The 266,100-nt window shown below is 30.8% G+C and overlaps 2 protein-coding genes across 12 annotated transcripts; one reads left to right on the forward strand and one right to left on the reverse strand.

Moving 5' to 3' along the window:
* Positions 1-380: 380 nt before the first annotated feature.
* LOC129952345 (dual 3',5'-cyclic-AMP and -GMP phosphodiesterase 11-like) lies at positions 381-170,945 on the reverse strand. 11 transcript variants are annotated; one of them, XM_056064894.1, is made up of 19 exons: positions 170,558-170,945; positions 132,034-132,108; positions 44,030-44,255; positions 38,607-38,741; positions 34,301-34,538; positions 31,729-31,868; positions 25,282-25,432; positions 22,384-22,539; positions 12,603-12,901; positions 12,469-12,532; positions 12,240-12,398; positions 11,995-12,177; positions 7,042-7,128; positions 6,814-6,981; positions 6,631-6,740; positions 2,275-2,463; positions 1,986-2,205; positions 1,830-1,913; positions 381-1,563 (listed from the first exon to the last, which is right to left on the reverse strand). In XM_056064894.1, exons 3-19 carry the CDS (start codon positions 44,206-44,208, stop codon positions 733-735), a joined length of 3,393 nt encoding a protein of 1,130 aa, XP_055920869.1. In that variant the 5' UTR covers positions 44,209-44,255; positions 132,034-132,108; positions 170,558-170,945; the 3' UTR covers positions 381-732. The 11 variants fall into 11 exon arrangements, with proteins under 11 accessions (XP_055920869.1, XP_055920863.1, XP_055920861.1 ...); XM_056064888.1 differs by lacking the exons at positions 132,034-132,108; positions 170,558-170,945 and adding exons at positions 119,301-119,865; positions 121,303-121,532; XM_056064886.1 differs by lacking the exons at positions 132,034-132,108; positions 170,558-170,945 and adding exons at positions 119,301-120,668; positions 121,303-121,532.
* A 41,148-nt stretch (positions 170,946-212,093) lies between these two features.
* Positions 212,094-227,202, forward strand: LOC129949084 (ring canal kelch protein-like). Its single transcript, XM_056060315.1, has 8 exons — positions 212,094-212,673; positions 222,138-222,287; positions 222,353-222,754; positions 222,819-223,283; positions 223,343-223,991; positions 224,057-224,181; positions 224,239-225,614; positions 225,672-227,202. Exons 1-8 carry the CDS (start codon positions 212,561-212,563, stop codon positions 226,607-226,609), a joined length of 4,218 nt encoding a protein of 1,405 aa, XP_055916290.1. The 5' UTR covers positions 212,094-212,560; the 3' UTR covers positions 226,610-227,202.
* Positions 227,203-266,100: the final 38,898 nt, after the last annotated feature.

Consider the following 266,100-nt stretch of genomic DNA (forward strand, 5'->3'; position numbering starts at 1 on the left):
TAATACAATAATTTAAAAATATAATGTAATTGTTATTTTTCTATTTCCTAGATTTGTGTTTATTGAATAATAGTTGTAATAATATAATAATAATTAAAATCTCTACAATATAACAAGAATTGTTTATAATTTTTGTGTGTGTTTTTTGAAAAGTTTATGGATGCTATGTGTGTGTGTGTTTGTGTGTGGGAAGGTTTGTTTGTTTTGCAATTTATATAACTGTAGCAATTTAAAATGAATTATATCACTAAAAGTTACATTTATTGTTATAAGTTTACATACTTTTTTTTCTGTTTGTTTGTTTTAAATATAGTAAATAAGAAACTAATGTAGATCTTTAAAATCATTGAAATGAATTATTCAAAATTTAAGAGAAACACTATTTTTGTTATATTTTTTTATTTGAAATTGTTTCACAACAAAATTACAATCACTTTGTGTTTCTCAGTATCAAACTCGCTATTTTAGATTAAGTTAAATCATTCTCTTAGGTCTAAATTTATAGTTTAACTATTTACAAGCATTTTACAAGAAAGAAATAAATATTCAAAAATTACTATTTTTTGATTTTTAATCTATTAAAGAACTCATTTAAGGTTGTTTTTATTTTGATTTTTGTATTTTTTTGAAATCTTTGTTGTTTTTTTTCTGAATTCAACCGAAACCCCTTAGGCTATCCAGTTTTGCCAGTGCCGCTACTATGTTACAAACAGTACGCATTTGACAGCACTACTACTTGTCAAATATTGTTGTTTTATTGAAACAGCCATTGGTCTCGGAATGCCTTCTTCGTTGCAGGTCGCCGGGCATAAAGGGTAGTTGCCCATTGGGCTCGAAAATAATTCCATTTTGATTTTGTGCAAAAAAGAACTGCCGTTCATTGTTACCGATTTTACCTACGATTTTTGGTATCTTATCACTCTCTGTTGCATGTTGGTGGGCAATGCCGCCTTCTTCGGAACTGCCCATCATTAGGGCAGCCGAAGGTGGTGGCGTCGTCGTCGTACTGTTGCTGTTGCTGTAGTAACTTGTACCGTTTTGGGATTTCTGCGACAACATTATTTGTTGTTGGAGTTCGTTTTGGTTTTTGAGGCTTGCCGTTTTGCGAATGTTATTATTTCGCATGAGTTCACAGTTTTTGCAGTTTTTGGACTTGACTGATTGTGAGGCATTATTTCGAAGCGTTCGGCTTCGAGTAGCGGTCATAACTTTCACTGGGAAATGTGGAACTATTGCTTGGAGTGACGATGTGTCGTCTTCGTCGTCATCGTCGTTCTTTTGATTTTCGTTTTCAGGTGGTGGTGCTGGAGGAGGTGGTGTTGAGCCATTGCTTGTCGTGGAATTAAAATCATTCGAGATGTTATCGCTATCCTGATCCTGATCCTGTTTCACATCAGGTTCGGGAGCAGCTTCTTCTCCGCTATTGCTATTGGGTGAATTATCCGCTGAGCCTCGATTATTTGGTTTATTTTGTACTTGGTTGGCTAGTTCTATCCAATGGCGAGCATTTTCTCTTACACCTTCGACTAGAGGCTCTAGTTTGTCTGATAGTTGAGAGAAGGCCTAGAAAAAAACAAGATTGATAATAATGAATATTAAAAGCGGTTTCCAAATTGTAAGTTTTATGGAAATTTTAGGTTTTTAACATTCAAAAACATTTATTTCCGATAACTTAAGAAAATTCAAGGGGAATTCTGAAAATTTGAAAAACCAGCTACAATCCAAACAATACTATTTTAATAGATTAAAATTCTTTAATCACTAATTTTCACTTTTATTTTGAAATACTGTTAATGTTATTTTTAAAATGTCGCGTTTTGCTTTTTTACCTCATAAATTGGCAGGCAAATAGAATCAATAAAACCCACTTGCATCATCGGAAGTTCATCTTCTTTTTCCCGATTCATTAAATCCTTTAACAAAAATAAAAATCATATTTGAAAATCATAAACATTTAAAATTTAATTCAAAAACCAAAAACTTACAATGGGTGTTATATTTAATTCCTGCTTTTCCATGTCACCTTGTTCAAAAAATTCTGAACTCACCAAATCCGCTACACGTTTTTCAATTTCCCACGGCTTTGTTATGGCCGATAAATCACAGACTGTCATGCTCATAGCACGTAATAGTGCACGGGGCTCATCGGACGCCCAATAACTCATTGGTTTCTCTTCGACATATTTTAGGAATGGTCCGCGTTTCCTATAAAATCAAAAAAAAAAAAAATCAAATGAGCATATTTTAAAAAATAAAAATGATAAATGTAAATACCTAAAATAGACAGCTAAATCAGTCGAAAGGATTGCATCCTCAAGGACATTTAATACACGGCTGTAGTCTTCTGATGATAAATTCGATAAAATTTGATTCCCAGGACTATTTAAGATCATAATGCATTGATCGAAATGATGATGTTCCATTGTGGATGTGGAATATAATTGCGCTAAGGGTGATGAGGCTCTAAATAGTTAAAAAAAAAAAAAATTAAAATCAATGCACAAAAACTTTTTTTTTTATAATAAGCGCATACTCAAGGGGATATATTACCCTTATTATGTAGACACAGTGTGAGCACTAGTAAAGGGAGAGAGGGGTTGAAAGGAGATGTCGGTGCACATTGGTTTTGAATTCCTGAATATTGCAATAGCTGGGAAAGACAGAGTGTGGTAAGGCATTCCACATTCGCATAGTACGGCTAAAGAACGAATCTCTATACTTGACAGTACGACCGAAGATGGGCTCGAGGGTATATTGATGAGCATTCCTAGAAGCGCGAGTATTACGGTTGAACTGTTTAAGGGGAGGAATGCAGCTGGCTATTTCTCTAGAGCATAAACCATTAAAAAAACAGTAAAACAGGGTGAGACAAGAAACATTTCGACGATGTTCAAGTGACGTAAATGATCTTATGATGGTAATATCACCAATCAATCTAAATGCTCTACGTTCAATACTATCCAAGAGGCTTAAGTAAGTTGCAGGAGCACCAGCCTAGATATGGGAGTTATACTCAAGCTTTGGACGTATATAAGACTTGTAAATAACAGCCAGATCAGAGGGGGAGAAAAACTTCTTGCATCGCCTTAGAAAACCCAAACATCTTGCGGCATTTTTGGCGACATCGCGTATGTGATCGTTCCACAAAAGGTGGTTGGTGGTACACATACCAAGAATATCCAGATGTTCAGTTTCCTCGATGCAAGTGGTATTTATGGATAATGGCAGCGGGGGTATATTTCGCTTTAACGATACAAGACAGCATTGCGTTTTCGAAGCATTAAATTCCACGCGGTTTCTTATTCCCCATTGTACAATGCTTTTTAGGTCGGAATTTAATGAGCTTATCATATTTTGTCGTTGCAGTTCCACATCCGAAGAAGAGGGGTGTGAATCTGAAAACGAATATGAAAAGCTAAGAGTACTATCGTCAGCGAAACAATGTATTGGATTAGATGTTGCAGACAGGAGATCATTAATAAAAATGAGAAAGAGTGTTGGAGATAGAACAGAGCCCTGGGGCACACCAGCATTTATTTTGTGGTTTTAGACTTGAATCCATCCAAAACAACTTGTATTGAACGATTCGAAAGGTTATAACTAATCCAATGAAGGAGGGATTCATGCAAACCGAAAGCACGCATTTTCGATAAGAGAGCCTGATGCCAAACCCTATCAAATGCTTTTGAAATATCTAGTGCAATAATCTTACTTTCTCCAAAGCTATGTAAAGATTTGTTCCACTGTTCGGTGAGATGAACCATGAGATCACCAGTGGACCTATTGCTGCGAAAGCCATACCGTCGGTCATTAAGAAGCTTCCGTTCTTCAAGATATTTCTTGAGCTAATAATTAATAAGCGTTTCCATGACCTTGGAAGGAAGGGACGTAAGTGCAATCGGTCGATAATTAGACGGTGAGGAAGATTCGCCTTTTTTGGGAATAGGCTGGACAAATGCGGTTTTCCATCCGCTCGGAACGAGACCTGAGGAGTAGGACAGATGAAAAAGCTTACGCAGTGGTTTTGCCAGCGATGAAAAACACCTCTTCAGAACAATAGTGGGGATACCATCCGGACCAGCAGATTTGTGTATGTTAAGATCTTTTAGGACTCTCGCTACGGTATGATTGCGAAAAAAGATTTGCCCCATAGAATCATTAACTCGCTCAAGTACAGGCGGAGTCATAACACTCACTGGCAGAGTTGAATTGGCGGCGAACTGCCTAGCAAAGAGATTTGCTTTCTCTAAGGAGCTAACAAATGGAGTGCCATTCACAACGAGCGTAGGAACCGAGGAAGAGGAAGAATTCCTCATATTTTTTACAAATGACCAAAAATTTTTACTGCCTTTGGGACATTGCAGTATTTTTTGCCGTAATTTTTGGTCATGTACAAATTTGGTCCCTCGAATATGGGCGTTGCAGGCCTTCCTGGCTTGCTTGAACTTATTCCGGTTTTCCTCAGTTGGATTGGCTTTAAAACAACGAAAACTTAACTTCTTAACCCTAATAACCTCTTTACAGCTCGCATCGAACCATGCGTTTTCCTTAGGTCAGATGCTTTTAACCCTATTCGGGATAAAAGTTCTCATTCCCAGGAGAATCAAACTTGTGGTCATATCAGCGCTGGCGTCAACGTCACTATCGAGGAAGCATAGTGACCAGTTAAAGACCCTGAAGTAATTATTGAGACCGTCCCAGTTGGCTTTCTCGTATTGCCAAACGGTTCTCTTAGGAGCTCTTTCTTTAACTGGAGAGTTTTTACACGAGAAATTTGCTGATATGACACAATGGTCAGATGTGCCTAGAGGAGATAGGACACTAATAGTGTACTTATCAGGGTCAGAGGTAAGAAACAAGTCAAGAGTGTTTTCTGCTCGACCTACCACGTCCGATATTCGAGTGGGCTCGTTGACCAGCTGAGTTAGGTGGTTTAACTCAGCGAAGATCTCAGCACACACTCCTTCTGGTGTTGACTGGCCCGAATGTTGAAGCCATGAAGAATTGTGTACATTGAAATCGCCCGTAACAACGATTTCAGTGCGAGGATAGGACGAAACAATTCTTTGGATGGAATCAGACAAAGCATCAAATTCACGAGAAGTTGATACTCTGTCTAGATTTGGGCTTCGATAAAGGAAGCAATAGTGAATGATTTGCTTATTCACGGAAAATTTAAACCACATAAAATTGAAAAAAGAATTTGTGCAGGACCATATTGTGGCAAAAACTGATAAGCAACATCATTCCTAATGTAAATGGCGAGACCATGGTGGGAAAAGAATAATGGCACCAAGTTATACCCTTGAATAAAGAATTCAGTGGGATCGGAATCCTCACCCACTTGGGTTTCACTTAGTGTCAAAACAGCTGGCCTGTTTAAAGCAGTATGGGAGTACACAGAAAAACTGAAACTAATTAATTGGTAAAAAATTAAATAATTATTAGACGATGGTCAAATTGGTTTACTTCGATTCATTTTGACATTAGTTCATTGTATCTTTATCTTATTTGACAGAAAAGCAGCCATTTTAAGATTTTTTTTAAGCTTGAATATAAAACGTCAGAATGAGTCACGTTAAAAAAACACCAAATCATAAACGGTATTTTCCCAGATTGTAAGAATTAAAAGTGTCAGAAATAACTGACAGCTGAATAAAAAAGGAGGTAAGGTAAATAAATTCAAGGTTTAACTTTCATAATTCACCATTTTGTTTTAAATTTTGACATATGCGTAGAACTAATCAGTAAAGGGTCTGTCCAAAACTATCAGAGTTAAATAAATCTACTGACTAACAAATACATATCGCAATTTGTTTTTTTGTCGTTTTTATTATTACTGTCAAAGCTATGAAAGGCTTTAATTTTAAAAACAAACTAATCAAAATATTAAAAGAGTCAGAAGGTAATATTGGTAAGATCTCCAAAACTGACACTAGAACAAAGAGGGAAATATGGAAACAAATCCGTCATTTTTATTTCAGATTCTAACTGATGTGTTTTGAATCTGAATTGACATACATTTTTTCTTGAAGTCTAATTTGACATCTGTTTACCAATGAATTTGTTCTAAAAATCACTGAAGGGAACATTTCTTTTCCCTCTTTATCAAATGAATGTACAGAAAATAACAACCATTCGGAGAAAATTTTGACCGTTGTGCAGAACTGAATGAAATTCACACTGATTATAGAATTCTATAAGTGTAATGTGAAGGTAATCAAATGTCAATTGTGACATTTTTACTATAGTAAATGGCTGCGTTCAATGTCGTGTTGGATAGGGTATCTTGCATAGATGAATTTTAAGATACCTTGTTGAACGAGTTGGATAGCTGTATTTAGATAGCTGTCAAAAAATGGCTGAGATTGAACACAGCCAATGGGTCAAAAATCACTCCGAAACTATTTGAAAATCATTCGTCGAAATTTGTTATCTGCATGAATAAGTCATTTCATTTGAATTCTTATGATTTTCTGTCATATTTTGACAGGACTTAAGGCTGTAAACTACAATATGTGTATTGAAGGGAAACCTGTTGATATAAGACGTTTGATAGAACCCAACCTCTGAAGTTCTTTAACTCAATTTAATTCATTCATACAGAATAGTAAAATTTCGAATTCTTACTTAATTTGAAATGAATTATTGGTCCCCCGGTGATCCAGGTCGTGACACAGGCAACCAATGATTAAGGCAAGGCATTCGATTTCTCCAAATATATTCCACCACTGTGTGGCCTAAAATGTAATGTAAAGATATATGTTACTTCGGTTCGTATTTTATAAAAAGAATAATCAATCTTAAACTCACCGTTAAAATGGCAAACATCATTTGAGCTACATTAAAGGCATGCCTCCAATTATGATACGTTACGTTGCGATAATTTTTCTTCACACTCAGCAACCATCGACATAGAACTTCGTAGTCAATATGGAAACGTTCTACAAAATCCAAATCGAGGAACATTCGCAAGCAAGCCTTGAAATTTTAATAAAAAGAATTATAAAAATTTTAATATTTAGGAAGACTTTTGTTTACCTTTAATGTATCATCATCTTCAAATGTGATGTCATCGAATTTAAAGTCGTGCAGTTGGAAATGCGCCGCCGAAGGAACCTTTAACGTCTATAGGAAAAAAGATTTAAAAAATAAAAATAAAACAACCATTTGGCAACTAATGTGCAATTTAAATAAAAAGAAAAAAGCTCAAAATATAAGACAGATAGAAGAAAAGCAATATAATTCTTCCCTAAACAAAATTATAACGACTCTTCGAGTCTGATTTCACATGCTTTTAAAAACAAGTTGCGAGACTAAATAAATGTTTCAAATATAAATTAATGTCTCATTTTGTCAATGTTTGTATATTTAAGTTCTTAAAAAGGTCACTTTACAGAAATTTCTCCTAATTTAAAAATAAAATATCTCCTTTTATCAAAAACAACAACTTTGCTTCATCGTTCTGTCTTAGGGAACAATAAAAATAATCTTTAAACAACAAAACAAAAGAAAATAAAATACACAATTTAATGTATCCTTTAACAAAGAAAAATTCAATTTCCCTTCAAACAAAACTCCTGGAGCATGCCGGTTATGAGACACAGCTAGAAACCACTTCTTCGTTTTTAATTTCCACTTTATGAAAAGAAAAGTCGGTTTTTCAAAAGTACTTTCGTTTCCACTTCCGGCCAAATAATCTAACCTTAATAGTTATGTACGTGTGTTGGTGTGTGTTTGTTTGCTTTTATGTGTATAGTCAACAAATTTGAAAAAGCTCAACAAGATGAAAACTTGTTTATATATTTCGTGGAAACTGCAGTTTTACTCGGATGGTGCAATTACACGAGCATGCGAGAAAATTCAACAAATTCCAAAACCTCCTATATTCTAAGCATGCAGACCTGGACCACCCTTAGGACATCTACTAGTATATTACTTTCACAACAAGAGAGTCGTGCAAAATACAGACTCCATACAGAATTTTGTTGAACATTTTTTGTATTTTTTTGTCATTCCTGATGGGGCTGGAGTTTGTTTCTAGGACTTTTGCTTAAATGTTTGAGTTCCTTCCTAACAATAAGAACAACTTTTGTTTAGGGAAGGAAATTAAACTTTCGTCTATCGTCCTTTTTTAATGTTGTTGGTTTTTGTAAGGACAGTTGTAGTTTGTAATTTAAAATTGTCCATAAAAACAAATATAATAGAAGCAGTAGGATCTTTACCTACCAACCTCTCACTTGAATTGCAAAACTTTTTCTTTATCTAATGTATATCCTTTCATCATAGAAACATGATTTTAGTTCCTGTTGATTCGTAACTTAAAGTTGATGTCAAGTTGCATACTTTTAGAGAGGAAATATTATTTTTTTTGGATATAAATTCGTTGGAAAATGTAGAGTTTTATTTAAGTTGAGAATTAAATAACTATGTTAATTAGTAGTTATCATTTCAAAATCAACATATTATAGTAAAACTTTTAATTTGTTCACTGGAAAATACTGTGGGAGAACCAATTTGAATTATTGCAATTTTATACTTTTAGAGTTACAAAACAATTCTTAAAACTTTTTCCTTGAAAATGTGTTTGCTTCAAATTAAAATGCTACTTTTTGGTAGTATCCTTGAAATGATAATTTTCCGCACCTAAGAGTTAACAATATTTCAATCACGGATATTTATTACAACCTTATTCGGAAAATGAAATGTATATCCATTTTTTTGAACAAATTAGTTTTCTTGCAGTAATTTGATAAAAATTTAGTTATTTCTCATATACTAAAGAAAAGGAAAGTATACGCCATAGTGCACTTAAAATGTTTTATTTTCATTATGGTCTTTTCTAGTGGTTTTAAAGTTTGAATTATTTAAGTAAATTCTTTAATTTGTTGGCTTAAAGGATCTTTAAAAATAATAGCAGCCATATTGTTAAAATTACAAACTAAATACATACAAATTTTCTGCCATTTATTTAATCAACTTTTTTTTTTAATCCTTGTTTATGAAAATCAGACACTTCAATTACTTCATATCTTCACCATTATTTGTGCTTGCCACAAGATAAGGAAAATCTTGGTTTGTATTGTGAGGCAAAGACGATCAAATTCGAAAGCACCCAAGACAATAGCTTAGATTAAAAGTTTGTCAGATATACACAATGATTTTTGGTTGTCAAAACAATTTTTTTAGATTCCATTGAGGCTTGCAATGTTCTGCGTGGATTAAAAATCGTTTATGGCTAAAACACAAACACGCTTTAGTTTCGGCTTCGCCTGACGTTTACTAGTTTAGCCATAGGAATTCAATGCATGCTATCAAAATGAATCTTTGACTTCACGTTTCGTTAGACAATCGTAAGGAAAATAAATGTCAACATTTGCTTTGTTCCTTTCAAATTTAAATGAAAGATCGTTATGTTGTTAGAACATGTTGAGAATATAAATTAAAACCGAGTTTTAAACGAGACTTGGCTATACGACAGCGAGTCCCAAAAGTCCAGTCACATCTTATCTCGTGACCATCAGGCTTTGCAAAATACTCCAACCAAGAGTACTTGTCGCAGCTAAGTGTATAAATTTTGTTCTTTAAACGAAAATCAGTACGTCAGTTAAACCATTTTATGAGCACCTAAGGTTTTTGATTTGGCTTCACTAGAATCTAATTTTTTGTGTACAACAAGTTTATTTTGAGCACAAGAAATTCAACCGATCCAGAAGCTTATATTCGACAACGAAGGAAGTATCTTTGGTGCAGGGGCTCCGAAGTAGTTGGAAACTAGCTTTCGTTTTCATAGCAGTAAGGCTTATTTATAGATCCTTAGCAAAGTTTTTTGAGTTTAGCGCTAAAGTCCAAGACCATCCAATGCATCCCCAAAAAGTTGTTTTTTTGATTGGATTTTAGGCCAAACACTGGTACAATTGTTGGTCTCTATTTCTTTGGAAAACTAAGTTAACCATCAGTGCACATGGTCATTTATAATGTCACTTGCAATTCGATCTCGTCAAATCTCTTCCCTAAAAGCACCTTAAATTGTAGGTGCGCGAACATTTAAGTAGAAAAGGGTGAAGTTCAAAAACCTTCGAAAATTAAAGGTTTTGTAAAAATAAAGTCATTTTTCGTATCTGTAGTGAAAAATGTGTTTGAGCAATCAAGCATCTTTTTTTATAGTTTACTGGCACTTAGTATCCTTTATATGTGCCAGTGTTAGAAAAATAGGGAAGAATTTAAGACGAGATGTCGGTACACATTGGTCTTTAAGTTCTGAACATCAAAATGGGAGGAAAAACACAAAGTTGGCCAAAGCAGTCCACATTCTTGATGTTCGATTTAAGAAAGAATCTCTATACTTGACAGTACGCCTGAAATTCATCTCAAGGGCTGATATTGAGAGTATTACGGCTAAATCAATTAAGGGGGGAATGCGCCTAGCTAATTTTACAGAACATTGTTTGTAAAAAATATCGATAAAACAACGAAGGGCATGAAACATTTAGACGGTGTTCTAGCGATGTAAATGTTTCAGTTATAGTTCTATCGCCTATTATTTTTAAAGCCCTTTTTTAAATTCTATTAAAGAGATTTAAACTTACTTTAAAGGCACTTGCCCAGAAATGTGAATGCTTTGGACGGATTAAGGCTTAGTAAATTGCAACCGATCAGAAGGATTGGCAAATTTCTTACACCGTCATATAAATCCTAAGCACCTTGAAGCGTACTGAAATTTGAGTTTCCTGAATGCATGTGCCACTCATTAATAGCGGAATCGGGGGTGTTTAACGATTAAACGACATGAGACATTGCGTTTTCGAAGCACTAAATTCTACACGGTTTTTGATTCCCCATTGGACAATGTTGTCATTGTTCTTCTTTTTAGCAAAAATTTACAATGTTTATTGTTATACAAGTTTTTCTATTTTAATTTTTTTTTGAATTCAGTATAACACAATATTTCAAATTAAAAACAAGGATTCTCTAAAGCTTAACCTTTTGACTTTTTGCACGTTCTTACGTCATATTCTAACATAATTTCGCTGCCTTATCATAACCTTGAACCACAAGAGCTATTAAAAGTCAGTCATTCATTTACAGACTCTTGAAAAACTAATAAATGACAAGTGTACCTAACTATTGAATTGATAGATTGATACTTTTTCCATGAAATACTATCCCTTATACCCTCCATAGAGAGATCAAGATTTCTAAGAAAAAATCTATTCAAATCCCTTTTCACAAGCAAAAGCTTTTAATTTGAAGGTCCTTTTGAATTCAAAATCAAGAACAGAAAAAAAGAGAACTAGCTCCGTATATTGCATCCAGGAACAGTATTCTTTTGTGGTTCAATCTCATCTATAAATAATACAAAATCAATGTACCTCAAACCTGAAACAAAATGCAACAAAGCAAAAACTTGATTACCTGCTTTTGTTCATCATCTTCATAAGACTTTTCATCTAATAAGGTTTGAGGTAGTTTTCTTTGTCTTCAACCTAACCTATAACGCAAACCTAACCTCTATAACCTAACACAAGCTTTACATTTCATATCCAAGATGTGGTTAAGGTAACCTTTTGCCAGAGAGAATGTAATAATGTACGTCATTCTAAAATATATTTAACAATTTTGTTTGAAGTATGTGTTCCAAGTGTCATTTTCAATTCGGAACCATATCACATCAGTTTTACAAAAGATACAAAAATAAAACTGTGAACGAAGAGACGTTGAATATGTTTTTTTATTGTGTGAATCAAGAACTTTCGAAAACAGAACAGTCAGTCATTCTCATTGTCGTTGTGGAGAAGAAGCTTCTGCTGCTGATGATGATGATAGGGCACATGAAGTCACTTCATATATCGACGTGAAATCGATTTTCAAAACCCTCCTTTTTCTTTCTTTTTTTATATCTTAGTTAAAAGGTTTTCAATTCTGTCAAAAGCGAGCTTCAACTTTTATTTTTTTGTTCAATTAAGATTTTTTTTTCAATTCAATTCAACTTACACTTACCCTCAAGCGATGAGCATCATCCATTGATGCGGATGCATGATAACTAAGGACCTCTAAAGTGACACTCTGCTTAGCCATTGCCACAATAGCCTTTTCATACATATGGGTATTATGAATGCCCATTCCGCAGAAAATCGCAAACGCCTCAACAAAATTCTCATCGTTTTTGGTAAAGATCTGAAAGAGTAAAGTTTAATTTAACAGAAAAAACGATGAATTGCAAAAACTATGTTACTTACCATCTCATCGAACTTATTTATTAATTGAATTACACCTATAATTTGACCTAACGAATTCTTTATAGCCATACAAAGGATTGATTTGTGTTTGAATGTTTGCCCCTCATCCACACTCGGATCAAATCTATCATCTTCATATGCATTTGGTATATTAACAGTCTTTAATGAAAAACATACAATTTTTAAAACATCATCTCACGATATGAAATTTGAAGGTTTTGAAACTTACCTCACCCGTTGTAGCAACATGACCTGTAATTCCTACATTTATTGGAAATCTCGACTCGAATGGGCTACAAAAAAAGAAAAAAAGATATAAATAAAAATGTAATAAAATAGAGAAAAAATAAAATATAAATGTACCTTGTTCTTGATATTGAATCCTCTTCACTTAAGTCATTTGCCTCAAAGTCAAAAACCCGTGAAAAACTACCCTTGGACGCTTCATGCACCAATAATATTTGAACTCTTTGGCATTGTATTAAACTTTGCATATGTGATAGGATACGAAATACCATGTGCTCAATTGTGCTCTGCTCTTCGAATATCATTCGGGCCAAATCGAGCAGGACCTGATTACGTTTGACTTCCAATTGAGATTTTTCATAAAGTTGTGCATTACGAAGGCCAATGCCACAAAATTGCAAATAGGAAGCAAATACCTATACAAAAAGAAACGTGAATGAATAAATGAAAAAAAGGATTATGAGTTTTTTTCATTTTTAATAAAATATTGAATGTATTAATGAAAGGGGTTCGATTGGGTCGTAGGCAATTGGTCTTAAAAATTTTAAATTACGGAAATTTATATAAGTTTAAGATTTGTTTTTAATATTGTGAAAAATCATAAAAAGGTAAAACATACTTGTACACAAAAACACCAAAAAAAAGACGTGGAGACCATTGATCTCTGGAAAACTAGTAATCGTTTTTTTATAATAAACTTTGGTTGCTAAGGAACTTTGAAAACAAAACCAGTTTAAGCTTATTTCTGTCTAGATATTCGAGACGTTAAACTAATTTAAAAGTACTTTGTTTTAATTGGATTGTTTTCTAAAATTGTACCAGATGTCAAAATCGTCTTTCTTCGCACTTTAAAAGATAGATCAATTTTTGAACTTTGCATTTTGAACAAAAACTATATCAGTTGATGTTTTAAAAAATTGTATTAATTCTGTGTAATGTTATAATAGGTCCGTTCGCGTACCTTCCTAAAACAGTCTAATTTTACAAAAAATTACGAAATTTAACTAAATCCTGTTCGGATACTCAAACATTTCATAGTTTTTCGTAAAAGGGAGCGCAAATATTTCCCCCAACCTACGAATTTTAGCCCAAGAAATTTTTTTGGGCTGATTTGTGAAAGTGTCAAATTTGATAGAACTTCAAATAAATTAAATAAATTGCTCGCTTTTGCTGTCACTTATAAAATTAAAAATTCTTTTCCCAAAGAACATCAACAAAATTGCAATTTTTTGAATTTTAATTTAATCAAGTTTTTTTATAAAAAAAACAATGGGCCAGCATGATGCTGTTTAAAGTTCATGTTGTCTTATTTTATCGATTTACAAAAAAAATAAATACATTCTTAACACGTAATGAAACGATGTTGTTTCAAAGTTTATATTTTTTTTTAATGTCAAATCGTGGGAAATATTTGTTGTTGTCCCGTTCGCTTACTTTTTTGTAGTTTTTTCTTTTTGAGAGAATTTTACCCCCACTCCTTAAAATATCTCTTTTTACGAGTTTTAGTGCAGAAAGTAAGCGAACGGACCTAATGTAAAGTATTTATTTTAATTTAAGTCGACATATGTTTTTAAGGATATTCAAATAAATGACACAGATGTCAATTTTTGACATTTACCAAGTAAAAATTACGCCATACTTAAAATGGATCCATAAATACTTTGATAACGATTTGAAATTGTCAATGTGGCGGTGCATAATTTTAAGTGACTTTTCGCAACTCTCAAGCATTTTTTGTTTTTTCCAAACCTTCTCGGCCGACAAGTGAATGATATAAGGAATCAAAACCGTTTTCGTAGCTAGGTAAATAGTTAAGAATATTGGAAATATAATCCGTTTTGAAAACTAATACTTCAGGATTCTTCGTCGATATTTGGAATTAAGAATTCCTTAGCTGACATGTTTTCGTATTTTATGTAAATACTTAAATCTTACGGCTTTTAGAGGTTCCGTTAATACGAGAATCTTGTGTCTTCAAGAATTAAGTCCTATAAGTGTATTATTTTTCTTAAAGTATCAATATTTGGTGCGCTATTTCAGCTGGCTGGCGTACTTGTTCGATAATGAGTCAGGTGAAACCGAGCGCTAGTTGATTAGATTTTGTTCCTGGCAATAAAATTTCACTTTTTGGATGGATTTTAATGGCCTTAACTCAAATCCGAATAAAACAATTCCGCATTACCTCAGGTTTTGGGGTTATTACTTTTTAAAAATTCGAAAAAATAGCTTTCGGAGGATTTCTTAATGTATGAAGTAGTTTTTTTTTGTGATTAAAGAAATATTTAGTTGAAATATTTACAGTATTTTATAAATTTTTTTTTTCAAAATTTTCCCGAGTTGAAAGATTTTACATTTCTTACTTCTTAAACACACGCTAAACCATTTATTCTAGAACGGTTTTTAGCAGAAAAGAAAAAATCTGTTTGTGAATAATTATTGTTTTTGGAACAAAGCTGAACAAGGTTATAACATCAAGTTGTCAAATAAATCTTGAAAACGGATATATTTAAAATTTGATCAAATAATTAGTGTTAGTTTGATTTCTTAAAACTTCATATAGAGTCAAATAAAAATATATAACTTTGCAGAAACTACTTGCAAGTAAGATTCTAAAATGTTTTAGACTTTACATTTACATTTTATTGTTAAGGGTATGTCTCCCGCAGAAGCGAACTCAGAACTCATGTAAATGAATTTGAATGTATTAGTGAAATATCGTTACTCTCTTCATTATCAAATTCAAAATTTGAATTTCCAATTACTCTATATTTGCCTCTTGATCTTTTTTGTCTCTCAGAGCGAGGGATATATTTCCGCACAAGCAGCCAATCAAAGAAATAAGAAATAGAACAACGTTGCATGATAAACCGGTTTTTTTTGGTATGTCTAGTTAGGTAGATTTGTTGTTGTCTTTTGCATATGGTTCGAATTTTATAAAGCAAGTGGGTATTTTGCTATCGAAGGAGATGTTTTTTTCTTGAATTTCTTTTTTTGGTCGACATTTTCTAATTATTGAAAATACCTATTTTATTTTAATATTTTTTTACTTCCCATTGGAAATTATTGTAATGGGTCCGATTTGTCAAATTGAAAATTTTGACATTTCTCGAGGTTTCAAGGTCCCTAGAGTCAAAATAAAAGGTTTTTAGAAACATGGTTGTGCGTGCGTGTGTACGTACGTTCGTACGTCCGAACTTTCGCGACGTTTTTTTCGTCGTCCATAGCTCAAGAACCAGAAGAGATATCGACTTCAAATAAATTTTGTTATACAGATAATAAGGCAAAAAGCTGCAGAAAGGGCTCTCAAGAAAATTGCGTAGGTGTTTTTTTTACCATAGCAGTTTAAAAAAAAGGTGAAAATGTTGGATAACCCTAAATATCTTACGAACCAAGAACGCTAGAGACTTGAATTAAATTTTATATAATATATTGTAACGTGATATCAACCAAGTTTTTTTTTTTGAAAAAAATTCATTTAACGGTTTTTTTATAAATAAAAAAACTGAAAAAAAATGTGTCACCTACCAAATTTTACGACTAAAATATGATTTCATCTCCAAAACAATTTTGTGCAACGAAAAATAATGTTTTTCAGATCTGATAAAATTTTGAGAAAAATCGAATTGACAGTTTTTTTATAAAAAATAAAAACCTAAACAAAAATTAATAAAAGTTGGTAAAAATTGACTTTCGACTCAAATATCTTTTCAAAACTTTGATATATTGGCTTTAATTTACTTTTATCTTTCAAAAAATATTGTTGTCAACATTTAATAAAATTTTGAGAAAAATCGAATTGACAGTTTTTTTTATACAAAATAAAAATCTAAAAAACTTTACTCAAAGTTGGTAAAAATTGAATATCGATTCAAAACTCTTTTCATTTCATTTTTATATAAAAATCCAACAGTCCGTTTTTCATAAAAAATAAAATCTACAAAAAATAGTACGCAAATTTGGTCAAAATTGATACGAGTACATATAGACAAACTTTTAAGCAAGACAAATTGACAGACGGGATGGGAAGTTATAAGTGTGGGTCACATACCAGCATCTTTTTTGAAATAGTTTGACAGGATTGTGCACACTGATAACTTCCCATCACGTCTGTCGATTTGTCTTGCTTAAAAGTTTGTCTATCAATTTTTAGCAAATTTGCGTTTTATTTTTTGTAGATTTTATTTTTATGAAAAAACGGACTGATGGATTTTTATATAAAAATCACTAAATATCGAAAACAATATTTTCTGTGAAATAAAAAAAGGTTTGAAGCCAATATTTTTAATTTTTGAAAAGATATTTGAGGTGAAAATCAATTTTTACCAACTTTTGTTAATTTTTTTTTTAGGTTTTTAATTTTTTGTACAAAAACTGTCAATTTGATTTTGTTCAAAATTTGACTGAATGTTCAAAATAATATTTCTTATAAGATAAAATTAGTTTGAAGCCTAAATTTCAACGTTTTGAAAAGATATTTGAATCGATATTCAATTTTTACCAACTTTGAGTAAAGTTTTTTTAGATTTTTATTTTGTATAAAAAAACTGTCAATTCGATTTTTCTCAAAATTTTATCAACTTTCAAAAACATTATTTTTCGTTGCACAAAATTGTTTTGGAGATGAAATCATATTTTAGTCGTAAAATTTGGTAGGTGACACATTTTTTTTCAGTTTTTTGATTTTTAAAAACCGTTAAATGGATTTTTTTCAAAAAATATACTTGGTTGCTATCACGTTACAATATATTATATAAAATTTAATTCAAGTCTTATTTAGGTTAGCCCTTTCTGCATCTTTCTGCCTTATTATCTGTATAGCAAAATTTATTTGAAGTCGATATCTCTTCTGGTTCTTGAGCTATGGACGACGAAAAAAACGTAGCGAACGTACGGACGTACGGACGTATGAACGTACGTACACACGCACGCACAGACATCTTTCTAAAAATCTTTTATTTCGACTCTAGGGACCTTGAAACGTCGAAAAATGTCAAAATTTTCAATTTGACAAATCGGACCCATTATAATAACTTCGTATGGGAAGTTAAAAAAATGCAATACCCAGGAGTGATAGTACGCAAAAAAAATCAAGAAAACAAAATATATGACAGCGAATTCACGATACCTACAATACCTCTTTACCCTTCTTTATACCTACACTACAATGTGCAACCACAAAACTTGCCGAAAGTTGAACCAAAAATCAAATTCTGCGTATACGATTGACTACGTAACACCCAAATCACGAGTCCATGACCTTACATCATACCACATACTAGAAAAAAAAAAATATTTCTAAGAAAAGTCTTTTTTTTGTTGTATTTTCTGTTATTGTATACCGCAAGCAAAACAAAGAATACAAAAACTAAATGAGCCATGAGACCAACAACAAAAAAAAATCTGAGAGAGGATGGGCGGTCGAAATTCTTTTGCAAAGAATTCTCTTCTTGAGCGCTGAGATGCAGTGGCATTCTTGGGAACTGGAAACTTCATTGTGTGCGTTTACAAAGAAATTTGTTGTTAAAAAATGCAAAATAGACCTCTTTTATAACAATTAAATTAAATAAACAGTAGACGCAAGAACTTTTTACTTTTTTAAATAGAATAAACAAAATGCCAAAAAAAAATAAAAAAAATATTTTGCAATTATATAAACTCCCAATCCCTCACAATTGCACCACAAATGTTGTTATATTGAAATGCATTTTTAATTATGTTGCGACAAATATTTTTTTTTTTCAAAATCGATAGTAAGAGTAATATATATGGTCCTTTTTTTTAAAAAAAAAATTAAAACTAAAAAAATAAAAATCAGCTCGCCCCATGAATTCGCAAAAAATATTGGAAAAAAAAGAATGCATTTTGGATTTTTTGTCTAAAAAAGTTACTATAACTATTTAAAAAAAAAAAAATTTGAAAGCAAATATCTGAACATATATTTAGAATTTGAAAAAAAGTTAAATTGACTTAGCTAGCTGTTATACTTTGGAAGTTTTATTAAATATTGCACCTATGCCACAATGCAAATTTGCCCTATTTTTCATAGTTTTCTACAATTTTTCTTGGAATAAATAAATAAATTAAAAAAAAAAGAAAATCGATACTATTTATAAAAATTTATTGTTTTTTGGAAAAAAATTATATTTTACACACTGCCCCATTGATTTGATAATGATTTTTTAGTTATTCTAGTGCTGTTAAGGAACAAACAATTTTTTTTAATTTTTTATTCCTTTATACATATTTAGCCCAATATATTTTCAATCAAAACCCGTTTATTTCGTTTAAATATTTAAAAAAATGTGAACGCTACAAAGCTAAGCGCAAAGCACCAATCAATTTTTTTGCATGCGACATGCCCTTAAGATATATCTGTGTTGTTTTTTAATTAAGTCTTAAAAACCTGGTTTTTGAATGTATTTAGCATTTTTAAAGTGTTTTATTTTACAAAATTTGCTGTGATAACAAAATTTGAAGGCAAGTTCCGTATTTAGTACAACTAAAATTAAGTAAAACTAAATAATTTACACACACATCCTAATATCCACAAAGGGACATGGAAATCTGCTGAGTAATCAACTGTCAACCATATTAACCACATTGCGATCGATGCACAAAACTTTTCCAGTATACTTAGGATGTCCGAAAATTCCGAGGGGATAACATTGAGCTTAGGTTCGAGTCTCTAATAACTTCTTAAGAAGTCCTATACTGACTGAATTAAGCATTGAAAACCAGTGACAACATTGCCTTGCAGCTTTTGAAGTGCTTGCTTTCACACGGCCACCACAGCGAAACCTCTGGTTTGACGACGAATGCTGCTGGAGCTGACGGCATCGCTGCCGAACTATTCAAAGCAGCAGACTATGACTTGGTAAGGAACATGCACCAACCCATCTGGAAAATGTGGTCGGAAGAAAGCATGCAAGATGAGTGGAATTTCAGCATAGTTTACCCAATACAAAAGAAAGGAGACTTCTAAATTTCGACAACTACAGAGGCATCAGTCTCCTGAATATTGCATATAAGATCCTCTCTGCCGTATTATGTAAACATCTGAAGCCGTTCGTCAGCAACTTCTTTCTTTAAGTCACTTAGTTTCTACCAAACGTCTTTATTTATCTTTTGTTGTTCAGTATTAATTTATGTTAATGTTAATTATGTTTTGTATTTTGTGCGTGTGTTAGGCTTTAATTGTATTATTATCTTACCAACAACTAACACATATGCACTTATGATGAGCCTCTGATCGTGGTTTGAAGCTTGCTATAAGCTAACTACTTTTTGAAATTCTGATGAGTAAAAAAAAGGGTTTGAATAAGGTTTGAATAATTGCAAATTTTGTACAGAATATATGGTGCTAGAGCCGTAGCCGTAAAGGACATTTGACTAGTGTAAATGATTCCATGGTTAATGCCATTTCTTCTTCTTTACAATTAAATAAACATCTATTGATTATTATTTCAAACATTCTTATTGTTCTGATATATCAAAATGAAAACTCGTATTGGAAACCCTGCACACTAACATAACTAATTATTCTGAAATATGTGAGTCTTATACCAAACTTTTAATACCAAAAACTAAAGTTCCATATAAAATTAAGTCAGCAAGTTTCCATTCAAAAATGATTTAACCCAGAATAACTCAGGTTTAACATTCAAAATTTGATGAAAACCCAACTTTGGAACTCCTAGAATTGGTAAGGAATAACGCTTTAAAAAATTAGTAAAATAAGTTTGAATAAAGTCTAAATTTCTGAAAATAAGCATAGCCACAAGAAAATTTGCATTTATGAAATGCATTTATTATATTCGTTTGAGTTTTTTTTTCATTCTTTGCTTGTGTCATTCATTTAATTGAATTCTTTCTTTTGAATATATGCACATAAGTATTATTATATTCAATTGAAATGTTATTAACAGTATGCAATGATACCGCACCCCCATAAACCTACGGATAAGAAAGCAATATATTTCTGGGTATACTATTCAAGCACACAAATACTATAAAGTGAAATTTAATTAAAATTACGATACCTGTGGTGCAAAAATATGTTTTTGTTTTTACATACATCAACATATGAACAATACCTGCATGAAGTTTATAAATATATGTACATATGTATATGTAATATATAAATAATACAATCCATTTGATAAATCAAAGGAAAGAAAATTTAATTTTGAAGAACCCATACAAGGGGTAGGTTTGGGTTTATGAAAGAATTGTATTTCAAAGACATTTTAAAAAACCCACAAACCTATGCTGTTTTTGTCACATGTCCATGACCAATAAATAAGGAAAATTAAATTTTCTCTAAGGTTTCAAGTTTTAATTTAAAATAAATATTTTCATTTGTAAATTAAAAAGTGACAGGAACATACATTTGCAGGTTTACTTTGTGTGATTATCCAGAAATTTGTTTTTGAAAATAAACCTTAAACCAGAATCATAAAAGCCTTAAGATATAATTGGACACAACATAAATTACAAGTTTTGAAGTTTTCTCTGAATTTCAATCGAATCTATAAGATTTACATTACATGCTAATTGTGAGTAGGTATATAAGTTTTCAAAGGAAAGCCCTTTTCTTGGAAATGTCCAAATAATTTGTTATCCTTTAAAAAAACTTCAAGGAGCATAGTGTCAAATTCATTTATTTCGAACTCAATTATTTTTCGATCTTATAAATAACCTTTGGTCCTCATAGAGGACCATAAATAATGTATTGACTTTGTATGAAACAATAAAACCCGTTTAAGAGAAAACCAACTCTACGTGATACATATTTTTCATTGTCTTTTTTATGTCAGCCAATAACGTTTTAATTACTTTGGATTACTGAAATTCACTTAAGTGAAAAAACTTGTACATCTTAAGCATACTTTTAGTAAAATTTACATTTTCCATTTTATAAAAAAAAATCAAATTCCCAAACATTTTCATCACGAAAATAATATTTGAATTTCAGATTACGTCTAAGCTACTTAAAATAATTCACTTTGTTATTTCAAGCTTTAAATCTCCTATTAATAGATTTTTGAAATATTTTCAACGCTTAAGCGAAATTTGTTTCACTTGATGATTCGTTGGAGTAAAAAAAAAAAAAAAAACGTGATAATCGGCGGGTTCATTTAAGCTGCTCATACTGTATATATATGAATTGTTCACATTTCTTGTCAAGTCAATAGGCATTATATTGACGTAAGACGTCCTATTGTGTTTCCTGGACTACTGAGAGTGAAATTTGGTTTATTATATGGAGTTCTTCCTATTTCCAAGAAATATGACAAGTTCTGAGAAGTCATTGTCTATTTATCTTATACATAATTCCTCCTTAATTAACTTATCAATTTTTGAAGAAGAGAAAAAAAAGACAAAATAGGAAAATCATCATTTTTGTTCTTTTCTAAGTAATGAGCACATTCTTTCAGTAAAATTGATTAAATTGGCCTTCTCAAAAAAAAAAAAAGAAAATAGGAGATCTTTTATGAATTCAAAGCAAACAATTTCAAATATCACGAAAGAAAATATCTCTATACCCTCAAAAACGGAACAGAAAAAAAAATATTTCACATCAAAGAATAAAACTTAATTAAGCATAAAAGCAACAAATGAAACCCCATAAAATTAAAATTCAGGACTTTTTCTTTTTAATAACCTAAAATACATTTAAGTTAATGAGCTTCAAGTATGTGATTATCTATTCGTTCAACTTTTTTTTTTATTTTGTATGAATATTCATTTAATTAAGTTTCATTTATAATTATTATTTTCTTTTGAAGACATTTTTCTAAGCCTTTATATGAAAATTTAATTAAAATACATAAATTACGAGCATTAATATTGAGGACCTCTTTTTTAGGTAATATTATAATAATTTTATTAAACTTACCTTTTCATCATTTTCACTAAAACGTTCGCCACCTAATTTATTGATGACTTGTGCTACACCAATTACATCACCAGATGAATCCTTAATTGGCATACATAATAAAGCTTTGGTCCGATAGCCTGTAATGCTGTCTATTTCACAATTAAATCGGTTATCCTAAAAATAAACAAATAAAAATGGTTTGAAATGCTTTTAAAATTAAAATGTTTTAACAAAAGGATTTATGTACATTTGTGCTAAATGTCAAGTGGCTATTTTTACCCCCTGCCTTAATTCTATGGTTATTTGGAGAGAAGTTAACAGCTAATGACAGGTAATTAAGACTTCTAATGTTTTTTTTTCACTAATTTCATAAAATATTTAATGAACCTTTTGTAAAATGTTATTTGAATAACAATTTTCAGGAAAGGGGCAAAGGGTAAAGCAGGAAGAGTATTTTTAAACAAAAAAAATAGGAATAGATCTTTTCCGACAGAGTCAATTTATATTTGTATGTTTTTGAAATTAAATTTTTTTCAAAGAAAAATAAGAAACTCAGCAAAATTTTGTTCTATTTTTAAACTACCATTTCTCCATTTTCTTACAACTATAACTGTTTTGAATAATGACTGTTTTTATAGACACGAACACACTTTTAAAGAACCTACAAATCTTAATTTAAAACAAAAACTAAACGACGAGTTTGTAGTTTTTGAAGATTTTTAACTTCTTTTAATAATTTATTTGTGTTTTTTGTAGTTTTTGAACTTTCTATATGATCTTTATGATCCATTTTCAAAATACCGAATTTTGAAATAAGTTCGAAAAACAAGAATTTTTAATCATCATTTAAATCGAAACCATTATTTTCGAATATTATTCATATTGAAAAAAGACGGGTTAAGAAAAAATGTTATTTAAAATGTATTAAAAAGCTATAAGCCCGTTTTTGAGAAAATTTTAATTTTCAATTTCTGACCAAAAACTTTTTTGGGAACTACTAAAATTATTGGACTTAAACAATATGAAACCCTAATCTGCTTAAATCCTTGAACTAAAATGGTTCGGCAGTAGGGGTGAGGACAGGCAGAACCGCCAGACCCATTTTTTCAACGTCTTTACCTTAATGTCATGATATTTTGTTTATTTTTTTATATCGAAAGTAAGAAATTTTAATTTTCGAAAAGTGGTTTCTCAAGACTGGAAAATTCTATAAAACTCGATTTTTTTCGAATGAAGTCTCAAGTTTTTTGAAAATGCCATTCGGTTTGATTTTTAGTTCTTTAAATATGTTAATTATGCAAAATAATTATGATGATTAAAAAACATTTAAAGAAATTAATGTTCGATTTTTGTCAAGTTTTAAGACTTGAATATTAAGATCATCCATTACAGAAAAACGTTTTGATGAATAATTTTGAAAATGTGCATACAAATTGATGTTTTATTTATTTGACTACTAAATAACAGAAACAAAATTCCATATTAGTTCACATGCAGAGGATATACAAGATCATGTTACTTAACACTTTTAGATTTTATTCTTTTGGGTACTATTTTGAAAAATAAGGTCGGTATAAAATCTTTGTAAATCAATTCAAGATCTCAATACTAAACTCGTGAAGCTATCAAGCACAATCAACAGCATTCTCAAGTTCAACAAAAAGGATATGGTATTGTTAGCGTTAACGTGGTGGCCAAATTTGGCACTATATATTTCTCTATTGCTAATGCCATTGCTCGTAACAATGATCAATAATAAATGTTCAATATATTACACTAAAATTTTGTATTTATTACTAGTAGAACATTGCTTTATTCATACGAAGGTAGTGAGAGCTATTATCAATTTTTCTTAAAATAGTAAGCGTTAACTGTAATGAAAATCCCTTCGGTTGTTTTCGCTGCAAAAATACGTAGTCAAAAGTTTTTAGCCTAGGTTTTAAACACCGATATTTTACTAGTTTCAAATTTTAGCAAACTAAATGCACTAAATAATTAAATAACCCTTTTCATTTTATACTGCAACGTTACCCTTTTAAATTTCGATGAAAGTAAATTTCAAAGAAAATTAGTTATGACTGGGTTCAGGTTTGAACTTTAAAATGTACTTAAAATCAAATTGCTGACAAATTTTGTACTTGACTTCAAATCTTTAATATAATTTATTGCTTCACGCAATAAATATAAATTTACATGGTTCCATTTATATTAAATTTTTTTCGTTACAAAAATCCATCAAAACACCAAGGACTCGAGCTGAAATAATGACTTTACTTAAGTATTTTGTCTTTTATGGTCTTTACTCAGAAACATCCCAAAGAAATATTATACTTTCCTTCGACTGTTTTTTTGACGCTCCTATAGGTTTATATATATATATATATAGGTATATCTTTTGACAAATCATAAATCTCTCTTCAATCTACATTGATGACATTAGTTTGTGTACTTTGATGCTCTCATTAATGAAAACCAAGGATAAAGTAATCCTTTATACAAAAATTCAACACTGAATCAAGATATACCTCAGAAGAAAAAACACATGTTTTCTCGACACGTGTTAAGAATGATCGATGACATTTTGAAATGAGTAATAACGAGCTATTTCTTTGCTTCCATGACAAGCCTATAATATTACGTACCCAAAGTTGATAGGACGAAGAAAAGATTCCCAAAAACCACTCAACCAAACACAAACAATTAGGAATTATATATATATCCTTATGTGTATATAACAGCCCTTAAGAAAAAACTTTTTTTCTGTTAACATTTACTCTTCTTTTACCTATAACTTTACTAAAGCTTTACAACAATGGCAAACAATTATAGACACACTTTTATATTTATAAAGTTTTCCATTTTTATACAAAAACAAAAATAAAATATAAATAAAAATCGTATATTCTTATTCTTTACCTTATAAGCATCTGGTATATTAACTGGTTCACCACTTTCAGCAACATGTCCTGCGATACCAGTTCCCCATGCGACTCGAACTTCTTCTTGTTGTTCCATTTCTTCAACCGTACTTCGGGGACAAACATCGAAAAGTTTTGACACAAGACACCTGAAATAATTCAAAAAGTTAAATAATGGTGTTTTTTGTTAAGAAGGAGGTAAGTTGACAAAAGAAGTCAAGGTTAAAGGTTAGGGTGTTGGTATACCATGTAAGAAGATAGAAGAACTTTGAAAATTTATCACAAGGTGTTTTCTTGGGCAGAACAAATGTATACATATGTAGGTACCTGGTAAATGCTTGATGTCAAACATTGTGTTGAAACTTATCTGATGGTATTCAACAACTTGTTTTCAAAAATCATCGAACTGATTTTAATGAAATTTCAAGTGCCAGACGCACTATCACAAACTTATTACGAAATGACAAGAACACTTTTATGTTTTCAAAACAATTAGCCCTTCCTATCATATAAGTTAAATGAAAAATAGTGGTAATGGGAATCATATACAATTTTAAATCGTTTGAACGAACTATTTATGGATATCTCACTCAAATTTCTGAAATGTTAAGAAATTTGTTTTCTACACGTATTACTGAATATGATGCAAATTGAGCCATCTAGTGGTTTTCTTTTCAATCATAAATGTTTTTGACAGTGACATTTGCTTCCGATCATACTCCTGACAGAACCCTACACAGTGGGACAAAAGTTGAAATAATTACATTTTGGAAGTGGCTATTTTTGAAATTGTGAGCGGATTCTAAAATTTAGTTAGTTGTAAGATCAAATTATCAAAGAAATACATATTTATCGAGAATCAATCCCTAAAATTGAAAATTAGTAAAAATATATGAAACTAGGGTCTTTTTTAAACGATCGGTTCTCATCTAATTCTTTTTGAATATTTTTTTTTTTAATGATTTGAAGTATTTGTATAGAAAACATAAAAAGACACATTTTTTGAGGGTCATGTTTTGTGATATCACATCTTCCAAGCATAATTTTGAGCAAATAACGTACTTAGAACTATCGGAGCACGACTTCCAGACCAACAGAAGTGAAAAAACACTAACATTTGATAAAAAAAATTAACTACAATGTTGAAATATAAACTTAAAAGCTTAGAGTATGCTTTGGTCAATATAAAATAATGCAAGCGGATTTTTTTAAATTTTTAGGCAAGAACATTATTCTATTCTACATTAAAAACATATTTTATGGTTTTTCATGAAAACGGTCTAGTCTTATATTTATTAGTCGTTTTTTTTTGTGGTATTCCATGCATAGTACAGTGATAAATTGCCAAAAAAACGATCCGCAGTAGTCCGGTTTTTACATTTGACAGTTGATACAATTGAATATTTACCAGAATAATTTATCAAAAAATTCCAAAAAAAAGTAGAGAAATTCAGAACAGGGGTGAAATCGTGTAAGCTGTGAAATGTAGTAGTCGATTTCAATATTAGTCCATTTTCATTAACAAAACTAAATAATATCAACAGTAATAGATTGATTTTTTCCCCAATAGAAAACACATGATTCCAAGTGCACAACTACTCAACGAACACAGCCATCACATAAAATGTATTCGAGACTCGTTTAAATGTCAAAAATACATCCGTAGTAAGATTCTACTTTAACTTTTATCGGTAGTATTCATACTGCGGATATTGTTTTTGATATTCGTATAACATCTTACTATACTATTGATAGATTTTCCAACAAAACACCGGTATTTATACAATTCAATTAATGAAAATCGTAGTTAGTATATCTTTTCCTAAAATTACCTTTTTTGGCCTCTGTAGAGCGTGATAGATGGTGATAATTTCTTGAGTCGGTTGCTGTTGATATACATACATAACTAAAAATTTAATTTTAAGCGTTTATTGCATTTGTACCACTTTCACAAATGAAGGGTCTCACTGTGGGTCCTCGAAATTAGTCGCTTCAAAAACGTTACCCAACATTGAAAACTAATTTCAAAAGTTAGTGACATCTTTTGAGGAGAATTCCTGACAGAGATGTAAGATTTTTCACTAACGTTTTCGCTTTGAACTTTGGCCCTTTAAATAGCTTGAATTTTACAACATCTGAGCGACTTCATAAGAAAATATCAAGGACACATTTTTGCGATGTCAATTAACTGCTTAAAGCTTCTTCTTTTGTATTTAATTTGGAGCCAAAATTCGAGAAACGAATCACTGAAGCACCAATATCCTTATGACAATCAATGGGCTACAAAGCTAAAACATCATCAAGTTCGAAATTGTGTAGTGATAAAATCCTCTTTTAGTGAGGCTAGCTGAAGCAGCTTTTTAAACGACTTTGGATTCTTTAATTAACTTAAATTCATGCCATGACACATGGACAAAATTTGAAGTGCATTTTTGTGAATTATCGAATTTTAACAATACAAATTCTTCTCGGAATAAAATATGTTAAAAACTAAAGAAAATACAAATTTGAGCATATTTAAGAATAAGCTTAATTTTGTGTTTCCAGAGCTATGGCAAACAAAAAACAAGCACGCCTAGTCTAATGAGCATTTAACGCATTTCTGTAAAATTCTTTTCGATAACAAATGAATAACTAATGTGCTTCGAAGTATACCTTGAACGCATATCTCGTTAAGGTCAATGTGATACAATGATCAATTAAGGGTAACTTCACACTTACTTCCCTAAACTGTCAAAGTTTATTTTCTATCACAAAAATTTCTGTAAATCACTACCAATCAATAAATTCTAAACTATTCAACTGTTGATATTCTCACACTCATTTGATAAAATGCAAAAAAAAACAACACAATACAAAACACAAATTTAAATGAAGTCTCTGACTATTATCATCTTTTCAATTTAACGATTTCAAGTCGCAGTCTGGAATAATTTCATGCAACATTTAACATCAGAAATACAATATTATAATATTATACAAACTCTGTTCGTCTAGAACGAGAAAATAACATCAAGTGTTTCAATATCACATACAATTTAATATTCTCCATACAATTTCAACTTCTATGCGTGTTGCTGTTGTGTTCTTTCACAGAGTTACATGAATTACTCGTATCTAAGGATCTGATGGATACATTTATTACACTCTAGATTCTTGTATATGTACAATACATAATATTATGTTTGGTATTTGATGTTTAAGGATATAATGTAAAGCGTATAACAATAATTGCTCATTGAGTGTAAAATTAAGCGAAAAAAAATATAATAATATAAAATGACAAAAACAGACAAACACACCGTCGTCATTGTCATTGTCATCGTCAGTTCTTAGCTTTGATCCTGCTTTTTGTTTTGATTCTTCATTCTGCACATATTAGTATAAGAATGATGGGAAATACAACCATAATAATAATAATTATATTAACCAAAACAACAACCATAATAACACACCAAGAAAAACTATACACTGTGTCACTTGGGTACTTAATTGAGGTAGGATAGATAGATAGATATAAGGATAGAGGACTCTAAAGCATGTATAGTATCATTCTAAGGCTGTGTTGGGGAGTTGTTCGTTTTTTCCTTTGGGGGATGAAATTTTCTGCAATTAAATCTTTTATAAAAGACATAAATGTTTGCAGATGTTACCAACAAACCACTGGCGCTGGCTGTTACATCTTAAAATGGTCGTATAGTCGTGGTCCTTTATCCTATAAGAGTGGTATATGTGTATATTGCCCACAGGCGACATAGTGTACTAGAAAGACTTTATAAGGAACGCTGGATTTCTTATAATACTCATCTATAGAGCAATAGAGGAAAACTCATTATAAAAATGCGAGTTTGGTTGAACTAATGCCTTGGATTATTATTCTTTAAGGAACAATTTGTAATTACTTTCTGCACCACATCTTTTAGCGACGACATCTACGACAACGACGATGACTGTCGGTCGTTTAGTTGTCCTCGTATTTTATTTGACCAATTCCATAAGATGTAATGTAACTATTTAGAGTAATTAAAAATTGAGGATTTAAAATGAACATCATGTTTTCCTATCCTTTGTTGTTTTAGAAACACGTGTATCTTGAAAAAAAAGAGATAGTAGGAATTCTAAAATGCAAAGTTACTATCTACTTTTGAAAAATGAAGAAGACTCCGAAGTTGATTAATTTTGTTATGAAAAAGAAAATAGGTTATTCCATAGAGAAATTTAATACATTTTAAGGCAAGAAAGAAAAACTTTTATACATAAATTTGTAAAAGATTTCTTTTGGGTGTCATTTTTGTTCAGATATTTATTAAATCATAAACAAAAATTAAAATAAAAGTTTTATGCTTCCCTGCTTTTGAAGTTGACATTGATTGAAGGTTACAACTTTCAAAAAAAAAAACAATTGTCAGCTTTTTCGTCTAAAAATTCGAGCTACAATCAATGAATTTAATGCGTCGGGTGTGTTTAGACGCGCGGTTTTAATCTGACAATAACTTTTCGGAGTAGGTCTTTTTGACAGCTGTCACTTGATTTATGCTCAATTAAGTTGGTTATCTTGCATTTAATTGATTTACTTCCTTACGTTTGCAAATAGTGCAAATTTATTACCAAAATATACAGCTAACGCATCAATTATTTTGATGGCGGAATATTTTAACTGGAGCATTTTTTCGCGTACTGGGGCTGTGTCGCGGTTTTCAAGAAGATGCGATTGGACACTGCTGGACTGTTTTTGGTGGGGTTATGTGAAGCGCCTTGTCTACGCAGAGAGAAGAGATTATTCGAAGCGTTTTTGATGAAATATTTCAAAATAGGGCTTTTCGGATGGAATATATCCTGGACAGCCACGGCAAACCCTTATCTTTGTAATAAAGCTAAATCCCTAGTCACAACATTAAATTATAGGTGTTTTATTTCATCTAAAAGAAGCACCCTTCAAAAAGTTGACAGTTATTGAATGTATCACTTAAACTAGTGCAGTTTTTCAATTTTGATACGGATAATTTTTAAGATTTTATGTAGTTTTCAGGATCTTTTTTCGTTTTTGAAAGATTAGCAGAATTTAAAAAACAATGAAAAAAGTAAAGATATTGAAGTAAGTATTGCAAAATAAAATTAACTAAACTCTTTTCGATAACTACAAAATTAAGAATTATTAGCAGAAATGAATAACAGATGAAGTAAGTATTAACTATTAAAAATATTCTTTGTACCTTTTGTGTACTTATTTATCAACCAATTTTTCTTAACAAATTTTCTGAATATTTATCGAAATTGAATTGACATAATTTTTCAGTTCTAAGTGAACGAAAATACAAAGCTTCGAACTACTACTTCTAATCTAATACTTTTAACATATAATATGTTCAACACAGCGCGAGATAATATAAAAGAATTTAAGAGATATAAAGTTCTGAATATTGAAATAGTAGAAGAAATCAAAATTGAGTAAAATATTCAACATTCTTGATGTACGGCTGAGAAAAAGGATACTTGTTCTTTTTTTATAATAAACGCTTACTAAAGTGGATATTAATACCGTTTTTATGTAAAGACACAGTGTGAGCACTAGGAAAAGGAAAAAAGGGTATACTTTTCAGCATTCCTAGAAGTGCGAGTATTACAGTTGAACAGTTGAAGGGGATGAATGAAGCTGTCTATTTCTCTAGACCATAAACTGGTAAAATAACTTTAAAAGGGGGAGAGACAAGAAACTTTACTGTGATGTTCAAGTGAGCAAGTGAGGTAAATGATCCTATAATATTGTTATCACCAGGCATTCAAATGCTCTGCATTCAATACTGTCCAAGAGGCTTAAGTAAGTTGAAGGAGCACCAGCTCAGATGTGGGAGTTATGCTCAAGCTTTGGAGGTCTCCTCAATGAAAGTTCCATCCATGGATAATGACAAGGGGGTGTATCTCGCTTTAACGATACAAGACAGCATTGAATTTTCGAAGCATTAAATTCTTCCCGGTTTTTTATTACCCACAGTACAATGCTGTGTTAGAATTAAGAAGCTTTTGAACTCCGAGATATTTCATGAGCTGTAATTTAATCAGAGTTTCCATGACCTTGGTATGAAGGAACGAAACTGCAATCGGTAGATAATTAGAGGATGAGGAAGATTCGCCTTTTTTGGGAATATGGTATATATTCAACTAGAAAATTGACTTTTTCATTTCTGTGATAATAAATTTCATTTTTAACTTTAATATGCAATTTTGTTTTACCATCTTCCAATAAACCCCTTAGTCTCTTTATCTATAAAGGGTTGAGGGCGTTCGACTGTTTTGAACTTTTGTATCGAAAATTCTTAATTCTCAAAAAATAATATGAATGGAAGAAATCAAAGCTTCGCCAACATAACCTTCCTAGTTAACTTTTAATATCTTTTTTAATGATCATATAAACAATTATTGTAAGTAGACAAAATTATGTACTTACTTTTTTGATCCTTCCGAGCCATTGCATTTGCCTTGTACCAAAAATAAAGAGCCTCGGTCAGCATTAAGGAGAATTGAAACGTTTTGCAGGATTTTATGACACAAAGATCGACTTTCAAGTTCGTTGCAGATATCTTTAACCTAATTAAAATTAAAAAAAAATATTTTAAAAAATATATATTTATTTATGAAAGAATTAATTTAAACATTAATTTATTTATTTAAAAAAAATCGAACCAAAAATTAAACAAAATAAAAAAAAAAAAACAGAAGTATTTCCTTTCAACGAGAATTTAAAATAAAATAGGCCTTAGTTTATAAAAATCCTTAAATGTAATTGACGTTGTACTCTTTTGGGACTACTCTTTTTACCGTCTCATCATTCTATTTTGTTCACACTAATTTTTATACGAATAAAATCCTCAGACTCTTATTTCTTTTCAACCATTAAGTGAAAGAAACAAAATGATGAGATTTTATAAAGAGCCATTTTAAAAGAAGTGGAAACGTCAAAAGTGACAACACAAATTTGATGAAAGTGACAGTTGCAAAAGAACATAAAAAGGTTTTCATTTTTAACTTCAAATATTTCGCTTTATATATTTTCATTATTTGATTAACCAAAAACAATCAGTTTCAACTAAATTGATAAATAAACCTTTACGACTCACATAGTAATAATTTTAAATTTAAAGGTTTTATGTAAAAGGGAAGCTTTAAATTTTTTCAATTTTGTTATATTCGCATGTAAAACATTGCAAAATAAAATATATGTCAACTTCAAAAGTGACAGTTTCTTTGAAACTGACATGTACCTACCATTGAAAAAAAAAAATAAATAAATGGAATAAACAGCAAATGTCAGTTAAAAATAGTAAATGCCAGTGACACATGGCGAAAGCTCCAGGGAAACGTCAAATTTTCGTAAATTATTATTATTTAATAATTACAAATATGACTTGATCATCGTAGACCGGAGAATATTTTTTTTAAATTAACTCTAAAATTGAGCTTTTTAAACGCAGAAAAACATCATGAAATGTTTAAGGAATACATTTTTGTTTTCTTGTCTTCACCAAAGAAAAATATAAAATACACACCTTTTATAAAAATCTAACGAGAAAAGTATAAAATTCAAAATTCAACAAAATAAATCATAGGATCAAATTTAATCGAGACAATTTAATCCAATCTTCTAAAAAGTATAGGTATTCACTCAAAAAGCAAATTTCAGTGTTTTCCATATTTCACAAGGGTAAAAGATTAACATCAAATATTTCCTTTTCATTTTGCATTTAGAAAAAAGAAAAGTATTTTAAAGTGTGATATAAACTTTTACAAAAATGATTTAAGTATACATTTTCTTAAAGGACTCCTCAAGAGTAAACTTAAAAATTCTAAGCCCTCTTCGGTCGAGAAAACTTTGTCTCTATAGGCAAGGCACTCTATACACATTTAATCACGTTTACCTTGATGTGGATTCTCAAGAATTCAATTTTTTTTAAAACAGACCGTAATAAAACAGATTTTGTTGTAAAACAAAATTCACCTAATCAACCAGGGACCGTAAACAAAAGATTGTACTATATCGCCCCCACCGCCGGCCGCCGCCGCCATGATTTCGTTCCAACCCGGTTAGATCTTATTAGAAAAAAAATGTCAAAGGTAACGTGACCTTTTTTAAGTCCAATCTTTATGTGGAAATATGAAAGCAACGAAAAAAATAATACTTTCTTTGAAGACTATAATTCCAACACAACGCGAAATTGGATTGAACCAAATCCACCTGTTACATATTTTTATGTTCAATATGAGAGCTGGGGGAGAACTTAAAATTTCAAAACCATCATAAAAGTTTGCATAAATAAAACAACTTTATACATTTAACGGGTTGAAGTTCCTTCTTTAACTTAAAAAAATATGTCCCTTGTGTTTTTTGTTTACAATAACAAAAACAACATAAATTTGTTATGTATATTTTGAAAAGTTATTGTTATTTTTGTTGTCTTCGTGGTTACTAAAAGTTATCCACTCACTGACGAAGTGTCAAGGGGTGGCGGCGTGCGTGACGGTCATCGACCCTCGCTCGAACTTGTTGAACAAATAGAATTTATTCGAAAAGTTGTTGTTGACGAACAAAAAATGAATAAAAACAAACAAATTTTATTATTTTTCTTATTTGTTAAAGTTTATTGATGACACATCGCATATGAATTTAATCTAAAAGACTGACGGATGTGAACATCCTTTTTTGTTTGTTTTGGTTCGAATCAGAGCAAAGTTTTGCTTTAACGTTTTTTTTAAAGAAGCTTTTAATAGCTGTTTATGGTTTTGTCTGTACAGATACACATCAGGACGAACAAAAAGTATCTAATAATTAGAGTTCGATGACTTTCCTTGAACTTATTGGCCTTGATTCATTTTGATTGGCTTTTTGTTTTTTGTCTATACCTATCCACCTTATGTTTTGAAAATAGGTTCTCTTGCAAAAAAACAAAAATGAATGATGGAGCAAAAGAACAAAAATAATAAAAAAATAAAAACAAAAACAAAAAACATTGACAATACCTTACCAATTCAAAAATCAATTCCTTCTCGTCGAGCTGCTTAAGTTCGTTCCTCGAAAGCCTTTGCGGTCGATGAAAGTATTGGCCACCATTGTGATATCCATATCCACCTGGTTGGCCGCATGACGTGTTTGCCGAGCAATCATTTTGTGTACTAACGCTTAAGAATGTCGGTGTGCCGTCGATTGTGTTCACAATTGGTTTAAGTAGACCACCACGTTCAAACTCATGAGCTGATATTTTTCTATATATACAAGAAAAAAAATAATTATAACAAAAATGCATAGAAAATATAGCAAAATGTAAACAAACGAAAATGGCTTAAAGTGCAGTTCACTTGATTAGGTAAATTTAATGTTTAAAATTCTAATATATCTCGAAAACCCCAACCCCTTAATATTTTTAAGTATCAAGAGATTCTTGTTACAAAATGTCCTGATACCCTTAAAAAATTATGAAAACTCATTTTTAAGCTATTAGAATGTTAACTTATAAATTGACAAACATTAAATTGTCGTTTGTTTCCTGTTTTCCCTTAAAACGATAAATTACTTAATATCACCATTCTGTATCACACCATACTCTGAATATGTAAAGCTCGTTAATCATTTTTGACAGTCAAAAGATTTGAAAAAGGAGATTTTGTTATTGGATTTTTGAAATGGGTGTACGTTATTAAAATGAGCTCAGGGGGTCGATAGAGTATTTTTCTCCTAAGATAACAACGAAGAACACAACCTTCCTAAGATAAGATAGGGTTTTCCCCAACCCATACTGATAAAATTCATGATAACGTAGGTAAACGCTCTTGATTTGAATTTAAATAATATTTTCAAAACAACATCAAATTAATATATTACGTTTTGATGGTATTTATTTTTGTTGGTATTTATTAAATTTATTTTAAAAGAAGGTAATTTAATCGAGTGCATGCCTAATCGAAAGAAATGCAGTGTAGGTGTATGACGAAAAAAAATGTCAACAGAAAAATGTTGAATATTATTCTGCATTTTTCTGCACGTGCCAGAGGATTATTTTGTTTGGCATTTCTACATTATTCATTATTTGTTTTTAAATGTGTATTTAAAATAAAACAACATTTATTTAAAAGTTCAATGGCCTAAAAGGTTTTGAGAGTGATATTTTTAGAAAAAACAAATTTAGCTTAGAAGAATTTTGAATCTGCAATTTTTTTTATTAATGTATTTCTTATCAAAATTTTCGAAATAAATAAAATTTAGGAGCAATTAAACGAAATTAATAATTCATTGTATGTTTTTCAAAATAAAATTGAGAAAGATTGTTATTTTGTTTTACCAACAAATCAATTTTTTTAAACAACTTTTTAAGTCAGAAAATTATATGTAATAATGTTCAAAATATTAGAAAGCTTTTTCTGTTCAAAATCTAAAACAAATTTGAATACTTGGGCACTGCAAAATGTACTTATTTTTGAAGAACAAATTCCAGAGACTTTTTATGTTACAATTAGTAACCGTTTTATGTTGCAAAGCTTAAACATATTATTTAAATTTACTTTAAAATTATGTAAGTACCAAAAGAAACAGTTTCGAAAATAAGGTTTAAATGAACTTAGTGTTTGAGATTTAAAGATAGAAAAAAACTGAATTTGATTTTTCAAGTAACACAGGTCCAAAGAGTAAAATTTCTAAAATTAGGTAAACAGATATAAAGGGTGATTTTTTAAAAGCTATGGGAAAGTTTTTCAAAAAAAATATATATGAAATTGATAAAAATACATGAAATCTTTATTTGAATCGATAGTACGGTCCATAAAATTTAATGTTCCAAATCTCCAAATGGTCCGTCCACTTAGTCCAATTTTGGCATACTCTTTCCACCGGGCTATTCTGTATAGACGTGAGCTTTAACATAGCCACACAAAAAAGTCTAAAGGCGTTAAATCGCCAGGTCCCAAACGTGAAATAAAATGTTCACCGAACTCGCCTCTCAATAAGTCCATTGTTGCGCGTGCTGTGTGACATAGACATCGTCTTGTTGAAACCACATGTTATGCAAGCCAAGCTTTTGCAGTTGAATATCACCTTATGGTAGCGCTCACCATTCCCAGTTACGTTACGATTCGCATCACCTTTGAAGAAATACGGTCCAATGATGCCACTAGTCCATAAACCGCACCAAACTGTGACTTTTTCTGGATGCATTGGTAGCTCTTGCAATGCTCCACTTGATATTCACTCCAAGATCGATAATTCTGCTTATTAACGTACCGCTTTATAGCAGTGGGTCGATTAAACTGACCATAAAATACAAGAAGCGTGCGATGAACTTTTTTACAAGAGCACGCATTTTGCTAGTAAAATTCAATAATTTGCAACGATTTAAATTACTGACCAAACTGAAAATGTTTGACAGTGAAATAAAACACGAAACGTGTGCTAACTGTTCTAAACAGTATTACCAAAAAGATAATAGTAGAAAAATCACTTTTCATAAGAATAAAAATGGAACAATGTCGAAAAGATTCCGAGAAAGATGAATCTAAGTGCAGAACTAAACCCGCGTTCGTTTGTTTACGCTTCTCAAAAACAGCTGAGAGGTGGTGAAATTCAGTAGTTTTTAAGAACCTCCGAAACTTTTTGTTCAAAAATGTTCTAAGACAACGTTAGGCAAATGCCCCAATATTAAAAAAAAAATTTCAACTTCCAAGAATTGTATTTTTTACAATTCTGTTCTTTAGTTAAAGCCAGATAAAACTTCATTTCTTTTCAAAATAAGGATTTAAAGATTTCGACTTTTTCTGTGGTATCTAAAATATCTCTGTTTTGGATAATGGTAATTGCTCATCCCTTTTTGAAGTGCTCTTATATTAAGCCTCGAAATGAGCCCATTTCCAGTATCATGATTCATGAACCAGTACTAATCATCCAACATATTAATTTTTAAAACGGTTAATGAAACTTTAAACATTATTTTCAATAACGCATGAATATATACATATAAGCGATGATTTATTTTACGACTTAATATAAATATTTACTATCATTAACTTTTTTTTATCAAATCTTTTAATCGTTATCATTAGTTTTATATACAGTTCGTATAATTTTGTTTCTAATAAAATTAAAATTACTTATAAATCATTTAATTTCAGACACGCTTCTAACAAAAATGATTCAATGGGTTTTTTCCTGATATAACTATTATAAGATTATCATTGGCCATTTTTTAATATTAAGGTGCAGTGGGTCATTTTGAGTCATAAATATATAAGTTTAAAACATTTATGACTCAAAATTATTGTTGTATCTAAATGTGAGAAAAAAAATTAATATTTAATAGAAGTCAATGAGTAACACGTGGGTTTAAAAGTCTCAAGTTAAATACAAAGGTGGCGCTAGTTTTATTGTAATAACATCTTTTTCAGTGAGTTTATTAACTCTCATAAGACAGCTATAGAAAATAATTGTTCAGTTTCAAAACAGTTTCATTGTAAGAAATAATGTTCCAGAAAAGCAATGGTTATAATAGTGTTTTTGGGACTTCGTTACATAAGAAAAAGACAAGATACCTTTGTTTTAATAAAGTCGAAAATTATAGTGGATCTAACTTCCAATGACTTCAAAAATACAAAGCGATTGATCAATTCAATTCTTTTAGCCGATATTATAAAGCTCTTCAAACTTGTCATGAAAAGTACTTTCTGAAATTTCAAATTCTCGTAAGAGTCTTTTGTCACAAGGCCCTTGTTCCTAACGGACTGTTGTGCTACCTTATAATCAATATAAAAACTGACAAAAAATATAAATATTGACTAAACTTTCACTTCCTAATGGATTTGGGAAAAAAAATATTGTTTCAAATGAAATTAAGAATTTCCTATTTTTAGACAATCTGTAATATTACATTTCAACTCTTAGTATATTAAAAATATTTCGTTTTCTAATGTAAGGACTTAGTTTTGTGATCCTGAATTTACTACATATTAATTCCAATGGGAGGAGGTTTGGATTTTACAACTTTTAATACCCCTATTTGCTAACGTGTCGGATTTGATATAAACAATAGTATATACGTACTTACATATATAGATGAATACTCATCTCTGTTATGTTAATTTCAATTTAAAATAACACACATTTAAAAAAAGAATTTAAGGTATTTCAAATTAAATCAATTTGCATAAATTCCAAACTAAGTAAATATTTTAATTTAATTTTGCACTTTAATAGTGTTCATCTAAAAGCTCTCTAATTTTCACTTCAAAAATGTTTAGTTAACAATATTTTTTTTTGTTTTTTAAATAATTTGCATACAAAAGTTAAATTACCTTACTGGCGTGGTGGCACCAGAACCACCACGCGATGAGCAATTCTGTACATTTCCATGAGTTGGTGAACCATCATTACCAGCTGATGTTGCATGTGAAACCAACCATGCATCAACAACTTGGCGTGTTGCTTTTCTGTAAATATAAAAAATAAAATAGTTATCAATTTTAAATGTTCATTATATTCATCAATATTTAGAGTAAAAAGTGAATGCGAAATTCCTAAGAGTAGAAATAAATTGATATAACAGCATCAACCAGATTAAAATTTAATATTCAAATGACGAAATGTTTTGTTTTTGTTAAAATGTTTACAATGATTTTTTTCTTATCCGCATCATTAATGTTGAAATAAAGACAATTTTTAGATCTGTCATTGAAAAATTGCACTAAATGCTATACAATATTGACAGAAATGCCATTACGAGACATTTCCAGACGACCGCCATTTTTATGCTACCAATTTCTTTACTTTCATGAAAAATACATTTTCTGGGTGGACTCAAAATCAAATCATCTAACCATCTTATAAAAGAAATGTTGAGATTAAATGAAAATGTCTGCCAACAGTGTAAACAGACCATTTTTCATTTAAAGTAAGTCGTATTATCAAACCGATCTGACAATATTTTAAGACAATCATCAAAATTAAGCTTGTAAACCAAAACAAACCTTTATGTCTTAAAGTTACTTACAATTCACGTACTTCTTTATCAATAGCATCAACAACTCAAACGCACTTTTATTTCCACTTACAAAATGTATTTGTTTGTTAAGTTAAACTTAAAATATTTAAGCTAAAATTATATGTTTGATTTTATGTTTTTTTTTTTTGTTTTAAATCTATAATTCTAAATAATTTAAAATTGTATCTTGTTAACCCTCTGACCAATGTTTTAAACCGTTTTTTGTATTCTATATTGTTTGACAATGAATATTGAAGTACCTCAGGGCTCAATACTAGATCCTCAATTTTTTAAATAATCGATTTTGACCAAGCAAATTAGTTGCTATGTATTTATATATTTTTGAGGGCATTACAATTAATAGGTCTAAAAATAGTAATCCTTAACGTAATACTTGTATTACTGCCCACTGAAACAGACAAACGAAAATCATTTATTTTGTCAAATAAATTTATTCTTCGACTGTCTAATTTTAGATTCCATTCTTAAATTGTCTTTTTGGAGTATCGATATTGACTCCTAATTGATTTCATTCAAGAATATTGTCTTTTCACCTTGGACATGATTTTTTTTTTTTTGCGAGCAAATCTCAAAAAACTCAAATCCCATTGATTGTTTTCTTCCTAATTGCTTAAAGTATAATAATTTGTCTTATAGCATCATTATGTTTCATTGTTAATTTCATTTAGGTATAGTATTTTATTTACGTTGGCGTAACCATCACCCTAGTCGTGGTAGCCAACGACCGACGAGACGTTGTCATAGTCTGCTGCTCTGAAGTCAAGTAGATCAACTTATTCCACAAATAGAACTTTTTCTACACTAAGAGATAGGGAATGTTAAGTGAATTGTATAAGTATATCCTAAACGTAAAGAGTATATTATTCTTAAAATAAATATTATGCATAAAATTAGAATTATAAGACATTTTTTCTAACACCTCAAGTACCACTACAAATGAAGTGGATATACTCAAAACAGAAGAATGAATTAAAATAAGAAATGAATATAATAATTAACATAGCAGGTATAAATAGAATTTGTGAAAATTAAATATGTAATCCTCACAGGTAACTAAGATATTGTAATAAGCACTTTATAAATTAAAAATACTGGTGAAAACGGCTTTACGTAAAGTTGAATGTAAGCAGATCAATATTGTGGTTTTCAAAATTTCGCACTCTATTTTTTTCATTTTGTTTTAAGAACTTCTGCTTTTCTGAATACTGCTTTTCGCTATTCCGAAAATTGTTATATCAATGTGTTTGCTTTATTAACTTCCCAAAGGGAGTTATTGTAATCGGTTCGATTTGTCGAATTGAACATATTGACATATCTCGAAGTTTCAAGGTCCATCCGTACGTCGTCGGTCGGTACGTTCGAGAAGTTTTTTCGTCGTCCATAGCTCAAGAACCAGTAAAAATATCGACTTAAAATAAATTTAGTTATTCAGATAATAATGCAAAAAAACAATGATTTTATCTACAAAAAATATTGTGCAACAAAAATAGCGTTTTTGACATCTGGTAAAATTTTGCGAAAAATCGAATGAGTAGTTTTTTATTAAAAATAAAACTCATAACAAACATTAATAAAACTTGGTAAATGTTGATTTTCGACTCAAATATTTTTTCAAAAAATTTTGTCTAATTTTGTTTTTTAACAAAAAAAAAACCTAAAAAACAAACAATACTACTGTTTTTTTTACTTGGTAAAAAATTAATTTCGACTGAAATATCTTTTCGAAATTTAAATATATTGGCTTCAAACGAATTTTATTTCACAGAAAATGTTATTTTTGACATTCAGTAAATTTTGTGTAAAAATTTAACAGTCCGTTTTTTTCATACAAAATAAAATCTACACAAATGTTCGGTTCCCGATATGTCTTGAACAATAGAAGACAATCACTTCAAATTAATTTCATTCATCTAATTTGTATTTGAAATAAAAACTTTTAAGAAATGCTACTAAAATTGGTGAAAATTGGGTTTCGACTAAAAATATAAAAAAATTGATTTTGAAAGCACACTATTTCAATATATGCAAAATATTGTTTGTAATTTTCAAATTTTTAAGAATAATTCATTTGACAATTTTTTTAACAAAACACGAAAGCCTACAAACTTTTAAGCTTTTTATTTATTTATTTATGGGATGGGCAGTTATCAGTTTGGGTCGAATCCCAGCCTTCTTTTATTTCTTATTTATATTGATAACAATATTCTGTGTAGGTTAAAAAAAGTTTGAAGTTAATATTTTTCTCTGTTTTTATAATACTTGAATAAAAAACCAATTCTTGCTAAGAAAATAGTTTCAATTTCAATATCTTCTTTGTTTCGGAAATTTTTAGTCGAAAACCAATTTTTATCAATTTTAGCAGCTTTTAAAAAGTTTTTATTTCTAAGACAAAAAATACCAATTAGACTTTTCTAAGAACATTCTCTTACATTAACAACAAAATTTTTCATAGAAGAAAAATTATTTTGAAGTCAAAATCTTGTGTCATCTTTTTTAGTTTTTTTTTTTTTAAATAAAACATTTACTTCGATTCTGCTCAAAATTTTACCACATGTTTAAAATGCTATTTTTCATTGCATACAATTATTCGGAAGGTAATATCAATTATTTATGTTCGTGGTGAGAGTGTATTTTTTAGTTTTTTTGATTCATAAACAAATTTTTTATCTAAATATTTTTTTCAAAATTATACTAATTTGATACCACGTGATAAAATATAATATAAAATTTAACCAAGCATTATCGGTTCGAAATATATTTGGGGTCAACGGAAATGTTCACTTTTTTTAAAATTGTTATAACAGAAAAAAACCACAAAGTCAATTTTTCTAAACTCCTTTCTGCATCTTTTAATGTTATTATCTTTTAAACATAATTTATTTGAAGTCGATATCTCTACTGCTCCTTGAGATATGAATGATGTAAAATGGCGCCCCTTACCCACACACAGACATTACTTTAATAATCTTTGATTTAAATTCTAGGGACCTTGAAACATCCAGCAATTTCAAAATTTTCAAATTTGACAAATTCGACCGATTACGATAACTTTCAATGGGAACATAAATATTAAACCAATTTTTTTTTCAAAATAATTTTAAAATACGAAGAACAAAGTTGTTGATATTTTGAAAATTTTTAAGAAATAACCAAGCAACAGTTTAAAAATAAAAATCCCTTACAACTTACTAAGGATCTTCCTATAAGCGGTTCATTTTTAAATATTCCATTTTTAGGCAACTGTAATGTTTTGAAGTTTAACAAGTAAAAACTACGTCATTACTAGATCGAGCATTTCATGCTTCAACAATGCGTTCAAATAATTTAAATCATTAAAAATGGTTAAAATTTTGCTTTTGGGTCGAAGCACCTTCTTCGTTGACATTTTGGAAACTGTCGTCAATAGGGATAACATAAAGATAATCCAGGTTTAGAGATTTCTCCGTAATTGTTAGCAATTTACTAGTAAGGAAAACGAAAAGAAAGATTTAATATTTTGGACTCTCTTAAAAAATTGATAAATATTTAGCAAAATGCTAACTAGAAAATAAGTTGTTTAAAATTGTGCGCCTCAGGGTTTAAGGCTTTTTAAGTTCAGTTAACAAAAGAATTTAAGCCGGTCAATTATCAGCAATGTAGTGTTTTCGATGGTTGTGTCCTTGAAGTTCATCAAATTGATTTTCTTTGGAAATTATATTTACTGAAAGACTTAATTTCATCTGGGAAGGTACATTAACAAGTAAGCCGAATTGAAGGTATTTGAGCTCGAATAATATTAACATAATTTTTGAAAATCATTTCCTTCCGCAACGTGACACTAATGGATGCAGTTTATTAAGCGCTGACTCAAAGGCTTAAACCCTTCTTTGGGCTTTAATTAAAACTCTTTACACCACAAATCGGTTCACCAAGCTTTGACACAAGACTAAGGCCCTTCTTTGGAATTTGATTAAAATCTTGAACATTATTAACGCGACACCTATGCCCTTATGTTTGAGAAAGTAATAAAACCCTAAAATGCATTTCTTTGTAAGTTATCTGAACTCTCTGACAACACCCAACAAAGAATTCTTTGTGAATTCCAAAAATACCGTTTTTTAATGAGTTCACTTGTTGTGCTTCCCCAAAAGGTACATAATACGTGTGTTGTGTGCATAACCTACAACAATAATGATGCGATATCTCACATCAGACTGAATCTCTGTGCACGAGTATTATATACCTTTGAGAATTGATGCAAAATAAAAACTTCAATCCAATTTTAGCAGCACAAAGAATCAATGCTAAAGGCTGTAGCTGATGCTTTATGGTAGCATCATGCAAAGGCAAAACCAAGGCAACAACCTTTTCCATGCTACAACGTTACCACATCAGCTTCAGCATTCACAGAACAACCAAAACAATGGCCAGACGTTGTAGATATATTATATGAACCTGCGTATTTCTCACTTTTTAAAAACATTTCCTCGGTCATTCACTGAAGTTTTGTTTAAAAAAAACATCAAAAAGAAAATTATTGTATCACGTTTTAACCTCTTTAGCACAATTAACCAACATCGCAGGTAATTTCCTGGTGTTGAATCATTCATCGTTATAACTTTTTAAATATAGACAAAGTTCATAAAAGTTTATAATCTGAGTACGTTCTTCTTTTCTTGGTGGAGGTAATTTTATTCTATTTATACAATTTTGCTTTGGGAATTTTTATGAATTTACCTTATAAAATAATCCTGTACAAATTCTTGATTCTCATCCATCCATGCTTCCATACGCGCATATTCAGCATCATAACATTGTTGATTTGTTGACGGAAGCATTTGCAATTGCAGGGGGACACCGGGACGAGATCCCAAATTATCGAGTCCCATTCCTGTGCCCCCCTGCTCAGACGGCATCCTGTTCGATGTTTGCTGAGGCTCTTCTATACTACGTAAATGCAATCCTGAAATGACATAAAATAAAATGATTGTTAAGTTAAAAAGTAATTTTAGAAAAAATAGGAATTGTTTGGTAATTTATAAAAAAATGTGTCGTGTTTCTTCTAAACAATGATACATTTTAAAAATATAGAGGTCCATAAATTGAAACACTCAAAAATCAGTTGATCGAAATGTTTTAAAATTTTAAAACTGATGTGTTCAAAAACTAAACAATTGTAAAGCTCTCACTAAATTAGTGGGATAGTTTTGAGGCTTCAAAAAGTAAGATGGTTTTTGAACGCCAAAATTGTTGAAAAATTTTGTACCATCGTTTTTTTTTACTGAAGCTACAATTATCCGTTTGGAGGTTCTGAAAGTTTAGAAGTATGAAATACAGCTGAACTTGGTTTGTGTACATAATGTTCACCATAATATTCAATTTATGAAAGTATAAATTATCAATTGATAGTTGATAAAAATACTGACATTTAAACTAATATTTTCTTGTTATTTGTAACTGTCTGGTACATTTTGAACGTCAAAACTCTTATAAATAGTTTGGTCAAATGTTGAACGATCTAATTTATCAATTATCAGTTCATAATAGATCAAATATTCTGTAGGGAAGATTGTGTTTTTTTAGGAGAAAAGTGTTATTAATTCATTGACACTCGGCAAATGTGTCCTCCGAATTTTTACATAGGTAGATTTAACGGTGGCAATTTAATTCAATAATGGTCGCATAAATAAAAGCTTCCATTCCAGTATGAGTTATAAAATTTCGAATCATTACAACGCAGTTTTTCAAATTATCTTCCTGATTCTCAAAAATGATAAAAAGAAATTGATATGAAAAACGTGTTTTCAATTTGATGTTTATCATTTCAAAATATTGATATTGAAATCTTTTTAATCGACAACAATCTTTTTGGTTAATACGAGTTTTTTATTATATGTTTTAAAATGATGAAAGATATAATAAACCATTATTGCATCGTCATGAACCTGCTTTCGAAATTCACCACAAATCATATCATAATAACAATAAAATAAAAATTCATTCATTCATTGCTCCCAAGTTACAACTTCCCAACTCAAATGTTTAAGTTGAATAAATGATTAACTGCTGCGGTGGCTTTGACGTGTATAGAAAAAAAAGATAATTTTCAATGAGTTCGCTAATCGATTATATAAAAACAAAATTGATTTAAAGAAGTTCTCATTGAAAAGGTTGTGCAAAAAGCTGATGAACTCTTATTATTATTTATTGGTTTGGTTAAGTAATTTCCGGAAATATGAAATATCTTAAATTAAAATCAAATACTTATTTATTAAGTGTTATTAATTTATGCTATTTGCTAATGTATTTTGCGGTTATTACAGTCAATGGCATTGAATGTGTTTAAAAATTATATAATAATTCAATCAATAGTGAAAAATGATTTAATGAATTATAGGTATGTGTTAAGAAGTTATCTAGATTGTTTGTGTTGGTTGTCATAACCGCAAAAAAAACTATCATTAGGGACCGGAAATCGGAAACATATCCAATTCTATGGTTTTTGCATCATTTTGACATGTTTTTGCACTTCAAGGACTAATATCTTGTAAAATACCACTCTAAGCGGTTTGTTGCTGAGGAGTTTTGTGTAGGGGAAAATAAATTTGCTATAATATTATTCGTGACTACTTCCAAAGGTCTATCCATAATCCATATACATAAATATAAGATATAAGCCGAGAAGGAAACATTTCATGAAAAAAAGGTTTAAAGGATGAGCCATAGTTCCTTTCAGTAAAAAAATGTTAATTTTACGTATTACTTATGTCGAACCCTTTTAATTGCTGTACAATGACATAAACCGTTGTAATTGTCAGAAGCGCATTTTTTGCATTCAAAGTTTTGCTAAATAAGCACCCTGTGTACAAAGTAAACTTAGAAAAGACGCTGGGATGCGACCAACACTGATAACTTCCAATACGAGCCAATCTTTCAATTTTTCTTAAAGTTTAACAATATATTGATATAAACATTTTGTGTAAGATACACAAATTTAAAGCCAATATTTGTATTTGTATTTTCATAAAACTTGATTTAAGATTAATTTTTTTTTTAATTTTGTAGGTTTGTGTGTTTTGTTAAAAAAGTTTTTAAATGGTTTTTTTCTAAAAAAAATCCTAAAAGTTAACAACAATTTTTTGCAAATGGTTAAATAAGTTTGTTTTACACATTTGTATCAATTTTAGCACCATTTTTGAAAATATTTATTACTTATTAATAAAGATAATAAATACCAATTGGATTTTTCTTACAACATTATCTAAAGCCAAGAACAAGATTTTGCATGGAATTAAATAGTTTTAAATTGAATACCTTCATTTATTCTAGAGATAATCGAATCAAAACAAACTTTTAGCAGTATTTTTTAGCTTTTTATTTTTTTTTATTAAAAAAAGCTGAAATTTAGATTCTTCTAAAAAATTGAAATGTCAAAAACGCTATTTTCTTATGCGTACTGTTATTTTGGAGGTAATATAATTTTTTTTCAAATTAATACCAATTTGGGGTCTACCAAAATTTTACCCACTTAAGTTTTCTGACAGTTTTTTCTGCATTTTTTTGATGTTATTTTCTATAAACGAAATTTTTTTGAAGTCGATGTCTCGGGTGGTTTTTGAGATATGACCGACTAAAAAAGGTCCATAAAACGCATATAAACACAGACAACTCTATTAAAACCTTTTATTAAAAAGTTGTTTAATTTTAAATAGCATGTTATTTGGACATCTGTTTTTGTCATCTTGTACTGTTCTGGCATTTAACATTTTAAAAAGAACGATACTATTAAACTACTTAACTCAGACTTAGCATCATCTTAGATAGAGATATTTTAAATACAAGATAGCTTAATTCTCAATTTTAAACTTTTTGCCTATGATCCAAATCAATAATGCCTACATAAATTCTTGAGAATTAATTCTGTTAAAATATAATCAGAATCAAAAGATTAAATAAACTAAGTAAATAAATGAATACAATTTGCATGGGGCTCTATTGTGGGAATCTTCTATGGACTTTTTTTCGTCCTCGAAATATTTCAGCCCCTCGCAATATTTTCTGATAAGATGAATCTTCCTGGAATAGAATTTCCTTCACAGCCAAATTTTCTTGGAATTTTGTTCCCTATATTAATATTTTCGAGGGAAGCTTTTGAAAACCATCTACATACGTCCCCAATGTTCAATATATAGGAAAACATTAACTTAAGAATACAGAAATTAAAATTTGTACTTTTGCACATCTGTTTGGTAATAAATAAATTATTTATGATTTTCAGTTTACTTTCAACACAAAATATTGTGTTAAAAAGAAGTTTTATAAACGTAAAATGGAGTGCATTTTAAAGAACATATTTAAATTCAAAGTTCCAGGAAACTTACTGAACAATGTACAAGGCTGCACAAAATTACTTATCCAATTTTATATATAGGCAAGTGTCATTCGAGATTTTAATTAAAAATTACAAACTCGAGATTTGAATTGAAAATGACATAAAGATGGTAGATAAGTGGAAAAAGTGTGTTACTATCTAAGCCATTGAATATAGTTCTAAACTTCGAAATTAAGGTTTGAAGCATTCAACATTTAAAAAAAAAAATACCAAAAACAACAGCACACATTTTTTTGTGCTTTAAGTGCTAAAGCTTTCTGACATAAATATGCGCTTTAAATATCAATAAATATAGAAGTCTGCTATTTAAAAAAAAGAACTGATCTTGTTGGTTATGACATTAAAATAAATTTTGCACCACCTAATACCTGCATATGTAAGTCTTTTTTGAGCCCCAATCATCATGAGAAATTATTTAAAAATGTGGCTACATCAGAGATCTGTGCTGTATAAATATTGAAAAACAAACAAAAACAAATTTCCAAAGAATCCAAAAGCGAAATACGACAAACATTTTCAGTAGGGAAATAAATACCTGTAATGAATAATTAGGATTTTTAAAAATCATACATTCACAGAGTCATTATTTCTTGTTAACAAATTCCTGACAAATGTTTGCATTAGATTTACGTAGTCATACGATTACATTACTTAAAAACTAGATACGCCAGATTTTCAAATGAAATCAATCACCATGTACCAGTGATGTCTTTGTCCTTAAAATAAAATTAAATCATCAGAAAAATTCTTAGATCAATGCGGTTAATGCACCAAATCCACACAAAGTCTTGAAACTGTATAATGATTTTTTTCTCGAATAAAAAATTTTGTCGGCATTTTATTTTTGTATCGAAACTAAATGATTCTTTTATAAAAACATAAGTTTAATATTGAAACTATAATATATTGTTGCACAGCACTTGTGATGCTATACTTTATCTTTAAAACTTTTACCCCTAAGATGAATCTATAAAGAGAGACCAAAAAAGTATATGTTTAAACGATATTCTCCGAACTTGGGTATTTTATTTTAAACAAAATACCAAACAACAAACTGAATAACAAAGAACATCATCATGGTTTCGAGATACTGACGCATCTTAAGTTCTCAATTTTTTTTACTTAATTTTATCGATAGACACGTAGTCGTTTAACTCTGCAAGCATCCGTTAGTACATACACAGCTCTTGAAATCTTTATAGTCTATCTCGATTTTCGATAAGACTATATTAAACGCGAGCATAAATAAAAAAAAACTTTGAAACAAATTCGATTCATCAAAATTCAAGTGTTTCCGATGCAAAGTGCCGATATATAGAGTCGATTTATTTTCTAAAAATCACTTAGCACACCACCCTGATGCTCCCTAATGGCTAATGGAGGATGTTGGAGAAATAAAGTAAGAAAAAAGCGAAATAAAAGCTAAGAAACAGGAAACTTCTTCTATGCTCCTGATACTTAAGTTGAAAAACTCTTTTGCTCGGTGCTGATGATGTCCTGAAGAACTATATACACTGATGGGAAATTTCTCTTTACTTTAGATGCAAAACGGGAAGTGATAAAAGTTGTATCTTATTCACTTTACAATCTTTCTTTAAAATTTTATATTTCTTGCATTTTTCTTCTTTTATTATTTTAATAGAAATAATATAATGCAACTCAAACTAAGGAAGTTTCAAATGCATTTTGTATATTTTATGGATGTTAGCTCTTTTATAATGGTTTCCTTTTTTAGCATCATCAAAATTGTCCTTGACAAACATTTTTGAATCTATGGAAATGCATTTAAGGACATGTTATCAATTTACAAAAATGAAACTAAATAGCTTAAGGGTAGAATAATTTTTAAGTTTTTTTTTAAAATTATTTCCAATTTGGTTGAAAAACTTCTTAAATAAATATGGAAAGTTTTTATCGAAATTAAATGTTAATTAGTTTAATATGTTTTTCTATAAACAATGGAATTTTTAAAAATTAGTATTTCTAAGAACCGATCGAAATTGAAACAATTGTAAGAATATTACTGGTTTTGTATGTCACACTAATTATTTTGAGTAGAAAAGTAGTCTATCATCCTTCTTTTTTAAAAGTTATCAGTTTCTTAAAAGCTAAAAATTTGTTCCCCCAAAACCTCAAAATTTTGAGCATTTATTAAATAATTAATACTTTATAACTAATTGAATTATGGAATTTTTTGAACATAAACATAGGTCCGTTGGTTTCAAATTCAAAATTAAGGGATATTTTATGCACAATTCTAATTATTATAGAAAAAGGGTGGGGGCATTTTAAGGTCCGATGTTGATTTTGAATAAAACACAAATTATTTAAGAAATTACTGTTATATATATTTATTATGTAATTTTTGTATGGTGCTATATAAATGTATGGAAAAAAATATCGTGAATTGTTGCTGGCTTAGATTCGTACGTATTTAATTTCAAATAACTCAAAAAAAGAAGTACAACGGTGTCAAATCACATGATTTTGGCTACCAATTGACATCATCACCAGGTAAGATAAAACGTCCATTGCATTTGTCGCGCAAAAGAACCATTATTTCGTTAGTTGTGTAGTAAGTTGCACCGCCATGTTGAAACCACTTATGGTTTACATCCACATCTTCCAATTCAGACCATACAAAATTTGCTATCTCTCACTACAGCGAACACCATTAACAGTAACTGCCTGACCGGTCTAATTTTAGAAAAAGTAAATAGATGATGCTGTCAGCCCTTAAACCGCACTAAACGGTCAGTCTTTGTGTATGCATTTGTTTTTCGACAATCATTCTGGGATTATCATTCATCCAAATGCGGAAACTCCGATAATTGACGAATCCACTGAAGTGTAAATGTGCCTCATCACTGAAGATGATTTTGTTCGAAAATTGTTGACCTTTGACCACGGCGATTGAAATGGTCAAGTCAATTGCACTTTGCAAGCGTGTAAATGCAAGTATTTAAGCATAATGTTCATCAACGACGAGAGTGCAAGGTTAAGGTTGATAGGCTCTTCAGCCGCATATTTGGACAGTTAAATTGACCCAAACAAATCTCGAAGTGCACGGTACGCATTTTGAATTGAACGCCTATTTTTCAAAATAAGCCCGAAAAAAACTTCAACGCGTTGCTCGATTTTGTATCTTTCCATGGTTCAAATTGAGTTAATTTGAAATTTAGAATTGTCAAATGAAATGCAGACTAAAATTTTAGGTGCGATTCAATTTCAATATACATAGGCTCTTAAAATTTAGCTACAAGCTTAAAACAGTAGTGGTTAAATGTTTTTCTTAAGAAAAATTTAAATATGTGTTTTGGAAAATCAAACATTATTGAAATTTCTTTCAAAAATATCTATTTTCTTCAGAATAATTCTTTCAGTAGGTTCATAGAATGCACCAAAGTACATGGGTTTCCAATAAGAAGTTTGATTTTGGTATAAATAAAAAAAGAGGATGCATAAAAAATAAACAAAAAAAAAGTGTGTTTTAAAAGAAAAAATAGATGTATTATTTGTAGAAGGGACAATATTGTATAAACAATGGAAAATTTAATTAATCAAATAGTCACCACGGTTATCGTTGGAACATAATTTTCATGAAAATTCCCGTGACCAATTCACTTGTTCGCGGTTGTATGTCCTCGATTATTTCACGAAATCTATGTTAATGGTCTTGAATCAATTGTGAAGAGGGATAAAGACTTCATTTTTACGTGGTCTCAAATACAAAAGTCGAAAAGTTTTTAAATTTTGATCATTTCTTTAAGAAATATCACGGCCAGAAATTTGTTCTTCTAAAATTCTGTTGCTTTTGTGTTGAAAATATTCGTAGTCTTTATCAACGTCTTTCAATTCTGTCAGTAAAAAAACATGAATGATTCTCCGTAATAGTTGTACCATCGCCATTTTTATGAAGAGGTTTTTTAAAAATTAGTCTTGGGTTTTTCAAGTTCCAAATGTGGCAATTCAAAAGTGAAATCGGACTTCATCGCTAAAAATTTATTTTTGAAGAAAAAAATTGGATGATAGTGTAACTGAATTTCAACAGGATTAAGACTTCAGTCCGTACAAAAAATATGGTCTAATGCAGTTTGTAAAATGCTTAAGTCCAAACGTTATCGAAGAATTGATAAATCTGAGTTATTGTTAACACTACAAGCTGCAGCACCTCTACTGTCAGTGATTCATGAATGAAGCACACTAAACGGTCCCACAAGCTCAGATTTGTTTACTTACAGGTTTACTTTTACTGAAAAAAAGGTGCTTCAACGAAGACCAAAAAGTTCTTTAATTTTACGACTTTTGACTGCAATATTTTCACCATTTTGATAGTGCATTTTATTAATTACAAAACGTTGTTAAAATATTTATCATTTGATTTTTCATAGTGGTCTATTTTGTTCGTGTCAAATGTAAAAAGAAACAGTTTTAAAAGTGACAGCTGTCAAAACAGCGAGCTATTCAAAATTAAACATTTTTATTGAAAAAACAGTTTATAATGAAAAGCTATATTAATGTACGCATTTCCTTGAAACAGAGACAACAAAGAACTACAATGGAAAAACCTTTTTTTTTTATTAAGAGTTAATGTTTAACTATAAACTACTAAAAGTTTTATTTAAAAAGTAATTTTATAACTATTATATTCTTCAAAATGCATCGTATTTTTTAAGTTAAAATAAAAAACACCCTATGTATCAATTCTTTGGAAACACAACCAAAAAGACAAACTACACATTATGTAAGTTAAAATTTATGACGCGTTATAAGAGTTTAAAACCATATAACGTCATTTTCTGCATTGTTTGAATGCTTTTGCACTAGAAACGTATAAACCTATTTTTATTTTCATCATTTTTTGTGAAATTTTTGAATCGCATTCTAAGTAAAAAACGAGTACATATCATTTATATGTAATTCTGGTGATGAAATGCTATGGAGGAAGGGGAGGTTTGCAAAAAAAAAATAATGAATTTTCTAAAAAAGCGGTATAAAGTAGGAATGGTAGGTAGGTGGGTACCTAATGGAAGAATAATAGATTGTTTGTAACCTTAAGTGGCCACTTATAAAGCTTGATTGGTATCATGGTAACTACATATAGCTATCATACTTAAGTACATCCAACATTCATATAATATAGGAAAAGTGCGAGAAATTTTATTGCAAATAACGTTTTCTGACTGAAGAGTTTTTGTTTTTTTCCTTTTTTCTTTTAAATAATCATGTGGAAAGTATTTTTAGATTTATGACTTGAGTAATACTCTTATATAAGATATTTGGTTTGATGTAATATTGTTTAAACTTCCATTACATAAGGTAATTGATTTTATGGCCTTGGACTTATTTTTATAGGAGGTTATAACAATGACGATAAATCATATTTTTTAAAAATTGTATTGAATTTTTCGTTCCATTAATGAAAACCAATAACAAATTGGGTTCGCCACGAGACGAGTTTTGGTTTGGATTTTCCAAAAAAAAGATTAATTTTGAATAGCCACTTATTTACGCAGCTGTAACTTTTAAAGTTGTAATTTGTTTGACACTTGACAAGTAAAAAATACGCCATCTCTACAAACTTGCTCCAAAAGAGTAATGCAAGTTTTGAAATTCACTAAAAAATAGTGAAAAATTTGCTATTAAAATGTTCGTTTTATTAACAAATTAAAAATTTTATTGGAAAACATTATATAAGACCGGAAAAGTCGGACAAGACCTGGCGAGAGACTTGGCAAATTTCGGTCCAAAATAATAAATAGTATCGTCTCTCTTCGCCTTTACTAAATAAGACCGAGACTAAAAACAAATTTGTAGGCAATACAAATATTTTATGTTTGTTAAAAGTATATCATTATAATAAAACAACTTTTCACTGACTACTCTAACATCTCTTATAATGACTACAATCGGAAAATTCAATTAAAATCTTTCGAAATCAATGACTGATTCGACAACAATAGATAGAGCCGAGGATAATTGCAAACATGTTTTCAAACTACTTCAAAGTTGCTTTTGTAGAATATAATACTCTTAGTTTTCCTAACACAGCTGCCACTGTTTTCAATTTCACCCACTTAAATTCTATCACTTTCGTTATAAGTTAAGATACTGTTTTTAATAGCTTCATACAAGTTGACGAATGTTTTAGTTCTGGTCTCGAACAGTGGTGTACCACCATCCATTTTAAATAAATGTGCTGCATACTAAGCACACCCGTTATAAGTTCTTTTTAAAACGTTTCTAAATAACTCGGTGTTTCCTTTTATCTGCCAGTACACGAAAAAGTTCCTTAAACCGACGATGACAAATTTTGTCATAAAACATTACTTTTAAAACTAGCATAGCAAGGTTTTAATGACTCTTTCATAAACTGGATCTTGTGAACTTGTGAATTCTGGTGTCTCTCGGAGTAGCCATCATGGTCCCATTCTATTTGTTTTATTTATAAATGATTTGGTTTTGATCATACAAAATTCGTCTAGTGATTTCCGTGATCCATGTTTTAAAATTACTTTTGTTTTATTATATACAGACCAGTTCTGGTATATGATTGTACAGAATGGTCACCTTACTAAGCCGTACAAGCCATTCACACAAAATGTTTTTGTTCCTGTCTAAGATCACTTCCGTACTTTCATGATTTTCATATATTACCGCCTTAATCACAAAGACTTTCTTTTATAAATCTTCCTTCATTGACAAATCATATTAAGTATGTTTAATATTTATAAGAATTATTAACGTTACTATTTAATTATAACAATAAACATTAAATGACCTAAGTGTGAGGTTAATTTAACTTTTTCAATGTCTTTTTATACATATAGGTTGCCCACTTAAAAAATTTCAACGGACTAGAAAAAGCTTTATTTTCAAGGACTCTAAATCGTTTATTGTTAAATAAGTTTGTTTCCTAGGGCTGTCAAATCTTGTGTTGTAAATGGTGACAAATCTAAATGTTGCGTTAAGGCACCCTTTAGCTTCTTGTATTGTATGTTGTTTTTTTAAGTTTACATCTCTTATGATATTTCCGAAGTTTTAATACAAAAATTGATAAAATTTTCTGAACATAAAACACTTTTCCAAATGTAATAAAATAAAAACAAAATTTAAAAAAAAAACAAAACTTTAAAAAAAAACATCAACAATAAAAAACTTCTCAAGAAAAAATTAAGAAACAAAAACAACACAATAACAATGCCGTACCTGATCTGTTTTTGTTGTTGGATTTGTTCTTTTTGTAGCGACATCCACGAAATCGGCACATACTTGCAGCCTGGCCCATGGGGCCCGCCAGCAATGCAGCAATTGTTAAACCCTCCGTCTTAGTAAATTTTCACTTGCAACTTTTTGTAGTCTACTTAATAATGCAACTTTTGAATAACTATTAAAATCTCGATGGAAACAGTTCACTTTCATTGAAAACAAACAAACAAATTAAATTATTATTACACTGAAGAAGTGTGAGATTTTTTTAATTTCTTATTGAACACTTGTTATAGAGGTGAGGTCTTGATATGAGAGTATATTGATTTGAAATAAATATCAACCGATATGTTGTGTAGTATTTTTATAATGACAATTTCCATTTAGATGAAGTTCTTTTTATTATTTTTGTTTTTATTCTATGGCATTTCCATTTTTCTAATTTGAATAGTAAGTTTTCTATAATGAGAAGGAGAAAACCATTTTCTAGTATTTTTTATTTTGTAATTTTGTTTTTCAAATGAAATTAATCACTGTGGGTTTTTCTTCTGTGTGTGCACCGCGCTATCTGTTGTCTGTTTATCTATTTTAAATTATGGCTACTTGACATTTATTTTCTTTTAAATTTAGTTTGGTTTTTCTTTTTTCATTTATTTATTTTTATTGTGGAAAATGATTTATAGGTGTCTTTAAATAGAAGAAAATTATATTTGCGTGTTTTTTGGACAAATTGTATCTTCCCTGGAATTCTTTTTTTTTTGTTTGATTCATTGCTGGAGTTCGTAATAATGAAGGCCTTGAAATTATAAGTCTGGAGTTTTTTTTTCTGATATGATTCTGATTTATTTTGACGGTGTATTTGGTCACTTTTTCAAAACGTCGTTATAAAGAAGGCTGCGTTTGTCATTTGAGTAAAAACTTATCCAGACAAAACTCGCAGAACAACAACAACTCAGCTCAGCTCAAATACATACTTAGTCAATACCTTAAGCTTCTAACAGAGGATTTCCTATTAATGTAGATGTCAATATAAAAACCTTCAGTTTCCGTTTTTTTTTCAAATAGTATGACAAAGTATTGTTTGATATATTGAAAACGGCAAGGTTCTGCTTCAAAATAAGTCGTTTTTAATATAAATAATAATTAAAGAGTTCAGTAGACTTTTTTTCAGTAAGAGGTTTTGAATAGGTCGCTTTTGGGGTAGCTGTCATAAATTGACATTCGATAAGTAAAAATCTTGCCATTACTAAAAATTGGAATTAGTCACACTTTAACAATGCTTTAAAATTGTACAAAATTCAATAGGAAAAGTGTTGAATAATTTTCAGCTAGAAAAATTAAAGTAATTTTTCGCCACCTTTTTGAATGGAAATATGTAGTTAAATCTGATGAAAAATTTTGAACACCTGTGAAAAATTGAAATTGCACTGAAAAGTGTCTCGATTTCTCGTAAATCTTTAGAACTAAGGTTGTCAAAAATGACACTAGCCCGTATTTTTATTTCGGAGTTAGTTTTTTAGGGTCTTAAAGTTCAGTTAATACAATCCTTGAAATGAAAATGAAATCAAAATGATCCGGATTTTATCGGCATGCTATCTGCAGAGATAAGGACTAATTTCATGTTACTGGCTACCATAAGAAGCAAAATTCATGCATTTAGGGCTCGGAAAGATAAAAAGTAATTTTTCAAAAGTCTATAAATCCTTAACGTGTCAGAATTTGGTGCGATTTTTTTGATTGGACATTACTTGTTTTTTTTTCCAAAATGAGCCTGATGGTTTTACTACTATTAAATTGAGCTACCGAACTGTATTTAATTACAGTTTCTCATAGCCAGAAGTGGAAGAAATTTATTTAGACAAAGATTATTTTTATCAAGACGATACGACAAAAGAACCACATAATCAACCACAAATCAACAAAAAAGTTTCCTGATCATTTTAGTTTTTGGAGGAATGATGACAGTTTGTTATCAATACCTTGCAGTTTAACACATATGTGGACTAATTTCTGTGAGGCCACTTATTGCAAATTAGGTAGCTATGGTGCAGAAACAGTTGTGGTGGTGGCCGGCCACATAATGGCACAGTAAAATAAATACGTATTGATTTCTCTTGAAAAACTTGTTTTTTTTTTAAACATCAAACTTAAACCTCTTATTGGAAAACCCTGTGTTTGTAATTTTCAATAGTCTTTGGGCCCCTAAAAAATGTGATAACTTTTATTATACGAACATTAAAACCATCACTGTTTTATTAATGTTCATATGTGGTTTAAAATTAGGCAACTATAACACGTGACGATGGAGGGAAACCCTGACCTAGGGTAAAACAAGTTGGGTTTTTAATCGCTACAGCCTAAAACTCATATTTATAATAACAAAAATTTTATTTATAACACATTTCTATCATATGCGTGAATAATGCCAATAAGTAAAACTTATAAACGTGACAACAATAATAATGAGTGCTGTAAAAATATGAAATTAAATTTTTGACAATAAATGATTTAAAATGTTTACCCACAAAAATGTTGATAACAATAAAGAAACAATATAAATTAAATTGTTGCAAAATAATTTACTAGCAATTAAAGTTGATTGAAATTGAAATTTTAGTGAGTCTATAATTTAATGGTGCCTTAATTCAAAATTATTTTATTTTTATTGATTTTTGGCCAAAGAAATGAAGAAATAACAACGACTGAGTGAGTGAAAATTTTAAATAAAAAACACACAAAAAAACCAATAAAACAAATACGCAGTTGTTAATAATTTTATTCTACACGAATATTTAATTCTATTGCTTAACAATTTTAGATAGATAAATGAATGAAGAGGAAATATGGCTTCTAAAGTTAAATTGAAATGACATACAAAACATTTTATTTGTAAACAAAAATAAATAAATTAAATAAAATCAGATGAAAATATTGTTGTTCTTGATAAATTTATAGGTAGGTATCCATATGTAGTACATTCATCAAATAAATACAATAATATTTAAATTGTTTGTTTGTCAACAGATACTTTATCAGATAATAATTTTATTTATTATTATATTTTTTTTTCGTATAAAATCAACTTTTACGATGAATTGCATAAGATAGAGAGAGGGTAGGTAAGGTAGAATATATATAGAGATTGTTGATACACTAAAAATCTTTTTTTATTTATTAATTGATATTCAGGAGAAGTAGCTGTCATTTTTATTTTGTGTTACTATACTTGCAAGTGAAAAAGTTCACATCATAATATTATTACGATTAAAGTGTGTTTTTTTTTATTTTATAGTGAAATAAAAAATATGAATTTATTATGACAAGTTTTTGCTGGTATAGAATGTGAAGGGATGATTTTTATTCTGTTGTTTTTCTTTTTAGTGTGTATTTTTGTTAGAAATAATATTTATGGAGATAAACTTTATACGTGACCCAGTTTAAGCGGTTTTTAGAGAGAAAAAATCAAACCAGAACAGGCATACAGAATATCGCACAGATTAGAAGCTTAAAAACTAGACAACACGTACTTATTTTTATACGTATAATATGGCTATAAGAAGTCAGATTTAGTTTTGTAAATAACTACATTAATATTCAGTGACCAAACAGACAACAAATATTAGAAAAAAAGAGAGTTTTAACCACTTGGGATCATAAAATGATCAAAAATAGAACGAAGAGTTGGATGTTTTTAACTTTAAAAATGTTGAACATTCATGAACATTTTTGAAAGAGGCTTACACTTAATTGCCTTCATGTTCAAAGTGATTTTTAAACATCATGTCAGTTTTTATTTAATTTCTTAGAAGCTTATTTTTAAAATTATGTATGAATGATTTTTAAAAACAGTAAGTGTCAAAATTGATTTAAATTTTAAAGTTATAAATTGGTATTATTACTTTTTATCATTTTTGCAATAATTTCCATGGAAATTACTTCTTTTATGATCTAAATTTTCTAAGTTTAGAAACGAAGATGCAAAAAATTCAAATCTTACCAATTTATTTGTGTGGAAAATAGAAAAACGCAATGAGTAACCTCTAAATTCCTATTTAAAAAGCTAACATTTTGAAAGAGGTTTTATTTCGAAAAGTTCTAAAAAAAAAAAAACAATCCAAAAGTAGCAAAGGAAGTCTAGTTTTTAAAACCTACTTAATCACACACACACTCACCAAATTTTACTGGTAGGCAAAATCTGGTAGAAAATACCATCCAAAAAACTGGTACAATATTCAGATTTCGTGATAAATAACTCCAGATTTCATGGTAAAAATAAAAAAAATCAGATATCTGGTAGAATCTAACAAGTACCATGGGACATTTTTTTTAACCAGATTTCCTGGTAGAAAAAAAACAGGAAAAATGTGGTAAAATACTCCAGATTTCGTGGTAAATAACTCCTTACTTCTTGGTAAAAAGAAACCTGGTTTTATTTACTAGAAATATGGTTTCCTAGTAAAATTTTTGAGAGACAATTTTCTGGTAAATGGTACCAGAAAGTAGAAAGTATTTTTCCTGATAAAATGAAGATTATCTGGAATCTGGTAAATAGAACCAGGACATTTATTTTCTGTTATATTTTGTCCTGGTAGATAAAACCAGTCTTTTAGTACATGATAGTAGATAAAACCAGTCTTTTAGTACATATTACCAAAAATACTGGGATATCAAAAATTAGTTTTTTTATGTTAATAAAACCAGGAACTTTTGTGTCTGGTACATTTTTTTTCTGGTAGATAAAAACAGTCTTCTGGTACTTATTACCAGAAAAATTGGAATTTAAAAATTATCTTTTTTTTCTGGTAAATAAGAACAGGAATTTTATTGTCTAGTATATATAAACCAGTGTTCTGGAGCATTTCAACATCAAATTTAAGTAAATCATACCTATCAAGCTCTTACCGCCAAATAATCGTAAACTATATGGTGCTTCCGATAATTTATTTTAGAGAAAAATCCTTATTTCTTGGACATCTAAGAGACGATTTTGATGTGAATGTTTTCTTATTATTATATATATAACCTATATCTAATGCGCCTTTAATAATAATTTCATAAGGGGCTTACCATAATTTGCCGGGAAGAGCTTAATATTCTACCAGAATTTAGCAACATTTAAATTTAAAAAAATCTGGGTATATTCTACCAGAATTCTGGTACATTTTTACCAGGAAAAAAATCATGTTATATATATTATATGTTTTACCAGAATTCTAGTACACTTTTACCCGAAAAAAATATTCGTGGTATATTCTACTACCACATTTTTACCAGGAAAAAAATATTGCAGGTATATTCTACCAAAAAACTGGTGTATTTTACCAGGAATTCTTCGAAAAATCGCCTGGCAAAATTTAACAGGATTTTCTGGAAAATCCCCCTGATAAAAATCTAAAAACCACTTTTTCTTGATAAATATAGCGGGAAATCCTGTCACCTGTACCATTTTTTTTTTTTTGAGTTCATACGTTCTTTAAAGTAATTTTCACCACAGAATTTGCTTAAGCAAACAATATACTTTTCACGAACTTTTTTAAACAAAATTTTCATCATCTTAGATTAATATAGGAAATTATTAATTTTTAAAAAGAATTATCTACAATTATTTGCTTTCTTACGTCAAATTGACGACATCAATGATTAAATTCGAAATATTGACCGATATCGAAAAATTCGAATTTGATACCACTTGTGTGGTACAATTTGAAAGCTGACAGATTTAAAATAAGAAAGTAGACCATTTGTTATTAGCCTGAAAAAAAGACAGTTTGACAACTGTCAGTTCATATATGATACAAAAATGCTGATAAACTAGTGAAAAATTAAATTTGATAGCTGTCAATAGGGAGAATAATAAAATAGTTAATTTGTGTGATAACATTAGAACAGCACTGAAGAAAATAAGGTAATGGCTTTTCAATACGAACTGGACTTTTGGACAACTTGTAATGACTGGAAAAGACATTATGTGGTAAACCATAACACATTCGCGTAGTACGACTAAAGAACTTATCTCTGTACCTAATATGACGACCGAAGTTTGGCTCTAGGGTCAACTATTACGGTTGAACTGTTTAAGGTAGGAAGGAAGATGGCTATTTTTCTAGAGCAAAAACCGTTAAAATAACGGCAAAAAAGGATTAGACATAAAACTTTACAACGAAGTTCAAGCCTCGTATGATAAAAAGATGGTATTATCACCAATCAATACTGTCTTAGAGGTTTAAATAAGTTGCTGCAGCACTTTAAGTTATGCTCAAGTTTTAAACGTTTAGGGTGTAAGCCATGATTCTTGCGTAACATATGTCCTAACGTGGTCTGATACTCGTAGATGCCTAATTCTTGAAAACGCAGTAAAATCAAATGATTTAGATCTTTTTCTATGGGCACCTGAACGGAACCGATTCCATCAATCCCGTTGTCTCACTGACACGCAAACATCGCACAACAAATATGCTTGTCTATTAGAACGAGAATTACGACCGGCAATTAATGTTAACGCTCTTAAAGACCCATTCAGTGACTTCGAATTTCAGTAGACATTTTTTCCAGGCGTTGCTCTTTCATGTACTTTGACATGATGAACATTTTGAGGTTACTGAATAAATTAATAATGACGGTTGAATAATTAGTGAAAACGTACGTTCACAAACTAAAGTTTTAAAATCTCTGCTTGGAAACTCGATATTTGACAACTATGATCTTAAGTATTAGAGAAATGCATCAGATAGGTTGAAAAGTGTTCAAACATTGCTAAACAATAAAATTACATTTTTTCATTGTACATTTCTCTAGTTTTATGAATTTTAAACTAACAGCTATCGGAGTGCTGTGTTTTTCTATAATTTACATTAAAAGCGTTATTAAAATGCTTGAAATGTCAAGACATTAAACACATTTCTTGCATTAGAAAAGTATTGAAGAATTTATAAAAAGATACCGGCTACATTGGCCTTAAAATTTTTAATATCAACATTAAAAGAATATCAACATCAAAATTGGGTAAAGTATTTCACATTCTTGATGTGCTATTGTAAAAAGAATATCTCAACTTTACGATACGTCCAACATTAATTTCAAAAGTAAACTTATTTCAATTCTTTAATTTAAAGTATAAAACAGAATTGTTTGAAAAGTGAATTGGAACTGACTATTTCGATAGAGAAGTTTCGGTTATAGTTCATTCTATCTATCATTTGCAAAGCTCTTTTTAGGATTCTGCTAAAACCTGGTGTAAATTTTGGAATGTGGTGTATTTATGATTTTATTTAAAAATTCTTCTACTTTCTGAAACACAGGAATAAGATATTTTGTTTTGTCTTCCTTTTTTATTTTTTTCCATCTGTTGGTGCAAAAACAGACAGTATGATGTCAATATCAAGGACTTTAAGACTTCACTTACAAATTTGATTAAAAAAATAAAATCTTCAAGACTTTAAATTATTTTATTGCAAAAAAAAGCATTTTATAAAATCGAAGCTAAAACCTTAGAAAAAAGTTAAAAGCATTTAACAAAAAAATTTATTTTCCAACAAAAGATATAACATTTTTCCATTTCCAAGTCCATAGATATACTTACATACGCATATACATTATGTACAGAATATTTTTTCCAATAATTGTCTTATTCAGATATTCATTGTCATTGTTACAGAAAAACAAAATAAAAACTTCAGAGTGCAGATGTGTAACCATCAAATTGTTGTACATATTCTGTTTCTCCTTCAGACGATTGAATCCTTGAAATTTATACATATTTCAAAAAACAAGACAAAAAAATAACACAAATACATGAACATGCACAAAGAATGCTCGTATACATACATTGACAAATATTTTATAAGGATATTGTCTCCTAGGGTATGTAGGAGTCTAGGTCAAGATTTTCTTTTGAAGTTTTACTGTCTACAATATTTTTATTTTATTTTATTTTATTGTTTTTCTCTGAACAAATTCAAAACCGGGTTTTTTACTGATACAAGAAATGCATTTTAAATAAGATTTATAAATTAACTCTTCCAGCACGGATACTCATCAGAGATAGAACAAATGGGGTTTCCCTTATTCTGTTTTTTTTTTTATTTTTTTTTTTATTGTCAACTTAAATAATTCAAAAATTATTCATAAAATCAAGATAAAAATGAGTGTTAAATTCTTAGAACAATTAAACACAAATATTTTAAGTTTCTTCTCAATTTAACTTTTAGTTTATATTCAAAAAATTCTCGCTTAAAATTAAGAAGTGTAGCACATAATAAATTGCATGTTTAAGCTTTCATCGAAATTAAAATATAAATGAAATGAAAACTCACTGCGATATGATAATTATTATTTATGCAAAAACTTTCCTTATTCCAACTTCTCCTAAAACTTCGTCATTTAAGTCATCAAAAATAACAACTTTGACCGGGGTTTCACACAGTTTTAGTTTTAAGGGAAAATGTGATATACGTATTCGTAATTCGGGAGGTACGGATAATTTTTCGATTTGGATTTGGAAATTTAGAGATAAATTATGCGACAGTTTAATCTTGCTATAAAAAGAGTTAAAAACTGCAATTTGTAGTGTAATTTATTCGGAATTTTTAAGAGATGAACACATTTTTTCAGATTTTTATATTGTTTGAATGTTTTATTTTTAATTATCAAGATTTTCATTTTGTTCTCAACTTCAAATTGTGAATTGTAATAAAAGAAGTAAGCTCTAAAACCATAATTTTGTATTGATTGTTTAAGTCAATAAATTTCAATTTATAAATCATTGCATGGATTAACTCTAATTGTAAAAGTTTTTTTTGCAATTTTTGTTATCAAACGTGTTATAATTCAAAAATAAGTATTCTATCTAAAAACAAACAAAAAATGTACACTTACTGTACTTTTTAATTTAATTTAATTTGTTCGTAAAAAAAGTTATTGTTATTGTAAAAAAAATAATATCTCCGAAATAAGTAAGTAACACTTTTTTTGTATAATAAGGTCACACTCAAAGGGATATTAGTATCCTTATTATGTAAAGACACAGTGTAAACACTAGGAAAGGAAGAAAGGGGTTGAAAAAAGGTGTCAGTGCACATTGGTTTTGAATGCCTGAATATTGCAACGACTGGGAAAGACAGTGTGGTAATGAATTCCACATTCGCGTAGTACGGCTAAAGAACGAATTTTAGTACTTGACAGTACGACCCACCGGAGTTGGGCTGAAGGATATATTGATGAGCATTCCTAGAAGAGTGAGTATTACGCGGTTGAACTGTTATTGGAGAGAAATGCAGCTGGCTATTTCTCTAGAGCATAGACCGTTAAAATAACGGTAAAAGAGGGTGAGACAAGAAACTCTACGACGATGTTCGAGCGACGTAAATGATCTGATCTTATGGTATTATCACAACCAATCTAAAAGCTCTCCGTTCAGCAATGTCCAAGAGGCTTAAATAAGTTGCAGGAGCACCATCCCAGATATGGGAGTTATACTCAAGCTTTGACTTTGGGGACTTTGCGTACATATACGCGTTCCACAAGAGGCGGTTGGAGGTACATATACCGAGAATATTGAGATTTTCTATCACCTCAATGCAATGACTTTACCGATACAAGACAGCGTTTTATTTTTATTCCCCATTGTACAATGCTGTTTAGATCGGAATTAAATGAGATTATCATATTTTGTCGTTGCAGTTCCACATCCTCCAAAAAGGGATGTGGTTCTGAAAACGAATATCAAAAGCGAAGAGTAAGCGAAACAATGTATTTGATTAGAAGTTGCAGACATTGTTAAAAATGTGTATAATAGCATTTATTTATGGTTTTCAGACTTGAACTCATCCGATACGATGTGTATTAAACAATCCGAAATGTAAATACTAATCAAATGCAGGTCATTCATTCATTAACTCCGAAAGCACGAATTTTTTAATAAAGAGCCTGAGGCCAAACCCTATCAAATGCTTTTGAAATATAAAGTACAATAATCTTACTTTCTCCAAATTGCTGTAAAGATTTACTCCACAGTTCGGTGGGATGAACCATGAGATCACCATTGGACCTATTGCTGCGAAAGCCGTAATGTCAGTCAATAAGAAGCTTTCGATCTTCAAGATATTTTTTGACCTTATAATTAATCAGCGTTTCCATGTCCTTGGAAGTAAGGGACGTACTCGTAAGTGCAATCGTCGGTAATTATAGGGTGAGGAAGATTTGCCTTTCAAAACTTTATCTTCAAATTGTATCAACATCTACGTCATTTTTGAACATGTATAAATTAAAATAAAATGTAAATTTTGGCATGATATTTTTTCTGGCTAGACACTTCGTTTCTTTCCGTCACCTTCGCGATCTCTTTAAAAAAAAAGACATTACCAAAATAGCTTTTCTATCATTTAAAAGACAGCTTGTATCTTATTTTTGTGTTTGGTTACTCACGACAACAATGATGTGACGCAACGTTGCACGTGCACTAGCAGAACCACAATCTCGCTCAAGGCACGAAATCCTTATGTAAAATGAATTACACCACTAAAAGTACAAAAAAAAACCCACACACACAAACAATAAGATAGATTAAGCACTTATACTTAAATGAATTTACTTTATTGTATTTTTTAAAAGTCACGAGGCTTTCTGCTGCAGCACGCTTAGCTAATTAAAACCATGTCAATGTTCATCTTCAAGGACATAAGGTATAAAACAGATGGCATAGAATGTCTCTTTTTTGAGTAAGTAAAAATCGTTTAAGAGAACAAACTAACAACATAATCTTTATCCCTGAATAAAATTTTGTATACGGAAGTATCGACAAAATAGCAGTCGGATAAAGTTTATATACTTACATTTAGCTTTTGGCAAGTTTTGATTTTGTGTTTTTTTCGTTGTCTTTTTTATCGAATTCCAAGAAAATTCAACCATTACAAAACTATAAGGCTACGATGATGGGGTGAAATGGGGTCGTGAAAAATGAAAATGGTGTGATTGGGGTGACACTTTTTAACATTGTTTAGTTAAGTGGGTGGAAATTCGTCCCTGGCCTGGTTTGGTTCATTACTTTCATTTCTATTGGCAAACCGTTCATACTCGTTGTATACATCAAAAATTCTACACTTGACGTTTTCTATCTTAAGCGCTTTTGGCTTTGTGATTCAGTTGGCTTGCTTAATGTTATTCATGTGTGAAACTTAATGATAAACACTATTTTTATATATATTATAACATATTTTCGATATGAATTTTTAGCCGACCTTCCTCGCTTATTATTTTATAGAAAATTGATTCAATTTAAAACACCTTCAATCCTTAAACCCACGCCGAATTATTCATGTACTTGATTTTAATCGAATACCTTGACAAAATTATCTAAGTTTCTCCCTTGGATAAACTCAATTATTTCAAATGTCCAAACCCTTAATTTGAAAATAGCAAAAATTATATTTATAAATTGTTTGACAAATGTAATCTGTAGGTTCCAGGAATTAAGTAATTTAAATTTTCCAAATGAGATAACACAAGGACTTTAACGCCGAAATTCCACTAAATTTGTATTTACTTTTTCCTGTTTTAACATTTTCATTGTTTTTGTTGTTTTTGTCTTACATAAAAATCCTTCATTTTTTAAGACCTATAAATAAGCTTTTTAAAAAAAATATGATAAGCTTTTTAAAAAAAATATGAAATCCGTCAAATGCTATTATCCTCAAAGTAACTCAAAAATTCAAAAATTCTATCTACCTTTAGATAGCGAAAATACATAACAAACACAATAAAATGTTCCAAACAAAAACCCATTCAAAAAAACTAATAATAAATTGGAATCATTCCAAACATGATCCTTGAATTTTATTTGTATTTTTCTTAAATAGGTATTCGTCCTCGTAGTAGTTTTCATTTTGAATTCCCAAGAAAGACCGAGCAATGGGCGATTAGCTTTTTGATTCTTCTTTTTTTTGTAACTGTAACTATGTAATAAAAATCATTTTTATCCTTTGAAATTCTGCAAAAAGAGAAGAGCAGGGGTAACTAAGAGAAGAAGATAATATGGAAAATTGTATGCATTTTCATAAATTTACTAGGATTTTCGTTCTTTAGTTTTTTTTTTTTTACATTTCTTGCATCACAGAGTGAAGATTAAAAAAAATTCTTGACGATGCACATTAAACGATATGAATGTTTGAATTTTTGATTAAGGTGGAGTAAAAGGTAATTGAAGCGAAAAGAAAACAATTTGAGTTGGATGCGATAACTGTGTATATTTTTGAAGTTGAAATCTATTCCCAGAGGATTTTGAGAGATTGAACTTCTGCAACACAAAAAATACTGAAAACATTAATCAAAAAAAGAATTCTTTTAGAGCAGATATTTTCTTATAACGCGAATTTAATTTCAAGTTTAATTCTGAAACTTCATCTAATTGACATGAATAATTTTCAACCTCTTATTACCTTTAACGCTAAAATTAAAGACACACATTTTAAATTTCTAATAAATTACTACAAATCCTTAGAGTATTCAAGAAATAAGAAAAATTGTTGATGACTCATTGAACCATAATCAAGCTTTTTTCGATACTGTACATTTTAGAAATTTAACAATAGTACAAAATTTGAAAATGACGGTTATAAGTGATATGTCAAACTTTCATTCCAAGAATTTCAAACATGAAAAAGTGGAGCTTAAGAAATTTTCACAGAGATATTAAAGAAATTAAATTTTAAGTTGAGACTTAAAGAAACTATGTTGCAAATATTTCATTTGTACAAAATTTCGAACTGGAGATTTTAATCAAACATGACATTACTGTCATGCAAGGGGCTTGGGTTCAATCCCTGCCTGTGCCACCTTAATTTAAAAAATTAATTTTCGCGGGTACTGCCTCTTGCGAGGAATTGACAATTTCTTCAAGAGTAATTCTTGTCATGAAAAAGTGCTTTCTCAAATTAGCCGTTCGGATTCGGCCTTAAATTGTAGGTCCCTTCCATTCCTGACAACAGTACTCGCACAGGAATGGTTGAGAGTTGTAAGTCACTAGGCCCTGGTTCACAACGGACTGTTGCGCCACCCCATTTGATTTTTGATGACATTACGGCTGTCAAGTTAGCACTACATTTTTCGAAATTAAAAAAAAGAGTAAGCAGTTAATTGTGGCGACTATTTTAAAACAAAACAAAACTAAGGTATGTAGCGCTAGGTTGATATCAAGTAAGCTATACAATACACTTTTGGACTTTGTTAAAACTAAGTACGCAATTACTATATAATTATTTGTTGTAAATTAGTTATGGACACCGTGAGTCCAGGCATAAGACAAGGATATTCGAAAATGTAACGATGCAATTAATTGTAGCTTTTTTGTTTAAAATTATTTATGGACAGAAGAATATTCCAAAAATTTGTTTTACTTTCATTTGTTTAAAAAAGGGTTTATATAGTGCTAACTTGACACTGTGAGTCCAGGCATAAAACAGGGATTTGAAAATGTAACGATACAATTAATTTATGTTGCTTTTTTGTTTAAAATTAGTTGTGGAAAGCAAAATACTCAAAAAACTTGTTTTACTTTCATTTGTTTAAAAAAGGGGTTATGAATTGCTAACTTGACACTGTGAGCCCAGGCATAAAACAAGTATATTTGAAAATGTAAAAAAAAAATGGAATTTTTTTCTTTCCAAAACTAATTTAAAACAAATTATTATTAACTATTTGCGTACTTAGTTTTAAGACAATCAAAAAGTGTAGTGCTAACTTGATATTAACCACAACTAAGAAACAACAAAAACCGCTTCAATTAACTTCATACTTAGTTTTTTAAATTTCTAAAAATTTAATGCTTGACAATCTTGACTTGACAATCGTCACGACATTGGCCAAGCCCCCTAAGCCCAAACCATTGGGTCGATTGAGTTTAAACTTGGAAATTAAGGTTGTAAGCAAACTCACTTTAGGCGTTATTTTTATTTGTTTAAGACTTAAGATAACAAATACAAAGTTTTTGATCAAAAGTCGGAAATTAGAATTTTCTCAAAACCGAAGCAAAAGATTTTTACTAAATTTTCTCTAAATTTTTTTTTTTGGCTTGAAGTCATTCAGTAAAAATAAATATTTTGAAAATGGCTTTCAAATTTTTGAAGGCAATGAGATAAATTAGTCATTTTTTATCATCAAATATTATTTTGACACGAGCTTGTTAAAAGAAAAATGGGTTTAAATCAGTTCTTTAGTTCCTGAGAAAATATAAAAGCATACTAATGGTTTAACCTTTGTGCAGCAAAACAATAATACATACATACATACATTCAAAGAAACCAAGTTACAAAAAAATTGATTTTTTTATTTTTAGCAAAAAAAATGTACATATATCTGACCCCTTTTATGTTGGCCTTAAATAAATTCAAAAATCTCCCAATTTCCAAGTCTGAACGGAATTGCCGGTTCCATTTTTTTTTATTTCTCTACCAAATTCATGTTTAATTAAAATCTCAATTTCGTAATCTTACATGTTTCGCATGGAAGTTAAAAATTCAAAAACGGCTTTCAATTTTAAAAAACCCTAAAAGAATGTGTAGAGTAAGTGCGGCAAATGTGGCCTACGTGGGTAATATGGCCTATAACGGGGTTTCCCAAACCGGAAGCCAGAGCGAAAAAAAAAAATGTTGCATTACTAACACGTTCTAACCGGTTTAGCCTCAGTCTTTCGTGGTTAATGTGGCGCGACGGTTTTGAAATATATACGGGGTATATGCTTTTTTTACTTTGTTTGTAATTTTTTGGTAAGTTTTCTTAAGTGTTTTAACATTAAATTTTAAGTTAAATTGGTAACTTCTTTTTTAAATTAAATTGTGTTTAATATTTGTTTAACATGTGTGATATCATGATTTAAAAAAAAGTTTGTAAAGTTTGTGGAAAATTAAATTTAGTTAAAAAATCACAGTGTGGTTAATATGGCCTACCCCATGTGTTGGTAATATGGCCAGTAGACCATATTTGACACGTTTTATCGATTGCATTTAATTTTGTTTTATTTTTTTATTTTGAAGGTTAAAATGTCTAAACAAAGTCCAAAACCACGGAAGACTTGGCGGAAGGAAGACATGATGGAAGCCATATCGGCAATAAAAAAGAAAACAATGGGTTATTTGAAGGCGTCCAAAACTTATAATGTTCCGAGAACCACACTGAGACGATTGGCGGCAAAAAAAGAAATACAGTTAGAAGAAGTGGTCAGTGCCAAACTAGGAAGAAAGCCTATTTTTCCACCTGAATTGGAAGAGTCCCTAGTGGATTACTGCTTGGAAATGGAAAAAAACTGTTTGGCCTAACAAGCAATGACATAAGGTCGTTAGCTTTCCAGCTTGCCATTAAGAACAGGATTCCAAATCCATTTTCTATTGCCAAAGAAGTTGCAGGCAGGGACTGGCTTCGTTTGTTCCTTCGACGCCATCCATCATTGTCGTTCCGTCAGCCGACTGGAACATCCTTAGCGAGAGCTTCCGGATTTTCGAAGGAAAACGTGGCCATTTTTTTCGACAACCTGGAATTGCTTATGAACAAGTACCATTTCGCTCCAAATAATATATATATAACGTGGATGAAACGGGCATTTCTGTTGTACCATCAAAAATGCCAAAAGTACTTGCGTTGAAGGGTCGGAAACAAGTTGGAGCATTAACTTCAGCTGAAAGAGGTTCTTTAATAACTTCAATATTGTGCATGAGTGCAGGAGGTTCATTTGTTCCTCCTATGTTTATCTTTCCGAGGAAAAGAAATAATCCCCAGTTAATGAAAGGTGCGCCACCAGGCTCCATATATGCAAATCATCCATCCGGATGGGTGCAAACTAGCTTATTTACTAGATGGTTCAAACACTTTTTGGAATCTGTCAAACCATCCTCATCATCAACGGTGCTGCTTATAATGGATGGGCATGCAAGTCATACCAGGAACATAGAGATTGTGGACCTTGCAAGAACAAATCATGTGCACATTCTATCGATTCCTCCGCATTCAAGCCATAAAATACAGCCGCTTGACAAGACCTTTATGGGACCCTTAAAAAAGTACTTGACTGAGGAAATTCGACGATGGGTTATAAATAACACAAAAGCCTTAACACAATTCGACATAGTTGAGCTATTCGGTCGAGCCTTCCTTAAGAGTCAAACTGGAGAGATCGCATTTAATGGTTTTTTGTCGACAGGAATATGCCCATTTAATAGAAATGTCTTTCAAGACCAAGATTTTTTGGCATCTGAAGAAATTGATATAACAGAATCTCAACCTAATGTAAACAATCCTGCGCCTAACAAACCATGTCATATTGAGGGTGAGATTCAGATGGAGCCATCAACTTCAGCTGGAATAAGATCTATCTCAGAAATAATGAAATCCAGACCAAAACCTACAGATGAACCGGAATCGCAAGCCTCAGGAAATATTTCTTCAAAACCATCAACTACCTTTTATACTCCACATGAAATTTCCCCTATTCCTGTCCGATTTAAAAAAACTTCGAATCGTGGTCGAAAACGAGGAAAATCGGAGATAATTACTTCGTCACCTTACAAATTGTCTCTGGAAGAATCAATTCAGTTAAAGGATGGAAAGGAAAAGAAACTAAAGAAGAAGGTAGTAATATTATTACGACCTTAATGTTATAATTTTAATGGATCTTGAACTTTAATTTCAGAAGGTTTTTAAGAATCTGAGTTTGAGAGGCAAAGAAATCATACAGATCAAAACGAAACGAGTTCGAAAAAAGTCTTCTTCATCAGAAAGCAATGAAAGTAACTTTATTCCAGACGGTGGTTCCGATCCAAATCCCGATAGAAGTAACCAGGAAGATGCTAAATGCCTATATTGCTTGAGCTTATTCTCGGAAGATAAGGGAGGCGAAACTTGGGTACAATGTGTTGTGTGTACAATGTTTGCACATGAAGATTGTTCAGGAAATGAAAAAATGAAATTTATATGCGAATTTTGCTGTTAAAGTTACTCAAAAAATATTGCTTTAAATATGGCCCACCCTGGGCCATATTAAACACCATGTGGGCCATATTGGCCACAAGTTTTTTGTATTTGATTTATGAAGTTCCTTTAAGTTTTTGTTTTTAACATTTTGTTATGTTTTTTTTTTAGTTTAAGTTTTTTAAAACCGGATTAAAATTGTTTTGTTAGACCTTTAAAAAAAAAATAAATGAATTCGACATAAATGTATGGTTTTATTTAAAAAAATGTTAAGGGTGAGCCATATTTGCCGAACTTACTCTAATTTTTGTATATAATCATTAAAATTTTATCTAATTCTGAAAGTCGTTTCAAGGAGTTTATATTTTAAACACGTACAGAAATTCGTCTTTAAAAACAGCAAGAAGTCAAAAATTAGTGAAAAAATTAAAAGAATTGAAAAATTAAAGAAAATTTAATTCAATTAACATTTTTCCACTTACATTTTTATAGGAGTTTAAGTGAGTTTTTTTAATGAGGTTGATGTCTCATGATTTGCAAAGTATGAAGTTTCAAAGACATTAAAAAGGTTAAAATATTTGTATTGCAATCTTTTGCATTTAAATCCCTCACAAAAACTGTAAATCATTAAGATTCTTAAACGAATGCAATCATTTTTAAAATTGAAGGGACGATGATCGCAAAATTTAAAGTCAAATTCTCAAAGTTAAGTCAAAGAATGTAATCTTTTAATTGATTTCAAGTAAAATAAATCTTTAAAAAAAAACATTTACATCCAATTGCATTCTTTTCAAAAGCTTGCTCCTGCTTCTCATGCATCGCAAATCAAATAGAAATTTTCAAAACATGGATTTAAATAGAAAAAAATTAAGCCCTTGTGGTATAGTTGTTGTTTGAGTATCTAACCACCTTAACAAAGCTAAAAGACCGTCATTAATATTCTTTTGTCAAGTTCGATCAAAATGTGTTTTATTTTTCTTTCAAATTCATAATTTTCAATATCTGATGTAAAAATATTGACATTTTTAATACCCGATATATGGTTAAAGATTGTATGAACATAGGTATGGTAACAGTATGCTTCAGGAAATTGGATTGGCACCAATGAATTAACATGTCAAAGCTGCCAAAGCCAATACGTTAACGCCTTCCTGTGATTTACATCAACATAGCATAATTTTGCATAAATCTCGATTGATGAAGATGAATACTTTTTATAAGGGAGGAATTTGATGTATGTACGACGTATTTATACCTCAAGAAGAATGTTAAAGGTTAAAGCTTAGAAAATTGAATTTTTAAAATCAGTAAGATAAACAACTCTGGGGGATTAGTGTTGTTGATGAGCACAAAACTGATAACGACTATAAATTGGCAGTGGAACATTTATGTGCTAATTGAAGCTACCTAAATTTAAACTTCAATCCTAGCATTTCCTTGCTCGGCTTACTTCAAAGGTTGATATTATCTTACCAAAAAAAAAAACGTATTTGAATATTTCTATGAAATTTCTATTCTATTTAAATATTTTTTGTTTCAAAGCACAAAGAACAAAACAATTTGAATTATTTATTAGACCATTAACTAATCTAATATCAATTCAATAAAAATACCAAAACCCCACATTAGTCTAAGGTTTCAACAAAAACAACGCAAAAAAACATGTTAACTTATAGTTTTATGTGCTTTTTGTGGCAGAGCCAGGAGGAGGAAAAAAAACTCGTTTGCCTATACTAAAAAAAAATAAAACTTTCCAATCTAAATACATAAATTCCCACGATTTTTTTCGAGCCCCATTTATCTTCCCACTCAGCTCTAGCTGATGGTGTTTTTAGAGCTTCGCCAGACAGAATGTTACGTTGCGAGTTGCCATATATGAGTTGAATTGAATTGAAATGTAAGGAATTTCCATTTTATTTGCAACCCTACGTTTCATGTTTTATTTTTTTGGTTGAATTTATTCAATTTTGCTCAAAATGGCATAAAATGCTAATGATCAATATAAAAAAAATGAATAAGAAACCTGAAACCGTTTTGACGAACGACGACAACGACGATTTGAAATGTTTCCATATACTCGTCGACGACTACGTAAATTAGAGATAGGCATACTCGTAAATACCTTCCTAACCTACCTACACACCTACCTGATTACCTTGCCTCAAAGTCTGCTTGAGCTGAAATTGTGACGCGAAAAGGAAGTTTACATTTCGTAGTTATATTCTACCGAGACTCGACTATCACCTCTATCATCATCATCATCAGGGCAATTTTATTTGAGCCACATGGCTTGATTATGCTACCATCATCATGCCATTCAAATGAAATATATGTTAGATAGACACAATTGTAAACATCTAAAAATATGTTTTTAAAATATCGTAAGTTTACTTTATAAAAAAATATACGTATATAAATCTTTCCATATTAGCGGCTGTTAGAAATGTGAATGAAGATGACGACACTATCACCGACCGGTGGTGTTCGGTGAGTAACTTACAACTTATTTCTAGTATCTTCCCACGACATTACTGACGTCTTATACTGACGTCAATATAAAAATTTCAACAATAATAAATATGCCAGGGGTCTCTGATTAATTTAAAATATAGAAAAATGGAAAACCCTGTGTACATTGTCAGTCATGCAGGGGCGATGGTAAATTTATGTTCACACCTGATTACTCAATCATGTACAACAAAACAAAACGAACAAAAATGTATTTAAATACTTGAAATTGTATTGCAAAGAAATAATATTTAAATTTAAAGTTCATAAGAAACTATTTATTTACAACTTCCTTAGAATTCCATTTAATTATTTTTCTATTATATATCGTAAGGCGTCACGTATAATTGTGAATGGTTACGATATATCTGAATTAGCACGAGTAGCAATTAAAAATTGAAATTTATGTTTTGTTAAATGGTTGTTTGATAGAAACAACTAAATTGAAAAATAATTCCTAGAGTCAAAGCCAGATGATGAATATTAGAAGAACGCATGAATCAGCGGAATAATTTTGGAAATGAAAAGCTTATTCAAAATAGTGATTTTGATGAAATCGTTTAGAATGTGATTTGAACACACTGAATCAAAATTATTTTTTTTGTTATTTAAGACTTTGTGATTTTTTATAATTTAAAGGAGATTTTGAATAGCGTTTGCAACAGCATAATCCCCCAGCTAACTTTAAAAATTCTGGTTTTAAGGTTTAAATCGGTTGTGGAACATTGACAAAGCTAAATCTTAAAGTGTTAAATCACAAGAAGACCACGGTGGCCAATTGCGACCATTTTTTCGAGAAATTACATAGTCTAGAAACTTTTGACACGTCGGATTATTCTGCTTTTTAGCGAAAAATCTGATGGTAAATTGGGCAAAATAACTTAAGAATATTTTTCTCTTCGTATCATTTTGATGCATTTTAAGGACACAAGCAGTGAATATACAACGTTGCTGGGGAACGACAAGCTCAAGTTCTTAAGTCAACCGAACTTTAAAATCCTCAATACCTTAGTTCAAAACCGCGTTTAAGAACTCGGAGATTTACTAATTATTATTCTTTTTGAATACAAAATATTTTTTTAAATAAATTTGACAATTTAAGTTAAAAGTTTAAGGGCTTCTGTCAAGGAATACGCTTCAGTTTATTTGTCATTTTTGGTCTTAAAACGATTGGTGGTAGTGTTAACGTTTTGCAATTTAATGTTTAATTTTTTCAATCTTCGAAAACTTCTTTCACCACTTTGGTACAGTTCAAGACATTTGTATGTTCGCCTTTGGCTATAAGCTAACCATAATCTATCTACATACATGTAAAGTATGAAATCTTTGCAAATGACTGAATTAAATTCGAATTTTTCATACCTTTGAATGCAATTTTTAACATCTTGTCAGGGCTACAAGTAGACAGACTTGATGTTCTTCTCCTCGAGAACTTTCTTTTTACATGAATTAGAAAAGTTTGCAAATGACTTTAAAGTGATGTTCTGGAGCTTCGATTTATGGATCACTTACTTGGCCCAATAGCTCAAATTGTTCCACCGTTTCACTGTTGCTGGCCAAGAAGGGACTTCGCGGTTACTCAAAAGCTCTAATTTGTTAAACTGTGACTGGAAAATGTTGATCTTTTTTGTTGCGAATTTTATGGATTTAAAAGTGTGTATTATTCCATTTCTAGTAATGGCGCAGTTAAGTCAAAAAATGCCAGCTTCGAAAATGGAGGGTTATTTAAAATTAAACTTAAAAAATACTAATTTTCAAAATTCAGCTCTCCAGAATGGTTTAAAGAGACATTTTCTTTAAATAAAATTACAAAACTTTATAAAAAATGCATCACTTGCATCTAATGAAGAAAATTATCTTCTTAACGACAATTTTGAATTTTGACAGTTGATGAATGTCATATTTTTGAAACTTCATCTATCAAATTGAAACAGGCGTAGCTTTTAACAATACTTTGTTCAACTTGAACAACGCTTTACAGACGTCGACTTTCTAGAACATAATTCGCTGTGTTGTGAGATAAGGTAAACTTTCAAGAATTGGTTTTATTTTACTCTCATGAAGTTCAATAAAGTCAAATTTTTGAACTTGACTTTATTGAACTTGATACCTTACTTTTAAAACTCAACGTCAAAACAAATAGATAAACATTATTTCACTTTTGTAAAGCTCAGGTAGACAAATTTTGGAATATTTAAAAATGCTTAATGTCTGTATGTCCGTACGTTCGCAAGGTTTTTTCGTCGTCTGTAGGTAAAGAACCATTAGAGATATCGGCTTCAAATAAATTTTGTTATACAGATAATATTGCAGAAAGATCAATAAAGGACTCTCAGAAAAATTATGTGGGCGTTTTTTTTACCATATCAATTTAAAAAAAGGTGACCATTTTGGTTAACCCAAAATATCTTATGAAGCAATAACGCTAGAGAGTTGAAATATGTTTTTAGTTTTATATTATTGAATTAACGGTATTTTTTAGAAATCAAAAAACCTAAAATAAAAAAACAAACATTTGGTACCTTTGATGTTTTACGAAAAAAATGGTTTTATCTCCAAAATAATTTCATGCAACGAGAAATAACGTTTTGGAAATCTGGTCAAATTTTGAGAAAAATCGATCTTACAGTTTTTTTTACATAAAGTAAAACCTAAAACAATAGAAATTTACTTTCGACTCAAATATCTCTTCAAAAATTAAAAATATTGTCTTCAAACTAGTTTTATCTAACATAAAATATTGTTTTCGACATGCGGTAATATTTTTATAAAAATCCAACAGTCCTCTTTTTCATTAACAAAAAATAGTATGAAATTTTGGTAAAAATTGATGTTCGGTTCTCGATATCTCGTGAACAATAGAAGATATTGACTTTACGTTAATTTCATTCATTAACTTTGTCTTTGTTTGTTTAAAAAATAAAAGCTTTTCAGAAATGCTACTAAAATTGGTAAAAAATAGTTTTCCACTAAAAATCTCTTTAGCAAAGTTCGATTGTGAAATAAAGCTGGAAAATATTGTTGGTAACTTTTAAATGTTTAAGAACAATTCAACTGACAACTTTTTTAACAAAATACGAACCTTTTCAGCAAGAAGAATTGAGAGACAGGATTTGAAGTTATCAGTGTGGGTCGCATTCCAGCCTCTTTTTTTTAAGGTTTTACGAAATAACAGGTCGTTAAAAATAACCATTAACCAAAGTAGCCCTCAATACAATAAAATGTTTAATCAATTAACCATAACCATTTATAATTTTATATTTCGAAAGCGTGCCACCCAAAGAAGCTACGTAGGACATTTGAAAGATATTAAATTTCCTACGCAATGACATCAATAAGTCCTTCAAACGAACACAAAACTTAAATTTAATGAAATAAATCGGTCCACGACTTTAAGCTGAAGCTCGAATCTACATAGACGCACATGACCAATCATTGGTTGATATGACAACACTCACTGTTTTGCTTTTTTCTCAAACATCATCGTAGTGTTCGCTTTGATTAATATTTTATTTTTGTATTCTCATTTAGATCAAACCAAATATTTAACCTATTGGACAAGTAAAATACAATAAATTGATGTGTTGAAATCTAAAAAATCCTTAGTTTGAAATTCCTAAAACTCCACACCCTATTTCGTGGCGTATAAAATAAACGAACATAAAATATTCCGTTGTCAATTTAAATCGAATAACCTGTTAATTAAGTTGACAAAATATTTACGTCTAGAGAGTCAGAGTGATGATGATTGGTGATGATGATGATGATGATGATTATGGTGCTGTAGGTACATTAATGTTGTTTTTCGATTTAATAGATACATTTCGCATTTATATTTGCTTATTGATGGAAAGTTTGGTTTCATGAATCATTTTAAAAATTATAAAAAAAAACTAAAATTCAAAATAGAGTCATCGAAGACCCGACTTTGATTAGTAAACAACTTATCCATAGCATGAGTTTGTTTCCAATTAACACTTCTACCATTGCCAATATTCATCATATAATAATGGCTATAATTATGATATTTCACTTTCAGCCTCTGATGATGCTTAATAAACTTGTCCTTTTTAGAGGTGTCTATATAACAGAGTCTTTTTTTAGCAAATATCTTTTTGAAGTTTGACAAGTTTAGTTCCGGTATATTTTAGACTGGCCTGTCACATTGAATTAGGTTTGTTTGATTTGATTTATGATTTCGGTAGTGGATTTTGTGTAAAACATTATACAATTATATTCTGTTCACTACACTGGCTTTAATCTTCTTAACTAATTTGTTGATATATTTATAGAAAAAGAATGAATAGAAGAGCTTTAATAACTTTTATACTTTGTCATGATAAAATAAACCAAACCAAATCAACTTTATTTTGCAAATAAATTAAGTCCTATATGTAAACCTTTATGTTAAAATGGTAGTTTTATACTCTGTTTGCATATGAATATAATTATTTTAATTGCTTTGTGTAAACAACATTTTTGAAAGAGGACAAAAACGTTTAAGCATCATGCATAACAATAGGATATACACAATTTTTTAATGGGTTGCTCTGCTTTTATTTTTTTGTTTGTATACAAGAACAAACAAACCATACCTACCCTAAACCATAAACCATATACCAAATGACAAACACAATAGTAGTTTGTTAAAATATGCTAATTTTATTTCATCAAGCTTGAGGCCAGGAGCTAAACGCTGAAACGGAAGCAGGAGCAGAAGCAGAAACATAAACATTTAAGCAAGGAAAGTCATGCATATTCAAAACATAGTCAACTCATGATGGTGAGGTTGGTTTGATTTGGTTTAGCATAGTGTAGATATAGAACTATTCCTAAGTGCTACGTTCTACCCTAAATAAATGCGTTAAAACTTGAGAAGAGAAAAAAAGATGCATGGTGAAAGAAAAATGTTTACTTTCCAAATAAACTTATCTTAGTAAACTTTCTTGTAGTAGGTAAGGTTACTAACTATTATCCTGCTGGTCAAGATAGAAGATGTTTTGAATACAATTTTTAGATGGCAAAGTGGTACAAATTCTGTATTTTGAGTGACACGGTCTTAATTTTGTAGTTGAAAATATAGTATAATTTTAACATCAAATAATTGAAGGTCACAAGAAATAGTAAACTAAAAGAAAATGTAGAAGTTTAAAGAAATTAAAAATCACATACAAATTGAGTCTTTAGTTTATTCTTGACTCCTTGACAATGAAAAGTAAAAACACTTCTTTTTTCATAATTTTCAAATAAAAATCTTTAGAAAACGGTTGAAAAAATATAAGATAGATAGATAGTGAGATAAATACAGATTTAATTGAATTAAAGTAAAATTTACGTTATACAACAAACATTTTTACAAAAATTATATTGACAACAAAACACAATTAATGTAAAAATCCCTCGATATAATTTCTTTTTAATATTAAAAAAGGGATTTATAATTAAATAAATAATTAAAATAAAAAATAATTTAAAAACAGCGAATAGAAACACAATAAGACATCTTCGTTCATTATAGCAGTTCTAGATATATCTAAGCGCAGTTTTGCAATATTCGTAAAGTTTTACAACATCCATTTCATTCAATAAACTTTTCACTTGATCTTCAGGTCTGTGTGGAATGTAATTTAAATCTAATAGTTCACTATGTAGTCTGACCATCATAAAAATCACACGGACATTATTGGATTTTAAAAAAAATTGTTCTCTGCAAGGTTATGATTTAATCTGCTGTAAGTTGTTTGTAAATACAAAATAAATTAGGTGGGGCAACAGTCCGTTGAGGGCTAGGGCCTAGTGAGTTACAACTCACAACCATTTCTGTGTGCGAGTAATGTTTTCAGTGATGGAGGGTACCTACAGTTTTAGTCCGAGTCCGAACGGCTTATTTGAAAAAGCAATTTTCATGACAAGAATTACTCTTGGAGAATTTGTCAATTCCTCGCAAGAGTCAGTAACCGCGAAAAAAACTTTAGATGACATAGGCAGAAATCGAACCCAAGACCTCTGGCATGACAGTTCAAGGCATTTTTTTCTAACACTAACACTAATCATCATGCTACGGGTACTTCAAGGAATTAGACGCTTCAAAAAATATATTCGTCTCTACATTTCGCATCAACCTTTAAAATGACTTCATACTTAAAGACTTAAATCCTCGATGGGCAAATTAAAATTAATTCCACATTCCTCAGCAAGTTCTTGCCACTCTCGATAAGAACCATTTTCATCTTGGATCGCTTTTGAAGCCACTCTTTCCACGTCCCGTGAATCATTCATTTTAAAAAAGTTAACCAAGAAGTCCGCTTGTAATTTCAATGTTTTTATAAACAAATGAGAGAAAACCGTTTCTGTTTTTCGCAAATGAAATATCCTTTTTATAAAGTGCGTAAGGAGTGTTTCAACTGAATTGTACTTTTTACATCCCTATACCTACGATCCATATAAACAAAATATTCATTTGACAATAATATCAGGATGTGCTGAAACCATTTATATGTTTTTTATAACATTTAAGATAGCAGCTTAAATTAAATTTTAAACTTAGTACTAATTATGACGTGATACCAAACTGGTATAAATTTGAACAGCAAAATTCAATTAACAAATATTTTTAAAAATACAAAAACTGAAAATAAAATTTTTTAACTCGAATATTTTGCGAAGCAAAAATAATATACGAGTAACATCCAAAATCCATATATAATTGTTTACTTCAATAATAAAATAAAACTCTTTTAAAAAATACTTAAAGTTCGTAAAAATCGATTTTCGAATCGAATATATACGACAAAAATTAAAGATATTGCCTTCAAACTTAATTCGAAACGAATTGATTAACAGGTTTTGTAGGTTTACATTTTTTATAAAAAAAGTTATCAATTATTTGTTTCTAAAAATGTTACTGAAATTAAAAAATAAAAACAATATTTTGAATATAATTATATTTTATTTCAAAGTCTGCTTTCGTTCCCGACGTTTTTAGTACAAATATTATTTTTTATCATTTTACCAGCATTACAAAAATTTTAATTTCTCATACAAAAAAAATACCAAAAATTATTTTACAACCAAATTTTGGAAATAATAAAATAATGTTGAAGTCAATACCTTCATCTTTTCTTTTAGTTTTTTGGTGTTATCTTTAATTGTTGCCAAAAATTTAAGTCGAAAATCAATTTTTGACAACTTTTGTAAGTTTTTTTTTAAGCTATAATTTCTTGTAAAACAAACATTGTTAAAACTTTATTCGTCATTGCATGCAACTATTTTGAAGGTTTTAAGGATATAAGCAGACTCACGTTCGGCGTTTTTTAATTTGTTTAAGATCAAATATAAAAATTGTTTTGGTCAAAAACAGAAAATTTTATTTTCTCAAAAACGAATCAATAGATTTTTAGTTTTTCACAGAAACTCTTAAACCGATTTCAGTAATTTTTCTTATGCACATACTTCCATATTGTCTTAATAATATTTGATGATTCAAAATTTGCTTTTGTTTTCAAATTTTGATGTGTCGAAAAAAGGTCAACTTTTTTGTACGAAAATCAAATAAAAAATGTATATTTATATATCCTACATGATTACAAACTAAAGATATAAAAAAAAAAATTTTTTAAAGTTGTATAAATAAAAAATTAATTTAAAAAAAAATCAATAACAATTTTCAGAAACAAATATAAAAAACTGAGGTTTTCAAGAAATCAAATGGAACTTAATTTTTTGAAAACAAACTTATTTTGCATGTATATTTTTAAATCTGAAATAATATGAACTATTTTAATACTGACTCTTTGGATACAGGAGCATGTTCATGCGATCCAGTTGTGCATTTGATTTAAATTTTATTTTTTCCTTTTTCGAAAATTGAATCAAGTGGTTTTATTTATGTGGGTAGCAACCCCTTATAAGAATTTTCTGAAATAGTTCTGTATTCATTTCAAAAGAAAAAATTATATTGTAACCAAGGCCTCACTCTAGACCCATTTGTGTTAAAATTGACAGGTCTAAAATTTACAGATGTTCAAATACCACGCTATTCTAAATGAAACCTCTTATTGCAAAAGCACTTTTTTGCAGTTTTTAATATATTCTAACGTATACCTAAATTTTATTTCATAAAAACTGCGATTAGTTTAAAATCCAGTGGTTTAAGTACCTGACACCCTCAAAAAAGGAGGAATTCTTGAAGCTTCCCTGTTGTTGCTATTTCTTACAAACAAAATTCATAAATATTCTGAACCAAGGCTTTGTTCAAGAGCCATTTTGGTAACTTTTCGTTCTATTTTTATAAATTGAACATTGTTTAACAATAAATTAATTTTCAAGCTTTACCACTACAAAATAAAACAAAAACCATTTATTGAAACTCTTTTATATTTTTATTTTGTTATTCTGTTTTAACCAAACCAAAAGTCATATAGTCCTCGACCTACTTAATGGTGTTAATACTGCACTATCACACCCCTTTCCGTTATAGGTATTTTATTTTATCGCTCCAACAAAAGAATATCACTTTTTTTATCCGTACATATCCTTGAATTCATGAACCAAAGAAAATTTATTGAAATCGATTTATTCACCTCGAACATTGTCGTCGGTCGTTTGCTCTACAAGTTCTATAAACACCTACAGTCTTCTATTCTGGTGTACTTCCGAACGACACCTTATCGAGCAAAAGGATTAAAAGAAGAACTCTAAAAGCAAGTGTACTCATAGTAAGGGTATCTATATGTGTTGTTCGCGTCTTTCTATAAAGATACCTGTGGCTGTGGCTAAAGGTTGACTTTTTCAGAAAAAAAAGGATAAAAGTTAAATGAAGGAAAAAAAAACAAAAAAAAAGCTGTGGCATCACGATAAAATCGTTTTCTATTCGATGAGAGGAAAAATACTGAACCAAGCCACCTAACATAAAAGGTTACAAGCTTCCTCTGCTACTCGATTCCACTCGACTCGAATCGACTCGGCCAATATGTTACATAAACTACTTCCCTAATGTATCCTTAAAGTGTCAACATGGTAAGTTTTATTATGTGGGAAGAGCCAGATAACCAATAACATGATGATTTACTGGATACTGCAGTAAAATGTCGCACTCGATCTCATTATCATTATAAATGATTAAGGTACTTTTATAATAGCTTTTCCAATTTAAGGCGAGAATCCTTATTATTACATTTTCACCATTTGTTCTTGTTCGCTTGTGACATTTTTTTAACATGCTTAGAAAGGTCCTTAGTTCATTTCCACGTGCTGACATTTTATTAATTTAAATGAAACTTTTTTTTTAATTTATAATTAATATGAAAATGAAAAAAAAGAAAAGACGGAAAACTTCTTTCATAAGGTTTAACAATAGACAGACACTCTTAAAAGTTTGTGCTAATAATTTCTTCTACAAAGTGTAAAAGAACGTGTTACTCCAAAGAATGCATTGACAAGCCCTCTCACTGTCTCTCGAGCTTGTCCTGGTGCTGCTCTGGTATTATAATAAGTTATTTCCTATGACAGGCAATTAATATAACAGGAAGATGTAAAAAGTAATGGAAAATTAAGTACATTGTCATAAAGGTGGCACCATTTTGTCCTTTGAGAGAAAATATGCATTTTTAAGTGTCATAACAATTTTATGGGTTTTTCATTCAAGGGAATAAAAAGGGAACGAAAAAAAAGGAGTAAATTACTTTTCAAAGCTTAATTATCGCTGTCTTGGCGTTTTAATATTACTTTATTAAGTGCTGGGAAATTAGACATTTGGGTGTTTGAAACACATTGTGTTCTTTCTTATTTAAAATAAAAATGGATTCTTTTTGAAAATATTTGAATAAGAAATAATATATAACTCTTGATGGTTTTGTTGATATGAGTGTCTAAGCGAGCGATGACATTTTATAGTATTTGAAGTATTTCGGAGTGCTAGAAAATCTTAAGTTATTTTTAAAAAATTGCAGTTTTTTACTTTCACGTTTTAATGGTTTGAATTTGGTTTTTAATTGAAAACAAGAATTTCCTCTGCAACAACTTGCTTAATTAACTTTAATATTTTTGAACTGAATTAAAAAATTAGACCAAATATTCAAATTATGGATCTTGGAAAATGTTTCGAGAGAAAAATTCTTCGGGTGATTTTTGGTCCCGTATGAATAGATGGAGAATGAAGTAGAAAATATAACGTCAAACTGTACGGGATGTACAGTGACAATGACCTTGTTAACAGAATTAAAGTCCAACGACTTAGATTTTTGGGTCATGAAGAGCGAATGGACATCAACGCTCCAGCCCGGAAGGTCTTCTAATCCAATCCCGAGGGACGGCGGCACAGTAGAGGAAGACCGCGACTCAGGTGGCTCACGAAGGTGAACCCTAAACCAACTCGGCGTGTGAAACTGGAGACAGCTAGCCGAGCTGGTTGGAGACGCATGTTGGTTGAGACCCAGGTCCGCCCCGAACTGTAGCGCCACCTCAAGTAAGTAAGAAGAATTCAAAAATTGAACATTTCTTTTACGTTGCTTGAATCTTGATTGTTTTAATTGTTTAAATAAAGCGTTTTGATAAAAGATATTTCATTTTTAATTTATCATCATTAGTTCGAAGATGTCATATGTGACATTTGACAAACTTAACTACGCTACTACTAATAGAAGTATACAAACAAATAGTGAAAGCTTCGGAGTCCTAGTTCACAAAACTTAAGCGCTTTAAGTCATGAATTACCTTCTTGAATAACAGTAGTGAAACTGGTTTAAAAATTTGAGCTTTGCTGAAACAAGTTAGTAGTGTGAAGAATCAAAAACTTGATCGGTGTTAAAAAACAACTTTGAATATTACTGCTGTAGCCTCCATTGTTGGAGAAAATTCAGGTTTGTCGATTCCTCGTCAATCTTTAGAATCAGACATTCCAAGTTTGGCAATACATCGTGTTTTGCATAGAGACTTATTTTCTTAAGGATTTAAAAGATCAATTAAAAGAGGAACTCAAGTCAGTTGATCTCCAGCAACGTAGTATGTTCCCTGATCGGGTCATTGGATAACCTCACAATAATTAAGAATTTTATTATATTTAAATTAATGGTTGCACAGTGTACTAGGAAAAAGTTTCGAGCATTGTCCAAAAATATATCAAAGGTAAATTATTTACCATTTGTAGCAAAAATAAGATTGGTGACATTCAATAGCTTGGAATTTAAGTGATGTTAAAGTAGGGGTGTCCGTAGGATTTGTCCTCACTACTCAACCCTTATCTGCCACATTAACATTACTCAAGCCACATGGATTTTAATAAATGACAAACACGCAGAACGAATCCAAGTCTTTTTTCCTCCATCTTGACAAAGTTTGGACCGCTTTAATTAATTGACGTATGTCGTACATTCGTCACTTGTATATCATTTAGAATTGGCCGGAGGTTCGTTTCAAATAGTTATTTGAAAAAAATAAAATAATTTTTCAAGACATTATTTTCTAGTACAAAATATTTGTTCAGACATAAAATAATAAAAAAGTGTCCCGCCACAAAATATGAATATTACATTTTTGACATTTTTCCCAATATTTTTCGACAGCCTTTTGCCAAATCTATAGACTTGTAGAAAAAAGCGTTGAGGTCTTTCTTAAGCAGAATAAGATGAGCTATAAAGTGGACCCACAATTAAACTCTAAGTTTTGATTTAATTTGCAAAAAAAAGTGTACTTGAGCCCCCTTCACCTCTTTCCCCTAAAATGTATTGCACCGGTTCAAAAATGAGGAATTTTTAGGAAGTGTTTAGGACATATAAATTAGTTCTACAGTAAAATGTAGTTTTCGTAGTTTTTTTCCCAGTGGATATAATATATAAAACTCGGTTAAAAAGAAATAACAATACATTGAGGAGATATTAAGATGTAGGTAAGTTTTATTAATCTTTTTTTTTTCAAAGTAAAAAGTTGTTAAATCTAAGTCAAAAATTTTACAGGAATAGTTAACTAATTTAATTTCGAGAACTCTGTGTGTATTTTCATAAGAAAAAGTTTTGTTAAAATAAATAAAGTTCCACTTTGGAGTATAAACAGAAGATTTACCCCGCTGGCAGCGGAAATAAAATTAAAATATGTTCTCGCAGTATATTATTTATTATGCATTTTAATCTTTATACACATCTATCAAATATTACGTAGTTGGTAACTTTAAAGTCCCTAAACTTGAACCCTTTGAATGAAATATGTTCGTAATAAAATAAAAAAAAAACTTAAAAAAACTAAAAATTTCAAACTAATTTCTCACACATCACTGCCATCCATCACTCCCTGGCAGAAATAAAGCCACTATCATTGTCGCGTCGTTCGTGTCGTGCAAATTTTCAAAACTCAAACTTTTTTTTATTTTGTTTGTAAATTAAATCTACAAACATCCAGGTAAAACTTAGAGTAAAACGATGCTCTTGTTCAGTGACATGTCGAACTGAATATCTACCCATCACATCAGAGTCTCATATACCCCCCCCCCCCCCCCACTACCATCCATTCTTTTCAACATTCAACACCAACACCAAACACGAAAATTCCAAATGCGTTGCTCTTCAAGCTATAGACCAGAGCAGAGCAAAGGTAAGCATGTGGAAAATGAATTAAAAGTCCATTTCAAGTACCTCTCAAGATGTCGGATGAGGTACTCTTTATGAATTTCAATTTCATGCATTTGTAGATTCTTACCTGTGTGGAAAGAAACTCGTGGCAAAATTTCCAAAAAAAAAGCACACCTTACCTAGGAGAGTTTAGTAGACATCTCTACAAAGGAGCATTTTTGTTTGAGTTGAGTTTAAATGGAATTCTGCCAGAGATTGAAAGATAGGTACTCATTTTTCAAAAAAAGGAAAACAGGAATACGTTTAAAGTAGATTTGAGAGGAATGAAGGTGCTTATAATTTTAATTCCGCCATCGCATCACATCGCTTTAAGACTCAAGAGTTTTCCCATAACAAACCAACAAAGTAAGTTTATTCGCCAACTTTGTATATAAATGTTGCTGATGTTACGAGCAATGCGGAACTTGATTTGATGTTGATTTGAATGTTTTGACTAAACGAAACGAATATTTTCCATACACGGTGTTGATGTTGATATTAGAACTTGGCTTCAGTTTCTAGCTCTAAAAGACTCGTCTTCTTGTCCTCATACGTATATAGATGGTACCTAAGCTATAGAAGATGTGCTAGAGCATAATATTGTAGAGATTGATGGTGTGAGGGATTCATGATGCGTGACGTTGCGCCGTGACGGATGATTGAAATTCAGTTTGGCTTTTATTTATGTACTCATCCGTTTTTGATATATAAATATTAAATCTCTGAGATGCGACGAAGTGGATTTGTGTCATCATCAACATCAGCAACATCATCACGTTCGAAAAATATTCATATTTTTCTGTCTTCAAATCAATATAACTAACTTTTTATACCTACTACATCCATATATGTACAGAAATATTAAAGAAAAGATGCACAAAAGAAGTCACTATAAGTACATCATCATCATGATCATGATCATCATCATAAATTCAACATAAATTTGATAGAAGATTTATTTCAGCAAAAATATATCTTTTATATATTTAGTATGTGTACTTCTATCATCTATATCTTCTATGAGCGTTTATAATACGGATTGGACAGGATATGAATAGAATATCATAGATAGAAGACCTATCCCTCTTCATCTGTCGTTTATACTACAATAAAAGAAGACATAATGGTTTCGTATAGTTGTCAGTATTTTTTTTTTCTGATACGATGAAGAAAAATGAATATTTTCCATCACGTATTCCATTATCTTTTTAGCCTATAGATACAAAAATGTATGCAAGAGATGAAATTATTAACTATATATGTTTGAATGGAATATGAATAAAAAATAGACATATTTACATATAATAAGTTGGTTGCAATAATATAATTTTATGGAAATGTGATTTTATGAATGACAGAAGCTTGGAGCACCCCATCCACCACACACGCACCGCACAGCACATAAGACATCATGTCAGTTTTATATACGAGTATGTACATGTCTCAGAAACTAAACTATATAATAAATAAATCTACTGTCATACATAACAAGTATGACATAAAAGATAAAATGATGAAAGATAAAAACTTAGATATTGTTTATACATAAATCTTGTTTTATTTTCATCTTTCTTTATTTTATAAAATTTGAACTGAGATGCTAAAATTAACTTAAAGTTTTTTATTTTGTCAGAACAAATTTGATTATGTTTATATTAAAGAGTTCTCAATGTAGACTGCACCTTAATTTTGAACATACTTATTTTTTAACCTGACGTCTCTAACTCCAAAACTTAAACAAAATTAAATTTACTGAAACTTCCATAAGTAGTCTAAGACTATGCATGCTGCTCATAAGGATACCAAAGAAAGAGAGAAATATACGAAAAGTGGGCGTGGCTGTTGATTTTATTACTTACTACTTTTAAATACCTTTTAAAAACCATACACGTGGACTTAACACGAGATTCTATTGAAAACAAAAATACAAATTTTGTTCAGCATTTTGTAACAATGCCACATTTTCTAACGCCTATATTTTTGAGTTTGTTCAAATCCAGTTTAACGCTAAATTTATATTTAAAAAGGTTTCGAGTTTTAAGTTTTTCAGAAATGACACGAGGATCTTTTGAAAACAAAAATACATATGTCGATGGATTGGTGTCAAATTTTGTTAACCATTTTGTCACAATGCCATATTTTTTAAGGTCTATATTTTTGAGTTTCTTCAAAACTAGTTTTACGTCAAATTTCGTTTTAAAAAGGTTTCGAGTTTTAATTTTTTTTTCAGAAATTTTATTGTAATGTCAATAGAAATGTAATTATTGGTAAAATACTATTTTTTTTTAATTGACACATAATTACATTTTTTGAAAAACTTACAACTCTAAACCTCCTTAAGAGTTTTGACAAAACTCAATAATTCGGAAAAATTTTAAATCAATAAAATTTTAGGACTTCTTTTTGTGTGATTGACAACTTTTGATTTGTTTAACTTTTTGTGTGCTTACTATTACTGTGCGGTGGTTTGATATCTTCCTATTAAAGAAAATGTTATTTTTCTAAGTTCTAGAATTTCAACTTAGTAATTGTGTGACCACTAGGAAAAAAGGCGTACGTTTCTTTATATAGATCGTAATTTGAATGTTTACTTTCTGATTGCGATATTAAAATTAAAAAAACATACATTTTTACTAAGAAAAATGATATATTATACCAAACAAGACGTATTAATGTTGTTTTTCAATATAAAAAGATAATATTATCTTAACTTCACTTCAAAAATGAAAGATATTGTGCCATAACAATAAATGTAAGTCTATAAGGTGTAACATAGAATTTGTGGGTTTCTGATTTACATAAAGTTAACTATCAAAACCGTTTGTTAGTTACAGAATCCCTCCCGGAGTTTTTAAAACGTATTATGTAAGTAAAGCAAGATACTTTAACGGGCAAATATCATTATTTCATTAATAATAACTTTTATGTTAATACTAATAGCACAGGCGAACATTGTCTTAGTCTCTGCTATGAGGTTTTGCTAATAAACTGTTATCGTTTTGTGTGGAACATAAGATGTAGTACTTTTAACAAATCGGTTATAAAAAGCTTAAGAAAATATTATATAGAGTAGTCTTTGATACTCCTACATCATTTAGAGTTAAAAAAAATATTAACTACTCCGAAAATCCTTGCGAAACTGATATTATTTGAATAACATCGAATGCTATATTCAATAATTTAATTTCTTTTGAATATAGATCCTTTGAAAAAAACATTCTACTTTCTACAAAACACTGTCCCTAAAAGGTGTCACTAATGTCTACCGTTTAAAACTTACAACAAATTTTGTTTAAAAAGGGTTGTTTGATTTTAAATGTTTAACCTATATTTTTTCTTGTAACTCCAATTCGAAAAATTTAAGGGCTTAACGTTTCCTACAAGTTTTGTCTTCATAGAGGTCGACAGCGACCTCAAATACAAAATAATCAATTTTTTCTATTAAAGCTCAGAAAACAATATTATTGTTAACAAAACAAGAGCAGCTAAATTTAATGGTCTTGGGTCATTTTTATATCATTTTAGTTGATACAGAATAGAAACATTGTTAAACCTGTGTAATTTATTGACATTCATTTGATGAATAACTCAACAAAAATTGTTTCAAAGTTCTACTAGACTGGAGCAAATATATTTTAGGAATAAAAATAAACATAAATAATACATACGATATGTTGAAATTGGTAGAGGCGTACAATTCTGTTAATTACATTATTTACAGAAGGCTTCTGCACTTTGATTATTTATGCCCAAACGTTTTTGCAATTTAATTGTTTTATAAATTGAAAAATGTAAAAAGCCTTTTAAAAGCTCAATCATTAATGTAATATAAAAATCAATACGATCCGTAATACTAGGCGTATACGCATTTTTTTTATTTCAATCATATTTAATAATAACCACTTTCATAAAAATGCTGAATAATTTCGGTCGGGCTGGTTAATATATTACAAATGCATTTGAAGCCTTTTAAAATATCACTTATATATGTAATACAAAAATCAATGTATTACAAATACAAATGAAAAACACTTAAAATCTGGTCGGATTGAATAGGTTAAGTACTTCTTTTTAATTTTTACCTCTATTACATTCCTCTGATAAAAGGGTGCTTATGTTCTTTTATGTACGAAATCTTTGAGAAATACTTTAGACAAATTATATATTAACTTCTTTCAATTACCTACAAAAATCCATTAGCATTATGTTAAAAATTAAAGATACCTATTAGTGAAAACACAGAAAAACAACATTTCGACTAAAGAATGAAATTTTATCCGCTATAACTAAGCAACAAATTGACATATAGATGTCGTTTATCGGCCATTTTTGAACAATTCAACATTATAAGTTTTTAAAACCGTTTTGTGAACATCTAACTTTACGGAAACAAACTTCAAATCAAAAAAAATCTTGTTAGCAAAATTTAAAGATTTTTGAAAATGTTTTTCCTAACATAAGATAAAAACAATTTTTCTATTTGAATTGTTACATCAGAATTTTTTCTACTGATTTTATTAAAATCTATGAATTAAATTTTGAGTAATTATGGGTTCATGTTGATTACATGAACTACAATGTGTACGCCCAACTTTATGTATAAGAACTCTATGATTTTCAAGTGGGGACATTTAGTAAAACCATTTTGGGTCAGAAGATAGCGTTTCACGAAAGACGACAATTGTCAAAGTGATATAGTCAAAACGATAGCGTTTGCACGAACTAAGCAATTGAAGTAAAAATGTTTTGGCGTAATTTAAATTTATAACAAATTGAACATACAACCAAAAAAAAAACAATTAATACGGTTACGAAGAAAATTAAAATAATAATCAGACCTTCTATCTCTCTCAACATTATCTTTTATTTTGACATTTGAGTTCCAATATCAGAAAACGATTGACAAAACGATAGTGATAAAGTTTTGTGAAGTAAATTATTGACGACTACGTTAATGATAGTTGTTTTGACGATTATCATTTTAAAAATTACGGAATGACTCTCCTGTACTTCACTTAGTCTCCACACCGCCTTTTAAACTTTTTGTTATACTTTAAATTAAAGTTACTTTTTTGGATGTTGTTTGAAAATGTAAATGAAAGTTTCAAACAAAGTTCAGCTTTCTCCAATTTTTAACTAATTTTCCCGGACTATATTTAAGTATTCAATCCTCTTCTAAAGTCCAAGTTATTTTGTAAAAACTACCTAAAACCTAACTGTTTTATTTGTTTTTAAATAGAATAATTCCCAGTATCTCAATTCTTATTCTATCTTTCCATTAGACTATCTTGCCATAGGTCAAAGTACTCTAATGTCTAATCTCTAACAAGGTTTCCCTTCCATATCACCTTCCTCACGCATTTTTGTCACACACAAAAAAAATAAGTTACAATTTAATTTTATTTAATTTTCAGCTTTACAAAATTATTATCATCTTGTTATAAACTCGGCCTCTAAAATTAACTTTTGATCATGTGATTGTTATACCTTCTTCCCGTTAATGTATTTTGGCATCGCAGAGAAGAAAATACACCAAAAAACGACAACAATAAAAAACATATAATCTAGACGTGTGCATACTTTATTACTTGGTCACGATCAACTTTTTAGACAAACTGACCGCACGTACCGTACCTACCCTACATATATGTTCAATATTATTTGTATATTTATTGTGATTGTGATGATGAGACGAGATGATGAAAATATAACAACGTAATTGACGTTAATCACAAAACAAATAAAATTCACATCAATATATTATTACGGCGCACTCTCAATCCTCAAGTCTCAAGCCTATAGTAGTCGGCAATCGAAGCAAGCAGGCAGGCAGTAGTTATGTAGGTAGTTAGGCGATATTATGGCTTAAAATTAAGTCTAAGTCTAACAAAACAAACCCCCCAACACCCTGTCCACCCCCCATCATATAGATACACTTCGTATCCATTAATTTCTTTGATTGTGAATTATTGTTGTTTTCTTATTCGTTTTTATTTTTCTTACTACCTTTTTGTCCTTTTCTTTAAAGAAAAAGTACAGAAAGAAGAAATAAATTTCTTCGGCGAATTGATTTTATTTAATTAAAACTCATTGCTAGATTTGCTTGGTTTTTATTGTTGGATGTGAGTATTCGTATTTGTATTTGTATCTGTATCAATAGATTTTATTTTATAAAGCAATAATGTTGGCACAACAAATTCACAAGCAAACTGAAGAAGCGCTCTTTGACCGAATCAATTTGTTTATAAACGAGTCGATGGGGGTTTTCATTGATATTTATTTCATTACTATAGAAATACTCGAGCACTTGTATATTATTGAGTAGGTATATGTAAGAGTAGGGCGAGTATTATTTTATTGGTTTTTGTATAAATCAAAATAAGAATTAAGCTGAGTAAAATATATTATATTGAAATAATTGCTCTCAATAATTCTCGTCTAAATATCGATTATGCTCTTTTTTTGGGAAAAAGGATTTCATGAAATGTCCTATAGCGACTACCTAGTGAAGTAGTAGTAGTTCTGTAGCATTGGCATAAACCTCTCTTTCACGTGGTTGTAAGCAAAAGGTCTCTGTGGCCAATTGCAATGACATCTTCGTGAAACAACACGGCTAGGAAACTTTTCTTTTTAAATTGCAATTGTTTGCTATTTTTAACTTACCGTAGGAATTTATTTTAACTGGTACAATTTTTCGAATTGAAAATTTTGACGTTTTAAGCTCCCTAGAATCTAAATCAAACATTTTTAGACAGATTATTGTGTGATTGTGTTACGTAGTTTTGTACATCCGTACGTTCGGAATGCCATTTTTCGTTGTCCATAACTCAAGAAACAGGAGAGATATTGACTTCAAAAAAATGTTGTTATGCAGATAATAACACAGAAAGATGCACAAAGGATTTAAAACAAAAATTAGTCGGATGGTTTTTATAACAGGAATTTAAAAAATAGGGAACATTTTGGCTGGCCCAAATTATCTCACGAAACAATAACGCTAAATACTTCAAATTAATTTTATATTATATAATGAGATGTGACCGGATGCGCTGATATCAGTTTGGGTCTCTTTATTCAATGAATTTTGGCAACTTCAGTGCGTTTTTAAAGTGTGCTTGTCAAATGTCAAAAGTTCACAATTTCAAAAGTGAAAGTTTTATAAGTAGAGAACTATTCAAAATAAAACCTCTAATTGGAAAACCCGATAGAGCTTGACTTTTTTACTATAGAAGAAAATAAAAACCTTCAACAGAAGATTGCAATTTTTAATAAGCTTAAGTAATTTCGGACTCAAATATCTTTTTAAAAAGTTGAGATTAGGGGTTCAAACTAATGTTATTTTATAAGAAATATTGTTTTAAATAATAGGTCAAATTTTATGAAAAATTGAATTGAAAGTTTTTAACAAAAAATAGAAACTTAAAACAAAAACAAAACTTCAAAATTAATAAAAAATCAATTTAAAAATTAAGAATTTTCGGTTCAAACTAATTTAATTTCACTACAAATATTGCTTTCGATATTCAGTAATACTTTTATTAAAACACAACAGTCCTTTTGTTCATAAAAAAAAATAAATCTACAAAAATATTTTACGCAAATTTGATAAAAATTCATATTAGGTTCTCGATATCTCGTGAACAATAAAAGATATTGATTTCAAAATAATTTCATACATCCAATTTGTTATGTAAGAAATAAATACTTTTAAGAAATTCTACTAAAATTGTTAAAAATTGTTTTTCGACTAAAAATCTCGTATTTCATCATATGCAAAATATTGTTATTCTTTTAAAATAATTCCATTGACATCTTCTTTAACAAAAAACCTACAAACTTTTTAAGTGTGGGACGCATCCCAGCCTCTTTTTAAATACAAATCAACCCCAAAAACTAGAATTGTTGCATCTAACGTTATAATTTCTAAATATTGGTTCTGACAATAATGACTATTTTTGAACTATTAAGGAAGTTGAAATTCAATTTTATGAGTGTTCAAAACCACCCACAAAACGTGCAAATTTCTTTTATTTTTTACCCAGAAAATCGTGGGAACAGTTTAAGACCACTTATCTGTAAGCAAATGGCCAATTCATTAAAGGATTCAAACAGCTTGACAACACATTAAAATAAAATATGTAATGCTGCCTTAATGCTACCAAAATACAAAAATAAAATTATAATTTTACAATACACTCATAATTTTTTTATTATAAAATTATCATATCGTAAAAAATTCAAAAGCGTTATCAATCCGGTAAATCGTAATCTTTCTCCACGTCATTCCGAATTATGACAGATTTACATTTAAGGACATACATAAATATGTATTGCCCCAACGAATATAAAAATTACCATTCACAACCCTTGTCAAACAGAAAAATATTATTTCCAAAATAAAATGTGTACTTAATGTCATGATTGTGTCAAATAACGAACAGAATAAAATAAAATCAACTTAGATTGCATGTAATCACCGTACTTAATTTATACTCAAATTTCAAAATAACACAAACAACAACAACATGGAAAATATTGTTTCCTAAAAGATTACGATGTTTTGTTTTTATTTTTTTTTTCGCTATGGGATTGTGTGACTTGATGGTACAGAATATCACAGTCATTGGCACCGGCTTGCCTTATAGCCTTATGGCATACTTTTGTCACGATTTTGGAAATTCATGAAGACTATACGAGTATATAGATTAGGGCGGAAATTTTGGTATTATCAATGGATAAAAGCTTTTAAGTGCTTTTAATATTAAAAATAAAGGCAATTTTATCTCTTCACAGCTACTGTTAAATATATGTATATGCAGGACTGTGATGGGTACATTTATATATTTGTTTATCACCGAAGAGGGACAATGGTTTTTCCTATAAATGTATAGAGGAGTATAAAGGGTTCCCAATGGATGATGGTGGTCTTCTCTCAATATACATATTTATATATTTATCTGTCACTGACAGGATTCATATAGCAATATGTTTTTGTATATAAATATATTATATTAGATACACAAAATCTTTATGTGCTGTTATCCAAATCCAAACCCAAAGGGCTTTATTTATAGCCTCTTAAGTGCTTTTTGTTTGTTGTTTTTTATATAGAAACGCAAATAAAATAATTTACTATGTGATGCGTTTAGCCCCTCGGTATGTCATTTATTTTTATATTAATGATTCGATATATTTTAGCCATCATTTGTCTTTGTGCAAACTTCTATATTTAAATACGAAATTTGTGTTTGCTTTTGGGATGAAAATGCAACAAAAAGTTAAAATTCATTGTTCAAAAGGAAGGGATTAAAATGTTTGTTATATGAAGGACTTTAAATAAAAAATGGGATAGCGAATATTTAAAATCATTTTATGTACAACGCTTTATTTAAATTTAAAGTTTATTATAGGATTAAAAAGTCAATTTAATCTGAAAAGATTTTTCTTTATTAAAATTGGAAATATTTATATTTTAAAGCATTTTCCAGTATGTGGTTTCTTTTTAAATAGCCAAATATTTAGACAGCTGTTACTTTTTAAACTATTATTGTTCCACCATTTCAAAAGTCAAAAGCACGCTATTACTAAAAATAGAACGATATGCGTTTATTTAAATTGTTAGATCTCGCTAGAAAAATGGTGAACATTTCGCAATAATCAGTAATTTTTTCACGAAAAGTTTCCGAAGAGGTAATAAAATCTGGTTACATAATTTCTTTAGACTTTGTTTAAATACAAGATTCTCTTAATTGTCAATTAATTCAATACCTTTAAGTTGGAATTCGTGAAGTTATTGAAAGAAGTCAAACATTGTCCATTTGTCTTATAGTTTTCCATTACTACTTATGGCAAACCTCCCCCTTTATAATAAAAAATTATAAATTAAACATTCATTGAATATTATTACTATTATTTTTTATCTAATATCAAAATTTAACCTCTTATTAAAAATTCCCCAAGTGTTTCAATGCATATTCGTTTTTCATTCATAGAAGCAGTTTATAAAATTAAAAAAGTAAACTAAAATTACCAAAAACACACCAATACCATTTTTTTATAATTTCCAATAACTTGAAATGCAGTTTTGTTGGAGTTATTTTATAGATTACAGAAACAAAATTTTTTCAAAATCGTTTGGATAGTTTCAAAAATAATTACATAGAAAAATACTAATATATTTCATTGCTTCTGTTCTTCAAAGAAATTTCATAGAAATCATAATTAGAGTAAAGTGAAGTGAAAACTTTAAAACTCTGAGATCACATCGTAAAACTTTGGCGCACAATGTGCGGTCGTAAAAATGCATTTTTACCACCATATCAGCTATAGAAACAAACTAGCAGCTCTTAGCTCTGTTACAATTCTATAGAAGAAAACTTTAATCATACAAATTTCTTTTGTGTTTTACCATAGACCGGTAAATTATAATAATATACTAAAATAAATGAAAATATTGTGAAACTATTTACAACTATGAAAGTTTTTAATTTAAACTTTAAAACTGCATCCAACTAGAAAATATCATTATTTTTCATTAAATTAATTGAATTTTTTAAACAAAACTTTCAACTCCCGATTTTAAAGGTATGTGCACATTGTCTCATCATCACCTTTATACATTTTCTCCTTGTCTTCTTGTATTTCTCATTATCATCACATAATTCATTATTTTATGGTTTTTCTTGTATTTTTTGTTGTTGTTTTTGTTAGGTAGATTTTGCTGAGTAAGGAAAAATAATAATAAATTTACCATCATGCGTTCAAGTAGAAGACATTGTGCAATTTTTTAAGTTAGTGACGTCCTTGCATGCTTGTATTATGGTGTTGGTTGGTTTGTGTATAATGCAGTATTGAGTTCACTATAGTAACGTACAACCATCAACACAGCAGCACACATTAATTTTTCTGCAACATAAATCCTTCTTTACAGCTTTCGTCCCATATTGAGGATATTACTATTTACCAAGGCAGAAACCTAGAAAATAATATCCTTTATTTCTTTCTCGTCACCATCACCATCAACATCACCGTCGTCGCTAGTCTTTGGTTGCGCATACCAGCAGCGAGTCATATAATATCCCTTCGATATGGGCATCGCATCATCTCTCTTGCCCACCATACCGCATAGTGTTGTAAATATCTAGATAAGCTGAAACAGGATGCGGTCTTCGTCGTCGGTACTCGGCGCTCTGCTCGGTGGATGGTTGACATTGCTATAGGATATCCTTATCCTATTTGATATACGTATGTGTGTACTGTGTATGTATGTTAAGTACGTACATCCGCAAATGGTGAAGACGCGCTTGTAATTATAAGAGACGACAGGATATATGAGCATTTAAATTATCTCAGGAAATACGTGCAGTACTGGAATTTGGAAAATATAATATAATGTCTGTAGGTACGTTCGAGTTTGGAGAGTTCTTTGTGGTTGAGATATAGAGCTCAGCTAACCCAACATTTGCTTTAACATTTAATGATCATCTGTAACACACATGTAAGACACAGAAGCGAATTTGTCAGAAACTCATTGTAAAAAAGAAAAGGGCGCTTGATTTTTTTAAAACTGATGTGTTCTTATTTTTCAGTGGATTCTTACATTTTTTTAAATATTATAATTTCTCAAAGATTTGTTGCTAAACATTTGAATTGAAATCTTAAAAATAACCGAGATTTTAAAATTACGAAGAAGCATTAAATTTAAATACAACAGAATTCCAATACTCTTAAAAACACGGTTCTGAAACAATATTTTCATTTCTGAGTAAGGAAAATGTTCATATTTTTCATAAAAAAAAAACATGTTCAGGAGAAAAGTGTTCAACTTCAAACCAGAAAGAAGTGAAAACTCTATAGCTGTTAACAATTTTGGATCAAGATCAATAAATATGAATACTACGGTGAAGAGTAACTACGGCCATCAATAAGAAATATCGATGTAGTTTTGTGCTCTCTTTTAACTGATGGACGGAAAGAAAAGAATTGTCTTTTAAAAACAAAATTGTATTTTCACAGCGTTTCTGTAGTAATTTTTTTTGAAAAAAATACGGTTGTAAATTTTTAGTAATTGCCAAAGTAAAAAGGAAAGTAGAAGTTCAAAAACAATCATAACTTTTTTCAGTTTCATTGTAATGAAAATAAATTGATGTAGAAAAAAAAGTACGCCAATCAATTAAGTGAATATCAGAGGTGCGAAAACGTAGATTCGTACTCAATTTGTACTAGTTTTTGTTTTCCACCTAAAGCGCAGTTTTAAAAGTTCAATTTTGGAAACAAAAAGTTCAGGTATCACAGAAAAAATGTCTACCTTTTTTTTTAAAAAAAAAAGTGCGGCAATTATTTTTTTCTACTAGACAGAACGTTCGGTATGCAAAAAGTCAACAGTTAAAAATAAATTATATTTTTATTTTAGTTTGATTTGGAAACAAATATTGTTTTCTAATGCGTAAAAAGTAGAACAAAACAAATATCAGAAGTACCAAAACGTAAATTTTTAGGGAAATTTCCAGTTTTTCATTTTGGTATTAGTAAAAAGATTTGATTTTGAAATTAATACTTAATTAATGTTTTTCATATTGTTCATAACAGTCCAATACCTGAAATATGGAAAAATAACAATTTTAAACTCAAAAATACAGTCAAAATAAACAAAAATACTGATAATACCAACAAAATTACGCCCATAAAGTTTATGAAATCTTCTTAAGAGATAGCCAAGATACCTATGTATGAGACTTTTTCAAGCCCCTTTTTCGTTAATAAAATAGACAAATGTTGATGTCGCTAACGCTTTCTGTCTCGCAAGACTGTTGTCCATGTTCTGCACTTCTGTTATTGTGAATACACTTTGCGAAAGTGAATTTGGGTGTTCCAGAATTTGTTATTGTGAATTGTATTCGGTTTGTTCCAGTTTTTGAAGGCATTCAAATAACATTTTTCATTTCTGTTAATTGATCTTTGATAGCTTCCTTCTGCTAGAAATCAGAGGATTGCAGCAAGTTTTTGAATCGAAGGAATCGATAAAGTATTATAAAAGGTTCTTTTTCCCCTAAAACATCTAAAAAAGCGTCTTTGCTTGAAATCAAGAATTTGTTTTATTAATAAGAACAATTCCACATAATTTGTGTCAGGTAAACCAATATATTTGATTTGTCCCCCAAAATTCATCGTCTTATTTTTTGTCTTAGAGTCTGCTTCCTTTTCTCACTAAAAATTGTCAATAATATTGCATCTATCTTCAAAACAGCAAACATTTTACTGCAGAAACAAAGTAAAAATTAATGATCCTTCAATTCTGACAGTTCCAAGCAATTTCGAAGTTTCCGAAATCGATCGAATTCAAGAACATTCAATTTCATTTCACGTGAAATTGAAAAGTGATTTCAATTCACTTTCGATCGAAGATTGGAACATGAGCGTGTGTCTTCATTACGGTCTCGTATATTCTAGTGTAAAGTCTAATTAATGGCCTCGTATCTTAAAGATTTGTACGCCAAATTCTGAATTCATAAATGAATTTTGATGGTTTGTAACTTGACAGGTGTACAACAAAAAAAATTTTTAGATATCGATGGTGTAAGAAAAATATTATATTTGAAATCCCTGTCACCAACAATAACATTTTAAAGTTTATTTCTCGCTAAAAAACGGTGTTACATTTAATCTCAGCCACTTACATAAATACTTATTTCTATTGTCAAAAGAAATCATAGTTCTATAATCATATAACGACAAAAAAGCTTTGTGAGTTTTTACCTGAAATATTGGAATCCACTCCTGGTATTTTCGAAACAACTTCTACACCGACTTTAAACCTCAGCTGGAGAAAATTCCTGCGAGGATTGATATACGAGTATAGTCGACTTTATTAAGGTACGTACGTACGATATACGTTGTACGACAAGAAATGTTAGATGTCCTGGCAACAGCAGCGGTACTCTCTCTATATCTTCTCAGGTGCAATCTACCAAAGCTATGTCTTATTTTTCCTTTTCAAATTATTATCTACCCACAATGTCGTCGGAGAAAATCCTTAAATCTGATCCGCAGTGAACTTAAATGGATTAAGGTGTAATTTAAGACTGATGTTTTATTTTTTGTTATGTTCATCCTATCAGGAAGTTCGAAAATCGAAAAGATAGACACAGAGTATGAGGTAGCAAGTATGTGTTTGTTTTGACTTCAAACAGTCAGCAGAGGAGGAGGAGCATCAGAGAAGCAGAAGGAAGCATCACTGAAAAGATTCAAAGCTCGCTACTTAACATTCACTTTTCATCTATCTGTTCAATCTAATTTGGCTTCCCAATAGGTAATGAACAAAGAGAGAACTAAAAAAGAAAAAACGTCATTCAGTCGCAGGATTGTCGTTCAATTGTATCTTATAGATACAGATGTCGAGTCGAAGCTCGTAGGTACGTACCTATCTATACCTAAGCTATACTTATAAATAGATACAGATACAATCATTTAGTTATTCAAATAATGCTTCCTTATGCATACAAATATGTTTTTTTTTTGTAAAATTTAACTTTTGTTTTGGGACCGGAAAACCAAGGTTTTGAATGTCACTCTGTATATTTTTATGTAAAGATTTTCTTTTCTTTCTTGAGCACAACTAATTTTTTACTCTCAAAAAAAAAAAAACATCTGGCCTTGACAAAGACCCTGACTGATTGAATTAGAAATTTAAAAGATAAGATGAATATCTTAAGGGGAAAGGGAGACAAGGCATTGGGTGGGTGTAAACGAAAAATGAGGTGATACAATGGTATGTTGAAGTGATGGTAGTGGATTTTGCTAAATGTCTATAGAATTATGTGATTGTATGTGTTTTGATGATATTCTGAAAGTTTTGTGATTCATTTAAATGCAAATATATGTCTTTATTGTACTGTAGTACGACTATATAACGTCTATTGAATGGACCAGAAGTTCCCATTCTTTGATTTCATTGTTCTGATGTGTTCTTTGAGAGTTTGTTTGTTCTTTTAAAAGTACATATAACCTTGTTTATTATATAGAATTTGTTTATGGCTCTTATTTAGCATAAAAAGATGATTTTTGATGAATATGAATTGAGGTTATTGAATACAAAATAAGACACTTGTGAGGGAATACGATATGACGAAGATTTCGGAAGCAGAAACAATGGAAATACTAAAAGGTTTTCGAATAAGAGGTTTTATTTCGAATTGACCGCTATTTGTGAAGCTGTCATATTTGACATTGACATGATACTCAAAATTTTGTAATAACAATTCGTAGAACTTTAATAACTATTTGTTTCTATAGTAAAACATCTCTTCTGCCAGCAATACTGAAACTGAAATTTGAGGTGTTCGGACAAGTTTAGTTTGTGATGTGAAGAATCAAAACTCTGTGCATCTCTCAAACAAAACTGCGAATTCTTCGGCTTTGTTATCTTTGGAATTAGTGAATTTAACAATAACATAATACTTTATTTGGCATACAGACTTAGGGTTTTGAAAGTTCAATTCAACATGGTCGATGCTCAGGCACCCCATTTGAACTTTTAAGGCTACGTTAATGAGTACAATTTTTGCATTTGTATAATGATGATTAATACAAATAAATAATTAAATTTAATATTCCGAGGATAGAAAGAGTCCCAATTCTGTAGGAATAGTTTTCTGACCGTGTTATTTCTCAAAGAAGTGATCACAATTGCCAACCGTAATTTTGTGATTTAACACCTTAAGACTTTTTTGTTTGACTGATATTGTTATTCATTCTAAATGCCATACCTTCTTGGAAGTAATGAAATAATGATTCATTGATTTCTTTAAAAAAAGATTAGCTTCATATGAATATCAAAATGAAAACCTCCTATTGGAAAACCAAATAATATCCATATGTGTAGATATATCTGTCTTCCATGTGAAATAGACCTTAGGTTCACTAAACAATTTCAAATTTTGTATGACTTCGTGCATTATTTGATGTGTTCTAAAATTAATACTTTTCTGATTTATGTTCCAATAAAAAATGCATCTGACGTAAAAAAGACACACTTCGTTCATTGCCTCGATTACTTAATTATTATTATTGTTGTTTAAGAATACGAACATTTATTTAATATCCAAAAAAATATGTATTTAATTTATTTTTGGAAACAAATTTTCCATCAAAACACTGAGTGGATTAAGTGGATTATCGTAATCAAAATAATACATATGACGCAATCGTACAAAATTATGGAATTCTTTTTTAAACGTTTTTTTGCTGATTCATTCAGAGTGGATTTGGCGCATTTAAGTACGTGAATAATTGTAACAAAAATAAACAATTCTTTAAATTGAATTACAATTCGTATTTATTTTTAACAAAGCAGGGTGGACCATTTATATGTTTCTTTTTAAATCATAGATTATTTTGACATTGACTTGAAATTTTGACAGGAAGGAAGTATAGCAGCTTGAAAAACGTTGGAAAAAATATTGAATACTTATTTCCGAAGTGAATTCTATGTAAAATTTAAACATTTTTTGACCACTCGTTGCGTTATCGAATTTGAACCTTAAAGCAACTTGAATTGGACAACGATTTTAGTTGAAAAACATCTTTTCTGAATTTGCATATTTTTTAAGGGGCCGGCCGTCTATATTCTCAGTTTGAAAAAATTGATTTTGTTTTACTATTTCGAATTAATACATAATATGTAACATATAACATGCTCTGTGAAGGAACCTCAAACCCTGCCTATTTGAATTTTAACATTTATCTTTAAACGAGTTTTCCAAAAGAAGTGTTTTTCTAAACAAAGTGTTAAGACGATTTTGGCAAAAAAGAAGATATCCTTAATCTGTAAACCGTTACTGATTCACAAAATAACTCGCTTGAAAAGATTGAAAAACATGGTCAAACATTTTTTTTTTTCAAATCTCTGCCGTTTTGTTAAATTTTCAAATATTCAAAAAAGCTTGTGTCTAGACCTAATCAAATTCTAAAAATTAAGTTTACATTTTTTTGTTGTTTCAAGGTTCTAAAGTTTAGATATTGTCCCAGCCGTTCTACTCCGTCGCACCGGCAGTAGTACATTCAACGACACGTCAAGGGTAAATTTTATCAAAAAAATCATCCTTTTTCTGTTTTTCAATAAAGTTCAAGAATTGAATAATTAAATACAAATTTGGTCAAATGGCATGTGCATTATTTTGCAATTCATCCTTGAATAATAGAAATTTAACTTAACTAATTTATGTAAAGTATTTGTATTGAAATTGCATAACATTGAGAGATTTAAGATTTAAATTTAAAAATAATGAATAAAAATTTCATACAAAATTTGACTAAAGGGTGTATTTTTTTTTGAGGTATGGAACTTTGAGATTTGATAAAACAATGATGATTTCTTTTATATTGACATGAAATTTACTTTATTAGAAACATAATTTTCTGACATTTTAATTAAAATATTGTTTCTGGCATATCAAAGCTCCTTCGGTCGTAGTCTAATCTGGAAGTCCAATTTTCAATGACTTTCCCAACATTTGTGACCATATATCGGCAATAACGCAAATGCTGGCCTCCAAGTGGTCAATGGCTTGGGGGTTTTAGGCATTTATAGTAGTTAGAACAGTTAGCGACTTCACATATCTCCTCAGAAAGTATTCAAGAGAAGTTAAATTGCCAATCTTAAAACCACATTTCCGTAACATTAAACTTTAGTTCTATAAAAATAAATTATGGCCAAAAGCTGTGTGACATATAGCGCCGCCGTCCTGTTAAAACCCCCTGCACATCATGGTTCTTCGATAGCCTTTTAAAATCCAGTTGGAGCAAGAATTTACTGCAAGGTACAATTTTTGGTGAATTAGCTCGTGGAAAGTTGGCCAAAAAATTGTGTTCAGCGACGAAGCTCATTTTGTCTCAATGAGTACGTAAATAAGCAGAATTGTCGCTTTTGGAGTGAATATCAGTCAGAAGCATTGCAAGAGCTACCAATACATAGAAATTCAGTTTGGTGCGATTTATGGACTGGTGGCATCATTTGACCGTACTTCTTCAAAGATTGCTTGACATTGGGTTTCAACAAGACAGTACAACATGCCACACAGCACGCGGATCAACGGACATATTGACTTATTGAGAGGCGAGTTCGATGAACATTTTTTTTCACGTCTTTTTTTAGCCGCCTAGATCGTGCGATTCGACGCCTTTAGACTATTTTGTGCGGGGCTACGTTAAAGCTCATGTTTATACAGACAAGCCCGCTTCAATTGACGCATTGAAAGACAACATTCGGTATAGTGAGATACCTGCTGAAATGTTGGAGAGACTATGCAAAAAAATTGGACTAAGCGGATGGACCGTCTGAGGTTAACATTTGCATGAAATATTCTTTAAGCATTAAATTATATGTACCGTACTATCGATTCAAATAAAGATTTCATGCATTTTTCTGAATTGTATGTTTTTTTTTAAACTTTTCTTCAGCTTTTAAAAAATCACCCTTTAGATGTTTCGAACGTTCTTCGATATCAAAACGAACGCACGCCAGGCGCACTTCAGCTCCAATTGGGTCATGGAGCTAGATTACTTGTGACCCTCAATTCTAAGTACATAAGTACCTACTTATTTTTGTTTGCTCGATAAAATTGAAATAAGAAAATACTATAGTATTTTTAAGTTTTTATAATTTTGCTATTGTTTTAACAAATTAGACGACCTCAAAACAAAACTTTACAACTTTTCACCATATAAAGAAATACTTGATAACATTATTCGATAATGTCTTTTCAAAATGTTTAGACAAAAATAATAAATTAAAAACTGATTCATTATCAATTGATCAACAAAAATAAAAAAAAATACTCAACACAAATAAAAAGTATACATTTTTTGTATTTACAATTGATTAACTTGCCATTCAACAATTAAAATACACAAAACAATTTATTTATCTTTTTCTTTTTTATCAAATGGCTTAGTGTTTGATCACCTTCAAAAGTGATTGTTATTGTGAATAAATAGAGACAAATATCAGATTAAACATCAAAGTTTGACGACTTTAAAAATATAAGCAGTTCTAAAACTCATAATGCCCACGACTCAAAATTACAATTTTCAAGAAAAACATTTTTGTATGACAAACTTATTGCATTTAATTTAAGTGCTATGACATATGCGTTTAAGATATATCAATTAATGTGAATATTTTCTGAAAACAAATTTGTGTAAATTATAATACTTTTTTTATTCAATACGCAACTTGTGTGTGGGTTCAATTATTATTAGGAGCCAATGAACTTCCATACGTCGAAAAACTGATCAACTTCATTTTCTTCATTCATAATTTTATCAATGGTATGAGTGTATCTTTGTGAATGAAAATCATAAAATATAGTAAGCCAACCATATAAAGTATGAGAATGATTTGAAGAGAGAAAAATAAAAATAGAAAAACTCAACTTCATGGATTTTATATAAAAAATTCAAACGATGAATGGTAATTACTCGCTTTTTTATACTATCTAAGCCCCGAAGACAGAAAAGCGTTAGCGTGGAAATCTTATGAATTCTTTGAAATAAACTCGAAAGAACTTAGGTTCTATATTCCAGATTATCTCAATATATTATATACAATATATACATAACATAGATACATTCTTTTGTGACATAGAGCAATTTATGTACTTAACTCGTATATAGTATAAAATACACCCAAGGCATTTGACTTTCAACTTTTTTATACCTTTACATTTTTATATACTTTACTTTATATTGGATTTTCTTTGTATCTTTAGGGTTTTTTTGTTTTTTGTATTTTTGTTCGATAAAAAAAGAGTTCATTGCAATTAAATTGAATGACTATCTATCGATGAGCGACCACCAGAGATACATTTTATTTTAACATTGATTGTGTTCGCCTTATGGCATCGAGTATTATGTATCTTTTTTTCGTTTTTCTTTTGCGTTTTATCAGAGTGAATTTATTTTCCGTTTTTGTTTCTATTTTCTTATCGATTGAAAAGATATATATAAATAATTTATTAGGTTTATAAATTGAATTTTATTAGAGTTGATACCTTTTAGATTTATTTTTCTTTATTTCTAGATAATCTCCTTAATTTTTGATTAGCCGAATTTATAGGTTGAACGTATAACAAAAAAATGAGAAATTAAATTTACCTATCTTTTGACACAAAAGATTGAAGATTAAAATAAAATCCTTTGTTTTTCTTATTATTTATATTTTGATGGATTAATAAATCTATGTTTGTTATCATATATTTTGAATCTAAGTAATTAATCTAGTTGAAATAAAATCCTATTAGATTTGGTGATGTTTTTTTTTCACTTTTAAATAATACAAAAAATAATAAATTTTATGGTTTTGATTGGGTTTTCTTGTTGGAACAGGTTTAGGTTTTTTTTTGAAATAATAAACAAAGACTTAAACTACTAAGGAACAATAAATCACTTAAGACTATTATTTTGTGATTAATAAAAGTCGTAAATGAGTACCGGAAACCGAAAAATTGATAAAGTAATTAATATACTATTTGATAAAATCTGTCCTACCTTAGAAAATTGTAAATGATTCATTTTAAAATTATCTACTATATCCTCAGCAGAAACATTGGGTTAACCATTTTGCCGTTTCAAAAGTATAGGGCTGGAATTCGACATCTGTCGAACTAAGTTGTTAAGCCGATTTTTTTTTGTCACTTGAAAGTTTGACATTTACGAATATGGATCGATTAACTATCGCACAACGCATACAAATTGTTAAAACTTACTGCAAAATAATGACCTCCACATATCGTGCTTCAAGAGGATATTATGATCTACATTATCGTCCAACTATACGCAAGCAACTGGCAACATTGTGAAGAAACTTGAAGATCCTTGATTGGTTACTAACATTGTAAGGTCTGTGCATTATCGTTTCACTCGCACCACTGAAAATATCGCTGCTGTAAGTGAAAGTATTGACGAAGACCCGAACGGCACATTATGGCGTATTTTATTTCTACACCTACTGAACTGAAACCAGCTGACCATTCACAATGTCGTATTTACGTCGAATTGGTGCCTGTCGTATTTTGGGTTCAGAGACTATTGGATCCACAAAAAGTCACTGTTTGGTGCAAAGGTGTGATTGGACCTTACTACTTTAAAAACGACGATCACCGTCAATTCGAAGCGTTTTTGTCATGTGATAACCGACTTCTCTTTATCTGCTATTGAAGAATACGACTTGGAGAATATGTGGTTTCAACAAGACGGTTCCAGATGCCACTAACCTACTAAGGGTTTCGAATTTAGCACTCATGCTTTCGAATTTAAAAAAAAAAACAGGTCGTGCTGAAATTTGGCAATTTAATAATATATTTTGCAAAATTTTCTTATATAATTCTCTGAATACGTATGAAAAAAATTCTATTAGAATATTTAAATAAGGACCTTCATACATTCATCAATAAAATTTGAATTCTTCCTAAAAATGTTCAAAACATTATTTTTTCTTACTATTTAGAAGCCTAAATAGCACATCTTATATAATGAAAATATGTATTGGTTAGTTATATGACCAATTTATTTTTAGGGATTTATTTCTAAAAATAAACAAACCAATGCCCTAAAAATGTCAAATTCTATTTTAGAATTACATATGTTTGTATAAAAATACCTTGCAAATTAAAATAGACAATATTTTTGTGAAATAATATTTAACCACAATTTGCTAACCAACAATGAATATAGTACATATTTTTATTTGCATTGCAACACATGGCTGAACATCATAACAAAATTAACCAATATTTTTTTTTAGTTTTTTGGTTTAAAATTTTGAATGTTATTGAATTTGTTTTTTTTTTTTCTTTTTTTTTGATACCCTACTCGTGGCTATCTGTTAATTGAAATAACATTTAAATAAATTTGATCATAATAAATATTTTGAAAGCGTGCAAATACACGAGCTGGAAGTTGGGGATAGGGTCGCCTCTGCTGCCACCCGCCGCCCGTCACCGTTACTTAAGTAGGTACATTTGTGATCTTTTTTACCTTTGCTTTGAATAGTTTAAATAATAATTTATTTAGTTATAAAAAGTTGCAATAAAATCATTCAAAGCGAAAATTCATAAAAACAACTTTTCTATATTATGTACATATACCCTCAAATGGGGGCACAAATGCGGATAAAAAGGTGAAAAAGTTTGCATTAAAAATTAAATGCTTGCTCATTAATTGCACAAAGGCGTATGTTAAACTTACATTCTATACATCAGTCTACAGCTATAACACCCCCTTTCACCATTTGGCTTACGGTTCAACTGTTAAAGTATCTTTCCTATTATATTTCACTTTTCCTGTAGATACGTTCGACACAACACAAAATAAAGTCGACGGTGAACGGCAAATACGACGAATTATAGCGACATATGTTGCAACACGTGATTGCGCCAACATCATGGTGCGGGGGCGGACGACGACGACGGTGCGGGCGGTTCGGTTTTTATTCACTTTTTGTTTCTGCGAAAGTAATTCATTGAGGTTTTATTATCGTTAAACGTACAAATAATGTAAGCACACAGATATCCATCTGAACCCATATAGCCTATATGTGGGTATATTTGTAGCCTTATAGCTAAAGCTACATTAACTCTACCTACTCTACTCTACTCGTAGCTACAAACCCAACCGGCAACAGTGAGGTTGTTTCTTCTAAGTTTTATATTTGTATTTTATTTATTTTTGTTATGTCTTGTCAGGAACACCTGGATAACGTTGACGAATTTATCTTTTATAGGTAAAGGTACATATCTACCAACAGCAACAAAAATATAAAAATAAAAATAGAAAATAAAAGAAAAGAAAAACACAATACATTTATGCTTGCATAAGCTTACCTATATGGCGTTTGGTTTCCCAGCTACTATACCTCACCTTCCTATATAAACCCTGTACCTTACCCACCTACTTTAAAAGTGGGTAGTAGTCTGTCTCAGATTCACGTTCGATCTACCACCAACCATGGAAAAGGAGTAGGAGTTGTAGAAGTATACAGGAGGTGATGGAGCAAAGAGGTCGGTCGTGAATAGTTCAATACTATAATCGTATCGGTAGTTGAAAAAAAACTGTATAGGTTGGTAGAATCCTTGAGGTTTTTACCTAACTCAAAATCGATAGAGTTAAAGCTTATAGATATAGTTATTGCTTTACAATAACGATTATACATCGATATGGATGAATTATAATGTGTAGGTATATTAGACTGCAGATTTGAAAAGAGATTTGTATTTTAAGAGTTATGTGTGTATTTTCTTTGTCATTTGGGCAGCCAAATGCTGCAGAAGGCGCTATAGCTGGTAGAAATAAATTAATCTGAAAAACAAAGTATACAGGTAATACTTTCTGACAATTTTAGTCATGAGAAAATATTTACATAAGTATACAAATCTATCACATCAATGTGTGGTAAAAGGAGACTGTTAAGGTTTTTAAATGGTTAGAAAATAACATCTGGATTTGAAATTTAAAAAATGAAGGCTGAAAATGAAAATTTCCCATTCGTTCCCTTGAAAATAATTAATTTATTGCAATAGTCAAATTGTCACTTGTGAAAAGTATGAAAACAGAAAAAAGTTTAAGCTGGGGTTTGTCTCGATGTTCACCGAATAAGTGTAATATTTTCCGTAAGTTTTAATTGTTTTAAAGCAAAATTTTAAAGTTAAAGACAAAATGTTCATAGAATAAGAAAGATTGGAAAGATTTTGAGCTAATGCAATTAATTGTTCTCAAGATAATTAGAAACAAAAATCAATTTTTACTAATTTTAAGGTGTTTTTTTTTTTAAGAAATCCATTTAGTGGAATACTATTTTAAGTTAAAAAGGTATTATAAACACATTTTCTATTTTTTAAATAAGATCGAAGTCAATATTTTTGATTATTTTTTAAGATATTTTAATCGATAGTCAAGTTTTTAGCAATTATTAACTATATTTTTTCGTAGTACCCGTGGCGTGATGGTTAGGGCGTAGGAATATTATGCCAGAGCTCTTAGTTTCAAACTCTACCTGTGCCATGTAAAGTATTTTTTTCACGGGTACGGCCTCTTCTTCTGAGGAATTAGAAAATTCTCCAAAAGTAATTCTTGTTATGAAAAATGCTTTTTCGAGTAAGCCGTTCGGAATCGGCTTAAAACTGAAGGTCCCTTCCATTCCTGACAGCATTTTTCGCACACAGGAATGGTTGAGAGTTGTAAGTCACTTGGCCCTAGTTCTCAACGGACTGATTCTTATTTTATAAATTTGTTTTTCAGTAGTTTTTTAAATTGTTGTAATAGAACAAATTGTCAATTCAATCTTTCTAAAAATGACATCAGATGTCAGAAGCGTTATGCTAAGTTTCATATAATTATTCTACAGGTAAAATGATATTTTTAGGGTTTTTGATTGAAAAAAGTTGAATTTTGGTATGACTTATGATGTTACAAACTACAAAGTATAATATAAAATTTTATTAGAGTCGTTATCTTTGTTAGTTCGTGAGATATTTAGAGTCATGCAAACTTTTTTAATTACTATAGTAAAAAAAACTATCTACTAGATTATTTAAAAAAAAAACTTTTCTGCATATCGTGATGTTAGAATCTGTAAGGCAAATACATGTGAAGTCGGTGGTTCTTTAAATATGTCTGACAAATAAAAGGACGTTAAGACACGCACTTATAGAAATCTCTCTTAAAACGTGCTTACATAATAGAGTCCTTTAAACATAGAAAAACCTCAAAATTCTCTATTTTCCAAATTGATACAATTTTAGAAATTGAACTGATTACAAAACTTCCAATGGAAAGTGCTGACATTCTAGTTACCTTTAAACTTTGAAAAACTTAAAAATTCTCTATTTTCCAATTTTATACAATTTTAGGAATAGAACTAATTACAAAACTTCCAATTTGAAGTCAGTAAAAACGTACAAACCATTCATGAATGATTCCAAATTGTGTCTGTTCTGATTTTAAAAATTACATATCATCTTAAAAGGTTTTTAGTTTTTTGTTGGACTTGGAACTTATACTTTCTTACCAATTTAAAAGACACGTTTTATATGGCTCCTCAACAAGTATTGAGGAACTTTTATAAAAATTGTATTTTAATGTAATGTAATTTTCAACTTGCAATTTTCAACTCTAAAGTTTCATCCACTGTATGTTTTCTCAACCCCCGAAAAAGAAGAAGTTGAAGAAGTTGGGAATGGAAATAGAAAAAAAATGAAAATGAGTGTTTTGAATCAACGAAGCAATAAGAATATTGCATTAAAAGTTTTCCGGCCTTTTGAGATGATTACAATTTTTTATCTTTATAATGTAATTTATCCACAATCGATTCAAGACCTTAAATATAGAATTTGTGAAGTTATCGAAGACATACAGCTGCAAATGTGGGGATTGGTCATGAAAATTGCATGAAACGGATATAACCAATTGGAACAATTTTCTATTCTGATACTATGAATTCTAAAGCCTTGTTTTAACATTCAAAATTCAACAAAATAAATCGAAGATTGAAAATACCGTCAGTAAAACAAACAACTAATAAGAAACGCAATTACCTATTTTTGTTCTTCTCCGTTGTCATTTATGTTTTTTGTTTACAATAAGTTCTTAAAAACAAAATTTTGGTAAAAATCTTTAAAAAAAAAGATATAAATGTTGTTTTTAAACAGTGCTTTTTTGAAGTGAGTTCTCATAACATTTCCGTAAATATACACTTTTAAGTATATAATTGTAGATCAATTATGAAAAAACAAAAGCACACAATTTTATTTTCCTGTCAAATAATATTTATGAAATTTGTCAAAGTCAGGTGAAACATAATATCTTGTTTTGACTTTTTGAAAAAAAAAATAACAACTATAATAATCATCAAACAAATGTATCCATATTATATGTATGTAATTTTAAAATAATCTAATTTTATTATTAATAGTCATTATATTCTTTTAATTTTCACAAAAATCATACAAGGTACAAAGCTTCGTAAAATTTTCCATTCCGAAATTTGTATGAAACATGCATAAAAACATTGTGTGTATACAAAGATGAAATAAAACAAAAATATTGCCTTTAGTCATATCCAGAAAAATAGAACTAAAAAGACATTAATGATTAATTACTGCGGTGCTCAAAGTAAACATTAGCAAGGAAAAAATAAAATTTCCTCGAAATCAATGAACAAATTTAATTATTTGAATTCTCCATTGTCGTCGATCTGTCATAGTCAAACCGTCATTCGTGACAAAAAGATACAAAATGTGCTTTAGATTCAAATATATGTATTAGCTTTTTCTTAGAGTGGGTCTACAATAGTCTATAGGTAAAATTTTATGGAAAGAAAAAGAAATGTTTTGTTTACAAATATCAAACGACCTTGAGAATCAAAAAAGCATATTTGTGTATATTTTTATTGCCCTTGGGCTATTATGGAATCGGTCATTATCTCATTTAGTTCAATTTTATATTAAACACCATCAGATATAGACTTGACCTAAAAATGAAAAATTTTGTGAGTTCTACATTTTTGTTATGATATTTTTTTTTAATGGAGTGTGTTAGGAGGCTTACGGGTATAGGTAAAGTTTGAATATAGATTTTAAATTACCATTTAGTATTTTATGATTATTTTTAAAGTGGGTCATTTTGGATTTATTTATTTTTTTACTTTTAAAATGCGCATTTATGATGAATTGCATTTATCATTTGTCATTTACTGTTGTTTTGTATTTATTTTATTTGAAAATTGATGTTTTTGGTTTTGTATAAAATCAAAAGAAAACAAGAAAAAATATAATTTATAGAACTTGTATACGAATTGAGCATTCCCTAACGATTCGATGTTCGATTTCAGGATGGATAAAATAACAATAAAATGGTGATGTTGGTTTTCTCTGGTATTTTAGTATACAAAATGTATCTAAGAGATTGTTTGTAAATCGATAACTTAAAATGTAGTTTGTTGTTCTGATAAATGGAGATGTTAAGAAGAATAATGCCATTGCCCAGAGAAACTTGTCATTCCTCGAAGGACAAACAAGTATATAAAATGCAATTTTGTATTATTTATACGAGTATGAGTATATCCAACTAAGATGCTTCTACTGTTTCGTATTAGATAGATGTAAGCTCAATATCAAATTTACTTTTTATTTCAATTTAATTTATTTGGAAAGATGCACTTGCTCGAAGACAAATTGTTGGACAAGAAATAGATTGTTTTGTTATAAATTAACAAGTTCAGTAGACAATAAAATTGTAAAATCCTGCATCCTGACCTTCAACTTCTTAAAACTTTAATATTTCGAAGATTACAAATTTATGAAACAAAATTCTCTAAGAAATTTAAAACCAATTTATTGGATAATCGACCCTCTATTAGATTTCATCAACCTTTTTTGACTAAATTTCAAATGCAATACTTATTTTCTTCAAATTAAATCTTGATGATATGTAATGATGGCTATCAATTAAGAGAAAACCCATATACGGCAATTTTGCTTGTTAACACAGCCATCAACCGCGGCCATGTTCTCGACCGATATCGCGTTCCTTGAACGTACTGGTTTTGGCTGACTGTTCACTGAACCAGTCTTCTCAAATTTGGCAACCAAGTGTAGAAGAGTCGAAGAAGGGTCACCACGTCTACCGTTCAATTCTGTAACTTGTCATGATGATATGGCATAAACAACTGAATAACAAAAAAAAGATTTGACAGAAGTCACCAAAACAAAATGGCAGCCAAGGGGCTCCAAAATCTATCAGTAAAAGTTGATTTTGAGTACAGTACAACGCAAAGGTCAGACAAATAGGATTCCTTATTTAAACGTGGAGAATTCAACCTATTATATAATTTCTTATATGACATTTTCCTATAAAGCACATTGTCTTTCATTTGTCAATATTTGAATGCAAATGATTTTTATTGCACCATTCCCTCAATTTTTTTCTTCTTGTAGCTTTTACAATCCTGGATAGATTTAATAATTCGAAATATTTTAACATCATCTGCATATCTTAGCGATTTAGAAAAAATAAAAATAAGCAGCATTGGACCACCGTGATTACCTTGAGGTACACCAGAATTGACTTCAAATTGATATGAAAGGTTACTCCTAAACAATGAAGCTATAATGTATTTCTTTTAGACATGACTTAATCCAAGTAATAAAATAGTCATTAAATTCAATTTAACTTTATTTATTAAAAAAAATTTCATGACTTAATTTGCCAAATGCTTTGCTAAAGTCTGTAAAGTTACAATCGACTTTAGTGTGTTTTTCGAGAGCAACCAAACAAAAAGTAGAGAATTGTAATAATATAGTAACTGTAGATATTTTTTATTACAAACCCCTGGTTTTTTCAAGACCACTTTTGATAATTCTTTTTCAAAAACTCTTTAAAATAAATGTCGATAAATCGAAATATCTGACTCTCACAAATCAATATGTTAAATTTTGGTATTGCTTTGGAGATTGTTAAGATTATGTAACCTTTCGAATGGTTTCAATTTTAAGTGTTTGTTTTTAGAATAAAATCATCTTCAATTTAGCATAACTTTTAAATTTAAACTTTTTTAGCTAAAAGGTGATAAACACCGTATAAGTATTTTCAGATCTATCAATTGATTAAAGTTGAAATCTTTTACCTAATGTGGCAAGTGATTTGACAGTTAAAGCTTGAACAATAAATACCAACATGTTTAAAGAAACAAGCTTAAGTAGCTTTGGTAAAAAATAAGTACGGATGCATTCATAAATCTCAACCAAAAATTATTTATTTCGAAATTTTATATCATATTCAATAAAAACCGTGCTAAATTTGTGAATTTTACGATGAAAGTTGTCATTTTATATCTAAATTTCATAAAATGTTTGTATTCAGTTCTCGTATATTAAAAACAAAACATAGAATGGAAAAATCATGAAACAAAAAATGAAATCCTGTTCTTTAGTTTTATTTTAATTTTTATTTTCATTTTGAAACAACAAACAACAAAAAATCAATCACTAATCAAGTTATTGATACTGTTATTAAATATTCTAAAACAAAGATTGCACCTTCTGCATGGTATAGAGTTTCAAAATCTGTTTTAATTTTATTAATTCATCTTGTTGAAAATAATTTCTATCAAAGTACTTTTTCTAAGAATTGCAAATAAAATTCCAAACATCAAACAAAGTTCAATCGAGATTATGAAAATTAATTAATTATAATTATATTTTCAACGAAATATCAATTATGTATACGTCAATCAAATTTTAAAAAAAGGACCACAAATCACCCAGTAAGGTAGGAATTATGAGTAAACTGTACCAAAATCTGTGTAAATAAAACATACTCTTAAAATTAAGACTACACTAATAAAAAAAATTGTTCAGATGGGTGTTAAAAAGTAGAGGAGCAAAAAAGTGAAAAGTTCAAAAGATAGTGTCTTTGTGCACATAAGCACTTTTTTAAGAGTCAACAACATTATTATGTAATACATTATTAAACGTCAATTTTCTTGATATGATGACATTTCTAATGTGACAGATGACAGCCATATAATAGAATAAATAAAAAATATATATCATCGAAAATCAATGTCATAATCTTTAAATGATGTATGGCCAATGAAGCTTAATCCAACGGGACTTTTATTCTTCTCAAATAAGTCTCTTTTCTGAAATCACAACATAAATTGATATTTCAGAACAAATATTCTGAATTTCAGAGGATTTTAACTCTATTGACATTCAATAGAATGCAAGAATAGTTTATATCTTAAAATATTGGAAATAAATAATATTATCATTTATACATTGTTTGATCTAAAATATCAGCATTTCCGGAGAAATCCTTGAATTTTTAGACCTTTAAATATGGACTCGAGCGATTTAAACAAAAAATTCTCAATAACACATTTGGTTGAAACATAAAACCAAAAAAAAAAAAGAATGGCTCAACATTTTAAGGAACACGACGAGTCGCATTGGAATTTGGCTCTTTAAGAGGCGAAAATGGACTTTTCTGACGAGGAAAATGTTCATCTATATGTACGTAGCTATATCTAGAAGTCCTGTACGTTATTGTCGAGAAGACAATTTGCCCTTTTGGTTTTATCGCGAAGACCCATGAAGGACCGATGTTCCAATGTTATACCTGAAACATGAAACGATTTAAGTCAATAAGGCTAATATCAACTTAGGAATTCGTAAGACACTGCCCGAGACTATCAAACATTTCTTGATTAATTGGAGTAAGAGAAAGGGCTTATGTGAAACCAGACCACGCTTTTTTAACGACGACGTTGTGCTTCATAATTATGAGAATATTTACTCTTACGAATAACATTTATTTTTTTTCTTTTCTTGGCGTTTTTAAAAAAGAATCTTGTAAATTATGAAACCCGAAAAAAGCTGTCGACAGACCGGCAATACTCTCGAGAAATGGAAGTACCTAGATAAAGGGTAGTATGGAAACAGCTATTTGCGCGATCCCATGAGACTAACCTCTGAGAATGATCAAATCACAATTTTTTGTATGCAAAAAGTCAGTCTCAAGGAATCATTAATTTAAAACTTATCTTCTCAAATGAAACAATATTTTTGTGTAAGTTTTTCTCAAAAATTGATGGTTCTACTGCTTCAAGCATAGGTGAAAGTCAGAAAACGTCTGATAGTTCATACATTTGAGCTAGTACCGTGATTACCAGAAAATTGTTACTACATAAAAATAAGTCTCACTGAAAAGTCTCTGAGTGCTAGGAAATCAAAACTCTTAATTGTTTTGCTCATTTTGTAATAATTTTTTTTTAACTCAATACAAAAGCAGATGGAAATACATACTTTTTCGCCTAACTGATTTATCGACATATTTTTCTTAATCGTATTCGGAAACATAATTCAGTCCTCTTTTTTCATACAATTTTGTTCGGACCTTCGAATATGATCCTTAAGACCGATATTGATTCCGAAGCCTTTACCAATTGCCTTTTGAAAGCTAGATTTACCAAAAAATTGTATAAAATCATCATTCTAGGTTTATAAGTTGGTAATACCCGTGGCATGATGGTTAGTGTTGCCTGTGCAACTTATATTTTTGTAATTGACAAATTCTCTAAGAGTAATTTTTGTAATGAAAAGGGATTTCTCAAGTAAGAATTTAAATTAATCATAAGAACCGTAGTACCCTTGGCATGATGGTTAGTGCGTTGGACTGTCATGCAAGAGGTCTTGGGTTCAATCCCTTCCTGTACATTTGCAATGAGATAAATTTCAAGACGTTTGTTTCATTTCATTAAAACAAATTGTTAATCTTCAAATAAAACCAGTGATTGAAGTAATTTAAAAACATTGCTTCACGCTGCGGGAAAATTCAGAAAACGTTTGAAAGTTCATAAAGTTGATCTAGTACCAAGATTTACTGAGAAATGAATATGAAATAAAATTAAGTACTACTCTGTAAATCCTTTTTTTAGCACAAACGGAGAATTTAGAAGCATCCTTTTTTTCCCGAATTGTTTTATCAAGATCTTTTTTCTGCCATATTCCGGAATATAATGCAGTCCTTTTTTAACTTATAATTTTTGTAAGGGCCTTGTATTATAATCTTTAAAAGCGAACTTTTATTGTTTCCAAAAACTTCACGAATTCTGTTCTAAAAACACTGATCACCAATAAATTGAACCAATGCGATAAGCAAATTTCTGACGTCTTTTTTTTAAGGTGTCAACTGAAGTTTCAGCCATTCCGATTGCTGAGACAACAAATTTACAGTCTTAATATTTTACAAGTTTTACCTCATTCGAATAAGATAAAGCAATTTTTTTATACGGAGATCCCCCTAACGTGATAGATCTCTAAATTAAGACCGATCTAGTTTTTGAAAGGTTTGTCCCAAAACTATTTTGCTAACGTATGCTTGCAAAAGTTTAAAATAATGAGATTTGAGACTAAGAAAAAACATGTCGTTGGTTTCACAAGTTAAGACCGATACGAGACCGAGAATTATAACAGCTCAGCCCTAACATCAGAAACTATATAAACTATAGGGTATGCACTTATATACCGTTATCGAAGAAAAATATAGGCTAGCTACTAGGTTAGACTAGGTTAACTTGAAACCACAAAATCTTGTCATCAAAGACACTTATAGTCTTGCTAGGTACAACAATAAATTCCAACTTCTAAGTTCTTGAAGATAAAATGTATCTAATAGTTGATAAATAAACGTATATAACATTCTACATTGGAACATTTCTCTCTTCTTTTTAACTAAAATTCTTTTTTTTTTTTAAACTATTTTTTTTTTAGATTTTGTTTTTGTTTTATCTATTCACCTTTTTTCCTTTTGTCTTTTTTATGTTTTAATCTCCACACACGGATACAATTTCCAATATCGGATTGTATTCGGTTGATGACAGTGTGTGGTTGTTGTTGTTGTTGATGTTGTTGTTGATGTTGTATAGTTGCCAATGTTTCTTGTTCCTGTTGTATTAAGTGAGTTGTATTTATTTCGTATTGAAATTGAAGTTGCTGTTGTTGTTGTTGCAATTGAGGATGTTGATGATGTTGATGATATTGTTGATGATGATTTGACGTTGTTGTTGTTGTTGTTATAATATTTGTTTTTCCGATTTTGCTTTTGCTGTGTAGATTCATCCGTAACAAGATGATCGCGCATTATAACACACACACAAACTCTCAAAAAAAAACAATAATAAAAATAAATCTTAACACTAACACAAATCTGAGAATATATTAATTTTTTCGTATTTTTTTTTTGGACGAAGATTGCTCCAAAAAGAATTAAAAACAAAAACAAACGGTAGTCGATATGTATATTCGGTACACTCGTTTATTGAACAAACTACCAACAGTTAAGAGAGAAGAATAAACAGCGAACTGAAAAATAAAACTGATTTAAGTAATTTACACTCAAAACTGAGGGAAGATATTTTTTTAAATTATTTTCTTTTTTTTATTTGTATTAAATTTCATTTCGCAGCGAAGATAAAAACGACAAACAGATAGCTTTGATTTGATTTAATTATTTAATAGATGCAATAATTTCCATTTTTAAATTAAATTATTTATTTCCACTAAATTAATTTCATATGAAAAATATAAACAAAACATTAATTCAAAATAAAACATTAAGATCGGACTTAAAGACCAAAAAAAAACCCGTCCCAGGAAATTTTCCATAAATCTTTAATGAAATCGCCGCGAACTTACACTCAATCGCACAAACACACAGACAATATTTCAAAACCCACACACTTTTGTGGTTATTTTTTAAATATTAACTTTTTATCTGCACGCGGCGTAAGTGCCTAATTTGGCCCCTTAATTGTTTTATTTTTTTTAATTTACTCTACTTTACTTTATTTTACTTTCTTTGTTTTACTTTTGATTTAATTTTCTTTAATTATTTTGTTTTCTTTTTTCATTTTCTTTCATTCACTTTAATAGATTTTTTTGTTGTTGTTTTGTTTTGTGTTATTTTACTCATTACTTTTTTACATTAATAAAAGAAAATAGGGCGCACACTCATATTACTTATATAATTTTGCTGCGTCGTCGTTGTTTCTTTCGTTTTCGTTTTTGAAAACTTTTTTTTTGAAAAAGGGGAATTTAGTTATAAGTGAGTTATTAATTTGTTTAAAAAACTGTGTAATCTTAAGAGCACATTATAATGTCATAAACTGTAATAATAATAATAGCTTTAATTATAAAAGTGGAAAAGATGGGGAAAAAACGTGATAAAAATGAGTAACCATAATTTTACAGCGAAACCGTGATAAATTTTACAGGGATTTTTTTCTCTTTTATGGGAACGAAGGCGTGTTTTTTTCCGAACTACACTTCACTTCAAAATGCCGACATTTATGTACATATCTATAAATGCAAACCGAAACCGAAACCGACATAAAACAATTTTGGCCAAATCCATATAGCCTTAGCCTAACCTAGCCATAGCCTAAGTAACACACAACAAGATACAAGAGAAGGGACGGTCTTGTTTGCTACTTGTTGCTTTTTGCTTTTATCTTTTAGCTGCGATATTTCTTTTTTTTTTTGGTTAGTTTAATTCGCCGCAATATCTGCATGCAAGTCTTCTCGTATAGAAAGAATAGACTAGGCAAACATCAGATAAAAGAAGAAAATAAAACAAAAAAAAAGATACTTTTTACCGTTCAAAATTATTAAATTTTTACCTAATTCAATAAGAAATCAGAAGAGTTACAGCTAAGCTAGAAAAGAACTATCTAAGCTATGCATCACAAATCACAGAAGCAAACTTATGAATATGAAACATTTCATTAATCAAAGTCGTACTTTTTATTCGACTATTTTATTGCACACTCTCTTCTTTCAGATTTTATTTTTGTATGAGGAAAAAATACATAAAACTAAATCACTGTTTGTTTAATCTATTTCGCTTTGTAGGTATTTTTTTTCGAAAATCAATCTTTAAAAAAAATAATAATAATAATTTGTTGTGTATCACGCCGTAAGTCGACCGTCACTTGTCGAAAATCGCTCAGATACTGAGGCAAAAGCAAATTCATCTAAAATTTCAAAAACTTGAATTGGATTTTAGTTTGTGGGGTACTTTACATGCGCTACGTAGTCGGGGGGGATATGATGGTATTTGTGTTTATATTATCGTGGGTTTGATTGTGTGGGTTATTGGCATGGTAGAGTGTAAGAACTGTAGAGTAGAGAGAATATAAGAAAACAAAACAAAAGAAACAAACAACAAAATTTATTATTCGTTTTTGTTTATATCTCGCCCTCAGCCAGAAGCTATATAGTACAATGTGCATGCATATACTCTCGTGGTGTAGTTGCACAGATACAATATACAAAAGTTCAACAGACAATTTCATCGCCGCCACCGCTGCCGCTGCTGCTGTCATCGTCTTCTTCCACCATGGCAGCGGCACAGGCACACAAAGCATGGATCCACATTTCCACATATTGCTCATGCTCTTTGTTGTATTTGGAATGGAGCTACTAGAAAGGCAAACAAGTTTGAGAGTATTTCGCTCTTCTCTGTTTTCAAACACGTTACCAAATTAAAATAAAATAAGAACATTTATGAAAACGGCTTCATTGATTTTGATGAAACAAGAAACTTAATAATAAAGTTGGAGAAAATGGAATTTGAAAAACTGTTTATATTTTTTTTCAAAATCGCTTATACTGGACAAAAATAATGATGTGATTCTTTAAAAATCGTTGTTCTTTATTTTAAAGCATAGCATGGGTGTTTTTTTTTTCAACCCGACAATAGTTTCCTGGGTGTGGGTGGCTCAAAATCACCAAGGTGCAGAATTGGCTTTCTAGCAATTTAATGCCTTAAATCTTGGCTTAACTGACAAAATAAAAATCAATAAAATACTAAAACCAACCAGTTTTGTGTGTCCATCAAACAACATAATTTATTGATTGAATTTTAAATGAAATCAATATACACGCTTAGAAAATCATTTCGGGAACGCGTCCTAATTTACAATCTTCAACAACAAGTCCAAAATATAATTGAAAAATGTAAGGTATTTAACCTCGGTCATTACACAATACACCGCAGTTTTTATACAAAATGTAGTTTTAGAGAGGATACAAAAAGATTATTTATTTTTAACTATAAAAATGCAATAAAAGTTTGTCCAATACCGCAAAAGTTATTTCAGTGAACATATCGATAATCGATAAAAAAATAACTTTAAGTTAATCAATCCATTCGTTGTCAAACGTCAGTCGAGGAAGAGAACAATAACAAAGCCGGCTGTCAGAGTATTTTTCGTCAAATAAATTATATCTAAATGTTAAGTACCTTTCATTTCATTATTCGTAGAGTGTACATCAATAGTCCGTCATTTCGTGAACGTACTTATTACATTTCATTATTGATGAAATTCTTTTTACGACTCGAAATAACAAAGAAACCTCAAATATGTTCCTATTGATAAAGTCAGATCGCATTTAAGAATATAAAAATCTTAAAACAGTCATTATTTTAGCTTGCAATTTTTTTTTTTTCATAAAACCAATTTTGAAATTTGCAACCTTGGTGATTTTGAGCCTGGTATATTTTTGACAGCTGTCACTTTCGTTATGCTCAGTTGGGTTTGCCGTTTCATAATAAACAGACAAATTCCTGAAAAATGTTTGCAAATTGAGCAAATTTGCTACTAAGTGTTAACAAGACGGCGCGCTTAAAACCACATATACAGCCAATGAAACAATCAATTCATTGGAGGAAACGAGTGTCGCGGGCCTGTATCGGAGCCTCCAAAATCGTTCGATTTAACACCGCTGAACTATTTTTTGTGGCGTTAGGCTAAGTAGCTTGTCTACGCTGATAAGCTCGAGATGATTGACACCTTTTTGGTTATTGCTGACATACGACCCTAATAACTGCAAAAAGTGGTCAAAAGTTGGACATCTTGGTTGGAAGTTATTTGAGTCACCAGGAGTGGATACTTGCCCAAATATATATTTTAAATACTTTTATCTTCATAATACAGTTAAATTCTTGGATATAACATTAAACTATATGCTTTTTAATTCTTTTATGAAACCATAAGTCTAATAATATAAAAAAAGTGTGTTATGCATATAGATATAAAATACAACTTTCTTATATTATATTCAATTCAAGTTTACAGGACTCCACTCCCTTGCCCCTTAGCCCTCGGGAATGGGCTACCCTTTTTTGTTTCTTTTTATTTTTTGAATGTTTTCTTTTTATTAAGAATGATTTGGTGACCTTATTTTAAAATCTTAACTCCAAACGTAATAAATAAAATAATGCTAAACCGCCTTAAAACTGACATTTCATTTATTTTATTCACAGGGCAACGATAAATATTTGAAATACTGAGATTGAACCGAAATTACGCAGAATTTGAACACAATATTTTTTGACAATATAAAAAAAAAAACTAACTAAACCAAATTGCTGTTGTTAATTCCATTCAGTCAAAAAAATTCCAACGAGATTTTTTTACAGATCGAAAGAAAATTATGAACTGTATTATCATTGACCAAACTGGATTCTTTGTTAAATTTATTTCAAAAAGCGAAAAGTGTTTAAGGCAGTCATATTAGAAATTGTCTACCACATTTTGTTTGCAACAAATTTGTAACTATCACAAGTATCATTTAGTAGTTTTAACAAATAACTTTTGTCAATCTCCCACTAATATAATAAAACTTAGGAAAAAATTATTCCCTTTCATATTTGTGTCAGTAGTTTCAAAAACCACTTAAAAATACGAAAAAAAGCATTAATACCATTTGGTTTAAAAAATATCCTCTGAAAAGACTATTATGAAATATTTCAGAAATGGATGAAGATAGCCTTAGTAAAAATGATAGGTTTTTAACGTGGTTTAGTTCCAAGCATTACAATATTAGTACAGAATTTACATACTACCATATGTTATTCATATACCTTAGGAGAATATGGAACATACAAAAGCATTCCCAATTAAAACGATGCCATTTTAGGTAGTTATCTTTTGTAAATATTAAAAAACCATTCATAAAAAAATTGTTATTTTAGAAAACCTGTTCATGTCTTCCCTTTAATTGGTTTCATTGGTTTTTATAAAAATCAGTCCTTCCGAAATGCATTAATAAGTTTTCTTAGTTTTTTTTTTCTTGTTCTAATACCATTTTTTTCCACCTTGGCAATGCTACATTTACTTGCTTTTGATTTTGATTCTTTATATCTCGTTATCTATACATTTCTCAATTGAAACTCCATCAGTCCACATTACCCATCTACAAACATACCTATCACACACATTCATACACAGTGTACTTACTTACTTACTTACAAAATAAAATAAAATAAAACACGAAACCGTTTTGTTGCATTTCAATAAAATATAACTTCCAACTTCCACCGGCTGTTAACGTTTTGGTGTAAGTAAGTATTAGTTTGAATTTAATACGCTCACATTTGCGGCGAATTCAACACAACACCATATTTAAAACAAATAAAAGGTTCAAATACATAGAATTTGTATATGGATACGAAAGTATCTACAAATATAAAGTCTTTTTGAATGAGTGCAAGATACAAACAAAAAATAAAACCAGCTGTTCACTATACGGTATTTATGGATGAAAGAGAATGCATTCCAAATAAAAATCATAAGAAGGAAAGCTTTTTTCTCTCATTTTATCATTTTAGTGAGAGACTAACCAAAAAGCTTTTTAGATTGTTTTATGGAAATTTTATTTTATTTGGCAGCACTTAAAATGAGATTGTTTACATTTTTAAATATAATACCGCATAGTTTTAAGAATGACTAACGGAAGTTAGAATTTTCTTTTTAACGTTTCTTTTAATAGATCTATAAGATCATGCACATTCGAAATAGAATGTGAAAATATCAGCAATTTGGGCAAGTCCATGAACATGAACCACCAAAAATGTACTATGAAAATTACAACAGAACTTGGAATTCTTAAGTCATATTAGAAAAAAGATTTTCCGAAACAAAACAAATTTAGAAACAAGCATTGGTTCTATATAAAAACATGTTTTGTTATTTGGAGAATCTTACAAGCTTTAGGTGTGTATATTTTGTATAAAAATTAATAAAGAAAAAAAAGTACTCATACGCCACAGTGTTTTTTTAAAATTGTTCAACGATCTTTCCCTTCTTTGCGATTCTGGCGTTTCTTAAGATATTTAAAAAGGGTTTTCCAAAAGGAACGGGCCGAGTTTGACAACTCGTGTTGGCCATATTGTTTCGTTTACTTTCTGTCAAAATATCTTCCTTTATTCAGTCACTAAAGACAAATCAAACTCATATAAAATCAACTGACCTAAGAGCTGAAGCCAAACGACTAGACCATGCGTAGCGTCATGAGTGATATTTTTTGATTTTAGAAAAGCCGGAAGTTGATTCTTATTTTCGTCGAAAGATCATCTTTAGCGATGAGGCCCTTTTTAAGATGAATTTGTAAGTGAATAAATTTTCGGATTTTTCACGATACCAATCCACGCAAGATTCACGAGGTGTTAATGCATCCAAATAAATTTTATGTTCGGTGTGGATTTTGGGTTGAAAGATTCATCGACCAGTACTTCTTCAAAAATGATACTGGCCAGGAAATCATAAACTCAACAGGTCGATGATCACGAAATTCGAGCGGTTTCATCTCGCGTCCAGGTGACGTAAATTCGCCACCAAGATCGTATGATTTGACCCTTCTAGATTTTTCCTATGGTTTTCTAAAGTCGCTGATAACTGAAAGTTATTGAAAACTGGAGCTTTCGAATGCGGGGAACCACGGCTGCAATTTAAAGGATTCTTAAATTTAAATATAATGTTATGGAGATAAAACCTTATTGATATATATACAACTTGTTTTATTCAATTTAAAAATATAGCTGCCTTTAATGCAAGACCTTTTGTTTGAAACTATAAGATTTTGACATTTGACACGTAAAAACTAAGTTCATAACTTTTTTGAATCCAACGATAGACGCTTCAACAACGCATTCATAACATACAAATTGGGTGGCGTCCATTGGAACTCTCAATTATACCTGATTATTGGTGTCAGGGATAGAAGGGACTTACAGTTTTAAGCCAAATCCGAACATCTTTGTTTTGAGAAAGCACTTTTCATGACAAGAATTACTCTGGGAAAATTGCTGTTGCTAAGAGGCAGCACCCGTGAAAAAAAAGACTTAAGATGGCAGGATTGAACCCAAGACTAACCATCACGCCACGGGTACTACTTCCAACGCATTTAAATTGTTAAAATATTGAAAATTTTGCCGTTGCAGTTCGCAAAACGAAATTATTTTGGGTCCCACGTGAAACACCTTCTTGCCTGATGAAATTAAAACTCGTGTACAAATTTAAGCTATATTGGAACAAGTGGTGTAAAGAATCGGTAATCTTAGTAGGTCCTTGAAATCCATCACGGATTTTCATCGAAAAATATTATATCAGTGATAAATTCTATTTTCATTTTGTAAATAAGCTAAAAAGAAAATCTAAGACAAATTCTTGATAATCTTGACCATCCTCAACGTGTCACAGTTTGGAGTGGTTTTTGGTGCAGGCACCTTCATTGGACCTAGAAAATAGCGCAATTGTTAAAGCCAATATATCAATTGGACTAACAAGCTATGATTTAACATTTGAAGCTAACTATGTGGTGAAGTTCTAATTTTCAACAAGACACAAACAACACACACATTGCGCACCGAGATCTTGTCAATACCTTTTAACTCTTTTTTCTAAAGCTAATGCTACATTTGATTCAATTGCATAAATATAAGACTTGTTAAATTTTCAAGGATATAAATTCAGTCACTAAGAAGTTTACGTCAATCTTATTTTTTGCCTGTGTGTACAGAAACAACAACTAACATTTACAATAATTATTGAGAGTGGAAAGATCTTGAGCTTCAAGTTTTGTTTTTAAGGATACAAAACGCACTACCGAAAGTATAGAATATAATGCCCTCCAATATGTGTTTCCCACAACTTCTAACAAATAAATGCTCACAGTTTTCGAAAATAATTCTATTTTAACTTATCTCAACCTATAGGAAACATTTTTATCCTGATCAATTTTAAAATCCTTTTAAGAAATTGAAAGAGTCCACTTCATCAAAAAGACTGCAGTAATATTACCAGTTGGCCATTAATCTATTTAAAATTCAAGTTCATTCGTCCCGTCTTATGCCACGTGCCATTCATTATACCCTTTACCTAAAGGCTCTTGGTAAGATCAAACTATGTATAGTTACAAGAATTATGATTTAAATGTCACGATATTATATTAAGTAACTTCATTCATTATATATGAATCAAAATCTGAGGTTCAACCTCCATTCATCCAGCTTTCTGAGCTATGATCTATGAAGTTCTCAACAACATATACAACATCACAAAAAGAAATAAATAATTCTTCATTAATCATTCCATCCAAGGGCGACCAGCGACAACGACAGCGACAAAGACAACTTGCAGTTCATTTTCCTTTCCTTTAACTTTAATCCATCGTCCGGAAAATCGTCTACTTGAACGATTACCTCCTCAGAAATAACTGAAGTCATTATTTTTCTATACTCTCTACAGCCCACAACAGTCATCACCCTAACAATCTGTCCACACAGAAGACGATGATGGCAACAACAACAAAATATTATCAAGCACAATGAAATTAATTATCTGAATATGACTGATGTATACTTAATCTTCAGTTTATCTTATAAAACATTCCTCTCCAGACATTCAGGAAATATAATATGTACAAAAATAAAAATTGTATCAACTTCACAAGAACAAAAGAAAAAACAACTTAAAATAAATAAAAGAAACTCTTGCTTCGCTAGTTCATCTCTTGAAACTCAATATTTTCATTATTTATAATATTCAGCAAATTCTCAAATATCATTTCGAAAACAATATGCACGGAATTAAATTTAAAATAAACGAACAGAAAAGGAAACTTCTCTGAAGAAAATCCTTTCTTGGGATGTTTTATAAGATTAAAAAAGGATTCAAATGACACTATTAATCTTTTTGAGATTTCTGCGAAAAACACCAGGACCAGGACCAGTATCAGATCCAACACCAGCACCAGCACCAAAGCCAGAGTCAGAGTCAGAATCAGCCATGCTAAAATGATGAAGGATTTGAAAAGTGATTCCTCTCGCTGCTATTCTACCATCATCATTTTATAGAAGAGAATGAAAAATTAATGAATCCATTTTATTTAAGGATCATGCGACAAAGTTTCCTTGTGTGGCAAGATGTCGTGGAAAATGAATTATAATTTTCTCTTCCCATACACATACATATAGGGTAGGGATTGCAAAAGATACAAAAGAAGAAAGGAAAAAGAAAATTTATTTTTTTTTTTCTGTTGTTTTTCTTTTTTCTCAAAGTTTGTTCATTCCTTAAGAAAAGTTACTGGCCCTGAATTTATTGTTCTTAATTTTTTTATTCGAATATGTGGTATTAAATTTTAAATTGAGATTTATGATTCATTATAAAATATTTAAAAGAAGATAAATGGGATTTAGATACTTAACCATTTTATTATTCTATCTAAGGAAAGAAAATGACAAAAAAGAAAACAGAAATGAAAGAAATTTGTCTTTGAAAATTGTTTTGTATCAAAATTTAATCCACATTACAATAGTTTGGGTCTTGATTTCTTAGAATTTCTCAAGGCTTACCAGACTTTTGTTTCAAAACAATTATTTTATTAAAATTTGACATTTATTATGGTTTAATCTATAAATCTTGTTTGTACATCATGATACCATAATTAGAATAAGCCCATATTTGAATAGAATCCATATACTAAAGTCCATTTAAACACATAATAGAAGTTTATAATCTTCAAAGTGATTGGGGATTTGGTAAGAAGCCTTTTGTCAATAATTTATATGAATCCTTATAAATAAAACATTTTCGAATCGAATTCCATTTAAAATGAGTTTTATGATTTTATCAGGAAAGAATAAAACAATATAAAAAGTATTGAATTTATTTGACAAGTCTTATTAACTTTATAGCTTCCAGTTTAATTTGTACAGCCCACAGTTATGAATATTTAACTTTTATTCTACATAAGTATATTTTTCTAATTAATTTTTATAGAAAAAGTTTGTATATGTTTAACAAAGCACATTAGGGTGGTTATTGCACCTTTTGAAAACTTTTTAATATTCAAAAAGTGGAATTGGGGCTTCATGTCAAAAGTAACAGAGCTTATATTTACTTTCTCGTGTTTATTTATTTCTAATAGAAGGTATTGTAGTGAGTCGGATTTCTCGAATCGAAATTTTGGCATTTCTAGATGTTTTGACAGACTTCTTTTTGTACTAAAAACAAACATTTACAAAAACTGATTAAAATGGTTTTCGATTCAAATATCTCGAAAACGGAGTAAGAACTTTTCAATCTTACACGAAGTGTTGTAATTCATATTTTGTGAAAATATTAACAAATATCAAAAGACGTGCACAAATTTTAAGTTATCAGTTATTATATAATATCATAATTATTTTGTTTTTTGAACTCTTCGAAGCTTAGAGTACATTTTTAGAAACACCGAGATCATAGTTTCAACTTGCTAGTGTTTTGAATGCATTTCTAGAAAAAGTTTTAGAATATATTGAAGAATACAATACGTCATAGTACAGGGATCTTCTAGCAATTTTTCAGTTCCAGAATCAGTTCAAAAAGTATGCTTTGGCTTGAATCCGCTTGAATTGAGAATGTTTTTTAGAAGCAAAAACAACATTTATAGGAATAAGAGAAAATCTTCTTACAAATGATTTAAATCAAATAAGAATTCACAACTCTGCTTTTCATATCATTTTATTTGGTAATTTTTAAGAAAGAAAACAGTATTGGAGAAATAATAAAATACCTTTCAGCTGTTCATAGCATTAGAGAAAACCCAAAATCCTGAAAATCCCAAATCTTAAAAACCCGAAATCCTGTAAATCAAAAATCCTGAAAACCCGAAATCACGAAATTCTAAAACCCAGAAAATTCAAAATCCCAAAATTCAAAAATCACGAGAACCCAACGCAGCGTTCTGAAAGTTCAAAATTAAGAACTAAAACTTACTATGTTTGTATTGAATTTCTTATGCCTACTTTCATTCATTCGTAAATAAGACTATGTTACTACGAATTTTTTGTCTTTAAGGGATTTTGGTTTTTTGGGATTTTAGTTTTCGAAATTTTTTCCCCAACCCACAATCTATACAACAATTGCATGGCTTATTGAACATTTTGTATTTATCGGTATGTAAACCTGTACTGATTCTTAGAAGTGTAACTAGTGGATGGCAATTTCATCGTGCCATTACCTAGAGAGCGGGTATCGAAAGTTTTGACCAAAAAAATCAAAATTTTAAATTTTTGATATTGAACGCAAAAAGTTAATATCAACTCAAGTGAGCTCATAGTAAGCAATGATGCTAATGCTTGTTCGACCAGATTATTAACTATTCACTATTCCAAATAACTTTGACCTAGAATTTAAAAAAAAACTATAACTTTAATATTTAGGAAGATCAGTCTTTTATAATTTGATCCATGTTTTCAATGCTTTACTAAAAGCCAGTAGCTTGATTTAATGTTGAAAACGAGATAAAAACATTTTCAAGCTTTTACATTTGAAAAACTAACTAACTTTTTGACATTGTTTTGGAATAAGTGCAAACACAAATCCCAAATGTTCTTGTATTCAACATTTGCCACAGCGTGTTAAATTCCGTCTTTAAAAAAAGGCTTTGGAAAAAACTTAATGAACACGTTTTAAAAAGGAAATTGTAGAAGATTTTAAAGCTATACAAATGAAGAACACAACCCGAACCCAAATCCACGGATAATATTTTGCAATTGCCATCAAAAAAAAAAGACATACGCCACAGATACCATCAGAAGTGCAACTTATATGAGAAATTCATCTTAATCATTTTATTTATAAGAACGGGTCTCTCAGCCCCAAGTATATTCCTTATTTAAATACAAAAATCAATGAATAAAGATATACATGCATACATAAATCAAACATGAATCTTTCTAAAGTTTATCACAAAAACTCAGCCTTTTCCATCACTTAGATATTTTGCATTCTAGTTTTTTTTGTCACCAAACTATTCTGATTAAAAAAAAACTCAAATTGAAACTTTATTGATACGAAACATAAAAGTTTTCACTCTATTTTGTTAGTGATTTTTGTTGTCATTGGGAAATTCAATCCCATACACCATAAATTCGACAAGAGGAACATACTTTTTGGTGATTTATGTAAAATGTTAACTCTGTAACGTGAAAGGAAAAGATAAAGTTTGAATTTTGTTTGTGTGATTTTTTTTTTAATTTGAATAAAAGTAAAACTTTATCTTAAATAAAAACTCTTAAACAAATGACATCCCTTGAATCAAATACTAAAACTGATGAAACATGTATTTTTGAATAAACAATCTCGAACAGGAGAACTTTAAATCATTATTTTTTGTATTGCTGCTTAAAGTTCAAACACTTACCAACTTTGCGACGTGCTCGCCAAAGAACAGGCGGTGTTGTGCTATTTGACGAAGCCAGCTTGATAAATTTGGAATCTAAAACAAATAAAAAAGAATACAATTTAAAAATTGAAGCGTTTTTCTCAATTTAAAATAAGTAAAAATAAATTTCTTAAGTTGAAAATATGTTTTTAGGATTGATTAATATAAAGGCCTCAATGAATCTAGATTCTTTGATTTTAATGGTAGTTTTGATTTGTGAAATATCCCGATGTAAATTTCATAAAATTTATGAAACCTGACACTATTGAGTTATTTTTCAACAAAAAAAATATGAATAACGTTAACGATTTAAATTGGTATCGAAAAAAAAGTATTTTCCTCATTTTCCTAAACGATTCCAGGGAAGTTTATTTTGTACAGAATGATCTCACAACAAATTTAAGATAGTATAATAAATTACTAAGTGAAATCTAACGTAATTACATTCCAAATTTCTTTTCAGTTCATTTTTTTTTTTTTTTTCAAAATATAAATATTTTATTAAATCTGGCAGAATTGCACAATTTACATAGATGTGGTTATAATATAAACTACCTTACTAATGACAATTAACATTAAAATAGGTTTTGATTGAAACTTAACTTAATTTGAAGGAAAAACTACAAAAAAAACCTTCATTCAGAATGATTGTTTAAAAACCTGGATTTTTTTTGGTGAAATCTCGAAAATTTTCTTACTTTTTTTAATAATGCCAATAGACTTTTGAGTTCTGCATACAATTAAAAGCACGAATTTCTCAATACTGCTAAGAAAAAATATTTTGTTCAATGAGAAGTACTTTCCACTTCCACTTTTAACACCGATTATAGAAGCTAAACTATATATTTTTTTTAATATCAGTTATTCACTTAAAAATCTAATTCCACTGTTTTATGAGAGATATTGTGTCGAATCGTACGTTCTGGGTACGTTTTCTGGTTGACCATATAAACCTCAAGGCGCGGCGTTACAGCCATGCTTTGTTTTAAAACAAATTTGGTTATCCTGAAAAAGGTTATAGAGGGCCACCTTTAAAAGATAGATGTATCCACTCGCTTATACTTTTTAAGAACTTTTAGAAAACTATTATTTCAGCAAAACTTAAATCGTTTCCGTAGGGCACTCAGTGGAACTTCTCAAAAGGGAAAAAGAGTCCCCATTTTGGAATATTCTTTATTGATCCTTCACTCGTATTAGTATTTATAAATGTGCTTTCTAATACTGAAAGGATTGTTTTTAAATTTTAAAACTACCAACAATATTTTTCATATAAAAAATAGTTTAGTTTCAAAATCTAGTTTTGATAAAAAGATTTTTAGTCGAACACAAATGTTTACCAATTTTAGTAGAATTTTTTAAATTTTTACAAATTGTATAAATGGAATTAATTTGACACATATCAAGAACCGAACATCAATTTTTACTAAATTTGAGAACTTGTTTTTGTTTTTTTTTTTTTTTTTATTTAACTACTGAATATCGAAAACAATATTTTCTGTGAAATGAAGAACAATTGAAGACAATATTTTTTTGTTTAAGATTTTTATTTTTTTGTAAAAAAATTGTCAATTAGATTTTTCTCAAAATTTTACTGAATGTTGAAAATAAAATTTATAAAGATAAGAGTACATCAACATCTCATTGTTCATTTTTTTTAAGTTTTTATTTTTTGTAAAAAAATCTGTCGATTTTGTTTTAAATTTTTCCGAATGTTTAAAAAAGATTAATTGAAAGCCATAATCTCAAATTTTTGAAAAGAGATTTTAGTCGAAAATCAATTTTTACTAACTTTTGTTAATTTGTTTTAAGTTTTTAGTTGTTTGTACACAAAACTGTCAATTAGATTTTTTTTCTTATAAGATAAAATAAGTTGGAATTGAGCCGAAATTAAATTTTTACCAACTTTGAGTAATGTTTTTTTAGGTTTTTATTTTTTATAAAAAAACTGTCAATTCGATTTTCTCAAAGTTTAACCAGATGTTTAAAATTCTATTTTTCGTTGAACAAAAATGTTTTAGATATAAAATCATTTTTAATACCGTTAATTGGATTTTCTTCCAAAAATATACTGGTTTGATATCACGTTACAATATATTATTCAAGTCTCTAGCGTCATTCGTTCGTGGGATATTTAGGGTTACCCAAAATGTTCACCTTTTTTATACTGCTATGGTAGAAGAAAATACCCACGCAATTTTCTTGAGAGCCCTTTCTGTATCTTTTTGCATTATTATATGTATAACAAAATTTATTTGAAGTCAATATCTCTTCTGGTTCTTGAGCTATGGATGACGAAAAAACGTTGCGAACGTACGGACGTACGTACACACGCACGCACAGACATCTTTCTAAAAAAAAATTATTTCGACTCTATGGACCTTGAAACGTCGAAAAATTTCCAAATGTTCAATTCGACAAATCGGACCCATTACAATAACTTCCTACGGGAAGTTAAAAACGACGCAGATCAAAATGAAAACATTATTGTATGTTCATTTCTGTTTTTCCTTCCGTTTGTTTATTTTTCATGTAGATACTGTCTTTTTTATATACACTACAGTCTATACTCCCTACTGACTGAAAAGCCGTTTACCCGCCAAATTGAGTACTTTTTTCCGATCTTTAAAATAGATCCAGATATACATCAGGATCTGACGATATTGTTGTATTACGTGTTAAAAGATGATCCCGATCTAGTTTCTAAGATAATAAAACATAGCTTATATTTGTTTGGATTAGCATCAAAACATGAAGGAAAGACTTTCGAAAACAGTTTTCAAACAGGGAAACATTAATAATAATGCTTTCACGGAAATACTTAAAAATACTTTGAGCACATTTTGATACTTTTATCGGCTTTACAAAATTTATTTGAACTCGAGATTTTTGCTAGGTCTTGAAATATTGGGAGAAAATGCAACTCTAAAAACATTTGATATAGATTCTAGGAAACTTGAATCATCGGCAAAGGTCCAACAAGTAATTTTAATAGAATTTTCAAATATTTATTGCAAAAATTGCGAAAAATCAAAGTCCTGTTAAAGTTTTGGAACATTTTGTCCCTTATTTTTCTATATTTATAAACAATAACTTGTATATCTTCCATTAAATCTTTTTATGGTATAGCCTTGATGCTTAGATTGATTGCAGTCTATTATGGAATTTATTTTGTTTTCGTTTCATATTATTTTTACACAATCTCATAGATAAGAAGATGGAAGACCAGGACCAAGAGTTCAACAGGACAACAAAGCTACAAGTTTCTATATCATATATCTTTTAATAAGACCATTGAACCTTGATACTTCATCTTTTCTTTCTTATTTTTATGTATATATTGGACAGTAAAGGACATTATGTATGATAAAGATAACGGCATGCTATATTTTGTTGTATTTAATTTTCTACTTCTTTGAATAAAAATGTTTACGAGTATAAAAGGTTATTTTTCTAAAGAAATTCCTAGAAGAAACGTCACTCAATCAAGTTGATCAATTCAAGAGTAAGAAAGAACCAAAAGCAACAAAAAAAAGGATATTATTTATAGGATACGATAGACTAACACTAGCTAAGCTAATCTAGGAAAAATACATTCCGTTTTTATATTGAAGTCTTTTGTTCATTTATTATTTTATTTTGTATCTATTCTACTCTATAAATACATTTTTATTTGACGTAAGAACTATATAAACAATACAGAGAGTTATATAGATAGGAAGAGGGAAAGGGAGTTAAAAGAAAGAGTGGGTATATCTAAGTTGAATATCCTTGCAGTGTCCTGATATAAGTGAGGTCAATCACTAAGAGATATAATCACTCATGAGAAAGATAATTTGTGCTTTGTTGCAATTCATTGAAGAAATAAAAAATACATTAATCTGGAATCTATATTATATCTATATTTTATTAATCTTTGATGATTTTTTTTTAGTAGAAAAGGATGTTCCCACTTGTGGCTGTGTTAAAAATCATTTAAATTGAATAAAACCGAAATTTTGTGGTGAAATTTTAAATTTATTTCTTTATGCATATTATAACAATTTTAATTTTTAAATGAAATTTTAAATATGTGCAAACGCTCTTTTTCACATAAAATTTAATTAAGCAGAAATTGTATTTGCAAATAATAAATATTCATAATATAAATATTCATAATTGAAATATGTACTTTAAATATACTAAAATAGGTAGTTTTATTTTCAATTAAGATTTTATTACAAATAATTTGTCGATTTATACATTTTGCAACATAATTATTATGTGTTTATTAAATATTTTTTTGTTATAATATTGAATAACACAAAGTTGTAATATGGTTTCGAACGACTGAACAATATTCAAAACACATATCGAACATAAAATTAATTAAAATTGCTGATTGGCTTTTTGCATGCTGCTGAGTTATGACAATTAAAATTTCATAAATACTATCATTAATTTCTATTTGTATTTGAATGTGTGTGTTCGTAGATTTTATCATAGCTATCAAATTATTTCGTTGTTTTTTATATCAGACACAAATATTTATAAATATGAAGTCGACAACGTCGTCGTTGGCTGTTTAATAGAAAGTATATGATAATGTTCAATCTAGCTGAATAACATGCAAAAATTAATTAATAAATTGATTGGAGTAGTTTTCATATCGTTCATGTAGATGAATTGCTTTATAATTCAAACAAGCTTATAGCTATGTATTTTTCAATTATTTCAAAATCAATAAGGGTTATTTTAGCTAAATTGATGGAAACATTTTAAAGGATTATATTTTGGAGAGGAATTTATCCAATTTGGAGGATGAAACAAATATGTTTGTCCAGGGTGGAGAAGATTACATCTCTCCTTACTATAGGGCACCCTTTCAATTAGTTTGGCTATTAGTTTACAGCAATATAATTTAAAATGAGCATCTATAAAATGTGCAAATTCGTTCATAGTCAATTATAAGCCTAATATTATTTTGCAAAGAACATTAGGTACAACATTAATAAAATCTTTTTGATTGGATTTAACTTTAATAAAGAGCATTTTAAATTTTTCCCCTAAGTTAAGCAAAGTCTAAAAACTAAGAACATAGTGTTTGAAATATAGGTTTTAAAATATTTACATATATTTATAATCTGTAAATTGTACTTGAAATTGTTCAATATATTGAATGATCTTCACTAAAATTAAATTATTTGTATTCACTGAATGTTTTGAATTAGAGAGCCCACATTAATTACATCTTATTGGTATTTATACGAATCTTTTAATGAACTTTTTTAAAAAGACCAACTATTTTCCGTTGAGATATTCGAGATGTCAATCAATTGAAAAATGTTTTTCGTTAGAATGTAAACTTTTTGGAAGAAAAAATTCTATTGGATTTTTCTAAAAATTTTGCTAGATTATTCGAAGTAAAAATCAAATTGAAAGTAATGTCAGTTTTTGTTCACAATACATTAAGGGTGAAAAATTTTATATACACATATATAATATATTTTCATACCAATCGTGTACATTATTTGAAAAATAAATTACGATATTAAAGATCAAAAAATGTCTGTAGTAAAAAACCTTTATCCACAGAATTTTTAAAAAGTCCTTTCTACACATTTTTTAATAGTTTTTCATTGCAAGCATAATGTAGTTCTTATATTATTTAAAACAAATATTCAAAATAAAAGTTTAAAAAAATAAAACTGGGATGTGACCCATTCTAATAACTTCTCATTCGTTCCAGTTTGTCGATATTTTTAAAAGCTTGAAAAAATCAATATTTTTCCTTGTTCTCAAAATATGAAACGAAACTAATTTTAATAAATTTACCGATTGGATTGAATTGAATTGGATTTTATTTATTATCGAGATATTCAAATCGAACAACAGTTTCTACCAATGTTGAGTAATATGTTTTGTTAAAGACGATATTTTTCATAAGATACAATTAGTTTGAAGTCAAAAGCTTTTATATTTTGCAAAGATATTCGAGTCAAAAATAAATGTTTAGGTACTAATTTTTAGCGGTGTATAAATTTAAAAAAAAAAACAGTTGTCTTGATTTTTTTTTAAATTTTGGAAGATGCCAAAAAATTTATTTTTCGTTGAAAAGACTTATTTTGAAGGTAATATCAGCTAATAATATAAAATTTATCTGGAGTCGGTAGCTTTATTGGTTCCAGAGATATTTGGTACCAAGCATTTTTTTTAAATAGGTGGCAGCAAAATTTTTGTAAACTGATGTTATTAAAAAATTACTAAACGGATTTACTTAAAAGGCCTTTAAGCACTTCTGAACGTAAACCTTTGATTTATATTTTCGGAACTTTGAAACGTCGAGAAATGTCATCTTTTTCAATTCGACAAATCGCAATGATTACAAGAACTTCCTATTAAAAGTTCAAAATTGACAGCACAATGTTTGTTTTGCAACGCTAGAAGAATTAAACAAGTACAGTAGTTCTAAAATTGAAGCAAAAATTAAAAAAATATGTTAAATTATTTTTTAAGTTAATAAAATCTTTTCAAAAGTGTTTTTATTAAGAAAAAATTTAAACAATAAGATATTTATAAAAAAAAATTCAAGAATTGGTAAAAAAAAGCCTCCGTACAATGAATTGATTCACTTCATTTGATAAGATTTTTTTTCACATTTTTCTTACAGATTTTTTAAAACACTAAAAAAACTAAACCATTTTTTTTAGATGAATTGTGTTTAAAAAAAGACTCATCCTTAAAAATACAAACCTATAAAAAGTTCTTTTATTGAAATACATTGTCACATATTTATTATTATAATAAAAAAAGGTTTTCCATTATAATCAGGTTAGCAAAATAATAAATATATTATAGATTTATGCACAACCAGCATTTATTAAATACAAAAATCTATAAGAAGTGTATCGAAGTCCAAACAAATAAGAGTGGTAAGCTTTTGAAACTCTATAGGTCTCGGGAAATATTTGGCTACTGCCAAGGTAGGCTTCATCTATAGCCTTTGGTTGGTATCATATAGGGAATAACTTACAACGAACTTACATTAAGAAAATGAGTATTATCTCATCTGATTTATGAAGATGTTGCAAAGATTGGAGCCAAACCAAATTGAAAGAATGCTGGTTTACGGATATCAAGCCTCAAACCCGGCCCGCCCTGCCTTTTTACATCGCTCCCACTCAGGTGTCGCGGCCTTCTATTATTCCGAATGATGACGGGAATCGGTCTATGTCTTGGTGTTTTATTATAGTGATTATTGTCTACGATTGTGTGCGCATGTATGTCAAATGTTGCTGATCTAATACGCCAAAATGATGAGAAAGAAGAGCTTCACGGTCCTGGCATAGTTGATTGAATTGTAACTTCTGCCAATTGTGTTTAATTTTAACATTGATCTTTAAACTCCTTTTTCCAAAAAAAGTGTTTTTCAAAACTGTTGGTAATTTTATTTTTAAAAAATCATCCTTTTTCTGTTTTCATTAAAGTTCAAGAATTGAAAAATGTTTGTTCAAATAGCATATGTAGTTTTTTTTGCAATCCATCCTTGAATAATAGCCCCGAAATTTAACCGCGATCGTATTATAATTTATTCGTGATGACAGTCAAGATCTTATGTAGATTCTATTGCTCACGTCAATCAGTTGTATTTTTGGTCATTATTTTTTTCGAAAAATTTTCCTTACTGTATAAATTACTATGATACTGGGCTTATTTTAGTTGTAATTTAGAAAAACCAATCTCATAATACAATCCTACACAAAAGCTCAGCTCTGTAGCATTTTTTAAGTACATTCCCAGTTATTCATGACTTCTTAGCTTAATTTGAATTTTGATGACCTTTTTAATCAGGATTTTTTCAATAATAATTCGGCATTTTTTAAGTACATTCCCAGTTATTCATGACTTCTTAGCTTAATTTGAATTTTGATGACCTTTTTAATCAGGATTTTTTCAATAATAATTCGGTAATTACACTTTTGGTTGAACATAATTGTAAAACTTCTGAAAATAAAAATTGTTTATTTTTTCGATTTTAAAGAAAATGACTTCCCTTTAATTGCCTTTTTGTATGCCTTCAATAAATTTCTTCTAACTGCGCAAAAGCAAAGTCGTACATAGACCATAACATTGCATTCCAAGAATATTTAAAATTATCTTTAAACTTTTCGAAAACATAAAAAACATTTTACTGTCTTTATTTAATTTTCGTGCTATAAAAATATGTGCATTTAAACTTGTATACCTGATCGAAAATTAATATAAAATATACAATAAAAAACGTTTTAACAAACAATAATTGTGTCTATTATCACAACACCTATCGTAGTCTTACACGTTTTTGTTACTTTCTTAAAAATACAATAAATCAACTAATTGAACAATTAACTAAGGCGCCTGATAATTTTTCCCCATTATAATCGATTAAATTCCTCCATTATTTAAAACAACAACACAAAAATCAATTTTTCAATACTCGATGCAGAATAAATTGCACTTTAAAAAAAATGCAACTTAGGAGCGGTAAAATATTATAATTATTATAATTATATAAGCAAAATAGCTCCAGGGTTCTGTCTAGTAAAACCAGTGGCGGCGGCGCCGTCGTCATCTTTTAAACAAATTCCAACTATCTATCAACATAGTTCATAGATAACTTAATATAACTATAAATATATAAATGTTGAAACAAGACTTAAGGCAATTTAAATCTATCATCATAATAAAAGTGAACAGCGTAATTGAGCATTTTAAACTTGTTGTACAGATTTATTGTCCATATAAATTAGATGGATTACTTTACAAGAGTCTAAGTGATACTTTGACAGAACTTAATTGTACCGGAATGTGTTTGTTATTGGCATTTTGTTTAAATAAATTTTAGCTTAAAGGAAATTTCTTTTTTGTTTTGTTTTAATATATTTATGAAATATTAATGAATTAATAGAATTGCTACTTTGTATGAAAAATATAAATTTCATTAAATTTGTTGCATTTTAATTAACTTCAAGTCAAAAGTGTTGAGACTCTTGAATGGTTGACAGAGATTTTTTAATTTAATTGGAGATTCAGGATATTTTTGTATGAAAGAAATTAAATGACACTTTCGATGATACCTTTCGCGCAGGAAAAAATATCAAAAAAAAGAAGGAAATTAAAATATATCGAATATGTCAAAAAATATATACATAGGTTATATAAATACAATTTTCGCACTCAAAACCTTGTGTGCCACATCATCTGTGAATTACTTATGAATAGTAAACATCAATTGCAACCCTATTCGACATAAAGATACATTCTTACATATGTTGGTAGATATATACATTCATGTGTAAATCATTGACATGTAAGTTTCAATATATTAAATCCTTGAAAATACAATGTATACAGTGGTATCCAATTAATTGATTCACTAAATTAATTAAAAATTAAGTATTTCTTAGAAAGTTATTCCCTAGATTGGGATCTTATTCAACGGTCTTTGCAACGCAACTGGCCTTCTTGTAATATACCATTAAATGTGTGGGGGATTGAAATCAGGACTTTTAAGATAACTTTAAATAAAATCAATTCAAACAAGGACTTGCTGCTAGTCGTTATCGGGTTAAAAAATCTAAGCTTACAGTAAATCATTGACATAAACGACTGTGAAATGATTCTCAGTTGTTTTTGAATAGAGTTCTCCTCAGTCATATTGGTAATGATGTTTAAATAGGCCCAAATCCGTATGAAGTAAAACATACCAAAACATTCATTGATTAACGTACGTGCTTAATAGTGTATTGGCGTATTCAAGGTACAATTTCTAAAGAAAAATTAAGAACATGCCTGACGTACGTCTTCCAGCATTTTCAAACACTTATAAATTAGATTCGTTACTTCAAACGACGTTTTGAAAGATGTTTTCAGCGAATATTTTATTTTTGTAACTCTTGTTTAGGTCTAGGAAAGCAACCAGTCAGGTTCTTATAACTAAATCACCTTCCTCTGGTTAGTGCCAATATTTCTTCATAGTACCTACTTTATCTTACGTTTTAAGAAATTCGTTTTGTTAAAGCTATCTACCAAAATCAAAATATTAATTTTTTGATAATATAAAGAACGTTCCTAATTTAACCTTACAAAATTTAAGGGTGGGCTACAAATTTTGATAGACTTAAATTCCGAAATAGTCAAGTTAATGAACGAAAAAATTGCCTTCACCTTAAAAAAAATCCAAAAGTTTTAAAACTTGGCACACTAGCTAATGGATGTCTGGTGATAACCCAAAAAAAGTCACCGGGAATTCGACGTGAACTCTAGCGGCAGTTAAGAGAAATATTGAGTTTGTTTCAGTTTTTCACGTTTATCTCGAAAACTATTTGTCGTATCGAAAAATTTCGTTCCACACAATTAAAGCTCATATAATTTCAAATTTCTTATAGTTTATAATATAACTCTAGCGGCAGTGAAGAGAAACATACGTTTTTTTTTGGTTTTTCGTGCTCATCTTAAAAACTATTTGTTCTATCAGAAAATAATCTTTTACAAAATTGAAGCTTATTAAATTTCATAAAAAAATGTACATACATTTGTTTGTACTTGATTTAGTTTGTAAAATAACTCTATCGGCATGAAAGAAAAACATGATCCATCTTAGTGAGAAACTACAAACAAATCTTAATAAAACTCAAATTTAATGGATAAACAACAGCCTTATGGATTCAGTTGATTAAAATTATTACATTGCATAAAGATTTTATGCACGCTGAACGGACTGGAGATTTGAATGCTCATATTAACTGTATGAAGAATATGATTCCATATTTCCATGCCACCGGACACTTCTCGTACGCCAAATCACCTGTATTTGTAGGGCATGATAAAACTGCCTTCTGTATTGACCCCGGATGAATTCAAAACCTACGTGTAGTGTACTATGAGAAGAATTGACCGATTTTTGACAGGAGTTTCAGAAGATATCAATCTTGACTCATTCTTTTCGTTGGATAGAAAATCTATTGGTTTGATGTTTATCATTGTTACATGATCCAATTGAATATTGACTGACTTTTTTTCTGCTCTTTTTGAACTGTACAGTACAACTTTTTGACGATTAATGTTTTTGAAGTTACTTAATGTAGAAATGGCAAATTGTTGAAATATCGGAATCTTTAGGCTATGTAGCAAGAAGCCACTATCCACAATAATGTCAAAGTGAAGTAAAACAATAATGTGGATACTTTAAATATGTCTTATAGCGCTGCCTTCTTTGTTTTTCAGATCCCATCTTCATCAAACAATGATAATGGAAAGGGAGCCAACTCATACTCCATATAATTCTTTAAGTCTTAATCGGACTGCAAACTTATACTTATTCTTTGAAATATCATCAAAAGATCACACAGTTTTGCCTTGAACTTTGACAGAATTTGACATAAAAAACAAAGGGAGTGCTCGAATTTCTTGCGACAGTTTTACTTCTGAAGCTTGTTGGCCCAATATATGGCTCATTGCCTGCATGCCTAGAGAATAAGCATTGTAGCATAGGTGTCAAGCCACCCATACTCTTCAATCCACGCATTAGAGTTTTTTTTGGGTCATCACCGGACATCCCTTAGTAAGTGTGCCAAATTACAAAACTGTTGGATTTTTTTTGAGGTGGAAAACTTTATTAACTGGATTAAAAATGAAACCAAATTGTTTGTAAGTTATGATTAGCGCACTTATTTTTATTAACTTTCCATTGAAAGTTACTATTTGTCGAATTGAAAATTCTGACAAGGTCCCTAAAATCCAAATCAAAAATTTGAACACATATGTCTGTGTGTGTGTGTACGTACGTACAATTATTTCCTCGTCCATATCTGAAGGACCAGTAAATCTATCGACTTCAAATAAATTTTCCTTTACAGATTATAATATCAAAAAAGGAGAAAGGACTTTTAAAAAAAAACTAGCGACTTCAACCAAATTGTATATTATGTTATGTGACTTGAAACAAAGCAACTGTATTTTCGAAAAACATTCAATTAACATTTTTTTTATTAATTAAAAAACCTTTTCCAAAAAATGAAAACCTAAAAAAACACTACTGAAATTTGGTAAACATTTATTTTCAACTTGAATATCTTTAAGATATTTTTAAGATCTTGCCTTTAAATATAAAATATATTGTTTGTATTACAATTTTTAGAAAAATCAATTTGCCAGTTTTTTTTTATAAAAAAAACAAGAATCTGGAAAAAAAATTGTCAAAAACTGATGTTCTATTCGAATATTTCGGGATAGATGAAGGAGGAATTGACTTTAAACACATTTTATTCTATGCAAAATTTTGTTGTTAACGTTCTTAAACAAATTCAATCGGTATTTTGTTTTTATAAGAAATACAAAATTTCAACAAAAAAATGTTGCTTGGATTGATATATTTTGGTTTTCGACTAAAAATATACAAATATTGAAATTTATCACATGCTACATATTATTGCTAACTTTAAGCTAATTTTAGAAAAATTCAATTGAAAACTTTTTTTTTAACAATACGCGAACACCTTCAAAAACAACAAAAAAAAATGTTAAATGGTTTGCGACTTAAGTATTATGGTAAAAAGGAAAGATATTACAAACATCGACAGTCGGGCACAGATTTGAAATAATAAGTGTTGGTCTAAATCCAGCTTCTTTTTTTGTTAAAAACATTAAGTGCATAATTATTCTTTCGATTGTGGCCCTGTTCATCAATTTATATGGCACAACTGCCTTTTTTATAACACCCGACAAATTGTCTATTTGATTTAAATCAAGATTCTGATAAAGGCACCAAAGAATTTTAGTAGAATTGAAATCATTGAAAACTTTTGATGATCCGAGTAGTTCACCAGTAATTGTTGCATTTATCATTATAATAGTGTTAAAACCATATGCAGTTAAACATTTAAAAACATTCACTGATGATTATGTACGTGATTTCTAAACGATCAAATTAAGAAAACACGGACCTGATGTTTTCGGTTAATATTCTATTTTGAAACCTCCTGTATAGTATTTGGTATTTTACTGGTATTTGGGCATTCCTTCCTTACTTGGGTTCTTATTTGTTCCTATGTCAAAAATAAATTGTCTAAACGCTATTTTTCTAAGACCAGAAACAGTGATTGTACTTCACTTGTTTCGTTAACAGTTTGGGACAAATGTTTCTGCCTAATTAGAGCTACTACAGAGCTTTAGGGAGGACACAAAGCCATTCCGGTCAACCGCAATTTATTACAAAGAGTTTAAGAAACGAAATTTCAGCTGTTTCCAGAATTCAAGGAGTTGAGCTTTTATTTTTCACCTTTTAAACGGACATAATTCCAAAAATCTACAATTCCGAAAATCTTAAATCATGAAAATCCAGTTTCGCTTTTTCAGCATCCAGTTTGTCTTTCCAAAAGACAAATACTTTGAAAACATTTCGATTAGGACAGACAAAAACAATCAATTAAATTGCTTGGACACATAGTCCAATTGTATTTTAAGAGCTTCCCTTACAAAAATAACAGCAATTCAAGCCGAAGTTGATGAAAAAGCACAATATTTAGAAAAAATGTTTTTGTTAGTTTTGTGACTTAATTATATGACCACAACTGTTAGTGCACATCGTTCACAAATACTCGAGATTTAAAAATGCTTTCATTTTGAAATATACATATATAAATACAAATACTTTTTCGGAAATTAAATTTATTCGATAACTCTGCTCCACTTCACTTCATTTCACTTCACATCACATGAATTCTTCAATAAATAAACAAAACTGAGGCTTTAAAAACATTTATCAAGAGTATCCTTGTGATCCCTGGTTTATTTGTATATGATTTCCATATCATCGTAATACACCTTCCGTTTCATTCATTTATATGTATGATAAAGATACATATATCGGTTACAAAATTAAATTCCATACTCGACTCAACTCGTCATTCGTCACCCTGTACTGATTTTCCCAAAACCCCAAGCCCCCAAACCCAAATCAAAACGACGACGACGCACGAGTTTCCTCTTTAAAATTTAATTCAAACCGAAGAGAGAACACATAATCGGAAATGGAAAATTCAGTTGTCGAATCTGGATATGGACCAGGACCAGGACCAGTGCCAGGGCCATACAGCATTATCAGCGATGTAGCTTTGAACATATACATAGATATACTTATATTTTCATTAAGAGACCGGTACTTTGTTCGTCGTGCTTAATGAAATGCAATGGTCGATAATCTAGATTGAAAAATCCTTTCATGATGCCAAAGAATCGAACATAACCAAGTGAACTGAACTGAACTTAACTGCGATGATGCGTTGTAAACCGGGCACACTGTTCTCTGCCTTCATATAGAGTCCACAAATATGGCCAAAACCCACACAGTCATTTTGCATTCGAATTCGACCGATTGAATTTCATTCGACAACCTCAATTCCAATTCGCAACTTTTCAGAACCCAACTCTCAAATAATCCCTATTTCTATTCCATTTCCAGCGATATGACGCAATATTATAACGACCACGAGTGAGGTTCTTAGCGATCGATATAATGCGCTATGGTTAGCTGCGGTACAGCAAATTGCATATGTGAGGTTAAATTAAGTAATAACTTTTGGTCTGGAGTTTGGACTTTCCCATATTTGTAAATGTAGCTGATGCATAAAATACCAGTAATATGATTCTTTTCCGCATAACATTTTTGCTTTGCTGATTAAATGAATATTTTTCTAGCTTATTACAAGTAGACGAGTGTAGTGTGTGGTTGGAGGGTTTATATTTTTTTATGAAATTTAATCCGAGTTTATTCAACATCAGTGAAACTTATTCAGACCTATAACGCTTTTTTTAAGTAAAGTTGTTTTGTTACAACATCACATGCATTGCTATATTAGAGTATGATGAAATAAAATGGAAAATCCCAGTAGATGAACTAGAAACCCTAATCCTACATATAAGCTGCGGCATGTAGGTTCAAAACTGAATCACTATTGTAATTAATGACTTTTTGAATATAATAAAAAGAAACAGTGAGTCATTTTTCAAAAGTAGACTAAATAGTTTAAAATTATCGATGAAAATTAAAAAAAGAAAACGTTTAAGGACAGCAAATGATCGGATATTTGTCATGTTTTTGTTTGAGTTCGTCTATATCTGCTATTTTAAAGAAAACTAGAGCGAGTTATATTACCTGTGTTTTTTGGCATTCTATGAATAATATAGTAGAAAATTCCCAAGAAAACCCATCGGCAGTAGCCAGAATTTTGTATTTTAAAATTGGTACAACTTAATAAAGATCTGTCGCACAAATAAAAGTAAATTTTGTGAAAATCAAAAGTTAAAATTAACTTCAGGAAAAAATTACTAAAACTAATAAATGGACACTTTTCAAAAAGAAATGGTAAGAAAACATCTGGAAATTGAGATTCTATAAAAATAGTTCATTTAACAATTGCAGCTTTGATATAAAATAAAAACTTCAAGAAGGGGGTTTGTTTGTAGACTACTACATTAACATGTGGAATTGAAGCGAGCTTGAAGCTCGTCTCAATTCGTTATATAACTGAATCGAGGTTGAAATGAGCTTTATTTGACTCTGTTCCGGTCGAGGATCGGAATCCATTCAAAATTTGTGAAGAAAAACCTGTGTGGATGAGTTGGTTTTACAGATAATGCATTATGGTCAGTTTATTTGCATTTTTGTGTACAAAAAATATAGTTTTGTTTAATCAAATTAAAAAATTTGGACTTGGAGTAGGTAGCGTTATATGGTGCTGAATTTATCAGTTTTTCATTGTTTAACACGAATCAAACTATCTTACTTACACTTCATAAGAAACATCGAAACACCATTTGCATTTAAGAAAGTTCTGTCAAACTTAATTATTTTTAAATTTTCTTGTGCGGTGGAAGCACCAAAAAGATTTATTTAATCTAAACTGACATAAACCTTTGGTGGAAACATAGCAAACCTTAATTATCTTTTCTATTCTTGCAAAATATGCCCAGTTAGTCCGTTTTCATTAACAAAACTAAACAATATCAGCAGTAACAGATTGATTGTTGTCGCCAATGGAAAACACATGATTCCAAATGAACAACTAGTCAACGAACAAATCGAGATACAAATGCAATATCAATCGTATTAACATTTGAGAACGAAATCTTATAAGATCAATTCGAGACTCGTATAAATGTCAAAAACCCATCTAGTTTAACTTTTATCACTAGTATTCATACTGCGGATATTGTTTTTGTTATTTGTGTAAAAACCTACTACACTATTGACAGATTTTCCAATAAAAGACGGGTATTTTCGAAGAAGAGCCTCCACAATATTTCTTAGCCTCAAAATGATTATCAGTAAAAAGTTTAATTTTGTTTAACCCGAATGTGAAGCTGTTACTTTTGGAAATTTTCATCTTTTGACATTTGAGAAGTAAATTCTACACAATTATTAAAAATGGAACTATACAAAAGTTGCAAAAGTTTTTGCAAATCTTTTGGGTCATCTCGAAACACAGTAGAAAACAAAATTAGGACAAGTAAGTAATGTGAAAAACTGAAACAGTATGCTCAAGATTAACTGACAGCATTTCTTCTGCAGAAAGTAAATTATTTTTTTTTTAATTTTAGAAGCAAACTAAAGGTTTTGCCGTGAATAAAACATTACAATCATTTAAATAACAAAAATCAACTATCTGTTGTTTCATTTTCCAACAATTGGCCAATTTATGTTTCGAAGATTTCTGAGAATTTTCTTCGAGGAATTGACAGAGTAGAGCAGGATAATGGACTATTAACACAATTCACAGACTATTCACTCTAACATTAATTTTCATGCTTTTTGAATTATGCGATTGAGAATTCTTAAGAAATCGAATCATAAAACTTCTGTTTTCAGAAATTTTTGTGATTTTTTTTTATTTTTTTCTGAGTATATGGAGATCTTTGAAATTTTTGTAATAAATATAAACTGGCCAACTATCTTTCTTACTTTTTTGACAGCTGTCAGGTTGACAACGTGAAACTCAGTAAAAGGAGTATTATTAGTTATAAGGCCAATGAAAGGACTTTAAGGTTAAACCACAATGCAGTAGATGGTTTAAAAATATTAAAAAAATGTTTATAATGTTTTCTTTGACTGTTTGAAAAACGGGACATTATCTGTCCGAGGCTTTCTGGGCAAACTGAAACTTAAATGCCAACAAGCAATTTAATAATATTAATAAAACGCACGACTAGTCACATGAACTTACTCATGTATCCAATAAGCCTGTTTAAAAATATTTTCTGTATTTAAACATTTAAAAGTACAAAATAAGTTTTTTTTCAAAAATTGTAATGCCAATCAAATAAACAAAAACTTTTTTTTAATTTTTTTGTTGAAAATCTATAGATTAAATAATTTTTGCATATATCAAATTTTTAAATTTTGTCTTAAAATATTTTTGGTATGCAGTCATTTAGTGCTTAGAAATATACATTTTCGACTTGGTAAAAAAAATCAATATTATTTTAAAAACCCAAAAAAAAGGCTGGTATGCGACCCACACTGATAACTTCCCATCCCGTCTGTCGATTTGTCTTCCTTAAAAAGTTTGTAGATTTTCGTATTTTGTTAAAAAAAATATTAGTTAAATTATTTTCTAAAAATTTAAAATTATATGATTATAAAAGAGTTTGATTTCAAAATCTATTTTGGTTTACGAGATTTTTATTCGAAAACCAATGTTTATTTTTTCTTAAAAGTTTTTATTTCTTAAAAAATACAAATTGGATGAATGAAATTGATTTCAAGCCTATGTTTTCAATTTTTCACGAGATATCAAGAATTGTTTTGTAAATTTTAATTTTTCATGAAAAAAACGGACTGTTAGATGTTTTTGCAACAAATTACTGAATGTTGAAAACAATACCTTTTATAAAATAAAATTAATTTGAAAACTATATCTTACATTTTTAAAAAGATATTTGAGTCGAAAATCAATTCGAATTTTCTCAAAATTTGTTCGAATCTTGACAACATTATTTCTTATAAGTGAAAATAGTTGGAAGCCTTTATCTCAAAAGTTTGAAAAGATATTTAAGTCGAAATTCAATTTTAACTAACTTTGTTGATTTTTTTAGGTTTTTATTTTTTGTAAAAAAAACTGACAATACGATTTTTCTCAAAATTTTACTGAATATTGGATACAATATTTCTTATAAGATAAAATAATTTCGCGAACGTATGGACGTACAAGCGTACGAACGTACGTACACACGCACGCAGTGATCTTTCCAAAAATCTTTTATTTCAACTCTAGGAACCTTGAAACATCGAGAAATGTCAACATTTTCAATTTGAAAAATTAGACCCATTGCAATAACTTCCTATGGGAAGTTAAAAATAATGAAATTTTTGAACATCAAATATTATTAAAAAAGTATAAGAACTTGTACAGGAACAAAATTATTACAATCCGTTAATCAGTTCTTAAAATAACTTAAAAACATAGTAACTGTTCTATAAAATTTCTCCAAACAAACATTTTTGTTGACAATTTAATAAGAATATTTCGGATAATTTTTGAGAAAATTTTAATTTTTTTTGGCCAACAAATTCTATGTAAGTAATTTTCGTTTTGAAAAAATGCCTTATTCGGATCAGCCTACAAAACTTAGTTATCAAGTTTGAACTCAAACGATCAAATGGTTTGGGCTATAGGGGCGTAGACAGACAGACAGACAGGCGGAATCGGGGGACCCACTTTTTTAGACTTCCTTACCATCGTAATGTCACGTTTGATTAAAATCTCAAGTTCGATATTTTGTACGAATAGGTACTGTACGAATAGTTCCTATGTATGTCTATTTCGCAAAAAAAATGAAATTCTGAAGTTAAATATAGAGGGAATACGTCCTTAAATATGGAAATTAGGCACCTAAAATTAAAGGGTTTGGTTACTCATAGAGAAGTCTTAGCTTTTATTTGTTCTTCCCGGCTAATAGATGTCTAAAGATTTGTTGGGATACGGTTTATTTAAATGCTTTTTTAATATTGTAAAAACGACCAAAAACGACGTTATATTTAAAGAGATAAAAAACATAGACAAAATCAGTATAAGAACTACGAATTTACCCTTAGTATCCAAGGACCTGTAATTCTCTCAAAACTAATAATATAAATCAGTGCCTTTATGTTTTAAATTGTTTTAAAACTTATTTACATTTAAATTAAAAATAATCAACATACAATTTAATAATTATGTAAAAATATTCACCAACTCTACGCACGTTACTATACTAAAAATGTGACAGTAAATATCCATATTCTAATTCTTAAAGTATGTTTTAAAAAGCAGAAAAAAGTACATAGATACAAATATAATACATGCCTTGAATTGTTTTATTAATAAAATTAAAATGTTGTATTATTAAAATGCCACCGATTGCCCAAGGCACAATAAAAAGTCACTCCATAATTTAAGTTTACTTTATTATGTCGTTTACTTATACTTATACTTATACGCATACTTGTAGTATTATTATTTTAATAGAATCAAATTGATCTACTTGTTGTTATAACTTCAATTATTGATAAATTAATTCGATGTTCTATTATGGTGGTTTGGTCGTAAATATACAAATGTCGGAAATGTCATTGATAAATTTCCTAATGTGAACAAAAAAAAAACACAGCAACAAGTCATTTGTCAGCAATCGAAAATTTTGTATAATTTTAATAGAAATTTATGAAGTAATCGACTAAGGAATGTTAATTAAAAGAAATAATATGTGTTGTTTGTAGTTAAAAGTTGTAAGAGAAACAACGTGTTTTTGATTCGAAGAAAATACGTTTTTTGGGATCCTTTGCAATAAACACGTTGACAGTGATTCACAGTCAAAAATGCATGCGAATTTTAATGTCGTCATTTAAATCAAAGAAGCTTTCTGTGTTCAGAATGTTTATTTGTATAAATGAAGAACATTTTATATTGTGGTCATAATAAATTTGGCATTTTGATCCCTACCACCAGAATATTTGAATATTCACTCATTTTTAACATTCACACGTGAATATTCTCTAGGTCACGTCTAGTTTTCCAAAAAAGTATTTTTAACTTTTACAACTGATGTAAATCTTATAACAAGAGTAGAATATAAGGCACCAATTTTTCATATTCATTGTTCTCCATTCAGGAATCTACATGTTCAAAATCCTACTTAATACCGGTGTGCGTTGGCTGTATTCAAAATTTCAAAAAAAAAAATAATACGACATGCCAGATTGAATACAGAATATATTCAAAAACTTCTGCCGGTAGTATTTTGTGGGGTTTATGCGGTAAATGATGCATTGTTTGTTTATTTTTATATATGCGTTACTTTCGTGATCTGAATTCAAAATCATAAATAATTTTTGTAGGTACCTACCTACACGCCATGATGTTGTAGCTTTAGGAGGTATTGCATATCAAATACAAACAACAGAAGAAAACAAAACAAAAATCTTATTTTTTAACAACATTTTTATTTTACTATGTATTTAGCCTTTTCGATGACAATAAATCAGCAATTAAGTGTCAATACATTTCGAAATGTTGCATATGAAAATTTGATGACATTTAATGAGCACTGAAAGAAATGTTTGTAATAATTTAAAAATAAATACTTAACTTCAGCGATCCTGGTTTTTTGAAAATAAAAATGTCTAGAATAGGAATTTAGAGAACTAGGGCCTAGTGACTTACAACTCTCAACCATTTCTGGCATGTCAAGGATGGAGGGGACCAACAATTTATAAGCCTAATCCGAACGGCTAATTTGAGAAAGCATTTTTCATGACAAGAATTACTCTTAGAGGATTTGTCAATAACTCACGTGAACAAAACTTGTGAGGCCAGTGGTCAAACTTAATCAATACTTATTGAACAGTGATAGCCAAGCTTATTTCTTGTTAAGAACGTAGCCATTAGCATTGAAAATGGAAAGCAATATCAGTTAAAATGCCCATTACTACCATTGTTAAATCACAAATTAAACGATGAGGAAACTTTTTTTAAAAATTGTTATTGGTGTGTTAATTGAATCGGATATAACGCCATTGCACCAGACAGTGACACATTGAGGCTGAAGAGGCTTTTAAGAAACTTTCTTGGATTTTTCGAGGCTTAATACGACAATTGTACTAATTTTTATTTAACCTGCCACGTGAAAATGGAACACAGCACTGAAGATTATTGTTTTTTATTGAAAAATAAAGGGATCATTTTAATGTATAAAGAGGAACTAAATTGTTCCAACAGTTCAAATTTTTTCACCTTGATAATAAGAAAGAGGCTGGGACGCGACTCACACTGATTACTTCCCATTCCTGTCTGTCAATTTGTCTTTTTTAAAAGGTTTGTAGGTTTTCGTATTTTCTTAAAAAAGTTGCCAGTTAAATTATTCCTTAAAATTTTAAAATAACCAATAATATATTATGCGTATGATGAAATAGTTTGATTTCGAAATCTATTTTTCTTTACAAGATTTTTAGTCGAGAACCAGTTTTTACAAATTTTGTTAGCATTTCTTAAAAGTTTGTATTTCTTATAAAAACAAATAGAAATTGTATGAAAGCAATAGTTTTAAGAGCTATCGAGAACCGAACACCAATTTTTACCAAATTTGCGTACTGTTTTTTTAAGATTTTATATTTTTATTAAAAAATTGACTGTTGGATTTATATAAAAAATTAAACGAATGTCGAAAACAATATTTTCTGTGAGATAAAATTAGTATGGAGCCAACATTTTTAATTTTTGAAAAGATGTTTGAGTCAAAATTCAATTTTTACCAACTTTTAGTAGGTTTTTATTTTTTGTAAATAAAACTGTCAATTCCATTTTTCTCAAGATTTTATCGAATGAAAACAATATTTAAAAAATAAAATTGATTTGAAGCCTGTATCTCATTTTTTTTAAAAGCTATTTGAGTCGAAAATCAATCCTAACGAATTCGATTTTACTCAAAATTTTATCGAATATTGACAACAATATTATTTAATAGATAAAATTAATTTAAAGCCAATATCTCAAGGCTTTGAAAACACATTCGAGTCGAAAAACTATTTTTATTGGTTCATGAGATATTTAGGTTTAGCCAAAACGTTCACATTTTTTTAAATTGCTATGGTAAAAAACAACTGCGCAATTTTGTTGAAAGTCCTTTCTGCATCATTCTGCATTGTTATCTATATAAAAAAATATATTTAAAGTCGATATCTTTACTGGTTCTTGAGCTATGGGCGACGAAAAAGACGTCGCGAAAGTACGAACGTACGTACACACGCACGCATAAACATCTCTCTAAAAATCTTTTATTTCGACTCCAGGGACATTAAATAGTGGAGAAATTTCAAAATTTTCAATTTGACAAATCGGACCGATTACAAAACTTCCTATGGGAAGTTTATAACAATTTTATTGCTAAGTTGAAGCGTGCATAATTCCATTTTCAGTAATGGAATAGTTTTTACTTGGCAAATGTCAAAAGATGACTTCCTTAAAAGTTACGTCTTAATGGAGGACCCTGTACAAGTTTTAAAAAATGTACCAAAGGAAATACTAACAAAATACATTTTTGAAACAAAACTATCTATAGATAGTTTATATAAATAAATTATGAGTTGAGATTATTTATTGTATTAACCAAAGGTGTAAAATTTTAAATGGTTAAGTAAAATGTTAAAGTCCTTTTAGTGAGTTATATAAGACCTCAAAAGATAATTTTTGTTATCTTAAAACATTTTATCACCTTAATATAACTTGCAATTTTACATAAATTTAAATTACAAAACAATGTAATTTACTAAATCGTTTTAAGTTTCTAACATACCAAACTAGTTTATCCGTTTCCAACATATAGGTTTTGTTTTCGCGTACTGTCCCAGATCTCTTATAAATAAAATAAATAAAAATAAATTGGGTGGCGCAACAGTCCTTTGAGAACCAGGGCCTAGTGACTTACAACTCTCAACCATTCCTGTGTGCGAGTAATGTTGTCAGGAATGGAGGGGACCTACAGTTTATATGCCGAATCCGAACGGCTAATTTGAGAAAGCACTTTTTCAAGACAAGAGTTACTCTTGGAGAATTTGTCAATTCCTCGCAAGAGGCAGTACCCGTGAAAAGACTTTAGATGGCATAGGCAGGGATCGAACCCAAGACCTCTGGCATGACAGTCCAACGCACTAACCATCATGCCACGGGTACTAACAGATCTCTTAGTTTTCATAAAAACGAGCTACTGTTTAACTGTTAGCTAAGGATTGATATTTTTGATAAGCTTATTGTTCAACAATAACTTGCTTGAATTTTTAGGGGTCTATGTATCGGTGACAGATGTTAAGGACTTAATATTTGTTTGTTTCATTTGTTTTTTTTACTTTATTTTTTAGAATGTTAATAAAAGTAAATAGTTAACACATTTATTTCAGAATGTTTTTTTTTTTCGAATAGAAATCCCACTAATACGTGTTTTTTTATATTTATGCTCTTTCAGTTGTTCCAAAATCGTTTATTTGTTTACTTTATTTTTACAGTAATTGTTGTTTATATGAAGTTCAAAAGTTAAAAATTAATTCATTCAAATAAAAACTAAACAATTGTCTGTAACAACAATATTTACAAACAAAAAATTAAAAACAAATAAAGATCAAAAAACATACATATATGTATGTCTATACATTTCCAAACAATTGTGCTAAAATGTTTTCAATTAGCATGAAATACAGAAATTGTTTTAAACAAAACCTAAATTTCTTTATGTGATGTGTTTTATAACATTTTGTCCCTGTTCATGAGTACAGGGTTGATATATTTCAAAATTTTATAATTAAAAATATTTTGTACACAAAGAGTACACATTTAGTAAATAAAATAGTTTAACTAAAATAAAGTGAATTGCTTTGAACGAAATATGTAAAAAGTTGTCAATTGATTATTTTCATATCATAGGAATTGTTAAAAAAGAATTTGATTCTTAAGTTGTTTCTCTTAAAATTTAGAAGTTCCATACAATTTGACAGGTCCTTCTGCTAAATCCAGTAATTACAATTACAACTTCTGTGTTTAATTATTGATTCAATGGTTTATAGAAGTAAGCATAGTGGTTTATAATTTTCACAAGTTTACAATCAAATCACCCAACGCCTTTAAAAGAGTTTATTAGTTATCAAGTAAAACAATATTAATACAAAATTCGTGTAAAATCAAAAAAGACAATGTTAAAAAGCAATTTCAATTTAATAAGAATCCATTTAAGCCTTGATTCCCAATTATATAAGGATGGTTTTTAAAGTGACGAATAAGGATGGTTTTTAAATTGATGAAGTTTAGTTTAGGCTTTTTCAGAATAAAATAAAATTCGTTTAACTCTCAGTTAATTCGTCATCGAAATTGATAAATTGCTATCAATTTTTGCCATCTTAAAATCAATGTTTGAGTCTTTTGAATAAAATACAAGAATGTATCACAACACTGCTTAATTTATGTGTTGCATCTCTGTCTTTTTTTTCTCCAAAATAAACAATAAAACAAACACATGTTTTTTCTGAAGAATGTTTTCATCAAATTCTAACTGAAATTACTACGCAGATACAAATTTATTCAGTCAAATTAAAATGAGATACACAGTTCATTGGCAAGATAGATTGTTTTCAGTTTTTGTTTTTTGTTTGTTTGCTTTAATTTTGTTAATTTATTTTAAATGGATATGTGCCATAAATTTGGATGGATTTCTTTTACAGCCACTAGCGCTTCCAATACTGTACTCCGTTTATGATTACTAAGAAATGTAGATTGATCATGAGACGATCAAATCGTGTGTAAATATTTATAAAATATATAAATTGAAACTGAATCCACAAAATTAGTAATAAGTTGATATTATTTGTCTCTTTATTTTGCCATATTTTTACAAGAAAACCGAAATTTTGGACATTTTTATTTACACTTTTCAGAGATGAACGTGATGTTTTGATTAAGATTTTTGGTAGATGTGATCATTTCAAGTGAATAAAATATTATAATTTAATCAGTTACATTTACAGTTTACTTTTTGACGTACCTGCTAAGTAACTCAAATCAAGAACAAGAAATTGGGATATAATATTCTGTCAAAAAGGTACTAATTCGCATAAACATTAAATAAATAGACTTATTAACTAAGTGTAACAAAAACTGTTTAAACATTTTATCAAGCAGGTGGTGCCCTAGAATAGTTTTTGGAATATCAAAGTTTTTTTTTAAATATTAAATCGAAAATCATGTTACAAAATGACAAAAGAGGCTTCGATTAGACCCACACTGATAAATTCCCATCCAGTCTGTCGATTTGTCTTGCTTAAAACTTGGTAGGTTTTTGTGTTTTGATAAATAACTTTTCAGTTAAATTATTCTTAAATTTTTTATGAAAATACTGACACTTGGATTTTTATAAGAAATGTACGGAATGTGGAAAATAATATTTTCTGTGAGATAAAAATAGTTTGAAGTCAATATTATTACATTTGGAAAAGAAATTTAAGTCAAAAGTACATTTTACCAAGTTTTAGTATTGTTTTATTATTTTTTTATTTTTGTGTAAGAAAACTGTCATTTCGATTTTTCTCCGAATGTTCCAAATATTATTTCTTATAAGACAAAATTAGTTTGAAACCATAATCTTAAATTTTTGGAATGTTTTTTTTAGGTTTTTATTTTTTGTAAAAAAAACTGTTAATTCGATTTTTCCGAAAATTTTGACGAATGTTGAAATAAATAAATATTTTTTACAAAATAAATTTAATTTGTTTTTAAGTTTTTTGAAAGATATTTGAGTCAAAAATCAATTTTTACCAACTTTTAGTAAAGCACTTTTTTTAGGTTTTCATTTTTGTATAAGAAAAAACTGTCAACTCAATTTTTCTCAAAATTGTACCACATTTTAAAAACGGTATTCTTCGTTCCATTATATTATTTTGGAGATAAAATAATTTTTTGTTCGTAAAATATTCGAGGTGACAAATATTTTTTCAGTTTTTTTGATTTATAAAAAAATCCGTTTATTGAATTTTTTTCCAAAAATATACCAGCTTAGTTTTACGTTACAATAGATAATTTAGATTTTTATATGGACGTACAAAAGTACGTACACACGCAGCACGTACAGACATCTCTCTAAAAATCTTTTATTTCGACTCTAGGGACCTTGAAACGTAGAGAAATGTCAACATTTTTCATTCAACAAATCGGACAGATTATTAACTTAAGAGCTATGTAGATGAAAACTGCAAACTTCTCAGTCATTCGAGCTGAAAAAATTCTGGCTCTAATAATAATTTATTATTTTTGTTTGCCCGTTCCCTTACTTCAATATTATTTTAATGGAATTTTAAAAACAAATAACCTGTAGTAATTAGACTTATTTTAGCAGAAAACATTAAAGATTTGTAAAAAACGCTAAAAATGTTTTGTTTACTCAAGAAATAAGCTTAAGCTAAAATTTGTGGAACTTACATTTTTTGACTCCTCCACAAAGTTTTCAGCAAGTAAAGGATATCAATACTTCTACTGTTGTACATTTACCTTATGAGTTAATTCTTTCTCTTCTTAAGCAGATTAGTATATCTATACGTTGAAACTCCTTAGGACATCGAATATTACAATAACATTTTTGAGAAAAATAAAACCTCGTTTTCCGCTTACAAATTACAATTTTCAATACTCAAGTGAATTCGAAAACAATAATATCAACGTTTTTATGTTTCCTTCAAAGCAAAGCAAAAAAGAAGATAAAATACCAAACAAACCACTCTACTGACCTAGATTTCAATTAAATTGTTTAATTTGTGAAGAATGAAACGTGACAAAATTAAACAATGCTTAATTAGAGCATTCACTTAACAATATTAAACTATACATTGTAATATACACAACCTCATACAATACCTTACCTATATACTCTTTGAAATAAGTTTGTTGTTTTTTTATCATTAAGATAACAAAAACCCAACCCCAAGTACATAATGAACATAATATGAAAACTCTCCTTGATATTATTTTTCGAAGTTCAATTTAATAAAAAAACAAAAGAAAAACAAAAACAAAAATAAAGGGTAACAACCAGCCAATATGTTACAACACCCTATTAATAACAATCAAGCACCACACCATATCACACTTTCATTTAATTTTAAAGAAGTACCGCTTGTTCACACTTCATCGTTTTCGACGACACAAAGTCATTTAAATTGATAGGGGCTGCTTTTTGGAATATTATACGTACAGTCTAGCATTTAATAATTGGTCCGAAAACGATTATTTTTACTTAAAGAATTGTTTGTTTTGTTCAATAGCTTTTCAGTGGTAACCACCACTTTTTTATTCAATAACAAATGGTTAAAAAATTAAAATAATTAAACAGAAAATCCTAAATTTTTTCAAGCAAAAAAAGGGACAAATTTTTATGAGCTTGGTAAATAGAAAGACCTGCCCTTATGTTTAATAACAGCGGTTTATCTATTTAGTATAGAATGTACCAACTTTTATTGATTTCTCGTCCAAATTTTAAAATTTGTCCATTAAAAAATTAGTGGAAATTTTACACTTTTTCAAGCTTAAGTGCAATTCTTTCCATTAAAATGTTCAGTTTGATTGAGGTGCGGGAATTGTAGTGGGCATGGAAGCACATAGGGAGTGTTATACGGTGACTTGGGGTCGTTGTTTTTGGTTTACTTTTAAAATCGTAGTATTTCGTCTTGCAACGTAATCACTGTAACCGGAAGCCCGCCTCGTAAAGCAACCTTCTTATCAAATTCTTGTCCCACTTAAGGAGAAATTTGCGATGATGTAATTTTCTTTCAAAAACATACTCGATTATAGAACAATTCACGATGCTACAGATAGAGAATCAGCTTCTACACATTATTTTCGAAATCCCTGTATTTATAACCCGTACCAGCTTCGCACGGATATACATAAATAGGTACAGATTTTTAAGTTATAAGCATGCTAATTACAATGGCCATGAATTAATAAATTAGAAAAAAATTGTATTTTTATCTTAAAGCCTTCCTGTACACTACGTTGGCTATGGTATTTTCAGGTGGCAACAATACTAATTGATTTTTAGGAGATCCTACGCGAAAAAGTGCCACATGCAATTGCCCGTGTGAAAAGCACTCTTTCCTTAAGTCGATACCAACTATGGAAAAAGTTTGTCCCTGTGATTTATTTATTGTTAGGGCAAAGGATATTTTTAAAGGGAACTGTAACCTTTTAAAAGATATGGGCAAATCAGTTGGTATCATCGGGATCCACCCAACATGTGCGAGCTGACCGGCGGCGGGAGCCGTAGTGATAGTTTCTACAATCATATTATTTCTTAATAGTCTTGTAACATTGCACATTTTGGGAGGGCTTACATTTCTTAAACGCATAACATGCGTACCTATATTCAATTTAAGTTGATGAGGTAGCAAGGCAGCAGGATTGACGGAATTTAAAAATTCCTGTGGGTAGTGCCCTGTATCTTCGATGTTGCACACGGTGTCAACGAATTTGTAACACTTAAAATCACCTGGTACTTTTTCAATAATAATTTTGTTTACCTCATTTACTGAATCGTTTCTGGGTGACAATATCGTTTTCGAATAGATCCAATGGAAATTTTGTTACTGTAAGATTTTTGATGTCGGGATAGATTGTGTTTATAAGAATTTTTAGACTGTGAAAAGTTTGAGCCAATTCAATATCCAACAGTATTTGGGAGCTGTTTGCAATTGGAGTAGTAATTTGTTGGTCTCCTAATTTAAGTATATTTTCTGAGAAATTACCACCGCGGTTATTGCATAAATGTGCTCTCATATTCAAGCGCATATTGAGAGTTTTAATTGATAGCCACAAAGGTGATGATTTGAGGCACGCTTTAATAACGTCGTTGTGTACCATTTGTTACAACTGGTAGAGTTTGGCGAAAGCCTTGCATGAGTTTCTTATATCTCTGTGGGGTCCACTGCTTCTACACGGGAGTTACATATGATATAGCAGCAACTACAATTCAACCGATAAGTGCAGCGTCGGCAATGAAGGGTCAACAGCACGATCAACCAAAAAGTGCAGCATCGGCTAATAACGGTCAACAGCACTTCCAACCAATAAGTGCGGCATCAGCAATAAAGGGTCAACAGCTCAATCACCCACTAAATGCAATGTCAGCATTAAAAGACTATAAAAGCAAAGGCATAACCGATCAGCGGAGCCCAATAATACGTATGTAACCCCAATGATCGCAGCGACGCTTGGACGGCGGATCATTCTGGTTTCTTAGTTTGTTATATTTAATATTAATTAATAAAGCGTAAGAGGCCTGTGGCCCAATAAAAAATAAATAAAAAGTTTTTTTTTCTTTCTGTGGTCACATAAAACGTAAATCGGGCTCTATGGGTCATAATCAACGACGTGTTCTGTAAGAGCTTTCCCATTTTCACGGATTGAACATACAGACTGTTGATCTAAAAACAGCCAACGGTAATTTAAACGTAGAGTGAGCCGCTTTCCCATCATTTAATAGGGTTGGATTTTTTGCGGATAATCGTACTTTTGACAATACTAAATTGACAAGAAAGGTTTTACTCGTGCCACCGGGTGCGTCCAAAAAAATAGTTGACCACTGTTATTTTCCACACTTTCAATTATATTTTTTGATCTGCCACTAACTTGGGAACATTTGAATTGACAAATTCTGACAACTCGTATTCTATAATATTTTCGAACATTTTGTTGCCCTATCAATAATACTCATCAAAGCGTGTGCGGTGAAAGACATTTTATGGCTATTTTTTTTATACCTTCGGTTAGTTTTAATAGGAATTTCTAAAGTTTTAGTAATGTAGTCTTAAATATAGCCTATGTTACTCAGTGATAATGTAGCTTTCTAATGAAAAAATAATTATTAAAATCGGTCCAGTACTTTTAAATTTATTCGTTACATACAAAAATACAAATCTTTCCTCTTTATAATATTAGTGGAGATTTGCTTTGCTTATGCATATTAAAAATGATTTTCTATTTGGATTCAATGTTGTGTTGGTAATTTTTATACTTTCTGATTTGTAAACAAATTTAGCAAAAAATGAGACTCGATTCCAAATAAGGTTTGGTTTTAGCTGTAACTAAATTAGATGCGAGGAATTTTGATGTGGAAGTAATTTTGTTCGCTAAAATAAGAAGTGTTAATTATATTTTTTCTTAGGGTATAAAAAAGTTTTTCAAAAAAAATCAAAAATTTTTAAAACCCTAAATAGGAAGTTTAAGGTTTAAAAATCGTGGTGTGCCAATAATTAATTGCAACACTGTATGTTTTCATGAGTGTTCTGTGTTATATTTATTGTCTAAAACTTTCAAAATACATTTATTCATATACGTACATACATGTGTGTGTTTTTCTTGGGTTTTATGGAGAGAAAGGAAAAATTAATGTACATTCCAACTGCTCGTAAAAATATTTTGTTTGAATTAAAAAGAGATATTTATTTAGATTCATTTTCTTAATTGTTTTATTTTTGATGAACTGACTTTTGAAATGAAAAATTGCATAAACACAAATTAAAAAATTAAAAAAAAGATAGAAGGGAATATTGGTTGAAGTATTTCCCTTAATTCGACAAATTTGTGTGTGATGAAAGTGTAAGTCTTCATCAAGTAAGAGGTGTTGTTTTAAGACGTTTGGTTTATAATCTGACAATACTTTTCTTTGGATTTGATATTTTGACAGCTGTCACTTGATTCATGATTGGTTTGCTATTTGGTCCTGTTGAGTGGTTATTTTTTGTTGAGTTATGTTTAATCGTTTCGCAAATAAATCTGACTGCACCTGCTTGCCCAAAATTATGTTTAAAACATAATTCAAAATCCGTATCGTCACATTTAAGTAATATTCTTGGTCCTAGTATTAAATTATATAAGTTTTATATCCTCTTGAAACCCGACTAAAAAACAACCTTAAATTATAAAAATGAGATTTTAAAAATTCTACCATATTCGAAAAGAATTTGCAGCAATTTTATATGATTAAAGAGAAATAAATCACTTAGAAATTTGGAAAGAAATGTATTCATTCAAATTTGTATGAGATTAACTAATGTTATCCTTCTTCTATTTAGCATTGGACGTTTATTTTGGGTTATCGATATGGCGTTTTAAAAAAATGTATTATGGTCGCTTTTAAAATGAATTGTATTTGTTGTAATTTTTAATACAGACCACGGTCAGGGCCTGAGAGAAACCTTTCAATATTTTAATACAATCTTTTCGGCAAATATATCAATCAGGATATTAGTATGATTATAACCCTATAGTGTTTTTCAAGCATTGATTATGATAACCGTTTAGAAAAGCAAGTTAGGGCAAATGTAAGGGTAGAAATACTAACAAAGTTGTCCAACGATTAACTAACTAATTTCACTTAGTTTACATAAATGAGTGAATTAAAATCCACTGGCCTAGTACAGATTCAGAAATAAGAAATTCAATAAATCAGGTGGAGCAACAGTCCGCAGAGAATCAGAGCCTGGCTTACAACTCTCAACCATTCCTGTGTGCGAGTATTGTTGTCAAGGATGGAGGGGACCTACAGTTTTTAGCCGAACGGCTCAATTGAGAAAGCACTTTTCATGAAAAGAATTACTTTTGGAGGATTTGTCAATTCCTCGTAGGAGGCAGTACCAGAAAAAAAAACTTTAGATGGCACAGGCAGGAATTGAACCTTAGACCTTTGGAATGACAGAAATTGTTATATCAAATATTTTATATAAACATTAACCTATTTATATTATTATACTCTAAGGCTACGTTCAGACGGCGACTATTTGATTCGATTTTTCCACGAATGCGGTTTTATCGAATACGAGACGGCGGCGTTTCACACGAAAAATATTCGATTCAATTTTTTCACGTACGTGTTTCGGGGCGTGGCAGCGGACAGCAATGTCGGCAGTCAACCGACCATCGTCATCAGCGATTCACTTATTCCACTTATTTTTATTGGTATAGAAATGGTAATAAGAAAAGTTAGTACGTCGAAGATTCTGGGTACATCCTCTTTTAGAGAATGGTCCACAGCGTGAAAAACGTTTTATTTTACTTAAGCCTGAGAAGTGACGAACAGGAATTTTGTAATTATTTTCGTATGTCGATGGCTAGTTTCGACAATCTATTATTAAGAATAGAAAAGGATTAGTAGAATCCATGTATGAATACTAATATGAGGCTATGCATCGGTACAAATAAAACTCACCATTTGTATGAATAGTAGTGACAAGTTCGTACGGTATACGAACAAATTATTTTACTAATACGGGATTCTCCCGCATGTGCTTCCTTTGAATACACAAATATAACACTTGCTACCACTATTCTATTTGATAAAATCCCGTATACAGTATACGAGAAAAATATGGTCGTCTGAACGTAGCCTAACAAGTCCAAAGTTAACCCCATTCTTTAAGCCTTATGTACATCTTTTCATTTATTTCCTTGCGTTAATTTCAAGGAATCCAAATTCAGTCAAAAAATGATGGACTAAAATATAAAATCACCTCTAACAGTTATTTTATAATGATTCTTAACCTTTTTTGTTAACAAAATATTTTTATGTTGCAATAAGCTTTAATAAGTTGTTGGTATTTCACTCTAAGTAATTAAGAGTTCAGGAATTTCTTTTAGTCCGTCGTAATTTCTTTATGGGTCTATAAATAATAATTTATCCATCTTAGTTTTTTCTGGCACATTATACCAATTATTTCTCAATACACTTTTACTTTTTTTTTCAAACAAACAAAATATTTATTACTTAGCTATATAATTTTTGAGAAAACAATCACGTATCAAAGCAATAAATAATCCATTTAAAAAAATCATAAATGGGTTGTTTTTTCTAACATAAAATTGACGGTACTTATGATGACTTGGTGAAGACCTACCACATAGTTTATTTGTTTCTACCATTTAAAGAACAGCATAAGTACACAATAGAGATACTTTCTTTTTAAATTTTTAATAAAGATTTCTTCGACAATATTTCGAAACATTTAAATAAAGTGAACCTTCAGAAATATTAAAATATTATAACGATTTTCCGTGACATATGCTATCAAATATTATTGCTATCATATCTGATTGGTTAGTAAAATAATAGCTCAGAAAAATCGTTTGAGTTAACAGGGACTTAAATTTGAAAACTGGAAGTTATTAAACTAATTTGAAAAAAAAAGAATTAAAAAGGATGTTGCGTTTCTTTAACAGATTATTTCAGAGTTTGATTTTGCGCAGAAAATGGAGTACTTGACAAGGAAGAAATTGTCAAATTGACTTCACCTAACAATACTTAGCAACACTTCCTAATTCTTTTTTTCTGATAAATGATGAACAAGTTATTTTAATTTTTAATCAAATCTTGAACACACTTATTGGTACACAATAAAAAATCAAATTTTCCAAAAAGATCGGATTGCTTATAATTCAAGGATAGAACCTTACTCTTCAAAATTTGACCTTGATTGTCAAATTGGAGGCAACCGTTTAAAAAAAAATACAACATTTTTAGTGGACGAAATATTAGTTGAAACATCATCCTTGTCCAACCAAAAATTTGTATCTGTAGAAAATTCAACTACATTTCGAAATAAGTGGCTGTATTTACAAACAAAATTTCCAGCAGAATAAATTTCGTAATGTCTCAACGACAAGGCATAAGTTCAAAAGCTAGGGTCTAAAGCACATGATTTGCAGTTTCAACCAACTTCTTCGAAAATGACGTAGGTGAAGATATCACCGTCAATTAATTTAAAAACATAAACGTAATTGACAAATGCTTAAATACGACAGAGCGGTTTACAACTCAGCGAAAAATTCAATTCGAATTCTGAGGACATTTTTATAGCTCGTGTAGATGACGTCAATTAGCAGCTTAAAATTTTCTGAAGTCGCTGGTGTTTGTCAATAATCTGATAAAAATATGTAGCAATAATAGTAAGGACTTATTAACGATAATATAACATCCACTATTATTCAAATTCAGAAAATTGTACGTCTAGTTTCCGTATAGCGAAGTGGAGTCGCGCTTATACATATCGTGTTTAATTCTATTGCAACTTTTCTTTTCAGATAATTCTTAATGAGGCTTTAAACTAGCTATAGAAGTTACAACAAACGCTCTTGGACTTTCTAGTTATTTCTTATATTTTTGTTTTGCTTGATTTTAGTGTGGTGAATCATGGCGTATACGTAATTTGTGTTCTAATATAATTTTATTGTGTCAAGAGAATCGAAATACAGATTTGCGAAAACAAAAGGTTCGAAAAACACAAAGATTAAGCTTAAAATGACTAAGGTTCAAAAACGATAAAATTCTGAAAACTAAAAAAAAGACCTAAAAACCCCAAAAATAACCTTTGCTTTTTAAACATAGTTGATTCAAGATAAATTCACGAATAGGGAACCCCAAAAAAAACTTGGAATGAAGCAAAAAAAAAAAACAAGATTTGAATGCTTTGGCTAATGAGAACCTTTAACGAAAAACCCTAAGGTCTATAGGTGCTAGGCCTACTAAAAAGAAATGTAGGCTTATTTCATACATAATTTTAATGTAGGTTCATTAAGTCCTCAATAACATGCGAAATTGTAATAAATAAGAACGTCATCAGTGCTTTCTGCGTACTGCGTATAGCACTTTTTATGCTGTCTCATTTTTATCATTAGAGTGACAAAAAGCACTTAAGTAAATTAATAAAATGTAATCTATCATCTAAGCTGTCACCCAACTATACCTTCTAAATACGAAGTAGATATGGATGTATGTCCCTTCAAGAGTTTAAGTAAATAATTCATTAATGTCAAAGCTACGTTTCAAAGTACCTTTTATTTTTCTTAGAACTGAAACCTTTTTATTTTTTTGCAAAGAAAAATAACAAAACACAAAATACATTAACGCGTGTGCAATAATACTGACCGTTGACAACATTTCAACTGAACTCATTTTGTTGTGATTATCATGAAAATGATAAAAAATAACTATAATATGGGTTTACCCTCAGAATAATCAAATATTTTAATTAATTTTCATACACGAGTTAAGTTATTTAGAAGAAAACAATAAAGTATAACTTCTGTCCGAAAGTACTGCACATGTATGAGTAACAACATTCTAAATGTTATTGCAAATAATCTGAATCATTAACAATAATAAAATGTCGGAAACCCTTATCGTATTACGCGATTTCCTTATCACCTTCATTGAGCTAAACGTCAAAGCTAACTTCAACCCCATATACGAGTACAGTATCCAACAATGCCCATGAATGTGATAACAAAAATATACATATTTTGAACACGCTTTGTCTGCCAATGCCGGCCGGTTAATGTGATTATTGACACAGGGCGCCATTTTTATTTTTAAAGGTTCAAATGACGAAAGCACATCAATATAGTTAAACTACGATAAAGGGAGCAATCAGGGTGGCACTTGTGCAAACTGCGTCATTTAAGCGGAACTTATTTTAAGCGAAAGTGTCTTGATAATGAATGATTCAGTATTCAAGGTCTTCAGTGACTTTCAAGTTTCAAAAATATCAGAATGTATTTTATAAAAAAAAAACGTTTGCTTCATAGAGACAATATTTTCTAAAATACAATTATTAAAAGTCAAACTACTAAAGAAGTTTAAACTAAGTCTTAGTTAAGTTAGGTCCAGTTTAATTTTGCATTCTACCATAAATGCAAACATGCCTTTGAAAAAGCGGCACCTTATTTCAACCTAAAAAAGCACTAAAAATTGTTTTTCATCAAGTCAAAGTTATAAAGCAATAATGGCTGAAACACAAACACACGTCAGCTTCGGCTTTGCTTGAAGTTTACGAGTTGAGCCATAAGAATTCAATCCATGCTATCAAAATGAAGCTTTGACCTCACGTTTCATTTGACAATCGTAAGAAAAAGAACGTAATGTTACTTAATGTGACTCCAAATGGAAGCTCTAGTTCAAATTTGCTTTGTCTGACAACTCAACAGCTGTAATTAAAGTCAACAAACAAAATACATTTGCTTTTGGAGGGAATCCCATTTTTTTATTATAAGCTGTTTAAGCTGTTTCCGCGATACATTTAATTTTTTCGGTTTTAAAACTCATATTTTTTTATTTTGAGAAAAAATGACAGCTGCTAATGACAGATGTGCCATTTTAGAAATGTCATTATGAAAGTGTCATTCAAAGCAACCTCGAAGCAGGCCCAACGTAACGGAGAGGAAGCCAAAGCTGAAGCGTGTTTATCTTTCAGCCAAAAGGAGTTTCATTTAATTGACAGTTATTTGATTACATTTTTGACATTTTATAAGTAAAAAAGCTTCTTGAAAATCATCCATATTTTTAGCGAAATATCATGTTCAGTTATGAGACCCACTTTCACCTCGAAGGCTTTGTTAATAAACAGAATTTTTGTATTTGAGTCTTTAAAAATCCTAGAACCATAAAGTTGAAAAGTCACTGCTCGGTGATTGCAAATGTAACAATTGATAAAATAAGTTGCCAAACTACGACGGCCGGGTTATAAAGATATTGACGCAGAAGATGCTTATTCTTAATAAGATATCCCGACGAGCAGTAAGCGCAACATGAGCAACGTAACAATTGTGATTTTACAAGAAATTTTCACTGACAATGTCATTTCTCGGGGAAGTGATCACAAGTAAACACCGAGATTCTGTGTTTGAACACTTCTATAGTTCTACAGACGTGAAAAATAAGGTCTGCATCAACGCTCCACTAACGATTTAAGACCTTTAAATGGAAATACTAAAGTCATTAAGGATTTCTCTTAAAATAGTCACTCTTTTCAATTTCAAAATGAAACCTTTTCATTAACTTGATAAAAAGTTCAAAGTAAGTTGAAGTTAAGTTAAGATTAATTTAGCACTAGGTGACATCTGCTCAAAATCAAAACGTGTCTTCATACATTTTTTTTCCCTTGTTTTTAATATTCAAACAAAATTAAAGAAACAGTTCCAAAATACAATGTTAAGTCAAAGTTATAAACATGTAAACAAGTTTAAACTAATTTTAAATTGAAATTAAGTTCAATTTAACTTTGTCTAGAGTTGTAAAAACTAAAGCCTTTTAGTGACTGCAGATAGGTCATAACTTTGACTTCCAAAATAACTTTGACTTTTAACATAAAAGTTAAGTCATTTTTGAAAGTCATGACTTGAAACCAATTTTAAAAGTCAATTGACTCAAAGTCAACTAGAATATAGCGTTTTTGGATTCATAAAGTTTGTAAAGTCACTTACAAGTTAATTTCGAATGCAAGTACATTTTTGAAGTCATTAAGTCATTTAAATGCAATCTTTAATGCAAATTCTTAGATGCATTAAGTTTTTTGAATGAAGTCTTTTGACATAAAACAAAAACAATTACTTTGTCATAAGGACGGTTTTGTAGACAGATTTATTAAAAAGCTCAACTTCAATACAAATATCACCATTTGACATTGGGTAACCTATTTTATGTAGGAATTTAAAGATAAAACAAAATTGAAGTTTAAACAAAGTCAAAGTTAAGTTAGATTTAATAATTTCGCTTTACCCTCATAATTTACTTACTTTATTTTGTTTTAAACAAACTGAAATACGCTTTTTAAAAACACAATTCACATTAAAATTTTTGAACATGTTGAAAAGTCAAAACTAAGTCAAATTTAAGTAATATTTAACTTCGCATTGGGAGTAATTCAATACAAATCCAATTATATCCTTATAAATTCCGTATTTTTCTTCTTTAAAAAAGAAATCAACTGAGGTTTTCCAAATAATAATTTTAAGTCAAACTAATAAATATTTATGCAAAAAAAGTTCAAACTAAGTCAAATTTAAGTAACGTTTTAGTTTCGAACTGGGCGCCATCTAACTCAATTCGGAATGCGCCCTTGTAAATCCCTCACCTTGTTTCTCCTTTTTTTCTTTCAAAAACACTGCCTTACTCTCGATTTGGAATTTCTTTGTTTTTTTTTTATTTTGTTTTTATTCCACATCAAAACTCGATTTTAATTCGAACGAGTAAATAAAAAAATTCTAAATTGATGCAATGTGTTGAAGGTATAAAAATGTACACAAATGTAGAAACGAAATCAATTATATTGCACTTGCAGTTTTATTTAAATTAATTATAATTTTTGTGTGTAAAAGATCAATTTGGCATTTAAGTCAGAAAAATGTTTTTAATTTGTTCGGTTCTGTTCTGATTCATTATTTCAGTTGAATAAATGAATTGAAACAGTTTTTGGCAGTGGCAGAGGCAGCAGCAATCTCTATACGCAAAAAGGCTGACAGACAGAAAGGAATTTGGTAGAACGAGAATTTATTATAAAAAAAAAAAAAACTAAATAATAAAATAAATTTTGTAAAACACCTTAAATTAGTTTCTTCTTTTCTTTTATTATTAAAGGTTCGTTGACGCTTATTTTTACCTTAGAATCAGGTTCTTTTTCCCTCTAAAAACAGCCTGAAACAATCAGAAATGTAGGTAAGACGTTTGTTGAGTCACAGATCTTGGTTTATATAAATTTATTAAGACGAAGATCTATCTACGAACAACACAATATTTCATTAAATCCAAAAGATTCTTTTTTTCAATTTTTAAAATCTTTTTGGATCTTGAAAAAAAAAGACACACTTATGTAAATAAAAACACCAGAAATTAAACTTGGTAAGGTATAGAAATAGGTAGGTGTATAAATCAGATACGTAAATTGTGAAGTAAACTTTCGCGCGGAATAAACTATACAACACTCAACAACGACAATTCCAACGAACGAAACGTTTCACTTTCCACCTTCTCGCACTGACAATCGGATATAAACTGGAGGCTCATTTCACTTCTAGACTCTGAGAGCTTTACGGACAAGACAATCGCAAGTCGCAAATATAATATAAAAAAAATAATTCTCATCCAAAAAAAAAAAACAAATCAACACGAAAACAGAAAACCACCTGCTAGCATTAGTGAGCTATAGCTGGGCTATAGCGATAGCCTGCCACCAGCCAAAGCTAAAGCTAAAGCCAAAGCCGGGAAGACAAATTTCAGGGGCAACTCTCGAACTCTCAAAATGAATTTGTCACACATTTTCTTTATTGCGGTTGGCGCTACTTTTTGTTTTTTTGTTGTTGTTTTTTTTATGGCAACTTGGGGGGCTTAACAGCAGACTTGGCTGAACTGAAGATAGCGATCCAATAGAGATGGCATGGCGGACAGAGTCGTGGGGATGGGACTGTATGGGGAAAATAAAAAGACGGGTGTAATATTATTTATGATGAGAGATGGTTGAGAAGTTCTCAACCGAAAATGAGCAACAGGAAAATACCTATGTCGTCTTCGGTCTACGTCAGTCGCGTCACCTCTACAACACGACATGACTGCTAGTCAGCACTGACATCACACATAACAACAACAAAGACAACAACATTGCTACAGCCACAGCAGTTTTACTTTTTGCAAGTCGAAGCTATTATCGCTGAATTTTTATGAGGTTTGTTTTTATTGTTGTTGTTTTGATCGTGTTAGTTTCGAGTTGAAAAGACTGATGATGTTTAGTGCTAAAAGGAGTAGATTTACATATTCAGTGTTGCCGTCGTAGTTTTTTCGATTGGCACTTCAGAGCTTTATTTGGATGCATAATCAAGTAGGTGTGGCTGTGGAGTATCAGTCAAAGGGAGTTGGAAGTCGCAATTAAACAGGATACCTATTAAAGCAGTTTTAAACCCCAATTTCGGTTGAGGTATAGGATCTTAAGTTCTTAAACTTAATTATTGAAGCATTGTGTGTTAGTTTTATAGTTTTTCAATAAGAGAAGTAGTCTTAAATAGAAATCAATGGTTTTGTATTTCATTGAAATGAACAAACGTATGTATGTCATTTACAAGGGAAAAACGATATCAGTCAAATGATGGAAAAGTTCGATTGTTTCGAAATGAAGTGAAACAATTGAATTCTAACAATTTTAACACTATTTTTAAGTGTTAAATTTTAAGAAATTTTAATAATTAGTAATTTGATACTACTTTAAATGTAAAAATACAAAAGTTTCAAAAGTGACGCTATTACGAACTTATTTTACAGCTGAGAATGTATGCTTTGTTAAAAGGGGTACAAACCGGGGGAAAGCTTATTTTCATTATTGGAGACTATATGAAATACAATACAATTTGGCAACCTCAACAACATTTTTAAGAACTTTTTTTTTTGTATGGTGAATGTGCTAAAATGCATATCTTTTAAAATATGTATATTAGGTTAGGTTAAAATGGATATTTACGGGAAAACCAACACACTTAAACCAATAGTTGGTTTGTTGTGATACAATACAGATCTTCTAAGATCTACCTTTCTCGTTGAACCAGTTAAAGTTGGCTATGAAGCGTTTGGGACAAAAGATGTCGAAATTTCTTAAGCACAATTCACATGAGCACGACCAACGACCAACGAATCAACGAATATTCGTCGATTTTGACATTTCTTTCACATGAGAGTTTTTAATTCGTCGCGAATAAAGTTTGACAAGGAGCCACAGCCAAACACCATGCACCACTGAAACAAAAACAAGAATGATTTTTTTAGGTTAAGTACGCGCGATTATTTTATTCGTTACAAGTGTGGATAATGTGGAACGCGAATAAAGTTTGACAGTTCGTATCAACTATAATTTTTTTCGCGACGAATAATTTGTTTTCTCAAATTTATTAATATACGATATTGAAAAGTAAAAGTATGTATCATAAATCAAATAGACACTAAATTGCTATCGTTTTGTTAAGAATTTGTGTGAAAATATGTCTTCAAACGTATATAAACTCACATTTTGTAATTCATTCGTCGTTCGTTGGTCGCGCTCATGTGAATACTACTTTAGATGACTAGGATCATTGTAACAAAATTCTGCAATGTAGAGGCTTTGTCTTTGTGGTGGTTCAGGACATAGACAAAGAAAGGGAAACACCGTCTCCCAATCCTCTTCATTAATATGGCTTCTGAAAAACTAGTTTGCAGAAGCTCCAAGTCATAAAGCATGCAAGTTTACAAGTAGCTAGAGATATACCGATGTTGGATTTGTTGCCCATAAATAGTAAAGTTTATTCCATTTTTTGCAAGTCCGTCAGCTTTGCAATTTCCTGGAATGTTTCCCTGACCCGGAACCCAAGTAAGGTACATTTTTAACTGCTCTGCAATATCCGCAAGAGATGATCGATAGTTTCGCGCTGTTTGTGAGTTTATTGAGATAGAGTTCAATGGTCTTATGGCAGCCTGATTATCTAGGAACGCATCTTCTCGTTAGTTGATATCACGTTTTCGCTGAGCCAAGAGAGGGCTGGAACACGCTACAGTAATTGGGAAGATAGATCACACGAAGAACTTTTCTCTCGAAACGACACAAGGTGCTTTCACCCGCTTTTGTCATAGTCCATGCTTCTTCACCGTATAGCAGAAAGGGGATGATAAGGGTCAATTGCTTTCTTAGCCTAAAGAAACAGCGTTTAGCAAGAGTTTTTCTGCGTTTAATCTCAACGCTGTTCTTGTTTCCTTCGTTTACAGTGGAGCCTAGGTAGACGAAGTCCTTGCCTACCTCAAAGTTACGTCTGTCGATGGTGAAAGTTTGACCAGGACGTCGGTCTTGTAGATCCTTTCTTGACGACAGCATGTACTCTGTTTTGCCCTCATTAACCGTTAAAACCATTTTGCACCACCTTTGCCTCAATACTCACGAAAGCCCCATTGACATCACGCTGAGTTCTTCCGATTATGTCAATGTCAACAGCATATCTAATGTTGACGTGTGAGCTCTGCACCATTCTTTCAAGTACGATGTTAAAAAAAATCGCATGACAGCGCATCGCCTTGTCTAAAACCTTTTTTGACATCAAAAGGTTCTGTTAAGTTGTTTCCAACCTTTATGGGGCAGCGTGAATTCTCCAAGGTCATCCTGCACAAACGGACGAGTTTGGCAGGGATGCCAAAACTAGACATTGCTCTATACAGCTCGTCCCTGTAGATGCTATCATATGCGGCCTTGAAATCGATGAAAAGATGGTGGTTGTTCTTGGATTTTTTCCAGGATCTGCCGTAATGTAAATATTTGATCGACTGTGGACTTTCCTGGTCTAAAACCGCACTCATAAGGAGCTATCAGGTTGGTGACGATGGGCTTAAGACGTTCACATATTACGGCAGAGAAGATTTTGTAGGCGCTGTTAAGTGAATGATTCCTCTATAGTTGGTGCAGTTAAGAGGGTCTCTTTTTTCAGAATCTTGCAAACACTACTGAGGTTCCATTCATTGGGCATGCTTTCTTCCGACCATATCTTACATATAAGTTGGTGCATGCTCCTAACCAACCTATCTCCAGCTGCTTTAAATAGCTCGGCATTCAAGCCATCCGCTCAAGAGGCTTTATATGGCAATCAGCTTAGATATGGCAATCTTTACTTCGTCTAACTCGGGAGGACGGGATTGTTGGCTTTCGTCGTCTATGTTGAAAGGATCATCCTGCCTGACAGCGGAATTTGGTTCATCGTCGCCGTTATACAGTCTGCAGAAGTGGTCCTTCCATATCCTCAGCATTGACTGCGGTTCCACTATGATGTTTCTACTTTCGTCTTTGAACCCTTCGGTTCTAGGTTTATTTACTTGTGATTTTTTTCTTCACCTGTTCATAAAACTTTCGAACTTTATTCCTCCTTTTAAACCTCTCAACATCTTCAATCGCACGCATTCTCATGCGTGCAAAACAGCACAGCACGTCAGAGGCAGCTTCTCTGATTGCATCTTGTTGCCACTGATTTTCGATACATTGTTTTGGCGGCAGAGAACTTCGAGAGAGGTTACTTGTAACTCAGTTGGAGAAGGATTTAGCGATCTCTTGCGATTGTAGCTGTTTGACGAATTACCTTCTCCCAACATCTCCCTATTTTGCCTTGGGTCTGGAAACCCGAAGTGCTACCTTGGCTACAACGAGGAAGTGGTCCGAGTCGATGTTAGCTCCTCGGAAAGTTCAGACATCCATGATGTTGGAAGCGTGTCTGGCGTCGATCGCAATATGGTCAATCTGGTTGACGGTAGATTGATCTGGAGGACTCCAAGTTCCTTCATGGATGTTGAGGTGTGGAAAACGCGTACTGAGCATGACGTTTCGCGCAGGAGCAAAATCTATGAGCCTGAATCCGTTGTGGGAAGTGTTGTCGTGCAGGCTGTTTTTCCGATTATTCCACCAAAGATGTCTTCCCTTCCTAGCTTGGGATTAAAATCTCCCAGGACAATTTTAATATCGTAGCTAGGACACTGCTCATATGTTTTATCTAAGACCTTGAAGAACATGTATTTGTTGTTGTCATCCTTTTCTTCTGTGGGGGCATGCGCGCATATCAGGGTAATGTTGCCGAATTCAGCCTTGATGCGGATGGTCATGAGACGCTCGTTGATGCACCTAAAGCTCAAGACTTTTTGCCTGAGTCTGGCTCCAATGACAAAGCCGCATCGAACTAAGCGATGTTGGTTTTCTCGGTAGCAGTCACCATGGTAAATATTGCAGTTCTTCATCCTCTTTTTGCCCGGCCCATCCCATCGTATTTTCTGGATGACGGTGATGTCTGCTTTATAGCAGATAGTCTCGTTAGTACGGTTAAAATCTATAGAAACACGTAAACCACTAATATTAAGTCAAAAAAGGCACTATCACTGCATCTTCTAACCGTAAAAATAGATGCTATTGAAAAAATCGTCTTCATCTAGTGTGAAAGCTCAAGTTTCTTTTTTTACCAATGGTTAATGATTCGGCTTTTGACCCTACGGACAAAATCTTCAAAATAGGCCTAACATTATTGAAAATATAATTCAGTTTACTACGTTTCTATAATTTGTCACTGGAGATGTCATAACACTTGCTAAAAACAGTATTTTTTGTAACTCAAGAACCTTTGTTTTTTAACATAAAACCGTTTTTAGCCAACTAAAACCTCTCATAAAAATTAGAGGAAATGATATTTAGGAAAAATGAATACAAATATAAATGCTTAGCTTTCAATCGCTTTAAACAAGTAAGAATTTGTTAATCTTTAATCCTCTACTCTGTTCACTGTACCATTGTTCAAAAACATTAATGATTTATGACTTTTACCATAGCATTAATAAAGTTCTCAAGTATTGACATTTAAACGAGAGGACCATCACTCATCAGTATACACCTGCATTAATGGATGGAAAAAAATGGTAGATTTTAAGTAAAATTAAATTAAATTTAAAGTAAACATTTTCAAGACCAAGACTAAAACTTGATTAAAACAACATACTTTCCTTTCCTTCAAGTTATCCTTGAATTCATCAAAAGTTACTTCTTTTACTCTTCTTTTATTTGTTCAAAAAAACTCCACTTTTACTGTCCATTCTTTACTCTACACTTATAGAAAGAAAAAAAGTGAAGTGAAAAAAACACATCTTCTCATTTTTCATCGTCGAGTCATAGCCTCTTAATAAAGCTGAAGGCATTGGAAATCTTCATGCACCTTTAATTAACACTGCTAAAAGCTATAAGTTTCTTTTATTTTTTTTTAACCTTTAAGGTGGGATTGGGTTGATAATAATGTTCGAACTAACTTCGACAGAACTCATTAGTTATGTAGGATAAGATATTGCCTTAAGGTACATAACTATAGTATATACCTTTAAGCTTAAAAAAGGTGAGAAGAATGAGATTAGGTGAAAATTTGCACGTTTTGTTCAAGGTGTAAATTAATGATTTTATTTACTTAAAATTAACATGGCTGAAAGATAAATGAATAAAATAGAAAGGTTTGAACAATGAAAGTTTGGTCGGAAATATTAATCATCAAGTTAATGTGTATATTTAAAAACAGAGTCAAATGTCGATAAAATATTTTGTAGCAAAACTAATTATGAAATAAAATGTAAAATAAAACTTTTTGAAATAATTGTCTGGCTTTTGTTGTCAAATTTTTATCTTTTCAAACAAATTATATGAACACTATGCAAATTTCCTATACATTACGAAAATATAAGGTGAATTTTTAAATGTCCCTTCTTGTGTTTCCTATGTTAGGCGCAGTTAAAGCTACCATTGGTTTTCATCATTAAACACTTTTTTTCAGAAGTATAAGTGATAAAAAGAGTTATTGTATTGTAATTTGTTTTATTTCTTTTAGGAACATAATGGTTCCACTAAAAGAGTTTCATTTTCTTTGTATTTCCACCTGTCAGTTTTACTTCATATGATCAACTCCAACGTCAAATGCTTGATTAAAATTATTTCAATGACAGAAATGTTCGCCGATAGCGATAACCGACCTGCCAAACAAATTCCAATGATGGATTCAACTGATCCCTTAGCATACTATTAATACTAAACATTTTTTTTCATTTTTCAAAAGTCAAACAAAATTCATAAGTGTTGACAGTTTGTAAATATTTAAAGTGAGTGTTTTTGTTATTGGTTAAAACGCATAGTGCAATATGTAGTCACACAATATTTAAGTGCACTTTTTGACCCTGCTAAAAGGTAAAAAGAAAAGAATCATTGTGTTCCACACCTAGTTTCAAACAGTTTCAGATTGAAAGTTTTAGTCATTTTTAGTCCAAAGTCACAAAGTACAAAAGAAAGAAAAGAGTAAACCATTTCTTCTTTTTGCCAGATTTAGTTAATAGCCATATGACCCATTTTTGGCATTTTATAAATAGTATAGTAGACAATTCCCATAGGCAGTAGCTCGATTTTTGTATTTAAAAATTGGTACAACTGAAAGTAGAACTGTCAGAATAATAATACAAAAAAAACACTAATGAAAGATAGTTTTGTGAAAATCAAAAGTTAAAATTAACTTCAGCAAAAAAACGTAACTAAACCTAATAAAATAGATAATTTTCAAGAAAAAAATGGTAATAAAACGTCTATTTCAAAACTTTAACTAAACAATTTGACATAAAATAGTAACTTCAAGAAGGAAGTTTGTTCGTAGACTATTACATTAACATGTGGTGTGCAAGCGAGCTTGAAGCTCGTCTCACTTCTTTATATGCATGAATCGACTTGAAATTAGCTTTATTCAAAATTTCTAAAGAAAAACCTGTGTTTAGGAGTTTTTTTTACAGATAATGCATTATGGTCTGTTTATTTGCATGTTTGTGTATAAAAAATATAATTTTGCTTTAAATAAATTAAAAAAAAAAATCACATGGAGTAAGAAGCGTATTCTTATATTCAGTTCTTCATTGTTTAACACGAATCAAACTATTTCACTTGCATGTAAGAAAAATCGAAACACCATTTGCATTTTAAAAAAGTGCTGTCAAACTTAATCATTTTTAAATCTTCTTGTGCGTTGGAAACACCAAATGTTTATTTAATCTAAACTGAGATAAACGGTAGTATCCATACTGCGGAAATTGTTTTTGTTATTCGTGTAAAATCCTACTATACTATTGATAAATTTTCCAATGAAACACGGTTATAGTTTCATATGAAACTCATAAAGGTTTTGAGTTATTATTTTAAGATTGGTATTAGGTTAGGTTAGGTTAGGCTGGAGTGGCTGTCCAGATGTCATTGACGCACGTAGACCTCAAGGGTCCATTGTGATACCACAAATGAGGTTACTCATGGGAGAGTAATGAATTTAAACAAACCATTTTGTACTTTTAATAAAGTTAGAGAGACGTTTTGTGTCAATCGTTGTTAGTTCACTGGTGTTATCGAAGAAGGGATTACCCAGGAAGTTATTCCTTCTAATGGAGAGTGCTGGACATCTACATAGAAGGTGTTGGACCGTTTCCTCTTCCTCCTCGTCCATGCAGCTTCTACAGAAGTCATTTGTGTAGACCCCTAGCCTCAGAGCATGTCTTCCTTTGAGGCAGTGTCACGTTATTACTCCCATTGTAGAGCTTACACTTTGTCTGCTTAGTCATATCAAGCCTTTTGACAGTTTTAAGTCAATACTTGGCCATATTTGCTTGGTTGCCAGGCAGGTGGTACTTTGTGACCCTCTAGTATTTGTTGTTTCTAAAGCATATTGCTTGAGAAGATATTTGCATGTAGCAAGTGGTGTTCCTATGTTATGTTTTTGTCTAACATGAGGCAGAAGTGTTCCGTTTTTGGCGAGCTCATCGGCTTTGCAATTTCCCGGAATGTCTCTGTGGCCCTTCACCCAAATGAGGTGAATGTTAAACTGTTCCGTCATCTCATTCAGAGATGATCGACAATCGTGGACTGTTTAAGAGTTTGTGGAGACAGACGCGAGAGATTTAAGAGCGGCTTGGCTGTCTGAGAAAATTCGTATATCCTTAAAAGGTATAACGTTTTCTTTGAGCCAGGATAGTGATTCTTTAATCGCCATTACTTCTGCCTGGAGTACACTACATTGATTGGGAAGTCTATAGGACAGACTGAGAGTCAGTTGTTCTGAAAAGATACCACTTCCAACTCCGTGATCGGTCTTTGAACCATCAGTATAGAAGTGTACCGTCTTCCAGGGGTCTCTCTTCTTCCCAGGAGGATCTTGAAGGGATGGACACATGGAATCTTTTACCAAATACCATTTTCGGGATTGGTATTAAAAGAACTACAAATTATTACAAAATGTTCGTAGAAGGACAAATATCTTTTTTTTTGGTTAAAATTTGACAAACCAACAAGTTACAAATGTTTATATCCTAATGACGATAATTTTAAAATGTGACACTTTTGTTAAATCATGATTTTTCAACATATTTCCATCTTTCTTTTTTGCCACAAAGCAGCCAACATAGCAAAGTAGCTTTTTGTACGAGGAGTCCAACTCCGTTGATACCCTAAAAGTTTCACAAAATGATACAATTGCCGCCGTCAAGGCTTAGTTGACCCTGTTGCGTATTGTACCACTTCTCGAAGGTAAAATGCACGGTTCTTTACCTAGCGCCAGTAAGGTCAAAGAACAAACTCCTTAAATATAGAAACAAGAGAAGAGATAGAAGAAAACTGGTCGCGCAAAAAGGAGAATCCAGTACAACAGACCTTTTGTCAACTTCGTACACAGATTCGGTCGTCGTCGTCGAGTTCCAAATGCTAAATGTTCTTAGATTTTGTATCAAGTTTATTAATCATTTTTGTGAGAGCTAAAAATCCTTTTTGGCTTGAAAACGATAAGTTTCATGTGGTTTCCCAAAAGTCAAAAAACACCATAAAACAGAAATTTTGAGCATTTCTATCTGTTATCGACCTTGCAAGAACTCCCTTCCAATTTTATGATATATTAAGCCGAGAACGCCAATAAACTTAAATAGTAGGTTTTTGGTAAGGTGTTCCTTTTAACGGATATAATATGAACAATAACAAATAAATATATAACTAATCAAACATCTTACCAGAGATTTAAACCCTAAAAATAGCTTTCGAAAGCTTTATCAGCTTTTCACCTCTAAAGTTTTATGTTTGAAATATTCTTCTTAATATGGGGTTGACTGTAACTGTTTTTATTTCAAATTAATTAGAGCTTTATATTGTTTGGTCTTAATTTTATTTGTGTTGTAAATGTCTTCAAGTTTATAGCAATTTTTGTGTTCGTTCGTAATCACCAAAAGCTTTAAAATAAAACCAAAACTCAAAGAATACCTAAATCATCCGTTATCAAACCGTAATACTTCCATGTGTTTTCAATAAGAGCTTTTAACCATAATACAATTTATATCATTTTTGTATATTTAAACTTTAAAATTTAAAACAAAAGATTAATAGATTATTCGAGTTTTAAACATTCGGGCACACAAATCATTGTGTTTCAAATTTCTTAATAACCTCTCATTTTCGAGGTTAAGAATGAGTTTTAAAAGTTCCTGGGTTTTGATTTTAATTAACTGTTGCGCCACCAATGTTATTTATTAAGGTAGCTTAGATTAAATTTAGTAAGGCTTCCTTATAACCATTTACACCTAACCATTTCATCGTTTATTTGATGGCACATATCTGACAAATAAACATACTCAACTCTAGGTAAATTAAATTCATGTGATTGAAATAGGTTTGAGCTATGTATGTAGGCTTAATCCAAACATCTCAATTTAATCTCACATTTACACCTCAAAAAGATCATCATCAAGAAGAGAACACAAGAAAAAAAGGGACATTCCAGGGAAAAACAACCTTTGGGATAAAAATGATTCCATTTCGTCGTCCTACGTAATATTTCATGGCCTGCACGATTTATCACACTCTTCACTTTCTTAATGTATGTATATATTGGTAGGTAGGTAAAGGTTAGAGGTACCCTTTTCATTTTTGTTATTGCTACAATGCCATAAATAGACCCACAAACTTAACTTGGGGTGAAACATATACATAAGACGAATGAATAAGTTTACCATTCATCATCAAACAGAAGCAGAAGAATAAGAAAAAAGAACCCAACTGGCGATGACAAACGAAAATCCTTGAAAAGAAGATAACATTTTGTTAAAAAATATTCATCCGTGCGTATTACGAGTCCATTGAGAAATAGAATGCACCAAGGTCGCAAGGACTTGATCATATATCCTGCGAAATAAATGTATCGTCAAAAATTTGAATACCATATACCTATGTACATATGAATGTAAGTTTTCAAAATGTTTCCTTTTTTTAGAAATATTTTTGGAATGCCCTTATTTAGTTCTAATAAATAACATAAATTTTACATTTTAACTTTTGTTAAAGAGATCCGTTTTTGAGATATCGATTTTTGATAATTCTAAAACGGATCCTTTGTTCCTGAGAAAGTTTAAAAATTAAGAAGTTTAAATGACGGTACCCCTTTGGAGAAATACAAAAATATATGTTTTTAACTTCCCCTTGGAATTTATTGTAATCGGTCTGATTTGTCGAATTGAAAATGTCAACATTTTGCGACGTGTCAAGGTTCCTAGAGTCAAAATAAAAGATTTTTAGGTAGATGTCTGGGCGTGCGTGTGTACTTACGTTCGTGGGTCCGTACTTTCACGACGTTTTTTTCGTCCATAGCTCAAGAACCAGTAGAGATATCGACTTCAAGAAATGTTGTTATACAGATAAATAATGCGGAAAGATGCAGAAATGGCTCTCAATAATTAATTGGGTGTTTTTAACCATAACAAATTTAAAAAAAGTAAATATGTTATTTAACTCTTAATATCTCACGAACCAATAAAACTAGTAATTTTGTATATAATGTATTGCAACGTGATACCAAACAAATATATTTTTGGAAAAAAAATCAACTAACGGTTTTTTATAAATCAAAAAAGAATGAAAAAGAAATGTGTGTTACCTCGAAAATTTTATGAACAAAAAACGATTTAATCTCCAAATCAATTTTGTACAAGGAAGTTTTACGTTTTTAACATCTGATACAATTTTAAAGAAATTCGAATTGACTGTTTTCTTATAAAAAATAAAAACTTAAAAAAAACATTACTCAAAGTTAGTAAACATTTATTTTCGGCTCAAATATCTTTTCAAATATTTGAGATTATGGCTTTCAATTTATTTAATCTTATAAGAAATATTGTTTTCCACATTTGATAACATTTTAAGAAAAACGAATTAAGAGTTAAAAAAAAAGTTGCTAAAAGTTCGTAAAAATTGATTTTCGATTCAAATATCTTTTCAAAAATTTGAGATATAGGTTTTAAACTAACTTTATTTTTTAAAAAATATTGTTTTAAAAATTCGATAAACTTTTGAGAAAAATAGAACTGTCAGTTTTTTTACAAAAAATAAAAACCTAAAAATAACAATACTAAAACTTGGTAAAAAATTACTTTAGACTCAAATATCTTTTCAAAACCTAAAAACAATTGCTTCAAACTAAGCTTTAAAATATTGTTTTCCACATTCCTCAAATTTTTTTATAAAAATCCAACAGTCCTTTTTTCATAAAAAATAAAATCTACAAAAAATAGTACGCAAATTTGGTAAAAATTGATGCTCGAATAAAAATCTCGTTAACAACCATAGATTTTGAAGTCAAACTATTTCATTGCATGCAAAGTATTGTTGGTAATTTTAAAATTGTTAAGAATAATTCAACTAACAACTTTTTTAACCCAACACGAAAACCTATAAACTTTTAAGCAAGACAAATCGACAGACGGGATGAGAAATTATAAGTGTGGGTTGCATCCCGGCCTTTTTTTTTAATTTGAAATAAGCCAACATTTTTGATCAAAAAATATTTATTTGGGCTTTTGTTATTTTAGGCCTTAAAAAAAATTAAAAATGCCTAACGCGAATTTTCTTTAAACCTATATCTCCAAGTTTGAACTTTAACAAATCAATAGTGAAGGGACTGAGGAACAAACGGAAGCGACTTTTTTCAACTCTCTCTCAAAACGTAATGTCATAATTTATTAAAATCCCAAATTTATTTTGCGAATGCAATACTTGCCACCTAGTTAATAAATGTCACAAGTATAAAAAGGCTTAAGGCGTAGACAAGAGAGTCATAGAAAGAGTGTAATCGAATGAGTGAACACCACAGAGACAATAAAAAGTAAGTTAAATTAATTGAATCACATTTTGTAAACAAATCAAAGTCCCCCAAAGGTAAAATTCTCAATTCACAATTCAATAAAAATAAAAATGCAAAACTTTAAATAGAATTTTCAACTCAAATGAATTATACGAGTTGCAATTTCCCTTAGGAACTTAGATAGATTAATTTTAATTTCAATAGAATCCTTTTTGTCGAAATGGTCATCATTAAACTTTGACGTCTTGTATACGAATCGAGGTTAATGTGTTTTTCTTCAACTTTTTTTTCTCGTTCCTTATTCACGTTCTTTTCTTGTGCTCTTCTTTAAGAAAAAGGATTTGCCATAAGGGTCATTGAACTTACTTGTACATGTACAAGTGTAAGTTAAGGCATTAAATGGGCAAGGATTTAAGTCTCAGAATCAGAATCTACTTAAGTGGGTGGGTGGGTTTATATCCTGTTTCCCGCTGAATCCTACCCTTGGTGAAGGACTTGTGTCGTGTGTGACCTTTTTGATGACATTATATTACTGAGGAAATGTATGTGATTTCCTTTGGCTCGTAATTTTTCGTATCGTTCTCGGAAATTTACGATTTTGTGCGTTGAAGTTCTGAGATTCTTTTATTTCCAGTATTTGGAAATAATTGTTGTTTTTGGATAGCAACAACAAACAAAAACAGAAAGAAAAAGACAACAAAAATTGGTTTATAGGAAATATTATACTAACGACCAAATAAATCTTTAAGTTTATTGAACAATTTTTGGGAGAGGAAATTCTTTCACATGACAGAAGTTGTTAGGCTGATTGTTATTGGCACATTCGTCAAATGACTTTTGAAAGATTTTATATAGGAATTTTTATAGCTTTATGTCATGTGACGTACATGGAAAAAGGTTATATCGCTATAAGAGATAAGGTCAACAAGTGTTTCTTTGGTAGGATGTTCGGAAAGGATATATTGGGTTAAGTTTGGAGGTTGTTGATTTTTAAGTTGTATATATTTTTTGTCGGTGAAAATATTTTATCTTATAAAGCCTCAAATTTAAACTAAAGGACATGTTCTGTACCTCCCTCTTTATTATGTGACATTACACGTTAACGTCATGTCGTCGTCGTTAGAATACTTTTCTCTTGTGTATTATAATTTGTTCGGGGGGTTTGAGTTCGGTGTTGGCATAAAGGAATGTTATATAGAAATTTGTACACAATATGGAAGTTGTATTAAGCAACTTGAATATAAAGGCAAACACAATATCGTTACTATTTATCGATAGTCTCTGAAGTCTGAGCTTTAAATGGCTTGTAGTTTGTATAAGTCCTTGAGAGGACAAATTTTTATTACTTTGTGATGTATTTGAACATTATGGCGATGTACAACTTGGTTGTACTTTTATTTTATGGTGCCTATGGCGTTTTAAGAGATTGTAGTATTTTTTTTGTGTAAATGAAAAGTTGCGAAAATTTGAGAAAAGCTGGCAAACATTTTTGACAAAGTGGCCTGGGGAAAAGTAACATTATGTTATTTTTAATGGATAATAAAATTACATGTAATTTAGATCTTAAAAATATTTGTTTTAATATTCAAGCAGAGTGTTTTAAAGCGTTCCTGGTTTTTGAGACATCTCACTTAAAACCACACGTTAAGGTTCTAGGGTACGTAAAACGTCTATAATTTCATAAAAAACATGTTTTCTTGAAGTGACTTTGTTGCTTTCAAATAAGATCCATATAGGTAGGTCTTTTTTCTTCGAAGTGTGATTGATTTCCTTAGAAAATATGCAACAAAAGCTTTTAACATTCAAAGTAATGCCCCTTAATTAATTGCTTTAATTTCTCTGGTTACATTTTATTTTTAGTTACAAAGTAATTTTTGTCTGTTTTCAGAAGAATTTCAATATTTTTAAGATTAAAAAAAAAACTAGAAATAATACAAACTTTTATGGATGCATTAAAAAGTTTTTTTTTTTGCATTTTATTTGTGTTTGTTTTATAAAGGGATGAACTTTTATTGGAATAATTTGGTGAAGAAATCTATGGCTTATTATTTAGTTATTATTCAGTTTTAAGAATTGAACGTGGTTCGTAAAACCACTGAAATTTCGTCTCTAAAAGTTTTATAGAAACTTTTCATAGAATTTTTAATTCAAGTAAAGTACTTCAGGTTTATTGAAAGACAAAAAGAAAAAACATTTATTCCAATGAATTTTGAATTCTTCTTAGCAAAAAGTTGTCATCTTTAATGATAATGATTTTTATAAATTTGGTGTTAACATGATGATGGTTCCTAATTACTTTATAAATTCGACAAAGAACTCAGCATTTATATTCATTTTAATATCTTTGGAAACAATTTATAAAATTTAAATCAAATTTAAATAAAATAAAGATATTTTTAAATTAAATAGTTTGTTTTGGAATTCTAAATGAAACAAACCCTTTATTTTTGTTTAAACTCTTAGTCAAGTTGAATTTTGTAGTCAACTTTTTAACTTGGTTATACTACAAAGCTTTAAATTAATGAAATTGCTATAAATTCAAATATTTTATATTTTCTTGGAAGGTTTTAATAAAATATTTTAATTGAACTTAAGCCATAGATTTTAAAATAAAGAGATTATTTAAAAGAAAAACAAGTGTTTTATTTATCTTAAACATTGATGCAACATGGGACTAAAAATGCACTCGAAACATTTATGACGCAGCTTACCTTGCATTTGTACATTAACTTTATCATGTTGCCTTTCAAAAGTGATGGAATATATTATTTAGAGCATTAAATAAATAATTGGTATGAAATTCTATTAAGTTTAGTTTTTTCATAACTTAATGTTAAGCTTTCTTAAAACTATTTAACTAAAATTTACTTACTTACAATTGGAACTTTTGAGTTAAGTCTCCTTGTAAAATAAGATTGAATCAGTAGCATACATTTTTACATTTTTATGCGAGGTTTTAATCAAACTCGACATTACGATGTTAGATAAATTGAAAAATGTGGATCCGCCAATTTTGTCTGCCTGTCTGACCACCCTAAAACCCAAACCATTGGTTCGATTGACTTTAAATTTGGAATTCAAGGTTTTAAGCTGATTCGCGCTTGGCATATTTTTTTTTTCATTTTTTATAACAGCAATCCCTATAATTTGGCTTCTTTCAATAGAAAAAAATACTTATATTGTTCCAGGAGTGTAACGTTATAAAAACGTTATTATGTTTTTTTTAGTTTTCTTAACAAAAATTATCAACCGAATTTAATAATTTTGAATCCTGCTCAAGCTTCTTCTAATTCTGGAAATATTAACCATTTTTTTCGAAACTCGATTTATCGAAAATAGGTCATAATTTCTTTACGACATTTAAATGCTTAACGTACATTGCAAAGCTCTAAATTATTGCTACATAAAATATTTGTAAACTCAAATTAAAAATGTATTTATTTATAAAAATTAATTAAAAAAAAATGTTTTAACAATTGCCAAATATAAATGTTGAAAAACTAAGAGTTTTTTGAGAAATGAAATGGTATTTAAATTTTTAAAAATACAATTTTTTTTGCAGGTACATTTTTAAATCTTAAAATATAGGAAATATTTGTATACAGAAACCTTGGATATATGAATAGGTAAGTTTCACCAGGTCGTGAATTTTATTTGTGCATAGCATATCGATTTAACTTTTTAGCGCCATCACGATGTACGGGTTGGGATCAAATTATCCCAAAGTTTCTCTAATGACTGTATTTCAAAAATCTGCTTGTAAAACATAATGTATGATCGAAATACTGTATTTCAGTATTTAAAAATACAGAATATTAACTATATAGTATCATACAGAATTTTGACCGTACAGTATTTTAAAATACAGCATTTCGACCGGCTCCCCATGATGTTCATATATGAGTACTATAATAAGAACAGTTTTTGAATAAAAATTCTATACAAGTAGAAGACAAATCTTGTGGCATTAAGTTCATAAAAAATTGGTATATTGTCGTTTCACCTCGTTCCGTATTAATAAAGTGTTTTAACACGTCAACTGACTAACTGAGTCCAAGTAAGAAAACCGGAACAAAATGCATACCAATTTTGTATGTACTTACATAAGTCCGCAAAGCTATTTGTAATATAAATACTTTAGGTGCACCTGTTTCACATTACACTTAAGTTATTACGAATTCATAGATACGAACATCTGCACCATCATTACACGATTAATTAAAGGGGCTGGGATGCGACCCAATTCTTACCACTTCATGTCGATATTTCCAAAAGTCTTACAAAATATTAAAACAAAACATTTTGTGTAAGTTAAAAAAAGTTTGAAGTCAATATCTTAAATTGTTCTCAAGATTCATTAGATGCTACGCATTTTGTTTTCTCGAGATACTCAAGTCGAAAATCAGTGTTTCCAAAATTTTGTGTACTTTGTATTTTTGTTAATTTTAATTATTATGAAAATATCAGTTTTTGCCAAAAATTTTACTAAATGTTTAAGCAATGTTTTTTATATAATCAGATTACTTTAAAGCCAATTTCTTTTATTGTAGTTTTTAGTATTGTTTGTAAAAACAATTGTCACTTTGAATTTTTTCAAAAATTTAGCAGATTTCAAGAACGTTATTCTTTGATAAATACAATTGTTTGTAGGTAATATCAATTTTTAAATATTCGAGGTGCCAAAAGTGTTTTTAATTTATTTTGATTTAGAAAACAGTTACATACTTGATTTTTATTTGAATGTATAATATAAAATTTAAATAAAATTGCTAGAGTTATTGGTTCGAGAGATATTTGGGGGAAAATATATTTTTAAAACATTTTTTTAAAAATTTTGACATTTCTCGTTTTTGACATATCTAACGAACCAATGATGCTAGAGACTTGAATTAAATTTTATATTATATATTGCAAAGTAATATTAAACCTGTATATTTTTGTAAAAAAATCCAATTAACTTTTTTTTTATAAATCAAAAAAACTGAACAAAATTATCACCTCTAAAATTTTACGAATAAAAAATGAGTCCATCTCCAAAACAATTTTGAGCAACGAAGAATAATGATTTTAATAACTGGTACAATTTTGAGAAAAATAAAATTAACAGTTTTTTTTATAAAAATAAAAACCTAAAAAACATTACTAAAAGTTGGTAAAAAATTGATTTTCGACTCAAATATCTTTTCAAAACTTTGAGATGTTGGCTTTAAACTACTTTTATCAAAGTATTGTTATCAACACTCAGTAAAATGTTGAGGAAAATCTAATTGACAGTTTTTTTTTAACAAAAAATAATAACCTAACAAAAAAAACAATACTTAAACTTAGTTAAAATTTACTTACGACTCAAATAGCTTTTCAAAAATTAAAAACCTTGTCCTCAAACTCTTTTTTTTTCACAGAAAATATTGTTTTCGATATTCAGTAGTTTTTTTTATAAAAATCCAACAGTCAGTTTTTTTTAAAGAAAATAGTACGCAAATTTGGTAAAAATTAATGTTAGGTTCTTGATTTCTTTCCATTTAATTTCATTTATCCAATTTGTAAAAATTTAAGAAATGATAAAATTGATAAAAAATTGATTTCGACTAAAAATCTCGTTAACAAAACTAGATTTTCAAACTAAACTATTGTAATTTTAAAATTTTTAAGAATAATTCAACTGACAACTTTTTAACCCAACACGAAAACCTACAAACTTTTAAGCAAGACAAATCGACAGACAGGATGGGAAGTTATCAGTGTGAGTCGCATCCTAGCCTCTTTTATAAAATAATTTTTATTAAGAAAACAAAAATTATTTGAATTTTATTTGAGCTTATACCCAATTGGTAGCACGATGATAATTTATAGTCTACAGTTTATTTCAAGCTGGGGTTATTGGTTTGAGAGATATTTGGGGACAACTAAATTTTTCAAATACAAAACAACTTTTTAAAAATCTTTTTTTTTTAGCAAGACTCAGAAAAACAATTTAACAAATCAAATTCTAACTGTTTAAATTTAACCAAATTTTCCTAGAATAAAACCAACAAAATTTATTTGAAGTCAATATCTCTGTCGTTCTTGAGATATGACGAAAAAAGGTATCCCGGACATATACGGGCACGCACACAAACATCTCTCTAAAAACCATTGACTTTCATTCTAGGCACATAAAAACTCCGAGAAATGTCAACATTTTCAATTGGACAAATCGGACCGCTTACAAAAACTTCCTTTTGGAAAGTAAAAAACTATGCTTGATGGATTTTCAAAGCAAGGTGAATATGTCGTATGTGGTATGCCTTATTCCAAACAAATAACTAACTTGTTCCAACAACCCAAATGTTTTCTACCAGTTTTACTATTGCCAATAAAGAAGGTTCTTCAAAACGACTGTAAAATTTTCAACATTTTGGTAGTGGTATGTAACCTTTGCAATGCATTTTTAAAGCAATTATCGTTTTACGCCGTTCTTACTTGTCAAATAATAAATGTTTTAAAAGTAATAGCTGTTCAAATGGCAGGTTATTCAAAATTAAACTTCTACTTGGCAAACCCTTTATCATCTTCCATACAAATAATTCTTCTTTATATCAGTAGAGTAGATTCTTTACAATTAAATAAAGTACTTCAAATATCTCGTTAATGTGAACGAATTATATAAAAGCAACATTTGTTTGAATTCACTGAACGTATAAACCTTAATATTTTCAAAGTTAATAGACCGGCGAATAAAATTTTAAATAATATTTTCCTTGCATTATTTGAACCTTTTTATTTTTCCAAAAAATATGACTATAGTAGGTACTTTAAAATGTCTGGCACTCATAATTTTTAGCTAATTTGCGTAATACCATAATCTTGTTGTGAATTTTTATATTTTTAATTTTTAACTCATTTCATTTATATTCAAAAGCATGCAAGTTAAACAAAGCAAGATGATTAAGAAAAATTAAAATTATACGTACATTCTTAGCATCATTTAAAAAGCTGTCAGCAAATTATCATTATCCGTGACCAAGTCTAAAAACAAAAATGAAAAAGAAACAATTTTCCTCGCCCTCGCTGAATATGATAGCGACAAACGAATTCTTTTTTAAAGGAGTAATGGGGAATGTTTTTAAGTTCATGAATGAAGGCAATAATAATTTTCTTTCAAAACATTTAATTTTCTTAACGCTCATCCAAGCTGGTGTTAATAAATATTAAATACTAAGACTGCATTTATTTTTTAAAAAAAATATTAAAATAACAAATATTTTAGTTTTTTAAGGAAAAGTTTTCTTGCCATAATTTTGCATGACTAAGAGCAAATTTAACAAATATCTTTTGCCCTAACTCGGATACCAAGTGATTAATTACAAAAGTTTTTGACTTGTTTCTATATCTCAATAGATGTAATTTCGTTTAAGATTGCAAGGACTTCAAAAGAATGCACTAAGGCTCAAATGATTGCAATCAATTGAATGCATTCGAATGATTGTAATCTTTATAAAGTTGAAATGATTTGTGACTGCAAAATTTTAAGTCCCAATTTCTGGTTGATTTTAGTTAATTCAATCTTTCAGTTGAATTCAAACAAATTATTTGTATTGACTGCATTCATAAAAGATTGCATTCTTTTACAAATCTGCTTCACGAATACCAACCGATCATCAAATATCTCTATTAAAACACTACGAAAGTACCCATTTCATTGTTTTTCTTTTATATTTTGAACTGACAGCTACTTTAAAGATTGCCCCAGTCTCCCCTACAAAATTTTTTCATTTTTACAAATTTTAAAATTTAAGTTGCGTCGAAACATAAAGTGCCATCTGGGGAGACAGCGTATTCCATCACTCAATACTCTATAGGTTCAAGGATGTCCCTAAAGATACATCAGGAACGTTTTGAATGTCCTTAAAAAGAAAGAAAAGAGAGAGAGTGATTTTTTTTTTCTTAGACGTTTTTACATCCCTATCCCTACTGATGGTGGCGCTGATGGTCGGTCGGTTGGTCGGTGGGCGTATAGTATAACTTGCTGCCTGGATTCTGATGGTCCTGTTTAAGTTTCATTTCAGAGAATGACAAAGTCCTTTGTGCTTCAGGTCTCTAAATACATAGATATTGAATCTTTTAGATTCTTCTTGTTTGATTTTTGTTAGGAACCATGCGAGTCCTGCCTGATGTTCGGTTGTTTTTATTTGTATATACTTAGCAAATTTATGTAAACAGTTATGGTTAGAAAAACAGAAGAGGACGAATATTTTTGAGTGGGAGTAATGGGGAAATAATACCCACTTGTACACCATCCCATCAAACCCACGTGATTGTTGATCTTCTTCGTTCTTTTTTTTTTTATACATGAAACGTGATTAGTTAAGAGTCCTTATTTTATATATATAAACATTAATTCGACAGACGACGACACACGTTGCAGGACATGGGGAAGAGCAATTTCATCATCATCGTCATCGATTTAAACTTAAATTTTAATAAAGTTTTCATCGATGAATAGTTTTGTATTAATTTTATTAAATGATTGAAGAATAACAATTTGCATTCATCGTTAGGTTACATGAAAAGACATATAATTTAATTTAACTTGACAATTTTTCAGTTAGATACTCTATCTATGTATCTGGTATTTGCATTGCATACTGAATGGCACTCCCTGCCTGCAGCAGCAAAAGCAGAAGCAGAGGCAGTAGGAGCAAAGTCATTTAATCTATTTAAATGTAATTTAATATGCACACTGAAAGAGGGACGGAGAGAGCAAAAAGCCCTAACGTGGCTTATCAAATGACTAATGATATAATACTTACGTATAATGGAGGAAATTCAGAGTTTATGTCCTGTTCGAGTTCGAGTTTGAGTGCGGAACGAAATAAGGCAAAGGCAAAGGGTAGGTTAGATAGGTTAATAATGAATTGGAGGTTTAAAATAAAAGCTTTTTATATTTATTATTTGAAATGTTGAAAGCCATCGGATATAAGATAAAAGATTTTTATACTTTTAGACCCAAGGCGTTGACAAGTAATAAATTTGATATCAAATGATTAGCTGGTAATATGAGTAAAAATGTCATTAGTAGGATTTTTTTGACATTAATATTGACAGTCAATTACGCTCAAAAAAACATGGATAATTCAGTTTACTTTAAAAATAAGAATTTATGGGATATTAAGAGGTGATAATGACCATGAATATTTATGTAACAAATAAGCCAGCAAGATCTTTACCTCAAGCTGCTTTTATGTTTACCGTTTTAATTCAGTTGTTGTAACGTGGCTGCCATTTGTATGGACAATACTTTAAAAAATAAATGTCAGTAAAGATAAAATTGGTCAGTTCCTTAAATTTCCGTGTTCTCAGAAATATAAAAAAATGGATAACATTTCTGTTAAAACTCTGAAAACAAAAATTTTAAAGGATTCGATTCCTCAAGTATTCTCTATCGTACTTGCTGACTAGATTCTGTTATTAAAATTGGTTCCTTAATTATTGAATACTGTTTATATTTTATTTATCTCCTCTATCAATCTGACTAGGAAAATTCTACAAAAAAATAGTAGAACTATAAACTGACCCATATTTCGTAGCCCATATGGTTAGTACGTGACCCACACTGATAACTTCCCATCCCGACTGTCGATTTGTCTAGCTTAAAATTTTGTATGTTTTCGTGTTGGGTTAAAAAAGTTGTCAGTCGTTTTAAAATTGCCAACAATATTTTTCACATACAAAAAAAAAATAGTTTAAAAATCTAGTTTTGTTAAATAGATTTTTAGTCGAAAACAAATTTCTTCCAATTTTAGTAGCATTTCTTTAATTTTTACAAATGAATGAAATTATTTTCAGAAATATCAAGAACCGAACATCAATTTTTACCAAATTTGCGTACTATTCTTTGTAGATTTTATTATAGAAAAAACCACTGAATAACGAAAACAATATTTTGTGTGAAATAAAAAAAGTTTGAAGACAATATTTTTAATTTTTGAAAAGCTTTTTTTTAGTCGAAAGTAAATTTGTAACAAGTTTTAATATTGTTTTTTTAGGTTTTTATTTTCGTAAAAAAGCTGTCAATTCGATTTGTATCAAAATTTTACCAGATGTTTAAGAAGTTATGTGTTGTTGCACAAAATTGTTTTGGAGAAGAAATTTTTTCGTTAAATTTTCGAGATGACAATTTTTTGTTCAGTATTTTTTTATTTATAAAAAAACCGTTAATGGGATTTTTTCCTGAAATATACTGGTTTGGTATCACATTACAATATATAATATTAACTTTAATTCAAGTCTCTTTCAAACTTATTTTAAGCAAATTTTGAGATCTTAAACAGAATTTATATACATATACATATTTTGTATGTTTAATGTCAAAAGACCATACTCTCAAGGTATTTCTCGAGAAGAAAAAAATATTGTAAAGAAAACTCGGTCACCGCTGGGTAAATTCTCTGAACGATGGTATTTTCAAATTAAGTTTTGAGTTTTGTCGAATTTGTGAATTCTGCAAAATGCTTGTTGCTCCATTTGACAGATCGATATCATGAATATCGGACAAAGTATTACCAAGTGTGCAAATACCAAATCCGATATTCATGATTATAGTGATAATTTTAAAGGTTTTCAATGCACCACAAAATAAGTTAGTGGCACTATCCAACCAAACATATAAAAGATATTTTAAATACCACGAAAAGAGTCCAAGTCTTCATTCCCCCATATTGAAGAAAATACGAAGTTTGGGCCGTCTTAACTTAAAAACTAATTGACTCGTCATAAATCATTATCATTTTATGAAAAATAAACTTGAAACATGGTATTTTAATGAATTTATTTTTCGAGACATAAAACAATACAAACAAATTATTTTTTATTTCAGGACAATAAATATATATAGAATAATATTTAATTTCAGCTTTAGCTGCCAGGGCTTACAGCTGACTTAAATAAAAAAGTGTGTACAAAAGTAATTTTATAATGAATAAGTGGTTGCGGTTGAGAGTTTCAAACCCGGATCCGTCCCGTTTGATGTGGTCCAAAGGAACTGGAATTTAGAAAGCGCTTAAAAATATGAAATTAATAAATTTTTGGTTAAATGTTCTGGCACCGATTTTCCCCAAATCTATCAACTTGACTCAAATATAGCATCAGAATTTTTTTGTGTAGAATTAGATGAGCTATAACTTACAACTTTATTGATGAAACCTATATGTTTCGAGTAATTTGCAAAAAAAATATACTTGAGCCACATTTGTTCCCCTTAAAAGTCTTTACTCCAGTTCGAAATAAGAGGGAACCAATGACGCTAGAGACTTGAATTAAATTTTTATTATATATTGTAACGTGATACCAAACAAACGTATTTTTGAAAAAAAATCCAACTAACGGAAACAAAAATTTGTCACCTCCAAAATTGTACGAACACTAAATGATTTTATCTGCATAAAACAATTCTGTGCAACGAAAAATAAAGTTTTGAACAGCTCGTTATACCGAATAGACAGTTTTTTTTTTACAAAAAATAGAAACTTAAAAGAAAATTTAACAATAGACTCAAATACCTTTTCAAAACTTTGAGACATTGGCTTTAAACTTCTTTTATCTTTTAAAAAATATTGTTGTCAACACTGAGTAAAATTTTGAGGAAAATCTTTTTTTTTACAAAAAATTAAAAACAATACTAAAATCTGGTAAAAATTTACTTACGACTCAGAAAGCTTTTAAAAATTAAAAATATTGTCTTCAAACTTGTTTTATTTCACAAAAAAATTGTTTTCGATATTCACCAGTTTTTTTATAAATATCCAACAATCCGTTTTTTCAATATATAAAATCTACAAAAAATTGTACGCAAATTTGGTAAACATTGATGTTTGGTTTTGATATATCTAAAATTAATTTCATTCATCTAATTTGTAAAAATTTAAAAAAATTAGTAACAAAAAAAATGTTTCGACTAAAAATCTATTTAACAAAACTAGATTCTCAAACTAAACTATTTTTTTTTTCTATGAACAATATTGGTAGTAATTTAGAAATTTGCAAGAATAATTCAACTAACAACTTTTTTAACAAAACCCGAAAACCAACAAGCTTTTTAAACAAGACAAATCGACAGACAAGATGGGAAGTTATAAGTTAGGGTCGCATCCCACCCTCTTTTTTCCAAATCTATCAACTTGACGAAAAAAAGTATTGTGTTGTCTTTTGTCTGTAAAATTAGATGAACTACGAAGCTATTCTTACTTACTTACTTAAGGTGGCGCTACAGTCCGGGCGGACCTGGGCCTCAACCAACAAGCGTCTCCAGCCAGCTCGGTCCCTAGCTAGCTGTCTCCAGTTTCGCACGCCAAATTGGTTGAGGTCCTCTCCCACCTGGGTGCGCCACCTAAGTCGCGGTCTTCCTCTACTGCGCCGTCCCTCGGGATTGGATTCGAAGACCTTCCGGGCTGGAGCGTTGATGTCCATCCGCTCTACATGACCTAGCCATCTAAGATGTTCGACTTTAATTCTGCTAACTAAGTCAGTGTCGCTGTACAGCCCGTACAGTTCGTCGTTATATCTTCTCCTCCATTCTCCATCTATGCGTACGGGACCAAAAATCACAGGAAGAATTTTTCTCTCGAAGCATCCTAAGACGCTCTCAACTTTCTTTGACAGGGTCCAGGCCTCAGCGCCATAAATGAGAACCGGGATGATGAGTGTCTTATAGATGGTGATTTTACATGCTCGAGAGAGGACTTTACTTCTCAATTGCCTTCTAAGTCCAAAGAAGCAGCGATTTGCAAGAGTTCTCCTTCGTTTGCTTTCAGCGCTGGTGTCGTTGTCTGCATTAATAGCGGTGCCTAGGTAGACAAAGTCCTTAACTACCTCAAAGTTATAGCTGTCCATGGTGACGTTTTGTCCAAGACGTCGTCGTTCAGTGTCCTTTTTTGATGACAGCATATACTTGGTCTTGCCCTCATTGACCACTAAACCCATCTTCTTCGCTTCCGTCACAATGCTCAAAAACGCTCCACTGACATCACGCTTTGATCTTCCAATTATGTCAATATCATCTGCGTATCCGAGTAATTAGATGGATCTTTGGAAGATTGTGCCTCTAGTGTTGACGGTTGAGTTTTGCGCAATTCTTTCCAGAACGATGTTGAAGAAGTCGCATGACAGTGCATCGCCTTGTCTTAAACCTTTTTTGACATCAAATGCATCGGTAAGATCTTTTCCGACCTTGATAGAGCAGCGTGCATTCTCCATCGTCATTCTGCACAAACGGATATGTTTGACAGGGATGACAAAACTAGACATTGCTCGGTACAGCTCTTCCCTATAGATGCTGTCATACGCGGCTTTAAAATCGAAGAAGATATGGTGGGTATCGATTTGAAGCTCCTGGGTTTTTTCCAAGATCTGCCGTAGTGTGAATTTTTGGTCGATAGTGGACTTTCATGGTCTGAAGCCACACTGATAAGGACCAATCAGGTTGTTGACGAATGGCTTCAGACGTTCACATAATACGGCAGAGAGGATCTTATACGCAATGTTAAGGAGACTGATGCCTGATGTATCGGGCACACTATGCTGAGATTCTTCTCATCGGGCATGCTTTCTTCCGACCATATTTTGCAGGTGAGTTGGTGCATGCTCCGTACCAAGTCATCGCCTGCTGCTTTGAATAGCTTGGAAGCGATGCCGTCAGCTCCAGCAGCTTTGTTTGACTTAAGTTTAGATATAGCTATCTTCACTTCGTCAAGGTCGGGTAGGCGGAATTGTTGATCTGCGTCGCCGAGTTTGAGTGGTTCTATCTCCCTTACAGCGGAATTCGGTTCGTCATCGCCGTTATATAAGCGAAGCTATTCTACAACTTTAAAAAATAGTTTTTGAGTAATTTGCAAAAATGTTTAATTAAGTGCATTTCATTCCCCTCTTTAATTGCAGCCGTCCAAAATGAAAGCATTGTAAAGGAAATGTTAGGAATTATAAATTAAATTTGACTCTTCTCAGAGAGTAAACATGACAAAACCGTTCTTAACAAAAAAATGATTGCCAAAATCCTTATATCCAAAATTCCATAAAACTCAATGTCAAAAACTCATCAAAAAATACAAAAATCTAAAACTCCTTAACCTTGGAAAACCGAAATACTAAATAGTGATAACTTTGAAAATTCAAAAATTGGAAAGCTATTTCACTGGAGCTTGGAGATTCTTCTGGGGTGAAATTGATCTTAAATTATTTGTAAATTCCGTGTAAATTCACATGAAGTTGAGCTTCCAGATTTTTGTTTAAAAACTGTATTGACATTGAAAAGCATGTAAATAATGTAAAATTTCAAAACATCAAAATGTTAGGAAATTTTGTTTTCAATGGCATATTCCTCACTTTTCAGAAACTGACGAATTTTATAATTTTTAACTTATTAAGGAGCACACAAAAGCCAAACTAACGATTTTTTCATAAAACAAACGAGTAGCTTCATACTGGAAGAACATTTTAAAACATTAGTACGAAAGTGATTTATTTTTCGAAGAGAAGTTTTGTTCATATACAAGTTTTTCAAAATGTTTAGGAGTCGCACGGTGCACAAGGACGAAAATGTGGTTGACACAATCGAGATTAGCTTAAGAGTTCATTTGAAACCGTATTTAATTAACAAAATTATTTTTTCTGACATCTTCCGCGATTTATACGATAACGAACAAAACTATTGCATCTAGTGCTCGAAGAATCTTTAATTATTGTGAAAAACCAATGCATCCAAATAGTGTAAAAGCAGTCTGGAACGGATCATTGGACAATTTTTCTTTGAAAATGAGGTTGAGAACAATGTTTCGTTTAACGCAACGTTAAGCTATACTCTGTTAAACTGCCTTTTTTATTTGAAATTAAGGAACTTTTTTTGCACCCTTTACAATTAATAAATGACCTATACATACATATATACATATATACATAAACTAAACTGTGATTAGGGAAGAGATAGTATCTCCTTTAACAATATCACCAAAATCTTAAAGTGTTACGCATTAAATTTAAAGACTCTATTTTTAACAGTACTTTTAACAGCTCTTTTTTTGGACTAAGTAAGTGTCAATTTATAATGTAGAGCTCTTAAATTTAACAACACAATTCGTTCCGAGTTTTGGTTTTAACAATCCAAAACCACATAACAATGTTTTTAAGTATCAAATAAAATGTATTTTAAATGGATTCGTGACAATGTTATATCGAAATTGCATCAAGTCGTGATGCTTTTAAGATAATTGAAAATAAAGCTAAGATTTAGTCGTAAAGTTTATGACTTTTAAATAAGATATTGCACAGAAATAAGAGTGTAATTTCCTATTTAAATATATACAATTTATTGATACATTTTCTTTAAGAAAAAACTGTAACAACCTTTTCTTAAAAATACATCTCGAATGGAATTTCTAAAAATAGCACTTCATTTATTTGAAAATGTCCACAAAAAAATACATACCTCTTATATTAAAAGGTTAAATAACGCACTAGGTACAGTTTTTCTTCCTTTAAAATATCATCTGCAGATAGATAATATACAATCAAAAAAATATGAACGACAAATTTTTCATATCAAACTCCCTCTATTACCAGGGCCTTCTTCTTGGCATGTGAGTGTGGGGGTTGGGGTGAGTTAAGTTTTCAAGAAATTCAATTTGCAACACATGAAAACGAACCAAATGATATGAACTTAAATCCACCCGCCACCGCTTCTGCTTTCGAAGAGGGGATGGAGTGAGGATGGAAGGTTATAGGGTTGACAGTTGCCAACATTTATTAAGAATTCTCAACTCGTCGTGTGCTAGTTGATAATCCACTACTCTTATTCCTTCTTTTCTAGATATGTGCCTTAAATGTGACTTGCAAGAGTAAAATGGTTGTATTTTCAAGTATGAATGTTTTTTTGTTTGTTTTTATTTCATTCTTTTCTTCTATTTTCTTTTTAAATCAACACAACGTGATTTATTTTAAGTTTTTGATAATAATCGTCAGCATTTTGTCTTTTTCATAAACTAGAAAAGATGGAAAGATGGAGGCAGCTGTTGATTTATGCAAAGTGACATTTCATTCAAACTTAACAGAGCTTAACCCGAGTAAGCAGCTTTGGGTACCAGACGACATGAACATAGTGCAGGAGCAGTGGGGATTGTGCTCTTTTCATTTTTTTGTCTGTTTCATATGGTCAAGACAACAAAAGGATGTTATGTAAGTCTGATTATAAGAGCAGTGGTAAATTAACTTTTTTTCTATGCATCCGTTTACTTTTGAATGTAAGATAACGATATTAATGCATTTATGCACAAGCTTTCAACATTAAAATGTTATATTTTATACTAAAAAAGGCTTATAACAAAAAAGAAACGAAAGTTTTCTAAAATCTCCCTTGAGGAACTAAGCAAAAATATGCCACATACGCCACAAAGCCCACTAGGAACTAAAAACGAGGTGGAATTCTTTGTATTTTAGAACTTTCGGACTCAAGTCAGAAAGCCAAATCAGACGGACCGTCTCAAAAAACTTAGACCTCTTGCAGCATTTTTGGCGACATAGCGTATGTGATTGCTCCACAAGAGCTGCACATATCGAGGATATCGAGATTTTTGATGCAAATTCAACTCTCGCTTTAACGAAACAACACAACATTGGGTTTCCGAAGCATTAAATTCAACACGGTTTCTTATTCCCCATTGTACAATGCTGTGTAGGTCAGAATTTAATGCAGTTCTATATCCGAAGAGGAGGGTCGTGAGTCTGAAAACGAATATGAAAAGCTAAGTGTGCTATCGTCATCGAAACAATGTATTGGATAAGAAGTAGCAGGAATCCGTCAAAAACAACTTGTGTTGAATGGTTCGAAAGAAAATTTCTAATCCAACGAAGAAGAGATTCCTCAATACCAAAAGCACGCATTTTCGATAAGAGAGCGGGATGCCAGACTTTATTAAAAGTCTTTGATCTTACTTTCTCCAAAAGAATGTAAGGATTTGTTCCACTGTTTTGGTGAAGTGAACCATCAGATCACTAGTAAACTTATTGCTACGAAAGCCCCATTAAGAAGCTTCCGTTCCTTAAAATATTTCTTATGCTGATAATTAATCGGCGTTTTCTTGACCTTAGAAAAAAGGAACGTTAGTGCTATCGGTCGATAATTTGCGGAAGAAAAAGATTCGCCTTATTTTGGGATTGACTGAACAAATGAAGTTTTCCAAATACTCAGAAAAAGCCCAGAAGAATAGGATGGATGAAAAAGGTTACTCAGTGATTTTGCAAGCTTGGAAGAACACCTCTTCAGAATAATAGCGCGGATACCATCCTTACCAGCGGATTTATTAATGTTGAAATTTTCGAGAACTTTTGGAAAAGTTAGAGTACAAACAAAATTGGTCCCATAGAATCATTTACGCTATGAAAAACTGGGGAAGCCATGACACTATCTGGTAAGGACGAATTTTTCGCCAACTGCTTTATAAACAAGTTAGTTTTATCATTAACAATGACCAACAATTCTTACTGGGACATTTCAGTATTTTTTTTAGGTAATGTTTGGTCATCGAAAAATTTGGTCCTTCGAATATCGGGGTTACAGGCCTTCCTGGCTTCCGTAAACCTTTTTCGCTTGAAATTATGTGCCCACCCTACGTTGATGAGTTTCTTCCACTGAAATATCAGTTTTACTAAGTTTTTGCACGAACTTGCTTACAGCAGAAGTGACAAATGCTCTATTTTTGGCACATTCGCGTAGTGCGGCTAAAGAAAGAATCTCTGTACTTAACAGTACGTCCGAAATAGGGCTCAAGGATAAACTGATTCCTAGTAGTACGGGTATTATGGTTAAATTTTTTAAGGGGAGGAATGCAACTGGCTATTTCGCTAGAACATTGTTTATAAAAATAAAATGTTTAAAAAGAATGAAATAGCTTCTAACCAATAATTTTATTTCTTTATTGTTAGTAGTTTTTTTTATCATATAATAGTTTGTTATGACAAGAAACACAAAACAACTTAGCATTGAAAAATTAACCTAACAATTAGGACTTGTGGGGGAAATATAAGGTTTTGTAAGGACTTTATAAGTAATAGAAGTAAGCATTTAATTCATAGAATCTTATTGAAAAAGTATTTTTTTCTTAAAGCATGTTATTTTTTAACTAATGTTATTTTCACCCAGATTATTTAATAGCAGAGGATATTTTTTAACCCAGGGTATTGCTTAACCGAGCTTATTTTTTTAACCCGTTATTTTGAAAACCAGGTTAACCCCTTTTATCATCAGGACTATTTTGCTGCCCAGGCTTTTTTTTGTAACCCGTGTTAATTGAACTTTTTTTAATCAGGCTATTTTCTTACCCAGGGTACTTTTTAACCCATTTTATTTTTAACCCAGGTTATTTTATAATCCAGGTTATCTTATAACAAAGGTTCTTTTTTCATCTTGGGTGGAATCGGCTAGGGTTATTTTTGATACATTTGTATCAAAGTCAAAACTTGTTATATTTTTCTTGTTGGTATTAGTTTTTGTTTCCAATATGAGGTGCCCCTGAAGTACGTTTCATCCCTTGGCTAAGCTCATTCTAAAACCGCTCATATGAAATACCGGGATACCTACTTATCAAAATAAAGGGTTTGTACATTTGATAAGTTAAGTTCGTTTAAATACACAAACCATTTCTTTTGATTTATCATTTTCCCGGTATTTCATAGTAAATTCATCTATCTGTCTGTCTGTTCAAGCCTCTTCAGCTTTAATCATTGACGATCGAGACCAAACTTTGAAGTTAAGGTTTTGAGGAGATTCATGTTAGAATTTTTTTTAATTTTCTTACGACAAAAAATAAAATAGTCCCATACATATTTTTTCGCAAAACCTGTTCGATAGATTTTTTTGAAATGTTCTCTAAATTTTTTCCTGAATGGCTTTTTAAAATAAAAAAATATTTTTTTTCCTTGCAGTAGAACTCTTTTTTTGTTTTTAATTTTTTTTTTCAGAAACTGATGAACCGATTCAGATAATATGTTTTCCTAATCAAATTCTTATATGGTCTAAATAATATTTAATGATTAAAAACGTCTACATTAGATTTTAAAAAACTAAATTAAAAAAACAAACCCATGATTTTCGAAAAACCAAAAAACGGTATATAACAGTTTTTTGGGGAAACTAAGAAGCATTAAAATTTGAGAAGATAAATTAATTACAGACATATTTTTAAATAGAAACTTTGGATACAGGAGCAAAAAATTCGTGCCACCCAGGCGTTTTATTTTTTTAGTGTGTAAAGTGATATAAAATAGTAAATAATGTAGACCGTTTAAGTCAATTAGAAAAACCAACTATACCTTAAAAATTGAGTAGGTAAAATTGGTCGGAAAACAATGAAAAATTCCGACAAAAGTGAATTTCATTTCATTTCCAAAACCATATTAATTATTTAAAACGTTAAAATGAAGCTCACTGCCAAAGTTTGGTTTGGTCGGAATTAGCATATCCTTTTTTGGGTAGTTCAAATTTTACCAGAAAATAATCACACCGCCTACAGAAACCCGGTGAATATGATGCGAAGGGAGTAAAAAATTAATTTTGATATTTTTATAATATTAAAAGTGTCAAAAAATCACTCCGACTTCAATTGTTAACCATTCATCGGTTTCTGTAATCGGCATCAATTTAACGTGTCAGGGATCACTGACATCATTAAATTGTATTTGTAATTTATTTTCCAAAAAGACTAAATAACTCACTTATATTGAACATGTAGTACCCATGGCATGATGGTTAGTGCGTTGGACTGTTAGGGAACTAAGCAGAGCTTGGAAGAAAACTATTTCATCCTGGCCATTGATTTGAACGCAAAACATGAAGATTGGGGAAATCAACATAATAATCCCAGAGGTAACCATCTTTTTAATTTGATGAATCTTTACAGCGTTGAATATGGCATCGACCTGCTGGCTACTGAAAAGCCATCGTATCCAAGAAGCGGCTCCTTTCTGAAAAGCCATCGTATCCAAGAAGCGGCTCCTTTCTGGATCTTTTGCTGTACGACACTAGACTGACAGTTACAGACAAAGTGGGTAATCACCCTCGAAACTGCTTACAGACAGTCGAGTACGACAGTGTGCGGACTGGCTGCTGTAATGCAGATTCCGAACGGACGCGTGGAATTGGAAGAAAACGTTGCAACGCACTCTTACAATTACAGTAAGATGCGTTGGCCTCGTGTCACCAACGCCTTAGCGAGAGAACTTCGTTCGAGTGACATTGCCCCACCAAACAACAGAAACCTGACAAATACAGAAATTGACAAACATTTACAAAAAATGGACGAAACAATAAAACGAACGATGGAACGGACAATTCCAAAGTACAAAGAACGGGACCAAATAAACGCTTACAGAAACGCGACTATTGACGCACTACGTAGGTACAAGAGTGGCTTACTAACAAGACTCAAAAACTTGTACAGACGACTTACAGACCCACACGACTTGGTGGTTAGGACACTGAAGTCGTCAATAAAAAATGTCAATCTGTTGATTAAGGAGAACTACAGGCTATCATTTAACAAGTACTGGGACCGCAAGATCCGGTCAGTTAATTCGAGTGACCCTAGTATGTTCCCCAAAATCAACAAGATATTCAGGAAAAAAAAACATAATGACCTTCCGTGTCTTAAACTCCAAAGAACTGAAGAGAACAGAGACGTACTCATGACAGCACAAATAGATCCAGAGGAAGCCATCTTTGACGATGACTTTTATATAATTGAAGATCCGAAGGAAAAAGTGGAGGCGGTGGGAGCTGCTTTCCAGCAAGTGTACAAGGTGAATGTTAGCATACGCCCCAACCACGACCTGGAAAACAGAGCCCTACTTAATCACTTTTACCTTCGAAATGATATGACACAATGGCTATCTGAGAACCGCGGTTTCATGCGGTTCAATGAAGATTCCTTGGCAAATGCCATAATCGCTGAGCAAAAGGGACCAAGTCCCTTGTTAGTGACGAAGGTTGAGCTTCAGCTCATCTTCAATTCAATAAAAAACAAAAAGTCAGCAGGCTTTGATGGTATATCCAAAGTTGTACTAAGACATTTACCGATGGAAGCAATTGACATATACACCACGCTCTTCAATAATGCACTGAATAATGCATATTATCCAGTGCATTGGAAGACCGCTGTGGCTCATCTTCTCCCGAAAAAGGGAAAGGACAACTCCAACCCGTCAAATCTTCGGTCGATAAGTCTTCTTCCGAGCATCAGCAAAGTCTTCGAAAAGATCAATAATGGGGCTCTGACTAAGTGGGCTGCGGACAACAAAATTATTCCGGATAAACAGTTCGGGTTCAAGGCGGGTCATGACACAATTCATGCTGCGTCTAAACTCGTTTCTGATATCCAATGGAATAAATCAAAACAACAATGCACAGGTACTGTGCATCTTCCCAGATGGAGAAGTTTCGGATGTTCGAGCGGCAGTGTTTACGACGCTGTACCGGCTTATATGGAACAGCCGAATCTTCGTATGTGCATTACTTTTCCAACGAGGTCCTATACAACGGGGCTCGAACAGAACTGACAATTTCGTGATAAAACTCGTTCGAGGTCACATTGCAAGAGCTATGTCTTCGACCAACAATTCAATTTTCGGGGCATTCTATCCGAACGACGAGTATTTTGAAAGTGCACGCTTGAGCGGCTTCATTCCACCAGACAAATGCGGCAGCAGACAAATGTGGCAGTTCCGTTAATCTACCACGTCAGACGAAGAACCGTGGATAGGCGACTCCTGTACAATCGGGACGTCATGGCACAAGGCGGAGCAGAGCTCCTTCGGTTCAGTAGGGTTGTGTCCGAACGGGACCGAACTGATAGGGTGAAGCAGGAGAACCAGTTTTGGTGGCTTCAATCGGCACTTGATAATGGGTAGTCGGGATGGGGTTTCAAGCCTTGGCTGGCTTACATACTTGTTTAATAGTATTAGGGGTAAGTTTTCAGTAGAATAGGCAACAAAAAAATACGAAAAAAAAAACAAAAAAAAATAAAAAAAAATAAAAATAAAAATAAAAAAAAACATTAAAAAAAAATTAAAAAAAAAAGACAATAAAATATGAAAAACAAAAGTTTTAGATAGTTAGATTTGCTGCTGTGGTTGTTCTAGTTTTAAGCAGTTTATAGGTAGAATAGGTAGTTTAAGTTAGTTTTAAGTTTTATTTAAGGACCTTATTTTAAGTAGTTTGTAAGTAAAAATAAAAAAGGATATTGATATTAGTTTTTTTTTCAAATTTTCTAATAAATACAAAAATAAATAAAATTTAAATGAAGTAAAATAGATCTTAGGGCCGAAAGGCATTAGTTTTAAGTGTTGTAGTTTAACTTAGAGTGTCCGTATGGGACCATTAAGTTAGTTGTAAGTTATGGGTAATTAGGCTAGTTTTATGAATTTTTGTCTAGCTTTAAGATAGGTTTAAGAATGAATTAATCAGCCTTATCACAGGCCCAGTCGTAATAGATTCGTAGTACGATACCCGAATAATTGTATCATTGGTCCCGTCGTCGTACTAAAAAAATTTGCTACCAAATTCGGAGTTCGTGAAAATTGGTATCACTAGCCCCCAATGAATAGGAAGTTTGGCAGTTTTTTCTACGAACAATTATTTTGATCGGAGTTTTTAAAACGAACAAAAAATTAAGCTTGCGAAGATAAATTAAATAAAAATAAAATATATGAAAATAATCATGTAAGTTTTACTATTGTTTTAATGTGAAAGTGTTTACCTATGTTTTTTTATTTTTTTTGTAGGGCAAATAAAGTTATCACAAATAAAATTCAATTCGAAAGGCTTTATGAAAAGTCTTCAAGAAAAACTTGAAATTGCCCAAGGATTTTCAAAAATCCCTAAGGAGTAAGTGAATTCGTTTTGGGAGGCAGTAAAAATAGAGTTAAATAGTTAAAGACCCACCTTCTAAGGACACCTCTAGCTGGAAAAAAGTAAATTGAATAAATTAGTCCACACTTTTTTATAATTTAATTTAATTCTTAAGTGTGGTTAGATAAGGCATAAATCAAGAGGAAAATGGTTGAGAACAAAAAAGAATGCAAAGCTACAGGTGGCGGAGCAAATAGAATGCATTTTTTAGCAGCCTCGAAGTGTCATAAGAATGAATGAATTTTGACCAGCGGAATAAAAGATCCACAATCTTTTGGATTCGAAAATTCCTCCAAACCTTTAGAATAAAATGAACCTTGTGAAGAGAACTAACTTGCCGATGTTTCGATGTCATCAAACGTAGTTGATGTGAGAAATGTTCCACGGCGTCTTCCAACCACTTCGCGTCAATCATATGATTCATCCAGTCTTCGTGTATTTTCTTCATTTATTGCAACGACAATACTATCAATTTTTAAAGACAAAAACAAATAAAAACAAGAACAAATCGAAAGATGAAAAACGAACTTTTATTTAATTTTCTTATTTTGACTCATATCAGCTGATTTTAAAACTACGAAATTAGTATTTCTGTGTGCCAATGCTTTCTTGAACTCGTTCGGGGCTTATGATGTAAATGTATTCGTATTCGTAGCGTAACACAATTTTCGGGGACTCGCTACGAGGGAATCTGTGATAGGGGTGAATAAAAATGAATTTAAAAAAAAAAAAAAGTGCGTTGGACTGTCACGCGAGAGGTCTTGGGATCGATCCCTGCCTGTCTCACCTAAAGTTTTATTCACGGGTACTGCCTCTTGCGAGGAATTGATAAATTTTAAAAGAGTAATTCTTGTCATGAAAAGTGCTTTCTGAAAGAAGCCCTGACAACAGTACTCACACAGTAATGATTGAGAGTTGTTAGTCACTAGGCCCTAGTTCTGAACGGAATGTTGTGCCACCCAATTTATTTTTCTTATATGGAAAAAACTGCAAATGCGATCTCAAAAACACTGTATTGAAATATATTTCGAACTTAATGTTTGATTTTTTTAGTAATCGCTTTTTATTGTTTCACTCAAACTTGACCTCTTCCCAAAGCCTCTCACTTTTCCAAAGAAATATTTTTAAAGCGGATTTTATTCTACCAAATTAAGAGTTTATAAATTTAAGGCAGTGAAAAATACTTGCGAAGACTTTAATTGGACCTTAACAAGTTGTAGTTGTAGATTTTCAGTAAAATCCTTGTTAATACGAAATACTGCTAATGTTATGCTAGTTGGGTATAACATCAATTCCTTGACAACAAGGCCCCTAAAGAATCTTTAAAATATCAAAAGCCCACTCATAGGTACAATTTAATTTAATATCTAATTAATATGCAAACTGTTGATTTTCCAAACAATTCTGAAAGTTTTCAATATTCTTGTTTAGTTAAAGAAATTAGAGCTCTATTGCTGTTGTAAGAAAATTTAAGGGGTGAATTTAATTTTACTTAGAAAATCTTACATCCACCTGTTGCACACGCAAATGAATGAATACAACTTTGAAACAAACATAAATGTAATGTGAATTTGAATAAAATAAAAAAGCTTACCTTAGTGTCTGAAAAGTTCTTTTTTTGGGGGGGCCTTATAAAATTTAATAAGTTACGATTTTTTCCCGAAAATTAACTCAACAATATTTTTGCCACGCAATTAAATCTTCTTGAGGTAGTGAAATAAAAACAACAAAACTAACACTCCTACCCCTTTACTTGGATAAATTACGTTTCACTTTTTTCTCGACCGAGATTTTGATAGGAATACAAAAACAAAAGCAAACGGTGGTGATGGCGCGGTGCGGTGATGTGACCGAAAAATAAACCAAACAAAGGGTTTATATTGTCTTTGAGAAAAGACACCTGAAAACCCTTTGTCGAAAATCACTCTCTTAAAAAGCAGACTTATTTTTTTTAATTAAAATAATAAAGGAATGATTAAAATTTCACTTGAGAATAAGATAAACTCGTAACACACTTTCAATTATTATTCCCGAAAACTCACGTGAAACAAAAGACAACCCTATCCTTACAAAGTTTACGGATAAACTGAACTCGTAACTGAGAAGGGATGAAAATTTATCTCTGAATTGATGCTAACTCGTGTTGGCATATTTAGAACATTTTCACTTTTTTTTCTTTTTCATTTCATTTTCATCCCTCATTAATAAAGAAAAGTTCATAAAAGAAAGTTTTTCCCACTCAAAAAGCTTTGTCACTGGTGTGCTTTCTTTACGGAAAAAAAGTCGGTGAAAAGTGAATCAAACTATGTACTTGATATTATTTAAGTAAACTTAACTATTTTTCAATTTATTAAATTTAATTCTGCACCGAAATACAGTTTTATAGTGCCATCTGTCGGTAATAGCTGACACTAAAAACAGAAATAGGTATTTTAGATTATTTTAAATTGGGTTCACTATCATTACTTGATTTCTTTAAAAAGTAAACAAGAAATAACCGTTAAAAAGCAACTAGTTTTAATACTTGAAAGCTTCTTAATTTCAATTTAAGTTTAGTAAGTTGAAAAAGTTAACAGAAAATTTATTCTTCGAATGTGGAATTTCCTTTTACTTATTACAAAATTTCATTATATCTTTCAATCAAAGAAACAAAAGGTTTTGATATTAAAATTTGTATAAAATGACGCATTTTGACATTTGATTACTTTTTCTCATTCTCACTTTTTTGCTTTTAATTCTAAAATGTCGGCCTTACGTTACGTCTATGACGTTTTAAATATTGAGTGGGAGAGAGATAAGGTTATGAGACGTCTAAAAAGGATTTACATCAAAAGAATCCAATGTGAATATAGTCAAAAAACAAAGGTTACTTTGCGAATATGTCAATGACAGTATTGACAGCAAATAATTTGAAAATTTGACATTTTGACAGCTTTTACGATCTTAATAAACGTAAAACACGTTTCCTTACTCCAAATTTCTCTTATTTTATGTTTTGCTACTTAATCAAGAATTGTGTCAGTTTTATACAAAAATCAAATTGACAGAACGAGGGTATAAAAATCATAGACAATCAGACAAAACTTGAAATTTCCTTAAGCATAAAATAAACTCATATTACTGAATATAAATTTCATTAGTTTTTTAAACATATTCAAAAAATAGGACTTAAGTTTTTTTACACGATATTATTTAACAAAATTTCTCAGATCTTGTTTTCAAATAGTGAGAAAATAAATTTAATAAAATCAATTGGAACGGGCACTTTAATGGTAAAAAATAGATAAAATAACTTGAATGAATTTTTTGACGTTTATTAAAATAAATTTTGCTAATTGTTCATTGTATTGCCATATTCTTTAAGTATTTTTAATTTTCTTTTCAATTTTTATTATAAAACGAAATTAGTCGTTCTAGCAAGAAGTCTCCTTTTATACGACAAGACTGTTTGTAACATTTTTTAAAATGGCTAGTTTCGCTGTTCAATCTTTGATTCATCAATGTGTGGTGAAATCGGAAGAGGTGATTTTTGGTAGATGACAATCAAAATCAACCGATTTGACATGTATAAGGTGATAGTCAAAAGAAATACCCAGATGTCGCATCAAAATTGTGATATTTATTTTACAAGAAAAACAAGGCTGTGTGGCACGTAACACCCCATCCTGCTGGAACCACATGTCGTCTAGGTCCATACTCCATATGGGTCAATTTGGGCCATAAGAAATTAGTTATTATTATTATATAGCGCTCGCTGTTGACGGTGACCGCCTCACTAACGCCACACCGTCCCAAAATCCACACCGAACGGTAACTTTTTGAGGATGCATTATCACCTGGTGAATCTCGTGGGTTGGTGTGTCGTCCCATATACAGGCATTCATCCAAAAATGCGCCACGTCACTAAAGATGATTTTTCGTCGTCTTTCAAACAATTCGAAGCCCAGTCAGCGAACAAACAGAGTTATCGACGGTCATACACTTTGAGCTCCTGGGTCAGTTGGATCTTGTACGGATGAAGTCCCAAGTTCCGACACAAGATTCGCCAAGTTGAAGTCTGCGAAACGCCGAGTTCTTGTGCACGGCGAAGAATAGATGCCTCGAGTTCTGCTGTATACTTTCACGGACCGCGGCAATATTCTCGTCTGATCTTGCACTTGAATAGCAAACTTCACTTTTGCACTTGATTTTTTTATATTGTCTATTTTGGCAAACTTTATAATGATAGATGTCTTTACTTTCTTTGACAAAAAAAAACAACTTTTTGTATCAAACAAACAAAAAATGGCATTTAAAAATTACCTATAACTTTGCTGACAAAACTACAAGAGGGCAAGCATAGGTAATGAGGTGGAATCGCTTTCCATGTCTAATATGTCTCGGTTTTATTAACATACTCCGAAAATAGCTGAAAATAAGCTAACACAAATAAATATCAATCTGACAACAACAACACAACAGAAAAATTAACAATAGAAAAATAAAAAAAAGTTTAGTAAACAGTAGCCCGATGATGGAACATGACTTCTGAAACGCGTCGCTAATTTTATTTTATTTATATTTAAAAACATTGTTTGTAACAAAAAGTTTTAATAAATTGTAAAAAAAATTTAAGAAAACTATAATCGTTTTTATTTAAAAATAAACATACAAATACATAACATAGCAAACATGGAGACAAGCAACACGTCATCTATACTTTGTCAGATAGTTTGCTGATCCTATTTTGCTTCTGAGCAGAAGATTCATCATGAATGACACTGAACAAATATTCAGAAGCTATTAAATGTCATAAACAACAACATCTGAAAATTTTAAATGTTGCTCGTCTGTCAGTAGCTCAAAATGATGATTCTGGCAATATTGTAACAAATAAATGAAAGTTGTCACAATTATAAAATTTTTGAAACAAACTTTTAACTGACAGATTACAATACATAGCAAAATCTTACTATCGTTTGTACTAGGTTTAGTTCAAAAAATTCTGTCAAAAATCTTATCCTTGCGTGAACGGAAGCGATTATCAGTGCTAATTACGATTTCAAAATATATAGTCTCATCATTTATTTAAATTAGAAGTACTTGCAACGTACAGGACGCTCAAGATTTACGCTGAATTTAACACATTACAATTGAAACAACACCGTCTAAAACTGGCCATGGAATGAATTGAATGATTAAACAAACTGTCAATTTCCTCGTGTAAAAGGGGGCTAAGCATTGAATTGACAGCTACAAACCAAAGAAATAACTATTTACCGGTGATTTGTTTAGAATCATTTATTTTCTTTAGTTTTTCTCAAAAATCGCAACTAAATTCAGAAGACTATAATAAAAAAGGGTTTTAACTATTCTTTAACTATAAATTATGTCGATTAAATTTTTTATTAAATGAAAACAACTGAAATAAATTTAAAAATCTTCAAACATCTCTTACCTCATCTACTACAATGCTTGCATACAGAATTCCGTACACTTCATATTCTAGTACAACTTTCTGTAATTTGACAGCTTGATAAACATCAAATCAGAAAAAGAAGAAGAAGACAAAAAAAACTTCTAACGAAAAAAAAATAAATAAATATGGCGTTAAGTTCGTCGATATCTGTGCCGCAGACGCGTCTATAAAATAAGCAAATTTCCACCAAAACAATTTCGCTCCGCCTCTCAAAATATAAATAAACATAAAATTGAAATAATAAACAATTCATAAACAATAATGAAAACCAGCACAGTTCAATAATTTAGTTATAATTCTACCACCAAAGCGCGAAGGACAAACAAAGGTTGGCTCCTAGTCTCGATTATGTGCCTCTGCCATTGAACTCACAGAAGGAAAAAAAAAACAAGAGTAGAGAAGAAAATTTGGAAAATTTTGTTAGGTATTCGATGGAAAAATACATAAATTTATATCAGTCTTGAAGATAATAAAATAAAAAGGAAGATAAAACAAAAAGAAACGCGAGAATTTCACAAAAAAAAAGAAACATTTATCTCTGAAAAAGTCCTTAGCGACTGACGCGAATGGTGTATGATATCATTGAGTGCATTGCTAACAAAGTACACACTTGGAATAATGAGCAATCTCAGCAATAATGGTGGTGGCCAGAATTCCGCAGCCGAAGGGAGCATGGAGCGCGGCAGGTAAGTGTTGTTGATTGTTGCCAAAGAGATGCATTCTCCTCCTTGCCTACCTACAAGTGGGTGGTGGTTGTTTTTATTTGTCTCTTCGATGTCCTAGAACAGGTTCAATGATCTCGTCTTCCCGAGTATACCTACATAAACAACATTCTAAGGGATACATAACTTTCGATTTGTGGAAAACAAAAGAAAAAAAACGTAAAATTTTCCAAGCATTATCTTTTGATTGAACTATAAAAATAAAGAACCACTTCATGCTCAGAGATTGTTTATTGTTTTTTATTATTACGATAATTCAAACAAACAACCAAAACAAGAAGCTATTTATAGACACTAGTTTTAAGCTCTATCTTGGATTGATTTACGTCGAAGCAAGACTTTGGTCTCTCTGACATTTGCTAATCGGTTTGGTGTATCTATGTATATTTACACAAAACCTGCTTCAAGTGGTTCTGTTCTGAGTTCTGACTGAACAAAAAAAATGGATTACATACTGACTTGACCTTTATGTTTGTTCTCTCTGTCTTGTGCATCAAAGAAAACAGAAAAAAGTTTATTAATTGCCTACGTTCAGTTTAACTTGTTGCAACATTTTGTTTTGTTTTAGTTTTCAATAAGGTTAACTAAGTGAGGTCATTTGAACTTGGTTCAATGGAAGATTTTTGTTTTGGAAACTTTTCAAAAGAGTAGCTATAAATTTAGAAATAAAAACTTAATGACCCACTTGTTGTTAAACAAGACAATCTTGTTTTATTATTAAATGCAGAACTAAGTCGCATTGTCTTGCTTTGAGAATATTTTATGTACTTTTGACGATAGGTAGTTAGATAAGGCATCTGTCTACCTATCTAAGATAGGTATGCAAATTTTTTTCAATATTTTAAACAATGTGTTCAAAGGAGATAAGATAAGAACATAGTCATATTTTTTTGTAATTATAGTTTATTTTAAAACGATAACATTGTATACGGTCACGTTTTTAAAGATAAATACAAAATAAATCCGAAATTCATTATTTAATGTTTTTCCATTTGAGTTTGGAACATGATAATAGTTTCAACACAAACTTTTATTCAACTTTTGTTGTTGATAAAATTAACCCTGAAATTAAATTCAATGAGATCGTTTGAGAAATACTAACGGACAAGTTCCTTGGAGGTTGTTTTTTTTTGTACTTTTTTAGGAATTTCCTTCAATTCAAAACTAATCGAATTGAGCTAATGAATATGACCCCCATCATATTTTCAATTATTTATTTTTTGTACAGGGTCCGGCAAAAAGATCTCCCATGTCTTAAAAGGCAATGATAAATAAATAAACAATTTAACAGAAACATTTTATTGAATTTTTTAAATTAAATACTATTCCATTTTACAATAAAAAAGAGGTTCGGATGCGACCCACACTTATAACTTCCCATCCCGTCTGTTCATTTGTCTTGCTTAAAAGTTTGTCAATGTGTACTCGTATCAATTTTTACCAAATTTGCGTACTATTTTTTGTAGATTTTATTTTTTATGAAAAAACGGACTGTTGGATTTTTATATAAAAATTACTGAATATCGAAAACAATATTTTTTGTGAAATAAAATAAGTTTGAAGCCAATATTTTTAATTTTAGAAAAGCTATTTGAGTCGAAAGAAAATTTTTACCAAATTTTAGTTTTGTTTTATTTTTTGTAAAAAAATGGTCAATTCGATTTTTTTCAAATGTTGAAAACAATATTTCTTATAAGATAAAATTAGTTTGAAACCAATATTTAAAATTTTTGAAGAGATATCTGAGTCGAAAATCAATTTTTACCAACTTTTGTTTAATTTTTTTAGGTTTTTAATTTTTTGTAAAAAAAACTGTCAATTCTATTTTTCTCAAAGTTTTATCAGATGTCAAAAACATTATTCTTCGTTGCACAAAATTGTTTTGGAGATGAAATCATATTTCAGTCGTAAAATTTTGGAGGTGACAAATTTTTTTTCAGTTTTATTGGTTTATAAAAAAAAACCGTTATATTAATTTTTTTCAAAAAATATACCTGTTTGGTATCACGTTACAATATATTATATAAAATTTAATTCAAGTCTCCAGCGTTTTTGGTTCATAAGATATTTAGGGTTAACCAAAATGTTCACCTTTTTTCAAACTGCTGTAGTAAAAAAACCACCCACGCAATTTTTTTGAGAGCCCTTTCTGCATCTTTCTGCCTTATTATCTGTATAACAAAATTTATTTGAAATCGATATCTCTTCTGGTTCTTGAGCTATGAACGACGAAAAAAACGTCGCGAACGTACGTACACACACACCCACAGACAACTTTCTAAAAATCTTTTATTTCGGCTCTAGTGACCTTGAAACGTCGAGAAATGTCAAAATTTTCAATTTGACAAATCATACCCATGAAAATAACTTCCTATGGGAAGTTGATAATAACCTCAAGATTCTTCTCATTTTCTGAGTTTTTGAATTTTTTCACCGTTTTTCGCAGTAATAGAAATGGCAACAAAAAAAATATGTGTATTCTTTTTGAAAAAAAAAACAAAGTTTTAAAACAATTTCTTACATGTCTGCGTTAATCAGACCGATTTTAACGTACAGTGTGGCAGTATGGTGGACTGCTTTAGAGAAAGGTATAAACCGGGATAAGTGAAATAAAGTCCAACGTTCAGCCTGCCTATGTATAAGCGGGTCGCTTCGTACGACCCCGTCTGCGGCACTGGACGAGCTGCAAGCTCTGCTATTCGCCTCAATGCTTCGTCGCAGTGGACTAACAACAACATAGGCCACTCCGTAATTCTAAGGTACTTAGAATCAATTCCAAAGCACACAGACTACACCATACCCAAACTACAATTCGACAGGAATTTCCAGATTTCAATACCTACCAGATCTTTTTGGGAGGAAAGGACATTCTTGGAGGATGAGTCAATCCACTTTTACACAGATGGCTCAAAAACCAAAGAAGGGGTTGGTGGTGGTGTGTACTCTGAACGACTGAAATTAAGTCTCTCATTCCGCCTTCCCAATCATTGTAGCGTGTCCCAGGCGGAACTTTTGGCGATTAAGGAAGTCTTATCTTGGCTCAAAGAAAACGTGATATCAACATCTGATATCCGTATTTTCTCCGACAGCCAGGCCGCTATCAAATCTCTGGATTCTGTCTCTACAAACTCTATAACAGTCCATAACTGTCGATCATCTCTAAAGGAGATGGCGCAACAGTTTAATATTCACCTTTGCTGGGTGCCGGGCCATAGAGACATTCCAGGTAACTGTAAGGCAGATGAACTCGCCAGGAACGGTATAGTACAGCCCATCCTACCACGTTTGGCAAGTACTGGCATACCAATCGCTACTTGTAAACTGTTGCTAATGCAAGACGCTGCGATGAGGGCCGGCACCAGGTGGAACAACATCTCCACGTGTCAAGCCAAAAAAAAACATCTGGCCAACACTGGATATAAAACGTTCAAGGTGCTTACTCTCTCTAAGCAGATCGCATATAAGCTCGATAATAGGTGACATAACCGGACACTGTCTAATAGGAAAGCTCGCCACGAGACTAGGCGTATTCTCAAATAAATTTTGCAGAAGCTGTATGGACGAGGAAGAGGAAGAAACGGTTCTTCATCTTCTCTGCACATGCCCTGCTCTAGCTCGAAAACGCAAGAATTACCTAAGAGAATTCTTCTTTAACGATCTAAATCATATCGGTATAATCAGCCTCTCACGTTTCGTAAGGGACTCTAACTGGTTCCATTGAGTTTAGGAGAAAGCCTCAAGATTCATGTGGTATCATAATGGGTCATTAAACTGGCCTAAGTGTGTCCGTTTCCATCTTGGACAGCCACTATAACCTAACCTAACCATGTCTGCGTGAAAGCAACAAGCGCCTTCTAAACTTTTTTGTTTTGCTCTTAAATATGACATATTTAGTAAACTGTTGGAACTTTTCATATGTAGAGAATCAACCAAATTAAATAGATAGACTATACCTTGCTGGACAACAGCGTTCTAAGATAATTTATTAACTAAAGTTGCCATTTTAGCCCTTCCAATATGTACATTTAAGGTTAAGATACACATTATGTTATTTAAATTTTGTTAGCCTCCTTTACAGAGCCTTAAAGTACATTTTTAAGTAATGAGTAAAAAATCATCTATATGTTAAGCGTGTGAACGACGAAAAGTTTGGATTCGCAATCGTTTCTACTGATATTGAATTGATTGTCATTAGAATCGGCACGTAGTCGCCAGCCCCTTTAATTTTTTCCAAATCACAAAGAAAATATTTAAATGTAAAGTGGATACTATGCAAGTTATTTTTAAAATTATTAATGATTGACATAAAATATTATAAAAAGTGCTTTTTGCAATAAATTAATCTCGATTCGTGATAATAAAATGCACATTAAATTCCATTCTAAATAACCGACGACAACGAGACGTTGTTTAAATTAATAATTTACTAATTATTTATTGTTGAACAATAAACAACCTGTTTTGAATTAATAATATAGATTAAATCTTATCGCTATCTAACAAATACTTTCATTTTGTTTGATTAATTCAAAAAGAAATATAGGTGTACTTGTATAAAAATAAATGCAGGTCAAGTATTGGGTTTTATTAAAACAAAAAAAAAGTAATATTAAATTTTAATCAAAAAGATTAAAATATCAAATAGAGAGTTAATCATCGAGTATGCAAGAACAAATTTATTTAAGCCGGCTTTATAAATATATAATATAATGGGTGAATTTATTTGTTTAATTTTAAGAAACATCAGAAAGTAATTGGGCAGGTTCAGAAAACATAAGGGACTTAATTTAAAGTCAACTTCATTATTTAAACGTACATTTTGACCAAGGCAACTTGTTAGTTTTTCATGTGTCCTGAATTTCAAATTCAGAACTCAAACCTCTTCTTTGCGCGCATAGAACAAAAACTGTCAAAAACATTATGGTCCAGAAAACACTCCTCATACAAATTACAAATCCATCACGATTTGTATTTTGTTTTGTAAAGAAATATTACTTACTTCTTTTCCAAATTAATAAAGAACCTTTTTACAGAAAACTTTAAATAAAGTTGTGCAGAAAATAAATAAATCATAGATAAATAAAGTTCAGCTTTCAGTTGAATGAAAACACATGATCAAATGTCATTTTTACAGAAGTAGACTTGTGCTCATAGTTAGGGAGATTTTTCTTGACTATCTTTCCAGTCAATTTGCCATTAAATTTGCTTAATAGCAAGTTAATTTTTTGGCAGCGGGCCAATCAGATAAAAAAAACTTGCCTTACTTTCAAGTTCCTTATGTCTTCTAAAACAGCCAGAACTTCGCATTCTATACATCCAGAGCCTTTAACTTGAAAACCATATAATTAACATGACTCCGGTTATAAGTGATCATTTAAAAAAAAAAATTATACTACAAAATAAAAATAAATGACTTGTATATTAGTAATAAAAATCGATTTCGGGCACAAAATTAAGGCTCAGTAGAATCAAGTGGGTTGGACACCCAGCTCGTATGAGCGAAAATAAGCTAGTCCGGAAAGTCCTTTGTTTTACATTTTATGGTAAGCGACAGCGTGGAGAATAAATTTACTCCCATAAATTTAACTAAAACGTTAAAAATCTTTGGTCGCCTCGTTGTTATTTTTAAGTTAGTATTAGTATAGGATATTTTATCCACAAGACTCTCTGTCCATTCTTCTTATTTAAATTGTAAGATATATTTGAATTAAAAAACTAATTCAAACAAAATGCGTTCTCAGATTTTTGGCAGAATGAGAACATTTCTAAGAATGCAAACATCCCTGAGACCTTGAAACTATAACCTGGCTTAATTATTTCATTAGTTTTTTAACTTTATTTAAGTTCTTCGCCCTTTAAACTTGTCGAATAAATATATTCAGTAGACCAAAAGTTGAAAAAAAAAATTCAATTGAACCTTACAAGTCACTTTGGTTCGTCAAAAAGTAAAATTTAACTCAAAAAGTGTGTAGAATGTCGAAAAAAGAGCTTTGCAAAATTTAAATCGATAAATAAATCTTTAATTCAATGCATCATTTTTCTCAATATAATTTATCAACTTGTTTTTAATTAGTTTTTCGAAAAAATCACACCTCAATATAAATTTTGACTAAAAATGAACCACCAAAAGCGCCTTTAGAATACCACATAACGGATGAACGGTAAAACTATCGGGTAATGGTGATGCTCCTAAAAAACAGGAATCAAGAATGTTAACATAACATTTGTGACACATTTAGGTCCGTAGTGTAGTACCCGTGGCATGATGGTTAGTGCGTTGGACTCTGGTTAGATCAGTATTTATATTTCGGCAGCCATATAAATACTCCTCTGACCAGGGCCAGAGGAGCATTCGCTCTGACGAAACGGCTGTTTTTTAGCAGTCGGCTTGGCCCCAGAGTGAAGGTAATTTATTACATGGCCCTCATACGGCCAATGATCGTTTATGGTTGTCCTGTGTGGTTCAACGTTGCCCCTTCCCAGATGGAGGAGTTTCGGGTGTTCGAGCGGCAGTGTTGACGACGCTGTACCGGCTTATATCGAACAGCCGAATCTTCTTATGTGCATTACTATTCCAACGAGGTCCTATACAACGGGGCTCGAATCAACAGAATTGACAATTTCGTGATAAAACTCGTTCGAGGTCACATTGCAAGAGCTATGTCTTCGACCAACAATTTAATTTTCGGGGCGTTGTATCCGAACGACGAGTATTTTGAAAGTGCACCCTTGAGCGGCTTCATTCCACTAGAGGCATTCCTCTTTTTAGATAGATGCGGTTTGATACAGGATATATTGGCAGTTCCGTTAATCTACCACGTCAGCCGACGAACCGTGAATAGGCGACTCCTGTACAATCGGGACGTCATGGCACAAGGCGGAGCAGAGCTCCTTCGGTTCAGTAGGGTTGTGTCCGAACGGGACCGAACTGATAGGGTTAAGCAGGAGAACCAGTTTTGGTGGCTTCAATCGGCACTTGATAGTGGGTAGTCGGGACGGGGGTTTAAGCCTTGGCCGGCTTACATACTAGTTTTATAGTTTTAGGGTATAGTTTTAAGTAGAATAAGCATGGTGGCACAAAAAGAAATAGAAAAAAAATACAAAAAATAAAAAAAAAACATGGAATATAAAAAAAAGACAATAAAATATGAAAAACAAAAATGTTAGATTTGCTGTGGTTGTTCTAGTTTTAAGAGTTTATAAGTAGAATAGGTAGTTTAAGTTAGTTTTAAGTTTTATATTAAGGACCTTATTTTAAGTAGTTTTTAAGTAAAAATAAAAAAGGATCTTGATATTAGTTTTTTTTTCAAAATTTTCTAATAAATACAAAAATAAATACAAATTAAATTGAAGTAAAATAGATCTTAGGGCCGAAAGGCATTAGTAGTTAGTGTTATAGTTTAACTTAGAGTGTCCGTATGGGACCATTAAGTTAATTGTTAGTTATGGATAATTAGGCTAGTTTTATGAATTTTTGTCTAGCTTTAAGATAGGTTTAAGAATGAATTAATAAAAATGAATCTAAACAAAAAAAAAAAGTGCATTAGACTCTCATGCCAGAGGTCTTGGGTTCGATCCCTGACTATGCCATCTAAAGTTTTTTCACGGGTATTGCCTCTTGCGAGGAATTGACAAATTCTCCAAGAGTAATTCTTGTTATGAAAATGGCTTTCTTAAATTTGGCGTTCGGATTCAGCTTAAAACTGTAGGTCCCTCCCATCCCTGACAACAGTACTCGCACACAGGATTGGTTGAGTGTAAGTCACTGCGCCCTAGTTCTTAACGGACTGTTGCGCCACCCAATTTAATTTAATGTTAACATTTAGGTCCTTCATTTCCCTTTTTCAATAATTCTTTTTAACAACATTCAAATTATCTAATACGTTCTGAACAACCGTCAACCGTGATCCGGTCCTTATTCACTCATTCCAATTGTGAGCCGATATCATGTCAGTTACTCATCCTAAGATATTGAGTGTTCCCCGTTCATATCCATCTACTCAATGGGTCATATGCAAAAAGATGAGTCCAAGCTGTTTACTCACTTTTCTGAGAAGTTTTTTTTAGAGTGGTATGCAAAAATAATACAGATCGATCTCAAGCTGTGAGTTCGAACTTAAAGTGTTGAGATCGATCTCTCGACGAAAGCTTTATATGAGAAAGTTCTATTTTTGATATGCAAAAAGATGAGCAAGCTTTTGCTCATCTTTGACTGCTTGAGATCGATCTCGAAAATTGTTGAGGATGGGTTTTCTTTTACTCGGTTGATAAACAACTATCAAAATGGCCGAGTTTCTGAATAATTTTGATTCAATTCGTGTTTATAAAAATAGAAGATGTCTAATTAGTGAATATTTTCGAAAATATTATATACAAAATTAGATTTAGTAAAATAGGCGTAAAATTATTGACAGAGGAGTTTTGGTGGTGCTTTGACTTATCAAGAAAAAATGAGGATTTTTCTGCGTTATACAGGAGATCCTGGATTTCAAAGCGGTGTTGATGAAGACATTGGTGTCAATCAATCAACTATATCTAGGGCGGTACAGCAAGTCGCAACAAAAATTGCAAACCCTGGAACTGATTGGATCATATTCCCACATACTTTTGAAGAAATAGCATTGTTGTTTATAATTACATTTTCATTTTTGTTTTCAAAAGAACATGTTCCTTCTTGACTCGACTGACCGCACAGAAACTACTGTTTTAACAAGTGCAAGTGTATACAAAGAGCTTTGATATCGTTCTCATATCACTGAGTTAGAACTGTAGAGAGTGAACTCGTTTTTTTGCATATGCAGATGTCTGAGTCTGCTCGATCGATCTCACATGCGAATTCAAGCTCGTCAGCTATGACTCTGAGAACTTTCTCATCTTTTAGCGTAAGACCCAATATCTAAGATGGCCTTCCACGCACACTTTTTGTCACAATATATGCTTCTGGAGAGATCGCATACAGTTGTAGTACATCCAGAATCGTCCTTCCTTACATACAGCCAACAATTATTCTTTACACTTTTCTCCCAAACTCGGCTAAGAAGTTGATGTACATTTTCCTAAACTGACAAATTTCGGATTCGTTTACGAGTGCTGCACTCTTAATAGTTCTGGGTCTATAAAGCTTTGAAAGACTCAACAATTTCAATATACAATGAAATCATAAGGCCCTAAACTTCCGAACATCTTCATTTTTAACAAAAAAAACAGTTGGGCGTTGGGGTAAAGTAACATTGAAGAAAAGTATAAATCCGACGAACTATCTAAAAGTAAATTTATACTTAATTAAGTTGCTTTAGACAGATAAGAATTGTTTGTTTTTTACAGAAGAGTGAGGGACAAAAACTCCAGATCAATAAAGGCGCAAAAAAAGCCTTTCATCATATTCATACCATTATTTTATGTATTTTCAATTCAATTTTCCATTTCAGTTGCCTGCTCAGATATGCCAGCCAAAATTCATTGGATGAGAGCTCTCAAAAACACATTCAACGTCCAAATGGCAAAGAACGTACAGTTGGATCTTATCACAATGATATGCACACTCATCGTTCCTTCGAAGCAATGAATGAGATGAGAAAGTAAGTTCCATAGTTTTTTCCCCACCGTCTCAACATCTAATAATTTTCAAAATTGACTTTTCCAGACAAAATCTCTTGTGCGATGTTACACTTGTTGCCGATGAAACAGAAATTCCAGCTCATAAAATGGTTCTAGCTTCGTGTAGTCCATATTTCTATGCCATGTTCACTGGATTCGAAGAATCCCGTCAAGGTCGTATCACACTTCAAGGAGTCGACCATAGAGCATTGGAGCTGCTGGTAGAATACGTTTACACTTCGACTGTGGAAGTGAATGAGGACAATGTGCAAGTTCTCTTGACGGCAGCGAACCTCCTCCAGTTGACAGATGTTCGCGAGGCATGTTGCGACTATCTCCAGACACAACTGGATGCGAGTAATTGTTTAGGTATACGAGAATTTGCCGATATGCATGGATGTGTTGATTTGGTTAATTATGCCGACACATACATCGAACAGCATTTTAAGTGAGTTCAATCAATCAGAGAGGTCCATGATAAATGTGGGATTATGGATGTTTTTTTCTTGTAGCGAAGTAATTCAGTATGATGAATTCTTGAACCTTCATCACGATCAAGTCATAAGTCTGATAAAAAACGATCGAATTTCGGTACCAAGTGAGGAGAAAGTCTACGAATGTGTCATTTCCTGGATCCGCTATGATCCAACGATGCGCGATCGATTCACAGCCAATCTGATGGAACACGTTCGGCTGCCATTTCTCTCGAAGGAATACATAACTCAACGTGTTGACAAGGAATCGTTGCTCGAGGGAAACTTAATTTGCAAGAATCTAATAATCGAGGCTTTGACTTATCACTTGTTACCGAATGACACAAAGAGCACCAGGACCATTCCCAGGAAACCAGTGGGATTGCCAAAGATTCTGTTGGTTATTGGTGGACAGGCTCCGAAGGCCATACGATCGGTGGAGTGTTATGATTTGCGCGAAGAGAAGTGGTATCAAGCTGCCGAGATGCCAAACAGGAGATGTCGGTAAGTCTCATAGATTGCCAACGACTATCACGAGAGTGATATGACTTTCTCTATTTCAGTGCTGGACTTTCGGTCCTCGGAGACAAGGTATACGCAGTTGGAGGATTCAATGGCTCACTGCGTGTGCGTACCGTCGAGGTCTACGATCCAGCCACCGATGGTTGGTCGACTTGCAACAGCATGGAAGCCAGACGTTCTACTCTCGGCGTGGCAGTTCTAAATGGCTGCATCTTTGCTGTTGGTGGCTTTGATGGCACCACGGGTCTCTGCAGTGCTGAAATGTTCAACCCCAAGACCCAAGAATGGCGCTTCATCTCCTCGATGTCAACTCGCCGTAGTTCCGTGGGAGTTGGTGTAGTGAATGGCCTCCTCTACGCCGTCGGAGGATATGATGGATTTTCTCGACAGTGTCTATCAAGTGTCGAACGCTACAATCCCGAAACTGATACTTGGTCGCCTGTCGCCGATATGGGTGCACGTCGTAGTGGTGCAGGAGTTGGTGTCCTCAACAACATCCTTTATGCAGTTGGTGGACATGATGGACCTCTGGTTCGCAAATCTGTGGAAGCCTATGACCCGGAATCGAATCAATGGCATTCGGTGGCTGATATGTCATTCTGCCGTCGCAACGCTGGCGTAGTCGCTCACGATGGACTTCTCTATGTTGTCGGAGGCGATGATGGAACTTCGAACTTGGGTTCATTTGAGGTAAGTTGAGAATGTTGCCCTTTGAGATGATGTGAGACTGAAAGAGATTTTTTGTGTCATTATAGGTCTACAGTCCAGATAGCGATAGCTGGAGAATTTTGCCAACTTCCATGGCCATCGGACGCAGTTACGCTGGTGTATGTATAATCGATAAGCCCATGTGAATGGAAGAGCAGGGTGCGATAGCACGGTAAGCTTAAAAATGTCATTTTTTTTAAATTATGTTGACCCATTTTCTATTTTACAGTCAAGCAATAACAGCAAATGGTGATGATGAGAATAGCCAAGCCGAAGGGGCAGCTGAAGGTGCAGTTGGCTATGCACGTTCAATTGCCGAGGGTAACAATAACATCCATGCCCAACAACAACAACTTCAACAACAACAAAATCATCCACACTATGAAAACATCTATGAGTCTATTGAGCAGTATGCAGCTGGTGATGCTGTTGCTGCTGCTCCAATTAATAACAACAACAACAATAACAATCAGCAACAACCAGCTGCCAATAACGCTGCTGGTGGTGGTGCTGGTGTTATTGCTGCTGCTCCTGCTGCTGCTGCCGCTTGCGTTGCTATTGCCCCTGCTGAAGCAAATCATATTGAAAATTTGGATCCAAATCAACAACAACAACAGATACCCCAACCAATGCCACAACAAGGTGTCCCACCACAACTCCAACCCCAACAAGCACAAGCCCAAGTCCAAATCCAAATCCAACAAAACAATGCACAAGTAGCTGCCGCTGTTATAAACAATCTCAATCAAAGATCCAACGGCAATGGCAACAACAATAACAACTCCAACAATGCCAACCCCAACAATGCGAATAACTTGAATATTGGATACCGCAATGATCTGTACGACCGCACAAACAATTCTCCGGCGTATGATGTCCCCAGGTCAGTGAGAAGTGGCCTGGGAATGCGTCGGAATTTACAGCTTGACTTGCATGGCTTGAATCGAAATCGATGTGGATTCGGAGCAGGGCCATCTGGGACGAACAGTTTAAAGTCCGGATCAGCTCCTCCGTTTTATGCCTGCCGACAGAGGAGCTTCGACGATACCGAATCGCATCATTACTACAACATGAACTACAATCCCAGCCTGCGCTATGAGAACATCTACGAGCAAATCAAAGACGAGCCGATTTATCGCAATGTGAATGGTGGCTCTGCCCGTGTCTATGGAAGGCTGAATGTCATCGGTCATGGAATCGGACGCATTGAGAGGCACTTGAGCTCTTCCTGCGGCAATATCGATCATTACAATCTCGGTGGACACTATGCCGTGTTGGGCCATTCACATTTCGGAACTGTGGGACATATTCGTTTGAATACTACTTCAGGGGTGAATGGTGCTCCAACGGCAGCTGGTTTGGCACAGCAAAAGGACAATAATGTCAAAAATAGCACATCGTCGTTTTTCAGTTGCTTGGGCGGGGAGAATTCTCAGAGTATGAATAATATTTACAGAGCAACTGGCGGGGGGCCAGGTGGACAAGCTGCTCCAAAAGAAAACTCGAATACTTTGCATGGGCCAAGCTCATCGAACCGTCCTTCGACATCTGCTGCTGCTGCTGCTTGTGCTGCAACGACCAGCGGAACCATATCACGACCAACAGGTAAGAAATTTGGCTTTGTAGAAGAATTGAGAGAGTTTTCATTTATTTTCTTTAAAGGTGCAATTCCAAAAATGAAGCCAACATCCAAACTGACTCCTATTTCAAATCCGCCAACCGCTCAAACTGCTCCTGCACAACCGATCCCTCAAAATGCCACAAAAACTCCCTCGAGTCCAGAACATTCGAGTACTCTAAATCGCATATCAAAGTCATCACTTCAATGGCTGCTGGTGAATAAATGGCTACCCCTGTGGATTGGTCAAGGTCCAGACTGCAAGGTTATCGACTTTAATTTCATGTTCTCCCGGAACTGCGATGGTTGTGACTATACAACCACAGATGGCACACCAGTGCCAATTCAGCAACCTCTCCCGCAGGACATTGTTCGCTTTAACGGCCGCGCCGAAATGCATGCACGACGCGATCCAAGCGGGCGACCATTGAAGAGCACCCTCTCCAGACTCAAGGAATCGGAATTGCCCGGTCGAAATCGCATCGAGGAGAATAACTACGAGAATGTCCATGTCCACTGGCAGAATGGCTTTGAATTCGGTCGATCACGGGACAATCAAGGAGTTCAAGGAGCTCAAGTCGCCGCCGAACAGTCACGACCAACTCTGACACGCGCCCGATCCGAGAGTCCGAATTTCAGCCAACGAATACGCAAGCAACGTAAAGATGCTAAATACTCCGATCCATTCAAGAACTACGAACTAAATACCGAGAATAACACTTTCAAACCGAGAACATCGGCAGCAAGAGAGCGAAGCAACGGTTCATTCAGTTTGCGAGAGGATTCTTCCGCCGATGAGTATCAAGCAGCTGCGTCTATCGAGAGTGTTTCTATTGAATCAGAGAGCATCGAGATTGCCGCTGCTGCTGTTCTAATAGAAGCTGCTCCAATAGTCCTCGCAGTACCCGAGGAACCCCTCGATCCCGATGGAATCGTGGTTGTTGAAGAAATCGATCTGCCGAACGATTCGACTCAAGACTAATTCGTAATCGAACAACAACAAAAAATCCCCTTATGTATTCATAAAATATGCCAATTTTTGTCTGTAGACATTTTTTGAAAAGAACAAAAAAAGTTATAGTATTTAAACTTACATTTTAAATGTTAAGCAAACACAAAAAAAAAAACAAATAGAATGATGATATTTTATGCATGCATTTATGCACTTTAAAGACCTTTCAATTTTGAAACTGCAAGGATATAAAAAAACACTACTTTTTAGATATGAGTTGTTTTTTAAGCGTTATTATTATTATAATCTATCTGTATACCATTAGAATAGATGACTGCCCCTTTTGTTGGTTATGTTGTATTGTCTTGCACCTTAATAAATAAAAGGTTGTGTTAAATTTTTTTCCATGAAAGTTTTTGATATTTATTTATAATTTATAGGTTACGATAAGTATATTCTCTTTTTTTTGTGTTTTTCTTTGTGCATTATTTATTTTATAAAAATGTTTATTCTAAAGAAAACTAATTATTATGTGTTCAAATAAATAATTCTGTTTTCTCTATTAATAAAATGATAAAGAATGTAGTCATATTAAAGAAAAAGAAACATTTACTTGAAAAATGCTGACAAGTTTTATTTTATTGTCAAATACTTGAAGATCAAAAACGCAAGCTCTTACGAAGTCATAAAGTCCAAAAACCTAATTGGCTGATTATGAGGTTATTAGCGGATAGTTTTCAGTTGGACCTTTTAAATTCGACTCGGTATTTCCATATTAACGAATTCGTGGCAAAATGAAAATAGTTCTGCCTATATTCCTGTGATTTGACACCTTTAAACAAATTTTGGTTTGATTGAATTTGTGAAATTTGCGGTGATTTATTCAAAATTTTATATTTTATTATGGATTGTGGATAAATTATAAGAAAATTAATATAAAGCTAAATCAAATTTGTTCGCCTTTTAATCCGCCAAAAAAAAGATGTCGGATTTCAACTTTTCAACAAACATTATGAAATTTCAAATTCGGCTTCGAAATCGTTAATTGGTCGAATTCAAAAAGAAGAAGGCGAAAGCAAAAGCAATAGTTGAAAAATAGCATACTCGCTAGCAAAACGATTCACTGCGAATCCCATAATCAGGCCCTTAAGCTTTTAAATATTGAATATAGTTTACGGTAAGTCGAAAGAATGTGAACAAGTCTTACAAGCCCTTCACAGAATCTGAATCACGAATAAAAACGCACAAAGTATTCTGAAGAGTAGACGAATCATTAATTATAGACAAAGAGCCAGTGACAAAAGAAAAAGAACCAATTAGATCTGAAACCGGCTTTAGAGTTTGGTTCAATTTTGTTTAAATAACTTTCCCTCACGCGGTGCCAAAATAAAAACACCTGAATATAAATTATGCCTCAGCTACCGTAATATAATTTTCTTGTTCCCAAGATTTGTGAGATTCATGCCAGGATGGCTTTTTGCCATGATTGGGATGATAAAGACGAAATCGCTAAGAAAGCTTAAAAATATAACAACAAATCAAAACAACGCCGTTCATTATTTCTCTTTTTTTTTAATCTATAGAGCCTTAATTCGTCAAAAACTGGAATGTAACTCACATAATTATTTCGACAGGTTCAAAGCAAGTTTAAGTCCTTTGAACAGAATATAAAAATGAAAGACCATATAAACTACAACAGCACATCAAATTCTGCAATGTTTCATGGCTTTTGTTGTTTTACCAACATTTTTAAAAAGAATGTTATTTGGATTCAGATAGTTGCATTCCTCCACAAAAACAATTCGGACGAAATGCTTGTACTTCCAAGAATGCCGATTAGTTTACCCTTAAGCTTAACTTTATACGTTCTCCGTCAAGTATAGATTTCGTTTTTTAACCGCACATCAAAAATGTGGAAAGCCTTACCAAACTTTTAACTTTCCTGCTAGTATTGATTTCAGATTTAATCATTCAAGCGGTAGTCATAATTTGTGCTTAACGAATCTTAGCTTTGGCCAAGAAGGTCAATTTATTTTTGACTTAATAGGATTTTCCTGCTGAACTTTCATTTGAAAATCAGTTTTCTGTGATTCATGGAACTGAAATAATTGTTCCGTAACACGTAAGAATATTTTTATATAAATAAAGATTTATAATTATTATAATATTTTCTTTGGAATTTCGTACATAGATAGAATCCTGGTGACATTGTGCATTCGAAACGATGAATATTAAAATTAAAAATATAATGAAACTGCCAAAAAATTGGGTTCAGTCTTAGAATAATGCTTTAAATTCTTCGAATGAATTATTTCCATATTTTTTGTGTTTTTTTGAGTAAAATAAATTGATGTATTTAAAGCCTCAACTTTTTTTCGGTTTTCCAAATTAGTATTTTTTTTTAAATTTTTCTCAAATAATCAAAGTTAAATAAAAAAAGTTTCCATCAGTCTTAAAATTCGATAATTGAATTATGTACGTCAAGTTTAACAGTCAATGGGCAGGTTCAGTCGACATACAGAGAACATTTTGCCTCTCAAAAAGAGAATACTTAGAAAACAAAAAAAGAGAAATTCAAAATTAAAAAATAGTATTTCATAAAATACATTATAACGGAATGTTTAACATTAAGAGGAAACTTAAGAAATTAAGTACCAGAAAAATAATCGGTGATTAGCTTTCAAGAACTTTAAGTTGCCAAAAACATAGCTAACTATCTATACCCGATTGGAAGATCTTCCAATATTGACCGAACTGTCAAAAGTCTTCAAATGGCATCCAATTAGGTCATAGTTGCCAACTTTCTATCAAGTGACGATTGTCCGCTTATACGTTTGGTTGACTTTATCCAAATATAAGAAAATCCATCTGAGAATTGACGACAATTCTAATTAATAATTGTCTGTTTCGCGGTTGGAAGACTTAAGAAAACAATCAAATGTTTAGACTCATTGGAAGACAATGGGCAGGTTCAAACAACATAAGGTACTTCATTTGCAGTTAAATGCATTCTTTGAACGTTAATTTTGAGCAAGGCAAACCTTAATTTACTAACCTCTGCCTTCAGTTCATTGTACAATTGGCGTTTTTCTTTTTTAGTTCAGAGCTCAAAAATATAATTGTGTTTCTTTTTGAGCTCTGATCGTTTAGAGCTTCGTATTCGTGTTTCTTTTTTAGTTCTGAACATGAGAGCTCAAAATAAAATAACAGAGTAAACGGAGTAAAATGCTGAACACAAACAATTTGATATTTGAAAGCCGGAAAATTAAAAAAATGATCGTCAAAACAATAAAAATGGCGGAAGAGGCTAGTTGCTTTAGTGTAGAAGGAAAGATAATTTAGAAAATTTAGATTCATTAATTGCATAAAGCATTTTAATGAATCAAATTTATTTCAGGAGTCAAATGGACCAACTCTATGTATGTTTTATTAATTAATTTGATAAAAGAAAATTTGAACGCCTTCAAACAGACGACATTTAAAATCATGACAGTTTAGTGCTCAAGTTGTTTCATAATTAAATCGGAGAGCTCTGAACATACTCTGCTCAGAACTCTACTCTACTCTACTCTGCTCGCTCAGACTCTGCTCTATAGAGGAAATATATTATAATATATTTCCTCTATGCTCTTCTCCGAGCTCAGCTCTGAACTAAAAAAGAAAAACGCCAAATAACTACCAAAAATATTATTGCCTTCAAAGCACTTCCCAGACAAGGTTGTCAACTGTCATTCTGACATAAGTATACTTGACTTGATAGTCAGGCCCGGATTAATAGGGGACTAGGGGGGACTGCCGCTCTAGGCCCCGCGGAAACAAGGGCCCCATCCCATTAAGAAATTTAAACCGTAAAACCACAATATTCAAACTATACAATCCAATAAAACCCACAAATACAAACCAAAATTAGTTGATCCCACAAAATCCAAACTCGAAAGCTATATACCCCAAAAACGTTAAACCCATATAGCCCAACATAGCTCAACTCACTAGTATCTCCAAAAAGTCAAACCCACAAAGCCTAAGTTGCTATTAACCCAAGACTAAACTCAAAACATATTAAATCCATGCAGCCTAACTCAGCAAAGGGTTGAAATAAAATTTAATTGTATGCCTCGTATTTTTTTTTTGTTGCGATGTGTACAAATACTCGTATACTGGACTTATTGAATTACTTTACGTGAATTACCCGTATCTAAAAATGAATGTTCGACTTAAAGGTGTTCGAATTGAAATATTTTACTACTAGTTTTTTTAAAGAGGCACTAAAAAGCAATGTTTTTGTTTTAATAAAACATCGACACTCGAAACAAAAAATTCGAATACATGTCAGAGTTATTGACGCCACGCCCGCCGTGAAAATATATAGGGGTAAGGTCTTTTAAGTCCAATCGCGACTCAAAAATAAAATACTCGACATGAAGCTTCATCTTTAAAATCGAAAATTATTAAACTTGTAAATGCCTTTATGGCGGTATTCTGGAAAGAGATTTTAAATAGATTTGACGCCACCAATTCGTATTTCCAAAAAGTGGAACTAGATTTAAACGTAGCTAAAAACATGATGTTGTCTTTGTTTGAATATTTAAAAAAATACACGAGATAATTTTTCACAAATTGAAATAGAGTCGAAAATCTCGAGCAAAGAAGTTAATCAAGAATTTTCTGATTTCAATAAAAGGAAAAAAATATTGAACTACGGAGAAAAAGAAACACGCTGTTGATGTGATAACTTTATAATTGGCACTTTTTATGTGTTTGGATTTTTTTGCAATATTTTAAGTATGATTGGAAATGAAGTAAAAATAAAAGCAACAAATTTAGTCGAAATTTATCATAAAGATTTAGAAATTGAATTAACTTACAAACTAGAGCAGCTTATTGAAATGATGAAATTGCAGCCACTAGTGTTTTCTTTTCAAGTTAAAAAAAAAGAAAAAAGTAAACTTATTTCACCATTTAAAATATCTACTTAGCAGGATCATTAAAAAACAAATGATTGACGTTTTTTCAAATGTTTATATAGCCCTTAGAATATTCGTAACAATACCTAGCAATAAGTAGCTAATTGTGAAGTAAAAAGAACTTTCACGGTCCTTAAGAATACAAAATATGTACCGATCTTCGATGTTGGATGAAAGATTATCATCTTTAACTCGTTTAGCAATCGAATCCGAATTATTAAGATCGATTGAGTTTAATGATTTGATTCAAGATATTGTAAAAATGAAATTGATAAAAAAAAAATTGTTTAATAACTATGAACATGAATTTATGCAAAATGAAAATTTTTAATTTTTTAAAAAACGTTAAAAAGAGCCCCTGATGAATAATTAGCCCCAGGTATAAAAAATTCTTAATCTTATCGGGGGTCGGAGCACTTGGGGGATAGCATGCTTGGGTTTTATATCTTCTTAGAGGGCCTCAAATTTGAAATAGCCCTGGGCCTCATTTTTCTTTAATTCAGGCCTGTTGAAAGGTAGGAGCCAGTTATAGCTATCACTAAAATCCATCAGTACAATTTGAAACAGGAAAAATCTGAAATGTTTTACTGATGAGCGTTTATAGCAATCAGTAAACGTCATTACTCATTAAATTAAATGTCACTTTGAAGTTTCTATTTGAAGAGTTTTTGGAATTTGTTTTGGCTTTTGGCAGTCAGCTGTTCGGTGAAATTAAATGTCATTATTAAAAAAATTAAAATGGAATTATAAATTAAATAAAACTTAAAATGCATTTTCTTTTTTAAAAACAATTCTTGAATACAGAATTAATGTTATTGCATCAATCTTTTTAGAAATAAATCTGTAACATGTTCAAAAACTAAAAACACAACCGGCCCCTTAGGGAGATTTTCCTTGACTTCTTCTTTGCTGGTTAAAAAGTTTTGCGAAAATCTGCCAATATTGGAAGATCTTCCAATGATGTATACAAATCTTTACATAGCTTTGGAGAAAGTAAGATTATTGCACTAGATATTTCAAAAGCATTTGATAGGGTTTGGCATCAGGCTCTCTTATTGAAAATGCGTGCTTTCGGTTTGCATGAATCCCTCCTTCATTGGATTAGTAATTACCTTTCGAATCGTTTAATACAAGTTGTATTGGATGGATTCAAGTCTGAAAACCACAAAATAAATGCTGGTGTGCCCCAGGGCTCTGTTCTATCTCCAACACTCGTTCTCATTTTTATTAATGATCTCCTGTCTGCAACATCTAATCTAATACATTGTTTCGCTGACGATAGTACTCTTAGCTTTTCATATTCGTTTTCAGATTCACACCCCTCTTCTTCGGATGTGGAACTGCAACGACAAAATATGATGAGCTCATTAAATTCCGACCTAAACAGCATTGTACAATGGGGAATAAGAAACCGCGTGGAATTTAATGCTGTCTTGTATCGTTAAAGCGAAATATACCCCCGCTGCCATTATCCATAAATGGCACTTGCATTGAGGAAAATGAACATCTGGATATTCTTGGTATGTGTATCACCAACCACCTTTTGTGGAACGATCACATACGCGATGTCGCCAAAAATGCCGCAAGATGTTTGAGTTTTCTAAGGCGATGCAATAAGTTTTTCTCCCCCTCTGATCTGGCTGTTATTTACAAGTCTTATATACGTCCAAAGCTTGAGTATAACTCCCATATCTGGGCTGGTGCTCCTGCAACTTACTTAAGCCTCTTGGATAGTATTGAACGTAGAGCATTTAGATTGATTGGTGATATTACCATCATAAGATCATTTACGTCACTTGAACATCGTCGAAATGTTTCTTGTCTCACCCTATTTTACCGTTATTTTAATGGTTTATGCTCTAGAGAAATAGCCAGCTGCATTCCTCCCCTTAAACAGTTCAACCGTAATACTCGCGATTCTAGGAATGCTCATCAATATACCCTCGAGCCCATCTTCGGACGTACTGTCAAGTATAGAGATTCGTTCCTTAGCCGTACTATCCGAATGTGGAATGCCTTACCACACTCTGTCTTTCCCAGCTATTGCAATATTCAGGAATTCAAAACCAATGTGCACCGACATCTCCTTTCAACCCCTCTCTCCCTTTCCTAGTGCTCACACTGTGTCTACATAATAAGGGTAATATATCCCCTTGAGTGTGCGCTTATTATAACAAAAAAAAAAAAACTTAGATCTAGCTTTAGATTAAGCTGCTTAATATAGCCACAGCCAACAGTATTGAACAATGAGCAACTTTAAATTGCTAAGTGTGGGGCTCACTTTTAAAGAGAAACTATGGTCATCTTAGCGATTTTTGAACTTTCAAACAAATGTATCGAATTTATTAGTAGGAAATTGACTAATGATGATCTAAGAGCCAAACCCTACTAGAAACCATATTTCCGATACCAATAAAATTCTAGATGAAACTTCCGTATTTTTCCATATCATGGGAAAACATTATAAAGGACGATTTACCTCACATTAGTAATCATTGTATTTAAAATTGAATGTCTCATTCTCTTTCATTTATCTGAGTTGAGTTCTAGGCGGAATTTATTCTAAATTATTCACAAACAACCTGCATAGTCTCCGGATTGATTTACCTAGAAGCAATTTTCCAGTACATTTGCCACAGTTTATTGTGCATTTCCATTTAATATTTAATAAATCTTGATGTTTAAATCATGAGAATCACTTCCGTCATATCTATTCATATTTATATTATAATGATGTGCATCTTGTGATATTCTATTTATACTCACATCTAAATAAACATTCCTGAAGGGCCATTTTTTTTTAAATTGTATATTAAAGAGATATAAATACAAAATTAAAAAAAAAAAAACGAATTCAACAACCCTAATAAATCAACGTGCAGTTTAAACAATTTTGCTACTTAAACATTCCATCTCTAATCGACCGATATACAATATCATCCCCATGGTAAAAAGTCCTTCAAATATCATATTTTTCAAATATTGACATAAGTTAATTGATATAGACAAACCAAAAGGCTGTATATGTTATGTGTATATCCACCTCACTGCTACTCTCTCCCCCGCACAATGTACAAATATATCCTAGGATACTTAATAACGGAGTTGGAAGGACGACCATATCAGAGTCAGAGAGAGCTTCGTTCGGAATCGAATGAACGGACAAGCAAAAGCAATATATCGTTTTTAGAAAGCTATTCATTTAACATTCAACACTCTCTTTTTGCCTACGATGACGGTTAAAACCTTCCCAGATACATTATTTCAACCCTATGTACACCTTACCTACGACGACCTAAGAGCATGTATGTACATAGATATAAGTTTATATTTTAAATTGCCTACATTCCACCCACAGGGCCATTAAGCACCCTTCTAACCTTTGGTAGCAGCAGGGTTTTGGGATGGCTCATTCTCTCTTTTTCGACCTCCCTCTCTCTCTCTCTCTAGCTCTATTCAGTCTTTACAGTATCACAGGACTATCATTATGGGCAAAAGGCCCTTTTAGAATTTCAATAGGCAAAGGGACATTATATTCATTAGGTAAGGTCTATAGGAGGATGTGTTTTTTTGTTGTCGAGAGTGTAAATTTAAATTGCAAAATGCTCTTTTTGCATTGAAAACCAACTGTATGGACAACACAACATGGCGTCGTCATTATAAAGTTACCTATTATTATATTTTATATTGTTGCTGATGGTATCCTTGATATCCTTGGTTAGTTAAGGTAAGTTTGAAAATATGCGCAATTATTTGTAGGAAAGTTTGAAATAGACTTTGTACAGAACTTTGATTTTTTTGAGTGATTGGACACAGGTATCAGGTATGAGATTTTCCATTGATAAAATAAATCAATTTAATTTTGATTGAAATCTGTCAAAACGCTGTGGCATGTATTGCATTCGTAGAAAAACTCGAACGCAGGTGATTTGAATCAAACAAGACATTCCGATTGTAGAAAAGTTAAATAATATGTCCAAAGATTAAAAAATTGGGTTGATTGAGTTCAAACTTTAAAACTAAAGTTGATTTTGAGCAAGATTAGAAAATTTGAATTTTCTCAAGAACAGCACGATAGATTTTTTATGAAATGTTCACTAATTTACCGTTAGTTTCTTTTAAAGTATTGACTTTTTATTTGAAAAATTTTATTCATAATAATAAATATGATCAAAAATATATCATTATTTTGGATTTAAAAAATATGTATATGTATATTTTGAAATTCGATACCTCAAAAACAAGTAAACATTTTAAGAGAAATTTCAATATAAACCTTATCAAAAAGCAAGATTGAAAAATGTTATGCATAAGAATTAATTTGAAAAAAAAAAAATTAATAAAGTAAAGTTTTTTGAGAAGATAATTAGCATTTAATTTCTTGAAGACAAATAATATAGAATAAATATTTTGCGAGTATAAATTTCAATCTTAAAAATTTGTGTTCTTCTAACAACATCAATACAGTTTTATCATGTCATTGATGTGATTATGGGCAATTCGATAAAATTGCTGAAACGCAAACACGCTTCAGCTTCGCCTGACGATTACGAATTTAGCCATAGGAATTAAATGCATGCTATCACAATGAAGCTTTGACATCAAGTTAAGGAAAAGAACGTGACTCCAAACGGAAACTCTGGATCAAATTTTCTGAAAATTTGGTTTGTCTGACTGCTCAATAGCTCTAAAAGTCAACACGCAAAATACATTTGCTTTTGGAGGTAAGTTATTGAAATATACGTATACAATAATTATTTCTTGAAAACATTTTATTTTTGTAGAACAGAAAATGAGTTTCGAAGAACCCCTCATAGATTGAAGAACTTCGTAGATTGAGCTCCCGGACTCACCAACGTCTCTCAATTTTTCAATTTTAAAAATAATATCTTTTACTGCACAAAAAATCAAAACAAACTTTTGAGAACAAATAATTGCTGATAATAACAGAAGTGTCATTTTGGAAATTTCATATTAAAAATGTCCACTTCGTCAACTTCGACGCAGGCCCATCGTAACGCAGACGAAGCCGAAGCAGAGGCGTGTTTGTGTTTCAGCCATAAGGGATTTGAAGGTAAATGAGTTTCAAGTATCTATTTGGCCACTGGCCAGCTACTAAAAGCTTGACTTCCAATTAAGGTAACTTATTATTGGAAAGTTGACTGTCTTGTCTTGTTGGTAATTTCGGCAAGTAAAAGATAGTCACGTAAAGTTCCAAGTTTTGAAAGATTTACATCTGAAATATTCACTACCTTACTTACTTACTTAAATTGGAGCTACAGTCCGGGGTGGACCTGGGCCTCAACCAACATGAGTCTCTATCTAGCTGTCACCTATTACGCTCGACAAATTGGTTTAGATCTTCAACCACCTGTGTGTGCGAACTGAGTCACGGTCTTAGAGGACCTTCCGGGCCGGAGTGTTGATGTCTATTTGTTCTTCATGACTCAACCATCTAAGCCTTTGGAATTTAATTCTGTTAACCAGGCAAGTGTCACTATACAGCCCGTACAGTTCGTCGTTATATCTTCTCCTCCATTCTCCATCTATGCAGACGGGACCAAAAATCACATGAAGAATTTGTTCTCTGGAAGCATCCTAAGACGCTCAAAATCTCCAAAAACATAATCCCCACACTTTTAAAAATCCCCAAAATCATTATCCAGAAAATTAAATTCACCAGGATCTAAATCCCCATGCCGATTATCCACAAACGAACCCCCCAATCTAATTTTTTTTTCAATCTCCGTCAATGCATGTTTGTTTTCATCATTTGATTGTACTTTTCGGAGTTAAAACTTGGGACATTACATTTTTGAAAAAATGGACACTCGGACATACGGATTGGGAATTTTGTCCTACAATTGGAAATGATAGATGTTCTTACCACAATTGAAAAAATAACCAACGGCGAAAAATGTCAATTAGAAAAATCGAGCGTGAAAACATATAAGAAGTTAAAAATAAAAAACAAAGTTGAAAAAATTAAATTTTTAAAATTTATATTATACTATGTACTATGCTAAATTATTTGTTTCATTTGTTAATTTAATACCATGAATTCAAAATGTATTTCTTATATTTCAAAAACATAGATAGTATTAAATTCAAATGCTTTTGTTGAATAAAAAGATAAAGTCAAATTAACTTTGTTCATGAATTATTCCCAAAATCAAAATCCTTAAGCACAGATTCACCATATTTCGAGTATATCTAAGAAATTATGTTTGGCGCCAAACAAAACTTGTAATATGGTAAATCTGTGCTTAAGGTTTTTGATTTTGGGAATTCTGGATTTGGGGAGTTTGGTTTTGGGGATTTTGGTTTCAGAGATTTTAGATTTGGGGATTATGTTTTGGGGATTTTTTCTTTGGGGCTAGAGTACCCAACATCTAACTTTCCAGTCAACTTTCAAATAAAGTTGCCTTAATTGGAAAGCAATTTTTCGGCAGCTAGCCAATTAGATATTAAGAACTTGCCTTACTTTCAAGTCGCTTATGTCGACTTACCCTTAGAAATTTGATTTAAACCTTTAAAATGTTGACATGGAGTATGCGATTATTAACCTAAAATCAAATATTTCGTATGTTTAGGATCGAAATTATTAATTTAAAAATATATATCTAACAAAAAAGTCACAAAAACATCTATATAGGGAGCACTGGGAAAGCTGGGTTTTGAGAATGGAAAGTATTCGGGCCAATAGACTATTATAAACACAGATACAAAAAAGTGGTTTTCTAAAAAGTTATGTCAAAGTAATGTTATTAATTGTTTTCAGAAAATGTACATAGGTATTTATAAGAATATTATAAATAAATATAAATTATAAATAAATAAGGGTATAAATACAATTTTATCGTTAGCATCATTTTCGATACAAAAAAGAACACTTATTATTAAAATTTGTGTGTTGTTCAGGAAGTCATAAAACCTTTTGTCATGTTTATCTAAAGTGTTGTTAATAATTTCCAATATTTATATAAAAAGTTTAACTGACCAGCAGCAACTTTTTGATTTGTTGTTAATAATAAAAGTTTTTGTGGGTGAAAAGGGCTCAATATAATAATAATAATAATGTCCCATAATATTGTTGACAAATACTATAGTGGGACATTTATGTAATTAAACGTTATATAGCACAAAATCTTTACTCACATAATTTTTATTGCATTCAAAACAGAACAAAATAACTTTATTTTCACTTTTTAATATCATTTAACACTTTAAATTGCTCAATTTTAATTAATATCACATAAAATCCGGATAATCACCAAAAACTATAATAATGAAAACATGACTGAACTTGTTATTATTTACACAGAGGCACTTCTAATATATGTACGTACATATACAAGAAGTAAAATGGCGAATCTACGAATTGGGACTTAGGTTAAATCAGAAGTATATTTTAAATGTCGATATGCAAGTATGTACATTGTACATACATATGCAAGTATGTAAAAAGGTTTGGTGTAGATTGGAAAATTTGGAATTGTATTTTAAAAAATATTATTTTCGTTACAAATTCAAAGCGATCATGAGACTTATTGGTTTGTCATTGTGTTGCGGGAACTGAATTCAGTACAGCTGTCAAAATTGCAAGTTGAATTCTCGAAGATGAAATGAAATATCAATTAACTCATTTTTTGACATCTACTTTGATTTAAGAATTTTAAATATTTTGAACATATATTTTAACAATCATATTATAACTTAATTAAGTAAATCAGAAAAAAAAACATTTCTTCAAACTGATAGATCAAAAATATTAGTATATGTTTAGATGAGCTGGGTTGAATTGTGTTCGGTTCTTAGACTGTCAAATCAAATATAATCGGTTGTTAAGTTTCACTTATTTACCTACATACATATGTTATTTATTTCTTATTTTATTTGGTGAATTCTGAACATTTCTGGACACTTTTGCATGTTTTCACTTGAAATTCGGGAAAATATAACAATTGGATTGGAAATATGATTCTAAAGAGATTTTCATAAGTAATTTTAGATTTCCATCACAAATTGCTTTTTTTCGCGGTATCCATGGAACACGATTGGAATTGCTTTTGTTTCGTGATTATATACTTCGTGTACGTGTTAAAAAGTGCGGGAAAGCTGTCAAATTATTAAGTAAGCATTTTTTTAAAATTTATTTGTATTTTTGCAAATAGGGCCAAATCTTCCGAAAATTCAGATTTGCAGAATTGATCGTAAATCAAAAATAAATCAGTTTATTTTGCCCCATGGAAAGCAAAAACAGGGGAAATTTGGTTTTTGACACATTTAGATTCAAAAGAAATTAATTCATTTTACTCATTACAACATTTTCGTTTCATGGGAAACCCCATTAATCAAGTGCACTCACTTGTCAATTGTCATTTCTTGTATTTTATTTGTTCAAGGTGAAATAATGTTGCCAAATTTGTGTCACCACTTTTGCGTCTAACAGAAATAAAATATTAATTTAGTTATACAGTTTTATCCATTTTGCGGTTTCGAAAGTAAATGTAAATAAAACAGCAATAAAATACTCTTTTGAATGATATTTCCTTTTTATTATAAATTTTGAACTTTGACATTATTTGTGAAACACTACATCACTTAAATGACCACCACGCAAATTGTTGCAAACATCGATTCTCTTGACGTAATTGACGTATCTCAGCCATAACTTGACAATTATTTATTTTGAAGTGTTCAAGAGTTAAAGTTTATCGGCATAAACACGGTCTTTCACGTAGCCCCACAAAAAAAAGTCCAGTGTCAAATCGAAAATTCTTGGTGGCCAGTGGATAACGATAAATTACGCAGCCAGGAAATATATCTTGCAATGAAACCATATTCGCTCCCGTTACATATCATTTGACACCGTTCAAACCACATATTCTCCAAGTGGTATTCTTCCATAAAAAGTCGATTATCATATGACCATAATGCTCCGAATTGACGGTGACAGTTGTTCCATTGTTGTTTTCGAAGAAGCAAGGTGCAATCAAACTTCCGGACCTAAGAGGGCACCAAACAGTGGCTTTTTTAGGATGAAATGGCCACTCTTCAATTACTTAAGGATTCTCAAAACCTCAAATACTATAACTTTGTTTATTAACATACTTACCGAGTGATAAATGTGCTTCGTCGCTGAAGAAAATTTTGTTCGAAAAATCACCGTCCATCGCCTATTGTTCAGGCACCCATTCGACATATCTACGTTGTTGTGAATCGTCAGCTGGCTTCAGTTGTTATGAGAGCTGGATGGATGGATGGATGTAGGTGCAGACCCAAGTGCAAAATACGCCATAATGTGCCGTAAAATAGTCCTAATTCCTGACAAAGTCCAGGAATGAACACATTCGGCTCTTCGAAAACACTTTCACTTATAGCAGCAATATTTTCAGTGGTTTCAAAATGTCATCTCAATTTTGCCAATTGCTTTCGTATGTAAACCATAATCTCCTCTTAAAGCACGAAATGTGGCTGGGCAAAATCTCCATTTTTGTAGTAGGTTTTAACAAATTAATAAGCTTTGTGCTAAAGTTAAGCGATCCATTTTCGTAAATGTCAGACTTTTAACTGAAAAATAAATGGTTTTAGTTTGTCAGATGTCAAATTCCAACTCTATACTTTTGAAACCGCAAAATGGATAACCCATTGCATTAACACGTTTTATTAAGGGTATCTAACTTATGCTTTTTTTGGTACTGTTCTGTTTCTTAAGTGAAACTTGAGATAAAATGTTCAGTGAAGGATAATCACTAAGCACAACAGTGTAGAATGGCTGCGTTCAATCTCGTGTTGGATAGGGTATCTTTGATAGGTGGATTTTTAGATATCTTGTTGAACGAGTTGGGTAGCTGTATTGAGATAGCTGTCAAAAAATAAAAAACAACTTTCAGCTGTTCACAAAAAGCAGAGAAACATTTGAGCTTCGAAGTCAAAACTGTTCTAAGACAAAACATTTAATGGATAATTTAACTGATTCGTCGGATTGAATGAGCTGTTCTGTCAGATACCTGCATACCCCACAAATTCTTGGATACCTTTGGATTCCTTTTTTGACATCTCAGCTGTTTTTGATCAGCTGTTATTTCATACGTAAAACACTAAAAAAAAGGTATCCGGATACCCTATCTGTCTAAGATTGAACGCAGCCAATACAAAAGATGACAACTGTCAAAATTAACGTTTAAGTGCATATGTAAATGTGCGAGTGCTTGTGATTTTTTTTGATACTTCATTTTCCCTTTGAACACTTTTGGAAGAGTCAAGAAGGTTTCCGGATTGTTGTGAAACTTAAAACTTGATTTTTCAAAAAGAGTAAAAAAAGAACAAAGAAGTTATTATCATTAAAGTGACAGCTAGTACCAAGCATATTAAACTAGAAATGTTAGGCTCAACGGTACCGTTTTTACACTTTTCTAAAAGTACCAAAAGCTTCAAAGAATGATACTAATAACTTATTTAATTACGATGATAACAATCTATGCAAAAACAATGTGCAAAATACAATCATGGCAGCAAAGTTTCTGAGAATAAGTTTTCAAATAGACATAACCCTTGAGATCTTAAGCTTTTTAGTTTCTTTTCAAAATATTTATTTAAAAATACAAAAACAAAACAGAAATACTATAAAGCAAAACAAAATCTCTTTTATTCGTTGAACCTGTTTTGTATCGGTAGGTATACCTACTCGTACATAAAAGCAAGCTTGAATCCCGAACGACCTCATGAAAACTTAATGCCTTGCTTTTTCACGTTTATACCATTTCAACGATGAACCAGCATGAAGTGCGCATAGCCACTCTATCACTGTGTACATAAATTTATAATTCCAGCCCTCCTCCTTAAATATACTTATCGTCCTCGCTGGTTTTAGGTAGGTATCCACTATCCAGGTATTCACTAATGGGGAAGTGCGGGTGGGTGGTAGTTTAAAAATAGCTCGTATATATCAACACACAAATACCACCCCCACATAATAAGGAAGACCCGTGGCAGGTATAGGAATACCTACGAGTACCTACATAAAACAAAACACAAATCGAAGGTATGAACTCGACCTAAGACTTGAAACTCCACAAAAAGGGAAACTCGCTCCCATCTATAGGTATAACCTCCTGTAGGTATATACATATTTTTGTAGATAGATGAATACGAGGAAACCCATATAAAGTTCCTCTGGCTCTGAGTGGCGCGGGATGGCGCGGTGCCCTATTCCTGTTTTCTGTACCTACCAACGTTAACATATCTAACCTAACAACATTCCATTGCTATGGAACTACGATTGCATTTACATGATTCGAAAATGGTAGTAAAGAATTTTCGTTCCTGGATCCTGTGTGAAGGTCCTGCGTATAACATCCCCTGCACGGAACGGATACGAGTCTATAGGTATGTATGGTATGTATGTATACAAACGGTGGTGAAGGTGATGGATGGGCCGCATGAGATTGTGGGTGGTTGTTGATGGGTGGTGTACCATTGGGTGGGCCACCATCGCATCGCCACCGATGCTCGTCGTCGTCGTGGCGTGGGTTAAAACTCGAAACAAGAGGGGCTGATCAATATTTAGTTTATTACTGGATGTGTACATTTTCTCCAATAGGAAATGTGAGAGGGCGTGTCAGCGACTTCATTATGAATATACCAATAAACCTGATGGTTTATAGTATAGTGTTTTTGCATGTTAACGAGTTGCATCTTTTTTAATTAATAGCTGTTTTCGTATTTGTGTGTTTTGTGTGTTAAGAGCATTTATAGGAAATGTGGTCAGCTCTCCTTATATCTAGTTTATTATAGGACTAAGGAATTTGTAATCGAACTATTTCGTAGTAAACTGTGGGTGAACAGGTTCCATAAGAGATATAGCGAAGTTTTTCTAAAAGTTCCACAAGGAGAAGAATTTATTTCGGTCAAACCACTGCATATAAGAACTTCTATTTTTGAAGCCTAAGAAATCTTGTTTAGTTGTGACCATACTTCTGGAACAATTTTAAAAGTTTATGGAGGAGATTATATAAGTAGAAAAGTTTTTTGAATGGTTAATGAAAAGATCGCTTAAATTTAAGGATTAGATTTTTTGGACTTAAATTTCATAATTTTGTAAATCAAGACCTTCTTCTTTATTAATAGTTATCTTAAGTGAAGTATCTACGTTATGATTCTGAATATTTTTAATACTTTCTTTTTCAGTATACATATTACATAAAACTAGGTTAAAGAATGAACAAAAAATGTGTAAAAAAAATGAATTTGATAGTTCTTTTTATTCTGTTAAAGAGAACGCCATGAATTCCAAATAAAAAAGAAAACGATTTTGATTTAAATTTAGTTTCAAAATACATTGACATTACAGCCAATGGATCTCCATTTGAATCTTAAGACCTCCCTTAGATTATCTACATTTCAATCCTTAGACCTCCCTTGATTTTCCAGACCTCACTTGGAATTTGTAGACCTCGCTTGAAATTTCCAGACCTTCTTTGATATTTTCAGACCTCTCTTGATTTGTCTACACCTCCCTTGATATTTTTAGACCTCCCTTAATATTTCCAGACCTCCCTTGGAATCTCTAGACTTCCCTTGATATTTTCACACGTTCCTTTATATTTCCAGACCTACCTTCATATTTCCAAACCTGCCTTGGTATTTCCAGACCTCCCTTAATATTTCCAGATCTCCCTTTATATTTCCAGACCTCCCTTAATATTTCCAGGTCTCATTTGGAATCTATAGATCTCCCTTAATATTTTCAAACTTGCCTTGAAATTTCCAGACCTCCATTGAAATTTTAAGACCTCCCTTTGAATTTCTAGACTTTTCTTAAATTAAATTTCCAGAACTCCCTTACCTAGACCCGTGTACTTAAAAAATTCTAGTTTACGTGTACTTGGGCACTGTGTGCCCACGAAGGTTTTTCCAATGAATTACTTGAAAAAAGTGAAATAAAAAAAAAATATTTTACAAACACTATTATTTGTTGTGATATTATTTATTTGAAAACAAAATTTAAAAAAGCTTTTAAAGTAAAAGGTAATTTACAACCACCACTTTTTGAAATTAATTTCTATTTCTATTTTTTTGGCGCTTTGCTGGTGGACCGGCTTAAGTTGATGGAAGTGAATCTCCGTCAAAATGTTCATCTTCTTCGGTTTCGGTAGTATCAATTGCAGTTTTGGTCACAAAACATTTCTCGCACTTTTTTTTGTAATGCTTACTGCAAGCTGCAACATAGCACAGATCGCAGACCGCCGCCGTAGTTTTGTTGTCCCTTTTTTCTTTCTTGCAGGTACCACAACGTTGCTTTGCTTTGTTTTGTTGGATTGTCGGTAAGGTACTTATAGATGTAATTTCATACCCGATCAAACTCATTGCTGTTTTAACACTTTTTTGAAGAGTTGGCTTAGCTATTCGATTTTTGATATGGCTATCTGCTAGTTCAAAGGCCAATTCTTTCAAAAATGTCTTTCTTTTTTATGACCTTTTCTTGCTCGAATACCAGTTAGGCTGACAGACATCAAACATTCTATACGCTGCAACTCCTGCACAATCAAAAAGGTTGTAAAAGAGAGTAACAGGCCAACGATTAGTTTTTCGCTTGCAGGTATAAACTGTTGCCAAACGGTCGAATGTATCAACTCCTCCTTTGGTTGAGTTGTAATCCATAATAAATGCAGTTTTTTTTGTGACCTCATCAATTGTATCCTCATGATGAGCAGTGAACAGCATTAGCACATTTTTGTTTGTATTGCTTGCGTAGCTACACAACTGCAAGCATCTCGAATAGCAAAATTTTATTGAAAATTTGTCCCTAGTTTGCTTGAAGATTTTATCTACTGGTGTAAATGGCTTTGGCAATTGTGGCTTATTGAACTTTATAGTACCAATCGTGGTTGTTCTTTTACTCATAAGCTCCAAGGCTAATGGTACCGATGTAACATAATTATCTGTCGTTATGTTGTAATTCATGCCTAAATATCTCTCAGCTAAATGAATTACCAGCTGGTGAGATATGCCATGGGACCGATTATCGCATGGTTGCTGGCCAACATAAATTTCACCTCGAAGTGGATAACCGTTTACGGCGTCAACTATCCAAAAAATTTTGATGCCATATTTTCCTGGCTTGTTTGGCATAAACATTTTGAACGGGCATCTTCCCCTTGAGCCAACCAACAGTTCATCTACTTCCAGCTCCTTTGACGGTTGGTAAAAATCAACAAGATTTTGTTGAAACAAATCCCAAACGTACCTAGAAAATTGGTAAAAATTTGTACGCCTATCAATCAAACATTTTATCTTTTATACCTAAATGCAGCTAATTTGTCAGTTTGAAGACGAAACGCTCTAGTTCTTCCGTCATCTCTACGCATTTGCTTTGGGTTGAGAGACAAACGATTCTCCTCGTAAGTTCTCTTTGCCTTTCTGTTTGTCTCCAGCACAATATTTCCAACAATATTTGGAGTAACTAAGGACTTGAAAACCTTTAATACACAGTTTTGACATATTTTTCTTTAATTCTTATTGTGTCACCAATACTCACTCAAACTATATAAAAAGTATATTTTTGTAGACCTAATCATACTAAACTAACTATGTGTAAATCTAATTGGAATAGAAAAGTGTAAGAAATACGTTCCAATTGGATTTGAAAAATAAATTGGGCACTGAGTGCCCAGTACAGGGTTAAAAAATGTTCTTAAGCAAAAATTGAAAAGTTGTTAATTTTAATGTAGGAAGAAAAATTGTATTCAAAAAAAAACTGTAATTAAATGTTTGATAAATTTTTTAATTTGAAGACCAAAATAATTGTCCATGTGTATTTTTAAATCTTAAATTTCAAGTACTATTTTTAATAAAGACCAAGTCGTGCATTTTATTTAACTTTGGATTTATTGTCCTTTTTGATTTTAAACATAAATTTAACAGACTTTTAACAGAACTAAATTTGAGAAAAATGACCTAAAGAACGGCAGCACAGTTGGTGTCACTAAATTTTATATTTTTTTTTTAAATTTATTATTTTTGCTATTTTTATAAAAACATAAATCAATACCTAATAAAAAGTGTAACTAAAAAAATAAAGTATTTGTCTGTTTTTGTAAAAACGGCCTCTTTTCCTCCAAATCAAGAATAATTAAATTAAGTTGCCCTCAATAACATGACGTGTAGGTAAGTATAAGCTAATCACTCAATAAGTAACTGGTAAATTCCAGATAAATTACGACCTTTTATTCACTTTATATATACATTTCTAGAGAAACCACATCAAACTCCGAAACACATTAACATACTCCCATCAAGATAAAGTTTTGAAAACATTTTCAACATACGCTCAAGTGGTCACCTTCGACAAATTTAACAAGAACTTAATTTATTATCTCTTTATAAAAGGGTCCCCCGTTAAATGTTATACACCGACTTCCTTACTTCAGACAGACACGTTTATTTTCTATAGATATTTACGCCTGTATCTATGTATTTATTTGTGTGTAGGTAGTGTCTGCTCTAATAGAAGGCTTGAACTCAAAAGCAAGTGATTTTGAATTAAAATTCCGACTTTTCATGTCATCGGCACATAAGGTTTCAAAGTGCGAGCAATAAAGGCATCTTAACATTCGGCTGAACGCCTTCAAAAATGTGTATAGATATATTTTTTTAGACAATGAGTTTATATGGTTGTTGCAAGGAAGGGTGGAAAAGGTCTTTTTCACTATACCTTACCTACCAACCAACCCACGTGGCATAAAAGCTAAGTATAGACTCAGAGCTCAGAGCTCAGACTGTTAGTTAAATCCTGTCGTTAAAATGTTGACAATGATTGTTATTTCGTGAGATTTATATATTAAAGAGGGGTGGTAAATTGATTCAATAGCCGATAAACCCTTTTCAACTATAGGTGGGTTCTAATAGAGAGGGTGTAATACATATATAAGCAATGACACAGTACAGGTTAGGTAGAGGATTCATCTGTCACTCTTTTGGTTGAGAAGACAAATTAGGAAATATCACGACTTTTGTCCTTTGCGTGTGAATGTATTCACCTGTATAAAGGGAAGATAATATAAGTAACAAGCTTGGATTTATGGTTGAATAAAACTTTTTTAAATGTCAAAGATTAATCACACCTTTGATTTTTTTTTCAAAATACTGGATCAGGTGCACAGATATAGTCTTAGTTGTTAGAATATCTCACAACACGTTGAAATAAAATGTCAATATTTAAAAATTTTAATCTGGATTTATAAAAACATCTTAAATCAACTTTTTCCAAAACAATTTTAATGTTTTTGAATATGAGTACGTGTAATGTCAAGAACTGTTGTAGCAGAAAAAATACACGAGGTTTCTCAGTGTAAAACAGAGATAGGTTATTTTTTGGCCATGAAAGAAATAAAGTATCAAGAGATTATTTAGATATGAAATTAAGATTCAGAACAAAACAAAAACTTCTATTCATTTTAATTTTGTATCAAATCAGACCGAAATCAATGGGATAGCAAAGTGGTAAATCCGGGTTTACAAGAATGTTTTTTTTATACTTTACGTGAAAGGTTTCCCAATAAACAATTTTCATTAAGAATAGCTCGCTTGACGAAGGTTTGTCGATTTTTTTATATGAAAATTACAACGTATTTTACATAAATGCCTTAAAAGTTCAGCTAAATATCACCATCAACGGCGGCGTCGTATCCTTGGTTGAAATACCTCAAAATTATCCAAATTTTTATCCAAAAATCTACTTCATTAATGATTCATATAGCTTTGTTAATGAACAGAATTAATCTCGAAAGAAAAAAAAATGTTGAAAAAATGTATTCATCTTTAAAACATATTCACGTCAGGGTTTTTTTTATTGTTTGTATACAACAAAAAAAATAAGTCCCAAAAGAATTTTTGGTCACAAATAAAAGTTGTTTTTAACTTGTCTTTTTCAATATCGAAAATATATCACTAAATTGCTGCACAATGGTATCCCCCATATAACCGTTTTGTTTTTAAATTTTAGTAGGAACTAGTGATCTGGTTTAAATAATTTGTTATTTTATGTTGTTTCAATAATGGAGTCTTTTGGAAAAAGATGGATAGTGATTACACTTATATTCGATTATTGAAATCATTTTTAGAATTTTTGTTTTTAGATTTTGGTACGTTTAATACTGCCTTACTTAAGGTACTGTGGATGTGTGTAAAGTAGTAGTGTCACGTCATTTTATATTCAGGATGAACTCTGATAATTCGACAGAATTTCGTTTCAATTTATATCAACTAATATTTACTAATTTAATACTAAGCTTTTGTTTAACCATTTTTAATGGGGAAATATCGGAATTATTTGGCAAGATTTGCATTCGTAAAAAAATTTAGAACTCAAGATTCTAATCAAACACGACATTTAGATGATATGGAGAAGTCGACAAAAGTGGGTCCCCCGATTCTTCCGTCTTTCTGTTTTATGTTTTCGCTCCTACCGATCAAACCATTGGGTCGATTGAGTTCAAACTTGAGGTTTTAGCAGATTCACTTTAGGAGTTTTTCATTTTTTTGCAATTAATAAAAATAACTGTTCTCATGCAAATTTTTTGATAAAAAAAAAAGAAAATTCGAAATTTCTTAAAAACGAACTGATATATTCTTATTAAATTATCTCTAATTTTTTTTATTTGGCTTCTTTCAATAAAAACAAATATTTTGTATTACTCCAGATTCCAGAAGGGTTCTTTCAAGAACTAATAAACCGTTTTAAATATTTGATTTCCTCTTTTACTTTCCTTATAATATTTCGTGATCAAAAACGTTACTTTTAAGATAATATTAAACAATTTTTATTCGAAATTCAATATCTCAAAAATATGTCGTTGTTTTCTTACGAAATAACTGCATACCAAATAAACTTTTAAATTCAATTTGAAAAATGTATATATACAAAATTAGATAAAAAAACTGCTCTAACGATTTTCAAATACATTTTTTTAAAAATTAAGTTAACTTAAAATCTTAAAATACAGGAAATATGTTTAAATATACTCTTTGGATATATGAGCTAGTTCAGGTGGGGTCCGTCGTGCATTTTATTTGTAAATACATTGAATCAACAGCAATACAATTACCTTTTGAAATAGAGGCTGGGATGCGACCCACACTGATAACTTCCTATCCCGTCTGTCGATTTGTCTTGTTTAAAAAATTGTAAGTTTTCGTGTTGGGTTAAAAAAGTTGTTAGATGATTTATTCTTAAAAAAAATTAAATTACCTTCAATATTTTTCTTATAAAAAAATAGTTTAGTTTGAAAATCTGGTTTTGTTAAATAGAATTTTAGTCGAAAACAAATGTAAGTAGCAGTTCTTAAATTTTAACATACTAGATGAACGAAATTAATTTGAGCGATATCAAGAACCGAACATCAATTTTTAACAAATTTGAGGACTATTTTTTGTACATTTTATTTTTTTTTTTTATAAAAAAAAAGAATACTGAGTATCGAAAACAATATTTTCTGTGAAATAAAAAACGTTCAATGACAACATTTTTAATTTTTGAAAATCTATTTGTTTCGAAAACAAATTTTTACCAACTTTGAGTAATGTTTTCTTTAGATTTTTATTTTTTATAAAAAAATTGTCAATTCGATTTCTCTTAAAATTTTACCAGATGTTAAAAAACGTTATTTTTCGTTGCACAAAATTGTTTTGGAGATCAAATCATTTTATTCGTAAAATTTTCAAGGTGACTAATTTGTTTGCTCAGTTTGTTTTATGAAAAAAAACATTAATTGGATTTTTACCAAAATATATACTTGTTTGGTAACACGTTACAATATATTGCATACAATTTAATTTAAGTCTCTAGCGTTTTTGGTTCGAAGGATATTAAGGGTTAACCAAAATGTTCACCTTTCTTTAAACTGCTATGGTAAACAAACCAGCGGCTCAATTTTCTTAAGAGCCTTTTCTCCATCTTTCTGCCTTATTATCTGTGCAATAAAATTTATTTGAAGTCGATATCTCTTCTGGTTCTTGAGCTATGGACCATGAACGTACGTCCACACGCACGCACAGGCATCTTTCTAAAAATCTTTTATTTCGGCTCTATGGACCTTGAAACATCAAATTTTTCAATTTGAGAAATCGGACCCATTACAATTACATTCTATGGGAAGTTAATAAAACATTAAAGTATTTTTGCAAGTCTTCAAAAAAAGGATAAAGATAAGAAAAGTCAATTATTACTTCTCTTTCTCAAAAGCTGAACTAAACATCTATCAGGTGTTTGATTATAAAACTAAATAAAAATATACTTGTGATTTTGTAAGCTGTCTCTAAAAGGTAATTTGATTAAAATATGTAGCGCCATTTATTGTACGCGAAAAACTAAACATTGTTAGATCATAATTTACGAAAGAACCCATTTCCTTCAGTTTTTATTTCAATCAGCTTTAAAGTACAAAATGGGAAACATGAAAACAAATTAAAAATACATTATTTCCGATATACCTTTTTTTGAAACTGTCTATTTTTTAAAGTTAAAACTTGTTCTGTTCTGAATTTCCCAAAAATTTTGTAGAATTTTGTTTTATATTATCCTATCACATGTGTGTCAACTTCAAAAATAAAAACCAAGTAACGAAGATTTGATAATATTAAATGTAATTTGTATTTAAAAAAATGTTTTTTTTTTTTAAATATTCGAATATCATTAACGAGTTAGTATATTTTGACGACATTTAAATATTTAACGTAAATAACGGCATACTAAAACTATAATATAACTACTATAAAATTTTTGAAGAACTTATTTTGCAAGTATATTTTAAAACCTTAAAATACAAGAACAATCCAGTTTTGTAATCGTTCCAATATTTCAAATTGAAAATTTTAAAATTTCTTAACGTTTCAATGTATGTAATTAGAATCAAATTTAAAACATTTTTAGAGACATGTCTATGTATGCGAGAGTAACTTTTTTTATCTTCCATATCTCATGAACCAGTAGAGATATTGACTTCAAGTAGAGCAATTTAAAACATGAAACAAAAAAAAACATTTTGGTTGATACAAAATATCTCACGAACAAACAACGCTAGCGACTTGAATTATATTATAGTATCATATTAAAAAAAATCAATTCACTTTTTTTTTCTAAATCAAAAACTTTGTGAACAATAAAACACTGTTTTTGACATCTGGTAAAATTTTGAGAAATATCGAATTTATAGTTTTTAACAAAAAATAAAATCAAAAAAAAAAAGCATTGCTAAAAGTTGATACAAAATTATTTTCGCCATGAATACTTTGTCAAAAATTAAAAGTAATAGATTGAAACTAATTTCATTTTATAAAATTTGTTTTAAACATTCAGTACAATTTTTATAAAAATCCTACAGTCAGTTTTTTTTTATAAAAATTAAAATACTTAAAAAATACTACACAAAATTGTTTAAAACTGCTGTTTTATTCTCGATATCTCGTTAATAAAAGAGGGTATTGAATTCAAAATTATTTGTAGTCTGTGCTAAATTTTGTTATCAACTTAAGATAATGTTCTTATAAAGTTTGTTCCGTATTTTTTATATAAGAAATAATTTAAGTAATGCTACTAAAAATGGCCTTACGACAAAAAAAATTCAACTAAAAAACAGTTTTTGAAATCAAGCTTATTTTATCATTTGCAATATATTGTTCCTAATTTTTAGTATTTTTTTTTAAAGTTCATTAGTCAACTTTAAAAAAAAAAAACAAGAAAACAACAAACAACTGATAAAAAATAGTTTTCGGCTAAAGTATTAGGAGAACAAAGAAAGACATTTACTTCAAATTATTTCTTTTACACAAAATATTTTATTGAAGCAACACAAATGGACGCACCGGTTATCAGTGTGGATCGCATCGTAGCTTCTTTTTAAGAAATTACCATAAATATAACAACTATTTTTTTTCACTTCATGAAAGCATTTTTAACTTCAATTTATTGCAATTGATATTTATTAACCACTTCTCTTTTTTTCTTTCACTTCACTTCTTTCGGTTCATTATAATTACCTAATTTTACAACTTCTGCAGGACTTACAAATATTGTATATTCCTTTTAAATATCGACAAATAATTTCCTGCGAGCATATACAAAATTGAAGCATGGCCAAATTAAATAGTTTCATTGTGCAATTAAACCTGTAGAAATATTAATTTCAAAATGTCTTTTCTTTTTGGCACACTATATATTTTTTAAAAGACATTTTTCTTGTTTCATTCAAACAATTCGCCACTTATAAACCAGTAATGAAGTTTAACGATTGAATGCCCTCGAATAGGGATTATCTATTTCGGATGTACCTAAATCCACTAATGAAATATCCACTTTGCATTGTTACCATAGTGTCCCCTATGTGACCTGTTTTTCTTATAAAGATACAAAATCATCAGGAGCACAACTATTTGCTTTTTTGCGCTAATCCTACTTAATTTGTTCACAAACTACAAAACAAAAATGAAAGCAAAATAAAAAATACAAAATGATCCCCGAGAGGCTTGAATAAAAATATAATAATCATCAAAAAATGTAAAGAATTTAAAAAAAACCTTTTCACTTTTCACTGTGCCCCATCATCATTGCATTGCATCGCATAGTGGTGCGGCTCAAATCTACTTGGAATTTTATATCTTTTATACATGGATCCCATCACCATCATCATCATTTTCATCGCCTCCATAGATATAAAAGATACTTTTTTATTTGTGAAGCTATATAATGGATGAACTCTAGCACCCAGCTCGTTTTTTTTTCTTGTTGGGCTTGATATTTTGATCTCAATATTGCATCAGCATGTTATAGATTTGCGAAGGTGGCGTAATATAGTTGGGATATTAACAGTTGAAGCGTGCTTTTTTATTTCAACACAATGAACAATGTATCCTGCTCACATTTTCCATTCAACACATCATCATCATCAACATCGTTGTCGTGGAGTGGAAATCCTTAAAATCCTGGCAAAATTCACATATGCGTAAGAGATTAACTCTAATACCTCGGTTTTCTATTCGCGTAGAGAGAATTTTTCGTGTCGAGTATAGGAGCAGAAAAAAAAGGAAAAAGAAACAAAAATACAAAAACAAAAACAAAAACACACATAAAGTATTATGAAAAGTCTTCTTCATCTAGAAGAGGCAAAAGTCCTTGCCCCGGACCTATTCAATTTCTATATAAGTTCTTCATTCATTGATACTGCTGGCTTGGATGGTTCCCCAAAGTGATGTCTCCATAGAAACATTTCCTTTCGATTGTTCTCAGGTGTGAATAAGATGCAATATACGTTTATTAGAAAGGCCATGCCTCGAATATTTGACGCTTTTCGGAATTGCTGAACTATGATAATTGATCCCTGTTACGTTGACATGAGTAACTTTCAATGCAAACAGAACCGAGCCGAGCCCAATACGAATAAAGCAGGAAGACAACGTTGATGGCGACGACGACGCCATCTCCTTACATCAGTTTATATGTTTTCATTTCCAATATACTACTCTCTCAGTATATGGTTCTATCTTTATAATGGTTTAATAAACCTATATCTAGATCTGTATCTGTAGGAAGAAGAACATTCAGGAAAGGACGATAATAATTGCAAACCATGTTGATGATGATGGTTTCATCCTTTTGAGGTACATTTTGAGCGTTGTCACCTGAATTCAAAATGCGACGATAAAATTTTCTAAGTGTGACGTAAATTTTCGAGGCGCATGGCTTACAGCTACAGCATCGTTATCCTCTTTTCTGTTCTTCACATAGGTAGGTTCTTGTACTCAACACAAAAAAACCACAAATCTATTCAATAATTTGCAGCACAGTTTTTGTGAAAAGCAACAACATCACTTGAAAAATTGTGGATTTTTCGTTCATCTATTCATAAAAACATCATATTTGGTTTTGTTTTTGTTTTGTGATGCAATTTCATATTTCGAAATTCAATAGAAAGTTGCTAAGACCCCATCATCACTCTTTGGTCTCTCAATTGCGATGTTCCGTTCCATCCTCCACGGGGTTGTACATGAAGTAAATATTATCCTTGGCTGAATATCAATTGATTAGTGGCAGTTATTTGAATGCATGCATGCAAATTAAAGAGCTTTAAAAAATATTTATGTAAAATTGATGTAACGAGGACCATTCCTTTCCAATTTAGAATTCAATTAGAAAACTCCTTTTGATTCGTTGCACTATATACTTGTAGATGCACTACTGCTGGTACGTATATTTTTGAAAGGAATGAATGAAAAATGCAAAGAAAACTCTTTTAGCCCTTTTATCATCAACAAAAAAAAATACAAAATATGTTTTGTGAGTACTTGTTCAGAATATATTTTTTTATTTTGAAAAGTGAACTAGTTTTAAGATTTTCGTTACATAATGAATCAAATACGTTGGTATTTTGTATTTGAAATACTTTTTTTGGGTGATTTCGGCTCGTATTAGGTTGTTGCTTAAAATGAACAAATTTTACCATCAATACCAAAAGGGAGATTTTGTTAATAAACTTAAAATGTCACAATCGGAAACCATCTCATAGACTTTAGGATTAACCTTATGTTATAGGTTGCAGTAAGGTTTGTTTTTAAAAGTTCTCAGGTTTTTTAACATTTTTCTTCTTGCTAAAAATGTCGAAAAACTTTCACATTATTGTATATTTTACATATTTGTTGATCAAAGGTCTGTTATTTTATAAATTTGAACGATTAGTCAAAAATCTCCCAAAATTCCGCAAATGGATCTTTGTTGCAACACATTTAAAATAGGCGAAAGTAGGGTGAGGTGATCATATTGGAGTGTTTAATTTAGTACAATGTAAGATATATTATTCTGGGTTCATTTTTAATTTTACGTTTAAAAAAATTAAAATGGTAGTAAAATTCTAAGCCTTTTTATAAAGTAGTGGTCAAAACTTTTTGAAATTTTAATTCATGATCAAATTAAAGAACGAAACGATTAACTGACCTCTCGTCAATACGGTTTCCGTAAAAACAAAAGCTGTAAAACTGCTTTTGTGAAATTTGTTGAAGAATTAGAATCTGAATTTGACAATATAAACATATCAATTGTATCCCCTAATGATTTTTCAAAGGATTTTAATAGTGGTAATCACATGATGCTTATCATAAAACGTAAACTAGATTTCAATTTCAGCAAAACTTCACTACTTCTTGTTTCTAGCTACCTAAATAAAAGATTTCAATACATTTTGCTTTAAGGTACGGTCATTTTTGAGAGTTCTTTGTGGTGTGCCTCAGGGCTCGATATTAAGTCCACTACTTTTTCTTTATTTATAACTGACCTTTCGTTTATCATGATTTTAGAATTAATCTCTATGCTGATTATTTTCGGATCAATTATCAAGACCAATTGATTTGATGGAAGACTGTGTGGCGAGAATACATCGCCATGTATGTGCATAGATAATGTATGTATATATGAATAGCTATGTATGAAGTTAATAATATTGGATTTATAATAAATTGTTAACTTTTATGTGAATATCATATATATTTTTGGTTGTCGACAAAATTGTTATGGTTTACGTCAGCTTTATTTCTCTTCCAATTAAATTTCGGTCTTAACTAAGTTGCGTCTAGTTCAAGCTCTTTTCTTAGCTTTTATTGCTGCTTATAGTAAACCCGGTGCTGTTTTTGTTTTCGTAATCTGGAACTTGCATTTAACTCTACAATACGTTTTATTTTCAGACTTTTTGAACTTCAGCCTTAAATTACTTGCTAAAAGAGCTTTAATATTTCATTGAATACAGTGGCCGTTTTTCCTTTCCATAAATCCGAGAGATCTAATTTGTTTCTAAGATAAGACCGGAAACCAATCTGTCATTCTGGTTTGCCTACAAGCTGAAACGTCTACCACTATTCTAATATCAATTCAACCCCGTTAAAGTCAATTCACCACTGCTAAAGTCAATTCACCACAAATTGATGAGAAAATATTAAGAATGAATAAATTGTATGGTGCTTATATGACCTAAAATGAACAATTTTGTTGCAACATTGCTTGATAGGGAAAAATGTACTAATTCTAATGCAGAATATGGGAATAATAAATAAAACCGAGTGGGCTGAAAAGTGTGTTGTATTTTGTGATAGTGTTACTTAAATGTTTTTTTCTAGGTAATAAACTAAAATCGATGTAATGCTAATAAGAAGTCGATGGAAAAATATAAAATCAATAACACAAACAAATGGGTCACTAAAATATCATGTTTTTAAGTTGTTTCAAAATGTATAATTATATAATTTTAACTTATAAAAATAAATAATTTGCCTTTCTTGTTCTTTATAATTTGTAAGTAAAGTACTATTTTCGTGATTCTAAGGTGGCGACACCTAGTGTCTACGGCGATATTAGCTATTGAATTTTTTTGTAGAAGTCTTTCTGATTAAAAGTGTCAAGAAATTGTTAATTTGAAACTTCACTATATTTAAAAGTTTGTATTTTACACTTTCCAATTCAATAAAAAGTTATAATTGTCATATGTTGTATTATGTAAAGAAAACTTGAAAAAATATTATCAAAAATGTAAAACATTGTTTTTTTTTTATTTAGAATCTAACGTAAAGAGTTCTGATAAAGGTAAAATTATACGTTCCAAAAATTATAGGTTTTGAATGTTATAATAATACTTTTTTTTAATTTCAAAACGATGACTATTTCATAAAATTATTTTGATAATTACAAAAAATCGAACAATTTTTAAAAATTTCTTTATAATTATTGCTTTGCAAACTAAAAAAAAACACATAAAAGTCTGACATCACCTTAATTTAGAAAAAAATCCCACATCTCTCACCATAGCAATTTAGTAAAAAAAAACCACCTTTGTCAAAACAAGTAAATACACCGCAACGAAATGTCGTTGGATTTTATTTATTCATGGACCTCATGTCAAAATTACAAATGCAACAATGTAAGCAAATGGGTGTTGAAGGGTGAACCGTACGAAAGATTCCGTACTTTATATGGAGTGTCCTTGCCTAAGGTATAAATTATGTTATTCTTTTAAATAAATCTTAGCTTTAGATTCAAGCTCCGAACGCAACATGTCCAAAAAATTAAGCCTACAAAAACGGTATATAACTACTTTCTATAATTTGTTGTTGATAGCTCAACGAAAAAGGAATTAAGTCCTATTGGATGAAAAAAACTGATTTCATTGATTTTTTTCGTAAAGTGTAATTCCCTGTAAAAGAAACCAAATTCATGAAAACCCAACTTTCAAAAGTGAGAATAAGTTAATTTAAATTTTATCGGCCGGCGCAGCGTAGTATAAAATATGGAAGAAGAAATAGTTAGTTTGTTTTTCTTGGATAAGTTACAATTTTGTAAGTTTAAGTTAAAAGAAAAGAGGTTAATAGTGAACGAAATAACGACTCATATTTCCCATGCACCATAAGGGGTTAGGCCACCCTAGAGGCCTACAAAAATTGACTGTTTGGGAATTTTGTTTGTATTCTAAAATACTGCAAAATAAATCGATAATACAGAACCGGGTTTTTATTCAAATTATCATTGACTGTCTACAGTAATTTTTTTGAAGTAAAACTATGTGGTTACTGAATGTTTTCTTCAATAAATTAGTTGTAACACGATTAAGCTCCATCGCAAAATTTGCACAATTTGCAATAGTTGTTCAGACGTAGGTATATTCATGTTGAAATGCCCAACAAAACTTAAAAAAAATCACTTGACAACTGACAAAACAGCTGCCAGATAAAATGGTTTTGTTAACTTAATTCAATAACTGCTAAGAATTACGTAGGATTAAAAAACTGCATTATTGATTTAAAAGCGTTTAAGGTTTTGAGTGTTAGTAAATCAGGAGTAATTTCTTAAAACTAAAATTTAAAAACCAAAAGTGTAAGGCTTTTTCTTGGTCAAAATATTTTATTTTTTGTATCACGAAAAATAATGGAGGTAGGTGAATATGAAATCTGTCCGAGTTTTTTCGTCTTAGTTTATCTTGTCCTGACCCCTTTCAAAGTAAGTAAGTAACGTTTTTGTTTTGGCCACTCATCCAAAAGCGAAAGAAAAACCTTTTTAGACAGATATCTCTTCAAAATTTGTAAATAAGAAAAGGGGCTGGGATGCGACTCACACTGATAACTTCCCATCCTGTCTGTCTAATTGTCTTGCTTAACACTTTTTAGGTTTCCGTGTTGGGTTAAAAAAGTTGTCGGTTGAATTATTCTTAAAAATTTTAAAATTACCAACAATATTTTTCATATAAAAAAATAGTTTAGTTTGAAAATCTAGTTTTATTAAATAGATTTTTAGTCGAAAACAAATTTTTACCAATTGAAGTAGCATTTCTTAAATTTTCACAAATTGGATGAATGAAATTAATTTGAGAGATAACAAGAACCCAACATCAATTTTTACCAAATTTGCGCCCTTTTCTGGTAGATTTAATTTTTTGTATGAAAAAACAAACTGTTGGTTTTTTATAAAAAAAAACTAATGAATATCGAAAACAATATTTTCTGATAAATAAAAAAGTGTGAAGACAATATTTCAAATTTTTGAAAAGCTATTTCAGTCGAAAATTAATTTTTACCAACTTTTGTTAAATTTTCTTTTAATTTGATTTTTCTCAAAATTGTACATTAATTTTCGATACACAAAATTGTTTTGGAGATGAAATCATTTTTTATTGGTAAAATTTTGACACATTTTTTTTTCAGTTTTAATTGGATTTTTTCCAAAAATATTTTTGTTTGGTTTCACAGCACATTATATAATATAAAATTCAATTCAAGTCTCTAGCGTCATTGGTTCGTGAGATATTTAGCGTTAACTAAAATTTTCAACTTTTTTTTATACTACTATGGTAAAAAAAAATCACCCACGCAATTCTCTTGAGAGCCGTTTCTGCAATTTATATATTAATATATTAATTTATTTGAAGTCGATATCTCTTCTATTTCTTGAGCTAATGGACGACGAAAAAACGTCGAAAACGTACGGACGTTGCGAAAGTACGTACACACGCACGCACAGACATCTTTCTAAAAATCTTTTGACAATTCAGACCAATTACAATAACTTTTTATGGGAAGTTAAAAATAATATAAAAAAAAGAAAAATAGATTAATATTAACAAGAAAACATTTTTAAGAGATATCACCGAAATAATATTTTTCAAGCACGCTATCGATATAAATGTTTCTGTCGGAAGAAATGATTATTGTTATTATTATGACTTTAACGAGTATATATGTTTGTATACCTTAAAGTTCCCGCCCATAATTTTGCATTCGAACAACATGCAACAAATTTAAATCAAAGCAGTTTCATTTTATCAATATACAAAACAAAACATAAGACAAAACACCCCAAACCATCACTTTTATTCGCTTTATTTTGAAGAGGCTTCTTAGTATAATAGCTATGCCATATGCATAATAATAAAGTGTTTATGTATCTTGAAAACGATTTTAAAATAATTAAACCTGCATAATTCAATGACCTTCTCCCATCATCATCATCATCTTCTCTCTCTTCGTCGTAGCATCATATCATAACAAAAGCGTATTAATTACAAATTACAAAGACTATACCTATCTTGAATAATATGATTTGCCTCATAAAAATCTACAACAAAAAACAACACTTCTTGTGTCTCCGTTGAAGCATAAATTAAATTTATTTTATTTTATTTAAGAAGAGAAAAAAAAATGAAAATAAGTACATCACCACTTAAATTTGACACGGATATTTGCATATCACTTTGATGTCGTCAAAAATGCATAATTCCAAATTCTTAAGTAAATGTTAAAAGCGAACAATTTCAAAAGTCCTTAAAAATAATGTCTGTGGAAGTTTTTATTCAACTCATATGATAGAAGCTCACGCTATGATACACCTCCTCCTCCACTTTAAACGACGACGATATTGCCAGAGAGTCAAAACCCCGTATGACAGCCAAAGCCCAAAAAAAACCACCACCCTTGCGTAGGTATATATTTATAAAGGATTCGTGACATTTAAGGATATGACAAAAAATATTAAATCTCCACAAAGAACAACAGGATGTCACGCGGATCTTGGAAATGAATACCAACGAGATGGTCCTCAGTACCAGGAGAGAAAAAAGCCTGCGATGGTGGAGGATATAGAAACAACAAGATGCACTGCCTTGCCTGTGCCTGGCTAAGCTATATATCCAACCAGGAAGTCAAGAAGCACTTGACAGTTAGCACCCTTGATATCCTGGCTCTGAGCTGGCTGTTGGCTGCTACCGTCATCATTAGAATGTCGATTTGTCATTTTTTTCCTTGATGTATATAGTTGTTTGTCCTTTCGATTATGCAATTCAAGTCCTTCGGCTATTGTAGTTGATCATCGAATCAGTGGGCGTGTATAGACGTCGTCGTCGTGTAGTCGTTTCGTCCTTGCTGGTGGGTGGGTTGCTTCAACATCGGTTTTCTTTTATATATCCGCCGATAAGTAAGTTAAAAAACAGAGGAATCGAATGAAAGCGAAAAAGGACATTTAATTTGACAGGCTCTTCGACGACAACAAGAACGAGACGATGGGATCCACTTGTATGTCATTTTATTTTGTTTGATGTTTACCGAAGACCGATCTTGATTATTTTTATTTTATTATTTTTATATTTTTTTATTTGAGTGATAGAAGTGTGGTGAATCGTGAATGCATACATTTTATTTGCATTAATGGGTTTGCTATTATGTTGATGGTATACACATATATTACTTCATCTTTGGAAGGTTGAGTGTCAATTAGCTTAATTAAATATATGATATTTATCCTTGAATATCTTATGAATCTATATGAGCATAAAAGATTATGAATTTCTTTTGTATTCCGAAAATTGATTGATATCTTTAAATGCAGATAATTTACATACGTACATGATAAATGTTTAAACCTATGTGTCTAAATATAAACGAGTGCTATAAATATGTGTTGAATGGGTAATTTTACTTTAAGTGAAATTCTGTTTAAATAAATAAATACATATTAATGTACTCCAAATCAGCGGCAAGTCTCTATTTTGTAATATATTTATCTACATTTGTACAAGTATTTATAATTTACGAAAAAATTAAAAGTACATTCTACGAAATATTTAAAATTCTGATTATGGAGTTCACATAATTGAAATGGAACGGAAAATATTTTTTTTTTCACATACGCATTTATTATTATTGAATTGAGTTAATGGTCAATTAAATAAGGTTTTACTCTCTTTTTGTATTATTAATCACAAACGGAAAACAGTATTATTTGCTCTTTGATTAAGTGTATGAAGTTGACGTTACAATATTAACTGCAAAACGTTTTTTTTAAAGAGTTATTAGTCCACTTTTCCTTATAAGCCAAATTTAAGCAACTGCATATGTGCAGATATTATTGGTAGAAGTTATGTTTTTGTACTTTTTAAAACATCATAAAAATACTGATTAAGGTATTTTTAGTCGGGTAATTGCAATAAAAGGATTTTGTAGCATTAAAGCTAGACAATTACAAGAGAATTTTTAGCTGACTTTACCCTTCTTTATAACAAATTAAACTAGCTTTAATTTTGAAAAAAAAATATGCACATATACTTTTTCTTTTAATTTTGTTTTTAAATACCATTTTAAGTTCGCTGGCTTACGTACCACCATTCCATATGAGTCATTTTCTACGATAAGAATATAAAATATAAAGGATTATCAATTTTGCGTTTTCAAAAGTATATTGATGGAATTCGATATCTTTCAAACTAAGTTGTTAGACCAATATGTTTTTTCAGGTGAATGTCTAAAAATTATTAAAACTTACTACAAAAAAATGTTTAACATAATCGTGCAAAGACGCAAGCAATTGGCAAAATTGTGGATAAATTTAAAAATTTGGATTGATGTAAGTGAAAGTGTTGCCGAGGACTCGAATGTGCCCATTCCTCGTTGTTCTCAGGAATTAGGACTGTCTGTCTTATGTCGTATTTTGCATTTCGATCTACACTTACATACATATAAAGACCAGCTCACATAACAACTGAAGCCAGCTGACAATTCACATCGCCTCTTCTTAAATGTTTTCAATGCCAGAATTTTAAGAGTCTGGTTATGGTAAATCCTAGATATTTGTAGGCTTTAACCATCTCGATTGGTTATCTGTCATAGTGCCAATTCTCTGGCTGTTCTACCATGAATAATTCCGAAATATCATCATTTTGGATTTGCTCAAATTGACTTTCAGATTCCATAACCGGGAGTACATATTTTTTCGATTATTCATCAACTGGTAGGGTTTCGGGCGAGTAAGCAAACAGTATGACGTTATCTGCAAAAAGCAAGGTTATCATTAGTGTCCTCGATATTTCAATTCCAACACGTAGAAAATCAATCAGGTCAGGTGAACGAAGCAAAAAGATCTGGGTTTAAATTGCATCTTTGCTTGACCCCCAGCTTTGATTCGAAACTCTCCAATTTTTCGGCACCATTCCATACAGCTGCCTTATTTTCGTAATAGATGCTTTCTAGTATCTACCCAAATTTATCTAACATCCCATAATTGTAAAGCTTGAAGAATAGTGATCGGCGTTCAACGGTATCAAAAGCTGCGTTGAAATCGACAAAAAATACGTAGAGCTTCTTTTGTTTGTCCAATAGAGGTTGCCGATATGCTTTGCAGTACAAAAATATTGTCGAGAATCGAGTAGCCACTTCCTGAAATTCCCCAAGCAACTTATTATCATAAATCCAACGGTTTAATTGGTTAATTAATAATGTTGCGAATATCTTGTAGGTGGCGTTTGTAAAGGATATACCATGGTAGTTGAATTGATCACCAATGTTGCCTTTCTTATGTATGGCAAAAATTAGGGAATTTTTAACTGTTCTGAAAAATTTCCAGTATACGAAATTGTATTGAAAGCCGATGTTAAATTTATAGTTAGCATTTCTGTTCCATATTTAAAGAATTCCAGTGCTTTTTCGTCCTTCAATTTCACTAATACGGTTCGTCACTAGAACGTAACACTATCCAAAATGTCATTCAAGTACGTAGGTTTAGCGTAAGACCCTCTGGGTTCAATAGTAACTTGAAGTGATTATGCAATACATCGATATTTAGTTTAAAACTGATTTTTATATTTGCTCTATTTAATTGGTTAATTGCCATCCAGAATTCCTTGGAATCTTTGCAGTTTGTAAGTTTAAGATCCTCGGTATCATACAACTTTTTTTTGTCCTTACATATTTCTTTGAATTCTGCGTTTGCTATTAAATTCATTTTTTTGAAGGAATGGCAGCTTAATTTTCTTAAAGCTACTAACCATCCGAATGATTTTTCCCAATCTACGTCAAACCATTTTTCTTTACTTTTAAGAATTTTTCCTTTTTTCTTGATTTCGGGCATTATTGAAATTTGAATCGCCGCGCGGTTGGAAGATTCCGATCCAGGTTGCATCGATACTCCTGCGTTCTCTGTCTTATTTCCAATTTAATTTTGGTATCAGCTTTAAAAGCATTATATTGTATTGCTCTATTAAGTTGGTTCAGAATTCAACTACTAATGGCAAGTGATCAAGCCACTTTTGACCATGAAATCTGAAATTATAGGAATCTAATTTCTCTTTATTAGACAGAAGTCAAGCACTGAACTACCTTGCTGGCCTACGAAGGTGTACTCTCCACATTATCAGACTCAGAAACGCCATTTAATATTCGAAACCCAAAAGCATCACAAACATTTAACAATTTAGTTCCTCGTGCATTAACAATAATAGTGTCTTTCAAATTCCTTATTTTTCCTGCAATTCTGTTTTCTTTTCCATCAGTAATTCCTATCATCGAGTTAAGGTCCCCGGTTATCATAATTTCATCACTATTATTGTTCCTATAAAACTAATAAAACATTGAAATCTCGATCCCAGTGTTTACAATTTATATATGATGGAATTATACTCGTAATTAACCTCGTTGACCCCATTTTAATTTCTTATACATAAACTTCGTCCTACAACTTGAATTCGTAATTCATATTAGATAGAGATTTTTTGAAGCCGAAATAACACCCCCCACTAGTTCTTCCTCGCGTATTGTTGCTGGAATCCTTATAAACTTAAAATTAACAACATTATTTTTATAAAGATAACATTCAAAATTGTTTGGTCAATTAAAATTTGTGTTATTAGACAAAAATGCTCTGATTGAAATTGTGCATTTCCTTTCGATTCGAATCAATTATTTGAATTAAGAGTCGATCATTGACCATTTTTTTAGTAAATCGATCTACAACTTATCAATTTCATTTTGTTAAAAAACATAACAAATTTGATACTCTTAAACAATGATAATTTTTTTGATATTGCCACAGTTGTTTATATGTACATATGTTAAATAAGCATTATGTAGCTGGTTGTTCAATTCCAGCTATCGATTCATTGTCAATGGAATGCCAAGCCAAACGTTACTAATCAGCAACTCACTTTAATATGGTTTAGGGTTTATTCCACCATTCCAAATAAGCCTTACGAGTAGTGATGAGACGCTACATTACAATAATTCAAAAGGTAATCCTATGCCCTTATATAATTTTGAATTTAAAAATCGTGGTTTAATGCAGTGATGTTTCAAAATGACGTTGTCTTCTGAAATGAATAACTTGAAAATTCAAATAATGTATGTATATTTAATAAAATCTAAAGTAAAGATCTATTTTACTTAATTTTTTACTGGAGTGAAACCAACAATTCAAAAATTACTAATTCTTATTATTTAACCATTAAAATTCTACAAAAATTTTCTTCATAACCATACACAAAATATAAATCATTACTAACTTACCCATCACTTATGCTTAAATTCCGCATTTCTTATTTTTAACAGAGCCTTAGCTAAAAATGTCTCAAAAGGTTTGATGGCTCAATTAATTTTGTTTAATGTCATTCACGACAAAATTTAAAAGCGTTGCTAAATATTCAGGTGAAGCTTGTTGAAGAATTAACCCCCCAATAAAGAGCTGACACCAGTATTTCACAAATCAGCTTAGACCCAATTTTTATTAATATTGCTTAGATAAGTATTGCTGATGAGTATTAGAAACTTCGATTTAATATTGATCATGTTTAAAAACACTTTGGTCTCATTTTTTTCATTTTAAGCTCTGAACAAAGAATGTTCTGAGTGCTTATAATTATTTTTGAAACACTTTTAAATAACTAGTTATTACTCTTTGAGTATTGTCATTTTTCTTTTAATTTTTTCTCCTTCTGGTACAACAATTAGGATTGAAAACTTACTTTAAAATGGAAAAACTAATTGTAATCAACAACCTTGCAATATTCTATTTATTTATTTATATCACTTTCAACTGTCAAATGCTTGTCTTCAGCTCTCAACTCGTTCAGTTCAGTTATTATTTCTGAGCTCATCGAGCACGCTCTGAACAAGCTTAGAATGCGTTCAAAACTAAAAAAGGAAACACAAACTTGAAGCTTTGAACGTTAAAAGGTAAAAACAAACAACAATTTTTGTTCGACAGTTCAGTCTCTA

The sequence above is a fragment of the Eupeodes corollae genome, chromosome 3 (assembly GCF_945859685.1).
Source record: "Eupeodes corollae chromosome 3, idEupCoro1.1, whole genome shotgun sequence".
NCBI lineage: Eukaryota > Metazoa > Arthropoda > Insecta > Diptera > Syrphidae > Eupeodes > Eupeodes corollae.

Coding starts and splice junctions, on each gene's coding strand:
- LOC129952345 (XM_056064888.1), bottom strand. CDS start 119,622: ATGAATCTACACAGCAAAAGCAAAATCGGAAAAACAAATATTATAACA. Junction 12,902..22,383: donor TTAGTGAAAATGATGAAAAG/GTAAGTTTAATA, acceptor CTTTTTGTATAG/GTATTTGCTTCCTATTTGCA. Junction 12,399..12,468: donor ATGTTGCTACAACGGGTGAG/GTAAGTTTCAAA, acceptor TTTTCATTAAAG/ACTGTTAATATACCAAATGC.